Genomic DNA, 288,358 nt, shown 5'->3' with positions numbered 1-288,358 from the left:
CATAAGGTGTGGTCGGTTGACCCCAGCCAGCAGGGAAGCTCCCACACAGCCACTTGCTCACTCCAACCCCCAGCAGGATGGGGGAGAGAATAGGAAGAGCAAAAGTGAGAAAACTCGTGGGCTGAAATAAAGACAGTTTAATGAGTGAAAGAAAGAGAAAAATCAATTGATGCAAAGGCAATTACTCAGCACCTCCCACAATCAGACTAATGCCCAGCTGGTGTCCAAGCAATCTCCTTGGAAGGCAAAATGCCTCTCCTTTTTCCCCTGACTCCAGTTTTTATTGTTGAGAAGGTAGTTATATGCTATGCAATAAATTCATAGAATGGTTTGGGTTGGTAGGGACCTTAAATATCATCCATTTCCAACCCCTCAGCATGAGCAGGGATACCTCCCACTAGACCAGGTTTCTCAAAGCCCCATTCAACATGGCCTTGAACTCTTACTGGGGGGAGGACTCCACAACTTCCCTAGGAAACCTGTTTCCAGTTTCTCACCACCCTCACAGTCAAGAATGTCTAACCTAAATCTACCGTCTTCCAAATAAAAGCCATTTCCCCTTGTTTTATTGCTACATGCCTTTGGAAAAAAATCCCTCCCCACCTTTTCTTTATGCCTCCTTCAAATACTGGAAGGATGCTACAAGGTCTCCCCAGAGCCTTCTCTTCTCCAGGCTGAAGCTTCTCAGCTCTCAGCTTCTCAGCTCTCTCAGCTTGTCCTCATACGAGAGCTATTCCAGCCCTCTGATCACGTTTGTGGCCCTCCTCTGGACTCCAATAGCTTCATGTCCTTCTTGTGTTGGGTTCTTTTGGCCAGTTTGGGTCAGCTGTATCTTCTCCCAGCTTCTTGCCCACTCCCACTTGAATCACTGAGAGAAGCTGAGAGTGCTGCGCTGTTCAGGACTAACCAAAATGTTAGTATGAACATATTTTAGCCCCAAGTATAAAACAAAGCACTAGAAGGGGTGCTATAAAGAAAGTTAACTTTATCCCAACCAGACTCAGTACAGTTGGGAGTTTTCTTTTTTAAAATTTTTAAAAAAATTTTTTTTTAAATTATTTTTAGAATTTTTTAGATTTTTATTCCTCAGCTGTGACAATGCAAGCTGAATGGGGCAAGAAATTGTCAGTGATGAGCAATGCAATGAGAGAAAAAGAGACACCATTGCAGGATGAGATCACTCAGAAAAAAGATGTTGAAATTGTTTGGTTTGCAGTAGTAGCTGTAACAATGTGGGAGGTAATCATTTTCCAATTTAAATGACATTTTGTACTTAATGAGGCTTTCATTCATGTAATTTAATGAATTTTAAGAGCTGCTTTTTTTAGCACAAGCCTTTATTGAACAAATATAAAACTAAACAAGTTGTTTATTTTTAAATATTGATGTTGTCACTATTACTGAAAACAGTGAGTAAGAATTCACACATAGAAAGTGATATCTGAATGTGTCAGTTTAGTATCAAAACAAATACCATGAGGAATATCTCAGTTTGACAGGTTAAAGAGAAAGATGTACAAGAAATGGTCTCATGGTCTGGGTATAAGCCTTGGAGCAAGAAATTGCATCTCAGTTCTAATCACAGACTCCTTCAGCTATCTCAAGATCACAACTTCTCTCTGTTTCCCCACAGAAGATAGCACTGCCTGATACTCTATATGGATGTGCATGAATTTTTTGAATGTTTTTTTTAATAGCTCTCCTGGCCTACTCCTTGCAGACCAGCAAACAGCAGCAGTACATTATCAAGTAGGCAAGCAAAAACTATTTTAAAGAGATTTTTAAGAGCAGTAATTAATTTCATTCAAAAATATTAACCATGCCAACTTCCTTAGAAGTTGTAGGCTTTTAAGTCCAAGTCAAGACAAAGTATTAAAAGAAATGCTCTGAATCTGAAATTACTAGAATAATGAAGCATTTTTAATATACAAAGGTAAGCATGAGTATTCCTACAGAATTAACTTGCTCCTATAAACTCCATGTTTTTGTTTTCCCTCCCACACCATATAATAGCCAATCCTACTTCATTCTTCGAGGGCTGGGTACAATTTTTGTTTATATGCACAGGAATAATCCAATAAGTCTGAGAACAGATAGTTTTATTCCAGCTATCTCTTACCCCATTTCACACTACTACAGCTTCTATTTGAATCTTTAATTGCCCTAGAAGATATTGTGAACTAGAGAAAAGCTATGCACTGTTTTTGGAGAGTGTAACTGGCCTGAAGACACTTGGGCTGGGTCTGTTCCTGTTGTGTAAGGCAAGGAAGGTTGAGCCCCGAGGAAAATAATACTCAGTGTCTTGGGTCACATATGGAAAGCATTTCCATGGATAATATGAGTTAAATGGGAAAAAACATTGAGACAAATATGCTTCTGTTATCTGCCATAATAACAATAAATTAAACAGGTTTGTTTCTCTTATCTAATCTTTCCTTTTTTATTAGCATCCAAAGTGTGCCTATCACCCAACTACCTCTGCTCTAAATATAGAATTGATACCTGCACAGAATGTACTCTGTAATCTGCCTTGTGTCATTACTGAATTTAGCTCCTTAATTAGTGCTATTGCCTCCTAGGTTTTGCATGCACCAGATAAAATAGTACTGACTGAAAATTCATACTAAACCTTCTGTTAAAACCATTTGATCTTTACATTCAATATTTTAAAAATAATCTCTCCTGATGAATAAATCATTTTATACATACTAGACTGTTCTTTTTTGGGTGGTTTTCTTTCCTATTACATTTATAACATTACCATGTTCTTCAGAATCATGATGTCATCTGAACATAAAATGACAAGCTGCAAATCCTTTTTCAGGAGCATCACTAGGTAATATGAGATCTTTAACCTGATTCTTTTCATGTGTTTTCATTACAAAACTTTGTCTAAGAAGGATCATTATTTACCTAGTAAAGTTTTGTGCAAAACTTTGTAAGCATCTAATAAATGGTTCAATGACAGTTGGACTACAAAGACTTTACATCTATTTTTTTGTTATTTGGCTAAAAAACTATTTATTTTGAGAAAATTCTTTTATTGCTCATAATTCAAGTATCAGTTGAATAATTTTTCATTTAATATTTGGTTTTACTTATAAATTGCCATGAATTTAGAATTTTTGCCAATAAATGTCAGGATTACTCTGTTTTCAACATAATCACTCTAAAGTTGGAATTAGCAAAGGGGGTTGACAGAGGCTGAAAGCTATATTCTTTTTCATGTATTCTGAAGACTTTTTTTCAAACAGCTCTGGTTCTATGTGCTCTTGTCACTTCCCTGGAAGAGTTTAACGATGAAGCTATCAGGCTTGTAAAAATAAAAACCTAAATTTGCTTAGCTACTTAGTGCTTCCAGCACAGCCCAGTTTTCCTAGATTGCATTTTGTCAGCATCTTAATGACTTGCTGACTCTTCTTGGTGACACCAAGCTTGCAATCAATCTCAGTAGAGCACTTAAAAGCACAAAAAATTTCAAACCTGTCCTAAATAAGTAATAGATTTACATCCCTAATACATCTTTCTTTGTCATATATTTACAAATAATCTCTTTCCATCCTTTAAACCCTGTATTAATATATTGTACTTTGAGCTACATCAGGAGACAGTTTCAGCAGGTATACAGAGAAGTAAAACAAGATGCATAATTCATATTCTGCTTTGGCTAGTACCTCAAAGTGGAATGGAAAAAAGGAGGGATGGGAGAGAAGGGAGAAGGAAAAAGAGGAAAAAGAAGGAAAGGGAAGGGAACAAAAGGGAAGGAAAGGAAAGGGAATAGAAATGCAGAGTTCAAGAATTTTAGCAGATGTTCTTGTTTCTATGCCATCAGTTAAACCGATGTGAAACTTTTTGTGACACACACTGTGATCAGTTACATTAGTAAAGCACCAAACCTTACTTTGGAGAGAGCAGCTGACAGGACAAAATGCAACTGTAGGGTAGTATGGGTGGGCCTAACTACATTCAGTTTACCCTAGCTAGGATGGTTAATGACACTAGTGAATATCAGGTACACCAGGGAAGCCATCAGCACAGTCTGAAAAGAGGTCTCTGCAAATCTACATTGCATACTTTAGTAACCTCTTTGCTCTTTGTTCCCTATGCTGATTAGTTGAAAGTGGTACAAATTAGCATCTATATGATAGCAGTAATTACACATCTTTTGTGTGTCTGTTTGTAGAAAACCTACAGCTCTCTTGTAGAACACCCCAATCCAAAATACCTACTTTTACTACTAGAGCAAGGTCAGTGGTGTTTTGCTATTGAGTCAGTTTTGCTCATCTAAAAGAGCAATCAACAGAAAAAATGACCCGACACAGCCAGACTAACCACATAGTTATGAAATATGTGAAAGAGAAAATTCATACACCAAGCACTGCAAAGAGGCAATACAGGATTTTGGATCAAGTACCTACGAAGCTTTTTCTTGTAAGGACAGATCAGACTGTTACATCTGTTCTGATACTCAGTGTAAATGCAAGAACACTCTTAGAACTGGAACTGAGCAGATGCTAGAAATAGAATGGTCTAATATTACTTTTCATTTCAGAACATTTCCAAAAGGGATGAATTCTGACATGTTGAGTATAGGAAACTTTAGGAAATGCCTCCACTGAGTCATCAGTTGCTGCACTGCTTGCCATATGAGCTCCTGCTTTCTGTTAAGCCTACTTGCTGGATAGCTTTAGAAACCAAATTAGGTAGTTCATTCCACTTTCCACATATTATGCAAAGCTTGGTCTTGAACCCATTTTTCCAGATGCTGTGCATGAACTTGTCTTTGATTTCCTGACTTTTCTTCATTATCTATATATGTTTAGCTGCTCCTGCTTTCTTAAATGCTTCATTTTCAACAGAATTGAAGTCTACTGAAAAAAACCACACCAAGCAGTCCAGAGGACAGGCCATCTGTCAGCCAGTGAGACACCAGAATTCAATTTTCTACAGTGCTAAAGATTGCCTGTGTGTCAGACACACAGTAGAGGCCTTCAGTTCAGCCTTAGGCACCATGCCACTCTGCAGAATTCAGTGTTGCCAGTTCTAATTAATTCCATGTGCGTGATGAAATCTTCATTACGAGAGAAGAAAGTACCACAGTGGTGTGAGAAACTTCAGCTCTCACCCGAATTTTAGGCAACCCTGTGAAAAAGTCTAAGTGTCTTCTTGTATACTTACTTATCTTGGGGACTTTAATGAAGACTTTGAGGATGATATGAAAATTCTAATAATCTAAATGTTAGGTTTAGTTGCCTAAATCATAGAATCAAAGAATCAGATTCCAGAAATAGATGCACTACTCCAAGTGGGATCTCATGAGAGAAGAGGGGAAGAATCCCCTCCTCTGACCTGGATGTGCTTCTTTTGATGCAGCCCAGGACAGAGTTGGTTTCCTGTGCTGCAGACACAAATCGCAGCTCACATTAAACTTCTCATTAACCAAAGTCTCCTTGTGATTGATATTGAGCCTGCCTGTTCATCATGTTCTATGTCACAAAAAACAATGCAGATGCTTTTTCAAAATAATATGTTTCTTTTTATGAAGTGCCCCTTGAATCATAATTAAAGCAAAAATATAGCATAAAAAGGTTGGCTGACCACCAGGTATGTTCGTTTCAATCTAGAGAGCCGTAGATCCCCTTTCATGTCACTGGATTCCAGCATATCGGGTATGGAAAGTATCTGTATGAAGGGAATGTGTATGGATATAGAAATTAGGTTGAAGCCTATGTCACTATTTAATAAACTGTTATTCTTGTAACATATGGCAGCTTGAACAACATATTTCAAAGGAAAATATTAAGGGGGGACACTTGATTTGAAAATATTAGTGACTTTGTGTTGTATTTCTAGACCTGAACAAATGTTATATTTAGACCTAAGACACAACAGGGTATGAATTATTGCACACTAATTCACAACTAATGTGTTGCTGCGAATGAAGCTAAAGGCTGAGTGCAATCAGCTCTGCTCCATCAGTACAACATTAATTCACACACTAAAAGATCTTATTACACTTACAAAAATATTATTCTAAAAGGTCACAGATGCTAAAAATAAATGGTAATGTAACCAGGGTCAAGTTCCAATAATTATTATCCAACACCATTCCACTCTATGTCTTTTAAAAATAACCATATGTATCACAAAGAATTTGCATATAGATTGCCCAAACCAAAGCAGATTCTTGATTTCAGCAATGACATTGCATGTAAGACCACTGAATATGGAGTTTATGGTCATATCTGGAAAATAGTAAAAAAAAAACAACAATAGATCTGCTGCATATGTTCAGATAACCTGATATAAATCAAACTGATGCACAGCAAACAGAAGTGATATTTGTGCAAGATACATCTGGATATAATTCCAGGCATTATGGATTAAACAGCTTCCCTGTGTCTAGACCTAGGGAAAATTCTGATTTTGCTTGGTATTTCATCTGCAGCTTTTCAGATTATACACCTGTAGACTTTTTCAGGACAGTTTTTCATGTATCCTAGGCTGTATTAATTAGACTCCCCAAATTAAATATTTTATGGGGATTAAATATGTTGGTAGGGAACCTATTGGTACTTTCAAATAACGTTTAATAATAGAGTATGTGTTGATTATAGCACTGCCTAGCATCTACACACTTTTAAACAGGTTTGCAGAATGTTTTCAGATTTTTATTTGCCTGTGTCGTAGTTTCCCTTACAAAGGAGACCCAGAATAGATAAATAACAAGCAGTGAGGGACCTTTGATGAAAGGCTTGCTGGGGTGATGATTTCCCTGCAGCTGGAGAGGCTGTCCTGTCTTTCTCTTTTTTTGGGACTGACAAGAAACAGAGCTATAGAGAAGAGCTACACATGTATTTCATTGAGAAGTCTGTCCTAAGAAGTGGTAACTTTAAAAAAATAGCCTATAGGGAGAAAAAAGTTTTGAATAAGCTTAGGGTGCATCAATGCTGAAGAAAGCAAAGATTTTCAAAGTACAACTCAGCAAGCAAGTGGAGTTTTTAGACATTAGAATTTATCTTTACCCGGGAAAAGATATTACTCACTCCCAGGCTCGTGTCCATGGTTTTATCTGATCCACTCCAATATATTTACACTTCCATATATTTTCAATGCAGATGAACATGAACCTCAGTACTAATCAAAAAATTAATAAAATTGTTAATATTTCATTCTGAGTCCAAAAGACACACACTGATAATTTAATTTTCCCTAGTAAATCTGTACCTCTTGAGAACTGTTTGAAAACATTTTTATGTTTGCTAGAATTTCATTAAGACTACTGGGGAGATTACTGATTTAAAATTAATATTTGATTCTCCAAGAGGAAAACTGAAATTTTTAAGCAGTTCTTCATTTCAATTCTCACCTTTTGGAAAAGAAAACAATTTATTATAGACAGTGACTTTACACTGGAAACACCCTTATTTCATTGCATTCTTTAATAAAATGAAGCAAATTCTTATTGGACATGAATAACTTAAGAAATTAATATGCTCTTTTAAGACTGAGTTATAGTAGTAGTAGTAGAAAATAATGCTAACAGAATGTTCTTGTGTTAGTTTAGGTACTTTACTCAAATTTGTGAAACTAAGGTTTCTTAAGTGGGACTTAGTGTGGTAAAGAAATAAGCTGTCCTGCTTAGTTCAAACACATCTCTCTGGTAGAGACGAACTCTCTATGCTCTATTAAAAATGTTGTTTGCACTATTAAATGAGGTAGGAAATTCCTAAAGATAAACTGTATCCAAATATTGTTGGAATTACAGTAAGGAAAATTATTGTCTTGCTGAAAAGAGAACAGATATGTCAGAAGATGGCAGACCTGTGCCACATGAGTCAAAGGGCTGAGATGCTCTCTAGGGCCCTTGGTGAGTTAATATCAGGTCTCTTCAGAGATGAAAAATAATAATTAAACACTGCTTGTCAATTAATGCCAACTTAAAGAAAGGTCCTGCACTTAGATTAAGTGAGGAGATTGGGTTGCTTGAAAACAGCAAGAAAGGAGGAAGAAAAGGACTATGGAATAATGAAAGATGTAAGGTAAAAAGGGAAAATAATTAAACACACATGCACTTATGCAGAGTTGGAGCACTCATATTTCTAATTAGAATTTCAGTGCAGGAGCTCAATTTAACCTTAGGGAGTCTTTACAGTCATGTCAGTGTTGTGCACAGCACTCAGTCTAATCCTGATATACCAGGTTGAATTTTCGTACTGCATTTAGCAGAATGCTCTTATAGGTATGACAAATATTTCACTTTTAAGGGGAATATAGTGGATGTATAATATCTATTTGTGAGATGTGTCATTTAGTGGAAGCCTGAAAGCAGACGGTTAATTGCTTTTTCTCATTTTTACTCCATTAATGAATGCACGTAGTGGGTTCCCATATTGCTTTAATTGACAGTGACCTCATATTTTTGAGTTATTACACTGTGTTGGCATTACTTCAGAGGCAACTTTTTGTCAATGTGTAACATATCCAAAGAAAGAAGGGGCAAAAATGCTCAAGTATTTAACTGGTGAAGACTGGAATAGCCATAATGATACTACAATATCTGCACTTCACAGTATGTTCCAGCCTCTGATCATAGAATCATAGAATCATAGAATCATAGAATTAGCCGGGTTGGAAGGGACCTCAGAGATCATCTAGTCCAACCCTTGACCCAGCGCAGATCCTGAAGAGAGATGTTCATTGAGTTTTATCTCACACCTAAAAAGATATGCCTCACATTGAAAGAGTAATCAGTAAAACAGAAAGCTAATTAGACAAACTAAAACTTCTATTCCCCAGAATATTTCCTTAGAAGTTGTAGGTAAAAGTTTCATTACCAGTTTTTAGGTCTGCCAGAAGCCCACTTCTCCTTCCCCAAATCAATTTTCTTCAAAATACTTGAGAGGAGTTGAAACATTTAAAATATATCTGAAAATGTACATTTCACAAATATTTGTGTTTTATGTCCATTAATCTCTGTTTAGATTAACAACATCTTTACTACCTCTTGTATAGTCTAAATTATCATGTACACATCATTGCTGTTGAGGAAAATGCCACCTTCTACTACTTAGACAAATTTTAGTCAGGGTTCACAGGCAGCAGGTGGGGATGTTCTGGAAGGGTTAATTCTCCATCCCACCACCACCAAAGCTCAATGGGGCATATGTGCTCCTGGTCATGTGATGCAATTACAGCTGACAGCCTGTCCTGCCCTGAACAGCTGGGTCTGATCCTCAGATTAATGTACTTAAAACAGTAAAATCTTTGTAAGTTGTAATAATTGAGAATGACAATATACTTCTAGAGTATATCCCATATTCCTGATGACCAGTGCCTTTCATGGGAAATTACTGGCACATGCTCAAACAAAACAGAGAAAAGTAACTAGTGAAATACTTATTACCTGTGAATTTTATCCAAATATTTGCTTTGCACTTTCATGTGACTTTTTCCCTATTGATGAATTTTTAAAAATACATTTCTCTAAGCCCCCAGAATGTTTACACAGTTCTTGCCCACTAACATCTGCTAAGCCTTTTTTTTGCTCAAGAGGAATAATTCATGCCTCTTGAGTTTGCACACGTTTCCCATATGTCTAGAAAATCATATGCTCTCACTCCTTTCTTGTCAAAGGTTTTCATTCTCCATGCATTTATCAAGGAAGAAAAACTGCAAATGCACTTTATTTTCACACGTTTTTCACCAACCACTTTACATTTTGAATCCCTACACACTTACAAGAATGTTCCCATGGAAACCAAATTTTTTCTCTACAATATTGGTGAAAAAATGCAAGAAAAATGTATTTAATAATTTTAGCCAAAAATTTCAGGGGTTTAATTCTAGCTCTATGTAGCCATGCCACAGCTTTTCTGCCAGTGGTATGGTAGTAACACTTAAAAACTCAAAACATCTATTTCATGCCTCCTATTAGAAGATTTAAAATCTGACAGGGGGAGACAGAGGGATGTAATGGTAGTGTGTTACTGGAAGGGGAAATATGTCACCAGATGTTTACATTGGAAGTGATGTCACAGGAACAGAAGGCATAGGACTGAAAGACACTTCATCAGTGTCCCTAATTGGCTGATTTTGTATGAATGAGCCTTAGAAGATTAACTCAACAAAAAGAGAAAAAAAAAAAAAAAGAATATGATTTATGAATTCAATGGTTTACTCAATAAAAATGAGAAATATGGTAAAATGGTAAGACTGTTGCAAAGGTTTAGTCAGGTGTCACATTCCAGTCATTCAGGGCTGGTGATGATCACCATTCTCATAAAGTACAAACTGCAATACACCTGACTGGTAAAAGTTGGATCTCTGGATTTCAATGTTTGCTGCTCTTTTTGGTCAGTTCTGAAGCAATTTCAACTGTGACTTGACCTGCATAATTTGAGCATCAAGATTTGTACCAGAGGACTAAAATTTTTGAAATAAGTGATGCCTTCTATGTGACAGTCTTGGATCAAAGAAGTTCTCATACAGTTTGCTTCACAGGAGCAGCTCTTGTGAACTAATATAGGACCTTACTGAAACAACATAATGTCATAAATTGTATCACTTTTATTTTTTTGCAACTTTCAAGTTCCATGCACTCAAGAAGTTACAGTTGACTAATCTGGTTGATGAGGTGAGAGCAACGGACATTGTTCCATGTAGACTTCAGTAAGGCTTTTCTACACTGTCTCCCATAAGATCCTCATAGAGAAGATGATGAATTATAGGCTGAATGAGCAGGTAGTAAGGTGGATTGCAAATTAGATAAACAGATGATCCCAGAAGGAGGCAATCTGTGGTACAATATCTAGTTTTAAGCCAGTAACAAGTGGTATACTTTAGGGGTCAATATTATGTCTGATTCTTTTCAACATCTTCATTAATGATCTGGATGATGGTGCAGAGTGTAGCCTCAGAAGGTTTTGTGATAATACAAATCTTGTAGGAGTGGCTTAGACACCAGAGAGCTGTGCTGTCATTTAGAGGGACCTCAACAGGCAGGAAAAATGGGTTGACAGGAACCTTGTGCAGTTCAATGAAAGGAAGTGCAAACTCTCAGGCAGAAAAGGACCTGGGGGTGCTGGTTGACAGCCGGCTGAATATAAGCCAGCGGTGTGCCCAGTTGGCCAAGAAGGTCAGCAGCATCCTGGCTTGTATCAGGAATAATGTGGCCAGCAGGAGAAGGGAAGTGGTCATGCCCCTGTACTCAGCACTGGTGATACCACACTTTGAGTACTGTGTTCGGTTCTGGGCCCCTCACTACAAAAATGGTGTGGAGAAGCTGGAGAGAATTCAGAGAAGGGCAACCAAGCTGGTAAAGGGTCTGAAGAACAAGTCTTATGAAGAAAAGCTGAGAAATTTGGGAATGTTTAGTTTGGAGGAGGCTGAGAAGAGACCTTGTTGCTCTTTACAGCTGCCTGAAAGGAGGGTGATGGCCTCTTCCCTCATGCAAATAATGATAGGACTAGAGGAAATAGCCTGAAGTTGCACCAGCAGAGGTTTAGACTAAATAGTAGTAAGAATTTCTTTTCTGAGTGAATAGTTAGGCATTAGAATGGACTGTCCAGGGATGTGGTGGAGTCACCATCCCTGGAGATATTTGACAACGAGGTAGATGAGGCACTTCAGGACATGCTCTAGTGGGCACAGGGATACAGATATAGATAAATATTATACATAGATTAAAATATTTCTTTTATCAGAGGGAGGGAGATGTTGCAATTTTGCAATTCTGTGATTCTGTCCTGCACCTGAGGAGGAACAACCTCATGTACCGGTGTTGTGCTGGGAGGCAATCAGCTGGAAAGCAGTTTTGGGGTCCTAGTGGAGACAGAGTTGAACATGAGTCAGCAATGTGCCCTTAGAGTCAGGGAAGGTGAATGGTATCCTGGACTGTATTGGGGGGAGTGTTACCAGGAGGCTGAGGGATGTGATCATTCCCTATTATTCACAATGGTTGAGGCCACCTCTTGAGTACTGTATCCACTTCTGGTCTCCCCAGTAAAAGGGACACGTGGAGTCACTGGAGAGAGTGCATCAGGAGAGACTGTTTAGCCTGGATATAGGCTGCTGTACTGAAGGAGTGGTCAAGCATTGGAAAAGGCTTCCCAGGAATTGATGAAGTCACCATCCCTGGAGTTATTTAAAGAACACGTAGAAAGGGCACTTCAGGACATGGTTTAGTTGGTGTGGTGCTGGGTTGATCGTGGGCTTGATTTCAGAGGCCTTTTCTAACCTTAATTTAAATGATATTGTGACCATAAAGTCCAAATATGATATTCCTTTTATATGCATTTCACATTTGTGAATTATAACTACATATGACTTTTATGCCTTTTTAAAGGAATAAACCACAAATAACTTTTGATAATAAATAAGCAAGAGTAGGAGTTCAGGATGAAGTTTAAGTTACTTAGATCACACATTTATGAGACAAAGTCACTAACATATTTTCCAGCAAGAAGGCTTCTGAAAAACCTCTTCCCCTATAGTAGCATTTTTTTTCCAACCAGTCTATGATTTCTCAGGTTGCAATGAGTCATGTCATGTAACTGAATGTGTCACATCCAACTGTGATATGATGAGAAACAACATAACAAAAAGTGACAAGATTTAAGATGACAAGTAGGAAAGAAATGCTAACGTGGTAAACACCAGTTTTCAGCAATTTGGTATGTCATGTTTTTTAAAAAGGACAATCTAACAGTGTGGTTCTCATATAATAATCACAGCTCCTGACATACCAGATTACTTAGTGTTCAATGTTTCATGTTTTCAGACACTCCAATGGTGATTAACTTTTGATATCCAGTTGAAAGTTGTATTTTTGGCTTGATCAGCACTCATAAACTCATAAAAATTAAGCAGCAATGTGAATTTAAAATAAAGGTGTTTACTTTGATAAGTTGAAATCGTGAAAATCTGTTTAACCAGTAATTGCAATTTTTATTATTGATAAAGAGAATTGCTTAGAAGAATTCAGACCGGAATTGAAAGGACAAAAATAGCAAGCCAGGAAGTAAGGGAAAAAAGCTGAAATTGGGCAGGACCAACAACTGCCTAGGAAAGAAGTAGTTAATACTCACCATAGAAATTTTCATTTTGGAAAGTTTCAAAATATTTTTTTCATTAATATTTTTACAGCACAAGCCATATTTAATATTTAGGTTTAACATTTAAGTTACATAGTAGTCAATACTATCATTACTCTTAAGCCATACTATGAAGCAGTACAGTTGAAATACCTGTGTGTTTTATTTTGAAATTATAAAGGAAGGTTCTTAGCAATCTGGAAAAAAACTTTCTCGATCACAGGGTCTCCTGTCCATGTTTTACTGAAGCAGTTTCTTTTATGACATTGAAAATGTCAAAAAAAAAAAAAAAAAAAGAAGAAAAGAAAAAAAAATTTTTACTGGAAAATTAGCTCTAAGCAATTCCTTCAGAATGAAATGAAGTACTCAGAGTGATCTAGTTAATGACAGAAAAATCTTTGGAGACTTCATCTATCCCAAACTTGGCTTAAACATTTTTGTTCACTTTTAATAGCTGTATATTTCAGGAACATGATATTCTAAAAAATAAGCAACAATGTTAGATACAGGGTACTTTTTAGGTTTTACGAAACAAATTGCCTAGATTCCTTCAGCCTACTTAGGTCTTCAAATGAGAATAGGTCTAGTTCTTCATTGTTCCAAGATCAAGTTTTCAAGCTTCCCAGTGTTCAGTAAAGTTTGTCAGAAACAGAAAAAGAAGATTCTATTTTCTTTGAAAGAGATCCAAAATAGAGAAGTCCTTATTTTTGCAAAATGAAAGGCTATCAGCGTTTGCTGTCAGTGAGGAATGTCAGGAAGAAACAAGCAGATGTCACCTCCCCTGGATCTATTTCTAAGGTGCTTGTGACATTGATGTCTGGAAGATTCCCTGGCTGAAGAACCCTTCAGTTGGCAGCTTTGATACTATTACTCTGATAATAGTACTAAACTCCCACATTACTCTGATATGTGGGAGTTTCACATAGCAGTCTTCCTGAAAATAAAACAAAAATTCTGATCCTGGGGACCATCACTGTCTGGACAAGTGGTATGTCTTCAGCTGTTTTCTGGAAGAGGAATGTTATGTTCAGAAGAGACAGAACCGCTTATCTGGGGAAAAGGGGAAGCTCTTTGAGACGATGAAGGGGTAGAGCATATGCTACTGGTTATATTTTCTGGACATCTTTAGCAGAATTCAAAAGCTCCAGAGGTCAGGCAGCAGTCACTGTAGTTGCCATTAGTCTAGAAGCTTCATGGTCACTAAGTCAAAAGGTATTAGAACTTTTTGTCCTTCAGTTTGAATCTATGCTAGGTTAGACACACGATGGAGTGAAAATCTGATTTTGAAGCACCAGCCTGTGAGCAATGTTTAGGTCTAAGAAAGATGTTCCATTTAGGTGACATCACTGTCAAGTTCTGCATAGAGCCTTCCACAGATGGGGACCTGCTGTGGCAATAGCTCCTACCAGCTACAGCTTTCATCACTGCTTCCTCATACTCATTCCCACTATTGCTTCTGCTCACATCCTGCAGTTGTGTTGTTACTGCTGCTTTTCAGACCTATTTTGGAGCAACAGCTGACATCAGAATATTTGTCTAGTTTTCTTTGTGAGAAAAGGTCTAGCATGTGTTGTCAGTATCTGTTCACTTCATTGAGATTTTCCAAAGAATTATGGTAAGTTCCTCTATCTATCTATCTATCTATCTATCTATCTATCTATCTATCTATCTATCCATAATTTCCTTGAGCTGCCAGAAAGTCTTTGGCACTCTCCTAGAAGTATGCTTCCACAAGTTCTGCTAAGATGCTCAGAGCAGATTGGTCTGCTTAGTGCAGAATATCAGAATATGAGCTGAAGTTGTACAGCTAACATGGAAACAGCCTACCTCTGGCTCCTAAATATCAAAGCACACCAACCTAAGTCCAAGATAGCTTATCTTTTGATCAGACATATTAGGAAATATTTTACATCTTTCCTAAAGCTCTGCTGCCATACAGGAAAGAACACAAAATTCAGTGGGTCTAGAAGAGCACTGGAACAGGAGTGTGGTTCTCTGGCCCAGGAAACTGCATGTGTGGAAAGAAGGACATGTGGATTCTGGCACCTGCAGTTAGCTCTCTGTTTTTTCTATGGACTTGTCATTGGGATGCATGAAAAAAAGGGAAGTTAGTAAACTGTTTAAATTAATTTTTAAATGTGAAGTTTCAGCATTATTGCACTTACCATGAAAAAAGAAAACTTTAAATAACAGGTATCAAATTAATAACAAAAAAGGTGCATACTTTAACTTGTGCAAAAAGCACATCCAGACATTCTTGACCTTTAAACTTTGATGTAGACTAGAGAAATATAAGACCAAGAAATGGTCAGTTCCTTGATGAAATTTTTGCTTGTAGTTTTAGAATACTCTTAACAGTCCTTGAAAAAAGAGAAAAAATTAAGCACTTTCAAGAGATATAGAACACTTCACAGAAAGGGTAATTTATCATTATCTTTTTCTGTCTTGCCCTTTCCCCGCAGACAGGAATAGAATGCAAAATGAGGATGAGATCATTCTACTAAGTAATAATCCAGCATGGAATCAACACTGTTTGTTGCCTGTATTTTCTCAATCTAGATAGTAAAAGTAAATGAGTGATCAATTGAGTTCCTGAGTTTAACCCAGACATAAGAGATTCAGAGAGAGTTCCTCAGCAAACTCTGCTCTAAAGGAAAATTCTGTGCAGACAACAGCAGCATAATGTATATGTGCCCATAAAGTCATGTAAATACGTAGGACTGATGAATTAGAATTCTTAATCATAAATTTCTCACATAATATCTAAAAATGTGGGCTTATTTGGAAGAAGAAATACTGATTTTTTTTCTGATGTATACCTTGGAATTGAAATGCTGTGAAACATCAGAATTATGATCTCAGAAGGATTGCCAAAAAAAGTATCGATTCAAAACACTCTTAGATGACTTAAGAAAGTTAAAGCAAATCTTCTTGTAAATGGTGCAAGCAAGCACTTTTGATCCCTTTAGTTATCCTTCAATAAAAAATTTGTTAAATGAGAATACAATGTGACGTTCATGGGTTAGAATATTCCCATTTCTGTGTAGGTTGATTTTGAGAAACATGTTTATATGCACACTGTCACACTAAAAAGGCAACCAGTGCTAAGCACTAGAATATCACACTGATTATTTCAAGCACCAATTATAATGCATAAGATATCAGTATTATTTCTAGTCCTTTGAGTGCTTTGAGTTTTTCAAAATCTCTACTCCTACACTACTTACATTCTTGGGCAATGTTTAGAAAAAGCCACAGGGACTTGTTTCGCTTTTTCATTTTATAACCTATAGTGAAAAAAATCCTTTTAAAGAAAAATTAATATACAAAGTTCTTCATTGGTTTTCTTCTGATATCTCCTTGAGTGATTTAAACACTTGGGCTATTTTCCAACAAACTGCTGGAAGTGGTTAAAGCTCTATGACTTGTCTTTTTTTTTTCCCTCCCAAGATGTTTTTTCATGAAGAAAGGGTTTCATGAAAGGTTTTTTTGTAGTCTTACACTGGCAATCTGGACACAGACATTTCTTGGATAACTTGTGTCTGATTTGTGGTCAAGGACTAAACCAGAAATTCCTTGAGTGATAACTGTCTTAAAACAGTTACAGAAATGTATCTTTCTTTCTTGCCCTTTTACAGATTATTCTACCTATAAAACAATATTATGTATTCAATAGTGTTTATGAATTTTTCTTGAGTACTCATCAAGTTAAAACTGTAAGACCTGCTTTCATATATTTAAACATAAAGAATATAAATCTAATTTTGTTCTCTCCTGGAATAAAAGCGACTTTTTCACATTTTCCATGTCAATTGGATTGCCTGAGCATCTTTTGTGATTATATAAAACCTGAACTTTTGTTTTTGAGTCATGCACATAATTTTTAATCGCTCACTGCAGCTCAGGCAAAAAAAGCAACAGCTTGCTACTTGTATGAGTCAGAATCTAAACAGAGCTATTTAAAAATCATTTGGAAGATGTGTTATTACCTAATTAGCATAACAGAAGATATGCAATCTAACGTGTTTCACTGAATCAGTTCATAAACAAAAACTGTAATTAGGTAGCATTTCCTATACATTATTATTTTCCTTGAGATTCTCTAATATGGCCAAGCCATCCTAAGAATGCTGTCAAACAGATTTCAGATCTGAAATGATCTGCTGTGATCTTGCTCCAAAACAGACTAACTGCAAACATTTGATCATCATTGGATTCCATGATGAATTAATAGGTAAAAAAGAATTCCATGATGAATTAATAGGATAAAGGCCCACATCTCAGGCCTAAATGACTCAGAAATATACATTCATAATTAGTTTTAGGATACCTTACAACGCTTGACCACATCTGCCTCAATATTAGTGGAGGCTGAAGGATATTTCCCTTCCTCTAGAATTTCTAAGCTCAACAGTAAAAGAGTAAGGTCTGAAAGATTAACACTGTTGGGCCATCTCTACATCATAGTTCCATTAATTTTCCAGGCTTTTGGAAAAAAAAAGATGAAAGGCTTTTAGCTATTTTCTAACATTTTCTGACCTAACCAGACTTCTGAAATAGCCACAGAAGAACCAGTATAGAAATCAGCATAGGAGAAAAAAAGGAAAAGATTGTTACACTATAAATGTAAAATAATTTTAGATTTTGAAACGGAAGTTCTTAGCAGTGTAAAGCAGTAATACCATCTGCAATCAGGCAGGATATCACATATATTTCCAAGAAAAAGGACAAACTTAAAGTTAAAAAACTCAAGGGGACAGTGACTCGTGCTACTGACAATATGTTATTGGTGAGGCCAAAGTTCAACTAATTTTAGACTAGGAAGCATCAGGAGAATTGAACAGTATTTTTCTAAATTCATGTAAAGCAAAAAAGAGTACTTGAAAAAAAATGTATCACAAAAAGGACATCTATTTTTGATTAGAATACTGCTGGTCACTGGGCATCTGTGGATTTTAAACTGTTACCAACATGCCATCTTTTGTGACAATGGCTTATGAAGAGAAAAAATAATTAGTTTTTTATCAGAGTTCCTAAGTATTTAATCTTGCAAATATCTGGACTTCCTCGTCTTGTGCCTTGTATTCAGTGACAGTGCTGCAGATGGTCTTGGTAAGCTCACAGACAAAATTCTAAATGAGATCTTACCCTGATTCTTCATATTCCTTCCCATTGTTAAAGGCTTGTTAAAATTATTTTTTATAAGTGCCTTTCAGAATTATTCAGATGAGAGACAACATCATACATCAGGTTGATTGCAATAAAAGTAAAATTGGAGACTTATGCTACTTACTTTTTTACATAAAGTTTCAGGACGGAACTTTTCAAGCTTAGGTATTAGTGAAAATGGACATTATAAAACAGAAAAATGCTGATTGTACATCCAAGTAAAATAAAAAAATAAATTTAATTTAAAAAATCATATGACATTGCTTAGAGCAAACAATAAAAATAGGCAAAATAAAATAGCAATAGCTGCTGAGGAGGACTCATAAATAAACTAAATTGAGAAGAAAGGATTGAGGGAATAGTAAGATAGACTTGAACTTTAGTGTTTCATATTGATCATCATTAGCAATTTGCTTCCTTGTGCAAGGTTCATTGTGAAGAAAAAAGATTTAATTTGTCAATGCACAGAAACGAATATTCTAAGCTTGGCAGTACCTGGCCTTCAAATTTAGTCTGCATGGTCATACATTGGTTTAGAGAGTTGCATAGGTTTGGGGGTTTTTCCCCAGATATGAAAGACCAAGTAGTAAGTTCCATGCTAAAATCACTCTTTCTTTAAGCTACAGTACAAGACGGCTGAAGCAGAACCACAAATGTAAAAAGAAAATTGAAGTATGATTTATCACTCAGGAATGCAATTAAGTTGCAGGCAATTAATTTGTAGCTTTATATTCAAATAACATGTCCTTGGCCTATCCTGGAGAAAGCTGATTCAGCATATTAGTGTTAGAGGAAGAGGTTCATAATTTTCAAGAAGAATCTCAGAAACATAAACTGCTTTTATCCACTCCCTGGATACTTTTTAGCTGTTCCCCAAAGAAAGGTCTCGTCCCCTTAGTATTCAGTCACAGAACTCTACTGCTGAGGTACTAGGACTGTGAAAACCATCCTAAACATATTGTCATCCAACAAAGCCAGCTTCTTCCAAGACAAAAAAAGACTGTATCTGAGAATGTCACTATGTAAATCACCTCATTAGTAACATACCAGTTAAAATGAATATCCCAAACTATATACAAGTAGTCTGTTCTGAAATGGAACAATAGTTTTTATTGGATGCTTCAGAGTTTCAGCTTGGACATACTGTCAGCCTTGCAACTATCACTACACAGCAACTTCAACAATGAACACCTTTTAGGTTTTGTGCCAACCTAGGTCTATAATTTAACTTTTTTCATGGTGTCCTCTTGAGGGATAGATTTGAAATAACTTTTATCAGTGAGCCTATTAGATACCAAGCAACAGATTCGTTCAGCAATTTCCATCAAAACTCAAAGAATCACTGCTTTCCTGCACCAATATAATTTCTTTTGGCATCAATGTAATTATTATAATAGTAACTTAAAAAATATAATCCATATGAAGACCACAGTTCAACTCACCTACTGCCATAAAATGACCAAAAATTTAAATGAAACACACCAGATGAACTAGTTTCTCAGCTAAAAGCTTTTTTATTTTGAAGATACCCCAACAATCTAAAATACGTTCCCCAAGGGAGACAGACAGCACTTTTTAAAGGTCTATTTGAATACATTGTACGAATTTATTTAAAAGAACCCCCAAACTCTGCTGTCATATATCCTGGGAAATCATTACAATTATTTGAGGATGAATAGAAAGCTACATCTGAAGTTATCTAAATCAGTGTCACAGTTTAATGTGACAGTCTCCATCAACTTCCATGCACTGTCAATGGAAGGAACTTGGTCCCTTTGAGAATTCCTAACAGTGCCCTGAATTATATTATGAAAGATCTCCTACATTTGCTATGCACAGAATATATGGAAACTATGAGTAGCAATTTTGTCATCAGATGGTAGAGTCCACTTTTCCTCTTCCAGATAAGCAAGACCCTTAGCAGTATGTTGTGGAGAAATATTGTGCAGTAATGATTTCTAATTGGCTTATTTCACTTTTGTCTGCAACCACATCTTGGAAGAGGGAGTTTGTCTCAGTTATATTTCACTTAGAGGTCATAGGTAGGACACTTCTCCTACCTCCTTTTCAGGAGCTCATTACCTGTGGGTGCAAGGAAAAGCAATCTCAAGCCTAGTTTTTGACCCATGTCAGACTAGTATTATCTAGACCTAATGCTGTGGATCTGTGTCAGAGAAAGGTTAATTTCAATATGATCCCTCTAAGCCTGCAGATCCTGTGTTCACTGGACTGGAGAATTAGGACTTTTATATCAAAGTGAATCTGTGTTTGTAGAGGAAAAAAAATTTCACAATCTAGTAAATCAAGGTAATAACTCTTCATTCTTTGTCAATGCAAAAAAAAAAATATTTCAATATGACCTAAATTACTGTTTGGGTCAAGTTATTTTGCAGAGAAGCACTCTACCTGCTCATAGCTAATGCTTTTCAAATACAGCTGCTTTTGAAGCTATTGAATCCAAACTGACTATGACTCTGGGTACGTTCTTTTTCCAAGTTACACATTTCTAATGCTTCATTTTTATTTAGAAAAGGATATTGGAGACAATTATTGCAATAAAAGGAATTAATGGAAATTTTGACTAAAAATATCTATAACCTGGAAGAGATGCAACCATTTTGAAATTAAGGCAAGCACGAGGCTTGACAAGATAATGAGGATAGATGATTCTCACCACCTACACAAAAGGCGACAAGGATGGTGAGGTTGGTAACAAGTCATTCTGAAGTATGTTTTGTAACCTGTTTGCTTTCTGTCCAAAACTTGTAAAATCATCACAGAAATAGCAGAATACTTAATTAATGAGTGGGAAAGCAAGACAGAAGAATACTAATGCTACAAAACTGTACCAGAACCAGATTGCCTTAAATGGGTCAGAAGTAGCATTAGGCAAGTAATGGTTAGGAGTTTGTTTCCTTAGTTTTAATGTATCCATTGCAGTAGGTGATCATTATGTTAACTGCTCAGAATATTTTGAAGGGCTCTAATGGAGAAGCTAAATGTAAAAAATATAATGGTAGTTCCTTGGATGATGTTAGGGAGATGTTGTGCAGAGTCTCCAAGTTTTAGACAGTCAGGAACAAAGTCACATTTTAGAAGAGGTGGTTTAATTAAGCTGTTCAACTCACTTGAGAACTTTCTGCCTAATTCACAAAACGCATATTGTCTTGCCTACTTATCTACAAATCTTTCTTCCTATATCTAGCACTCTAATACTTCTTTTGAGATTATTTTTTTAATTAACTAACATGAGGGTTCCCAACTTTGTTATTCAGCTTCTTTTTCAGGCTGAAAAGCTTCCCTATATTCCTCTTCCAGCATTGGCAATGAACCAGCTCATCTACAGTAACCCAGGCCTGAGTGGCCTCAATTATTCAAGAACCAACAGCACATCTTAGTTTCACTTCTGGCAGCTTCTTAGGGGGTGACTCCTTCACACTCCCAGCCTGCAACATTAGTGAGTGAACAGGAGGAAGGAAGCTTAAAGGAGATTTTTTTTTTTTTTTTAAGTTTTGGTGGAAGAACATTGAATACTGTCAGTTCTGAGATGTAAGATTTTCCCTGTGGCTTCAGATCTGTAGTGTCTGGGACTGTATCCAATGTTCTGGAATGAACATCCTGACCCCAACCCATCCTGTCTAATCTTTCAGAGTGATCCATGTGCAGCAGAGGACATAATGGATTAATCTGCAGGATATCTGTATCAAAACAGGGTAAAATAAGGTATTCCAGAATAGGTAATGGCATTGGCTAATAGTAAAGCCTTAGAAATACTATTTTATACATATGAAAAAACAAATATTACTGCAGAAAATCCTCTAAACATGGAAAATCTTGGAAACAATAACTGAATTTAGATGAGGCTTTGATGTCATTATACACACATCAATAAAGCCTCTACTGACTACACATTTCTGTCTGGAAAATGAATCTTAGTTTTCTTTTTACAATGATATGTTAATTTTATTTTCTTCTTTGCCCAATCTTTCCTGTATTTTTTTTCTTTTCAAAGGAAACAAACATTTTGAATTAATACTTCCCTGTTTCCCAAGGATTCTTGTTTCTAGTTTAAGTCAGTTACACTAGACATGTTACATTAAAAATGGCAGTGCTTTGACAAGAAGATGAAATCAGGGTCAAATTTTAAGTCTAAATTCACACATGCACAAACACACATACACACACATATGTATATATTACAAATATTTAGTTGCATAAGCACATTTACCTATATACATTTAATCTGAACCTGCAGATGCAATGCAACCAAAAGATGAAAACTCCCCAAGAAAATATACAATGGAAGGTAAAAAATAAGCACAGCCTAAAAAAAAAAAAAGTCCTGCTACTTTAATTATTGTATAAGACATAAACTGGGATTTAGATTATGCTGTAGACATTGATGCCAGGTAGCATGAACCTAAAGTTTGTAAGATTTAATTTTCTGTTGCTATTAATGAATATTACAACAGCAGCTGCCCCCTGTGGCTTGGTATAAAAAGCAGTGTATATACCTAGCACAACATTTGCAGACCTCCTCAGTTTTGTGTTTTTAATGTGATGAAAAATTGTACGAGTTACAAAGGAAAAATGTCATGGTAACTAAAACATTTCCTATACATGTATTTTAGAGGGAAGCTAAATCAAAGGTCTTCAAAGAATTACTAGGGTTCTTTCTAGGAGGTTATTGACAAATATGTAGTTTGTCTTCTGAGTTTGTGCCTCTTTCACAGATTGGTGTATTTGTGATCCCACAGGCAGGAATAAGTGTCTGTAATTCATTTCTCCTTGTTAACTAGTGTGCTTTTGTGTGTGGGATGATTGACAGCAAACTCGGCTTAGTCCCAACGGATGAGCTTGTTAGCAAAACCCTAGCATCTTATCTCTAATAAAGCATATCAGCAGTACATTTTGTCCTATCTATTAGCCTCTCTGTTTCTTTTTTGTGAAAAGCTGAGTGTCCCTTTGAAGCAATGACAAATAAACCCCTGAACTGAAGTGCTAGGCTGCCTTATGGACAGCTGGATAGTAAATGTCACACCGTGTATAGAATGCCTATTATCAGAGTGAGCCATTTGTTCCATTCCTTTCAGTATCTTAATGTAATACAAAATTGCTAAATCAAGCCCCATGTCTGTGACAGAACATAATTAATGAGAAAGCAGGAGCCAATTCAACACTCTTTATTGGGACCTAATTGGCTCAGGCAACAGAGTTGTCACTCAACAAGAGACTTCCTTTAAAGCAATTTTGTTCTTGGTTGTATTACAGAGCCTATTAAATTGTCCCCTCCTTGATCACACAAAGAAGTATCTGCATGCAATAATTAGCTTTTCCAAGGGGATTTTTTTTAACTCTTTCAATAATAGCACATTTTCAAGCACTGTTGGAGGAAGCAGACAACACAGGGATATGTGCAGCCTCTGGAGGGAATAATTGCAGTACATGCATTTTGCCAAGTCCTAAGAGGAGCACAGCAAAACTACAGCCAGTACCTGGAGGGGTGGCCTGACTTCAGAGCAGGTTGCAGGTCAAGCTGGACATCCAATATTTGCACTCTATGCAAACTGCTCAGCTAAAGGAGCATGGTGAAAGTGTAGGGCTCTGGATTGTTTAACTGAGTGCTTCCTTTCTGACAATTTTGAGGAGCACCATGAGGAATGAGAGGTTCTATTTCCCACTGCCAGTGTCTCAAACTTCCAATAACAAAAAGGGCAGCAGCTCATTTTGAGTAGCGATCCAAGCCTAGGAATCTTTTTTCTGTAAATGCCCATCACTTTCATGGGTTGTGTGTTTTTCTTAATCAGTAGATTGTTATGGGAAAGTAAGCTGGCAAGGGAAGTCTTTAAAAGCTTACAAAGATTTTTTTTTGCCACTCAAAGAACAAACTTCACACTTCGGGCTTGACTGGTGCTTAAATTTATTATGTAAGAAAGAATGAAGTCTAGGATCTGTTTCTGTAATCTCCAAAAGCATACATCTCTATGACTAGGTAAAGACAACTTATTGAAAACTAAAATTCATCTCTTGTTTTCTTGAAGCCCAGTGATTTAACTACTATCAAAAAGATTCAGATACGTTCACATATGCCTAAAGCTTGCAAGATTTTCCAGCAAATTTCATCTGCAGATACTAAGTCTCTTAAGAACTTATCAAAAGCCAGACAATACAAATAAAAGAGACCTGAGCCAGTTGAATATCTCCATGTTTATAAAGGATTATCATGACATCATTAAGTTGAACTTTACATTTTCTGTTCAGTCTAGAATTAAAGCTAGTACTGCAATATGGAGAACTTGGCCCATGCTTTTCTCAAAGCTGAAAAATATCATTGCCTCTGTTACCATTTTATGAAAGTTGTATAAAACTCAGCACACCTGTTGAAATCAATTTGGGAAATACTATGATAGGAAACTATGTTTTATATATTTACTTATCTATTAGTAGATGCTTAATATGACTGTATTAGTTTTACCTTTTTGAGAATTCTACATGAACCAATTGGTCTTTAACAATCAGTGGATTTTAGTACTTTGCTCTTATGCCTCTCAAAAGCTAGAATGATGTGACCAATCATATAGATAATACTTATATTATTTTCTTCAAGTAAAACAAACCAGGGATTTCAAAGGGAATGACAAAATCAGAACTGCAAGAATGCTGAACATTTTTTTCCAACGAAATACATATTTAATGGGTCTTGCCATATGCTAGATCAGCAGTTACATTAAGTGATTGTGAGGAATGTATTTTGATGTGCACATTTTACGTAGCTTTTTTAGCCATACAAGTTCATTGACATCTGCTCTAAGATGCATGCAAACTACACCATTTTTAATATCCACCCCTTTAAAGACTGAGCAAATATGAATCAATAATGTCCTTTCCCACTTGACTCATGAAACCTGTGAAAGCATGTATTCTGAGCACATTTTTATTATCTTATTCTTGCAGCAATTAAAAACCATTACAAAAATCTAATTTTCTTTAAATAATAATTTGCATTCAGCATTATAAATCTAAAATGCTATGTTATCTTCAACTCCATAGGGTCTAGAATACTGAAGGGCACTGAAGAATTTTAAAGAATGTGCCATAGGCATCTACTGAGATGATTTTTGACAAGTCAAATTAGAATGTTAAAAAAAATAAACATTTAAACGGAAATATTGCACAGACATTTACCAAACAAATGTTATGTGGAAAAATAGCCATGGAAAAGATATTTTGGGAACATATTCAAAACAGATCTGATTTAAATGTTATATCAAATAAAGTAGTTCTGTGATATTCAATTCTCATCCAAAAAGTACTTGAGTTCCTAAGTGACTTGCCAAGCTTCTGTAGTTTTGGCCATCATAATTGTAAAACTTGAGTTAGATGCCATGCTGTTTGAATCTAACGCAAGATCAAAAGGCTGTTTTGCTTGTTTCAGAAATCCTCAGGCTTCAGATATTAGTAACAGCCTCCTGACAACACATAGCCAGAAGTTACACATTCCTGCATGTCTACACTTGAAGGGTCACTGTCACTGATGACTTAAAGTTGAGGTCTAATCAAGAAAGAAATATGACATGATTTGGGGTGTGATTAAATTAGTTCCTATAAAAAAGACAATCCAGATTAATGATGGATTGTGTCTTCATTAGCTGACTAGCTGACAGGCTAGCAGTAAGACTAATTAGAACTGGGTTTTTATATTATACAAAGCTATCATGATGCATGAAAAACATTGTTTAGGTCTGTAAGTTTTTCCTTCTTACATATGCAAGGACCTCACAACAGATGTCTCAGTAAGGACTGGTTTACGCAATGGCTTTGAACTGTTTCCTTGTTTTGATAAACAAAACATTGTTGTTATTAGTAAATTTGGCAAAAAAGTCTGAGTCAGGACAGAAAACCTTCCATCATTTTTTCTGTCTAGTGTTATCTTGTAATAACCCACAATTTTACTCTGAGAAAATGATGACAAATTATTCAGCATACTATTTTCCAGGGTATTATGAAAATGTCACATTTTTCATGTAAATACTGTCTGCTTTCTTCATCTCATATACAAATGTAATAATTTGTTCCCTAGTAGCTTGGTCCCTGGTGACATAATTTTACATAGGTCATTATATTTCAGAAACAAAAATATTGAACACTTGAAGCAGTCTTGGATTTCTAGGCACTGTCTCCGAGGGAGTCTGCAACCTCTGAATCTGTCATGCAACCAGACTTTTCTTCAGCACAAAGTATGATTAAAAGTAATAACACATGTCATACCACTGTGGCAATGCCAACACAGAGGATGCGTTTCTACAGAACAGATGGTACTTGCAATGCTAAGAAGTCTATTCTCTTCATTTTACCTCATTGTTGCTTGGCTTCTGTGCCTTCTCACACACGTCACACATTTGAAAGTGTGCACAATGTCCTCTTTCTAAAGGGCATGAGCGTATGAACTCACATAAACAAGAGCAGAATGCAGATTAATTTATCTAGAACATACTTCAAAATAGACTTAAAAGCAAATAGTAATCTTATCTTAGAAGAAGAATTCCATAGCTATTATTTTAGAAACTGAGGAATTTATAATTTTGCAAAGCTGGGAGAGGTATTATTCAGATAAAACAGAACAGGGATCAGCTCACCTGCTATGTTACAGATACGAGTGTGAAGTGCAGCAATTGGAAGAAGTGCTGAGTAAACTAGATGGTAATTTAAGACTGAATATAATGAAGAATAATTAAAAACACAAAAGAAGAATGAGGCAGGCAAAATTCCAGCTGACCTTCATCCAAAATTGACGCTCTTGTGAAAAAATGGGACACTTAATGGCTGTAAAAGTTTCCTAATTATCATTCACATGTTGGCATGTCTAGTATTTCAGTAACTGACAGCATGATACCTAGACAAGAGGCTTCGTCTGTAAGGATACAGAGGAAAAAGCACCATATATTATATTATATTATATAACTACTACCATATATTGAAGGTTTTGAATTTTCTTTACAGATCTGTAAAACCTCTACATTCATGTTTATGTGTATTTTGCAGATCACAAACTGAGAAAAGCTTCAATGTGTGCAGAAGGAACAAAGTCCTGATTGATACTGTTCTGGACTATTGCTCAGTAGGTCTAGGTCCTGCTCCAAAGGGTAATGTTGTGCATGTTTATTTCTCAGCTGCATATGAACTGAGGTTCAATCTATGAATGTAACTCTCTCAGATATACTACTAAGAAACAGTGAGAATTACAAGCACTTCAATGAGCAAGCAGGAATGATCTGCTGTGAACACAGGAAAACAACTCTATTAAGAAAGGAGTCCATACACAGTGTAATAATAAAATGTGGTTTCTTGATCAGCAAGAGGATGAATAATGGCACTGCATCCAGTTTACACATGCCTTTGGCAGCCTGAAAACGACACATGAAGAACTGGGCAAAATTAACTGCCTTGGTCTATCCATGTGTTATCTAAAAAATTTTGACAGCCTGCTCAAACCTCTTGTATGGCTGCCTATGGGCTCCCCTATACTGAGAGATATGAAAAGTCAGCATGAATAAGAATTGGAAAAATGCTAGCATATGTAGCATCTATCTTTTAATGTCATGTGCAACATTCTCTGTAGTTTATTCTGCAATCAGTCTTTTCTGCCATCAGACTAGTCTAAAAAAACCTGTTATAATAAATTGGTCAGCCTGTTACATGTCTGCCTATCTTGGTGACTAGACAGAGAAGATTGTTAATTGCATGGTATGTGATTTGGTTTCACAATGGCTGGTGCAGCGTAGTGACTCATAAACTATGCAAAGAATTTCCTTAATTTTTATTTCTGCTAATTAACCTTTTTTTCTTTCTCTGATTCATATGCTCAAGAAGAAAACTTCTTGTAAATCATTGGTCTTCACTGGTTTATGTCTGAAATTTAGTTAGGACACAAAGATTGAAATGAAAATTATTCTTCCCTTTGTTATCTACTTAGTTAAGAGATCTTAACAGTTGTGAACTTCACTGCTCTAGACAACAGATGTTGAATACATAACAATCTGTGTGAACATTTCAAGGAAAAAGAATAACTTTTCCATGTTAATCAATGTCTAAATGTTCAAAACTAGAGATCTCAAGCCCGTGGAATCATGCAAAGTTTTTTGTGAAAACATTCATGCTTACTGCAGTCTACTTCGATGTTGAAGCTGGATATTACAGGTTATGATACCAATAAATACAAGGCATTTCCTATATTCACTCTCTACTGCCTTTCTTACAGTGGCATTTTAAACAGACTCTGCTGGGACCTGTTGGCAAATGCAATGCATTATTGGTGATCTTTTTCTATTAGACCAGGTAAAGAAAAAAATATTAGGAGGAACTTGGCTGTGGTTTAAAATCCTATACACATTTCATCAGTGGAGGAAGAAAATAACTTAAGCACAGTACTTCCTTAAGACCTTTGGGTACTCATTTCATTTTGGCTCAGAATTCTATGTGAAATGTATTTTATCATCTCACCAGTTTTTAAAATAACTATGTAAACAGTTCATCCCCAGACAACACATACGGCTTTATTTGGAGGAGAGAATTAGTATGATAAAGCTGACAATCACTCTTTATTCAGGATAGATGTAGCAAGCTGTTACTACTTCTTTTTTGAACAAGAAACATAAAAAAATTGATACCTCACCAAAATACAAGGCTGCTGAAGAGTAAGGACTTTCTTTGGTGCTAGTTAGTCAATGTGGGTGTATCTGTGTAAAAATCACCTTGGAAAAGACAAAGTTGGAGAAAAAGCCAAAATGGCATAGAAATATAAAAGTAAAATGCCCCTGAGGCAAAAGAAAAAGTGAAAATGTCTGAGGAAAGGAATCCTGGTAGAGTGCTGAGAAATGTGAGAAGACAAATTACGTTCTTCCAAAGAGGAAATGGAACCATATGTTTGTATGTCCAGCAGCCTTTATTCCCACTGTCTATGCTGATTATTGTTGTAAGAAAAATATGTTCAACATGCAACAGACTTCAACCTTTTATTAAACCCTGTTTAGTTTATCTTTTAATAAATTTGCTTTTGAGTACTGTAACTCCTTAATATCAAGCAGAGTAAAACTGGAGAACCTTAGTATAGGACGACATTGCTAAAGGCTGTTCAGTTCATTAGAGAGACACAGAGATGTTTATAGTGTAGATAAACTATTATCTATATATATAATTATTAGACTTGAGAATCTAACTTAGTTGTGACACCTATATTATAAATCTTAAATGCATACAGTTTTGCAAATAAGTAATTTTAGTAGTACATTTTGCTGATACCAGGTTAAAATGTTTCCATGTTTATTCAAGTAACAGACAAAACAACTACATATTTAAAAAAAATGATTTCCTTTCCATTTTTCCTATCCTAGCATTCATATTAACTGGAGTGGAAACCTGCAGATTTATTTGATAGTTACAGTATCAGTACCTAAGAGAACATGACTGCATTATGATAATTAGGAAAAATCACTTATTTCTCATGAAAAAGAAGTTATATAAAAGAGAGAATGATATTTTAGTTTTTAAAAAATAATACTGGATAGGCTGTTTTCAAATTTCTTAATATAAATCTGGCCTTTACAAATATTTATATAGCTTTATACAAACAATTATTATTTAAACAGACATTAGAATAAAAGAAATCAGAAAATAAACAAGGAATGCCAAGTATGTCACTATAAAATTGGTGCTTAAGTAGTCCCCAAAGCAGCTGACTTAAGTTTCTCATTAATTTCTCAGTCTGTTGCCCTCAAACATTGCCTCTCTTATTTTGTGTTGGTTGCTCCTTTTATACACTGTAGTTTCCCTTTGTTTTCAATCTATGTTTAGCAGTTTACAAATCTCATATGTGTAAAATTATTACAAATATGTACTTCCAAATCCATGGAGAGACCCTGACAACAAACACCTTGGCCCAAGTAACTATGGCATTACAGTATTTGCCATTCTGAACTGAATCAAGGCACTTAAAGAGATTCCTGTCAGTATGCCCCTAGAAAGAGTTAGTTTCTTTGTGTCTTTGTGCGTATTTCTGTGTTTTAGAGTTTTCAAAGTATTAAGGTTTGGTATTTTGTCACTTCACTGCATTGTTCTCACTGGCATTTGACAAAGGACTTTAGTCCTCTTCAGTAACTGATGCCTAAGTCAGTATATAGCCACATAACTTCCAAATGAGCCTTAGGAAGAGTGGTTTGTCAATTGCTGCTCCTGAGACTTTAGTCTTCCTCATACCACTGATTTGAACAGCCAATATGGCCTGAGACATGCAAATTAGCAGTCAAGAAAGAATGGAGATTAATTGCTGAGATCACAAATCTCCTCTTGGAATAAATTAGTATTTTGTCTTAACTATTGTTTTAGGCTAAGAAAAGCCTTTATACATATATTTATATTTTTTTTTTTTCCAGATGGAGGTCAATACATCATACAATAGTCCAAATTTCCTGAAAATTCTGATTTCCTCAGGAAATCAGGTCCCTTTACTGCACCTGTATTCAGTGAAGGTTGTATGAGATAAAGAACTAAGAGAGTTGTAACCCTCCTTGTTTAGTCACAGTTGGCACACTTTTTCCACAATCCATGAGTTTCTTACCTCTTCCTTTTCCCATTCATGTTAGGACAGCTTCTTTCAATACCAGTATATATTGCCCTACTTACTACATTTTTACTTATTTCTTACTACTGAACATTTGGCATTTAAAAATTTTTTGAAAATAAGAAGGAAATAATAAGTACTGCATTTCAGTTTTTATATAATCAGGTAAATAGGCAAAATATTATGTAATAGGGCTTCAAACTGGAAAAATCAATTTTTAAGTCCCCATTTCTAAAAGTCTTTCAAGTGGCTCAATTTACAGTGTATGACCATCAGTAAAAATACAGAATAATTTACTTAAACAAAAATATAAAGAGTATTTTGATGTGAACACGTGAGCCTTTAAGGCTGCAAAAATGTTCATCAGTTATCTGTTATAATGACAAAATAAGGGTCATTAGTACTTTCATTACTATTTTCACAGTGCTAGAGAGTATCCTTGAAACACTATCCTCTCTTCCAAACAACTCTTTATGGCAAAACAGACTTAAAAGTGCCATATCCATGCTACCTGAACTTTGTGAAAACTATTTAATGCAATTCTGCTAGTCCATAATAGCAATATTGCTTCCTAGAAAGCCTGCTGTGTTGAGTTGCAGAGCTGAAAATGTGCTGTTTCTTATTTGGTTCTTGTCACCAGTATAGTCCTACACACACAATCACCATTATATGAAGCTTTTCTTTAGTCAAACTTATTTCTGAAGTCACAAGTGTTTGCTGAATGTATTTCATCTTTAAGTTATTCAAATTTCTTATTCACACCTATTTCAGGTTTTGCAAAATTGCCTGTTGAGGACTACAATACATTTTTAATTCCACAGTGCTTTAAATAAGTGCCCATTATTTTGAGGGAAAAATGAAAGCAGAACATACAATGCACAGTTTTCTTTTAACATTTTTTAAACATAGTGCAGAAAGAAAAAGCATAAATACTGACCTGGAATGATGATGTCAGGGTCTTGCTTCTGCAGTATTAGCACCAGGTTTTGTGGCCAGATTTTATCACTGGATCTCCAGGAATAGCTGCAGTCCAAATTAAGAGACAGCAATATAACTGCCTAAGCTTTAACACTTAGATCCTTGTGCTATTTTAATATCTCTGTCAACAATGCTGTGTAAATATCAATAAAGTCACTGTGAAGTAGTTTGGGTTTAGAGAATAAATAGAACAATATTTAATGATGGGGGAAGAAGAAATCAGTGAAGAATCATGAAGTATATGGAATAAAACTTGTGGTGCTAATCTGTTTACTATTTTATTTTTTGATTAATGTGTTATGAAATATCTTTATTTGAATGACTGCATAGTGTAACAGATTCCTTCAAAGAAGAAATATCCTCATAGTAGAGGGTAAGTGGAGGTAATAAAATTTACCTTGCCTCTTCTTAGTGACTTGTCTGGAGCAGATGACTTTAACCATATTTTACTTATCTCAGTGATCTTGCTGGAAAATACTGACACTGATTGTGTGGCATCACTGCAGAGAAAAGAAAAAATGATCATATGGATAAGTCAAAAATAAAAAACTTACATAAAAATACATCAGTCAGCCTTTAAAACTGTAACAACATATTTTTCTGTGTGATATCTGGTAATGAATGAAGAAAAGATATCCCATGAAGTAAATTCATAATCACTTGGAAAAAAAATTTTCACCTTCTGATTGTGGAGATTAATCAAAATTTAAAGAATAAATTAATGTTCATAAACACATGATAAAAAAATCTTTATGCATAAGATAAATAGTTACTTTGTAATATGAAAAATGGTGAATTATAATGATTTTCTAAGCAAAATTCTCTGCAGTAATAAAATTAGAATTACTGAACAACTCCAGAACCAGGTGCCAACTTTAGTGTAAAGTTTCAAATTTGTTGTTTTTTTTTTTTAATATGGTACATTTACATACCATGATATTATTTATTTAAGAGTTTCTTTAAATAAATTATTAAATGCTCTTTCCTTTCTTCAGAGAAAGAAGCATTACCAGCATTATCAATGAACTCTGGAATAGTTCTGTAACAACAAATTTACTGAATCTACATGGTGAGTAATAAACTACAGAAAATGTCAAACTTTTTACAAACTTCCAGTCAGAAGACAAAAACAATTACATCAGCTTTCATTTAGTCAGCTATTTCAGTAAATAGCAGAGAAAAAAAAAGTCTAGATGTTTTCTAAAGATATTTCTACCACACAAAAAAGATGCTGCACTGAAATAACGAAGAACTTCTTGCCATGGTTCCCATCCCTGGGCTTATCAGGTTCTGAGACCTGTCATGTTTTATAATTTGTCACTTTGATTTAGAAAGAAAACAAAGACAAACCAATTTTTTTGAAAGCTGATTGGTAGACAACACAGACACAACGTCCAAGTTGAAAATCCCTTACAATGACATAGACTGGAGTTTGCCCAGTGGAGTGAGATATATTTTCAAAAATGCATTTCTGTTGAAAAAAAAAATCATCCTATTAGGACAGAGAAGAAAGTTTAAATAAAAATATTGCAAAAGACAAAGAGGCTGTTACAGAGTAGAACACAGATTTTTCTCTGCCAAAATGTGCAGGAATCTATGCATCAGCTTTCACAGGCCTTCTAACCCTATAAGAAAATTTTACAGTTCAAACTGTGACCTAAGTTTTGAGGCAACTGAACTCTATTGTGGGAGTCATTCTAGATTTCTGTTTTGAGGAACACTTTATGGCCATTGTGTACCATAAGGAAGTAGACCCCTCTCTTAGAATATATGGATTTGTAGTCTGAGGCTGCTGGAAAATGAGTCATTCCTCAAAAAAATAAAATCCATGCTTGCAATTTGAGAGGGTGAGAGTAATGCCTTCTCTTGAATTTGAATGCTTGTAGGATAAAATCATAAGTACTTATGGAAAACCAAAAAATCCTTTGTACTCTTTCTAAATTATTTTTCTTTTTCAAATCCAATCCACCACTCAGTTACCTTAATATAGAATTCACTAATACAAGTGTCTTGTAGAGAAGTGCTAGATGAAAAGAAATAAATGGCCCAGTGTAAAAGAGCAGTTTTTACACTGATAATGAAAATTCTACCCTTATGAAAAGCAGTCTTCTACATTACATCTGCTATGAAGAGCTACAATTGGCATCTTGCTGGGAATATTAAGGCAACTCTTCATTTACACTAATGGAATAAACAGAGAATATATGCCTAAATATATTATCCACAAGTGAAGATTCACTTGGTTTATCTATATTTGTCTTCCTATCGTTGTATTTTCTGTGAATAAGTATGTATTCAAGATTCATTGGTAAAATCTTCTTGGCAAAGTTTATATCTGAAAGGAACCTCATCATATAGTCACTACACAATTACACAATAGAGAAATAAGAAAAATTTTGATCTTCCCATGACATGGTTAGAAGACTATAAAAAGAAAAGTTGGTCAGAGGCTAGGAGAAAATGTTTATGAAAATTAAGTGCACAGTAATGCTGACTGACACATTAATCATAAACTAAGAAGATTATATTTACTACTGAGTTATTTACTTTATGTGTTATAAAGTTATTAGGTATCACCCCAGTCCTGAGTGCAGAAGTAGAATTTTGAAAATTAGAAAATTTGAACAAAAAATTATGACTATTATGAGATTATTTTTTTGAGAAGTTACTTCCTTCTATAGTAATCACATATACTCAGAATTATAAAATAATCTGAGTTGGAAGGGATCTCTGGAGGTCATCAACTCCAATCCTCTGCTCAGAGAAGGGTCAACTTTGAAGTCAGGTCCAAGTTCCAAGTTACATATCAAGTAGAATTTTTTAACATATGCAGGCATGGACAGGCCACAACTTCTGTCAGTCTTGTACCAAATTTCCCTAATTCTGATGTGGCAGCTAACAGCTGCTTGCATGAGAAGTAGTATTTACTGATCTTTAGTATGATCATCTCCTCATCTCAGTGAGCAAAAAGAAAAAAGGAAAAAGGAAAAAGGAAGACTGCTCTGATATAATGATCAGCTCTGTGTGGACTTAAAATTATTTTTCTCACAAATTATTATTTTGGATATTTATCCCAATACATAAAATATCCTAATAGTTTCTGAAAACCCAAAATAGGATTAAATTAAAATTCTGTTGGCTAAATGAGCTATTAAAAATGAGCTTTTAAGCTACATCATATCAGGAATAGATGTCCTTTGGTAAAATGTCTGCTTAGGGCATTCAAAATGAAAAAATAGAGGTTTTGAAATGCATAGAGTTTAATAGTTCAAATTTTATCTTTTAAAAAAATTTATTCTATATTCTTTATTCAATAAATTATGAAAATCAACATCTTGTCAACAGCAAACAGGCCCTTTGTAAAATGAACTTATCCCCCTTGATAAAACCAATCTAAAATATATACTAAGGTAGTAAACATTTCTTCTCATAACCTTAGAAAAAAATGAAAATTATCCAATACAAACACTTCAAAAAAGGCTACAGAAGTGAAAGCCAGTATTTCTTGTTTTCTTCTTATTTGCCTCAAATGGCCCTGTAGAAGACATCCTTACACAAAATTACACCTGGGAATTCATTCACGACCTAAATAAGTGCAGTGACTTTCCTCTTCAGCCCCCAAACTATGCATCTTCATTGTTCCAGTGCTGCAGGAGAAATACCAAACTGGCCTTTCAGATTGCAACGATATACCAGGATTATTATATATTCTATATGTAATTTAAATTGCAAATTGCAATAAAATACATTTAAAATGTCTGCCTGAGCAGACTTGATTTTTACAGCATCTCTCCGCAAACACTTGATAAAAACCAGAATAATTTACAGCCACATTGTGCTAGTATTGGCAATGATGTAAATTATCTTTGGTTTCAATTTAAAAGATGTTGGTGACGGATTCTGAGTCATTTCTATATCATCAGCAGAGGTAAAATTGCGGGGAATGAAGTGGAGTCATGAACATAAAATTTAGCAAAAGCTATAAAAACCCAGGAACTAGTCTTAGAGATATTGCAGTATTAGAATGTGAAATATGCTATTACAGCACAAGTAATTTAACCAGAAACTGTAACTTTATTACTATGGTCAAAACAGATTGAATGTGTGGTCACCATCAGGGTCTAAATGAGTAAAAGAGTCCAATTTACTCCAGATTATAGTTTTTAAAATAGCAAAATTATAAAAAAACTATTTGACACTAACATATAGAGGAAAAGAAGGAAAAAGAAGGTTCTTGCTAACAAAAATGTCCATAATAGAAAATTGTGAACAAAATTTTCTTCTAAGCATAGTTTTTTGAAATATGCAAGCAGCATTAATCAAAAGCAGGTCTAACACATGAAGAAAACTATAAATTTCCATCACACCTATGTAAACTTGCTTTCAATTGGACATTGTCTTTAAAGATGCAGAAAAATAAGGAAGATCATCAAACAGCAGCTGGAACCGAACAGTCTTACTACTTTTATTTTTAACATGCGCTTGCAAAGTACCAGGAAGCTTTAGAGAAAAAGATATAAAACATGATTCTTAGTTCTTTATGCCTTACAAAAGTTAAACTAATTCATTTACTCAATACCTATTCATGTGTCAGCATGTTCATACTCATTGTTCTAAAAACAGAATTTTAAAAATATAAAATATACTCTTAGCATTACCCAAAAAAATAGGTGAAAAACACCACCTTAGATTTTTAATGTAATGTCAATAATCCTGTCCTTGCTTTTTCCCCTAAAAAACAGGCTTAACATCCAAGCATATTGCATTCACTTAGAGATTCTGTAGCATTTGAAAATCAACAGACCACAACAGTGAATTGTGGTGATTCAGAATCAAGGCAGTATACTGTTGTACTGGATAAGATAACATATGAAGGATCAGAATAACAGAAATTTAGCTTCTTCAGATTCTGTGAGCCATTGCAAGACTCTAGCTGAGTACAGTACCTGTGTGGGACTACACTGAAGACTGAGGCTGGCTATGTTTTATACAAGCCAAGAAACGGGAAAAAAGTATTAAAGAGAATTAAAGAACCTAAATTACTCCTTCTGGTACTTATGAGGAAGGCACAATTCAAAAAAGGATGTGCTAAGAGACAAGGAGAGAAAAAAACAAGCCAGATTAATAACACAAAATGGTGGAGAAACTGAAAATTCTAATTCAGGAACAGAAGAACTTCTGTGCTCGTGTTTGTCATGATCTCTTGAAGGCTGTAACTACATTGGAAGGAGTAGGATGTTAAATGGTTTGGACTGAGAGGCCAAGTTCCAAATGCTCATATTTCTGGAACCATGACAAGATAATGCATATTCTAGACCAATTCCCAGACTTGTCCTGGAACAGTGAGTCTATTAGCAGGTCACACCGGAGTGTGTGATGATAACTGAGATTTTGCAAGGATGCATGGACATTAACTCCAAAAGAAATAATATTAGCTTCTTTCTTCTGAAGATTATCAGGATTAAGAATTGAAATTTGGCTTCAATAATGATGCTAGTTCAGTAATTAATCCAGTTAGCTGGATCAAGAAATGCAATTGGGCTTCAGTAATGTGCTTGTTTCTAATTTCAGACTTAGGCTATTTACTAACATATTTTCATCTTCTCTCATCTGTGCCACTACTACAACATTTCTGGCAAAGTCAAGAATTTAATTTAGCTGTCATGGTTCCAAGATTAACAAGTTTACAATAATCTTATTACACTAACAAAAATAGAATGGCAATGATACCGGGAATAATGAAGGTTAAGGTAGAAGACCCCAACATTATTTTACAAAAGGGGATCAAGAGACAATGATGGAAGCATCGTCTTTTCACTTTTGAAACAAGATTCAAACTCTTTCCTAGGTGAATATGATCTCATACTAATTTCCAACTGTTCTTATCAAAAAGCAACTATTTGGCTGGCATGATTTATTGTTGTCAAACCAGGGCTGACTAAAAGGGATATCACAACCCGTATTGAGAAGTATTGGCAGGACTGAGGGAGCCTGCCTGCAACTGGCTCGATACAGTGCTTTTTCAGTTTAATATAACGAAATTTAGTGTGATTAGCAAACCTAAAGGAAATCCCATATAGGTTTGTATTAGCACAACCCAAATGAATAAAACTGAAAATGTGCCAATCTATTAATAACTGCCAGATCTAGATAATAACAATTTTTATCAGTATTCTCAGATTGTTTTGAGGAGACCAGCATGTCACCAAACTTCTAGGTAAGGCTAGTTTACAAGCGAAGCTAAATGGAAGGCTTGTTCTGTGGAAGCAATACACAATACTGTCATTACAAAAGCTTCATGTTTGGCAGAACAATCATTTTCCCCCTTGATCCTTCATTCTGGGATCTATAAGACCCTGCAATTTTCAGATAGCAATGGCACAAGATCAAGGTTATTACTATTTTTTTTTAAGATAGCACTTTTTAACAAAAGGAGAGAAGCACAGAAACAGCCAGGCAGCAGTTGCACATGTGGCATTCATGTTTTGTAATAATTTCAGTCTGAATCCTGCCAATATCACTTCATCTCAAGCCACTTGCTGGGACGCTGAGCACATCCATCCTCTCCTGTAGGCTTTATTTCTACCCAACAAAGAGACTATGCTTGGCTCCAGAGACTGTTAGTCTTCAGTTTCATGGGCACAAAAACAGCTCAAAATCTAGTATGAATAGTGAATAGAAAGAAAAAAACCCTTAGCAGTGAGTAGCAGGCACAGCATCATGGAGGACCTCTCCATCAGTAGAGAGCTGCTTTGTAAAAATAATCCTTAGCAAAAGCAGAATTTGCTGCACACTTGAGAAAGAGCACTTTCTAGAAAGATTCCATGTTTTCCCATAGTTTATTCCAAGATTATTTGACTAATCTTTTTCGGATATTTTTTTTTTAAGTACTGTCTATGATCTCTGGTATGACTTGCATCTTACAAAATTCCTATCAACAGCTTCAATAGCAGTAGCAGTAACTATTGTCATTGACATTTATAAAATGCAATATCATATCTCTGACTAGGAATGGGCACTGCTTTGGGAAAAAGGAACTACTATTGTTCTTAAAAAAGCCAATATATGTTAAGAAACTGACATTTGTAAAAATTATTGTTTGACAAAAGTGCAGTTACTTTGATTAAAGGTATGAAAATAAAATATTTTGGAAGACATTTTTAGGATACTTTTTACTTTACATTTTGTATAGTTTAGCCTCCATGCCTAACACTGCTGTGACTTGTATTGTTGTAACCATGTTGCTGGGGTTGCAGGACATTTTGTGACATGGAAGGTGCGAGGGTTTGCCTATGTAGACTATTCAGATCTTTAATCTTACACCCAAGGCATCAAATTTCTTTTTTTTCTACCGAAGTTATGTACAGTCTGGAGGTTTTTGTTCGGCTGTCCTAAACACAACAGTCTGAATTCGTACTGTACATAGGAACCAGCACATGATGAATGCTCACCCAGTGCAGATCAGAAGAAGTCTCTGTCAGGGCCTGGCGTGCCCCGTGGATGTTTTCATCAGCTCTGAGCAGACTCACCTGGGGCCTCCCCCACATCCCACGGGCCCAGGGCCTCCATTGGAATCCTGGCCTGTGCCTGCCCTTCCTGGCTGAGCTGTGCTCCTGTGCCAGCACCAGGAGCACTGAGCCGTGCCCTCACCAGCCCAGAGCCAGACCAGTGGGTTGGATTCTCGGCTCCAGCTTGGACCTGCCTCGTCAGCACCCATTTACCTGATGGTCTGGACCCTCCCGGCCCTCTCTGTTTCTGGTCTGCCCACCCGGCGCTGGTTCTGAGGGCCTGAGCCCTGCTTGGCCGCCTGGGCCACAGGGAGCAGCCTTTGGTGCTCTGATGGCACCTGTTGTGGTGGGACCTTAGATACAGCTCTGAAGAAACAGAAAATGCTCAGCAAACAAGCCCTGTTTTTCTATCTGGGGGCTTAGAGAGCGCAGCTTCAGCACTTTGGGGATTCTTTGATCTGTAGGAGCCACCACACACCAGATAGTCCTCTTATTAGGACTTATTAGTATTGGTATCTGAATAGTATAATGAGCTGGAGCAGCTGGCTTATCTTCCCAGAGACAAAAACTTGATGTGTCCAATGTGAAGCTTTAATATAAGTTCTCAAGAAATATTTCTCGTTCTTCATCATGAGGGTGAAGGGGGCAATATTCTTCACTTTTAACAGAAACATATCTCCAGTTTAATTACACTTAAAATTTTTCTAAAAGAAAAACATCTAAAAAGAAGGAGTCATGTTGTGGCATGTGTTAGGCTATGTCTACAGAATATATGATGTCTGTCTGCTTAGGATCAGGCTGTGTATTAAGGTATTAAAAAACCCTAACCACTTCAAGATGTCATAGTGCCCATTTGCCTGCAGTCACCATTTCCTAAGTAGAGAGTGGCAAACAGAGCATCTTATGAACTTATGGACTACTGCAGTAACAGATATCCCAGGTATGACACTCTCAGTACAGTTTGGATGCAAAGGACCAGGACAGCCTGCAGCACTGCAGGAAAGGCTACACTCTATTTTAAGTTAATTCCCATGTCCACAAATAACATACCATCAGCATCTTCTTCATCAATATGCATATTCTTCTACACCGGATTTCCTTGAAGGAAAATCTTGACAACATGTCTCTTCCTAAAGAATTACTCAGTAAAAACCTGGTACTGTTTTTTTCTCAGGGATACAATGTTCAATATAATAACGGGCCATTTTATCTTGTTTTCTAAGATGCTCTGAATTCTAGGTAGAGATATCTCAATACAGCAATTTTTATGCTATGTATAAGGAAGCAAAACATTGCTGCCTCTGCTGGAAAGCGGATTTTTCATTTTAGGTTTGTACACTTAAAACACTGCTAAAAGCCAACCCTTTTTCTTTTAAAGCGACTTTAGTGACATGGTTGACAGATTACAGTTATGGCTCTACCAATGAAAGTCTGCATATCTTATTTGCAAGTACAATGCAATTAAGTCCCAGATACATTACATTTACTCCTAGATTTCAAGTTTCCTCCAATGCCTGTTATTATCTAAGTTATTGAGTAGTTAAAAGTGATCTGAACTGTTTTAACAATAATGGAGCATTATACGTCTAGTACAAGATAAAACTTGTGAAGAGAGTTTACTACAAAACAAGAGGATTTTGAATAAGGAGGTTAATGAGGAATGTATGTAAAATCCAAAATCACTTGGCCAATAAACCTGTGAAGTACAGTTTGGTTTGAGGTATTAATTCTATGGTGTTTAGTAAGTTACTTTGGCATGCAAAACACAAAATTAAAATGATGTGCATACACAAAATGTTAGAATGTAACTAATGCAGATCTGTCTTTTTATAGCATGTAGAAAGTGACATTTCCTATCTTGCAGGTAAAATCATGAAGTAGCATTCTTTCTCCCATCTTTTTAGAAAGAAGGTGTAGCTTTCAGATAGGGATTACATTAAAAAATCCCAATACATTTGCCTTCCTTTGATAATGGCCTAAACCACTGCTTTGAATTAAGCTGGAATACTGATGCATAAATTATAAGGAAGAGGACTTCTATATAGCCACTCCTATCTTTAAGTTTTGAATCTGATTCCTCTGCTTAGAATTTCTGAGTCAGTCAAGTAGACATATTTGATAAGAATATGACCTAATTGTTTTACTGCTGAACCTGAAAGAGTTGCTACTATGAGCAAATTAGCAAGAGAACTTTGGATAACTCTCCCACTCAAATCAAAAGTCTCAGTCAATTAGCCATCTTGATAAATTACTGTTTCCTAAAAAGAGACAGGAAAACCAGAATATAAAAATATACAAAAAACCTGTAAGATGAAAAATTTAACCATTTCCCAAAGGTGAGGAAGAAAGACTTGATCTAAATTAAAGGTTTGATTTTTCTACTCTTTTTTTCTTTTTTCAGGTATATTAAAACCAAAATAAAACCATGTTAAGATAATGATTCTTTCACTGTGATCACAGGTCATATCTGGGCAAAGAATTCAGCATAGCTGCATGCCATGAGAGTCTGGAAGGTAGACCATAGTAAACAGTTTGGTCAGAAGCAACCACCAACTAACCAGAAACTTTTGGTGTTTTGTGGATTTTTAGCTGTCTTGACAATATGTCATGGAAGTGAGAATGGATGCCCTATACAGGGATGGATGACTCCTTCATGATATTAGTGCTTCCTTAGGTAGAGAATGCACATTACTTTAATAACACACTAATTTTCAAATAACAAATATGAGGTATGGAAAAATATGCCTTGCAATAATGCAAAGTGATGGAGTTGATAGTACAAGTTCTTATGATTTGGAATTGAAAGCAGAGGAAAGTCCCTCATATGCCGAGGAGAAACAACACTTAGCCTGGTGTTCCTTCACTGTGGAATGTGTTTTATACTTCCATTTTAAAAACCTACATTTAAAATCCTGACTTGGCTGTCAAAAAATGCCCAGTGTAGAGTGGCTACCTTTCAGCAAAAGAGAGCTTTGTAAGTATGAACTAAATAAGGTCATAAATCACTGCACATATGGCACTGGCAATATGGGAATTAATTCACCTGGTAACCTAATTCTGCTTCTGTTAAAAACAACTGCAAAACTCTTACTGTATAACACAGAAACAGGACCGAACTCTTAATATGCTGTGGAACTGATAGCACTGTGCTCTACACATTCTAATGCTGCACCCATTTTTTCTTAGCTGATCATAAATGCACGTTAACACTGTGATTAAATAAATTAAAATAAATCCAAATATTTTTAACAAAATAGTCTCTGATTTAAAGTGGTCTTTGCATCTGAATATATCATTTTTTTACCCTCATTTATCACACACAAGTGCCCAATCTTAGGTCATAACAGTTTCTTTGCACATTTAGTATATTATTCATAATATATGTTTCATTCATACTACAATGTAAACAGGATATATAAAAATATTTTACATTAATTTAAACTTTCAGGTTTATATGTCTTTACTACAACTGGTTTAAATCTATAAAGTGCTACTTATTAAAAAGTCTTGAATAGATTCTATGAAAAGAAGTTAAATTTATGATGTTTAGTATTACACATTATACAGTTTATTTTATTGCTCACTTGATCACACTGTGAAAAATTCATGAATATTTAGCTATTAAATGAAATGCAAAATTTTCATTACCATTTTATTGAAAACTTGACATCTTAAAATACCATACATACCATTAGTATTCTAGTGCATTGTCACCTTATTGAAAAATGCTGCTAAAAAACAATACCACCATTCAGAGAGGAAAAAAATTGTCCGCCCAAGGCTATTAACTATAGTTCTACACATACATTAGTGACAAATAAGTGAAGCAGCCAATGCTCACAAAAGATGTCACTAAAATGCTAGGAAACAACTGTAACCATAGAAACCATCTCACACTGCAATCTGAACATCTTTTGTCAGTGTGTGACTAGAAATGAGATGCTTAAAATCATTAGGCTATCAAAAAATCTGAAGTCTCTTCATTGAAATTTACATATTTAAATATTTTGAAACCTGCAAAAACTTCAACATGATACTTTCATAAAATATTGTTTCAGCTCCTAGCCCTCAACTATCACTTTAGATATAATAACAAGGATTATACAGACAATTACTCCCTCCCCCTAAGTCTCCCCCACCTGACCTTATCTTTAGTGTACATACAGTAGAATAAGAACCTAGGCATTAAAAAAAAAAAAAAAAAAAAAAAAAGCACCAGACACAAAAAACTGGCATGAGAAGTGAGGACGATTTACCCAACTCTCCTTAATCCAAAATATTCACAGACATGGCACTCATTATCTCAGCTTCCTGCTTAGTTTCTTTAAAAAATATCTCCATAAACACCATTGATGTTACTGACAGGATCAGTGATATTGCATATATTTTGTGACATTATACAAACTGAATCAGGAATTTTCTCAATCGACTTAAAAAAGTTTTAGACTTCTTGAAGATTAGGTATCTCTCTATTAGTTTAGTGGCTTATCAGTAACAGTACCTAATAAAAATGGCCTATATAAATTGTGGCCTAAAGAACAACAGCCCAGTCCAACTTTTCTGTTAAGTGACTGATCCTGCTATGTAGAGCTGGAGGAATGCTCCATGACATGACATGACAGCCTTGGTTCTCTCTGAAGGAGGGCTCTGTCTTAGAGTACATATGTGTTAGTCTGCAAGTCTACTGTAGAAAGGCAAACCAAGACCCTAAATGGGGATTTATCCTTTATTACAACAAATCTGAATGGTACAAAGGAGAACTAATAACAGATGTGGGGTGTTTTGTTTCTTTTTTTGCAGGAAAGTCTTGCTGATACTTAATTGAAAAGATATTACCAATCCTATACATGCTCTAATATACCATTAATGAACTAAGAAATTTTTGAGATAGAGATCAAGGACATTTTTAATGGAAAAGCCAAGGACTGAAGTAACCTTTACAGGTTCCTTACAGTATCTTTTCCATAGATTCTGAACTTTCAGGGGAAGTACTTTTTAAACAAGACTCTGTAATGCAATACATTGTTCAGTTTTTCTGTTTCATTTAAGCAACATTCGATGGTAGTATAAAAAATAGACTGCCAAGAATCAAAGGCTGTGAGCTTGTCTTAAAGCACTGTTTGTCAATGAACTGAGACTTGGAAGAGAATGTGGAGAATTTTAAATTCCACCCCCTTCTTGCCACACACTCCCCCTTCTTTGGTGGTGTAAAAGGTCAAATCTTGAGACCATCAATCTGATGCTTTCACAGAGAGTACAATATACATTGGAAGTGGTAAGAATGTTTTTCTTAGAGTTGGCAAACAAGCTATTACAATTTGCAGACTCGAAATATGTTATTCTTATCCACAAAATAGAATGCAAGTGAAAAAGACAGAACAAGAATGAAGAAATATGTCATACAATTAATTGAAAACTGTTTTCGTTATGTTTGTTTTACCAATGAGTTTAACAGAACTAAACAGAAGAGAACAGATATATTTTAAACACCATCAAAATCATTCTGTAATTGTTTATTGACTGTCACAGAGACTTCAAGGAGGTTTTGTCTATGTAGAGGTTGTGCTGCAGAGTTAAAAGAAAACACAAGACTAAGTCTGTAGTTTCTAGGATGAGCGTAATAAACACAAACACAGAGGTAAAAAAGGATATTTTCTTAAGATATTATCTGAAATTGAATGGCTTACAATATTTTAAAGAAGATGAAGCAATCCTTTTCAAGTAATGGATGAAATATTCCATGTAAGTGCCAAATAATTATTGTCTAAAGTCATAATAAGTTTTAATTTCTGAACTCAGCCTTGTCCTTCATAATATCCACATGTACATATAAAGTGTATTTTAATACTAATTGGTTGCCTGCAGTTCATTGTCTTTCTATTGTACAAAGCTGTTGTAAGATGAATCTCTTACAGAAGGCAAAGAACTGGAAAAAAATGAGCTAGGATCACAACTTCTTTTCTAATTTACTCTTCTAAGAGTCTTTACTGTATTTAGTATTCTGATGATGACATAGTAGGTGTCTCAGTTTCACCAAATCACTTAAAAATTGCTCCTGTGGATGCCTGACTCATTCATTGTACATGTTTTTCTACTTCGTATGTTTTACAGAAAGACTATAAAAGTAGGAACTGTTTTCCTTATCCTCATTAGTAAGTTTGGTTTTAGTATTATAAGTATATAAATATATTTACACATTGTAATAAAATAACATATATAATTATGTAAATATATGGAAAGTAGGAATTTATATTTTAAGCAAAGACATCAGCTTATGCAATGTTGACTAATGTATGACAACTTCCACCTTCAAAACCCTTGGAATTACAGGCACAACAACATACCCTGAACTGGAAACTGGCTAGTTCTACGTCAGCTGATAATGGCAGAATCTACATTAATTCTGCTATTTTGAGCTAATTCAGCAGTTTTCTTTTCCTGGAAACAGTTGACACAACACCGTGGCAGAGTAGAAAAGGATCTTAGTCTCATACACTTGCACATCTCTTGCTTGAAGTCGAATCTGTTCCATATCTCAGGGAAAATAAAAACATATTTAAACAACCTCTACCTTCATCTCCACAACCTCTATTAAGCTCTACAGCTAACTGGAAGGTATTTATTGGTTATAGTCATTTGTTCTGCTAAGCAACATAATTTTCAAAACTGAAACTGTGAGATGTGAAAGAAATTGAGCTTCTTGCATTTTTGACCTGTCTTGAATCATACCTTGTCATCTATACTATTTTTTTTATATCAGATTGAATTCCACATTTAGTAAAGTCACTCAAGAATGAGATAAGTTTATTTCTGTGCATTTTTCCATGAGTACTTAGTATAAAGCTGTACATAATACTCAGTGTCTGTATGTTCCTACAACTTTCTGTGTCAGCTATGAATCTAATAATATAATTGCTGAATTACTCTTCACTTGTCTATGTTAGGTGACTGTTTTTCTCTTTGTTCTTTCTACTGGCAGAAATTAAGATCAGCTGAGCAACAGCATGAATTTGAAGTGGCTCAATGAAGATAACTCAGATCTTTCCTAAGTATAAAAGTCTAATCCAAAAAAGAATTAAGTAAATTCAGAGACAAAGATCCATAAAAAACCCTAATGAAAACAGGAAGGGATGTTGGGGAGCAGATGGGACACGGACCACAGGAAGTGGCCAGGTTCACTCACTTTAAGTAAATGTCATGTCCTTTTGCTGTCATTGGAGACAGAACACAGCTCCAGAAGGCTGAATGTGCTTATCTGACCCCAGCAGAACCTGTTTTGGGTGTGTATCTTAATGAGCTGGAGATCTGCCTTGGCCTATAAGACCCACTTCAAAGTCAATTTATTTATTTAAGTTTGGCTAAGACAGATTGAACATTAGCAAGAATCTCATAGGCTTATTGTATTTGGTTACGCATTTGTAAAGCATTATTTACTTTGTTTACATACTTGAATATTCAGTAATCTAAATGATAATTCAGTTCTTGTAGCAAATTGATCCATGGTATTGCCTCATAGTGCTAAATTCTATATACCTAAGTGTCAAACAGTATATGGATGTCTACACAGATAAGTGTTTCATGTTTTAAAAATCTTCAGCAAAATATAACAACAGCTTTTTTTTAGTAAAATTGTTGTTAGTGTGCTGAATATTTTAATATGAAGGAGTAATTTTCAGACACTAACTTCTAAAATTTTTTTGGTGTTTGTAGCTTTGATTTGAAAAAAAAAAGACCATAAACATTTATTGTCTCAATGCTTTTGTGATATTTATGCTTGCAATGAGTTGATATTTCACATATTTTTTATGAATTATATAATGAATATACATATACATAATGATCCTCCTTTTCGTGCAGAACAACCACATTGTTATTGCTGAGTCAATGCTGAAGGTGTGTAAGGCTCTAATTTTTCACCCATAAATGTGAAGCTAAATTAATTAAGCTAATAACATCTAAATTCATTATTATCATTAAACACAGTTCAGCTTAATGTCTTTGCCAAGACCAAACTAGTCTATAGAAAATCATATAGAATGTATGAAATCCCTTCCTCCCTTAAACTTGACCTGTGATTTTTCTGTATTGACTGCTACCTGTCTACAGATAAGGCATTTTCTCTGGCATTATTTTATGTGTAACAGACTGACCAGCTCAGAGCCCCTTCCTCATTGTTTCCAGTTTTGCCCAGGGTCCTGAAAATGGCTTTTCTATTGGGGTAGGCAAAGCTTGAAGACTGCCATCAGTCTGTTGAAACTGGCAATTCCTTGTCACGAGTCTAATACAGTCCAAAACACTGGAGTTAACATGTTTGTGAAGGTTCTGGAAAAGGGTAGGAAGGACAGAGGATAGAGAGAAAACGGTATCATTCTCTGAGTCTGTAAAACTTCTAGATCTGCCATATCCATTGTTTCTGTTCTCCAAGAGTGCTTAGGGGTCAAAGTCAAACTAAAATGGAAATGCCCCTTCTCACTGGCAACGATGTAGTGCTTCATCTTTACTTCAGCCTTATACTCCTATAAATACATAAACCAGAGGGGTTTATGAAATGCAGATGAGAATATTTTAAATTTGAGTCTTTAGCTGACTTTAGTGATTTATGGACTATTGCTTAAATCACTGCATGTGCTGATATACTTCAAAGCTTCTCATTTAATGCAATACAGTTGCTTTCTTCTATGAGCCATTCTGTGGTTTTTAAGAAGGTTCCACTCAAGGTAGATCTGGGTTGAAATTGTATCCTAACCTGGGATAGGTGAAATTAGATTTTCAATTTCTCATACATTTGGAGAGGGCTGTAACCAGCAACCTGCTGGAAAAGAAGAATTAATTTATTTGTAAAAGCTTAAGTGTTATTCTGATTGGTAACCTCAAGATTTAAGTGACCATGTGTATGTTTAGCAGAATTTATGAAAATGAGATTATTCAGGGATGATGAAGCTATGAATGGGGTTTCTGAAGTTTTCAGTGGCGCTTAAGTGGTAAACCTCCTGTTCAAATATATTCAGGGAGTCTTATCCTACATGTTTTTACTATAAGCATAACTCAAAAGACCTCATGGCTGGATGCCAAGAAGTTCTCATCATGGCATTTTCAAAAACAGTAAGGCATAATGACAAGCAGAGCACCAATAATGTAGTTTCAGAGTCTGAGGCCTTCCAAAACCACAAAGTGTTGGAACTTGGTTAAATTCATTATTTTGCTATCATTGCTCCGAATCCGACCTTCCTGCCAGTAGTTTAAAAAGCCGTTTCTCAAAGTGAAATCTAATTCCATCATTAGGGGACAGATTGTTCCAAGAAGCTGAATTAGAGCAACATCAGCATGAATTTCAAAAACTTGCATGGAGCTATAAATATAATGTGCAATATTTTGCAATATCTAATGTGTTTTGGTCTAATGTTGAACATGCCCCATTGTTAAAACCAGCTGTGTTCTTTCACTTTTCATTTCTATAAAGCTATGATAGAGGCTGTCAAAGCAAACCCTGCAGCACCAGCCTTTCTTGATAAAAGTTCTGTGTACACAGTACATAGTAATCTCAAGATGGAACTTTGTTTCAAACCAGAACAAAATCTTCAGCTAATTATAAGTGAACTATATTAAGCACAAAAGGCAATTTCGATTTAAAATGAACAAAGTTGCATTTTACTCTTTCCTTTAGAAATGCATTTGTCGAGGTTTCTGAAACTAATTGAAAATTCATTTTGCTTAATTTTCTAAGGTTATTTCTTTTATTGCTTGTAAGTAGTCTGTGGAATACTGTAACATCTAAATCCCCCCCAAGAAGATTAGTGGGGCTTTTTTTGTGTTAATTTGTATTTAAAGCTTTAGAATAAGAAATGAATCATTCTTTTCATTCCTTACATCACATTAGTGCAGCAATCTCTAAACTAACGCTCTTATTATGAACACATTCAAAGCACTTGGAGGAAAATTGCCAACAGAAGTACTATATAAAAATAGGTCTGCTGTTTAAACAGAAGAGGATTAAAAATAAAATTGTAGTTTATAGGTGACCAGTTAAAGGAAAAAGAAAAAAGTGTGCATTTTTATTTGTTTTGACTTCTCTGTATATGATATAAAGAAAGCCTGAGGAACATTTATCTTTTTATTATCCTAGCTATTTTTTCAGCTCTATTTTATGAGAAAACTGTGGAGTTGTCCCTTCTGTTCCAGAAAGCTTTATGACCAGTGCATAATCCACAGCTGCCTTTGTACTTAGTTACAGCATTTGGATGGAACTAGGCAAAGACAGGAGGGTTAAAATGTACAAGATGTAATACCTCAGCTTAACCTGCTTGAGAACCTTTGGCAAATTTTTTGTCTCAAAGAATTCAACAGTAAAGCTTATAAGCCAAAATTCAGTCCAGATTTAGATCTGGTAGGAGTCATTATGCCAACAAGAAGACAGGTATTAAGGTATGTAACTACATGGGAAGCAAGTATCTAGAAAGGTTATTCAGCTGACAGCACAGAAGCTGGGGTAGGTTCATGACCCCACTAGGGAACCTGGAAAGGATCAGACCACATGATGGAAGAGCTAGTGAACTCCTTATAGAAACTGCATCCCTGGCCTATGGCTTTCTCCTGGGATGCAGGAACTCCCTTGCCTGTTATCCAGTATCGCATGATGTGGCACCAAACGGAATGCATGTACTGTTCTACTAGTTCAGGAAACTAGGACTGAGTTCTTTGTATTCACATTTTTTTTTTAACTGTGAGTACCAGCAGCTGTAATCCAAGAGCAACCTTTCTGCAGGCTAGGTACTAGTGGCAGCACTGATGAGCAATTAAAAGCTCTGGGCATTTCCTCTTGTCTCTGATCAAAGGAAATTTTGAGAATAAACATTTTGAACACAAGGTGGTAAAGAATCAAAAGACTGGAGGAGCAGAGGAAGTTTATTTTAAATGTATCACATCATCACCGCAGTTTCATCTTCCTACTGTGGGGTCTGTAATGCTTCTAAAAAACGAGCTTACTGTAGAGTGGGGACTTGCTGAACAGAATTCAGAGGGGTTTGCAGAAATGATTCAGAGCCAGCTCAAGACTTCTCAGTAGTGTTAACTGATTTTAGCTCCCCAATGCTAAAGATAGAACAACATCTGAGGCTATGAGGTAGAATGACAGAGAGAGTAGTGATTTCTCCTTCTAGTTTTAAAGGACTAGAAGAGGTGTCTAGGGGCTTCAGCTTTAGTGGCTGTGGAACAGCCATGTTGATATTGTCTGAATGAGCGGGTAGGAGGCAGAAACTAAGAGGGTGTTTTGCTACTTCTGCTAAAGAAACAGAGTCTGAAACCTGTTATTTGAGCCAATCTAGTGTGCTAGGTAAATCTTTAGTACCTAAACCCAGCTCTTATTTGGCATCTTCAGTATACTCTTAAAAGAAAAACTGAATTTTTTGAGACAAGAAAGGAAAGGATTAAGAATCAGACAGAAGCCAAGGCACATAGGGACCGCTCCTTCCTGCCTGTTATCAGTATTCTTTTTCATTCATTTAATGGTTATTGATCTTTTTTGTTCATATAGCACATTAGAAAAAAGGCAAAATGATGTAATATTTGCCAAGGTATATTAGGAGAAAACTCTATGTCAGAGATGCATGGAATTCAGACCCATAATGCAAATTAAGCACCTGAACTTGTGGTTAACTGTTGCAGAGTCTATTATGCACTTGCTAGTAGGTGGCTGTTCATGCACCCAGCATAATGTGTAGCAAGCAACACCCTACCAGACAGGACCTTCAATCCATATTAAAAACCATAAGGCGTTAGGACCCCCAGCACACTTTCTCCTGTTCTAGAAGATTAGAACCACAGGGAGGTTCTTGGTGTTTTCAGCCATTACCAACCCTGATTCAATTCTTGAATGCTCTTTACTCATTTCATGGTTAAAAAGGGCAAGATGAATTCAGGTGAATCTATAATTTTTTTCCCCCAGGAATTTACAGTTTCTTAAATGACAGAAGTGGTGCATCACTAAGGTACATTATTCATTTGATTTGGTCATGACCGAGATATGGGATGTGTCCTAATAAATGTCATGTTTAGTCCTATTCCTGCTGGCTAATTCCTTCTGTTTCAATGTGTTAGGTTATAGGTTTACAGGTCAATGATTTTCTGATCAGGTTATCCTTTTCCATTTACATTTCAATGTTTTGGTGGCCTAGCACAATGTTGACAGAGTCCGAGTCTGGCAAGATGAGAGTCCCAGATAACTCATGATTCATGATACATCTTTGCAGGCAAGTTTGAGACTAGGGAGTATGATAGCTTTCAGGTGTATTTGTCTCACAGAGGTACATTAAGAAGAGGAGGAGTTTGCATCTTCTTGCAGAATAGGGAAAAAATCAAAAAGCCTGGTACCCACGTTTGCATATTTGAACCCAGAGACTAGCTTCAGAGAATCCTGTCTCTGATAGCACTAGATATAATCTTAGAGCCATTGCCTTGGGAGCTGAAGTCACAAACAAAAAATAAACAAAAATATTTAAAGATTCTTTTGGAACCTTGTACCTGGTAATTTGTTGGTGACTATTGCTTTTGAAAGATGATTTTACTATGTCAGAATGATGAAAGTGATAAAGATAAGTTTGAGCAGTAGCTCTTCTTCCTGTATTACTGTAATGAGTCTTTACTTTGGCATTTAATTTTCAGCAAGCAAGAAAACCAGTAAGTGTTCTCAGATACATCATAAAGGGCTTTTTTCACTTCTATAAGCATTTCCAAGTAGATCAGTATGTCCAGAGATGCCCAAGACAATAGCAAACTGGGACATTATTAAGAAGGACAATTTATTAAAAGCCAGATTAATTTTCTTTTCTGTGACAAGTCAAACAATCTTACTGATCTCACAGTCAACTAGAACAGTTGTGGTTGAATGTCTAATTTTACACATTTTTTTTTCTTGGGTGACAGCGTAGCAGGAACTCTGTGGTACTTAGATTCATTAAATTCCTGCACAGGCAGTGAAGACTCCACCCAGGGAGGTAAGATTTGATGAAAGGGAATTGTGCCAAAGATGCTGAAGATATGAAAGTCTAACCTTTGGATGTTCCAGAATGTGGTACATATAGAACTCTTTAATAGATGGCATGTCCTGTCAGACACCTCAGGGGAATGGCTGCATTTATCTTGTTGACCTGGTTATACCCAGAATTTTTTTGTTGGGATGAGGAAGAATTTATAACAAGTACCAGGAGAAGAAAGAAAAATCATTTGGCTGAAGCTGTCAAACTGTGTAAAGGAAAGTACCAATAGGGTTTTAAAGACCCTTACAATTTAATTCAACTTTGTTAGCATTTATCATAAATGTCTAACAAACAGGTGAAAGAAAACTTTTATTTCTTGCATTTGTCACATTCCTGACCTTGAAAGAAGGGATGCCATTCCTCTTTCCTTAGGTACTGAGAAGACTGTCTCCCTGCAACTGTGCAGAAAAGGACAAACCAAACAGTTGTAACGCTATAGCAGAGCCCTAACAGAAGGTAGAGAAGACACACAGTTTGAAGACACACACTCTTGACAGTGAAATTGCAATTGCTACAATTTTTTCATTGTTTTAAAGCACACATTAAGATCAACTTCATATAGTACTGGTGTTTTTTCCTGTCTCCTAAATCAAAAATAATTCTGAATTCCCTGTGGCCAGAGATGCTATTGAAAATTAACTGAAAAACAACATTAGAATGTATGCTCTTCTATGGATGCTGCATTTTTTTAATGTTTGGGAATACACTTGATTATAGGTCAAGATCCATGACTCACAGTATATGGTTAATTTTACATGTGAGTAGTTTAGCTGATTGTAATGGGATTGTCCAGATGTTTATTATGAGTGTTTTGCTGCAAAGGCAAAATTAATTGATTGAACTGTACATGTTAAATAAAAGCACCTTTGCAAATTTCCTTTTTCTGCCTTGATTAGGTCTGCCTTTAGTATCAACATTTTCCAAACTCTAAATATCACTGTGTTTCTTATGGTTCTCCAGTCTGCCGAAAATGGGATATTGCAATCCAAGTTCTTTACATACTTTTATAAATCAAATTGTGGTTAATCTTTTTGCATCTTGCTAATAAATTTATATCTTTAAAGTTGAAAATTTGTTCCTTTTTTCCAGGTAAGAAACTTCTTTATCTCTGGAGGCACTAATACTGCTATATGATAGATAGACAGATAAATGGAAACCTTTTATATATTCCTTCACTTGAGAGAAAATACACAACTCATTTTCCTCTTCAGCTGTTTCACTTCTGTTCATGCCTTGTTTGGACATTTAAGTAAAATATCATAACTATAGCTTCCCTTTATATGTAATCTAATTTGAGCCTGACGACACATTTTATTAAGATTTCTAAATGATTGCTTAGATTTTAAAAGACATTTATATTTCTTTTAATCTGTGGAAGTCATAAATGTTAATCGTCAATTCGTATATCTAATATTTAGTCTTTCTATGAGAAAAATATCTTCTATATATAAAGCTTGCTTCACCATTGCATCTTTCTAAATAGTTATAGAAGTGATGATACAATAAGCAGCAAAGCAAATAAATTTTATCTAAAATATATTCAGAACATCTGTGAGATTTTATCCACATTTAAATATAGCAGGTATCTCTTTGCTATTGGGCACATTGCTGATAAATAACTACTAGCAAAATTGTGGTTCCTGACTTGGTAAGATACAGCTTAAAGCTGGAGATACAATTGTCCATCCAGGTGAGAAAGCTCATGTTAAGAGTCACTTCACAGAACTAACATGCACAGGTGAATCTTTGACTGGAAAAGTATGTGAAATGTCAGGCCTGTGAAGGGTAAATGCAAAAGGAAAAAAATCTGCCAGTCATACTTATTTAGGAAATAAACTTCTGCTTTTAACCTTCCACTTTACCCATTTAGATGGTGATCTACTGGGTTTCCAGTTATATAATGAATAACCAGTCCTAACAGTCACAGTGTTTCCATACTGAGTCAAATATATCCTGAATAGATCAGATCTACAGCACATGCACAAAAAGCCCACCTATGTTTGTGCCAATTTTTTCTCAGGGTGCCTTCAACATGCTGTCCATTTATACAGCAAGTTCACATATGTGCTCATCAGAGCTAATAATCTTGGATTCACTCATTTTGAAGAACAGACTCATAGTTTGAGCAGCCTGGCACCACAGCCTTGAGTAGGAACATATAATTGTCACCCAGTAGTAACGCAGGTATGCCCTGTCCTTTCAGTGCATTCTCTGGGGCACAACTGAATTCCTGCAGAGAGGAATGGAGGTTCTCTCTGCCCATTCTTCACTTTAATCTCAGTCACCTTTTAAACTCAGTCATGCCTTCAGCCTTTGGCCTCCTTTAGCAATGCCATGCCACGCCACACACAGCAGCAGCACCACGGCTTCATTATAACTTGGGGCCCCATACGCCTGATGTAGCTCCTCTAAAATGTTTTATTAACAATATGGAAACTTGGAGAGATGTGCAACATACAGCAGCAGAACTGAATATGTGGAAAATCGGATTCTCCCTAATGTCATCCTAGACCCTTCAAATGGTTTTCTCTTAAGCAGATGTGGCAGGTGCTTCTCCAAATACAGAGTATGGCAACTTACTGCTGAGAAGCACAAAAGATAAGAATTTGATGATTCTGAAAAGTTCTGACTACTGAAGTAGAATAGAAAATGGTTTTTCCTATCTCTGACCCTTCTTAAGAGCTGGCACTTGCATGGTTTTTAGTTAAAAGTGTTAACTTAAACAACCAAAGTAGGCCACAATATTGCTAACTGAATGATAAAATTCACAGCAAGGTAGATAAAACTATTTAGCCAGAGAAAGAGGAAATATTTAGGCTGATCATAAGGAAAGTTTCATGACAAAATGTTAAACTATGCAGTGGAGTGCTTTCCTAAGGGAAATGATGGAAATTCCATCAAAAGAGAATTTTTAAACTGATCTTGACAAAAAAGAGTGTGCTTCAGGAAAAATCCTTTATGCATCATGTGCCAAAGAAATGTGCTAAGTAGATTTCTACTTCTTAGAGTTCTCTGATTCTGCATCATTTTATGCTCTGTATTAGAAAAACAAATGCTTTAAATATTTAAGCTGACTCTGCAAAGCAGAAAAAAATTATTTTCACCATTCTTAGAAAATCTTTCTAGACCATCCCTCATGGAAAGACAGAATCAGAGAAACTGTTCAAATTACTCACCATTATTTTCTAGAGGTTTTTTCTTGATGGTATAGATTTAGTATATATACTTGGCCCTTAAATTAATCCAGTTTTCTACTCTCTTCCAAATTAGAGATCAGTATTCTCAGCTTTCTGGTTTTAACTTACTTTTTCCAATTTACAAAAAAACTTCATTGCATGTACATCATATTTATGTGATTCCAATACTCTGAAATCTATTATAATTAATAACAATAACTTGGCATAAAGTTTCTCAGACAACATTCAGAGCCAGGTAACAGCTAGATCAAAGATATTACAGCACAGGTGGACCATCACTACAAACTTCCTGTGGTTTCAGATTTTTGTGAAGGATCTCAATACAAAGAGGCAGAACTGGAACTATTCTTGAGAGACTGTCACAGAATCACAGAATCATCTGCATTAGAAAGAACTTCTGAGATCATCAAGTCCAACCCTCAATCCATTATCACTGTGGTTCCCAGACTATGGCACTGAGTGCCACATCAGTCTCTTCTTAAAAACCTCCAGGGATGGAGAATCCACCACCTCCCTGGGCAGCCCATTCCAATGCCTGATCACCCTCTCTATAAAGAATTTTTTCCCAATATCTAACCTAAACCTGCTGCAAGACAAACCTCTCTGAGGGCACGGCGCTCCAAGGTCCAACAGGTATTCCCACAGAAGTGCACAAAAAGCCTTTTGCCCTCAGGACTGGTTAACCTGGCTCGGTGCTACTGCTCCAGATTCAACTAACCTCTCTACTGGTTTACTCAGGAGTGAGCTGAGCCTGTGTCTCAGGCATCCCCTTATATTGGCCCCCTAATCCTGCTCATGCACAGTGGGGGCCCTCCCTAATCAGGCACAGGTGGGCTTAACACAAGCTCATGCCCACTACCTGGTAATTAGTGGCACCTGGTTGCCTCATTGCCTCATTTCACTACATAAACCTCCTGGGGCAGAGCTTAAGTCCATGTCCTCTTGTTTTACTGATAGCTGCCTGGGAGAAGAGCCCGACCCCCGGCTCCAACCTTCTTTTGGGGAGCTGTAGAGAGTGATGAGGTCCTCCTTGAGCCTCCTCTTCTCCAGACTGAACACCCCCAGCTCCCTTAGCCCTTCCTCACAGGAGGAGTGTGTGTGCTGGAGTTCCTTCACAGCCTCCTTGCTCTTCTCTGGACCTGCTGCAGCACCTCAATCTCCTTCCTGAATTAAGAGGCCCAGAACTGGACACAGTACTCAAGGTGTGGCCTGAGCTGACCCAGCTGCCTGGCTGATCCAAACTGCCCCCCCCTCCCCCAGCTTAGCGTCATCTGCAGATTTGCTAATGGTGGACTCAATCCCCTCATCTAAATCATCAATGAAGATATTAAACAGAACTGGGCCAAGCACTGATCCCTGGGGTCACCGCTGGGTGCAGCACCATTCAGTTCCACTCTCTGGGGGCCTCCAGCAGTTCCTAACGCAGCACAGGGTGCTCCTGTCTGAGCTCTGGGCTGACAGCTTTTCCAGGAGAATGCTGTCGAAGATGGTGTCAAAGACCTTACTGCAGTCCAGGTAGACTCCATCCACAGCCTTCCCCTCATCCACCAGGGTGTCACCCCATCATAAAAGGAGATCAGGTTGGTCAGACAGGACCTGCCCTTCCTAAACCTGTAGTGGCTCGGTCTGATCCCCTGTCCATCCTGTAGGTGCTGTGTGATTGCCTCCTGGATGATCTGCTCCACAACCCTGCCGGGCACTGAGGTTAGGCTGACAGGCCTGGAGTTTACTAGGTTCTCCTTCAGTTCCTTTTTGTGGATTGGTGTGACATTCCCCAACTTCCAGTCATCTGGGACCTCCCCAGTGATCCAGGACTGTTGGTAAATGATGGAGAGGGGCTTGACAAACTCTTCCCCAGCTCCCTCATCACCCTGGGGTGGATCCTGTCTGGCCCCATAGACTTGTGAGGATCCAAGTGGCTCAGCAGGTTGCTGACTGTTCCCTCCTGGACTACAGGGAGGCTACCCAGCTTCTTATTCCTCTCTAAAAGCTCCAGAACACTTCTGTCCTCAGGACAAGCTGTCTTACAGTTGAAAACTGAGGTAAAGAAAGCGTTAAATACCTCAGCCTTTTCCTCGTCTTTGGTAACTATGTTTCCCCCCATGTCCAACAAAGAATGAGGTTTTCCCCGCCCCTCCTTGTGCTGTTGATGTATGTCTTGTTTTTCACTCCTCACACCACACATTTTCCATATATTTTCTTGTTAATTTGTGATTTGATTTTTTTTGTGTGCTCTAAAGAAAACATTAAAATCTCCATGTCATTAGATTGTCAATTTATAGGAACATTTCTGAGACTTTGCTTAAGTCTTCACAACTCATTACTATTCTGTGAACTGAAATTACATTTCAAGATTTTTGGTGATGAAGGTAAATTGGGTTACAAGACAATTCCCATGGTTTCCAAATGGTGGTCACTGAGAAAAGATTAATATAACACTAGACTAATTTTCAGATATGCTCCTCATATCTGCTCAACCAGTTCTGCTGCAGTCTCAACAGAACGTCTGTCACAGAAAGTATCTGTTACAGGACTGCTCATAAAAATTAAAACCTTTTCATTTTGCAGTGCAACACTACAGAGGCAAAATGGTAGTTTTTTCATATTTAACAGACACTGTTTTACAAGTATGCTGAATAACAAATATATCTCCAGAGAGCCAAGTACAAAACTCAGGAATATATTTGAGAGGAGGCTGAGATATGTATTTTTAGAAAATCACTACATAAGTAACAGGCTGCAATACAGACATGATGATGCCTGACACTAACGGGCTTTCTTCTGTTAAGTAAAGGGAAAGCTTATGTGTTCATGTTCCTATGAGCCTGTTCTGCATTACAGTAGCTTGTGTGTATTAAGGAGACTTTCTCCAAGGAATTGGTGCCTGTGTTAAGAGTGAAGAGGGGGTGGAAGGAAAATGGAGCAAAATAAAGGCTCTTCCCCACATGAGCAATCTGGTTAGTGCAGGGTGGGATTGTGTTTACCTTGTTGTATTTTAAAAGCCTTTTCATTTTACACTTTCTGCTGGGTTAGTAAATTATGGGACCCAAATCCAAAGTCATACTTTATGAACAAAGTTTCAGATGTGGCCAACCAAGTTTGGGCTCCTGGTAAAAATAAAAATTACTTAAATCTGAGATATGTAACGTAGATTGCTATTGTATTTTGAATTTCTTGATAGAGTTCTACTGAAGATTGTTCCTATGAAGTAAAAGTGATGTCACTCTGGGGTGTATTAGAAAGAGTGGTGTTAGTAGGTTTAGAGAAGTACTCTTCTCTCTATACTCTGCTCTGGTGAGGCCACATCTGGAATATTGTGTCCAGTTCTGGGCCACTCAGTTCAAAAAGGACAGGGAACTCCTTGAAAGAGTCCAGTGCAAGCCACAAAGATGATTAAAGGGGTGGAACATCTCCCTTATGAGGAAATGCTGAGGGAGCTGGATCCCTTTAGCTTGGAGAAGAGGGGAATGAGAGGTGACCTCATTAACGTTTATAAATATGTAAAGGTCAAGTGTCAGGAGGATGGAGCCAGGCTCTTCTCATTGATGTCCAACGATAGGACAAGGGGTAATGAGTGAAAGCTGGACCATAGGAGGTTCTGTGTAAATATAAGAAAAAGTTTTTCACTGTGAGAGTGACAGAGCACTGGAACAGGCTGCCTATTTAGGTTGTAGAATCTTCTTCTCTGAAGGCATTAAAAACTTACCCGGACGTGTTTTTGTGTGACCTACCTTAGATGATCCTGCCCTGGCAGGGGGTTTGGACTTGATGATCTTTTGAGATCTCTTCCAACCCCTAACATTCTGTGTGATTCTGAGATATAAATGACATATATAAATTAATTATGTATTGATAAAATATAAGAGTAATGATGTTTTAATCTTTCTTAGGATTATTTTTAGAAATAGTGTTAAGTAAAGAAAACAGAAAAGAAACGTCTCAAAAAAGAGGTGATGGACCATCTTTGTGTTAAACCTAGCCTAAGTAGCCCTTTTGTTATTTGTCTACAGAAATGCCTAAATCCTCAAAGCTAACAAATACGAACTTAATCCACTAACATTAAGACAGAAATTTTGGAGAAGGCGTGCAGTGTATATATGCATATGTATTTTTATATATTTTTTTTTTAATTTTATTTTATTTCCCCGAAAAAAATCCCCCTTCAATTGTTGGTGGTCACAGCCCCTCGGACCCAGCCCACCAGTCAGGAAGCCAGGGCTGCGATGCCTGAGCCCGGGGCGGGCAGTGACTGACAGCTGCCACTGGGTGTCACTGCAGGACCTCGGTGCGTGGCGCCTGGAACTGAGCCCAGCGCGTCTGTGAAGGCAGCTACCGAGAAGTGACTTCTGCAGCTTTCAGAGCATCAGGTCAAGCCCCACGGTAATTTTTATTATGGCATACGCGTAATTTTTATTTAGAAATATGAATTTAAAGCTAAACATGATAAAAGTTCACACAAGTTGTTAGCAGGTGCGAGGATCATAGGTGATGGAGGAAATATGAAGGTTTAGCAGTCAACTTTTTATAATCAGTTTAATCAAGAATCAATAACTGGATGACTAAAAATATTCAGAAGTACTTTAATATGCATGTGGTATTCAAGATTCCAGGCTGGACACTCAAATGGCACAATTTGTCCTAGTAGTCTGCAAATATGACCAAAATAGTTTTGTATTCATGTTGTTCATCAATATACGCGTTCATTATTTAACCAGCTGTAATGTTCTTTCAGAAGTTATTTAAATAATTATTTGGAGAGCACTCTGCTCTTCTATTACAAATACAGCATTTACTGACTAGTGTTTCCATAAAAACAGTCAAATTTAGAATTTTTTGTGTTCACACAATTATTTCTGTTGTGCTGCTTCACAAAGCTATGGTACATTTGTCGAATGTGCATATGTGTGGGAAAGGGCTACACAAGGGATAAACAACCACAAGCACTCCATGCATGTACAGAAAGCCATCAATTTTGCAAGCAATAATGAAAAAAAGTTTTTTTTTTTCCCTGTGAAAATCTTTGGAACACTTAAATCCCACTTACAGAATTATGTGCCAACAATATGTCTGGAGTAAAAGTAACAGGTGATTCTACAGGATATGTGTACCAATGAGAGCAGAAAGTGATACATAAAATGTACCAGCAGCATAACAGCAAATGCATGTCTATGAAGGAAGAACAGAGTAAGGGAATGAGCAAGATATTCTAACACTACCAAGTGTGCCACTAAAGCATGAGAAAAGGCTCTATACAGCCAGCACACTGATACCAAATTCCAAACTACCAAATCACCACCAGGAGAAGGGCACACAGTAAAGGAGGTAGCCCTTGTTCAGCACTGTGAACAGAATCTTGGGGAGCAGGTGGCTGTGCTCACGGTGTTCTGATTTTTGCAAGAAAACTGTGTATAATAGAGGAGTTCAACTGTATGAGTCCCATGATTTGTAACACAAAAAATTAGCAGTTGCATAAAAATGACTCAATGACTCAAATCAAACGTGAGATATTTTCTAAAAGTAATGTTAAACAAATGCAATTAAAAAACATGAAAACACATTTTTAAGAAGTGATGTCCAGGTCTGCAACCTAGGTTTGACTAAGCTGCCTGCATCTCACAATTCAATTTTATTTTTCTGACACTCACCTGCTGATCCATGTGCAGCTGTCCTGGCAGTGAGTTGGCAGTGTAGGAGGTGGTGGCTGTGAGTTGGCATAGTTGGGTTGGCCAGTTGCCCCAGGCCAAAACCATGTCCTAAGCACAACATCTACATGTCTTCAATACCTCTAGGGATGATAACTTGATGAATGCCCTGGGCAGCCTGTTGCAGTGTCTGACAGCCCTTTCAATGAAGAAGTATTTCCTAGTATCTAATCTAAACCTCCCCTGGTGCAACTTAACAGCCATTTCCTCTTGCTCTACTGTTACTTGAGAGTAGAGATTGCTACCCTCTTCATTACAATCTTCTTTCATGCAATTGTAGAGAATGATAAGGTGTTCTCTTCACACCCTTTTCTCCAAGCTGAACCCCAGTTCCCTCAAGTGCTGCTCAGGAGATGTGGTCTAGACCCTTCACAAACTTTGTTGCTCTTCTCTGGACATGATCCAGTGCCTCAATTCTTTCCTCACCAGTGCCAAGTACAGAGGGGCAATCATCTCCCTAGTCCTGCTGACCATACTATTTCTGGTGCAGTCCAGGATGCTGCTGGCATTTTTTAGGCACCTGAGCACACTGCTGGTTCATGGTCAGCTGGCTGTTGATCAGTATCCTCAGGTCTTTTCTTCTGAGCAGCTTTCCAGCTGCTATTCCCCAAGACTTTATTGATGCCTGGGGTTTTTGTGACCCAAGTGCAGGACCTGGAATTGGTTTTGTTGAATCTCATACATTTGGCCTCAGCCCACTGATACAGCCCGATCCCTCTCTAGAACCTTCCTACCTTTAGGCAGGTCAACACCTCATCCCACCTGAGTGTTGTCTGCAAACTTACTGTGAGTGAATGCATAAGAGACTGGTAACATTCAGGGTTTTTTAAGATGCAAAGAGACATGAGGAAAAATTGCAGTGCGTAAGTATGTGTGAGAAAGCTGTATACTAGTTTGAGCCTGGATAGAACCAATTTCCTTTCTTGTGATTTTACTTGCAGTTAAGTCTCTTCTAAGTAGCTGAACTTGTTATAACTAAGAGCATGTTTCTTAGTGCCTGCTTCTAAGACTGATAATGCTCAATGTTTATAGTTACCACTGGCAAAAGGTATGCAAAGCCAAGGCCACTGCTTGGTTCTGAAAAACATCTTATTCTCTAGAAAGAAAAAGAGACTAAAAGAGTCACACCTGCAACTCTCTTCTGGGGAGGAGCAGGCCAGACAGGTGATTAAAATTAACCAAAGTATTCCATCCCATATGCATCATACTTGGTATAAAGCTGACAGATCATGGGGGTCAAGCTCACTTTATCAATGGCTGGCATACCAGGAAGATTCTGCACATTCATCTGCCTTTGGTTCTGACCTTTGCATCCCTGAATCCATGTGTTTCTGCATCCAGCTCCCATCTGTTTCTGAGTCCAGGATACCAGCCTAGGACTTTTCCAGGGCCTGCCATTCAGCTTTGCTGGTGATATGAGTGCTACCTGGGGGACGAGGGAGAGAGAAATGTGATATTTCTTTTTTATATGTTTATATATAATTCATCATTTTCCTTTTAATCGTTACCGTTTCATTAAGCTGTGAAATTTAGTTTCCAGCCTGTAAGTCTCTCTTCCTTATTGTCTCTCCTTTCCTATTCTGGGAAGGCACAGAGGTTAATAGAGAGTATCTGTCATTCATTTAATTGCTGGCCCAACAATTAAACCATGACACTACATAATGTTTATGTATGAAGAAGATAGAGAGGGTTCTTTGAGATAATGAAGGCCTCTTACAGAGGTTAAATAATTTAAAATTCGGGTGATAATTTGATAGAAATGAATATTCTTTCATAAGGAAACTAGGCAAGTGCTCAAACATGTTCCCATTTTCTGAAAAATTTCTGGCACTGTTCTGCTGTGTAAACCAGGCCAGGTCACATATCTGTGATTCCTTCAGCATGTTATGGCTGAAGTGTTACCTGTGGTTTCAGTCCTTTGACTAAAAACTGCTTTTAGGAACTATTTATGATGGCTGAATTTCTGTGTCAGAACATTAAGGAAATTGTAGTAAGTGGGATTCCTATTGCTATGCAAAATGATTTGAAAACCAATATTGATTCCACTTGCTACTGTATAGTCATGTACTTGGCATTACATAATAGTAATATGAAGCTTTCAACAGAGTGCAATTTCTTTAATATTTCTTTTTCTATAGATTTATTTTAATGGAACTGCATAAGATTTAATAAATTTTAGTATTATCAAGTTGGGGTTTTTTTGAGAAAAGTATCAGATATTTGGTGATATGCCATATCCCATGTAATTCACTTTTTCTCTTTCCCTATTATATTAGTTTTTACCAGAAATTGTTTGAGAAACCATGTCAACCTAAATAACATTAAAGTGATTACCTGTAAGAATCCATTACTATGTGCCCATGTGTGCAAATGTAAGTAAATACTAAAGAATGTTATGTTAGGGGTGTTGTCTAATATTTGTATTAGTTGCCTAATATTCTACCCATCCCATAATAACTGCATGTAGTACACATTACAATTGCACATAGTACACATTAATAGGACCTGCACATGCAGACTGAAGAGTACATCATTAGTATTCAAAACATCTAAATTGGCTTATAAAGGTATCTTCAAAATAGAGACAAAAACATATGAAAACATTGTGGGTCTAGCAGATTGTGTTGTCAACTATAGTGGAAAGTCAACAGACCTTATTTTAGATTTAAATTTCTATTTAGTTAACTACCCCGAACTAAAGAAGTAATTTCAGTTGCCTTTACTAAGGTTTTCTAGCAGCTGGAACTGTACATCATGGAGGAATGTGGAGTCGTGGTGAAGCTAATGAGTTGGAAAAAAATTATAAGAGTGAACTCTAGAGAAGAGATGTCATATTTCCAGTACCTCTAAAAGGTGCATACTGTTGACATTTAGCAGCAGCAAAACATGCTGTGTGATTCAAAGTTTCAGAGGGATGGGACCTCCAACAGTAGATGTTCTCTACCTAATGTATTGTGAACAAATATTTGGAAGGCAAGAAGACATTTTGAATATATGGACAAGACAGTTGGCTACCTGGCATACAAGCTTTCTATTTTAAGAAGTCTTTAGACAAAACAGGTGGGAAGGAAACTGTTAAACTGTGCCTCAGTATGAATCACAGAGTGATGACCTTCCAAATTAGCAGAGGTGAAGCAATAGCTGTGAGATGTGAGCTGCCCATTTTCATTTAGTAAAGAAAATAAGCCCCAGAATTACTATAAATGGCAATGACTCTCAGAGATGAGCTGTTATTGTTCTGATTCCTGCAGCTGGACCAGCTGATAGTTTCTAATTCAAATGAAATTATTTATAACGAAAATGAAATCCCTAAGTTCCGATATAATGTGAAAAGAGAGTAGACAAAACAGAAGAACATTAAACCCCCCACCCCCCAAAAACCCCTACACAAAACAAATTACTTCATCTCACAAAACAAGGCAACCCACCTTTCCTGCAAAGAAGGCTGAGTTCCAGTGTGTCATTCTCCTGTAGGCTAAGCAGTTTCAGTACAGCTATTTCTGCCTCTAAGTGTGTGTCCATACACAGTCAATGCAGGAAGCATCAAGCTGTTAGCATTCATTCACTACTTCAGCTGTTTCTTAATATCTCAGAATCAAAGGCAGCAGTCAGATGGAGAGATCCTGTGGGTTACATTCAGTGATCTGCTCCTCACTTCTATTGGTAAATGAACATTATGAACACAATCTGACTAGAGAACACACATAGCAATTTAAGTAATTCCTTTTGGTTTTATTACTAGCATTTATGATTTTAAATTTCCAGGTGAATGAAACTCTGCATGCTCCAGATGGAAGCAGGGCCTTCTTGAACCTATAAATGTGGAAAGCTGCTAAGACAACTTGGTTGCTTCAGACAGTACTGCTGAACAGATTGCCCTCCTCTATCAGCACTGCACACTGGAGTGTTGAAACTCCCCCAAAAATCAGAGAAAAATCTGAGGCATCAGAACCTGTAGACAATTCTTTGCTTGACTACTGTTTTTTGCAGTTGCAAGTGAGACTTAATATCCTAGGCTGCTACATGTGTGGCTCATTATAGAAGTAGAAAGCAAATCAGTGGAGTAAGAATGTAGAAGAAACAGAAGACATAAGTAGAGTTTCTCAGGGAGGCTTCAGGAAGCTGGAGAGAAAACTGCACCAAGGTGGTGTTTTGCCTATAACCCTAACAGCTGAGCATATATGCAAGGCTTGCATTTTCCATTTTATGTGTATTTTACTTTTAAAATGACACCTTGTAATATTACAAGAAATAAGACTAAATATAATGTCTGCTTTCTAACAATATGTTAGAGAGGCTAGGATTAGAAATATATCTGGAGTATGTTGAATTCCACGCAGCTTGACAAGCGCAAATGTTCCCAGGGTTAGGTCCAGTTAAAAAGAATGTGAGCAATGTTTCCTGGGAGATTTGTCCAATATGTAATTACCAAAACTGAGGGCTTGAATCAGTGAGAAAGTGACTATATTACTACTCCTTATGGGTATGCCAGAATTTTTTTCCTTCTTTAGACAGGGCCTAATTAACCATGTTAGAATTTGTAAGTAATACATGTTGCTGTGACTTAAAATTTTATTTCTCCCCTCAGGTATCAAAACAACCTAATAACAGGGAAGAATTTTGAAGTCATTTCAAGAACTTAAGAACATACCCCTTCTTATCAGAAAGGATGGAAGCATCTTTAAAAACTGACAAAATGGTACAGAGCTCACTTAGAAAGAAATCTGTTTAATCAAATACAGGAAAAACTTGCTGTAGTATGGGGCTTGTTATCTAAAAGATGCCCTCAAGCAACTACTAAATTAATCATAGAATCATAGAATCATAGAATTGGCTGGGTTGGAAGGGACCTCAGAGATCATCGAGTCCAACCCTTGAACCACCATTGCGGTTCCCAGCCCATGGCACTGAGTGCCACATCCAGTCTCTTTTTATAATAATTAATAAAAAGTTAATAATTAATGGTACTTTATATCACAGTCCTAACAGGGGATTTCACTTGTAGAAAGGAATACATGATAGCTTTATGCTCCACTTTTGGTTTTTTTAATGCAGGTAGAGGATCTTTGCCAGCAATGCCTAACAAGAAAGAAAATGTGTGCATTCCGCAACTGCCCAGAAGAGCTGTGTCCTTTTTTTACTATTGAGCTTCATCTTCTGTCTGCCTAAGAAAAAAAAAGGGAGACAGAAGTCTATTAAATTGCTCGAGTTTGAGTCAGTAGATCATAGGAGTAAAATTTCTGAAGAACAGAACCTATCTGTGCTATATTGATTTAAGCAGTAATACACTGTCTGTTCGCTGGGTTTTACTATAGTAAGATGTTATTTATACTGGTAATGCTGTTCTTACAAAAGCCTCCCAGAAGATGAATGCAAGGTAAACCATAATAGTGAGGAACCAAGCAAAACATTGTTGAATTTATCAATAAGAAAATAAAAAGGTTTTACTAACAGGTAATAAAAAAATCTCATCTGGTCAGCTGATTGACTGATTTTCTCCATCACCACTTCTTTCCTGGTTTATTTGATATGTACAACATCCAAGTTTCAACCATATCTGTACGTTAAGTAATCTCTGAGTTTATGAGTGACATTATGTTATATAATATACAAAAGTTATGATTCTAATTTTGTTTGGCAACAGCATAAGCTCAGAATAAATTTCTTTTGCCGCTGACAATATTATCCATCTTTTATCAAGTGTTACTGACCTAGATAGAGTATGTTAACATCCAGGAGAGGTGTGTTTGATTGCTTGCAAACAACATGGAAAGATACTTTATATTATAGTTTGATATGATCTACACTTAGGATTATTTGAAAAACATACTGTTCTATTGGCTCAACCATGTAGTGGTTTATGTATGTATTCACTGTCTTAGAAATTGTTGGTCAGTGTAACAAGGTTTAAATAAAATTCAGTAAAATGCCAGGAGAAAAGCTGTCAGAGTCTATCTCCCATTTCTCATGGTAATTATATCCTGTCTAGCACCTGTGGAGTCTCAAACCCAGGGCTTTCGGCATTGCAGTACTGGGTCTTAACCAGCTGCACCATGAGAGCCTCACCTTGGAGGTGATGAGCGCTAGTGGCGCAATAAAGGTAATACAGTGCTTGAGAGTGAGCTAGTCTGCTAGAAAAGAGTTTCACCTTTTATTGGCCCCCTGGTCTTGCACATGCTCAATAGGGGGCCTGCCCTAATTGGGCACAGGTGGATTTGATACCGGCTCACACCCACTTCTTGGTAATCAGAGGCGTCTGATTGCTTTGTTCCACTACAAAATGTATTGGAGCTTTTAATGAATATGTATTTTGGGTTAGTGCAGCGGTGTTTTGGAAGCTGAGGAGGCCACAGAGCTGACTCTTGTGAAAAGCTGCTGGAAGCCCCCCTGGTTCTAATTCTGGCCCCACCTTTGCCCAAGGTCAAGCAGATATAGGAAGGTGGATACACCTCTGCAAGTAACATGTTCAAGAAAGGGAAAATGAATCTTAAAAAAAAAAATAAATTTTTGCAGAGAAGAGGAGAGCAATTCCAGAGAAAAGATATCAAGGTCAGTGAGGAAGAACGGGAAGAAGGTGCTCGAGCAGAGATTTCCCTCAGCCCGCAGTGACATGGCAGCTGTGCCCCTGCAGCCCATGGAGGAGCATGGTGGAGCAGTCCCTGAAGGACTGTGGCGGAGCAGATAAGGATTTGCAGCCCCTGAAGGATCATGGTGAGCAGACATGGAGCTGCATCTGGGGAATGTCACAGGTGGGCAGATATGGAGCTGCAGCCTGTGCAGATTCACAGACAGGGGCAGATGTGGATCTGCAGCCATGGAGGACCCTGTGCCAGAGGAGGTGACTGCTCCCACAGCAGCCATGACTCTGTGTGCAGCCCAGGCTGGAGCAGTTCCTGAGGGACTGCACCTCACGGGAGGGACTCATGTCAGAGGGGTTTGCGAGGGACTCTCTCCTGTGAGAGGGACCCCACATTGGAGGGGGTGAAGGCTGTGAGGAGTCCCCCCCCTGAGGAGGAAGGAGCAGCAGAAACACCATGTGGGGAACTGACCCTGAACCCCCCAACGCATCCCCTGTGCCCTGAGGGGGAGGCGGCAGTGAAGCGATCCAGGCCTGGGAAAAAGGAAGGGGTGGCAGTGGGGGAAGGTACTAAGGCTTGATCTTCTCTTTCTCCTGACACACCGAATTAATTGCTTCTTCCAAACTTATGTTTGTATGTTTTACCCGTTACTGTAACTGGGGAGTGAAAACCTCCTTATCCTTGTCCTGAGCCTTCTGGGTGGATTTCCTCCTGCCTGTCCCACAGTGCAGTGAGGGGTGAGTGAGCAGAGGCCTGGTTGATACTAGCTGTGTCTAAACCATGACAGTAAGAAAGAAGTGTAGGTAATAAAAATATATTTTTTTTCCACATTTCCAATTTTCATTAAAATTTTCATTAAAAATCTTGTGTAAGAAGTAGGTGTAAAACTGAATTCATTTAGGTCAAATTGTGCTTTCTAACATTTTGAGAGGAAAATTTTCAATCAAATATTTTTGAAAACTTCACTTACTCCTTTATTCTGCTTCTTGATCTCTAAGTTTCAGAAAACACCTTGCTCTGAAGTTTTTATATTTTTATGTCAATAACATTTGTACAGTAGGCTGACTGACTGTATTGTATTTATTATGTGATCTTCTAAAACGGACTCAAACTGCTTTCAAAAAGCATTAGAGCCTTTTAGAAATGCCACAACCTAGATATTAGGATGGTGTATGTATTCCCTTGACTGGAGGCACATTATCATAGTTCATTTTTTTACTAAAGAGAAAGAACTAGAAAGATCAGACAAGGCATGCCATTAAATAAAAATAAAATTAAAATAATGCACACACTCCTCAACCTCAGCATCCTTTGTTCTGATTTCTTACTTGCACCTTCCAGAAATGCTTTAGTGTAGAAAAAAATCAGTTCTTTATTTCTGAATGGTAAAGTTTCTTAGTTTATACTTTGTGTTATATTTTTCAGATAAAACTAGAATTAAAACCAAGGTTCTACCAGAACAATTTTTTTCCAGCCAGGATAGGACCATCCTTCCTAAGAACCAGCTAAAGTGTTTCTATCTGCATTGAGTGTTGCACCTGAAGCCTGTGTTGGAGATTTTACCCTGCCAACATTTTTATGCTGATTACTCCCATAAAACTTGAGAGTCATTTCCACAGCAGCACCTGGAATAATTGCAGAGCAACTGGCAAATGAATCATGAAGATACTGTTAAGTGTGGAAGTCACTGTGCAGATAATAATTCTCCAGAATAAACATGAAACGTCAGCATATGACCTTTTCCTTCACTGCAGCCTTGGTTTTGTACCCCTCTTCCTAGGATTTGTTTGTTTCTGCATGTAACAACTGCAGCAAAAGGAAATATCATCCACACTGGATTCCTTTCAATTGAAATGAACTTTTATCATTACAATGAAGAATGAATGTAAAGACTGCTAAATCCAAAGGGCCTTTGATCAAAATATATGACTATCCATCGACTGAAGATGATATTTACATTGATGTGCACCAGTTGTGCTCTAGTTTTTCTGCTGAACAGCAGTTAAATGTATAATGTACTTTTAAAAAACAGGTCAGACTCTTCACTGTATGAAACAGGGATTCTAAGTTCTCAAAGAACAATAGACAGGCTGAAGGAAGCAATTCTTCACTATGAGGATGGTGAGACCCTGAAATAGGTTGCCCAGAGAAGTTGTGGATGTCCCCTCCCAGGAAGTGTTCAAGTCCAGGCTGGGTGGTGCTTGGAGCAACCTGATCCAGCGGGAGGTGTTCCTGGACATGGCAGGGGCGTTGGAATGAGATGATCTTTAATGTCCCTTCCAACCCAAGCCATTCTATGACTACATGAGTCTATGATTTATTTAACACATTCACCATAGTTGCTTTTCTGATTAGGTTTTTAAAAAAGATGTCAATGTAAGTACTTGGATCTGTTTCTTTTTTCATCTGAGAAGAATAAATTCTTTAAAAGCTATCTTTACATTCCTTGATGCTGACAACCCTCTCTTAAATGAAACATCAGGCTACTTAGTCAGTTTAAGATGCTAGTTTTTTGTGATACTTTACTTTTTTAGGGGTAATAATGTTTAATAAGACCAGGACAATCACCTGATATGAAGAAGTCCTAACCAGAGCTGTTTTAGAATATTTTGACATGTGTTTATGCTCAGCAAATGGTTTTACTGAAAACAAGCATTAAATTTAAATATATAATCTTCAATATACATGATTTCATAAATACCTGATTTCTTTGGGAGTGTTAAGTATGAAATTTTCCATAAGGACTCCAATATCCAGGCAGGTGTCCTAAATTCTGGGCTTCTGTTCCCTTTGCACTGTACCTCTTCCTCATGTATTATGTTTTTCATGCTATTTCTGGAAGGTTTTTTTTCATTCTAGTGCAGGATAAATTCAGTTGTACACATTTCAGAAGTACCTGAAAAAAAAAAATTAAAAATTATTTAGGAAAAGTTTAAAACAGTATTCCAGAAACTATCAAGAAAATAATGCAGGCAGTCCCTTATGATCACCACAGAAAGGAATGACCGCAAATGTTGATTTCCATTCTGTAAGTTTTGCTGTATTTTAATGGAAAAAAGAGCAGAGGTTTGGGGATTAGAGCAATAGAAACAATATTATGTGTAGGATACAATTGAATGCTATCCAGGAGAATGGTTTCCATCTATTCTCCTATTTGCAAAGGGACTCTGTGGCTTCTGAACATGTATAGCATATAATTCTCTTGAAAATACAGGATAATCACATTAGGAAAATATAAATTATGTAAAATGTTGGGGTTTTTTCCCCACCCTGTTAATCCTCAATTAAAACGATGCCTAAGAGTTGTGGAGTTACTTCAACCATTATCTTCCTTTGATTTTCTTGGCTGATAGCTGCAAACATGTAAAAAAGAGACTAAATATTCTATTAAACTGGGAATCCTGGAAAATTCTGTGTATTTCCACCGCTTTAGTTCAAAATATTTCCTCCTTTCTTCCTTTTCCAAATGATCACTTCCTGATACTCTTCTCCTGTTTCCTCTTCACTCACCATAGGGTTCTTTGGAAGGATTCTGTTTCATGCCTGACCTCAAGTGTTTCTGCTTTCTAACATCCCATACTGAGGAGCATCCACAGAAGGACAGCAGCCACTGCTAGTCGGTCCCAATTTTCCAGGTAGGGAAATGTGTCACTGATCATGCACTATAAAGGCACCTCAGGGAAGTGCATTACAATCTTGGAGTTTTGAAAATACACAACTGTACTCTCCACTTACTTATGGTAGTCCCAAAACTTAGCCCAGTACTCAGAAGCAAGAGATGTTTGTGGGTTCCTTTTAAGTTGAATAAATGGTGCTTGCATTTTATGTAGTTGTATAGAGCAATTCTCTCCTAGGAAAAGGCCAATATTTCACAACTTCATACATTCTCATAGAAACTGCCTGGAAAATGTAACCACTGTTTTTTGTCCTGCTACTATCACATTATTTAACTCATTGAGTTTATGAAGCTCATGGATTACTCTGCAGTTTAGGAATTGCTTATCTAGCGCATGTCTTTTGGACTTTCTAAGAGATGAAACATACCTTTAAGATCAATATTTATTTCCTCTTGAATGCTTTCTCTCTCAGCAGCATCAGCAAGTTCTCCATGTGAAAAATGGCTCTAATTATGTGTTGTGGCAAAACTCTCCTGAACAACACGGGCAGTAAAAAGAAAAGTCTGCACTTTATTGATAAAAAAATGGGTAGAGCAAATAGGGTGGCCTGTAGACCAACATAAGCTAACTCAGTATAAATTCTACAGTAAGGAGATTTTAAAATTTTTTAGAAGAGAACAAGTCAGAAAACATAGGAAGATGCACCTTAATAAACAGCAGTCAAGTGTCTACATTTTAGTATATGTGTGAAGCTGAAGGTAAAAAAAGGATAAGGTAAAAAAAAAATATAAGACAAGGTTAAAAAAAAAAAAAAAAGAAAGTAAGGACTATCCTCTACCTATTCCTCTGACTCTAAAGAGGCTGAGTCAAACTGGCTGGATGGCCAGGACCAGAGAGTGGTAGTGAATGGTGCTGCTGTTCCGCTTGCCCTCCAGTTACCTGTGGGGACCCCCAGGGATCAGTACAGGGCCCAGTCCTATTCAATACCTTTATTGATGACCTGAATGAGAGGACTGAGTTTACCCTTAGTAAATTCCCAGATGACACCAAGCTGGTAGGAAGTATTGATCTGCTGGAGGGTATGAAAATGCTGCAGTGGGACCTGGAATGGCTGGATTGATGGGCTGAGGCCAATGGTATGAGGTTCAACAAGAGTATCAGTTCCTATACTTTGGCCACAATTACCCCATGCAACCTGGAGAGCAGTGCAGCAGAGAGGGACCTGGAAGTGCCAATTGACAGTTGATTGAACATGAGCCAGCAGTGTGCCCAGGTGGCCCAGAAGTACAATGGCGTCCTGGCTTGTATCAGGAACAGTGTGGCCAGCAGGTGTAGGGATGTAATTCTCCCTCTGGTGAGGCCTCACCTCAAGCACTATGTCCAGTTCTGGGCTCCTCACTTCAAGAAAGATATTGAGGTAGTGTAGTGGGTCTAGAGGACAGCAATGAAGCTGTGAAGGGACTCGGGTCCCTTCTTATTTGGAGAGGCTGAGAACGTGGTGGCTGTTTCACCTGGAGAAGAGGGGACCTTATCAATCTCAACTATTACCTGAAGGGGAGTTGTAGTCAGGTGGGGTCAGGCTCTTTTTCCAGGAAACTAATGATGGGATGAGAGGGCACAGCCTGAAGCTGCTCCTGGGGAGATTTAGGTTGGATATTAGGAAGCACTTCCTCGTGGAAAGGGTGATCAGATATTGGAATGGACTGCTCAGGAAAGTGGTGGACCTGCTGGAGGTGTTTAAGGACAGACTGGATGTGGCACTTAGTGCCATGGTCTAGCCAGTGTGGTGGTGTTAGGTCATAGGCTGGACTTGATGGTCTATCCATGGAAAGAGGCTTTTCCAGCCTCAGTGATTCTGTTATTCTGGAAAGCACATTCCCCTGTCCGAAAACTCATCTACAGGTCATTTGGATGGAACATACAGACTGTATTTGGGATAGGTTACTGCCTGAAAAACCTTGCTGTAAAATGTGCCAGTGAGAATACAACAGAAAGCTCATATTTCCTCTTTTACTAATATATTATATATACTACTAACAACTCTTCTATGATTGATTTATCAAACTGCCTATGCATGTTGTCAAATCCATAAAGCTTCTCCTTCATAATGAAATGTTTCAATCTAGTACTGAAGTCTAAACCTGAATATTAAGGTGTGCATTTTATTTCTCAGTTCATTAAGTGTAATATTTATATATTCATGTAGTTGCCTAGTTTAAGAGGTTGTCATAAACAAGCTGAAGATACTTTTGAGAACCAGTCATTCATGGAAGCTTTAGAAGCAATTCCATCTTCCAAGAACAATCTCCCAATTAACTGCTTCTTCATGAAATTGTGAAATGCCTAACATGATAATACCAAGAAGCACAACATTTGGTGAAGATATTTTGATATGAACAGAGCTGGTAGCTGTAATACAGCAATAATTACTGGCTCATTTACGGACTATTTAGCTCGTGCAGTGAACCAGATGAGAACAGCTAATGAGCACAGCTTCTTACTGTAATTAGTAGAACAGTAGAGGCTCACAGATTTACAGTTTGCAAAAGTCAGTATATTTACTGAGAGGCTTGTGTTCTCTGTGAAGTTATGCCCATATAATGACCTGAGGATACCATGTTTTACATTATAGTAAGACTTAAGACAGATTTACAGTGACCTCAGAATTCATGTAAATCAAACAAAAATACAAGACTGAAGATTTGTATCTGCTCTCTTTTAGCCTATATCCTAAACTAACAGAATGTATTTTGCCAGTTGACATATTTTCTTTCATTTTGTTGTTGCACAAATAAGTTAAAAACCAAATTGTATAATTTTTCCCAACTGGAAACCATTCTTTGTTGTGGTAAATCACAGAAATTCAAGCTCTGAAAAGCTAGAATTCAAACTCTTGTATGGGCTAAAGAAGGGACAGCAAAAAATATACAAATAGACCTTTTCATTAGGAAAGGACGTAGCTTCTGAAAAAAAGTGCTTCTGCTTCAAAACACAAGACAATGAAGTTATTCAGCAAATTCTCAGAGGAAACAGAAATGACACAGCACTTAAATTTGAAACACAAGCAATAGAACTCTCTAAACATTTCATTTTCAGTGTATAATATATATGTATATAATATATTCGTATATTGTATATGTATATAAAATATAATACATGAAAGTTTTTGTGGACGTTATTTTGCCAGTTATTTAATGTTCAATGATTAGATCTCTTACATGCAACATGGAAAACAGGACTTCATAGGGGTTTCCAAGTTTTCATCAATATTCTCTGTCACTATATTGTACTGAAAGGGCATTAATCTCAATTGCTCATGCTGGCCTATTTGCTCTGTCTTGCACATACTATTTAATTATTTAATGCATTAGAAATAGGGAATTCAAATGAAGACATTTGTCACACTAGGAATGTATTGAATTCTCTGCCTTAACAAATCATACTCAAAAGCTCAAAAGAATTTAAATGTGATGAAAAGATCACTCAGTCCATAAGAGACACTGGTAGTGCCCTTAAGTCAAGTCTAGCAACATACACAGCTCTTATAGAGAGTCAGTAAAATGTCTTTGAACAACTTCATGAGTGGATAGTGGAATATACTTCTTCCAGAGTTCTGCTAGAATGGGGGAGGCTGGACAAGGTGACCTCCAGAGGTCACCTTCCAGCCTTTACCATTCTGTGATTCTGTAGTTTTATATACACACTCTCACACACATATATATGTATAATTAACTTAGTTGCAAATCAAGTACAGGTTTGTTTGTTTGTTTGTTTTAAAGCTCTAACATGTTTCATTTGTCAACTTGATGGCTGAACAATTATAAGTCAACCATCTCTATAAAACAACACACAAAGTAGACTAAGCCAAATTAACTAGTGCAGAATCCCAGACAGTAAAAAAATACTAAAATACTTCAGCAGCAACTCTTCAGAATTGCCCAGGTATGCTAATCTACTCCAGGTCATTGTACTTGCTCATTCCTAATTGGAAAAAGTTTTCAGGAAATTTATCAACTGTTTCAAGCAGAGTTGAATGGTTTGGCTAGTGAAATATCTACCATAGGACTGAAGAGAATCTTCCTGCTTTTAAATATTTTCTGGTTTCTGCCCTGTTTTCGTTTTCTCCTCTATAGCACCTCATCACCATGGTTTCTTTCTCATTTTTGTGTTTTTTAAAATGAGGAATAGTGTGTTTGTCCTTCTCCAAACATTTATTTTCCATTCCTATTTGGAAACTCGGGTCCCTTTGTGACTGTATAATGAAAAGGCTGTCACTGTCAGGACTCAGAAATCTCACTCTTAACTACTTAAAAAACCCCAACATCTCAGTCTCAAACACTACTGAAGATTTTGGCTACAGAGCGTGACTTGTCTCTCATGTCTGACCTAGTTTACCCAGATGCATTGATTACGTGCTTGAAGGTAAACAAGGGAGAACAGTAGATTTGTATGAAAGCTGCACAAGGCAGCTTCCTGTTTACCAGCAAATCCCTTAGATCTTTTCTGGGTTTGTTTTGTCAATTTTTCTCTTCCTGCCATGGCTTTGAATTTATCTTCAAGAGTGTCATGAAACTGTCCATTTAGAAAGTGAATACAGAAGTTCTCCTTGTATGGAAGAACTTTAAGCACTCCTTCAATAGGAAGAAATTCTATAATGTGAAAATGATGAGACACTGGAACAGGTTGCTTAGGGAAGTTGTGGCTGTCCCCTCCCTGGAAGTGTTCAAAGCCAGGCTGGATGGGGTTTTGAGCAACATATTTTAGTGGGAGGTGCCCCTGCCCATTGCAAGGGGGGCCGGGGGGTAGAACCAGATGATTTTAAGGTTCCTTCCAACTCAAACCATTCTATGAATCTAAGAAATGGGAGGAAGTAGAATGAAATGTGATTAGTAAGTAGATTAATATTTCACATAGACTTTTCATTCATATTAGGTAATTTTAAAAGGTATTCTTAAAATACTATAGAATAATAGTTTTTCAAATAGCTGTCAAATTGTTTTTCGTTTCACCACTGAAATGTAAGTACATTGTCAAAAAAGTTTACCTTGCTGTAATAAAAAATAGCTAATTTTAGGACTTTTTCAAAGTGCGATTTCTTTCTGAACATTTAAGTGATATGTGTAGTATAATTGGTATTGTAAATCCATTATGAATAATAAAATGTAGGCTATTATTGAGTGAAATACTTATCTATTTACCTAAATAAATGTAGATCACCAGTATGTCTGCACTATTTGGAATATTTTTAATGTAATTGTAAATAAAAGGATTTATGTAATGCATAACTGAGGCTGTGCATTGAGAATTTAGTTGCCAACATCGAACCCAAAATTTTAAATTAAATGTCTAAAACTTTGATATAGTTGCTGAACATGAAAGGAAAGCTAAGTAATGTAATATTTTTGCATGTTTGTAACACTGTCTTTTCTTCAAAAGTCAAACTCATTACACAGGAATTTCTGAAAGGAAAGATCAGGAACTTAAAGGCAAGAAAATATTTTCTTCAGACTCTGGAACCTGAAAACAATTCAAACAACAGTGGTATTTTTCAGGTGTTCTTCAAGCATGGGCTGTTAGTGCTGGAATGGGAAAATTAAAAAGATTATGCATTCAGATATATCAATACGCACTCTTAAAAATTAGATATTCATCCATCTAATGAAAGTAGCATATGTGAGAGCTCCCATAAACTCCTTGGTCTTTCTATCACCTATGACTGAAAGAACATCTCATAGTTAGGTGTGCATACCTTCTGCAATCTTAGTCTAATTGACACCATTTTTGAAAGAAAAAAGTTATAGGATTAAAAATCAAGTGTAACTTTAAAGAAAATGATGCAAGCTAAGAGACAGCATGATGTGCTGCTGGTGAAGGACCTCAGTTCTCCACCTTTAAGATAGGGAAGCAGATATATCTGTTATCAGAGCACTGTTACTGCTTCACTCTATAATTGGTATATATTATACTGTTCATAACACATTCAATTCTGAAAGGTAATTTTTATGAAGCTAGAAAAAAGGTTACATAGATGATTGTTACATTTCATGTTAGTGTGCTATCTTGCATGGTTCATTTCGAGAAGTCATAATCAAGGAAGTTACTACTAGCGATGTTATGTCCTTTTTGAACTTTCTAAGATCACTATTTTATTACTGGGACAACACTGCTGTTAAGACCTTTACGTTGGGTCCCTTTCAAAAGAGAAATACAGGGATGAATGAGTTAGGGCTTAAAAAAAGACACACGTGTTCAAACAGAGGTTTTTCCTTCTCAAAATGTGCTTGCTGGATTTCAAATTTAAATAGACATATCCAAGCCCTAAAGTGAGTGTCTTTGGTATTTCTGACTTGGGTTGGAAACAAAACCTAAGAAAGAAGCTGGCAGAACTTTAAGAAGCAGCTTTCATGCCTGGAGTTGCAGAATAATGTGCATAATGATTTCAGAAGTGTTGCACAGTATGCAGCTTGGAGTATACATGAGTACATTCAACTTAAAGTCACATATGCACAACAAAACAAATAATGAATAATGAGATGCTGAAGCTGAACTGTCACTGAGGTAGAAATTCTGTGTGTCTCATTTTTGCTTCTGTGACTCTTTCCTTTTAGCCTCAGACACAAACAGAACAAACAATTAGTGCAATAATTGATGATCTGTGCCTTTGAAGCTTGTGGTGACCATGTTCATGCTTTATAAGTCTGATAATGCAAACACTTCTTCCTTGTGATTAGCGTGTTGCCTGTTGTTCAATGGTAGTGCTTGGAGGTACATCTGTATCAGGAAAAAGATTTTTATCTACCTTTTTTTTGTTAGTGAACCTCAAATAAACTGATCTTTTGCTCTTTGATGTTTTTAGATTCCAAATACACTTGATTACACGTGCACTTAATTTTTTTCACAACCTTACCTGGCCTTCTGATGGGTTTGAGATGTAGTTGATTGTGATATGTTAAATAATTCTGCAGGTATTAAAAAACTTCCTCACTTGTATGTTTATGTTTGTTTTCAGACAAGATATTCAAACATTGGTGTTTTTGAGTCAGATTTTATACACAACTGCTCTAGTGAAATTTGTGATTTTTAAAGTCCTAGCTCTAGAAAAAGCTAACAAAAATCAAAGTTCCATCATCTTAGTTTGCAGCTTTCATGGGTAAGTTTGATGGTATGATAAAATTAAACTATATAGTATAAAAGAAGAATTACACTAATAAACAGCATGCCATTTTAGATTTGCAAGTGGGTATCTTACATAATATATTAAATTCCTGAATTTATAGTTAGGATCAGGTAGGATTTACACCTAGAAAAATTTTTATGATGATCTGAATGTATTCTAAAATTATTAGAAATTACAGTTAATAGAATTGTAACAGATTGCATGCATAGGGCTGTTCATCAGTGATCTCAAGCCTCTCGGGCATGTGCCCTTCTCTAAGCTTGCTTGCCAGTGCTTCATATACCTGCTTTTACAAAAGAGCTAGTAGGTAAAATAAGCCTTAAATCTAGTCTACATTGCCAAATAAGATAAAGGAGGTTGTCCTTATGGTCTTATTACAATCTTCTGGACCCCATAAAATAAAACTGAACTTGTTTCACATGAATCAACTTTGAACTCAATCTGCACTTTTGCAGTAATATGGGAATCTCCACAATGAACTCCAGTAAATGCTTAAAAAATGCTTTATTTATTTGATGATCCCTATTTTTTCTTAGTTCTGTAGATCTGAAAAGACATCCAGAAGCCTAATAGACAAAAGACTGAGATTCTGTAGCATCCTGCCTTCGATCCTGCATGATTTCATTCTGATAGAAAGTATCACAGCTCCAAAATATCCTCCTAACAGTGTTAACACAGGCATTTAAGATATTTGGACTTGTCTTAGTATTTGTGCCAAAACACAACACACAGTGCTCATAAAGCACTCTGCAGTTACTGGATAGCAATGAAGTAAAGCTGTCTACTCTAGGTACAGTCTGTGACTGCTGGATAGCAAGGCATCTGTACTGGTGGTTCATTTTCTTCCCTCTGTCTTCTACAGCTGAGAAAGTCAGCATTTTATAATCCTTTATTAACATGCACACCATAAATTCCAGTTCTTTCCACCTTTGGTGTCCTCATTCAGCATCACTTTTAAAGATTATTCTGAAGAGATGCCCCTGTGTTCTTGCAGGAGCTAAAAGCTCTCACTAAAAGTCATGCGAGTGCTGATCCATGTAACAACAGCTAAACTGAGATATGATTTGTAGCCATGTAAAGTCAGTTCTGCCAAGAACTTCACCCACACAAATGTATATGTGTCATGAGTAGGGAACACAGCATACAAAAAAGATTGATCTGAGTTACATATACTGTGATTTTTTTGTGTGTTCTTTTCTAGCGACAGGTAAAATCTTCTGCAGTGCCATCTCAAAATAAAGGAAGAAGTTAAGGCAAATTTTGGGAAACAGCAAATTAAATTTCTGTCCACAAGACTAGTAAGTCTGAACTTACAATTCAAACGTTGTTTCTAACATTTTTCTATTTTGACCATTTATACATGAAACAAGAACAAGGGATTTTCACTGCAATGTCTGTCATGCTATTCAAGTGCTTCCTGAGTGCTTACAGTTGCTTCAGAGCTCAGTTAAGCACTTGAACTTTTATTCCTGTTATTTTTTCAATGTTAGTGAATTAATCTATTATGACTTTACAACATTTTGTGTTTTGTTTTCTAATTTTCACATAACTAAATATCTTCCTACATAAATAGATGCAGAAAATTTCTCATCGCTCAGTTTACAGAGATTATTTATGCTCTGACACATTTCCACTTCAGCTCTGGTTGCTCTCATTTTTTATGTGCTTTAGAGCTCTATTAAAAAGAAGTCTTTGTGATTCAGAACTGTTAATTAAGTTTAAGTAGATTGAATCCAGCTGAAAAATATCTAAAGATGTTCAGCTGTAGATGGTCACTCAAATAAACACTTCTCCTACTTATACTCTGAAAACAAAAAGACAATTAAAAAAAATATTTATTAGAGATTCATAAAAGTCTGTGCAGGATTCAAATGCAAATATGGCATATTGCTGCACACTACTATGCATGATCTTGCTGGGTCCATGTTGCTTGTTGCTTGTGATATGGAGGACAGTTGGTAAAGAATAGCTTAACAAATGTGTCAGCTTAATGCAATGGTCAGAGATTCTGTTGTTATCCATGATTCGTAACAGGAGCAAACATGAACCACATAGTCTACACAGCTTCAGAGAATCCACAGCAGTTATTCACAACAGCATATACTCATTATCAAGCTTGTAAAGTGTTTAGCTTGGTCTCAAATCTTTTGGTTTGACTGATAGACTTTAGTCTCATAATTTTGAAATCCTGGCTCAAATTTTTCTGATGTTTCAACAATTCTTCACGTTGTGTATGCCTTGCAGAGGAGAAAAAGTAGGTGACACAAAAGGAAAATGAACAGATGTCAATATGGGACATTTTGAATCAAAGAAATTTATCAAACACAGGAGTCTGAGCAAAAGCTTTCCAATGCTATTTAAAGGCCACAGTGAGATTCATACTTTCCCATTGACAAGCTGAAAGTACCCTTGAAACCCATCAGAACTAAAGCCTCTCACATGGACTGAATTTGAACCTACTCTAGTAACCTTTGACAAAAGCAAGTATTCTATTCAATAGAGGGAATTTTGTTTTGCTTGGTGTGTGGCTACAGAAGAGTACTCAAAAAAAAAAAAAAAAGTCCCACCAATAAACTCTAATTGCAGCATATTAACTTTTTGCAGTGAGAATTCTAATGTCCTAAGGGTTTATAATTTTTCATAAATTTAAGAATTATACTTACTGCTTTGTCAAGATTTTTACTTCAAAGATTTTTAAAGCAAGCACAAAATAAAAAGCTGCAGAGAGGGTGGCTCCAGAGTGAACATGATTTACTAGAAACCAAGACTACTTATTCACAAGCATATCAGGTACTTTCAACATAAATCAGAACATTCAAAATTATGTAGCATGACCATGTAGCACTTTCTGCACCCTTTTCTGAAAACCTACTGTAGTTAATCTTCTGTAATTCATATGAAATACTAAAAGACAACAAATGTACAGATGATAGTGAGTTGCCATCTGTTTTGCCTAAATTCTTAGGAAATTCTTAGGAAAAAAAAAAAAAAGCAGTTATGTTCACAGAGGAAGGAAAATGGTAGTGGTTTTTACTGAAATCTGAACAATAGTCAAATTATCTATGTTTAAAATCTCCTGTCGTGATAAAACACAGTTCCTGAACTGTGTAATCCAAAACCTGCTAAGACCAAGGAAAAGCTATTCCTGTTTTAACAGGTATTGAATTAGTAAATATATGCAGAGGTGAGGGCTTTTGGTTCAGAATTAACATGGTAGCTTTTATTCCTCACTTGTAACGATAAGCATTGAGCTAAGCAGCTATGGTGGTTAGCAGTTCTTTATGGCAAAGTATCTGATTTTTACATTTCAACTTGATTTAGCAACACCAGCTAATGTGGCCTATTTAACACCAGTCTCCTGACAACAAACTAAGAAATTTAAACTTCAAATGTAAGAAGAAGCACAGTATAATTAATGACAACCAAGGAAAAGGGATATATCTTTTCCTGAAGGACAGTGCATGTGCTAAACACTTAGCCTCACCAGGGAGCATCCCTTTAAAGCTTGCAGAAAAGGAATAATTCATTTGCTGGACCCATTGCTACTGACCAGCTCTGCCCTCATGCTGCAACAGCAATAGAGATGTCCACCTGGCTGGGGCAGCTGGGACACAAGGAAGGTGAGCTGGCAGTTTTGTTTTAAAGTTTCTTGCAGATCCGACCCAGAAAGTGTGAATTTTCTCTGTCTCAGAAGCTAGTTCTAACAATTTAACAGAATAGTTTTGCTGGGTACAAAACCAAGCATTCTCAGTAGGCTGAAGGGTTTTAAGAAAATGCATTGCAGAACCTCAAGACGAGAGTTCATTTGGTGCCTTGTCACCAGCTGCATAGCTGAAATTGTAAAGGTACATAATGAGTAGATAAGTTTTCACTTTTGACCTAAGCAGTATCTTAAACAAATAATATGAAACTGTCCACAGAATGCTTGGCATGTATCTGCAGTTTCATGATTTAAATGTCCTTTTCAAGCAATATGTGTAAATATATATATATATACATGTATAAATATACATACATGTAATTGTTTAACAGGTTCCAGGCCATGTTTATTGGCTGAGGAGGAAGAAATGAAGAAGGGGATACAAGTGAGGAAGTGAGGAAAGGGTTCGTGACATTGTCTGATTTTTTCCTTTTGCAGTAATCATTTTTGTGACAATGTCTAATTAGAGGTTTATCACTTAGCTGTTAAAATTCACAGGCAGTAGAAACAACGCATAAAGCACATTTCAGCACAAATTATTAAAAAAAAAGTTTTCAGTTACAGTAAATGTAATCAGTTTAGTGAGAAGGTGTTAGGAAAAGATATGTAATTTATCTGATTGTATACTCTTGTTCCTGCAGTACTTTGGCAGATGGCATCTTCAGGATGGCAACAAATTCATTGGTGTTTGGAAACAAAAAGTGTTCAAATTAAAATTTGAAGTAAAGACTCAGATTTCTAGGCCACACCTTTATTATCATTCTACTTTTCTAAGTTGATATGTATTGAAAAGCTGTAATGTTACTCAATAAAATTAAAAGCCTTCCCCATCTTTTATAATACTTTCCCCAAATAAAGTACAGTGAAAACTGATCACTTAACTACCGTTATCTAGCTATATATGCATGATCACACTTGAAGTTTGTAGCGGGAGGAGCCATTCTTGCTCCTGAAGCTCAACGAGCTGCTGGTCTCTTCCAGGACTCCAGCCACCACACAGCACTTCCAGGGTAGAAGTGTAGCAGGGAGAGCCTTTCTTGCTCCAGAGGCTCAACAAGCTGCTGGCCTCTCCATGCCTCACACCAGAGTGAGCTGCTCTCTGTGGGTGTGTGTCCCACCTTTATTGGTCCCCTGGTAATAGGGGGCCTGCCCTAACCAGGCACAGGTGGACTCACACCCACTCTTTGGCAACTCGAGGCACCTGGTTTATCTTGTTTCTCTACAGAAGTTAATACATTTAAAAATGGATGGATATCAATATTTATGTTCTCATCTGTGTAAACTGATACAGGTTTTTTTTATTTTATTATTATGCCTAAAGTTGGATTTAGGAGTTCATACAGTCATTTACAGAGAAAACAGGGAATGTCTCAGAAAAAAGCAGCCAACAAAACAGAAAAACTAAAAATAATAAAAAAGGAAGCATCTAATCCTCGCTTTTTAAGCTTTCTTCATTGTTGTTTAAAACAATGTGGCTCCATGTCTCTCCCAGGTAAGTGGAATTCCAAGATGTGACAGCTCTGTCCAAATGTGCAGGATAAAAGCATTTGATAAATATATCTGCTGCATCTTTCAGCATCAAAGAAACTAATAGTGTAAGTATTTAGGTAATAACAATCAGAGGTCACAGAGTACCACACCAACTTATACAAGGGAAACAAGACTTCTTGCAGTATTGTTTCAGATGGAGTAGGATAAGAATATTTAAGCTTTTCTAAGGGGACAGTTGAGTTTCCTGTCAGATGGGGGTGAATTCAGGTTTGCTCTTAATTCTTTGTGAAATGCTTTGTGAAATCAGTGACAATCCTAGTAATTAAGAAAGATATCAGACTCTGATTTTTTTGTTGTTACCTGCTTTCACTGTCTTTAAGTCACATGCAAGATCCCTATGAGGAAAGGGTTCCTTTAAAGCGTTACACTTTTCTCTATTTTTCCCCTGCCATTATCATAGAATCATAGAATAACTTGTGTTGGAAGGGACCTCTAATGCTCATCTAGTCCAAGCCACCTGCAGTAAGCAGGGATGCTCTCAACTAGATCAGGCTGCCCAGAACCTTGTCAAGCCTCACTTTAAATACCTCCAGGGATGAGGCCTCAGCTACCTCCCTGGGTAGTTACATTTTTCTGTAGTGAAATGAGGCAGCCAGGTGCCACTAAGTACCAGGTAGTGGGCATGAGCTTGTGTTCAGCCCACCTGCACCTGATTAGGGTGGGCCCCCACTGTGCATGAGCAGGATTAGGGGGCCAATAAAAGGTGAGGCTTAAAGCACAGGCTCAGCTCAGTCCTGAGCAAGCCATCAGAGAGGTTAGTTGAATCTGGAGCAGTAGTACCGAGCCAGGCTAACCACTCCTGAGGGCAACAGACTCAGAGCACCATTTGTGTACTTCTGCTGGAACACCTGTAGGACCTTGGAGCGCCGTGCCCTAAGAGAGGTTTGTCTTGCAACATTTTTCCACTACCCTCATGGTAAATAATTTTTTTCTAACATGCAATCTTAATCTTCTTCCTCATCCTATCGCTACAACTCTTTGCAAACAGTCCATCTCCAGCCTTCCTGTAGTCTCCTTCCAGGTACTAAAAATTCACTATTGAGTCTTCCTGTAGCTTTCTTTTCTCCAGGCTCAACAACCCCAGCACTCTTAGCCTTTCTTCACAAGAGAGGTGTTCCAGCCCCCTGGTCATTTTCATAGCCTTCCTCTAGACCTGCTCCATCAGGTCCATGTCCTTCCTGTATTGAAGGCTCCAATGATGGACACAATAGTCCAGGTGAGGTCTTAGCAGAGCAAAGTGACAGAATCATTTTTTCTCAATTCTTTCATATTTGATTCTGTCCTAATTGAGCCTATGTTTTATTCAATGAAAAAGTCTGGGTATCTTCTGACAGTTTCACTTCCTTTCCTTCTGTGATTTGTACACTGAAATAATGACTCCTAAAACAGTGAATATGGTTGCTAAAAGAACATCATCAGGCTTTAAAGTCTAAATATCACAATGAGAGTAATGGCAGATGGGAAATGCTTGTGTATTGCAGTCATGGTTTCAGTCTGTCTGTGAAGTTTGTTTTGTTTTGAAAGAACCCCAGCAGCTTGAATTTCTTTTTAAGGTTAAGGTTAAAACCTAAAAAATCTGAATGCACCATTGTGTCAATATTGAAGCAAAGCAAAGAAGCATGTATGTCCTGTAGCATTTATGATTTTAAGCAGCTGAAAGCTCAAGCCAGGATGTGGAATGTGGGGATTTTTTTTCAGTCAGTTATAGTAAAAAATCTCTGTTTTATCACATTCATGTCAGATATACATTCCTAGTTCTCTGAAATGCTGGTATTTTCCACTAGAGGCAGCCCTGATCGTCCTTAAAATACTTAATCTGGAACTTCTAGGAGAGGTCAGGTGTGATCCTACCTGCCTGGCAGAAGGAAGGCAGGTCCTCAGGGATGGTTTTGTCGCTGTTGTGCTCCAAACCAGCTGTATTGCTTGGTCTGCTGTGCTCTCCGCAACTTGCCTCAAGAAACCTTTTATGCTATGTGTAGACACAAAATCACATTGGTCTTCCAGACCACCTTCACAGAGGTAATATCTTATTTCTGTGTGCTGTGTAGATGTCTCTCCACACCTGTCTCTATTGCCCTATCCCTTCCTATCTTGGGCAAGAAAGATTTTTCTTTCTCTTCCCCCGTTCTGTCATCAGGTCTGACAGTGGCAGTCTACCAATACAAAATCCTGCATTTTACTGTGGAAGTTACTCAAAACAGTCAGCTCTCATGTCTCTCCACTATCAGTAAGTGGAGTTATAACAAACACATACACCAGTTCTGGTAGTATTTGGTGACACATGATATGCCTGTTAGCACTGCTGTTCAGAGAGCAATGTATGTGACATGAAACAGATGCCCCATACACAACTCTGAGACAAAATTTGCAAATGTCTAAGTGGCTACCTAGACTCAGGTACATCTGTTCGTTTGCAGCCTTTGAGAAGAATTACTGAAGAGCTCCAAGATGACATAGCAGCCACTGCCAAGTGCTCACAGATGTAAGTTAGAAGGCAGATGCTTGATATCGGTACTCATATTTTTTCAGCTGAGCTCTGCTGGACTGCAGAAAAAGAGAGTTCTAATATGTACTGGTGAGAAGAACAGGGATATAACCACTCCGTCTCCTGTAGTAAGCTGCTAAAAGTTATTTGCTGGGGCTGCTAGAGTTTTATTCTTATAACATTATAGGGAATGGGTTTAGTAGTCTTAGAAAGAATAAGAGATCTTTCCAAAGATCTAAGGAGAGGCTTTTTAAGGGGAGCTACTGTATCTTACATTCTCAGTGCGTATTATGAAATTAAGAAACCAGCATACCCTATGTCTAGAGAGATCCTTCCAAGAGAAATATTTGGTTCATCCCATCATAGAAATTGTGTGTATATTAACATCTATGTAGCATGAACAGTAGTGGATCAGGACCCTGGCATTAAACAGTGCCAATGTGACAGTATAAACATATCTTTTGAGTCTTCAACGTTCAGTAACATTCCACAGTTCTTCTCTTCCATCTTGTCCAAACGAGCTTCTCTTGGATTTAAGCCATTTCTCCACGATAATGTCAATGGCTTTAGCAATTCTAAGCAGGCTGCGACTGTTATCTTCACATCCTTTTTTAACCAGTTTTTCATTGTTACAGCTGCTCACCCAAACCGTCAACAATTTATTTCCCACAAACTAAATTGAGCCAATAACATTGTAATCCAGTATAAATAGAGAAGCAATTGATTCCAATTAGGCAAAAGTTTCAGTGTTTCCAGGCTTGCAGCCAGTTTGTGGTTTATGAAATTTAACTAAGTTACAGCTTAATCAGTTTGCCACTAAAAAACAAATTCTAGCCAAAAATACCCTGATAGAAGAGAAGCATGAGGGCTGGATCAGAAGATCTTAGCCATGATTTTTTATAACAGCCATACCCAACCATCGAGCAAGGTCTGCAAGGAAAAACTGTGCCAATAGCACACAGTGGATACCACAAAAAGAAGCAACTTGTTCTTGTAGTAGGTGGCTCTGCTGAGGGGCACTGAGGAGCCCATCTGGCAGGCTGACAAGGAGTTGTGTAAGGTATGTTGCCTTCCAGGAGCTATGGGTCTGGTTTGCTGCTGAGAGAATGCCACAACTTGACAAGTGCATGGACTACTACTACAGTAACCTACTGTTACTCATTCATGTGGGTATGAATGACACTGCAAATTGGAAGCTACACAGAATCAAGGAAGATTATAAAGCTCTGGGAGTGCAAGTGAAAAATATTGGTGTTCAAGTTATCTTTTCTTCCATTTAACCAGTGGGAGGAAAAGTGTGGATCCACAAATAGGTAATGATGCAAATCAACTTCTGGCTATGGGGCCATCATGTTGGGGCAGGCAAGTTTGCTGACGATACCAAAGTGGGAGAAGTGGCTGACACACCAGAAGGCTGTGCTGCCACTCAGCGAGACATGGACAGGATGGACAGAGAGGAATGTCAGGAAGTTCAGCAGGGGCAAGCACAGGGTTCTGCACCTAGGGAGGAAAACCCCCCACACCAGTACAGGTTAGGGGATGACCTGCTGGAAAGCGGCTCTGCTAGACAACAAGTTAACCATGAGCAAGCAATGTGCCCTTGTGACCAAGAAGGCCGATGGTATCCTGAGCCACTATGACGATCAGGGGACTGTAGCATATCTCTTCTGAGGAAAGGCTGAGAGACTTTTTTGGGTTTTTTGGTTTTTTTAAGCCAGGAAAAGAGAAGACTGAGAGAAGATCTTATCAATGCTTATAAATACCTAAAGAGCAGGTGTCAAGAGGGTGAGAGCTCACACTTAACAGTGCTGCTCAGTGACAGACAAGATGAGAGACAATGGCACAAATTGGGTTACAGTACATTCCATCTGAACAGGCTGCCCAGATTGGCTAGCTGTTGAGTGTCTGGAAAACCTGCCAGCCATGATCCTTTGCCACTTTTTCTGGGTGGACCTGTTCTGGAAATGTGTTTGGACTAGATTACCTCCAGAGGTCCATTCCAAGTCCTAGCATTCTGTGATTCTGTAATAATCATAGAATTGTCAGGGTTGGAATGGATCTTAGAGATCATCTAGTTCCAATTCCCCTGCCATGGGAAGGGACACCTCCCGCTAGATGAGGTTTCTCAGAGCCTCATCCAGCCTGGCCTTAAAAAATTCCAGGGATGGGACTTCAACACATCCCTGGGCAATGTGTTCCACTGTCTCACCACTCTCACGGTGAAGAACTTTTTCCAAATGTCTAATCTGAACCTACCTACATCTAGTTTTAATCCATTCCCCCTAGTCCTACCACTACCCAAGATCCTAAAGAATCCCTCAGCAGTTTTCTTGTAGGCCCGTTTAAAAGGTATTGGAAGGCCACAATAAGGTCTCCTCAGAGTCTTCTCTTCTCCAGACTGAATAACCCCAACTCTCAAAATTTGTCTTCATGCTCCCATGTGCATGCTCCCAGGTGCTCCAGCCCTCTGATCATCCTTGTGGCCCTTCTAAGGACATGTTCCAGGAGCATGTCCATATCTTTTTTATAACAGGGGCTCCAGGGACACAGTACTCCAGGTGGGGTCTTAAGAGAGTGGAGTAGAAGGGGAGAATCACCTCCCTCAATCTGCTGGTCGCACTTCTCCTGATTCAGCCCAGGATACAATTGGCTTTCTGGGCTGCAAGTGTACACTGATGGCTCATGTGGAGCTTCTCATTGACTGGTACCCCCAAGGCCTTTTCCTCAGGGCTGCTCTCAAGCCTGTCACCAGCGGGCACAAAAAAGTCAGAGACCTATCTTGTTGTTGTATCACAGTTATTTCAATGTGCAAAAGAAAGCAGCAAGGCAGGCAATGCTCATATAAGTATGCTATAAGACTTGTTTTGGAGTTAAGGCAATCAATAAATGCAGAAAGCTGGTGCAAATCATTCAAATCTTGAAAGACAAGAAGGCATTAAAATATGGCTGGAAACCTGAGAAAAAGGGAAAATCTAAGTATTTTAGAATCAACAGAGATACAAATATGTAGATGAAAGTTTAATGTTAATAAAGTTAGGGAAAAATGAATGCTTCCTGATGATAATCTTGAAGAATCATACTGTGTACTCTAATATTCACACAGTTGCAGAATACCAACAATGCTTTTCAGATTATAATGTGGGCAACGCTGTTGCCATAACAGCAGCTATGGGGATTATCCTCACAGAAACTTAATCATGGTAGCTTTGCTACCACACGCTATTCCTGAAAATTATAATAAGAATTACAGAACAGGGCTATGTGAAGTTTAAAAATTGCTCTAATGGAAAATATATTATCAAGATTTTCAGATTTTTCAATTTTTTTTTTTTTTTGTAGTTGTGCATTTCTCCAGAGCTTGCTATTTTCTTGGGTCAGTGTAGCGGTGCTTTGGAAAAGAGAGGGGCCAGAGGGTTGGCTCCTGTGGGAAGCTGCTGGAAGCTCCCCTGGTTCCAGTCCTGGCCCCACCTCTGCCCAAGCCTGAGCTGATAGGGGAAGCTGGATGCATCTCCGAGAGTAACGTTTTCAAGAAAGGGAAAATGAAACTGAAAAATTATTTTAAAAAGGGCCTGTAGAGCAGGGTAGAGGTTGAAATGAGAGAGAAATGACAGAGAAAAGACGCCAAGGACAGTGAAGAAGGAGGGGGAAAGGTGCCCAAGCAGCAAATTCTCCATAGCCTGTGGTGAGATGGCAGCTGTGCCCCTGCAGCCCATGGAGGAGCATGGTGCAGCCATCCCTGAAGGACCACAGTGGGGTAAATGTGGATTTGTAGCCTCTGAAGTGTCACAGGTGAGCACATGTGAAGCATGAGCCTGTGCAGGATTGCCGAGAGGGATGAACATGTGGTGAACTGACCCTAAATTCCCACTGACCCTAAATTCCCACTCCTCATCCACCTGTGCTGCTGAGGGGGAGACAGGAGTGAAGAAATTCGGGCCTGGGAGAATAGGAGGAGGAGGGGAAGATTGGCCATGTTTTCTCTGTCACCTGGTAGATTAAATTAGAGTTTTTTTCTTCCCAAATTGAACTTCTCTGGTTTTGCCTTTTACTGGAGCTGGGGAATGCAAACCTCCCTGTCCTTATCTTGATTAAGGAGCCTTTTGGGTGGATTTCCTTCTCCCTGTCCCACAGTGGGCCTGGGGGTGAGTGAGGGCAGGCCTGGGTGATACCAGCGGGGCCTAAACCGTGACAACTATTTCTCTGTTTCTGTTCCTGTTAATCTGAGAAAGACACACAAACTTTGTATTCAAAGTGGAACTAGACAGTAAAAGTAACAATAGTTAAGGGTATTTCTAAAATGCAGACAGAAAAGGAAACCTTGAAGCCCAAAGGTAAGATCTGTGAAAACAATGTCGTGCTTTGTTCTATTTGTGGTTAGGACTTTCACCTAGCAGTGAGATGTGTCCTGCATCTGAGCAGCCTCCTCACAGTTCTGCTATTCCATGCCCACAGAGAACATGTACACAGGTTTTAAGGCACACTGGGTTAAACTTTCATTGCTACTGTCTGTTGGTTCAACGAGAGAAAATCATAAATTTGAGTCACTGATCTAGTGATCAGAAGTGTTCACTGTGCTGTGGAAATTCCAATATGAACATACATCCATATGAGGCAAAAGAGGGAAAAAGAGAATACTGAGACAGCTTCACCTAAGGTTGTCCAGGAGCCTCAAAATTGCTCCATGTTCCACAGACCTGTATTCAAGGTATTCCTCCAAATTGGGCAGAATGGAGATTTGAAAATAAATAGCCTACTCCTGAATGCATCGCTTGTATTAACGTAACAGATTGCAGTTTGTCTGCAACCTAATCACCTCGCAGCAGACTGGAACTCATGTAGAGATACATAGATCTAGTATTGCTTACAGTGTCCTCAAAGTAGACAAGATACAGCCACACCTGGCTTGCTGGCTCTTGTGATCTGGTTCAACTATGTGCTTCATAGATGGCTTATGTTGAACACAACTGAGACAAAAGCTGTAATCACCTTAGTTCTTCAGTGGTGTCACTTTAAATCTCATTTTCACAACCCACCACTCCAAACAAGTTTAGTGGGTTCTGAAGGTCTTAAGCATGGGTGAAAATTATGATTAAACTCAATAAAGAAATGAGAATAGTAAATTTGATATAGATTAATGTAATCATAGAATGGTTTGGGTTGGAAGGGATGGACTTAAAAGATCACCTAGTTCCAACACCCCATGCATGGGCAGGGACACCTTCCAGTACACCAGGTTGCTCAAAGCATCCAGTCTGTCTTGGAAGAATTCCAGGGAAGAGGCAGTCACACCTTCTCTGGGCAACCTATCCAATCTCTCACTACTCTCACACTAAAGAATTTCTTCCTAATATCTATTCCGAATTTACCCACTTCCAGTTTAAAGCCACTGCCCCTCATCCTATCACTACATGCCCTTTTAAAATGTCCCAAGCTCTCCTGTAGGCCCCCTTCAGGTACTGGAAGGCAGCTGTAAGATCTCCCTGCAGACTTCTCCATACTAATCAACCACAACTCTCAGCTTGTCCTCAGAAGAGAGGTGCTGCGGCCCACCTACTTGGCTCTCCTTTGGAAACTCTCATGAGAGACTGAAAAATAGCAAGAAAATATATCTGTCTACAGAGTGAAATCATAGAAGTCCCAGGAGAAATTTATAATACATTTGGTTGGTGAGCATTTATAGTAAAGGACTAATCTGAAATGCATAAGTAATCATTCATGTAGTTCACCAAAAAACAATAAATTATAAATTTTTCAAAATGATGAGTCAAAATAAAATTCTTAAATTCAAAAGACAGGTGAGGAATGATGATTCAGTTCTTCTGCCTATCAGCCTAGCATGTGGGGGACAAAGGGACAAATTTCCTTTGAATCCAAGATTCCTTGCTTACCCTGTGGTCCTAGAGGTAAAAATGGCAGTATCAGCCCCTCTCCTTCCTCAATATCAAATTCTTTCTTAGAGGTAGGTGATCCAATCTGAAAAGCAACACCACACATAGGGTTTGGACAGGAGTAACACAATTGGCAACACCTAGACTCGGGAGCCAAGTTAACTCTTGAAGGACGATGAGTCTTACTTAGGTCTGTTAAAAGGCACAGAAAGTAAACTCTGTTCCTTATTTAATGAGACTACAAGGTGAAATAGAAAGGAGAAACCACGTGGGTTTTAAGCAAGCTCAATTCTTTTATTGTTAGGGCACAAAGATGCTGGTGTAGATTACAGCAGTTTAGGAGTAGCTACAGTTTGGTCTCAGCTGGCCTTGCTGCAGATGACCCTTGTGGGTAACCAAGAAGTAAAAATAAGCTAGGTTTTAGTCATTTTGCAATGACATTTACTTCCTCTTTTTTTTTTTTAGTACACAGTAAAATATATTCTGGAGGATTCACAAGTACTGTCCAACATGTTCTTGTTTCACATGCACTGCAGTCTCATTATATTGAAGTAGCAATAGAAGGCTGACATACAACAGAGATTCAGATTTTTAATGTAAATTTCCTCTACGTTTAACTACAGATTCAGTGGGAAAGAATGAGGAAGAAAAGAAACTAAACTTATAGTCAATGCTGGTATGAATGATTATTGTTTCCATGCCATTTGGAGATTCTGTTTAGAAAGGTACTGTAAAATTGTCATGTTCGGTGAGAAGCTGTACAGAAGTCTTTCTGTCACCTACTGCAATGAAATATTTATCTAACTCAAATGCTGTGCCTGAGATAAAGCTTGATTAATTAAGGGCTTTCTGATCCTTCCATAAAAGACTCTATGGAAGTAAAATGGTATCAGAAAAAAGCTCATATTTGTACTTTAAAGTTTGTGTCTGTGTAATGGCTTCAACTGTGCATCAGCAACTTTGTAAATGCAGTTCAAGTAAATGTTATAAAACTAAAAAGAGCAGCTGTTAAATCTCAACATCTGTAACACTTCTTTTAAACAGTGGAAAACTTGCTCTTATTATTAACTCTACTTTTTGCTGGCTAATATTATATTGGACAGATACACCAACAGTTGGGGGCTTTTTTGTTTTCAGTAGTTATTTCCTTTCCACTTCAGTTGATAAGTCAATTATTCCTTTTGTGTGGCCACAACCTCAGTATGAGTAGTAGTAGTACACATATTTTTATTCTATATGCTTTATCTGATTAGTCTGATTTAACATTTTATATAATAATTATTATTCTAAATATTAAAAAAATATCTGGGGAACTAGATAATATATGGAATTAATAAACAGGATGATTCTAGTGCGTTAATATTTCATTTAGTAATGCTTTAGATAAAATTACTGTTTATTTTCAAACAAAAATCTGTGTACCTTGAAAAACAGAAAATCAGATCCCTTTTTTGGCACAGCAAGTCAACACCAGAGTCAATAGCTTTGTTCATCATTTATCAAGATCTACATCTGAACAGTGAATTATGAGACAATATAATAACTCTACATCAAACTGTCTTTACTTTTATACAAACGGAGTTTTACTGTGTCAGTCTTGTCAACACTGCTGAATATTAATGTGAATAAAGTTAATTGCTGGGTGGATAAAGGTCTGATTCAGTCAAAGCGAAAGAAAGCACCTAACAGAAATCTGTCATTTATGACAAGCTGTAATTTATTTCTACTTCATGATATGTACTGACAGGTTTCAAACCTTACTCTAGTCTTTACCATAAATTGCAATTATTATAATTCACAGTGACATTTGACCCAGAGGTTGTGACCTAGCTCACCACATATCAAAGACTTCACATTTCAGGGAATTCATTTGCAAACTCCAGCATGTATTTCCCATTGTAAATCCAATTGTTTGCACTCAACACTGAACATGCACAGTAAATTTTGTGACTTGCATTACATTCAAAAAAAATAGCACATTTCTTTAGCTGAAACATGAAGTGTTTATGACAAAATATTTACAGATACTTAAAGGCTAAGATTAAATGCCAATATAACTGTACAATTATTAGTAAGTTTTACAATATTAGGCACTGGTGACATAATACTGGTAGATTTTGCTGAGTATTTTTGTAATCAATCATCAATAGCTTTTATAAATGTTGTTACTGATACTATCAACAACAGAGCTGAAACTAACTCAGTTTAGTCCCTCGTGGGTTTTTTCATGTATTACTCAGTAAAGTTTATCAGAAAACTTTTGACAAGTATTCAGTTTTTTGACCCATGCAAAATTCCCAGTTGAGCTCTTTATTGTAAATGTACCTAAATCCATCAAACTAGTTTTGAAGCCTGTGTTTATCATGACTCTTGTAATTTCTTAAGCTTTATAAATGTAATGTAAAACTCTTGCAATTTCAAAGTTAATCAGATGGTGCAGGTAAGAAGAAATGTGTTAAAACATCAGAATTGTCAAGAGATTTGAAATTCTTCAGAAGACTCTGCAGTGAATAAAAGTAATTTTATTCCTATATGTAACTTTATTTCATATTAAATGAGGGCCCTACCAAATTAAAATGCTTTCTATTTGATTTTTTAAAGCTATCAATATTCCACATAATTTTAAAAAATGCAGTGCAAAAATAAGTATGTACTACAGATATCTACCAGAAATATGATGCTTCACTTATGTAGCTTTTTTTTAGGGTGGCATGCTTGCCCTTAGAAGAAAGTCCTGGAACACTCATCTGTACGTGTTACGTTCCCTTCACATTACTAATACAGGAAGAGCATTTATGAACTTTCTCGGTGTCTGTCTCTGGGTTCATGCTTTTTCTTATATTTGGTATCTTACACCTGATTCCTGATACAAGCAGTAGCACCTGTGAAAGTGGAACTGTGATTTGTGTTTGTTGAGTACATTTTTAATTAACTACACAGCTTTATCAATCTTGACTCTACCTTTGCCTTCTCAGGCCCGCAGTCTGTCACTAAGCAACCATTACTGTTCTTCCCTCCATATAAGTACCTTTTTATTGCTGAATGCAATAATTTGCGTTTCTGCAAAACCTCCAGGTTCCCATTGTCTTCACTGAGATCTGAATTAGTGTTGTCTTGTAAATTCTCCACACAATTGTGTTCACAGTCTGGAGATACTTAGAGAACCATAAATAGAGATCACATTGCTTAGAATAGCAGAGAGGTATCTACTTCCTCAACACATTACATTGCCATTTGCTTCTAAATGGACAACCAGCTATGCTGAGAAACTGGTAGAGAGGTCTACAGCAGCACAGCAGGGAAATCATACATGGAGCACTAGATTAAGATGAGAAATTGCATGGATTTTGTTGGCAAGACTTTGGGCTTTCTGCAGATTCCTATCACGCTGAAGCATAGACTTGTAAGCTGCAACCATTACCAAGAGTGCATAAATTGGTGATGAATGACAATAAATGGTGTCTGAGAGGAGCAGGAGTGCTGTTCTACCAACCCTGTGTACTAAATATACAGGAGGTTATGGTAAGCAGAGGGAGGGAGAAATATAGAACAGTTTACACTGTTTTAGATACGATTTTATTCAATAAAAACTCTACAAGAAAGGCTTGTGAAGCTACTGTTGTACCAGTCTTGAAAATGAGTGTTAGTCAGCACCCTTTTTGTAATCCATCCTTGTGTAGCTGTTCTTTATTGATAGAAAAAAAACCTGAAAAATGCTTTACATTTTTTAATGCTCTACAAACATTTAGATATATAGTGGGAAAAGGTCTTGATTTGTTTTCTTTAGCTGCATGATAAAGAATAGTAGCTTTTGACAAAAATATAGTGGAGTAACATTGTGGTAAGTTATTTTGCTTTGTGGCCACCTCTGTTGCGCATATCATTAATTTTCTTTGAAATTCTGAAAATGTCTAACAACAAAAGGCATTTGAATGTTTCTTTCAACATACTCTTTTTCTAAGTTGTGCTAGAACTATGAAGACTGTATATTGAGGATGTCCAAAGTTTATGCCATTATTTGTCAACATATAGAGAACAATAAAAAGAAAGAAATACTATAAGAAAGAGAGCAAGAGAAAATCCATACCTGAAAACTCAGATTCATATAGGACCTTTTCAAAATAGTGAGGTATTCTAGGGAGGATTCTACATTTAATTTTAAACATCCCCATTATCTGCAGAACTGCAACCAACCTACAAGTTTACCAAATGAACAAAAAGTAGTGACTTGGGTAGTAAAGTGATAACATTAATATCAAAAAACATTTTTTCTTTGGTCTTTACAAAAAAGAAAGGAATCTACAAAACAAACTCTGTTTTCCTGAAAAAATATTAAACCTGCAATTTAGAGCTGCAGCAAACCACCAGTGCAAGATGTTATCTCCTTTTTAACATGCCATTTTGAGTATCTTTTGTCACAAGCAAACATTTAACCATCTGAAAAAGCCTATCTTTCCACAGTGTTTACCAAAGATATTAATAAAACAGTTTCCAATGGCAAACAAGCAATAGCAGTACATCGCAGGAGCAATGCATTTCACATGCTCTTCCTTTGCTGAAGTACTTCACTTAAACATCCATATTTAGAATATAATTCACCGAAGTATTGTTTTTCTTGGCTAAAAGTGTCTGGAAGAAAAGCTCATAGTTGATTTTGGTTTAATTAATATGACCTAAAAGAGATTTGTTATAAATCCCTGCCTATAACAAAGCTGCTTATGACAGCTACATGTCTGGAATTCATGACCTTATCCTACTGAGCATAAGTCTGAATAAAAAATGAAAATAAATTATATGTTCTCTAGACCAATAGCATGTCAGACATTGGACAGATGCAGCATGTAATCCATCCGTTCCTTACTGGCTGGCTCTTCTAACTTTGCTTGCAAACCATGGCTATTGTCATAGAGTAAAAGCACCACCTTCCTTGGTCCTGAGAAGTGTCATTACTAGGAATTAAATCATATTACCAGGAACTTCTTTATATCAGAATTTCTAAACACGATTTCAAGTGTACCCTTCAGCACTTGTCCAAGGGATCAAATCTACTATACATAAACACCTTATAAATCTACCAAAAGACATAAATCTAAATAGCAAGACCTTTTTTTCCTAGACATATGCTATGCTTTTAATAGGGACCTGGCTTGTTTTCAGGCTTATCTTTTTGTTAAGGCAGAACTGAAAGCAAAAGCCCTGGAAGTAGTTAGAAAAAGAGTGTAATCACTAAGATACCATTATCCTGCCTCTTGTATCTTTTGTATTTGAGCTTTTCAAAGCTGCGGACACCAAATTACTGATTTGATACCTGAGCTGCATAAAGAAGATTGAAATCTGGGCTGTTAATGATCTTTTCACTCTGTTTGGGAGATTCTCTATAAGAGCCCATGTGCAGCACAGATGCTGGCTGTCTATATTATTCCTAGGCACCCAACAAAATACAGAGGTGGAAAATGTCATTTATCCTAGATACACTACTGCTGAAAGAAATCTCATTTTTGTATGAAAGCTGCTCTAAAGAATGAAATAGATTTTCTAGGAGACTGAATTTAACTCAGAGAAAAACCTTAGGTTCCTTTTAATATTTTTTTTAGCATGTGACCCACACTTATAGGTACCTTAAGCAAATAATCAACTTAAATTAGAAATTTTGACTAGCAATTTTGACTAGCAATTACGGTGGTGATTAATGAGAGTATAGAGAAACAAATTATTTATTACAAACAAGATTATGCAGGTGGTACGCTTAATCTTTTAAAAATGCTTTAGATTGAAATGAAATATATACAATAAAAGTGAACTACTTTGTATTTGGCTAAAGCCATGAAGCAATTTTTAAAATTTTGTTTTGTCATGGCTAGACAGAACATCTTACCACAAAGTTCCCCCAGGAACTCTGGGGAGATAGGAAAAATATTTTCATCACTAATGTTACAAAGCTGGAGCATATGAAAAATTAACTGACCTGTTCAAAGTCACACAGGTGTGGGAGATGTGGAAATTAAATTTGGGCATATAGGCTTCATGCTGTAATCAAAACTTAACCATCTGCCTTCTTCCAAATTTTTTTATGCTTTTTAAATAAGCAGGTAAATACATCTGCTCCAGAATACCATTAGTAGTTTCAAAGTCTTTTAGCATATCATTAATTTTCTTCAATCCTTTATCACTCAAGCCGGTGAAATGTGTACATGGAATAAATATGATTTTTCTCTTTTTATCATCTTATAGATGGCTCATCCCAGAAAGAAGTGCAATTCTCAGCATCTGGTTCTGAATGGCCTCAGCAGGGAAAATAGTACTATCTTTGTCAAAGAAAAGGCTGATCATGTTCTACTTGGCATCTCAGGAAAATTTTTTTCTGTAGCATCAGTCCAGAATATTTATTTTACAGGCATTACTAAAAGGCCAAAGTTCGATTAAGATACTACAAATTCCTGTAATCTATTTCGCATTCTATTAAATACAAGTTTCTCACTCATATATGACTTTTTGAATGTTATCTAACTCTTTAGGTAATACTTGAAAAAGAGCATTACCTTTCTTTTTTTTTTTTTTTTTTTTTAATTTTTAAAAAATTACCTATTAGACCAATCATAGTTTTAATTCTCTTTCTGTATTTCCTTAATTTTTAGAGAAGATTTCAGATTTTCAGTCAAGGATGAGGAAAGGATTCAGGCAGTGCAGGTAGCAGAGATCTTTGCAGTGTTCTCTTAAGGCTCCTCCAAGCATTCCAGTTTGCAAAAATAGTGTGATAGTACTTTCCAGCAGATACATAGCTCCTTCTAACAGAAAACCTTGAAAAATGAAAAAATAAAATTTCAATTTTTAACTTCCTCTATTCAAAACACACCAATTAAATAATTTCTTATCTTTCTGCCCTGAAAAGACTGAATATAGAATGTCTGTGCAAAACAGAGGATTTTCATGAGCCAAAGTGGTTAAGCTAAAGTCCTTTTGTATTATCTCAATTTTTTTCCTCCAATAAAACAACTTTATCATTTAAATGCTCTGTGCTTTGTTGACAGCTACATTAAGTAATCACAACATTGATTCAGTAAGTGTTAAAAAAGGTAATCTATGACTAAAGCAAGCTTAAGAAATCTTTCTTTTTTTGTTTCTGTTTTAAATCAGACATAAAGTATATTAGCAAATCCCACTGATAGAACTGCAGTGGTCAAGACAGAATAAAGAAAAAACTATTTTCTAACCAATGTTAATGGCACCATTTTGTTTTGCTTCTTCTCTCATTTTTAATATATATAACTCGTAGACTCTTGCATGCTTGGGAGCACCTCACACAGTAGATCTCCATGATGAAAAAGTAACATTGGAGTTTACAGAACAAAGAGATTACAGAACCTTCAAGCAACATTTGGGGGGAATCAACTGGGAAGATAGGAGTGAGATTTTTTTTACCAGGTGGCAGTAGATGAACATCTGTGGAGAAGCCAATAACACAGAAATTTTCCTGACATAAAGAAAAAGAGCAGTTCTGAAGGGGAAATATAGAATGAGCATATGTCTGATCCACATGGATATTAAACTTTAGATGACATTTTCTTTAAAAAAGAAAAACATCTTTTAATATTTCCTCTTTTGCTGTGGACTATCTGCTCCACTGTTTGTAATTATTTGCAAATCATCCTTCAGGCACCACTTAACCTATCTAAATGCAAAAGGATGAGTTTGGAATACTATCAAAGCACATACTGAATAAAAAGAGACATTCTGCTTCAGCAGCAATACAAGAGACCTGGTTTTTATTATGCATGTGAAGTGTTTAATTTAAAATGTTAATAGTTAACCAGATCTGGCCTACAGCTATGTATATCTGGGGAAAAAAAAATCTATAAACAAAATATGCTCTACCTGCCTTTGATCCCTTCTTCTCTAAAGTCAAAGAGAGAGAAAAGAAATAATTCTGGAAAATAAGGCTTATGTGAAAGATCTTTTTCCCTGTATGTGCAGAGAAAGAAGATAAGTTTATAGCTCATACTGAAAAGCCTGGCAGCCTTAGGGTTACATGTATTAACATGTCTGGAAAACAGGAATACATCACAATGGAATTTGAAGTTGAGCTAGAGGTTGTCAGGGTAGGATAAACAAAACATTTATGAAAAGATATCCTAGATGTCTAGGGTTTTCAGAGGTTTAGGTGTGTATTAGCTTTGCACAAAGGAATCCCAGTCTCAGCATGGAGCCTAACTCCGCCTCTCAGAACAACTGAATTTGCTATTATTTGAGAGTGTTTTAACATATTCATGATTAATGAGTTTATTTTAAAAAGCAAATAACTGTTTCTATATTTATTTTTTTTAATAAAATTCCATTTTGGGGTAAAGGGAATGACATATTTTTTGTCCTGCTCTCCAAAGATCACAGAAATTTTATGGGTTTAGGCTTGGCAATTGATTAGCTAGAAAGATGGGAAAATAACACCATAATATCCTAAGCATAGTATATCAATTCTGTTTAAAATATTATGGAATCTAGACACTATCTACTCTCCCATAATTAAAGTAGCATATACACAGTTTAAATAGAAGGCAAAAGTTCAAGATGTTCTTTGCCTAAAGCATTTATATTGTCCACTGAAAATTCTTATTATCCAAGGTTGCCTGGTCTTGGCATAAAGATTTTTAATAATTCCTAGCCCAGCATAAGAAAGAAGAAACTCAATTTTAAACAGAGAGAAAATTAATTTAACTGCCCATTCTTTCTCTAGTAAAGTGATAAAATATGCACTAATAGACATTAATAAACTAAAAGAAAACTAATATAGAATAGTAAATATGTAATTTCTTGTTTAGCAACAGTGCTAGAAAAGGATAAAAATTTTAGTCATAAGTAACTGAGAATGTAATACTCAAAGAGTGTCTAATAATGGGCAATAAAAATGATGCTGAGAATAATAACCAAAATTCAATGGTTTCTAGTATTACAGTCTGGTAAAAGAGTTTTCCCAGCATTTATAAGGTTTATTTCCACAATAATCTCTTAGGAATTCAGAAATACTTCCTTGATGACAACTGGTGATTTTCTTTGTTTCCCTTTTAGGACTCTCTTGGTCTGGTTAACAACAGATTCTAGAAAGGTAAATATACACTCAATTAGTTCTCTTCCTTTTCACAGTCTGAGCTGGTGGAAAGCTAGCTTACTAACTAATCTACTTTAGGCTTTAACATTCAGACAAAATATTGTTTCTCACATGGATTCTTTGCATCATATGCAGCCTTGGGAATTCATCTAATGCCGGCCATAACGAATCAGGTTTTTTTTCTTTCTGTTCCTAAGTACTTTGAGATTAATAAACCAAAGCAAACTATATTTAAGCCAGACTGTCCCAAATCCAGTGGCAACCAAAGTCTAATGGACTTCACCTTTATATGACTTTGTCTGATTTTTAATCAGCCCCAAATGCCCATGCTGGAATGAAATTACTGTGGTTTATGGGACGAGAACTAGGAGTCAAGAAGAGATAAAAATGGACCAAGCATGATTTACCAGTTCCTTAAAAATGTACCCCACATTAAAAAGAAAAAGCCCTTTAGCAACAGCAACAAAACCACTTGCTTATCTAAATTATTTAGAGTTATTTTACATTATTTACAGTTATTTTAAATTACTGTAACTATTCTTTTCCAAATAAATACATGAATAAGCATCTGAAAGTTCTTTGTCTCAGTGAAGTTAACCCCCACTCCAGCTGCAACTTGTGCAGGTCCATGAAAATGAATGGTCATGTAGAATGAGTCAGAAGAACAAGGCAAACCTATTTCCTACACTTGATTCTCAATACTTGTTTAGATTTTACTGTGGGTTAATAACAAATCTATGAAAGCTGAGCTAAAATTTAAGAGTGCATTTTTAAAATAAAGTAATGCAGGTTAGATAAAATTATAAAGGTCAAAATGTAATTATAGAGGTAAAGTAATAAAGTACAGGATTATAAATGTTATTGACTGAGCAGTTACAACAATGCAATTTAAATGCATCATCCTTGTACTTCCAGTAGATGGCAGGTATAGTATTCAAACTTTAAAAACAGCAAAACTCTCCTTAATTTTTTTAAACAATAAGATGATCTCATCTGGGAAATTTTAATTTGTCTTTCCACATACATGTATTTTACATTCAATATCTTTAGAAAAGATACACCAAGAAGAAAAGGGAAGTTCAATATATACTAAACACAAAAAGTAATAACCAACTTATAAAGTAATAAAAATAGAAGGAACACATTGAACAACACTCATAGAGACCTGAATGCTCAGAATAAATTCACAATAAAATAAAAACCACAACTGGCAATCTTGAAAAGGAATTTGAAATAAGAAAATATTAATTCCTGTTTTTCATAAATCTGCCTCTTTTTAAGGCAACAGATTGTTTTCCACAAAGGAACTTCAGTTTTCCATTATGTGTCATTGAAAAACTAAAAGCCACAAAGTGACAGTAAAGCATTTACAGATTCAAATTCTTACTGCTGTAAGCTGTCAGTGAAACCAAGATCAATGTACACAAGAAATGACAAGGATTTCTTCTTACTGCACAACTGAGTAATTAAAAATTGCAGCAGAAGAGGCCCTGTCTCTCAGAGCACAGGATAGAGGATGTTCAGCTACAGATTAGAGACAAAACCTTTAATTTTCTTTCCATTGATCAGTATGTGGCACCATGCCTTCTCCACTGCACGCTGCTATGCATTCAAACTACTCTAAAGCCTATCTTATTAATTTCTGTACTTTTTTTGTGGGCTCCTCAGTTTCCCAATGTGATGAATGCCACTTTATCTTGACCAATATTTGGTGAGTTGACATCCTGATATCATTCCTGGTTTAATAAGCAGAAAACTGAAATGCATGGAGATTCAGGTCAAAAGTATTTTCAAATGTTCATTGAATTGCCTGATGTTTTTGGGGGTGAGCGTGCATGCTAAGTGCATTACAAATATGTTAAAACCAATTTTTCCTAATTTTCATTTCAGTCATGAATGCAAGACAAATGCAAAAAAAACCAAACCAAACCAAAACAAAAAAACACCAAAAAAGCCCAAAAAACAATTGCACAGTCAATTATGACTTCTGAGATCAATGGTTTAAAGGAAAAGACTAACATCACACAAAGTGCCACTAAATTCATCATTTAAATACAATTTCCAGGTGGGTCTTACCATCTTCATCATGAAACCAAATCTTGCCTTCTTTCTATTCCACACCTTATTCCAGCTTCTGCACAAAACAGAATAGTTCCTACTTTCTACTTGGTTTTCCTAGACATCTGCTGTGTGGCCACACAGCACTGAAGAAAAGGGTAGAGTCACCCCACAAGCATACGCACTGGGCTTGGTTTCCCTACTCAAACTCACTGCATGAATATCAACTATTCAGCTTATTTACTCTCACAACCCACCTCTCCCCCCCGCCCTGCCAAACCACCTGCCATTAAATTCCAGATATTTTATACCTGTCCTTAGTTAAACTTTCTGCTCTCTAACCAATATTGGCATTCATTTTTTCCATTTTCTTTTCTTTCACTCAACCTTCTCCCTGGCTTCTCCTTCATATATCTGCTGGACTATTTCACTTCATCCTCCGCATTCCAAGTCAGATCAAACCTTGCTCTGCATTTCCTATCCCTTTCCAACTTGCTCTGAATACACTAATATCTTGTTTCAATCTTCCTACATAGATTTTGGTTTTGCTTCAAGAGCAATTCATTGCTCACCTTCAACATTTCACAGTTCAGACACCTGGCTCCTTTCTTCTGCCTTCATTATTTCTCGTAGACTCAGGTGCTATCAGCCCCTTTACACCAGCTCTGACACCAGCCTTGAATGAGATACTTTTTTTTTTTTTTTCTGCTGCACAGAAATCACAAAACAGGGTATTAGGTCTTACAGAAAAAACCCGCATCAGTATGTGTTTTGCTATTCAGTCCAGTCCCTAATATTGACTCTCTTCCTAAATGGAGAAGCTCATGCAAGGAAGCCTGGCTTTTGTCACGTACTCTAAAGTTTCCACCATCAGTCCCACTGTGAAGATGGCAAAAGTCCAATCTTGTCAGTAATAAGAGGCGTGAGAGATGCAAGCAATGATAAAATTATGAGCATGTACAAACAGAGTTTTCCTGAAGGCCTGTTACCTGAAAAATTCTGGCGCTTTAAGGAAATGGAAGACTCCCCTATGAATAAAAAAGATGCCAGATCTTCTGTTCTGCTTATAAATATGTGAACTGGAGAGCTTTTCAAGGAAAGAGAAAGAAAGGGGAGTTTTTTGCATGTTAATTTATTTACCTTGGCTTCTTGGAAACCATGCAAGCAGTTTGGCTGAATTATAAAATAAAATGAAAGAAATTTTCATGAAAACACCAAACATGGAAAATTTCATCAAAATGGATAAATTAAATGAAGTTGTATGCACAAAAGATACTATAAAAATAACTTTAATAAAAAGCAGGAAACTTAAACAAGCAGCAATGATATCAGCTCTGCATTTAATACATGTTCATACAAAGCACATGTGGCAGCAATAGCCACATGGAAAAAAGCACTTACTGTAAGTTTCCCTGTGTTTCATCTGCATTTTGCTTATTTCCAGTATGGTCATGGCACTGAGGTCATAGATTGTATCACCAGAGTTGGTTTGCTTTGAGCAGAAGAATAATTTCTAATCACACCAACTATGACTTTTATGCAACTTTATGTATTTATCAAAAAGTAAAAAAACCATATTTTTTGTACACAAAAGGAATGAAAAAGGAGATATTATCTTTATGCATATTGCCATGCCTCAGCTAGTAATCAGACCAAAAAGCTTCTAGAAAGATATTATTTTTTTTTTTAGGATCAGGCTCCTGGCATTTATTTAGAAATCTGCAGCTTTCCAGTCTTTGTGGTATTTTTTGCTGCTCCCCTCTCACACACATAGATATAACATGCAATACAATCTCTTCATTCATTCACTTTCAGACACATTTTTAAAAACAACATTGAGAGGTTTCCAATAACTATAGACATAATAAAAAGTACAGACACCAATTATAGATCAGTCTGAACTGTTCAAGTCTTCAGACAGTGGCTAGTTTTACAGGAAAATAAATACAAATATTTAGAGCTTTTAAAAGTAGAACTTCATTAGATTAAAAAATTGAGTTTGCACAAATCATTGAAAATTCTAGCTAGTCAGTTTACATTTAAATGGCTTACTGCAAATACACGTTACACACATGTTATGCAAGATAACAAAATTACATTTATGATACAAATGTGAAAAGGACATATTTTGGATAATAAGCATTGGCTTAATGCCAATGAAACACCAGTAGAACTAAGTGGCACTATGAAACTCAGCCATCTTCCATATTTTGGTCCTGTTTTTCACATGGGAAAAGAAATCTTTGCCTAAGAATATAGGAAAAAGATAAGCAACAAAAGAATAAAAGAATTCAGGAAGCAGGCCAAAACAAACAACGTTCACTACTCAATAATATTGCAAGACTTTGTCAGTCTGATTCAGTCCAGAGTCTTGGATCTATTCCCTGTGAACATAATACTGTTAAAAAAAGACAAGGAACAGAGAAAGGAGTTTAACATGGCACTCTGTAGTCAGTTTATTTCACAAGTGTTGAAGGCTGGTTGAGAAAGTGGAAAATTTTTGAAGATCTTGTCACATGCTCCAAATATGTCAAGCAGACCTAGAACTAAAGCTCCAAATGTGTATTTAAAGATAACACTATAAAACAATAACTTCTTTTACACTTGCAGCATGGCAGCAGTGAATTTATCCTGAATGCTCTTTGTTTGTCACAGTCAACTGTGGAGCATTCCTGAGGAATTAATTTCCACTGCATGTTTTATTCTTTTTTTACAGTACCACTCAGCAGAACCACAACATAAAACATTTTCCTACAATGCAAATCTTCAATATGCTGCCAGTATATAAAGAGGTAAGGTCCCCAAAAAATACATAGTATTACATCACAAAAACTCACCCCAAAAAAAGAAACAGCAATATCTGGATTCAAATTAATTTATGAAATATCTTGTGTACTTCAAATTCAATGTAAGTATACTGCCATGTGGAATTATGAGTAAATATTATCAGATGAAATTATTTCAATATTGGTCTAGTAAAACAAAGGTCTATAAAACTGAAAAAAAAAACCCCACCGTAAAAAACCACAGAAATTACCTTATTTGTGAAGTTTTAACAAACTGCATTGTGAAACTGTCCAGAGTTACTAGCAGTATGGGAAAAAAGCCCCAAACAACAGCAAAACCCCCAAAAGCACATCAAAAAGCAAGACTCAAAATCCCTCACAAATCATGGTTGTCATTATTTTGAGTCATTTCCCAACTGCTGTATCACCTGTTTTGCCCTGGTACATTCAGTTTTGCCACCTGTGTGTCAGCAGAGGATAAAAATAACTTCTCTTTGTTTTCTCTAAAAAATACCTGCTTTAAACCAAATGTTCCAAGTTGCCATTTAAAAATAAATATTTTAAAAAGGACCACATACTGTACGTAGCATGTGTGTACACATGTAGCAGCTGATTAGCCTGGGTCTAATATCAGTTTTCCTCCTTGCCCAGTGACAAATGCAGGAGAGAGCATCAGCACCTTTGGAGGCTCCGCCCAGGCAGAGCTCTAAAGCAGCCCAGGGCTTCTTGTTTACTTGTAGATGTCAGAAGGAGGTTTCCTGTTCTCTAGAGTCTTAGGCCAAAAATCTAATCATGAACACATGCATGGAAGAGGGAGCCATTAGTCTTAGGAAATTAAGTCATTGAACTATGGGGAAAAAAATGTTTGATGAAGACAATTACTGGAATTTTCAAAATCATTATTTGAAACACAGCAGCCAGCTCTCAGAGCATGTGAATGGACTTACAGAACCATTTTGAAAACACTAGTAAAACTTTTTAAAAGCATGAATGCTGGCACAAATTTTCCAAATAATGATAGCTGATTGTTGGACTGGAGAACACGATTACTTAAGCATCCCTGTATAAACAATGTAGAGACAAGTGGCCCCAGAGGGTGAGTCAGTCCAGAAAATACACAGAGGTGCCTATCTCTCCCCACTGACTACCTAAGGAAGTTCAAGTAATTAATTTATAGAAGCCTCTGCTAAGTTTTTTAAGAAATGTGAGATTAATCTGAGTTAATGTACAAGAGGATCTCTGGTTTCATGAGCTCAGAAAGTTCAGGCGGCAGGATAAAAAAGTTGTTCAACATCAGTGTGGACCACATGTAGGATCTGGACAACTTTTCAATATAAATGGAACAGAGAGGGAAAATGAAGTGAAAAATTAAACACAAACTAGCTTGATGTACATGGACTTAGATACCTAGAAACTTCTTAATCCAATTGTTTCTGAAGTCGCTGTCAATCTTTTTCTTCTTTAAGAGAGAGAAAATAAGAATAATTTCCCTGATATTAAAATGACTGGAATTTTAAATGTGAGCTCAGTTATTATTATTCTCAGTCATGTTGGAAGGTATCAATGTTTTTTTTCATATGAAAGAAAGATAACAGAATAAAGAAAGGAGTATACATTTGAAGTGATGATCTTGGCCATGCATTTATTCTTTTAAGAATAAAAAGTCTATGTGCTTTATAACAACACCATCATGAATTCATTACTGTAGTGAAACATACATTGGCTTAACTGTCTTTTCAGTACTGAGTAAAGTACTCTAATTAGGGGGGGATGTCCTGGTAAGAAGCCCTGGGGCAGCAGAGAATAAAATAGTAGTTTAGATTTTGAATATATTGATTGTAAAATAAAATTTATGGCACTATATCTTTTCTTACATTAGAGCTAAATAAATTGCCTGTAGGTCACAGGACTCCCACATAAACATGGAATTTGCAGGTTTTGCACATAAACTAACCTATTAGATTTGTATTCCCCTCATTGTGGTTAATTTAATTTCCAGTTTTTCCAGGATAGTTATATGTAGTGAAATGAGGCAACCAGGTGCCACTAATTGCCAGGCAGTGGGCATGAGCTTGTGTTAAGCCCACCTGTGCCTGATTAGGGCGGGCGCTCACTGCGCATGAGCAGGATTAGGGGGCCAATAAAAGGTGAGGATCAAATTCACAGGCTCAGCTCATTCCTGAGCAAGCCAGCAGAGAGACTGGCTGTTCTTGGAGCAATAGCACTGATCCAGACTGGTCAACCCTGAGGGCTATAGGCTCAGAGCACTATTTGTGAGTTTCTGCTGGAACACCTGGTTGGACCTTGGAGCGCCGTGCCCTAAAAGAGGTTTGTCTTGCTATAGTTATACGCAACTTCTATGCTTTGTCTTACATTAAAGCAATTCCTGGAGTGAAGCATGCTAACAAACTTTCCTCTGTCTACTACAGTGTCTCAGCTATCAAGACTGGGATGTGACATAGTTGCATATTTTTTAATAAAACGACTTGTCAGTCCATATGCTGCAAAGACAATTCCATTATTATGTTTCACAACTGAACCAGATCACAATTAATGTTTCCTGTTTTGGTCAGGTTGTAGTCAGAAAGAATAAAAAAGTCCCTGATCTGTTAACTAAGAATTGCATGTAATAAAGAGCTGAGTGTTGCAAAGGTCTTACGTTGTGGTCATGGGCACGGTCTTAAGTTGTGCTGGGGGAGGTTTAGGTTGGACATTAGAAAGAATTTCTTTACCGAAAGGGTGGTCAGGCATTGGAATGGGCTGCCCCAGGAAGTAGTGGATTCTCCATCCCTGGAGATATTTCCAAAGAGCCTGGATGTGGCACTCAGTGCCATGGTCTGGTAACCGCAGCGGTAGTTGATCAAGGGTCGGACTTGATGATTTCTGAGGTCCCTTCCAACCCAGCCAATTCTGTGACTCTGTGAAAGCAGGTGACTGCCTGGCCTTCATTATCATATCTTCTTATTTCTAACCACCAGTTTCCCCGGGGCAGAACTATACCTGTATTATGAAGATTTTTTTATGCAAAGCAACCCATGTATCAAACCTTGATCAGGAAAGCTGGTGGATCTTCCTTATGTTCTCGATCTCTGATGTTTTTAATTCATTACCAGTCAAGCAGTGAACTTAAAGGAGGACAAATTGGTAGAGAACTGCAACCCTGTGTAGACTTCTTTGCAATGTGCATATTTGAAATGGAGAAAAAGGTAGATCACAGCCAGAAAGAATGCATTAGAAATTTTTATACTATCAAAATAAAACTGTACAATGTTCACACGTGCCATAAACTCATTAGAGAAGACTCAAGTTGGTATAAAAGCTGCTTTTTTAAAATGTAGAATATTTACAAGCTCTCAAAGCCCCTAGTTAAGTTGCATGTGGAAATCTCTTTAAGCAGATTACGTTTTAGTCCAATTAATTTTTCAGCCAAGATCATTTAACGATTCTTTTCAAACAACTTTTTAAACTACTGTTTAACATGAACAGATATTAAAATTTGCTATTCAAGCTCCTCAAGGGTGATATTTGAGAGAAGCCCTAATTGGATGAATTTATTGTAATTTATATTACATGGGCATATGACAATGATTGCTGAACTTTACTGATTTTCTGTGAATATTTTGTCATTAAAAATATACAGTATTATGGAAAAAGAACAGGATATGCATACATATGGATGATTTTTGAAAAAAATAAATATATTAAGGAAATATTTTAAAAATCCCTGTCAAACACTTATGTAGAGCTTTGAAAGTCTTAATAAAATTAAGCAAGACTTAAAAGCAATACCATTGAATGCAAAAAGAAAAATAATTCCATAGACCCAGCTAATACTTTGAAAGTACATTTACAAAATGTTCATAAAACCCTGCCTCTCTTCTGTGAGTAGCAATCTATGGGATAATGTTCATCAACATCATGGGATTTCTATCCCTCCAAATATGTGTTACTGAAAGGAATAAGGGAAGCAGTCTCAGACCTTTGCCATGAAACACTTCAGTTCCAACAGCTGAACTTTATCCCAGGCAGAATAAACCTTTGACAAAGAGTGCTGGCGGAAATGTTGGACATCGATCTTCATGAATGGTATACAGGATAAATGATCCAAGTGATCTTATTTCAAGAAGCACTTTGTGAGTGTTAACTACAGAATTCAGAGCTTAATCCAGCTTCTTACCCTATATTCAACATAAAGATTTAATTTAATCAAGTGTTAGAGATGAAAATTAAAATATGCCAGACTCAGGAAATTCAAAATCTATGTTCTCACAGTCATTGGCATTGAGCCCCTTACTAGAGATGTAAAATTTTATTAGAGCAGTTCTGTGAGTATATGCTATTGTGGCTACAATGCAGTTAAGTGACAGTTGCAGTTAAGTGAGAAACATAAAATTCAATCTCTCAACTTCTGCACACTGTTCACATCCTCTTGAATGATCAGAAATATTTGCAATGAATACAAAATTTGCCATTACATGCTGAACTGTTTTGGCTTTTGGAAACAGATGATTTTTTACCGGGAAGGACGTATGTAATCTACCAGTTATTGACTCAGTTTAATGTAATGCAGTATTCTAAATATACTTCCAATCTTTAAATATATTAATAGCTGGGGGGGTGTTTCTGTTTATCTTTTGTATGTTGTTGTCTGCAGCAAACTGTCTAAAAAGGTAGCATAACTTTAACTGAAATCCCTCTGTGTGTGTGTTGAAATGAGAAAAAATGTTTTCTTCTCTTTTACTTGTCTCTTTTTCCTTCACTGCCTCTGAAGAGTTTCAGTAGAGCTTTGTACCAGTACAATTTTTATTTGCTTACTTTAAGATATGGCATTGGTGTTAAAGCATCACATAATTCATGTAATTTAAATGAATGTATTTGACTATCCTGATGATGCTTATTATGAGGAACAGCTGTAAGGGCCTTTAAAGCATAAAGATCAATCACCCTAATATTAAAGTTGTGAGTAACTGGATTGCTGGTAAATATAATTAACTATTTCCTAGACCACATCACCTGAAATTAGGTCAAAGTAATACATACCAGCTGTTCCCTGATCCCCTGACCCCAGCTGTCATTGCTGCAATTAATATGGACCAGCCAAACAGGACCACCAAGGACTTGAATGAGTCAAGCTTTAGACAAATGTGTGCTCTTTGCTGCATCTATGAGAACTTTCACATCTTAGTGTCCTAAAAAAAGAAGATACAAAGTTACGAAAACTATTACTTCATCACATTTCTTCATAGAAACTCGATTTAGTGAAGAACTGTAACACATTCATCTGAATATTTATAAAGTGGTCTCCATAATGCTATGTACTCAAGTTTGAACTTCAAGAAGCAGCTGGAGGTTTGTGCCAACCTGCACGCATGCAGTCTCCTCCTCAGAGTAAAGCATATTTATTCTTTCTGGGCAGGAGGCAGGTAGGGGGCAAGTGATAACTGAGCTAGTTTGATATTGGTGATGCCTCAGTTTGTTTCCCTGCTCTAGCACAGACCAATGTGGTCTGTAATTTATGAGAAACCGTCTCAGCTACAAAACACAGTTACATTGGTACAAAATTAAGCTTTAAATAAATAACTTTGTGTGCCTACTGTTGGCTAACTGCAAAGTGTACAGCCTATATTTACACTAGTTCAAAATAAGGACTGCATATCTTTGTTTTTGCAATGTATCATGAATACAAATGGGATTCATTCCATGACTCTCAACACAGAAATACAAGTTCTGCTGTGTTTTGCAAAGCTCATGTAAAAATATACTTCACAAACAGTGACATATTAAGATAGCATGGAGTGGACAGTCAAAAAAATTCTGAAATGCATTCCTATTCCAGGACCTCCAAGGGAGCCAGTGGAAGTTTACTGATCTGTGTCCTTAGCATGGAATTGTTTTCAAAAAAGGTCTGAAAAACAGGAAGAAAAAGGATATTTTTTCTTACCTTTAGAAATACTAAAAATAAGTCTTTACCCTAATCCATAACTACAATATGCAAATAGTGCAGTTGCAAAGGTCCAAACAGTATTTAAAAAAATGTATAGCATACAGGCTGCCTGCTGGCTTAAATCAAAAAGATATGTTATCTGCCCAATTGGTATCTGCAGATTATCCCACTTACAGTCATTGTGAAAGCAAAAATCCTTTTCCAGCTGTACAATTCAAATAATTCAACAGTTGCTGAATTAAACCAAAATAGGAAATGTTTTTATGTTTTTTCTTTAGAAGTTTTGGAGCAGCTTCCTGGATCTGTATTGTGTTTTGATTTCATAATGCATGAAACCTCACCCTAACATCATGCAGGTTATTGAAGATTCTCATTAGTCATGATCAAGAGTATAGGAAAAAGCTATAGCTTTCTTTGTGCTGAATGCCATAGATTTGTCTGTAGTTTGCTCATTGCAACAAATAGTATTTAATGAACAAAGAGTACCTTCTTGTGCCAGTGCAACTGACCCCAAGCAACCTTTTCATCACCTCTAATTTCTCACTACACAGCTGTGTGGGAACTCTCATAGCGAAACTGGTGGTACCCTGAATACCAGATATTCTGGTTGTCTGTAAGTGTTCATACACCACGTTCCAATTCCTAGAACCTACAGAAAGTTAACTGCCTGACTCAGGGGGATACCTACTAAGAGGAGTAGAACACCCTGTATCAGGAGCTAAAGCTTTGTCATTCCTTCTGTACCTAAGTGCCCTGGTAACCCACAGAATCTTGGCCTATTCTTCACCTTACTGGCTGAGCCTCAGTGTGAAGAATGGACTAGCTCCAGTAAATGTCACAGAGAATGATACAGAGCAAATTTTCCCTTGAGGATGAACTCTACACTTAAAATGGTGTTTTTCACTAGATTAATTCTAGGCAGAAGAGATTCTGTGTAAGTGTACCTTTAAGGCAAAGTACTTATCTCAAACCTAAATGGACCTAGGGGGGGTTTGTGCAGGCACTGGCAACTCTGTAGCTCAGTTTGTGTTTCATATTCTAGTAATGGCTAATGTTACTCTGTTTTTTTTCTCCATCTCTATGGTGCAGATCTGCAGAGAGTCCTATTACCTATGGCACACAGGTAGAACATATGTAGTCCTATGAGCTGCAGGCATGGAGGGGACTGTTCCCCAAGCATCTCTTGACTCTGGGCTGCCCGGCTGGAGCAGTTTGCTCCTGAGGAGGTGTGCCTGGCGGGAGGGCCTCATGTTGGAGGGGTTCGTGAAGGACTTTCTCCTGTGGGAGGGACCCCACATTGGAGTAGGGAAAAACGTTGAGGAATCCTTCTCCCTGAGGAGGAAGGAGCAGCAGAGAACAACCTGTGATGTCAGGACTGTAACCCCACTCCCTGTACCCCAGGATTGCTGGGGGGAAAAAGGTAGAGATACTGAGAACAAAGTTCTTTGGGCTCGGGAAGAATGGAAGGGTGGGGGAAAAGTATATAAGGGCTGGTTTGTGTTCTCTCTATACTCTGTTTTGATTTGACTAATGAGAAGTTGAACTGATTTTTCCCCAAGATGAGTCTGTTTTGCCTGTGAGCACAACTGGTGAGTGAAAACCTCACAGCTCTTGTCCTGACCCACATGGTTCTGGGTGGATTCCTCCTCACCATCCCGTTATGGGGAGGGGAGTGAGTGGCCGCGTGGGCCTTCGTTATCGGCCGGGCTCAAACCATGACAAGTGCACAGTCAAAATTGGTCTCTGATGAGCACTGGAGGTTTGGGGCATACGATGACACCAGGTACATGGCTGCCAGTACATGCTGCAGATGCTCAAGTGTCATCTCAGGATACATACTCATGATACCAGTTGCTACTGCAGCACTATCTCTGTCTGGAAAAAGTATGGCCTTCTTGGAATGTAGATTTTTCTTATTTTAGGTGGCAACAAGAAGGCAGCTCAGAGTATCATAAACTGAGATTAAGTTCTTCACTCTGTCTCAGTTTAAGATGGCATGGAAAATTCTCTAGGCTATACAAGTTCCTTTTAATGCTTCTACAGGAGATGTAATCCTCAAAGCATTGTCAAGACTTCAAGTGGATCTTTGTGCTTACAAAAAAACCAGTGAAACTCATTGCTAGTCTTGCAACCTATGCAAAATCAATTATAACTAAAATATAAAAATATTTAATTTTTGTATTTAAAAGACAAAATGGGTCATAAGTTGTTAGAATGATATACACATCCAAGAGCTTGATACTCACAAAGATGCTCTTAAGTTGTTTATTTTTCTCTAATAGTTCTGGAGATATCAGAAAATTGTAGATAAGTTCTTGAGAAATGAGAAACAGATCCACCTTAGACCTGTAGAAGAAAGGTTTCAGAGACAATTTCATTATTATGTCTTTATAACATAGACCCAGAATGTTAGCTTGATAGTTTCTTTTTGAACTTAATAATGTATAGTAGAAAACCTACACCTACTAGAAAATAATCCATTCCTGTTTGGAAGCTATCCACACATGAATTTCTCTATTTTCTTTGAGAGAGTCCAAAGGGAAAGATGAAAAAATGTGCCTTAATTCTGCAAGTTTTCTTTCAATATTCAAGTTTATTTTAAAGTAATCTTTTTTTCTAAAGGTTCTTTTATTTTTTGTAATATTAAGCATGATCATGATCAGGTTACTTATATTTATTTTTATATTCTCCTGTTTGTCTATCTATATTTCCAATTTCACATTGTTGTATTATATCCCTAAAAGACATTATTCTAATCAAGTTATTTTTAAGACTCTCTTCGCATGCTTCATTGTGTCAAGATCCATTAAATTTAAGCATAATCAAACACAGTTAATCTGTTAGAAATGTCTTCCTCCTCTATCATGATTTCCTTGTTTATATAACCCAGGTTGACAACGATGCAACATTGTGTAGGGCTTCATGTTGAGATATTTGTCTACAATGCAATGACAGGGAAAAGATGCTCTTTCTTCCTCCCCTGCGATTAGGTATAAATTGTGCTTTAAATGAAAGGACATTTTCTCTTATTACTTAAGGAAGAATTCAACAATCAAGTTTTTTTGTTTTTGTTTTTTTTTTAATATGCAGTTATTTTTCTTTCCTATTTAAGGCACAGGAACATGGGCTTTGTTTTCTGTGTGTGCATTTAGTTCTATGAGGTTATCCTAAAGAAGCATATAATTTAATTGGTGTAAGAGTAAACTTTCATTAAATTATCCACCAGACTTGTATGGAACAACTTCTAGTGTTCATATAGTATGTTGTATGTGGTCACATGGTTTACCCACCCTTTACTTGTTGCATTGAAAATTAAATTTTCTTAATTTGAATTCCAAACTGAAAAGCTATGATAAAATGAAATTATGACTGCAAGACAGTGACTGTAAATGAAAGGAAAATATAGTTCTAGTTCTCTTAAAACCCAGTCTGCTGAATTTTTAAGGTTAAATTTTTGGATCCAAATACAAGTTAGAAACAGTGATGCACAACTGTAATACTCCTTGCAAATAAATTCCTTTCATGTGAATCTTCCCTCTTCCCATTTTTACCTCACTGTCTCCTGCAGGTTCCTTGGCATCCCCTGCACTATTCTGTTCCTTCTCTCCCCTCCTGTGTAAAATACTAGGTTCCCCCATAACGTTATTCTTGGCTCTGTTTTTTCAGTTTCATGCAGTGAAACTAAAGCAGCAGCAGTAACAAACTCGAATTAAAAGATCAATGACAATTTAGGTGAGAAATCTATTGATTCCCTGTTCCATTACGGAAGCCTCTCTTAACTCATTAAATCATTACAAGAAAACTCATACAAAAGAATAGAGTAGCCTTATCAATTGCCTTATATCTATTGTCTCAACAATGCCACCTAAGTATTACCTGGGCCTGCATGTGGCCTTAGTATTCATGCATCAATCATTCAATAATTTATTTAATAATTATTTAAATTATGCTGTACACCAAATGTTGTGGATAAACTATGAAACCACTTAAAAGTAAAGAACCAGTCTGACAAGCTCAGTTAGCACCTTTTTACATGCCAGAGCAGAAAATTAGCACTAAGTCCAGTAATATCTAGCTCCTAGAAAGAATTCTAGCTCAATTATAAAACTAACTGTAAACCTGTATCCTTTCCATACTACCAGACATCAGTTAGATCACAAATAAGACTCTGTCATCCTTACTTTCTCTTGGCCACTCTGCATGTTCTCTAATTTGACATGTCCCATAAGCTTTGGAGACAACTGTTGATGGATAGTTAACAGCTTCTACCTCTTCCTTTAGGCTGCATCCGCTCCCAGGAGTAGTATGACACCCATTGCTACGGGTCAAAATCATGCATAAATTACAACATACTGATTCTACATGGGCAGTACTCTCATTTCCAGGACCTGGATTATTTTCTGAACTGCCAAAAAATTTCATTGGAAATGACATCGAAGCCTGGACAGCAGCCACAAAAATATTAGTGTTAAGTAACAATATAACAGGTTCCTGATGTGTAAAAGAACAAAGTTTGTAAATTGGTTATGCCTGTATGCCTTAATAAGTGCACAAGAACTCTACTGTAATAAAAATCAAATTTAACTAAAATACAACTGATTTCAGTAGCAAACTTATTTTGCTAACTGAATTATCAATCTAGCTTCAAAAAATTTACCAAAGCATACCAAACATACTAGATGCTTGTTGAAAATTATCTCCAGGTAAATAATTAAAATCATGTAATCATTTCTGAAGAGGAAAGAGCTGTTGGATATTATTACAAACTTGGACTCTCAGGTCTAGAAAATTCAAGCCACTGCAGCCTAGACTTTAATAGAATTGTATGTAACCTTCAGGAGACTGTCTAGTGAAATAGGGCTATGTAAGCAATAAAAAATGTCTTTCACACAGAATATAATATTCAAAAAATCATCTAAGAGTTAGCATTGAGAAAATTCTGATTAAAACCTGTTCTGTGTCTTCCTTCAAGGTACAATGACCACTTCATTTCCAGTATCCTCAGAATGGGAAGCATGTCTCTCAAACAGAAGCTGTAAGCAGCAGCGATTGTCTTGTTCCAGAAATACCATGCTCCTAAGAAACAGAGAGCTAGTGAGGACCATTTGCACAAATATGCACAAGCAATGCCAAGATACTCATTCTCGTGCTTATCTGAATGCATCAGTTATTCTATCGTCAAGCCACAGCAAACATCCTCAAAGCATACTTGGGATAAATGAAGCCTGTCCTATCCCAGAATTTTCAAGTAAAGTGAGGTCAGTTTGGAGCATAGAGAAGACAAAATCAAAATCAGCAAAACCCTCTCTTCCCTCCCCAACCAGCAAACTTTTTTATTAAAGAAAAGAAGAAGAGTATGAAGATATCTGACAAAATTTTAATGTTATCTACTACATATACATGGTTGGTATGCCCAGAGATAGGCTTACAGAGGCAGAAGACAGTTTTGCCAGCCTAAATATGATTTTCACTTCCATTCCTCAGATATTGAAGAAATATTTTTTTAAAAATTAAGATCTTTCAATAAAAAATACCATATTGAGTTGTCTGATATTTTTAAACTTGAATTTTGAACTTCTTAGTTTTAAATGTTAAATTTTTCTCCTAATTAACTAAAACAAATAGCAGAAAGTCATGGAAGAAAATACTCCAATGGTTTTCTTTTAGAAATGTTGAATCAATTTAACAATTGGGAATATATTTTAAAAAAACAAACATAAGCAAAACAAAAAGCAAAACAATTTGGAATTTGGGTGATTTACTGACAGTAGTGGCATCAACCATTTAGATATTAAAATATTATTTTCTCATGGAGACAAGTAGCTCATCAGAAAATCCCTAACCAGTTCTACAGCTAACGTTTGCTTCTTCTCTCCACATATACTCTGGAGCTTATCTGTAAAAGTATTTTGCCAGTATTTCAGATATCAGCTTTATTTAACCTACCAGTTCAGCCCGTCATGTAAATGCAGTCCCAGACCCATTTTAAAAAAAAAATTCCAATTTTAATGTCTTTTATTTTCCATCACAGTCACTGCACTTCCTCCAAAATTTCATTCCATGGTATTTACCAATCTGCTTTTCTTTCTCTTAACTTCCTTCCCAATGGTGTCTGCTTAAGGAGTGAAGTTATGGAAGCATGCAGTCCACTTTAAACATCATTTCGGCATCTGAAAACAGCAGAAAGAAAAAGTAGATTCGCTTCTGCAGAGCTGTCTTTAATAAAACACGCTTTGATGCTTAGTAAGAATGCAACAGCAAAAGCTGGAAAAGTTCACATATTTTTAACATAAACAGATTTGGCTGACTGCTCAGTGTTAACATCTAAGTCTATATAAAGAATATGTAAACCACATCTCGATGTGGTAGCTACTCCTTGTAAAATCTGAGGTTTCTGCTCAATTCTGTTTGATGGAACAGACAATACATTATCTGCGTTTCTTGGATCATAATATAACGAAGAGTAACTTCTGGGAGAACTGATCCACAGCCAACAAAAAAGATATGTTGATAATGCTGTCATCCGTAATGCCTTTTTCCCAAGCAGGTGGCTAGGACAGCAGCATTGTTGGTAGCAGTGAAAAAAATTAAACCCAGTAGAGAGCAAAATAAGTTATAGGGTATTTAGATAATTTTTTAAACTATGTCTGATAAACCTAGCATATCAACTTATTCAAATATCTCACTGAAGCAATCACAAAATTACAAACCTCACCCTTTTAACTTGGGGGTTATATAAAAAAATGAGATGGACTGAAAATGCCATGGAAGCACTTCTTATTCAAATTCAAATAATCTCAACAAATTGGTATAACAGCCTGGCTAAGTAGGAGGAGTTTCTATACAGATATGTGTAATGAAGGATGCTTGTGCAGGAAAATCAACTTCAGATATATAGAAATAGAAACAGAGAAATTACGTAACAGGAGGAGATCTGGAGCTTTTCATGGACTGTGCTCTGAGTGCAAGACAATATGCCAAGAATCTCAACTGTTTGAAAAAATGGCATTGGGATGGCTGATCAAAACAGTAAGTCCAGAGGTGTGTGTGGTTCAGGAACATGTGAGATGAAGGAAACAAAAAAATGCGGGAGAATACAAAAATGGGTATTGACCTGATTCAGCAACAAAGAGTGTCTTTGCCCATGTTTACATTTGATCTGTTCTTGAAGGAGGTAAATTTTCAAAGATGAAAAGCTGCCATTGTCTTCAGCAGTGGCTTGGAGAAGACCCTCATCCACAAATTCTTGCTCTGTGTGGAACAGCCTATGGAGTCCAGCAATGCTGAACAAGTGCTAGAGATTTAAGGAACAAATGGATTATGCCAGCTCACTATCTTCCTGGACTGATGATGCCTTCCTTCTGAGGTAGAAAAGATACACCTCTTTCAAGGGAGAAAGAAAAATTACTATCTTTACATTCTTGAATTTGTGTGAGCTGTCACAGTGAAATCTGCTAATAACTAATAGACAAAGTTATCTTCTACTCCAACCTCGAGAAACAAAAAAGTTACCACTGTGGTTAAACTCTGAGTCTGAATTTGAAAATTTTAAAAAAGGTTAGCTGTCAATTCCCTTGCTTATTCATTTAATGACTAATTATCCTCATGGTTAAAATCTGAGCTTTATTTCCAGGCTCATTTTCTATCCAGCTTCCAAAGATTGCTGCTCCTTCCTTCTTTCTCTGCTTTGGTCCTATTATTTTGTCCTTACCAAAATACACTATACAACAGAGTATACTGTCAAGCAGAGTATTTTTCAAGATACTGATCCAAGAACTGGATATGAAATTCCACTATCTGTCTCACAAAACCAGTAGTAATCATCTCATAGTAAACACCTGTGTTCTATTCTCTGTGTAAATATATGAGACCAAAACTTCAGGTTGACAACTGTGACCTAAAAACTAGCACCATCTATGTCAAAGGAACTGCCTTATAGAATATTCTTCATTGCTTAGGTATATCCTGCATTATTTTTTCCTAGGCACTTGATTTTATGCCTTTTAAAATTAAAACATAGGCACCATATAATTGCTTGTGTTAAAGAGTAGAAAGATAAATGGACAGCTGGCTCTTAAAAAAGGATCATGTACATTGCAGATGGAGAAAAGCAGAAAGCAGTAAAAACTGCATGAAGGGGGTGATTTGTATTTCCAACAAATAGAAAAGCTATGCAAGGTAGTAGACTGAAGGAAAATAAGATAGGTAACAGTTTCAGTGGAAGAACAAGTATAAAATGCATGAGAACATACACAGACCACTGTTCACTCTTCATACTGTAGAGATAATTTAGAGATACAGAGTGATCAGAAGTAACGTTGCAGCAACTGTACCTTGGAGAACCTGGGAAAGGTTTTCCTAATGTGATGTTACAATGACATCAGCTGTTGACTGCCTCTTCCTGTACTCAGCCAGATGCTTACACAGTCTGGCTGTGATTGGCAAACGTTGGGGGTTTTTTTGTTTCTTTTTTTTTTTTTTTTTTTTTTTTTTTTTTACTGCAAGTTCGTGTACTGCTTAATTGATCTGTACAGGTGCAGTGAATCTTAAACTTCCAGAAGTTTTCCCAGCTGTGCATGTATTCTGTCTCAGCCAGGCACGCACACTCTATCAGGTCACAAGGAAGAGAACAGACTGCTGTGGACTGTCTTTTTCCCTCCCTAGACATCAGCACAATAAGTCAACCATCTAGAAGGATTATGGCATAGTTGGCATTTTAGTCAGTAGAACAGGCCAGGTTGTACTTAAAATCACCTTGTGTGATTTTGCTGAATCCTTTTATAATTAGTATTTGTATATGACTGGATGAGAAGTCCTGTTCTCATCTATTCCAGTTACAAAGTTGAATTGAACATGGCTGATCAAACAACTCTGTTACTTACAACTTCTAAAAAATACTGTGATCTTCCTTTTCCAGTGCCCATATCTGCACAGGGGATGTGGAACTGTGGATGAGACACAGCCACTACCTTTCACATAGATGAAAAAAACAAGCATATATAATTCTCAGCATTGCTGCTGCTACCTCTCCTCTGATTAAGAGTTGCAGAAGAGGTGTAACACAACTGATAGTAGCTAAGGTCACACACAGCTGTCATTTTTCCACTCTTTCCCTTGAAAGCAAATGTCATCCTGTGACTCATGTTGTAAAATGCTCAATTAATGTGACCCTATAATTAAATATGGCAAGGGCAGAAGAGAAGGGACAACTCACCACTCCTATTCCATCAGAGCCATTTCTGCTTTTGCAACAGTGAGCTGTAAGAAGCACCCTGAGTGGTTGATGACACTTCACTGCATTTGTGGATCGCCTGACCGATGAAGCAGGGATGCAGCATCTTCCAGTATGCTTTTGTTCAACAGGGGGGAAGTGGGAAACACGGTGCTCAGAAAAAAACTACCCCTGGCAACCTGATATGCTCTGGCTTTGCATTTTCATTTGAACTTATGACTGACATTCAGGGATGGCACCTGGATCACACATGCCCTTTCTGCTACAGATCCATCGGTGGACCTCGCAGTTCTCCTGTGCTGGCTCCTGTCCTTTGTTTGTCCCCCAAAACTTACAAGAGCTGCCGGAGGACCCAGCAACAGCTGGTGCCCGGAGCGGCCGGCAGAGAAGCCGGGGCCAGGCCGGAGCTCCCGCTCCCCTGGCACTTCTTTCTGTCCTCCAGGGTCACTGCCACCACCCCGCCCGGGAGAGGCCACCGTGCTGCCTGCCGGCCAGGGAAAACGCCGACTCTCCCCAGGCTCATCTCCGAGGCGGGATGAGTGCGTTTTCGAGGTCACGGACGGGGGTGACCGGAGGCGGCTGAGGAGAAACCCCGCCGTGGGGGGACAACGCGGCCCCGCGTGGGCTGAACGACCCGGGGCCGCCGTGCCGAGGTCGGCCCCTGCCTCCTGCCGGGACGCGGCCGCCGTTTGGTGGCAGAGCGGCGCGGCACGGCACGGCCCGACCCGGCCCGACCCAGCTGGGCGGCGGGCCCGTCCCGGCGGAGGGCGCGGCCCGTCCCGCCCCCGCGCCGCTCACAGCGCCAACAGCCGGAGCGGCGGCACCACCTCGGCGGCGCTGGGCCGGGCTCCCCCCTCGCGTCTCTCTCGCCGCCTTTTCCTGTCTGCATCCTCTCCGGTCCTCCCCCCCCTCGCCATTTTCACCCGGGAGTTGCTCAGCGGGACTTCTCTGAAACTTCGCGGGGGAACGCGCCCGGCGCCTTCGGGGCGGCCGCAAACTTTTCACCGCGGTGCCCGCCTCTTCCCCACCGTCCCTGACCCCTCGGCTCCGGCGGCGGCTCCGGCGGGAAGTTTTCGATGAGCGCCCCTCCGCTGATCCGGCCGCCCAGCCCGCTGCCGCCGCCGGGGACAGTTGCCGGCGGCGGCGTCGCCTTCCACCTCCAGATCGGGCTGAGCCGGGAGCCGGTGCTGCTGCTGCAGGACTCCTCGGGGGACCTGAGCCTGGCGCACGTCCGGGAAATGGCTTGCTCCATCGTCGACCAGAAGGTAAGAAGAAACCCCTCAACCAGGCCCCCTCCCACTGTCCCCCGGGCCCGCTGTCTGCGGGCGCTGTTGCTGGTTGTGAACTTTCCTCTCCCCGGAGGTTCGGCTCCGGGGCTAACGAGACCGATTGCAACTTTCCTGCGCTTCTCCTCCACTGCCCGCCGCGTTTCCCTCGCCCCGGCCCCCCGCTCTTCCTCTGGCGAACCCCTCCTCCCTTCCCCGGTGCCGGAGAGGCTCCTTGCGGGATGCTCGCATGCGAGCTTGACTTCTGTTTTATTGGCAGTGGATGCAATTAGCTATACTAATAGCAGTTATTAAAAACAAACTCCAGCCGGATCTATCTGCCTGCTTTATAATGCTGCGGAAGGAGGAGGGAAAGGGTGGGGGGCAGAAACCTGTCAGCTGGGATGGCAGCGCGGCGCCCTGGGGCAGTTTGCGCGTTGTCCCGGCCTCTGTTCGGAGAGGAAACTTTCCACAAAAAAAAAAAAAAAAAAAAAAAAAAGAAAAAAGAAGAAAAAAAAAATCAATCAGCAACAAGGAAAAACCAACCCCGAGAGCCCAGGATTCAAAGCGGCGCTCAGAGCTTCGCACGCCTTCCCTGCTGCCGGGCAGGCGGCGGAGCCGTCGGCGGCGCCGGGGTCGAGCGCACCGCCCCGGCCCTGCTGCTGGTGGGATGGGGCCAAGCCGCGGGGGTGGGCGCTGTGCCGGGGCAGATCGGGCTGTGGGGCCGGCTGGAGCTGGGGGCCGGCCCCGGGAGTTGGCAGGTGGCCGGGGCACAGGAGGGGACGGAGCCAGCCCAGCCCTCCTTGGCGGCTGCTGGGGGCGGCGGAGGGTCTCGGCGGGAGGGCGGGCAGCGCCGGGAGGCGGCTGCGGTGGCCTCGGGAACAAAGGTGGCACCGCCCGGCGGGGTGGCTCTCACCGCTGCCTCTCTGAAGCGGTAGCATCGCTAGGCACAGTTGACCAGAAGTTTGGTGAAGTTCCCGCAGCACGCCAAAATACACCTGAACCTCCGCTTTCGTTTGCTTTTTCCCATTTCTGTGTTTTAACAGTCGGCTGTGCTAAAAGAAAGTTCTACTTTATCAATGTTCGTACATAAGAATAGTGATTGCACGGGTAGAGGGAAAAAAAAAATTCAGGATGGTTATAATGGGAAAAGTTGGGGGGTTTCCCCCTTGTTTTTACCGAACTAAAATAATTCAGGTAGGGATTTTTTTTTCTTTCAAAGTTGATAGCTTTGTCTGAACATCACTAGTTAGTGGAGTTTCCTTTTCTTGAAGAGCACGTAATGTTTTCAAAATAGTATGAAATATGTGTCTTCATTTCTAAGTTTCATATTTTTCTTAGTTTAAGAAATAATTACCTGCTTTATTAAATCCAAGGCTGAAAAAAGATGTTCCTTTTGTTTATCATTACTGTATTTGCTTAGAAAGCCAGGCCAAAACTTGTTATGTGGTCACCTATATGTCAGACACAACTTAAATACTTTTTGTATTCCACCTTTTATGCTATTCTGCTAGCAGTGATGAAAACATTAAGATTGTTGCATGAGTTTATATTTCTGTGCTTGATTAGTTTATTAATTTAATGGGTTTAATGTAAACTTCAGTTTAATCCTAAATTTTTAACAACATACCACTGTCTAAAGAAAACTGAACACAGTGGCTTATGCTCGAATAGTCAGACTTACATGAGTAAGTACAGGCAGAAGAATTTTGAATGCTTTACTTTGTTGCAGTTTTGTGACTAAGAAGAGTATTATTTAGCTGCTTCTATGCAGACCACGCTTGAATGTGGAGTTTTTTTTCTAGTCACTGTTTCTTACAGTGCAAATGTCTTATTTTCCACGATTGTTAAGAAGACAGTGGCTCCAAGAATGGGAAAACTAGATGAAAGGCTTTGGTTTTGTTTATTTTCCTCTTCAGGTAGTGGCTTCCACCTCCTCCACTCTGCAGATTAATTTTATGTTATTTAGTCTTCAGAATCTTTGATTTAAGCTGAAGCCTACAAGTATGTCTTTATAGACAACCAACATCATTTTGCTGAACATGACAGGATGGTTTGTGTATACAAAGTTATGCAACATAGTGGCAGAGATCCTTTTTTCTAAAAACTCTTATCTGGAAAACTCTAGTATCTAGAATTGTGTTGAGGAAAATAATATAACAGTATACGGTAAAGATTTTCATTGAAATCTCTCACTATTTTCAAATTTCTTAAGGTCAGTACAGTAGTGATGTACCAGGTGATAATTTTGTCCCAGTCTCTGCTCTGTCTGGATTGTTTTCAGGAGTATATGAGGATGAGAATCTCTTTGGTAGTCTGCTAAAATCAACTCTGACTCTGTGGTGTGCTGTTTAATATTTAAGCAGTCCTTTTGTGTACAACTTTACCTTTAGGATTGTGCTGAATTCTCTTATGTATTTGTGTCAGGTGATCTGTTTATAAAGAGCCTTTTTCATGGTAGTGTGGGTATACATGAGTCAAGATACTTATGACTCTTTTTCAGCACAGATTTATAAGGCACCTTAATTTAATGCTTTTCAAAGTGTGCAGAGTGAAGCATATTTAGGCCCAAGTAGGATGTTAATATAGAGGGTGTGTGTACATATATAAATATTTATGTATGCATGTTTATATGTATAAACCCACCTTTTTTTGTATCTGTATTTGGTGGTTTTATTTATAAATAATATATAGTAAATATGCATATATAAACCAGTTATTGCTGTGTATAATTTATAAGTTTATGTTTGGATGTAAACATGTACTTTCATACTTCTGCACTAGTGGACTTTAAACAGCATCTGAAGTACAAAGATAAGTTTTTTAAATTTTGGTAGAGAGTATAACTATGTTAATAATCTAGTGTATATGATGTGAAAAATGGAATCAGCAAAATGGATCTTTTTCTCCATATTCCATTAGAGGCATCAGAAGTTCCATCCTGAGATGGCAGTAGGGAAATTTTCTTTAGAAATCTAAAGATTAAATGGTACATACCAGTTCCAGGCAAAAATTCAAACACATTTAAGACTGTCAAGAATGGCTCTAAAGAGAAGTAAATTTTATTCCTTTGAGTTTTTGTATTTTGTTTGCCTTTCTTAAAACTAGTGGCACAAAACCCCTAAAACTTGCTCATGTGAGGTTATTTTTTCCTCAATTGAAACAGAACTTTAGCATTTAAATGATTATGTGGTCAACAAAAATGAAGATCAGCTGCAAAATGTGTGTCAGTGTTTGACTTTTAGGCTGACTCCCCCACAAGAACAGTGGGAGGATACTGTAAAATACAGTCTTTGTTTTCTGAAGATAAATAGTTTCAATAAGTGCCCTTTCTGGGTTAGCTGCACACAGTAGAACCACTCCTTCAGGGCATAAGTGTAATGCAAAGTGCACAAAGTAGGAACCTGCCATATTTTTAATTGCCTGGTATTATCATGTTAACCACAGATTTTACTATCAAAAGACAAAGGAATCTTTATACAAATTCTTATACTAATTGATACAATTTTATTTCTAAGGGGCAATCAGTTATTATTTATATTCTTTGCTTGTTTCTTGCCTCAGATACTTTGTGTGGGACTACTGTATTGGCATTGCCAAGTTTTGAAACCTTCAAGTTCTCAAGTAAATATATGATGCAACCAGATGTTGGATAGGCCTTCAACATTTGAAGGCAGGGAAGTTGCAATGAATAGAAAACAGACAAGAAATACAAGAAAGAGAATTGGATCTGAAATAGAGGAAACAAAATTTGACCTGCATAGGCTGTCTGACCTACATAGGCTGTGTATAGTTCAGACTGATTTATAAAAGTAGCAGTGTAGATATTCCACTGTTTTGGGTAGTTCTGAAATTTTGCAGTAGAAAAAACCCCCACAATGTAATAAATAGAAGATAGGCCATTTTGGGAAAGGGAGAGGACAAAGGAAAAAAAAAAAAGTAAAGAAAAGGTTGTTTCAGTGACATACTGCAGCTGGGGTCCTGTGCCCACATACGTCTTTATGTAAGGTATTCAGTGTTGAATTAGGATTGTCGCAAATCAAAGCTAGAGCCTTTTTAGGCCATTCCTGAAATCACACCAGACACATTCAGGAGCAGGTATGCATCCACTTGTGCTTCATCCTCCTTGGTGGGGGAAATCTAACTTTTAAATAAATAACATGGGAAAACAAAAACAGGTGTAATTTTGTTTTCTCAGGCCAGAATCTCTAAACTTGTGGTCTGAGCAATGCAGCAAATGTAGACATGAAAATATACTTAACCTTTTCTGTGACTTTCAAGCTGCCATGGAAAACATAATGGGTTTGTTTGTATGGATGATGTGCTTCTTCTTTGTGTTTCTTTTTTTTTTTTCCTCTCTCCAAAATCTACAAACTTTCCTAAAATAAACAAGAGCCTGATGGCAATGAAATAATTTCCTTTGGAGTGGGGTATGGAGTCAAGACAAATAGTATACTAGAAAGAAAAGTTTGTAGCCTCAGAATAAACAGAGAAACTGTGAGAGGTTATTACCATGCTCACCAGAACTCATTTATGTTCAATCAAACACAGGGATTTAGACCTGTTCTAGAATTGTCTCATTTTGGCTGTAGTCACAATCTTTGTATGTTCTGGAAAAGTTTTCACAGGTGCACTTTTAATCTGTTAAATTTAAGATTCTCATGGAGTCTTTAGTTGGTGCACACTGGTAGCAAAATGTTAAACTTCTCTGAAGTGAACCTGTGTCTGCACTGAATGATTCCTTCTGCCTGTGTTGCAAAACCACCAATTTTAAAAATTTCATTTCAGGATCATGAGGTGCCTTGTCATTCCTCATATAAACATATTGCAACATGAAACCACTTTTCTGATTTCACTTTTATAAACTCAAGTTTGACTTTTGATGTTTACTGTTAAATCTTTTATTGATTTTACTTTCATTATTCTCCAACCTGGAAACTGTAAGTCAGTGAATGTAACAGTAGTTTGCAGGCTATCCAGATGAAGAAAATTCGTCTAATGCCACAAACTTAGAGCATTTGAAAAATTCCTTACCAAAGATTAAAGGCTATCAAATGAATTCTCATAGCATAAGAAGTAAAGTGGCACTTTGGATAGAGGATAGGCTTGTAAACACTTCAATTTTTAAAGCAGTTATGTTGATCTTTCGTTAGTCCTGCTGATGGTTTGCTCAGGGAATACATAATTTCCATAATGATTTTGAAAAAGTAGAAGATGAATAAGTATATGAGAGGCTTCTCTGATTGCGGATGAGATGAAGCTGTGTTGCCAGAGAAAGGATGGAATTTATTAATGAAGTTGAAACAGTTCTGAGACAGAAGTGCCCGTATCAACATGTTCTCAGCCAGTCTGGAATACCCAATGTCTGACTGACCCATAAAAGTCTTACTGGGCATAAACCACAGGGATGACCTTAGAACACTCAGTATCATAGAATTATAGAATCATAGAATTGGCTGGGTTGGAAGGGACCTCAGAGATCATCAAGTCCGACCCTTGAACCACCGTTGTGGTTGCTAGACCATGGCACTGAGTGCCACATCCAGTCTCTTTTGAAATATCTCCAGGGACGGAGAATCCACTTCTTCCTGGGGCAGCCCATTCCAATGTCTGATCACCCTCTCCGTAAAGAAATTCTTTCTAATATCCAACCTAAACTTCCCCTGGCACAACTTAAGACCGTGCCCTCTTGTCTTGCTGAGAGTTGCCTGGGAAAAGAGACCAACCCCCCCCTGGCTACAACCTCCTTTCAGGGAGTTGTAGAGAGTGATGAGGTCTCTCCTGAGCCTCCTCTTCTCCAGGCTGAACAGCCCCAGCTCCCTCAGCCTCTCCTCATAGGGTCTGTGCTCGAGTACCTTCACCAGCCTAGTTGCCCTCCTTTGGACCTGCTCCAGGACCTCGATATCCTTCCTGAACTGAGGGGCCCAGAACTGGACACAGTACTCAAGGTGTGGCCTCACCAGAGCTGAGTACAGGGGCAGAATGCCTTCCTTGGACCTGCTGGCCATGCTGTTCCTGATACAGGCCAGGATGCCATTGGCCTTCTTGGCCACCTGGGCACACCTCTGGCTCATGTTCAGCTTCCTGTCAATCCAGACTCCCAGGTCCCTCTCTGTCTGGCTGCTCTCCAGCCACTCTGTGCCCAGCCTGGAGTTCCCCATGGAGTTGTTGTGGCCAAAGTGCAGGACCCGGCACTTGGCCGTGTTGAACCTCATCCCATTGGAATCAGCCCAACTCTCCAGTCTGTCCAGGTCCCTCTGCAGAGCCCTCCTGCCTTCCAGCTGATCCACACTCAGCCCCCCAGCTTAGTGTCGTCTGCGAATTTGCTGATGGTGGACTCAATCCCCTCATCTAAATCATCAATGAAGATATTGAACAGAACTGGGCCCAACACTGATCCCTGGGGGACACCACTAGTGACCGGCTGCCAACTGGATGCAGCCCCGTTCAGCACCACTCTCTGGGCCTGGCCCTCCAGCCAGTTCCTAACCCAGCACAGAGTGCCCCTGTCCAAGCTGTGGGCTGACAGCTTTTTCAGGAGGATGCTGTGGGTCCATCCCAAAGGCGCAGCGAGTTTCCTGCTTGGATGCAGGCGATCTTAGCTGTGGATTATATGTGAAGTGCTTGGTATGTGTCAGATCCCTGTATGGAATTCTGCAGATTTCCTGACAAGTATTTTCCTATGATTTCTGTAAATCCCTCACTGACATCCAAAACTATTGGCTCTTCTCATCTAGATGTTTTTTGTTTTGTTTTTCTTCTTTCTCTGCGTTTGAAGAAATCTGGCTGTATGGTTACCATGTGTGTTACTTGTGGGGAAACAAGCATACTTCTTGAAGTATCCATATTGTCCCCTTTTAGCTTCATATTTAACTAAATTTTATGTATGAACCTTTTTAGATTAAAAATACTTCCTAAATAAATGTGGTGGGGTTTTTTATTTGTTTGGGCTTTTTTTAGTGACTATGTTAGCAATTATTTGAATTATATCTGTGGAATTTTTAAGATAAGACTATGTGGAATTAAAAAGTTACAGCTGATAAAGACAAACTCAGTATAGTGAGACTGAGTTACCTATCTCAGGCAACCTGAGATGAGCACATGCATTGCTTGTAGGCCTTTTTTTTATTTATTTATTTTTGTATTACTTTTGTACAATGATACATCTTTTTGACTTTGCCCTCTGTTTGACAAGTTTATATTGATATTACATAGTATAGCAGCAGTTACACAGATGCAGTTAAGTATACAAATAAAATTCCTCTCCCACGTGTTTATGCAAAGTGTCCATGCATTCAGTTTAGCATCCCAGTGCAGATTTATAAACACTCTGCATCTGCTGGGAAATGTTTTGTTTCTGCCTCTATTACAGAAGTATGTGCTGCAGGTTGATTTATTCTCTAGAAACATTTCATTAATCTTCTCTATACAAAAGTGTTGCTGTATTTGTGTGTCTAGAGCTAGCAAGCAGCTTATATTTGGCTCAGTCCTCTTGGAAGAGGACTTCTCTTTTGGATTGCCTTCTGGAACTGCTATGTGCTTTTTGCATAATGTCAAATTGTCAATTTTGGAATAGATTTGAAACCTGTTCTCGAAAAAACCCTACTTGTTTTATTTTTCAGTGTCAGACTATAAGTGTATTTTACACAGGGCTGGTTGTAGAGATTCTGCTATACAGGCTACCTGAATTTTGTTGTGTGTCGTAACTCCAAAACAATATGGATAATGTAAGACTAAAGGAAAAAGTAATCCCCATTTTGCTGAGGTATTACCTATCCCATCTTTGACAGTGATCTTCATTCTCTCCATGCTGCATTCATTGTGCTTTACTACTTTGTGAAAGGAGATTTTTGTTTCAATACCTCTCTATGCTTCGCTGGTGTGACCCTCACTGGGGTTTGCTTGGATGCTCAACATGAAATTCTCAGTGCTCTGCTCAGACATCACCTTTGTTTAGTTTAGTTCTTTTGTTTGTTTGTTTGTTTGGGTTTTTTTGTGGCTTTTGAAATCCCTGTGGATGTCCAGGATTTTGCAGACCAAACCAGATTGCTTCTGTAGGCTTTCAACTTCTGCTTTCCTCTTACAGGACTTTTAGTACTGCTAAACAATCTCTTGCTTTCTGGTACTTTTCTTTCCTTAAAATGTTTCTGTTCATGTAACAGTCTAAGATGATGACAGACTTGATGTCACTTAGAAATTGTATATAAGAGCAAAAATAACTTGCACATATCTGTCTTAAACTTTTAAAGAATAAACCTTAGAAGCATGAATTTCAAGTCCGGTACTTCATGAAGCAGATTTTGCTTTCTAAATCTTCTTCAAGTTTTATGTGCTGGAGCAATATGTGAAGGTTAGAAAGGTAGTGTAGGGTATCACACTGTAAAGTAGAGGTAATAGCATGGACACATTACAGTGATATATGCATAGACATAAAGTTATAAATTTCATTTTCTATAATTGTCTTCTACTTTAGCTTCCTCCATGTATTTTTGGGTTCCTTTTACTTGTTCCTTGTAATTCCATTTTATTCTTCAGCAGACGAAAACTTGGTCAACGGGTAAGCTTTCATTTCTCTCACCATACAAAATGTGTTTTGGCATTGTAATTGTCTTTCTTAGATAGCCACAGCCTGCAGTGTGTGTCTCACCTGCAGTCAGAATCTGCTCAGAAACAATGTTGTGACAGGAAAGCTAGATCAGCATTGGTTATTATCAAAACCTGTGACATGTCCAGTTTTATTCTTTTTCAAGAAAGTAAGTAATGTACTTACTGGATCTAATCTGGATCTTGGCTCTTTCCTAAAAGATAAAAAGAGGTATTTAGAAGTTTTTATTAGTGGTCATCATAAAAGGGTCTTTTCAGTGTAATTTTAAGCACAAGGTATACAAAAGTATACAAAAAGCAGCTGTAAACCAAGACCACAGTTGCCAGCTCTAAACCTTTATCTTGTACACTTTGAAAGAACCGTATCTGAACATGTTCTGTGCAGTCTGAAAGCCTGCCCTGTTTCTTCTCTGCTCGAGTTAGTTATAAAACAATCCAACAACCTTGAAATATGTTTATTTTTTTCAAGTGTTAGAAATTGTTATTGTTAGCATCTTGTCAGTTGCAGAAGTGCAGATAAGAGGCTGCTGGGACTGGAAACAACATTGTGGCTATGAGGCAATTTGCCTGAAAGATGCTTCCCCTTAAAAACAGCAACTTTCATATTGTCTTGTCTTTTTTTGTACCACCTGAGAAATCATTTTACATAAAAAAATAGAAATTACTACTGTATGTGGACTGTAATGGTGAACTATGCTATGGTCTTACCCTTTGCAGCACCATATGTCCTTATGTGATGTATGGAGTCTAGGCTAGGGTCTGTATTTAGAATGAAACAGTCCTGGAAGCCCTATATGTTAGTGTGATTTTAAACGTTTTAAACTGTAATTTTGCTTTATGGGATGAGGTGAAAGAAATCTCACTGATAAGAACAATATGAGTTGTCAACTATTTTTTTCAGTCCAGCTGTAATATCTTTGACCTTTTGCTCTGGAATTCAGTCATCTTCTGTGATAGGTTTTAACGGTTGTGTTACAGGTTTGCTGACTGTTAACATGATGGGACTGGGTGTGCTGACCATGCTATCTTGTGTTGCAAGTGCTGGTCTTATCTGTCTGAGGACTTGATATTGCCACCTAGAATCAGCTACGTCTAGGAAAATGGGAAGATAGTACATCAAAGTCAGAATTCAACCTTTCAGGTATTTGCAGTATGTGTAAACTTCTGCATTTGTTCAGGTCCATTTATTATACTGGGACAGGCATGCAGAAAAATGCATGGAATATTGGTAGGAAGCAATCTTGTTCCAAATCCACATAGTTTTCAGTGCAATTTTTCCCTCAGGTGCATTTTTTCAGCAAAGAGTTGGCTGTCCTACACACACACAAAAAAACCCAAAAACCAAAAAAAAAGGAAAAGGGGAGAAGGGGAGGGAAGTGGAGTGAAAACTGAAGGAATTAGGTGTGAGTCTGGGTTGGTGGGTGGGAGGATGGATTAAGGGAGATGATTTCCTGAACTGAGGAATTCCAAGGAATATTAAACTTTGCTGTCTGTATGTTGTCCTTCTCATATAACAGTGTGTCTGCTGGCCTGTCTGTCACAAGAGGCTTGATTAAGTCATTGCAGGAGAAGGGGTTCAAATAATCAGCTACCAGATTGTTAGGAAGAAAATATGGTGAAATCAAAATCAGCTGATTTGGAAAATAAATATTTGTACTTTACATGTAGAAGCATGTATCTCTAGTCTGTCTTCAGTCTGGGTTTGTGATCATGCTTCTTTTTTTTTTTTTTATGTCATCTGAACTTGACCCAGAGAATGACACATTTCAAACCTACAAACAAATGCTGGTGTTCTGACTTTCAGTTCTTACACTGCAGTGTTCTTATTTAATGTAGTTTAATCATTCTTTTTCTCCCATATGAGTACTTTTATTTGCTAGTTGTCACACAACTGAGGAGGTTTTGAGATGCATTCTAGTGCTAAATAAATTATTGATGTAAAACAAGTTGATTCCTTAAGGGAAGTTAGAAAGGTGATAGAACTAAACTCTTCTAGGTAGTGACAGAGGGTAAAACAAAGAGAAGTGACTCCAAACTATGGTTTGAAAGTATTTCAGATTGAATATTAGGAAAAACCTGGCTAGGAGGGAGTGCGGCACTGGAAAATGCACCCAGAAAGGCTGCTGAAACTTCATCCTTCGTTTTTGTTATTGGGTAAACAAAACCTTGTGTTGGAGATAGTCCTGTGGAAAGCAAGAAGCCAGACTAGAGAACTCCCAGAGGTCTTGGTGTTTCTGTGGCTCTCAGGGTGTGCAAGGTGCGATGTACAATGCATCTTCCTTTCCTGTGGAAAGTCTGACATGCGTGTGTCCTCCCTGCAAAGACAGATAAACCAAGCACGTCCTTCTCAATTCCCTTCTCAAACAGTGTATTGTCTTCCCTCCTTGAAAAATTACACATTGTTCCACTTAAAGCAGCCTTTGCAACAGATGGGTGAACTACTTTGTTTTATCATTCCTTCCTTTCATCTCTGCAGAGATTGACCCTTCTCCATTCTACAAGGACAGATAACTCAGGAGGCCACTGCCCTATATAATTCTTTTTTATATATAATCTGTGTAGATTTGAGGCCTTTAGTTCTTATTGAAAAGGCAGGTGGTTTTTATGAGCTATTTTTCCTAACCATAGGTTTCCACAAGGAATTTTTGTGCTTTTGCCCACAACTGAAATCCAGTTTCTTGTAGGTTGTTTTCCAGAGATACTGCCTATAAACTTCTGGTTTTAATGCAGAACTCCATGTGTTTCAAGATGTGTTCTAATAACCACATTTATTTAGAAAAGTAAGATATTTTTTCTTTGTTAAAAATCCTTCAAATCAATTCCTATTATTAAAGAGAGATTTCTTCTTTTATCATTGTTATTCAACTGTTTGTGCCCTGGAAATTTTTACAGTTTTCTAATTTTAAAGGATCCAGAAATAGTTCTCACATCATTGGAGTAAAATGTCATTGAAGTTTTAGTAGCAAAAAATACAGAAATGTCAGCATGATAAGGGGAGGTGACTTATCTTTTTGATTTTTTGTTCCATGAAACATTCTGCTTTGAAGTGTATCTCAGGGAATATTTTATTGAAGACCTTGTATCCCAGACATCTTGTTCATTGCAACAATAGCTTGTTATATCTTTTCCTAAGTAAGGAGGTTAGGAAAAGTAGAAATTAGGAGTTTGGGTTTTTTTTCAGATTTACATTTCATATGATTTCAACTGTTTTGTAAGTGAGGAAATAATATAGTAGTTAAAGCATCACTGGAAGATTTATTTTTTTTTTTAAAGATAATTCTTAGCAGCCTGTTATTATCAGAAAGGGGTGAAGAGTTTATCAGTCATCAGATGCTGCTGTAAACTCTTAATATTGAGGTTGACTCAGCTTTTTGGACCTGTACACCTTTTGTTTTCTAATTTAGAGCTTTCAAATTCATCTGAATTCAGTGTTGACCCTGCTTGAATGAGCAGGTGACCTCCCAAGCTCATTCCATTATTAAGTAAAATATATATATTCTACCTAGCAGTCTAGGTTTGTGTAATAAAATATTCTAGATTTACTTCTTCGTTTCTTAGGTAGTAGTACTGGGAACCACAGCTTGCAGTTTAATATTAGAATCTGTTTTATCTATTTTATATCAAATTGCAAATAGTTACAGTTTCCCTTTGTGCTCTATTATGTCATTTAATATATCTTTTTCTTTTGGAAATAATACTATTTTTCAATAGTATTTTATGGATTTATATATATACATATATTTTAAAAATATTGTTTAAATCTACAGAGGCTAGAAATAAAATTGTTGTAAGTTATTTGTATCTTCATCTTACAAAGATAGATAAGAAGGAAAAAAATTGAAATAATAAATTATATTCTTCTGTTATTTGTTAAGATTATTCTGGTTTCTGAGGTACTATAGTATTTTCTGCTGCTTAATGTTTTTCTTGGAATTTAAAATTCCATAGTAAATGATTTTCAGTTCAATAGTTCAGAGTTGTTTTTTGACTATATAGGGAGACATTGAATCTGGACATTTTTCAAGTGTTGGAATCTTTTTGATGCAAACATAATTCAGTTTTTCATTAATTCATCTTATAGCATTAGGATAATTGTTTGGTATGTAAATGTTTGGGGTTTCAGAACACTTAGTTTTTCTTTTGAACTAAATATCATATATGTAGCAATTAAGCATGTATTTCATTTATCAGTTATCTGATCCTGCTTAATGCCCAACTGCTATGAAAGGTCAGTGGGGGAATGGGAAGAAATGACAGATGGATGGAATGGACTCCATTGAACGAAACTAGAGCTTGGTTTTCTAAGTCTAAGACTTCATATGTTCATTGTTCTGTCATCACTGCTCTCCTACCCCCTCCTTTTTTTTTTTTTCTTTTTTTTCTCTTTTCTTTCTTTCTTTCTTTTTTTTTTTTTTTTCCCTATTGGCTGGGTGCAGTTACATTTAATTGAAGACTAGAAATAGCAAAGAGAGACCTACATCTGGGTACAGCAAGGAGCCAAGTAGCCTGGCTGAAGTTAGGCTGCCCTGGAGCTCAGGCTGATTGAGTTGCAGAGGATTCATATGGGAGACAGGCATTTCAACTGGATGAAACACAGAAAATTTTACATCAGAATTTATAAAAAATTGTAAGAGAGATGCATTGGATATTAACTTCTATTATTACTTGGTTAAATTAATTCAAGTCATTGTGCATCCTTAGATTTTCTTTTGCCTTCTGGTTTGCCTCCACAGACAAAATTAAATGAGCTGTTCATAGGTTCCCTAGTTATATGTAAATTTTAAATTATTGATTGAATATTAATAAGCTTTCCTATAGTAGTTATTTATTCTAAATTTCTTTCACCACACTTATAGCATCTCAGGATCTGGGCTGTGACTTTTATGGGACAGGCAAATCATAATTAGCATTTTTCTTAAAAAGAAAACCAGCATTCTTCTTAAGTAAGATGACTTTTCTTGCCACTTCTCCTGACAGATTGATGTGTTGGCATCTTTTTGTGCTTTTCCAACATACAATTTTAGACAGAACAGAATTGGAGTGGTTGTTTTTTTTCCTGTTCTCTCTCTCTTTTTTTTTTTTTTTAAAAAAAGAAGTCCCCCTCAATTAAGGCTCTAGGGAGACCTTATAGCATCCTTTCAGTACCTGAAGGGAGCCTTAAAGAAATCTGGTGAGGGGCTTCTTACAGGGGCATGTAATGATGGGACACGGGGGCAATGGCTTTAAACTGAAAGGGGGTAGATTTAGGTTAGACATTAGGAAGAAATTCTTTACTGCCGAGGGAAGTTAGTTGTGGATGCTTCATCCCTGGAAGTCTTCAAAGAATTATTGGATGGGGCTTTGAGCAACCTGGTCTAGTGGAAAGTGTCCCTGTCTGTAGCAGTGAGGGTTAGATGGTCTTTAAGGTTCCTTTCAACCCAAACTGTTAGTGATTCTATGATTGTGAAAAGAAATTGTCAGTGATTTCCCACTATTCTTAATTTTTTGTTGCATAATAGTGGTTTATGCAGACTTGTTAAAATGTTGTCAGGGAATAAAGAACAGAATATAGTCAAAATGTGTGTTGAAAACACACATGCGGTGGTAAGTTAAAGCTTGTAAAAAAGCTTGTAAAAGCTACATTAACATGGATTTCTTCTGTGCTAGACTGACAGTCATTCCCAGCTTCAGATGGAGGTGTGTGCTAGGGCCATGTTCTTGGAGGCCTCGGGGATATGGCCTGTGCTTTGAGAGGTCCTTTGCACACCTCTTAGCATACTGGCCCAACAATAAATATTTGGCATATTGATTAAATAGGCTAATGCAGCCTAATAAGGAAGTGACTGATGCTGCTTAGACGATGAATTTCAGAGGAAATTAGCTGACTTTTGTAATAGTCTCAGCTTCTAAGAGGAAGTAAATATATTCTAAATGTGCCTGTAAAATTTTCTTCTGTGTAATTTGGTTTTGCCAGTCTGCTGTAGAGTATAAAGTTAAGGTCTTTGTTAAACAAGCCTATCTGAATAAGCTAACTCAACAGTTGCTTGCCTTCCAGACCTGAGCCTCCATCTATTTTTTTAATGATTCTTCTAGAGGTAGAGTGAGGTATCGAGAAGTGATTCTTAGAGAAGCAGTACCAGTTGTCCTGTCATTATTCTGTTGTCAAAATTTGTCTTCATCTTCCCCATGTAACCTCTGAATCTTTTCCTGAAGAAGTGCTAGTTAACCAGTTGTCCTCCATGCTTCCTTTTCTCCAACTCTTTGTAAACATATCCCTGTAAAGCTTCACATTCTTTTATCCAAGTTACTTTTCTTTTTTGAGAAGTTTTTGAATTCTAACCCTGTCTCTTAATAAACTCATTGTCCATCTCAGTTTCTTATAGAATGAAAACTTGTTAAGGATTTTCTATGATCCATCATTCAGATAGTCAATGAAATAATTTTAAAGAACTGGCCATGACCAGGTTCCATTTTGGAACTTGGTCTTCTCTGCATTCTTCAGCATGTCCTTGCTTTATGACAATGCTAGTGCTCTATATGCTTGATGATTTTCCTATCAGTTTTTGTCCCTTGTTTTAAGACCATTTCAGATGAGTGATGTGCAGTTTACTTCTAAGGAAATCATGTCAGATGATATCTGAAGATGTGTCATAGTTAAAATATGTGACTTCTGTTGCTTTAGCTCTACAGCTCATATAATCCTGTCAGAGAATTTAGATTTGATTTGTTTGTTCTTAGCGTATATAGATTGTTTGCTTCCTTTCTCCTGTCTTCCATGTTCATGTAAGCAATCTCATAGTTAAGAGCCAGTACTTCTAGGGTGAAAGCTGACCAGTCTGTAATTCCTGGACTCCTCTCTTACCCCTTGTTTTTACATCTAATGGTCTTCCATTAAGTCCTACCTTACTGCATTCATTTATGAATTTTCAAACACAGTTGCCAAAGGTACTAAAATTTAAAATTTGAATTGGTTTTGAACTGTTTTATAAAATCCTAGAGGAAATTCATCAGCTATGCTGTTTTTTGGAAACATCTGTTTTGCATGAGTACTCGGATTTATTTTTCTCTGGACTGGGTTAGTTTTGTTCTGGCAATGTTTTTAATGAAACTTGGTGTAGGAAAATATTAGAAAACTAAGCATTTTTGGTATCACTGATGTCCCCACAGAGTAGCTAGCAAACTTCTGTTTTATGTCTAAGACTACACAACTGTAGCCAAACTATTACTTGTCATTGCTGATGCTTTTAACTGATGCAGTCTCTTGTGCAGGTTTTTTTTTTCCAATTATTATTTGATTGGGGGGAGAGGAGGGTCTGGCCTTAGATGTTTATAGTGCTGTTCTGTGTTCAACCTTCTTAATTAGATTAAGTTTCCACTTTCCATTAAGTTTCCTCACTTTTAAATGTGAGGTCAGTTGAAACGCTATGATTTGTCTGGTTCCATCTTCTAGTACACTTAACTATTTTTTCTTCAATCTGTTCAGTTTTTTAGTGGAACTAGAGATTTGGGTTCCTCCTTAGACTTCTCTCAATTCTGAGGTTACTGAGGACTGTAAGGCGGTTGCCTTGATTCTACTCTTCTAAATCCTGTCTTTTCTTAGGAATGTAAACTCTTTCATGCTGTAGTTATTCTTTGCCAAACTGATTTTTACCCTTTCATTCATTTCCTTTGTATTGGTTGTATTCAGAATTTGAAGAACCTTTTACTACTTTTTCCACCTTCTAAGAATGTTTAGCAGTGAATTCCAAGAATGTGAGGGACAATCTGGTGCCTTAGTGACTAGTAAAATGCAAAGAGAAAGGGACCAGGCTCTTATTTGTGCAGTCTGTTACAGATTTAGGAGCATATGCTCACATTGTGTATTTATCACCTGTGGGAGATATGCAGTAGGTGTTGGTCCTAGCTGGGTACCATGGGTCTGTGAGTGATGCAGAGCAGTTTTCGGTACAGATTTGTGTACATGCACAGGGAGCATACTGCTCAGGGAGCTTCAAGAAGACAGAATTTTCTTTTTGGTATGGTAGATACTTTTTGCCTGCCTTCATATACAGTGCTCCTGTGCATGCCTTCAACTTTGGTTCCACAGGAGGGGAAATTACGCAGAATGCACCACTGATGTTTTTCACTGTGTAACTCCAAGAATGGATGCAACACAACTTGCACCTGAAAGAATCCTTTCATTAGGTCACTAACCAAGACATGTCTCTGTCCTTCTGTACTTTGGGTTAATCTGCCGACTATTTAGAAGACTGGTACAGCTCATTCTTAAGAGTTATATGAGGCATTTCACCAGCTCATTGTCTTAATTGTGCATTAGAATACCCATGTTATCTGCTTCATTCTGGATGCAGAATCATCTCACTCGACCTGCACTCTACACTTGCTTTGAGGCAGCCCAGGATATGATTGGCTTACTGGGATGCAAGCACACATTGCCACCTCATGTTGAGCTTCTCATAATCCAACAGCCCCAAATCCTTCTCCCCAGGGCTGCTTTCAATCCATTCTTTGGCCAGCCTGTATTTCACTTGAAAACTAGGAATTAATTTTTAGAAGTTTGTAAGGTTGCTTATTCACAAGTTGGGAAATCCTCATTGAAAGCAACAAGTTGGAATGGTTCTCTAGAATCTTCTGATCTAAATTGATTGACATGTCTAAAAACATGCAGAAAATTGCCATGCTTCAATAGGACACATTGAATCATGTTTCAGTATACGGGACACCTTAAGATATAGGAGTAGAATGTAAATTTAAGAATGTTTGTAATGTTATTTGTACTTATAATAGTAAGTCTTTTGAGCAAAAAAGGTACTCTGAAGTTGTCTTACACTGTAGCATTTTGTTTTTATGTTATTAGCATGCATGAGTGCCTGTGAAAAGGCTGCAGCTGAAGGGGTGTGCTTTTGCTTATCATACACTAAGTGTAATTTGGTCTTTCTTTGTCTCATGACATGTGGAAGGAATCTGAACTAGGGTTCTAATAATTTCTGATACCATCTTTTTTACTGTCTCCAGTTAAAAAAAAAATATTGCATCATCTTCTTTGGGGGTAATAGTGGAGCTGAAGCTGTGTTGTCATGACAGGAGAAATCTGTCATTTGAGTAAGCTGTGACCAATACAACTAGAATAGGTAATTTAGAGGAAAAGGTAGATAGTTGGATGAGAAGAAATAGCTGGGAATGTATTTTTTTGGGAACTCTTCTTTTTATGACGGAGTACATAGACAATTTTTTGAACTACAGAAATACAGGGCTAGTTAAGAGCATATTTTATAAAATATTAGAGTTTTGGAACATATTGGGTTTTTTACATTGTAGTTTCTGTGACTCAGGGATGGTAGAAGAAAAATTCTGCAACAAAACTAAAGATTCAACTTAATCACTGTAGGTCAAGAAACCTGTAAAACTCAGGCTAAGGAGCATAACAAAAGATTAGATACATTTTATTGCAACTTTTGTAAAGATGATTTAGTAGTTTAATACACAAGCATAAATATTAAATTTCATGGAACATACAAGCTACAATTACACTCAAATTGTATGCCAAAAACCATACAAATAAATTCTGCACACAGTTTTAGTTTTGAATGTATGTTGAGTTGTAATCTTGACTACCTCTTTCCATAGTAACCAATAAATTTGGTTTAAGTTGATATAGAAAAAGCTTCACTTCTACCTTGCTTAGAGTTTGAAACTATAAAACTTTTCTGTGGCTTGACTGTAAGTCTTAAGGATATTATTATTTTAAGGACAAATATTTTACTGATTATAAAATAAGCTCTCTCTGTAACTAGCACAGATTTTCTACATTTCTGTTGGGATGAGGATATTCTTCTGCATTCCTTAAAATAAATTACCCATCCATAAAATACTTGAGACCAGATGGAAGTGGTCATTTAGATCTGATCTCCAAGCCTGGAGAAATAGTTGTCTGTGAAAGTATTACTTTGCCACACACTTCCAGTATGTTAAGCTATTCTGTATTTGTTTTTCCATCAACTGTATGCTGTGTTTGCCCATGCATGCTTCTTGCCTGGCTCCCTGAATGTCATCCAGCACTTGAGGGCACTTCAGATTGTGTATGCACAAAAGGAATCTGTTTCCTGGGGAACCTGATGGTTTTGATTTTTCTACCTTTAGGATTGTTCTGAAGGAAGCCTGACAGTTCTTTCAGAGCTACAGAAGTACTTAATCAGTTTTAGGGGTCACAAGTTACATGAGAGTAAATTTTTACTAGTCAAAGAATGTGTTCATGTAACTACAGGAGAAAGCCATTGGATGAAACAAGTTTTCAGAGAGCTTGTTGCCACTGCTAATGAAACCTCACATCTCTCCAGCATCTGATGGGTGACTCAGGTTTTTCAAGGAAAACAGAGGGAACAAGAACATAGTGAAATTTACTGACAGAAATCAAGCACAAACAAACGTAGGTGATCTCCCCCAGCCTTCTTTAAAATTTTTAAACTAAGCATGTATTTTTTTTAACCTGAGGATGAGATACTCTGTGAAATGTGCAAATTGAGATTGGCTTTCATAAAAGTAGAAAATGCAATTAGGGTGGAGCTGTAAAACTGTAAGCATCTGGTTCTCTATGCAACCTCTGTATCTGGAACAACTTATATGCTATGTCCTAATTTATTTGCAATAGTAGAGCAGGAAATCATGTTTATACAGCTCACTGCACAAATACCTTGAAGTAGTTAAGTTCTAGTAGATCTAAAGTGATAGCTCCATGCCAGCTATTCCACTGTTAAAGCAAGCACTTCCTATTTCTTCTTTTGTAACGAATAGAAGATGAGCAGCAATGTCTCCAGAAGGAAAGTATCACATATCTCAGTACTAAACTAACCCAAAACTTGGAATGCACCTGACAGAGCACAAACATGTTTGAACTTGTGGGCTATGTTTGTACTTCGGGGGTTTAACGGGGACTGAATAATAAAGAGACAGATAGAATAGCTCAGTTGGAAGAGACCTAGAATGATCATCTAGTCCAGCTTCTGACAGAGATGCCATTGCAGGAGGGGCCTTGCATGTTGCACACTTGTGAAAAAAGTCTTTACTTTTAAATCAGCTTTCTTGGGTCAAAAGAAATGGTACTTACTGGCATACTAAGGAACGATTGATGTGGTCATTATTGAAGGAGGCTGTTGCCAGTGGGAAACCATCTTCTATTTGTTGCAGATCTTTTTTTTAAGTATTTGTAGTGAATGAGGGCAGGAAAACCAAACCAAAACAACAAAAAAACAGGTATAGGGATTAATACAGTCTCCCAAGATGGAATCCAACTTCATAAATTTTACTACGTATTAATCTCCATACCTGCTGCTAAATTCATTTGTGAAACAGGTGGATTAACTTTTCACTGATTCTGCACCATCACTTTCTGTTTATGCAGCCTTCAAATCATGAGAAGTGGCTTGCAGAAGTGCAGGAGATTGCAGTTGCAACTACAGAAAGTGCTTCATTTTGAATGAACTGAACACCATGTAAAAAATACAACAATATATTTGGGCACAGGGAAGGAACAAAAGCGAGGAAACTTTTGGGACTTTATCTTCTCTGTTACTGTTAGTCATTTTTAACTCTCAGTGCTGTGAAAAAACCCTTCACTCCTGCTGTGCTGTGGCTCTGACCACATCCCTTCTCTATATTTTGTGACAGAGAGGATGTGCAACTTACATACAATTCAAACCTTGAAATGATTATCCACATGTAATGGGAAGTACTTTGGGAGAAAAAGTCCACGTGTAAGATCAAACTGGGTGCAGACAGCTAGTTCTTATTCTTGCTTTGAATAAATTCCTGCTAATTCAACAACCTAATTGTATTTCTTATTTCATGTGAGTGTTACCACAGAAATATTTTTTTAAAGCTTAATATAATATAGCAATGAGTGTCGTACAAAAACTGAGAAATATTATTCAAACGTTATTTAAAAAAAAAAAATCAATATCTTAAATTAAGTTGCTCCATCCTGGATCTGAACAAGGAGTTCAGCAAGAACATGGTACAGGATTATGATCCTGTAAAAAAGATGAAGTTTTTGTAGGCAACCTGAATTTTGAATTTTAAAAATAAATAATATTTTTTAAAAAAGTAAGTTTTGTGAACTTAATCGTTTTGTGTATGTTCAGATGTCTAAATGTACAAGTTCAAAAATGTACAAAAGGAATGGAATTTATTTGTACTGATACCTGTGTGCTTTGTTGTTGGGCCTGGAAACCTTAAAGCATTCCTCCAAATTGACCTGGTAAACTAGACAAATGCATTCATTTTTCATCTTTTCATCCTGCAGCTTGTCATGTCATCATTCAGTGATGAACTATTGTATGTTTAGAAAGTATCTGTAAACACTTCACATTACAAATTAAAAAACAACCCAACAACAAAACCAACAATCTCAGATAATTCTCTGATCTACTATTTATGAGAAACTGGTTCAGGTGATAAAAGCCTCTGTTTGCCTGGGTCATTTGTTGAACAGTATAGTGGGAGAAAGTCACTGCCAGGAGAAAGGCTTTGCTGTTCAGTCATACGGGTCTTACAAATTATGCTCTCTTTCTGTTACTGTGCTTCATATTCAGAAATATTTCTAATTTCATAGTATCCTAGAACACAATCATAGAAGGGTTTAGGTTGGACTTGATGATCTTAAAAGTCTTTTCCAACCATTAACTATAGCACACTGAGAACTCCACTACTAAACCATGTCCCTAAGCACTATATCTATATGTCTTTTAAATACTTCCAGGGATGGTGACTCAACCACTTCCCTGGGCAGCCTGTTACAATGCTTGAAAACCCTTATACCTAATACCCAATCTAAAACTCCTCTGGAACATTCCTCTTGATAGCTTATTACGTGGGAGAAGAAACTGATATTCACCTCCCTAGAACCTCCTCTCAGGTAGTTGTGGAGAACAATAAAGTCTCCCCTCAATCTCCTTTTTTTCCAGATTAAACAATGCAGCTCCTCCTCATAAGATTTCTTCACTAGACCCTTCACCAGCTCTTTTGCCCTTCTTTGTACTCAGGTCTTCTTATTTAAACGTATATTTTATGCACTCTGTTTGAGAGCGCTAATACCATAGGAGCAAATTATGTGTTGTAACTAATGCTAATGAGCAGCCTAGTAAATTGAATTCAACCCCATCATCTCATGCCGAGTCCATTTATCACTCCTTCAATCCAGTGATCTGGAACTTCATGGTGCAATTAACTTTACTTCTAGGCAACTAAATGTGTTGCCCATTCTGCAAATACGTGCAGTGCTTGGAAGTTTCTCTTATTTGGATCCCCTGAGGCAACTACTTTCAGTACTAGGCAGAAAGTTTGAAAAAATTACCTGCCTCATGAAGGACATAAAATGTGCATGCTATTACTGACATTCTTCATCTTAAAATAAACCATCTGCAGTAGAAATTCTATTTCCTTTCTTCTCAATTGGCATCACTTGTTTTTGCTTAAGGGAGGAACATGGGAAATGATTTTAAATGGCCACAGCATTTGTAGCCTTCATGGTGAATAATGAAAAGTCAAGTGTGGTTTTGTTTGTTTGTTTTTTAAATACATTTTATAAAAATATATTTGATTTTTCTTCTAGCATCCATACTGCACCAGTTTTTGTCTTGGATGTAAAGACTTAAGCATATCAAAAGTCTCATGAGCAAGACTGGTTGATTGCCTAGCCAAGTCCCCCTGCCTCCAGCAGCAGTACTTAAAACAAGGTCTTTAGGGAGGCAACTCAAGCCTGGGCCCTCATGTGAGCTTATTTTCTATGCCCCCAACAACTCTGTATCCTTGACTGGGGATTTTAGAGGGCACATCCATTCTTATTTTAGGATCTGTTTTGAACTTGTGGTTCATTGATTTGTCTAATGCCTTTGTGATCCTGCTGCTTTTTCTTCCATGCTGCTGTGTCATGAATTCCAGTAGATACTTTATATGCTATATAAAAAGAGCTTAGAAATTTTCTTTAATAAGTCTGTATATTCTCTGTGTAAGGAACCTGAGGCCTTTTTTGCTAGTGTTACTTGCAGTTACAGGGAAAGGGTAGTCTATACTTCATAGCTGGAACAAGCTAAGAGCCATATATGTAAACCCATTCTCTCATCGGAGATAGTTTTCTCATATCTTGTAGACATCTTGAGTCTTTTATACTTTATTCTGAGAATATGCCAAAATTTTTTTGAACTATGGCCCTGAGTGAAGTGAGAGGTGAGCATGGCCAAATCAGTTGTTCCATTGTGTTATTGTCTCTCTTGCACCTCCTTGCATGAGGTGCTTACAGCTGTTCAGCACTCACTTGTACAGCTTTCATGTGGGGAAAAATGTAGTCATGCTCTGCTTCATGATGGGTACTACTGGTAGAGTAAGATGGTGGCATGTGTATGTATCTGAGTATTAGATACTACTTACTTTAAGTATGCTTAGATTGATTTAGTATGAGTTAGCTGGAGCCTGGGCAGATAATGAAGCATGGTTAAATGATCTCAGTCATGTTTAATTCCATAACTACTACTTTGTTTGATTTTTAGTCCATCCTAGTTGCAAAGTAAAACATATTTAAACCATAATGTAAACATTGATCTTTTGGCTATCCATCAATCAACATTCATCGTGTGTTGGGTCTGAATTGAATATTGCAAGAGCAGTAGATTTCTCAGGAAGCTTGGAAAGCTCAGTACTTGTGTTGCCTCAGTGTGATAGCGTATACAAAAGCCTCCTGCATATTTACCATAATTGTCACTTCTGAACAGAATACAAAAAGCCTCCTTACTTTTTTGGCTGGCTGGGAGTATCAGTCACATAGAAAAATAAGTTTCCCATTCACTGTGTGTAATGAATTTTTTTTGAGATTATTTTAATATATTGAACTCAGTAGTATGTTCTTTCTTGACTTTGTATTTCCTCTCTCTGATTAATAGAAATTGAAACATTTCTCTAACTGTTGGTCTTTTATTTATACATCTCTTTGAGCCATCCTGATTCAGAAGAAGAGAAAGAAATAGTACACCTGAACCTAGAATACAGCAAACAGCCTAGCTTAAAAATTATGTTTATTAGCATATGTAAAAGATAGAGACTAATTGCTCAGGAAGACATGAAGGAAACAATTGTCTGCATTGTCTGAATTGTCTGCATTCAAGTTGGCATCATTTTTCCAAGTCAGCTGATCAGCTATCAAAAAAAGAGAATTACTTGGACAGTTGCAGCTGTTTCAGATGAGGAAATAAAGGTGTGTCTGCTCTGAAGTACGGTACAGATTTAATGTCTGAAGGCCAGTGAGGATGTTGTCTGCTCACAAGGTGGTAGGATGCCTGTCCCTGTGAAGTACTTCATTTGCAATGGCACTGGGCAGGCTTTCAGGAAGGGGATTTTTATGCATTTCTCTTTGTCCCCACTCCCCAGAAAGACCACCTGTAATCATGGCCTCCATCTTATCTGACTAAATACTCAGTGATGTGTGCTTTGCAAATATGGATCCACAGCTGAAAAGGCAGCCTAACAGTTGGGTTTTTTTGTCTTAGTTTTCAGCTGTTAAAATAATTTCTATGTATGTGAAAACCACTAAGTGGAAATAGAAATATACATAAATCATATAAATTTTTGTTATCATGTAATACAACCCCCTACTCAAATCCTGCTTTAAAAACAAAGAAAAAAAAATTAATGTCTTTATTTGCAGAGAGTGGTACTTGGTTTTTTCATTGTGTAGATTACTTTTGTACTTAGTGTACTTAATGTAGAATCCGTGTCCTACCTTTCAACTTCTGAATCTCTTTGCTTGAAAAATAATTTTCTTATAAAGTTTGGCTTCATGGCAAGAAGGCACTATAATAGGAACTTACTGTATCCTTTGTTATCTCTCTTAGCTGCTGTGTATTATTGGGATCAAAGTACACTTTTTAATTGAGTCTTCAAAAAAAAGTTTTAGTTCCTGATTTTAATTTTCCCCCTACTTTAGTAATTTATTTTATATACTATGTTTTAGGAAATTGCTTAGGAAGTTTCCTTAGCTGTTTTCTAAAGATTTCATTCTAATGAATAAAGCAATATACACACAATTGTTTTATGTGTGTATGAATAATGTGTTTAAAACTGTCTCTAAAACCTGTAAAAATTTTAAATCGTGATTCTCCCTAAGTCTTTGATCTCTGTGTTTTGACAAACTGTTGTAGGTGGACCTGACCTTATGTATTGACTGTGGTGTGAAATGTGGTATGAAAGTGCTGACATGAATTTACTATTACTTTCAATATTTTATCTCTGTTGTGAAAGTTTTACTCTTTGACACATTCATTTAAGTGATTAGGTCATTGCATTGCTCTTTGCATTTATTTTTTTCACCCTTAAAAAGAACAAGTATATTTCACTTTTTCTACATTTTTGAGCTTTAAGATCAGTCAGCAATGCTTATAGAAGTGTTACTGGTAAAAGTAGCAGGATATGACTGTTTTAAAACTAATTCTCTTATATTCAGAAAAGAATTGTTATTCAGAACTTCTAATAGAACTAATTGTATTCTGTCCCCATTTCCCTTCAAGTCAAGTTTAAAGCTCTGTCAATGAGCTCCTGAGCAAAGACCCTCTTCCCCTTTCGAGAAAGGTCAATCCCATCTGACTCCAGCAAGGTCAATCCCATCTGACTCCAGCAAGCCCAGTGCCATGTAGGCCATCTTGTTATCAAAAAACCCAGTTGTGGAGACACCAGCTATTAATAGATTGTGTCCATCTGTTTCTTCCTCTGTCCTCTGTCTTCCTCCTGAAGGAGAGAGGAGAAAATATCCTGTGGCCCTGTTTCCCTCTCCAACCATCCCAAGGCCCTAAAGTCACTTTTGGTTGCTCTTGTATTATGTGTTGTGGCTTTGTTGCCACCCACATGGAAGACCATTAATGAGTAACAATCTGAGGGCTGCACCAAGCTAGGAATTTTCCTAGTGATGTCCTAAACCTGGGCCCTAGGGAGGTGGAGGGTCTGTCAGGCATACTAGACCCTCTCTTCTCCCTAGAAGGGAGCTGTCTATAATTATAACCTGTCTTTTCCTCCTGGTGGAGATGATCATGACATATTTAACAATTGCTATAGAAATATAATTAGTTTTTTTTTTATTATGGTGCTTATAAAAAAAAGCAAACTTGAATTTTAGTCTGTATCAGTTCCCAATTATAAAAGGGAAAGACTACTCTTTTGAACATTTCTATAATATCAAGAAATTAATTTTCTGTTTGAATTTTTGAATTCTAATGTGTATCTGTGTGCTTCTGTGTCTCTGTTGTCATTGTGGATTATATACCTGACACTTTGCATTCACACCTCTTCAGTGACGTGTGTTTAGTGTTTCTGTAAATTCCACCAGGGGCCAATGTCACTGTTTCTGCTATTTTCATATGGTGTATTGCTAAGCAACATGTGTACAATTGACAGTGTTTGCTTTCATTTTATTTCTTTCCTGTCCCCTTTCATCCCCTTTCTTCCCTAAAAAGTGACACAATTTTGAAAGGTGAGTATTAGCTTGTCAGGCAAATCAGTATTTTTAGTTCTTTCCCTATGAATAAGAGAAGATGCAGTAGGTAGTGAGGGTTTTAGATATTCCTCAGTTTCATTACTCGAGTACTGATGACATTCCCAGCAACTTCACTTTTTTTTTTTTTTCCTGCAAATACTTTTTTTCTTTTAGAAGCAATGATGCATTGGCATTTTTCAGACTTTCTGAGCTTTATTCATCTTGGAAAATAGTTTTGGAATACTGTTTTCTCATGTACATACCATTATACCATACCTATATGGAGTATGCTTAAATTATAGATCTGAATATCCATTTCAGGTATTGCAGAAGAGCTGTCATCTCACTGTTTAATTCCTGAAATGTAAACAGCACAGTGATAGAACATTATACAAATGCATATATATATATATGTATTTACGGAGAGAGAGAGAAAGAGAATATTTATAGTAAGTGCAGTTCACAGTGTGTCTTTTTGGCATTTATATACAGCATAACAAATTCTGATGTAAATTCTGGAGAGAAATCGGAAAAAGATAAGTCATTAAGTTCTTTGGAATCCTGTAGTCTTGTTTCTTAATGAATTTAAGCAAATGAATTACTATGTCAATACAAGAAGTTGTCTATTTAATTCCTTCAATTTCAATACATAAAATAAATAGGCAAAGTTGATTCTCTTTCTGGTCCATAAAAATCTATTTTGTTCAATGAAAGTATGGGGATAGCAAGTCTCTTTTTGAAGTTGCATTAATGGACACATCAAACCTTGAAGGAAACTTTAATAGTGAACCAAGTTTGTGTGGAAAAAATTGGAAATAAAAGGCAATTTTTTTGGCCTGAATTACCACTATGCTAAAACTCAGGAAGGAAGTATGTATCTATATTCAAAGACATTTTATGAATTTAAGTTTCATTTTTTGTAAAACAGACTTTGTTTTCCAGTATTGATTTTACTTGTACAGTCCAAAATTTACTCTCTATGAAAAGATTTCCCAAGATGTTTCACTGTTTCCTGGATAGTGTTGTCCTCAATCCTTCCAGTTGCAGGGAATATGAGGGGAAAAAACCAGGAATAGCCAGTCGGTCAATACTTGGCTCTCAGCCTGGTGTCACCAGCAGTATTTTGGGTTTTTTGATGATGTAGTGGTTTTCACTCACCAGGCCTGCTGGTGACAAAGTACACCTGTCCCAGAAGGGAAAAAAGGATCTTTGCACCAAGACATATATCAGAAATAGTGTGGGCATCAGAACTAGGGACGTGATCACCCTCCTCTCTCCAGCACTAGATAGGACACACTTTGAATACTGTGTTTGGTTTTGGGCCCCTTACTACAGGAAGGACATTTTGGCTCTAGAGCATGTCCAAAGAAGCCCAGCAAAGCTGGTGGAACATCTAGAGCACAAGTCTTATGAGGAGCAGCTGAGGGAACTGAGGTTGTTTAGCCTGGAGAAAAGGAGGCTGAAAGGAGACCTTACTACTCCACAGCTGCCTGAAAAGGAGGTTTTAATGGGGTGGGTGTCAGTCTCCCAAGTAACAAGTGATAGTACAAGAGGGAACGGCCTAAAGTGGCACCATGGGAAGTTAAGATTGTGTATTAGGAAAAATTTCTTCACTGAAAGTTTTGTAAATTGCTGGAATAGGCTCTCAGAGGAAATGTTTGAGTCACCATCCATGGAGGTATTTAAAAAACATGTAGATGTGTGTAAGAGACATGGTTTAAGTGCTGGACTTTGCAGTGTCAGGTTGTTGGACTCAGTGACCTTAAAGACCCTTTCTTAAATAATTTTATGTTTCTTAGGGTTTTTGGTTTTTTTTTTAATGGTGTGAAGACTTCCTAAATCCTGCTTCCGTTTTGCCAGGATTTTATGTTGTAGTGTGTTGCTGATACTTTGTCTTTTTGACTTTTCTAGAAAATTTTGAGAAATTCAGGATATGAACCATCATTGACTGTCCTGCTAGATTTGGACTAGGAACATCTGAGTATACTGTTCAGTCATAGGTTGCCTTGTAAATACACTGCATTATAAATCTGTTCTTCAAAATAGAATTGCTTTCTCAGATTTTACAATGACAAAGGTATTTCAAATGGCGTACATGTTTGGTATTATGTGATAATATAGCTAAAGGGGATCAGTAAATTTATTTAATTTTCTTTTTATTACTAGCATTGGCAGTCTGACAGTAGCCTTATTTCTATGTTGTCTTTCCTTTTCTCCATTTTCAAGGAGCAAAAAAAGTTGTTTTCAGAATGTTTAATTATACAAAGGTGAACTCCATTCTTTTTCTTGTTTGATATTCATCAATTTGCATATTAATGTTTTCAGTGGAAAGAAAATATGCTAATTTCAGAGCATCTTAGCAGATAACTTAATCATGAGAATATTGGTATGTTTAAAAAGAAATGAGGTAAACTCCAGTATTGTTTCAGAAAATTATGCTACAGGACAACCTGAAAATTATGTCTGTTTCAAGGACCTCATCTCTATGGGGAATATAAGCAGCTGCCACTGAAGTTGGACAATAAATTAAGAGATTGGTGGTTTGGGTTGATTGATCCCTCTGCCTTTTACCCATGGCTTATGTAAACAGTCAAGCTAATGTTCAGTCAGCAAATCAGCCAGCAGGTTTTCCAGTCTTTCTGTATACATTCTTTAAAAATGTGTTTGGACACAAATGTAGATAGCCTCTTTACCTTCAATTATGATCAGATAGATAAGGATTCCCATGCTTCTGTCTCTTGGAATGTGGGCTCGTAACAGAAACACTGTTTTAGAATTAAAATACGTAGGAAAACCTAAAAAAGCATTCGTAAGACTTAGGAACTATAGCTGCACTTCTGAGGCTAATTTAATTATTATTTAGTGCTGAATTAATTCCTTTCATGTCTGAAGTGATCCTATTGTAATGTCAAGTTGCAATAAGCTGAAATACATATGAATAGTAGTACAATTAAAAGAATTTCTATCCTAGTGAGGTGGAAATGTAGCACTGGTAAGCAAACCAGTTGTAGGGTTGGGGGATATCTAAGAGATACTTAAACCAGCCTAGGTTCTTTGTATAGTGATGGGGAAGGAAGGGGGGAATAAGCTGAAAAACAGTGCAGTTCAGAGCACCTGAGGAAGGGCTTGCCCTAATGGGCCTGTATGGCCCCTCAAGTAGTCACCTTCTGGGTGGAGGGCCTGAGTCGTATCAAATAGGATGTCTCAAATACGTTGAAATTTTTCAATACATATTAGATCATAGAGCACTTAAGTTTGTAGAGTTGACAGAATAGTATTATAGTACTTGCTGGATATAATTTGTATCTTCTCACTTTATTTTCTAATACTGTACGGTATGTGTGGAATAATTATGTCTGTTAACTTCATGCAATTTAGAGCTTAGTCATTACATTTCATAGTCAAATTTTACAATTGTCATCCAAATGTCCTCATTTAAATGAAATATTCATCTCATGAGGCTGTCCTAGTGAGCAAGATTTAAATAAAATGCACGTCATCTTGTCATTATGAACTCTCCGAAGAGATTTTCCTCATCAGTTCGATTCCAGTGTTATCCCAAATCTTCATAGTAATTTCAGTAACTTTGTTGTTTAACATGAATAAAACATTAAACATTTTTTCTTAAAATATCCCAACAACTTTAAAACATATCTATGTGTAACATGTTGTCATTACAATAATAACAGTGCTTAAAACTAGTTGAACCCTGACTATAGGCCACTCAAGAAATTATTATTTTGGTGCTTCTCAAATGGCATTTAGTTCAAATGTTGCACAAAGACATTACAAAGACAAACTGATACCATGCAATCCCTGAGAGCTAAATTAATATTTAAAAATCACATTTCCTAAACAGTTTCCTAACAGGAATAATATAAAATTTTCAGTGTTAATTTATGAGGTAAATGTCCTTCACCAACCAGATTTCAATTGGGACTAAGTTAAACCAATACTTTTTAAAAAACACATTCAGCAGAAATAAGTACAGTTTGCAATATATACTTTTCCAAGCCATTTCTATGAACAGATCTAGGACAGATTTTTATTCTCTAATCATATGTTTAGGGGATTGGCTATTTAGTGGATTTTTAGCTTTCCAGATGCTCGAACAATGCACTTGAAGTACAGTATCCATAGATTATCCCCAGAATGCTTTAGATTAGCTATTTTGAGATTTGAATTGTGAGTAAAAGCTGGAGAAAAAGCAACAGCAGTTGCAAATGTGTTGTCTCAATTAGCTCATTTAAAATGTGTTCACAAGTGAAACAGGCAAAGAAGGCAATGTCTGCATGTAGCACTGTTACTTCTTTAATATTTTGTATACGTGTGTGTCTATAAATAAAAGCTTTATGTGAATTCTGTCAACATCAAAGACTGCCTAAATCCGAGGCCTTTTTTGTTTGTTTATTTCAGTAGGAGGGCAGTGTAAATTGTTATCGGAGAACTGATTAGCAAATTTTGGACAATAACAGACACAGCTAAATTTTAAGTACAATTTCTTTCTGTTTAGATACTCATAATTTTGCATTTTTGGCAGAAAATTTGGTTGGAACAGTATTTTTAATTTGTTTCAATTTAGTAATTGTAACTCTTACAAAATGATTATTTTTTTACAAGTTTGTAACCTGTAATCTGTTTTAAAGACATGTAGACATGCCTTTAAAAATAAGGTTAAAATATGCACATTGTAATTTCAAATAGTCTCCTTAAAATGTTTTTCTAATTAAAAGCTAGCACTTGTTGGATGTATGTCATCTTGTCACCTGATTCAGCTAACTTAAAGCAAACCAAGTTCAAAGCTGTGTGCTTTTCTTCTTCAGGCATTTAGGTTGAAGAAGTACTTAAGTCTGGGTTTCCTCATGAGAGGCATTTGCCTCCAAACAGGTAAGTAAGTTGCACAGATGCTTTAATGAGAAATCAATAAAGAGTTCTAAAAAGTTCTCTATACAGCTGACCCAAACCAGCTTTTTTATGGCTTATGTCTGATCTGCTACCAGTGCAAAGTCATATACAGACCTTACTGTTACTGTAAAAGCTCTGTACTGTGGCTGAGTATGTTACAAACTACATAGAATGACAGGCCATTCAATAATGGTTTAGTTTGCTGACCTAGTTTGGTTAAATACAGATTGTATCTCAGTGAACCTCTCCTCCATCATACATTGTCAATTGAGTGCATGTGTTACTTCACTATTACAGCCTTGCTGAATAAAAGTAGACTTCAACAGAGTTCTTGCCAAACATGATGTTTCCCATGTTTTTCCAATTGATGAACAGCTACAGAGCAGACTTCCAGAAAAGAACCAACGTGAGCTCAATAACGTAGTCAAGTAACACTGTTATGTTAAATTTTTACTCTACTCTAGTGGCAAAGAAAATAGGATTATGGTTATTCAACACCCTGTCCAATTGCAACTCAGAAACCTTCAGTTTTGGGATCTCTACCACGTTCCTGTGTAGGTTGTCCCAGTGACTAATTGCTCTCACTGTACAAAATTTCTTTCTTCTGTTGAGGTGAAACCTCCTAGTGCAAAGTATATTCCTTGCCCCTTCTTTTTGTCATGTGGCTCATTGTGAAGACGGAGCCCATTTGCTCTTTGTAGCCATCCTTTAAGTACTGGAATACTCTTTTAATAGCAGAGAGTAATTATATACAAGTATTAAACTGTTAGTAGAACTGTTAACATTTTTGCTTGCATTTATTTATTAGAAGAATTGTCACTTTGGTATCTGGAATACTGCAAAATACAATCTTAAAAAATTGAAAACCCTGAACAAAAAAGGAAGGTGAATAAGAATTTTTTTACACCGCTTCCATCTTATATTATGTAACATCTACATCCAGAAAACTAAGATGCTCTGTTTTAGCATTCCAGTATTTTCATAGTTGCTGTTATGGGAGCCAACAATACTGATAGATCAGATTTGTATAGTCAGCCTGTAAAGCAAGGGTCTTAATAACTCGTCATTGTTACAGGCTTCTGATTGCAGCACAGACCATAAGTTAAATGCACAGAAGAACTGCAGGCCATGAACAGTCAGTAGGCCATTGATACCAACCTGAAGAATATAAAAAAAAAAGAAGGGGAAAAAAAAAAAAAGAATTGATTGTGTTATTTTTTTTCATACCTCTCATTTCCCTAATAGGAAAACATTTTTTTGCTCTCTGTTGTTTGCTTAGAATAACACTGCAGCCACTGCTGGGAATATACCACCATTCTTGTTGCAGATAACTCACTTAAAATGCACACGGATTGATTAAACTACTGAAGTACCTTGAGCGCTGACTTCCAACTGTGCCTGCTCTGATTGCTGCTTGCAGCCTGCACTGGGAAGTTGGCTTGGGGAGAAGGGGCAGGGAAGTGGAGAATGGGGAGAATGCACCGCTCGATGCTAATTGTGTAACAGAAATGGTAATGGAGTAAAATGTGCTTAATGTTCTCAGGTGTGAAAGGGCTTTTGAGGAAAAAGGAAAAACCTGGCATTACTGTGTAGTTAATCGTGCAGATGTTCAATTTTCATATGCTTTCTGGATAAACACTAAGCTATGTAGCTACTAACACCGCTAGGCAGTTTAATGAATTCTGTTGTCATAGCTATATTTTTCCTCAGTTTTGCCTACTGAGGATAATTTTGTGTAAGATCATGTACGATTTTTGTTTTGTTTTGTTTTGTTTTTTACTGGAATGATCTTATTTGCACTCTTAGTTGTTTACTGAAAGATTAGCAATATGACAGCAATTTCTATAGGGGGAGAACTGGTTATTTTTAAAAGCAATTATTACAAATTGCAAAATTACAAAAGGAATCCTGTTATAGATTATCATATTTTCCTATTAAGATGCAAACCACGTGTCTGATATAGTAACTGATAAATTGGACAGAGGACTGATAATAAATGGTACTAGATCACAGTATTAAACTTGCAGGGGGTAAAAAGGCAGTGCTAATAAAGCCACTGTATTAGTTGCTAAAGTTACTAAATTTGATCTGCTGCCGACTGAGCTCTTCATCTTGAGTGAAATGAATACTTTGTGTTAAACATCTCTGCATTATTAATTCAAATCTTTCATCTAGAAAACTAGATTACTTTGTGTTGATGATGGTAGAAAAGTGACTGTGAGTATAATCTGTGAGCTAGATGCCGGTACATGTAGAGTCAATGAATCATCATTCCTTACATGCAGAAAGAACTCGATTAAGTAAGTTGGTTTTCAACAGTGTTTTACAGTTGCTGATTACAAGTATTGTAATTTTGCATAAAGAGGGGATTATGACACCGAACTGGTGTGAGTTGCGGGTGGTGAAAACTTGAGTTGTTTTATATTCTGTGTTATGGTTATGTTTATAGATGTGGTTTGCTTTCATTTTAGATTTTCTGTCTTCATATTTTTTACGGTATGTATTTTAGATTATGCAATACAAAGACAGAAGTTCTTTGTAGTAGTTCTTTGTTCTTTAAGAGAATCTAGCTATTGGCTAGAGTCACTGTTTAGAAAATTGGAAGGTTTCTCACCAGCGCTGGGTTTGGTTTTTATTTTTTAAATACAGTTCTCAATGCTATTATTGAATGAATAGTAAACTTAATCTAAAATATGGTAACCTACTTAAAAATAAATTTAATATTGAACTTAAATTAATGAAAACTGCTGTCATGTTCAATTCAAGAACTGTTTTGCCAACCTTCTTGCTAGCAGTGTAGTTCAGATTACCTCATTAGCTTTTAAAGAAATTAGATTGCAAGTGAAGTTACAATGAGAATGAAAACCCAAACCACTCCTATCATAGTCACAGTGGCTTAAAATTTTTGCACCTAAAAATGAATTTGAGACTAAAATGACTTGTAAAATTCCTTGCTGCTTTCTAATTAGTAGGCTAAGTTAGTGGTGGAGATCAGTATTTGCTATTATTTCTAATAGGCCTAAGACTGCAGAATGAGATGACTCTGATTTCACTAAAGCTTTGCTTTGCATACCTTTCAACTTTTGAGCCTGCCAGTGCATTTTATAGAAGCCATCAAAATGTGTGAAAAGTGACCCAAAAGCAGAACTGTTGTTTGTTGTTACCAATACAAACTGTTATTATGTCATAATTGACAGATGGTTTTTTACTCTAATATCTGTTTTTAAGGATATTTTTACACTGATTTAGACAAAGTTGCCTTGTCGGTTGTGGTTTTTTTAATTTTTATTTATTTTTAATTTTGTTTTAAACAGAAAACAGAAAGGTAGGAATTAAGTGGCAAATTGTGGCAATATAGTAATAAAACGAAAATTGTTATTTGTGTTGGGGACTACTAGGGCCATTATATGGGCTCTTAAACCTCCTGAAAATGTGCTCATGAGTAGCTGACAGCTGTTTTGGTGTGAAATGTATTTTTCTTTCTGTAAAACTCAGGTTTATTCTGATGTAGAGAGAGAGAATATTTGAGAATTCATAAAGGTAGATAAAGTGAAAACTGTTTTCTTTCTAATTTCATTGGAGAACACATTTGGCTAAAGCAGTGACAAAGTCTGCTGTTAAAGTGACTACCCCATTTGTCCCTCCAGTCCAGTAATTTTCTTGGAGTAAATTAATATTGATGGTAATTATAGCTCTGTCTGAACACTGGCATTAAAATTAATGTGTTCTTAGAAAGTTCTTGTTTTTATACAGGTCACGTCTGGTTTTTCTTAGGTGGATGACTTTTCTGAACCATAGATTTCTTTCTAATATCCATGTGATGTTTCTCAGAACATCAGACTGTATATTTTTAACCAAGAAAATTAGATTTCTTTTATTGAAAAGCAACAGTTTTCAGTTCTTTGCTGGAGAACATCAGCAAGCTAGATATACAAAGGATCTGCAGTCAATAGGAAGGGGTATATTGTGATACACTGGCCCTGTTGTGGAAACTGTTGTCTTTCAGTATGTTGAAAGAGTATGTTGTTATTTTGGGAACTGTATAAAAACTGCACCATGTGTATTTATGTTATGTTAAAAAAAGTTTTGTGTCTATGATTGTGCTCCTTGGGTAGACTAATTGATGGTCTCCCTTCTGACTAATGCCTTAACTGCTGGTGGATAAGAGGATAACATAAGCAGTAGAGCAGTGTTTCTGTAACAGCATTTTTGTAGGTGCTTTTCTCCTGTTAGTTACAGCAGAATTCTCCTATGAGAAGGATTTAAGTGACTGACTAGACTAGAAGCATCTTCAGTTTTACCATCAGCAAGGTTTCCTTCTAATGTTTAGTCCTGCAAAATGGAAATTTAGGAAGCTTTGGCTGTAGAAGCTGCGGAGATACTGCAGTGAATTAATGGAATTAAGGTGGTAATGGAATTAAAGAGGACCTATCTGCATCTAGAGCTTGGCAGTTCCATCTGCCATTGTCTTTTTAAACAGAAGCAAATTGATCTCAAGAGACACTGGGTGAGGTAAAATTGACTCAATGTTCTCCAGAGGTCCTTTCCAACTCCTAGCAGTCTGTGCTTCTGTGAAAATGATAGGAACTAGGTCAGGGAGGGCAACTGTTTGAAAGATTTGAAAGAAATCTGAGAAGTAGAAGCAGGCAGGAAGAGTTGTGTATGATGAGAATAAGATGGCAATAAATCAGCTAGTGTACAAATACACAAAGTAGAAATAAATGTTGTGTTTGGTTTGGGTTTTTTCTGGAAAAAAACCCATATTAGGTGGTGTAGAAAACAAACAAACAAAACAACACAAAACCCCCACAAGTAGAGGGGGATAAGAGGGATAAGAGACATGAAGGGAAACCACTTGGGAGCACTGACTTGTCTGCTTTTTCCTTCTGTACACCACATGCTCACAACTCTCATTTTTCCTCATATGACCTTAGATAATTGGTGATCCAAGCTGTTTATAAGGAGATCTCTCCCCAGGCAATGCTGTGTGTCAGTACAGCCATTTCTGGAATTAGAAAATGTAGGAAGCTAATTTTTTAGTACACTTACCTAGCTGAATTTTAAGTCTGCAGATCAGCGTACTCCCAGGAAATGCTGAGGGCAATTCCTCAGCATTTGCAGAAGGTAAATGTTTCTGTATATTTGTGGTAACAGCATGGAACACGTTCATAGAACTCATCTGTAACCACTAACTTGAAGTTGTATTTAACAACTTTGCCTGAAGTGAAAACTATCACCCAGGGTATTTCTGCTCTATTTTATTGCCTTTAAAGCCAGCATAGAGTTAACTTCAGGCTGTCACAGGACGTTGCTTTGTTTTCTCTTTGTAGCTATATATACTTCTGTCATAATCATAAAAATAATCTGAAAGGATACGCAATTTGCCAGTTTGCAACAGTGTTCTTCAGCTATGGACTAACAATGAGTTTGGTGTGAGAAGAAAGATCAAGCCCTAGCAGAGCTTGTTTATGATCCTAGTACCACTTCCTGCCCTTCCTGCCCATGGATATTTTATAGTGTGGGTTGTGCTTTTTTTCTTCTTTGTTTTGTGTACCTGATGGGGAACTACTGGATTAAAACAGTGATAAAAACAAAATATGTCACTGCTTTATGTAGAGTTGTAATATGATGAACAGCAATGCCTGCCTTTAGACATGAGTTCACCTGCTGAGAACTTCAGCATCAAGTACAAATGTGGGCATTCATACCCACTGCTCTATCCTGTAGTGATTCCCTGTGAATTATTTACTTGATTAAAGACACCGATTCTAATCTGACAGCATTTGCAATCTGTCAAAGTGTAAAACTGTCACAAGATGTATTAACATCTGTGGGAGAATCTGCATAGCTGTACAGGAGGTGAAAATAAGTCAGTGCAAACCTGTGTCTGTGAAGACAGGACTTGGTGTACAGACCCAGGCAAAACAGTTTATCAGATTTTGTGTGTTCTTGGTGCTAGATGAGAAATGGAAAATGGAAAAATGAAGGAACAAATGACAAAACTTTGAGTCAGTTTATTAAAGACAGAGTACAGGCAGTAAGCTGGCCACTTACCTGTTGAAAGTTTACAGTAAATTAGTATTAAGTATTACTTAGAACATGTTGCTCAATTGTCATTCTCTTTCAGAGGCTTCCCTATTTTTTATTTTATTTTTTTGTGATGGACCCTGCTTTTCTTCAAAGCTTAGACTTTATTTTAATGCTTTGCTGTCTTGATAGAATTGTTGAGACACTGTAAGAAGAAAAAATAAAGCAAGTGAAAAATCCCAAACAATTTTGTGAAATAGGAAGGTCAGATTTGTAGGGGTTTTTTTTGTCGGTGATTTGTTGTTATTATTATTATTATTATTATTATTATCTTTGTTTCTTTAATTCTTGAGTATGCTTACTTTTGGGGTTGCTTGTTTTTTCTGATTACCTTCAGTAATGAGGAAGCCCAGGTTTTCATCACATGCAGTAGTAGGTTAATTAAGTAATTCATAATACATGTACTTCACATATGGGATGGATAACTTAAATATTAACCTCTGGAAACTAAGAAATAAACCAAAATGCTAGATATTGCATGGACACATATCATCTTTGTAATATAGTGAAGAAACTGCTGGGTGGACATGAAGTTGGTAGAGATGCATAGCAGCAGGAGTCCTGGGGATTCCCCGTAGGGATGGAAGGTGTGGGCAGGAGTGGTAATACCAGCTGTGAAGGTGAGGGCACTTCTGGTAAACTGTATTACAGCTTGGCACATTAAGTTGGCAAGAGCTCTACTTAATCGTTAAATAGTTGGTAATGGACTAATAAGAAAGAAAATTAAGGGAAGGTGGAAGCAGAGGCCTGATATTGCAGGGCAGAAAATGGAAGGTGAGACAAAAGTGTTTGCTCATACCCTTAAAATTATTCTAAGTGCTGTGCAATAAAATGCTTCTGATATTAGAATACAGAGCACATCTGTGCATCTTCTGTCTGGTTACATTAGCAGGTATAACTGAATGTTGTAATGTGGGGACAAAAATCCAAATTGATTGTGATAAATTGTCCTGGATGAAGGAGTAACACATGGCAATTATGCAGCATGAAGGCAGCTTTTTAAATGCAAACTTGTTAAAATTGTAACTGATAAAATCACCATTATTTGCTCAAATTACTTTTTTTGTTCAAAGATGTTGAATTCATTGGCAATTTTTTGTCAGTCTATAGCTGTTTTTTGAGAGATGGGATTGTGAGTTTGCAGAAGGTACAGTGTCAGGGAACTGAAACTGTAGAAAACAGGAGAGGCATTAACCACCATGCTGACAGAGGGTGGTCAAACCCATAATTTATCCACAGTTTCCTTTGCTTAGAAGGTTGAGATAAATGTGCTTTATATTGTAATGAGAATTTATGTAAATTTGTTCCAGACTTACTAATAAAGTACCACTTGAAATTAATGATTGTTTTATGCTGAAAGCATATTTATGTTGTTGGTTTTTTTTCCTCTTTTTGTTGTGGTAGTGGATAGTCCAACATGAATATTTATTAAAACTTTTCAAATTATCTAGCATTTTACACAGTACTTCTTTATTAATGTGTTTTAGCAATTTGTTTTTCTCCATTACCATTTTTAGAGCAGGGATACAAGATGTTTATTGTTAGGATTCTAAGATTGCTTGAGCCATAGCTTTAAACTATGGCTTCCTGAGAAAAAAATTGTAGGATTGGGAAGTTTTTAAAGATTAATTAGATTATATATGTACATTTTTTGGACTAGATTTTTTAGCTGATGAGGAGCGTTTGCTTTTTTTCTTCAGAAGCCTCTGATGTCAGACCATGGGCCTTGAAAGCACCTGTGTTGTTTGATATATGGATAGATAGATAGATAATGCAGCATTTATTCACACTTTCAAGTTAGCAGCAGTTATGCACTAAATTTTAATCCTTTTCATTACAAGAGGCATTTAATCACATCTGCATTGCTCATGGGGATTTTGAGTGCACATTCTTCAGGTGTATTCTGTCATTGCATGAGAACACTCACACGCTGCTGCTGATTTTTCCGTAACAGGTATCTATGGGGTGGGGTGACTGATGATAAAGCATTCCTGTACATGGCCACCTTTATATTTAATAAACCTCCTGAAAATTTATACAAGTTCTAGATTCGGTAGTGTAATATACTTATCAAGGTGGTGTAGGTTTTTTTCCAAGACTGCTTACTGTTATCTTCTCTGTCTTGATTTTGTTTGAATACTAGGTTAAAATCTGCAGGGAAAGAATACAGTGGAAAAGATTAGATGAGAGTTAGTCAATTTAATGCATAATTTATGTTGGCCTTTTAAATGCAAAAAGAAAACTTATCACTTGTGACACCATTTTTCTTAAAAAAATGCAAGTTGAGAAGATGCTAGATTTTTAGTTTAACATTCTCCAAATGCAAAGGAATCTGTGGGCTTCCTAGATTCCTAATATTATGGAGTCTCAAGCTGCTGGTAGATGTGTCATCAACAAAATATTGTGCCCAGACAGCACGAGTGCTTTCCCATGAACTTTATTTTTCTCTTTTCCACTTATCATTGATACAGAAGTAGAGCTATGGAGTAGTACTAGTAGTACTATGGAGAGGATGTTGTCTCTGGCCAAAGATGGGGCAAACAAGAGAAGGGGAAATGCCATTTACATGTTGTACAAGTGATAGTTTACCAGAGGAAAATGTGAGTCCTGTGATACTGTAATCTCTTCGATTCATCCCTCCCCTCTTGCATACCAATATAAAATATTGGTTTATTTTTATTGTGTATTTACAAACATACAGACAGACATAAACATGTAGCTATGTCTGTACATGTATACATAACCATACATTTACCTTTTTTTCAGCCCCAAGACAGGGCTGAAGAGAGCAATGTTGAAAGTTAGTGCAGATTTTCTGCTGGGAGTTGTTTTGTTTTTTTTTAAATAAAGTCAGGATTGACTGTGTGTGTGGTACACCCAGTGGGTATTTAGCTCTGTGAGGCAAAGGTGTGTAGTCACTCAGCCGAAGTTCTGATTAAATTGCTTTTACTTTTTCTGCAACTTTTTCTGCTGACATTTAAATTAGGACAAATAATGTTGTCAGACACTGTTCCACAGTGGCACACATTCATCATGTCCACTGCTGCATAGACATCCCTTTTGTGCTGTGGTAGCTCAGTTCTGAGGAGCAGGAGACAAGAGCTGGGAGGGGTTTGCATATTAGTGGTTACTGTTTTCCTAAGTACCAATACCAATGCAAAATGAACATTCCTTAAACTGCTCCATGAATGTCCTAGAAATAGTGTTCACTTAAAATAGAAATGGGAAATTTGACTTAGAAGTTCAAGCTCTGCATTCTGTCTTTCAGTTTTGTAGACTTAAAAACAATATTACTTTACCTTTTGCTTGCTTAAAGACTGGCGTTCTTATGGAGGAATTTCTGGCACTAAGTGCTTAGGTGTTTTTGTGTCAGTTAGACTTAGCAGGCAAGCAGAGTATTCATTCAGTTAGAAGGCAGTCAAAAAAGACAATGTTATTGCAACTGCTTTAGCTTTAGGTGCTTAAAACAGGAAGTATTGACTGAATTTTCCCAAAAGAAACTTAAACCCACCAAAGATTGATACCCTTTATTTGCAGTCATTGTGGCATAAATGCAGGCAGGATGTGTTAGTGGTGTTGCAACCTTCCTTTAAGTTTGTTTGAACTGTTTTCAAAGACCAGTGACAAAGGTAATGCAGAAAGCTGCCTTTTAAACAATGAGCAGCAGATCATTCTTTAACAATGTGTGAATTTTTCAAGTATTAAGACCTGGCTCTGCAGATACCATGACCAAATGTGGTGATTAGCTCTATCAGCCCTCAGTCCCAATGAAATTGCTTTGTATTACTTTGAGTCTTTAATCTAAAAACTTGATAAGCATGTGGGGGGAAGTTGTCAGAAGATTTCTGGGTGATGGAAGATATGCAGTTAGGAAAATAATTACATAGGAATATATTATTTTAAGAATAGTAAAAAAATTATAAAAGTACAAGATATAAAATTACGAAACAAATTAATAATTAAAATGCTTCACATATGAAGAATGCAGAAGAATGAAAAGAGCATTAATTGGAAGTAGTCTTGTAGCAATTGCCTATATAGGTATGGTAAATTGAAATATCCCACCCATTGAAAAAGCCATAAGACTGCTGAAGTACTGTTAAGCTGGAAGAGTATGAAACTTAAAGCAGAAGATAATGACAATTTTAATGATATTGGAAACACCACAGGAGGTATGTATGCATGCCAGTAGCAGCATAAAGCTTTATTGGAAAGAAATAATTAACCTGCTGGAAGTAGCCGCTTTTTAGGTGTGGCTGAAGGCTTTCTAAAGACTTATATTTTTTCATTATAAAATTCAAAAATAAGGCAGAAAGCATTTAGAACTCTGGTCTCTGGCTTCTGTGGTAGGACGAGGTAACGTTTTTTGTGTTGATTGATATATTTGAAAAAAGCATGCCAGCCCTTCATTAGGCCTAAACCAGAAGCTCTGCAAAAACGTAGAGCTGAGAACAGTTGCTCTGGACTATTAGTTATGTTAATCTGTGTTGCACTTTCTGTGAACAGGAGGTTGGAACCTGCGGAGAGAAAGAGATATTAGCAGAGGGAGCAGCCCTGAGTTTGTTAGCCTCCACAAGCAAGAGGGAAAGGTGGGTAGTGCTTGAGAACCACTGAGGACTGCTTGAATTCCTACATCATCACAGCTGCAGCAGTACTTATTTTTTTCACCTCCTTTATGCCAGCATTTTATTTGCCAACATGTACAGGTTAGTCTGGATTGTAATTCCAGTGTACCTGTGCAACAGTACCTCAGAAATGAATCTATGTACAAAAATCTCCCTTGGACATTAACCACTAATACAAGCAGCTTGTTCTAAAGATATCCAAACTAAATTGTTGTAATGTATATAGGTACTAGAACAACAGAGAGACATTGTAGTAATAGAGTTATGTAGGAAAAATTTACAAAAATTATCAGTTCAATAGGAAAGAAATTCTGGGCTGATAAAAATAGAATTAATGAGTTTGGTTTCATATTTCTATTAATCTTGAAGAACTTTCTGCAGAAAAACTTTCATTATTTGAAATTATCACTTTTATCATGTCTTAAAACATTTGCACATTGATAGAAGTTAATGTTTTAAATACTATTTTAAAACCATAAAATAGATTTCAGCTTTAATTTCAGTTTGATTCCAAAGATTCTGCATTGCCTCAGCAGCTTATTCATTATGCCTACTTGTAAGAGGATAACAGTGATTAACAGATTAGTAATATCTTAGTATTTTGGTAAGATTAGTAGCAACATGGGCATGTTTTTTCCTTTACATTCAAATAGGATTCTAGGACAGAGAAGCATCTCCTGTCTGCTGTTGCAGACAATCATAGAATTTAATTCGTGTCAAGATATTGCCAAACTTGACTTTTAAGATTTGGCTTTCTTTGCCTGGGCTTTAGTTGGAAAAGCTATCCTGAAGATACATTTCTTTGAAGATAGGGAATCCTCTTTAAATGTGCAGTCTGACTGTCTTTATAGTCACCTAATACTCACTTCTGTTAGGCTGTATCTTGGTTTTGCTTCTTTTACTTCTGTTCTAGATCCTGATGTATGTGATGACTACTATTCTTTTCTCTGTCAGGTTGTTTGGGACAGATTAACGTAAAATTTGCCTCATCCCATAAAATACACTATATGTTTTCTGCATATTATATTTATGTTCTTTTAAATTATTCAATTTTATTATATATTTATTTATGTATTTGTTGATGGTAGAGTGTAGGGATTATGCATTGTACCCACACTCATTTCTTAGCAGTGTTCTTTACTGTGGCATGAACAGATCCCTCTGTTGAATATGTCTGGAACCTAAGGCACAGGTCTTGTTTCAGTTTCTTTACTTAGGTTTTGTATTTGATTGATTAAGTTGAAATGCAACATTGCAGTTCTTGGTAGAGGTCTGTACAGTTACATTATAAACATCAGACCTTGTATCCTCACATAGTATCTTTAAAAATGTGTTTCTATCTGGGCTGTGCTTTGCTATAAATTAACACGTCTTGATTTCAGTAGAAATTGTCTGTGTTAATTGACTTCTAAAATCTAGTTCAAAATGTTGGTTTATGATCCAGTTTCTGTTGAATGTGAGGTCATCTGGCCATTGTTAAACAATGTAGCAGTGTTTCCCCCGGGTATGAGGCAGAGTGTTGATGTCTAATTTGGTAAGTACTTGTGAGCACCGGAGTTGTTTCTGAAGGAGTTTATGGTGAGTTCAAAAGAGGATGAAAAGGGTTGCTTGACATGATAGATTTCCCTTAGACTGGCAACTCAGAAAAATCAGTATTTTATAACTTCTCTTTGACCTGATCCTGAGGGGGCAGGAGTGTCTGAGTTGTGCTAGTAATGCATGTGAAGTATGTGAGATGACAGCAATATTCTTGTGAAACCTAGGTTTCCACTGCATTTTGTAAAAACTATAATAAAAATTAAAAAAGCTTAGTGGTAAAAAACAAACAAACAAACAAAAAACCAAAAAAAACCTGCAGCTTGCTGGTATCAAGCATTGAGGTTCAGGAAGTCTCTGAATTTAGACTCTATGTCTGCCCTATTTTGCAGTGTATGATTTTCTTTTTTTGAGCAGTCTACACCAGCAGCTCATACATTCCTAGGATATTTGCAGTACCTTGTAGCTGCTAAAAGACATGTAAAAGATGCCATTGCCTACTGAAGTGCTAGGATTTTATTAGTAGTTTCACTTATTAGTATAACTTTGTATCTTTGCTTCTTTTAGTGCATTTAGTAATCTGTTCTATTAGGAGGCAAATGCATAAAGGAAGTCACTGATACTTAAAGTAAACATGACATAGGAAGCAGGTCAATAAAAGTAATAAAGTAAAAGTGTAAGAAGTGTGGGAATTTCAACTGCTATCAGTAGCCTTTGACATAGTGTACTTGTGTATATAAATGTACAGTACATGTCCTTACTCTCAGGCCTTCCAAAGAAGCCTAGATGGAAGGCAGAGTCTAAAATTCTCCTTTCTGCTCTTCCTTAGGGATCAGAGAGATTGAAATTGTTGATGGCTGTGGGACCCAAGTCATCCTTCACTGTAATTCTGGAAAGAATGTTCAAAGATTTTTGTGCCCTGTTCTCCTCTCATCACACTTATTCAGTGGCATTGGCTAAACATACTGGCATTGATATTTGAATTAATCCTCCATATTCCCTCCTTATTATTCTCCCTCTAAGCATAGTTGTGAAGGGTAAAAAACTAAAGTCAATTAGCAAAAGTAATCTGTATAGCAAGGTTGATATTTTGGTCATTAGGGAAAAAAGCCCTCTGACCTGGTGATCTACCCAAGGCACTGCAGAAAGATGTATGCTGGTATGAAGACATAAACTCACCTTTTCAGTTAAGAAGAGTTAACTGCTAAAAAATACAGATTTTTAAATGTTCACCTTTAATTTCAGATAGTGCTTTGCTTTATACATTCTATTAATTTACAAATCTCAAGGGAAGACATTAATATAAAATGATGCTGATACATGGCTAGTTATTCAGCCATTGTGGTTGGCAGGCGTGGGACTCTGTGGTTTAGTGGCTTCTTGTGTCTTTGTGCAGGCACAGACTTTGGAGGAAGGAGAAGAGGGGTAGGCAGAGGCACATTTGTTTCCTGATGATTATGTTTTTATTCAAAATAGAGTTGATAAGTTTTTGGTTTTTTTTTTTCCACTAATTTGCTTCTTGCTATTTCAAAATTTTCCTTAAGGCCCTGTTTCAGAGATGACTGCTGCATTTGAAATACAGAATGGGATGTCTCTTTGAAATGCCATTCTGTTTAGAAGGAACACCTACCATTTAGGTAAAATTATAGTGCTCTGAAAGCAAAAAAATAGTCTTTTGTCATTCCTGTATGTTTATGCATATTTCATTTTAACCAGAAGGATTTTCTTCCAGTTTGGCAGGAGTAATCATTGGCAGAATTATTTTTTTACTTTTTTAAATACCAGTATGAAGACTTCTTTCTGTTTAAATTCCACTTAACAGCATAGTTTGTTTATTGTTGGTTTGGGTTTTTTTTGTTTGTTTGTTTGTTGGGTTTTGGTTTCATTTTTTCCGTTCAGCTTTTTCATAAATATAACTACTTTTATTCAGGATCAGATGACTCTATTGTTTTGCAGTGTGGGCTTTTGGATGAAATTGAATGCTTTTCTCTCAAAGCCAGCTGTAGTTCAGGGGCAAAGAAGGAGGGAGACTAGTGTGGCATGGGGAAGTTGGCATGGGCTCTTTGGTTCGTATGCACAGTGGGCAGAACAAGCTGCTGGTGATTTGTCTTCATCCAGACTTTTGTTCTAAGTCAGCACAGAGTGGTCATTTGCTTCCATATTTTTGTTAGATAAACGTTGGAGCAAAAATGAAGAACATTTGCAAAGAAGATTTCTAGCCTGCTCCTTACTTATTAATCTTTCAAATGGTTGAAGTTAGAAGCCCCACCTTTCATATCTGTATATTGCTCTGTATCTTTGGAAACAATCAGTTACTATGGCTTCCTCTGTAGTTTGTCATTTTCTGAGTGGTGAATTTTTTTGGCTTTCTCAAGGAGATTATTTGCACAGATGTCTGTAGGCTGTAAACAGAGTCTCTTGGTGCCACCAGGTTTGTGGTTGCGGTCTAAGATTTTGTCAGTCCCTAATCAGATAGGTCCAAAGAAGGACCAGTGGGCAGGAAGAAGGGGATAGTCAGAAACCAATGAGCACAATATAAACTTGCTTATGATTTGAATGTGCACCTGTCTCTGGATATAATATCCACATCTGTGCATGCAAATTTTTTCTGGCCCCAGTCACTTGGTCTATATTCAGATTTGGCTTTCTATGATAATGCAGACATTTTGTTTCTACTTTGCTAAGCTTGCTTTTTGCTACTTTTTTCTTTCTTTTTGTTGTTATTCTCTCTTTACTAAATTTTAAGTTTATGTGAATAATAAAAAACCCTTTCTCTGCTGTGCATAAGTAACACAATGGTGGAAATTATGTTGCTGGTGAATCATGTACAGAACAGAATTTCTGCTTACATGCATCATTTTAACACACAGTTATCTATTTCATTCTTTCAATTTTACTCTTTTTTCAGGTTTCTTAATGCATTGTAGATTTTACTGTGGTATAGATTACAAGTGGTCAGCACAACAATAAATTATTGTGGGCCAAGAGACTCTAGTTCTTAGAATTTGATTTTAGTGTACCATACATAAGAGTAACTATAAGATGCTTTTAAAAATCATGGCCTTGGTCATTCTACCCTGTTGAGAATTCCAAAAAGTCAGATTGGTGTGCATTATATTCAGTTTGAAGTGCCTGTTTACCATGTTGAGGCATAGTAATGATCATATGCTTCTAATGATACATTGCATGAAGTGAATAAAAGGTGACATAACCCATGAAGTGTTCTTTGGTGATTGTTTAGGCTTCTGAAATGTCAGTTGTTGTTGAAGCCATATGTGTTGGCAGTTCCAGATAGCATGCTGGATCACTGTGCTCAGATGGGTGCTTATTGGCTTTGTTCTCACACAGTTAGGCACTCAGTGGTTTTAGAGGCAAGAAATAGTTTAGGTGAAATTACCTGCTGATAATACACAATTAGTTGAGTAAAACTATGTGATGCTGTGAGGGGGAAAAAAAGTGACCATTTAAGAAGAACAAATAGTCTCTCTAATGTACTTTGATAAGTATTGCAAGGAAAAAAAGAAGCCCTAAGTTTTCTCCTTGCAGTTACAGAGAATCTGATATGATGAAAGGGTCATAATCTTGGTAACACATTCATCCCTTATTTTGTGACTTAGTGATGCATAGTAAGAGCATTGCAACTTCTAGAGAATCAACAGTTGAACAGATCATGGCAAAATACTTAAATTTATGTTTCTAAATGCTCATTGAATATTTATTATCACAGTGACTCCTGCAATGCTTGAGGAGTGGGTAAAAATGTTGGGATCTGGGTTGAGCAAAGGGTGTTGGGTGACATGTGGGTAGCAAGTGTGCAGCCATAGATGTCATGTATGGAGCACCTTGTATATTCAATATTGACCATGGGAAATGCTGGGTAAGTGTCATGCATAAAGGGTGCAGAGCAGAAACAGGCAGCTGCACCTGGTCTGGCTTGGACTCTGGTATATTCTCTGAATGCTCTTTCTTGTGAAGAGCACTGAGAATTCTGTCTCAGTGCAACACTCAAGAAAAAAAAATCAATGTATCCATGTGGTCACAGCTAAATGCATTAATCATCCATATTTATGAATGAAAAAAAGGTGGGTTTTTTGGTCTTGATAGAAAAGATGACTCTCTTAGTTATAAGCAGAAAAATTCAAGCAGCTTAATTAGATTACTGGATTTAAAAGTGGTGATGAATGTGTGTGTCTCATTCCCTCTATTTTCCTTTCATCATAAGTTATGTCTCCTAGCATTTTCACTTCCCAGTTGTAGTCACGCAGTTTATGTGACATGAGGGTTCAGCTCTTTTTGGTTCTGAAGCTTTCTGCCCATCTTTATGATTCTGATCTTTTACAAAAAACTAAGAAAGCCCACAAAAACTTAATTCTATATATATTCCTCTCTAATATCTGAGATCTTGTTCACTCAGCTGCTTGTAACACAATCTCTTGCTCCCTGCAGACTTCTAGTTGCTAGGAACTTTGTGTATTAAGTGTCAGGCTCTTTACCCCCAGCTGGCTGGGTGCCAAATAGCTGAAACTTCAAGCAAATGAGATTATTTTACAATGACTCGTTTGTTATTAGAACTTAGAAGGGTTTCTTCACATGTTAGATGAAGGCCTGAAAAGTTTTCTTAGTTTAATGTGACAGCTGCCTTTCCCTTGGCAGGAACAGAATTTTGACTTTGCTTGTAATGCTCTTCAAAATATTGTGGTTTGTGCCAAAGACTTCAGTTTCTCTGTGAAAGGCAGGAAGCCATAATTTCCTTGCTGTAAGCAATATATTTCTAATATGGTATTCTACATGAAATTACCCTGTGTACCAGTAGCTTCAAGGAGCTGATTTTATCTTTTTATTCTTGGTGTACATTTCAGCACTATTTGTAAGCCAACTTTTCTGACTTTAAATAAGAAAAAAAAAAGTCAAATCTTGTATATTTATTTTATGGCCTTAAGCCATTGTTAAAAAGACTGAAAAAACCCACCATGTTTTCTTAAAAATCCATCATCAATTGTGGAACACAGTTCTGCAACTGAATATTGTAGCACTGCACAATGAATAAAAACTACATTTTAGAACTGTTTTTTAAAAGTGCATTGAGTGATATGGCTTTTTCAAGAAGGCAGGAGCCATCACTTGAAACTGAATATTCAGAGACATGATTAAATTATTATAGATTCACAGAAACATTTACAACTTTTCTTAGCACCAGAGGAGCTTCAGTCCCATCAAAACCAGTAAGGGACCTATGTAAAGCACAGCATCAAAGGGGCACAGATGAGATTAAAAATTCCAGTCAGTTGTTGACCCTGGGAACAATACTGTGGAATATTGATCCCCTCTGTATGAGAAGCGATGAGATTTAGTGAGTGTGAAACTCTGTACTGGAAAAATTAAACAAGTAGTGGAAGATGAGAGTGGGTAGTTGAAGATGGGCAAACCCATGGAGGAATTTAGGACTGACTGTGTTCATTTGATCTGCAAGAGATACTATTTCTGAGGTGCACATCCCAGACATGTTAAACTCTAAGGTAACTTTTGTCTTGATATTTAAAAGTATTCTTGATGTAGATAGGTCTGTTTGAAATGGAACTGTCAAATAATCTGTCAGTACTTGTTGGATGGGGATGGACATGTGTTCACCCACACTGAGAGGCAAAAACTTTCCCTGTGAAATGTGGCAGCTACTTAGTGTCACAGGGAAATGTCTACACAACAGTTAAGGATAACAAACAGGGAAATATTTGTCCTCTTGAAGTTACAATGGGAATTATAGGTAACCGGAAAAGAAAGGAACATTAAGCTGTAGGAATGTGGCTTAAGTAGTTTTGCCTTACTTGAAACTGAAAGTTATTTTTATTTTCCTTTTCAATTTCTTTCAGAAGAGATGTAGATACAGGGATAGAAAGACCCGATAGGCTTTGCTCTGGTTTCAGTCAGGAGCAGCTATATCTTCACCCTTCTTCTCTGCCTAACCTGTTCTGAGAATTTCCAGTGCTAGAGATGCCACAATCTCCCCCAAAAGTCATTGCCAGTTTTTAAATGGTTTAAAAGTTTTTAATCTTTAATTTTGAATATTTAACTTAGATCTCCTTTCCTGCCTTACTAACAGAACTAGACTGTCAAAGTTTCCTTTGATCTGTCTTCTTTCTCCTCATCATCCTGTTTTGTCATCATGAAACAAAAACAAAAAACCAAAACAAAGCAAAAGGAAGCAAACAAAGAAGTGTTGTTACATGTTATGAAAGTGTGATGCTATGGTAACTTTTCCTAATATATAAGAAATTCAGAGTTGTCTGAATTAATTTATTTTCAAATAGAAAAAACCTTTGTATATATATATATATATATACACACATGAAAAAAAAGTGTTGGAAACTATATTTGTTTTTCAGTGAGAATTTGTTTTAGTTACTTAAAAGAAAGAAATTGGACCCGCAAAATAATTGTGTAGTCTAATTCTACATAGTCTGAGCTGACAGAAATTTGAACTTGCTGTTGGTTTGTCTGCAAGGCAGATGAATCTACAGATAATGAGATTTTACTTTCTCACATTGGTGCCTTTTGAAAATGATCAGATCACATCCTGACCTTCTTTTAGAAATTAAACAGTTTAATCACCTGCTGCCACATACAGGATAGCATGCCTTTTAGTTCCTTAATTATGCTATCATTCCCAGAAATCTTTTTCTGCCATTCTGGTTTCTTGAATATGAAATGCCAGTTATGAGTACAGATTTCCAGTTGCAGTTTCATCAGTGCCAAAAGCAGTGGTAATAAATCCATATACTTCTTTGATATCCCTCAGTTTATTGCAAAAGCAATTCAGTAAGAGTACATGTTCATCTAATTACCCACTACATTAGCTGGATTTCCTTGTTGCATTTTAGCATGGACTCTCTGTTACATCAGAGCAGCTTCCATTCCATGTTTCCCGAGGCCTGACACAGTATTTTGCAGTGTGTTGCTGTTAAGTTGTGGTTGTTCAGTCTCCTCATTACATTAGCAAGTTATCTAGTTTTTCCATAAGCCAAGGTGGTAGTTAAATAGTAGTACTGTCCTTTATGTTTTCATTTGTTGAGATGTCTATCTTTTGCTCCATTATTTTGGGAAGCCTACAGTTATGCAGGTGGCTCCATTTCCCTTTTTGAAAAGCTTTCCTCCTTGTGATAGCTCCAGAACCCAACCACTGACTTTACAACTCTTTCCGTTCTGCTTTGAAGTTTTTTTGACTTCTCAATGTGAGTGTGCAGCTTCAGTGAGTCCTCTTCAATATCCCTATGAACTGGTGTTAGAATAGAAAGCATTTCATCATTTATTCCTAATACTGCCTTTTCCCGAACTGGGGGTTTCAGGGAGGGAAGAGGGGAAAGTAAAGTGATTGATGAGTATTTATGGATTCTAGAATTGTTATAGTTCAAAAGTATTAGCAAAGCTTCTAATGTGCATGAAATATGCTGTCAGTAATGTGGTAGTGATATTCCTGCATATCTTCTGACTCTCCTAGGAGGTTTTCTACAACTTGTAAGTTTTCTATTTATATCAACTTTCAGTTTTGAACACTGTAATTTTAGAATATATGAGACACACACTTTAAAGCACCTTATGCAACCTGGCAGCTTCTGTGTATAGTGCGTTTGTTTTTTGACATTATTTTAAAAAAATTAACTTTAAGGTTTATTCATACGCTACTCTTCAAATGATTTTTCTAGTTCTAAGCATTCCTAGATTCACAGGAGACTTAAGCTTATGTTTAATCTTTATATCTGAGTCCTGAAAGTGCATGCATGTTATGCACTGAATTCAAATTGAAACAAGGCAGCTAGAAGAACTTTTTAAAAGAAACAGTATTCTTGATGAGATGTTTAGTGGGGGAATCTTAGTTTAGAACTTTGCTCTCGGGAGGATTTTTTTTTTTATTTCTTACCTTTCCAGCTTCTTTTAGTGTGTTCATTACAGAGACAGAAAATGGTTTGTGATCCTGTGCATCTTCCAGTGGTTTCTCATTCTTCAGTGATCTTGACCTGGCCTAATGATTAGTAATGTGTTTGTGTGTGAAGTCAAGCTCTGAAATTTTTTGAAACTAGACAGGAGGGCCTAGAAAAACAAAGTACCTCTTTCTGAGAAATTCACTATCTAGAAGTCTATGTATACATAAAGTCTGCTATGTTAAAAAAGTAAAATCATGCTGTTTTCCTATCCCCAAACAGGTGATTGACATGGAAAATCCTTTAGAACATTGCAGTCAATGAATCCTAAGCCTTCCCATGACAAGCCTTACTCAAATCTGCAAAGAGATTCTCAATTTGCATAAGCCAATTGTTTACACACATTTCTGTCCTAATGTTCTTCACTGGCTGTTCTGGACAGCTGCTCCTTTGTATTTTGGCTTTTCTGAGACACATTCTGAATGGGGAATTAATGTGTATAACATGATACTATGAGTTCTTATTTATAAGTTGGCCACCTCACTCTGTGCAGAACTGGTTCAAGGTATGTGTTGTCATGCTGAACTAGTTTCAACATAAGCATCCTCAGCTTTTTCTCCTGCTATAATCTCCTCCTGATTATATTCATTATAAGATTAAGGACTCCAGTAATCCTTTTATTTGGTATTGTCTCCTTACCCTTAATTAATAAGGATCTTAGTTATTAATAAATGGAAGTTAAACAGACAACTGATTGAGAAGAAAATTAGTCATTAGTACTAAAAGTTGAACCAAAATGCTGCTTACTCTTAAAAAAAAATCACATTTCTATCAAATTCAGTAGAAGAAAGCCCCTTATAATTATTTTTTCAAATGGCTTTTACTGTATTTCCTGGAATCCTTGTGAATGAATGAAAGCGTCGTTTTCAAAATTACTCTCAACACATTACTGACAATGTAAGGGACGTCTGCTATCTTATCTAAATTGTATTTATTTGAGAGTGCTTTAAAAGAGTTGTCTTAATTTGGTCATGTTAATTTGCAAAAAAGGAAAAAAAAGTTTTAGGTTTATCTTTAAGCAATTACCTAAACTGGCATCTATCTTGAAGGAAGTTAATTGTATTTTGGAAGCAGAGTAGACGTATAAACATATTATCTCTAGATCTCTTACCTTGATTAGGTTTGTCTAGATCTCTTACAAAGAAACTTTGACTTCATATAAGTAGTTTACATACTACTTTGGCTACATATAAGGAGTTGTACAGTCTATAAAAAGATGAAAGTCACTTCCATGTCTGTGTAGTCTGTTATGTAGCTGACTGAGTCTCCTGAGTTGATGTTATGCTTGTTCAAAGATAGCTAAAAAACATCTTGTGTAGACTTTCACAGAAATGAAGGACTTTGAGGTGTTTGGACCTTTTTGTTTTGTTTTTTTGTTTTTTTGTTTTTTGCTTGTTTTTGTTTCATTTTGTGTGTGGGGGGGTTTATTTGGTTTTTTTATTTGACTTTTTTTGGGGGGGTGAATTCTTTTTTAATGTTGTGTAGAATTTGCTCTTGAATTGGTTTCTTTTAATATTTTTTATTAGGAGTTTGTTTTTCCAAATACAGTGTACAGCATAGAATTAGTAAGACTGTAGCTTCAGAAATAGTTCTTTTCATTAAAGGAACTAGAAAAATACTTGATTTTGTTAGTGATTTATCATCCTTTTTCTGCCTATTCCCTGAAGGGCATGAAAATTTCTGCTCCAGTTCTCAACCTTCTTGGTGAGAACTGCAATCTGTTCATGAAGCATTGACATAAATGCTTGCTTGTCAACACTGACACTTGTTGCCATGTTCTTCTCTTACGTGTTTCACAGGAAGCTCCATAATTCTGCAGTGGGGTGGCCACTGTTGGGCTGTACAGAGGATCCTGCAGGAGCTGTGAGAGCCTTTCTGCTGAGGTCCCGGTGTTGCCTTAGGAAATGTGGCATTTATGGGTTGCTGTTAGCAGAACAGTGTTCTGAAACTCTCTGTAAGAAACTGCATGCAGAAGACACAAACTGTAAGGGCTTTGCCTCTGTGCTCCTGCCACTGATAATTTTCGGGGAAATTATGCAGCATATCCAAATGTGGTATATTTGATAATATTTTTGGCTCAAGAGGATGCAAAGAGCAGTTTCTCTTTTGAGATTCATTGTAATGTCTGTTATTACTACTTTTTAAAATACTTCTATTGAATTAATCTCTGTATGACAGGGAAGTTATCTACACAAGAGTATTTTGATTTGCTTGCATGAACTTTTGGAATTTTTGTAAGATAAAAATATTAGAGTTGTTTTCTCAATGTCTGAGTTAACTTACTTGTTCTTTACATCTGCCCAACTGTGTCATTTTCATTGCTTTGGAAGCTGTTGTAGAATATTTACAAAATGCTGAGGAAGTAACAGTAAAAAAGCTAACTTTCGAAGAAGACAAATTATACTTAGTTGTCAGAAGTGATGTTACATTAAAGTAGTCTTTACATCATATTAGTGAAAATCAATTTCCAAGACATAATCAACAAATTGTATTGATCATGCATTACATGCAGTAATTCAAAATGAGATACTTCCATACAGAAGTGTCAATGAGAAAGAAATTCAATCTTTTAAATGAAAACAAGAGCTATATTAGTGTCATGTGATAGCAGAAATAGTTATACTAATTTTGATTCAGATCTCTTTGTTTTAGAGAGAAGTGTTATTATTTAGGATTTTTCATATTTAGTTGCACTGGGCTGTGATGGGTTGGCCCCAGCCAGCAGCCACTTGACAGACTCAATTTTCAATTGTAACCACACAAGCAAAATTTAACAGCCATTTTGAGCTGTGTTTCTGATGTGTCAACTCTGTGTTTTGTTTGCTGTTTGGTAAGAGTCTAGATTTGGAAAAAAATGTCCTGCGGTATGGTTAAGATGCATTTATGTTGATTCTCTATGTCTCTTCCTGCTTGCACTGAACTGGGAGGTTTTGAGGCTGCTTGAGTGATGTCGTGTACTTAATATTTTTGGCAGTGAGCAATTTGAGTGACAGAAGGCAAGGTGACATGCAGGGGCAGGAGGCACTGGGGTAGCAAGAGAACATGCTTGTTTAAAGATCCTATGTAAAGGAAACAACTCCTGCACTGAACAGCTACAGGGAACAACGTGTACTGAAAGAGGCTGACAAAAAGGTTGCTCAGAGGTCAGGCTTTGTCCAAAATAGTGATGTTCCTATGTCTCACCATGGCTGTGTTTCATATATTTCATGGATATTTTTCTGTGGGAGCTCAGCTGTGTTTTTTCTGAGGTAATCATTGTTCCATAGATTGCAGCTGCAGAAAAAGTTACAGTAAAAAGAACAATGTAAATAGGCCATGACACCCTCCATATTAAAGAACTGAGATGCTTAATTGATGTTAGAAGTGTACCAAATGGTGATGGTTCTTTGAACTTGCATCTAAAAATGTATCTGTAAATAAAACAGTCATAGAATGGTTTGAGTTGGAAGGAGCCTTAAAGATCATCTAGTTCCAACCTGGCCTTAAACACTTCCAGGGATGAGGCATCCACAACTTTCCTGGGCCACCTGTGCCAGTGTCTCACCACCCTCACAGGAAAGAATTTCTTCCTAATATTGAATCTAAATCTGTCCTCTTCCTCTTAAAGCCATTATTCCTTGTCCTATCACTACATGCCCTTATAAAATGATTTCCCATAGGCCCCCTTCAGGTACTGGAAGGCTGCTGTAAGGTCTCTCTGGAGCTGTCTCTTCCGTAGGTTGAACAACCCTGGCTTGTTCAGCCTGTCTTCATAGGAGAGGTGCTTCAGCCTCTGGTCATCCTTATGGCCCTCCTTTGGACTTGCTCCAAGATCTCCATGTGCTTATGCTGAGGGCTCCAGAACTGAACACAGTACTTCAGGTGGGGTTTCACGAGAGAGGATTAGAGGTACAGAATTACCTTCCTGGACCTGCTGCCCCCGCTTCTTTTAATGCAGTCCAGGATATGGTTGGCTTTCTTGGCTGCAACTGCACGTTGTCAGTGCATGTGAGTTTTTCATCAATTAACACGCCCAAGTCCTTCTCATTTTCCTCTCAGTTAATTCTCTGTCCGTTGTCCTCTACCCCTGAAAAAGTCATCATTATTTCCACTTCCACATCAGTCACTGGACTGCAACTCTTGAAGTGCCACCATCCAGGCCTAGAGAGTCAGCATTTCTGAATTTTCTTAGGCACAGCATGAAGCATCCTGGAGTGAGATGGAGTTACCTCTGCTGCTGGAGCAGGCACTCAGATGTTACTATGTATATTCTGTACAGATGTAGTGTGAACTTCTGTTTAAACACCAGAGTTTGTGTTAGTTTGTGGTAATTGTAGTGGTGTGTGTGAAGAGTCTGTGAACACTAACTGGTGTTTTTCACCACAAAATCATGAAGTCTTGTAATATTTTGTTCATGCATATAGAAAAATTATTATTTTCATTATAGTTTTGTACTTGATAAGTAGAGCCTAAAAAGAAGTCTCATTTTACAATTGAGCTACTAGTGACTGCCACAGTTAAATGAGAATTTAGGCAGTCTCCTTGGCCAAAAATTCTCTGCTTTTCAGTATTGTGAATTTGTTGTGTCATAACCTTTATAGAGAAAGGAAATCCTGACTTCTAAAAATAAAATGCATTGCTATTTTAAGAATGTAAATTAAGAACGTTTCAGTTTGGTGAATGCGATTATTTCAAAAGTGTTAAACATTTATATCTTTATTTTAAAGCAGTTTTATCAATGTAAGACTATTTATTTATTTAAAATTAAGCAAGGTGGAGTTAAGTCAAACAACATTGCTTAGGTAAGGTTAACTGAATTTGTGTTTTAGCAAGTAAAGTTAGGTCAACAAACATTCATCCTGACTAAATTTCTCCACATGCTGTGAAGCCATTGTTTGGCTCACTGTCCTTATGTCATTATTTTTGTGCTATGACAGACTTCCAGGTTTTATCAAGGTTCTCGGTACTGCTACAGTAATGACTAAGGACTTCTCTGGGAGGAAGGCTTGCAAAAATCAAACTAATTTAGAAGGAAAAAACAGATCACTAAAAAAGATGAAGTTAATTTAATATTAAGAAAAAGGTCAGTGAGGACTGAAAAAAATTAAAGAGGCAACTCTCTATTACTTCTAGAATGAAGCAACAGACACTATCCCTTACAGGAAATGTGCAAAATTCTTGTGATGTAAAAAAAGACAGAAACACAAAGAGGTCTTTTATTTTCTTCTTATGCACCGTTAGCACTGAAAATTTATCTATCTGTTCTGTTACAAAAACATGACAATTCTAGTATGTTGAAATAAGTATTTTTGCAAAATGATCACAGCAACACACTTTTCTGACTATTGGACTACATTAGTAGTCACATGGAAACCAGCACCAATGTTCAGAGTATGTGTTTTCCAGCACAGTAAATCTGCTAAGAGACTATGCTTTACTACAGCTAAGAGGAAGGCTTCAAATAACTATGTATATGATTAATTATTATTAATTATCGAAAGATTCCCAATTCATGTTGTAAATACATTAACATTTAGATATACCAGATCTTCTGCTTTAATAATAAAACCACTTGATTGGCTAGAGTATTAAATATTGCCATTTTTTTTCCAAAGAGTTTTTCTTTGATCCTTTTATTGAAAACAAGCATTAATAAAACATCAGTTATTTCTGTACATAGTTTAGCTTGTGTCTACATGCAGATGGGCATATACCACTGAAATTATTTTCTGGTACACTGGATAGTGATTTAAATGAATTACTGAATACTTCAAACCAGAAGTTCTGGTTACTGAAATTTAATATGTCTGCAATTTTTTGTCCTATTACTTGAAGTCTTTTTACATCAATACCCAGAATCTGCATAATCATTTGGCTTCTCTACAATTATCTGTGACATATTTTAGAGGATTTGCTTGCGGTGCTGAAGGTTGCTAAGGGTAAAAACACTTGAATGATTGCTTCCACTTTAGTATCTGCTGAGGAAAAGTTAGTGCTGAGCCTCCTTTTGCTATGTGTTTCACAGATAATCTGCTGCCATAGTACCCACAGGCCTAGGCAATACCTATTTATTACTTGAGATCCTGACCAGCTGGCTTTTTCGATTAGAAAATTTGAAAAAGTGTTGATTTGGGGGGTTTTGTCTGGTTGGTTTTGTGGGTTATTTTGGTTTTGTATTTTTTGGTGGGGTTTTGTGTGTTTTTTGTTTGTTTGTTTGTGGTTTTTGGTAGTTTTTAGTTTGGTTGGTTTTTGTTTTTGGTTTTTTTTAAGGAAGTGAAAGAAGGACACAGCTCTAGTCTGCTTATAGGTGACTTGAGATGCTAGTCCTGTTTCCTGTTTTTACCATAAGAGCTGCTACAATGCATAAAATATGTTTTATATGAATGTTTAGATAGCAGTTTTTAAGGTTTAATGTTTGGAATGAAAGTCTTTTATTTCCTGAATAATACACTTTTATTATGGTAATATTGCAGTATATATAAGGAGAAATTATTGGCATAGTATGAGACAAGCATTGCTGAAAAGCCAAGAGTGGGAATGTTGAAAACTGACATTCAGGTCTTTTTTTGTTGAAACTTTTGGAAGTAAACCTTAGGGTAGTCACACCTCTCAAAAGCTATGAGTATACATTTTATTTCTTGTGTGTATGCAATCGATTAAACTAGTACTGACGTAGCATTCACAGTCTGTGATGATTTTTGCATCTCTGTAAATATTAATAGTTTATAAGCTAATAAACTTATAAATATACATCATTATTATCCAACAATAGACTCCCTTTACTAGGCAAGCGATAAGATTTATCCTTAAATTCTTATCCTTGCAAAAGTCTCCTTATCTCTGCTCTAGTTCCTTATACTATATACCTGCAGAGGAGAAACAGATTATTCCATTCCTGTTGGCACCAGTCCTTTTTTTGTGTGTTTGAATACTGTAGCAATTTATGCCCATATCTGTATCTTTCAATTGAAAAATGAAAAAAAAAATTTCAATCTTTCAATTAAAAAAAAAAAGGGGGGGGGGGTAGCAGGGTTTACACTTGAAACACACAATTAAAGTGTGGCAGTTTATGAAGTTCTTATCCTGTCAAGATAATTTATCCTGTTTCAGTTGTAAAGTAATGCACCTTAGATTATACTGCTCAGATGGCAGTTTAAAAAGATGGATTTCATTTCATACTTGGAGTAGACAGCCAATGTGTATATGGACAGTTGTGATGTCTTAATGACTACTGATGCCTTGTTAAGCATCTAGATATGGATCTTTTTTCTGAAATCCATGTAAACAATTTTCTACTCCTTTGATTCTTGCAGAAATACTGAATTTCCTCATCATACTCTTTCATTATAGAAATTACAGTGACCTGGTAATTCCACTGCAAGCAGCTATTATAGCAAAACAAGGGATTTTATTAATGTTGGGAGTTTAGATCAAAAATCATGATTCTTAGTTTTGCTTTAATTAGCTTTTTAGGTAGCTTGACATATATACATTTCCTATTTTGACCTGCATTTGGCAAAAATAAATGCTGTTTACAGTGTTGTGGTACCAAGCAATGTGGCTGCTTTTTGTTTAGTTTTGTTTGTGCATGTCAACATTATTGTTGGCAGGAATAAGCTTAGCTGAGAGAATATTTTTGTCACTATTGCAACAGTTGGTCCCTACACAATGTTTTATTTGGAGAATCACACCATCAAAATGGCTTTCTTGGCATGAAAATACTTCATCTAACGAAAACTGACTTGGGCCCAGAAGGTAATTCTTGCATAGAATTTACAAAAAATAGTTGTGGTGAATTTATTTTGCTGTACAAAATATAATAAGTATTACCTCAAAATACACTTACGCACACAAATATCTTACATATAATAGAGCAAATATTCTAAAGGTAGAAAAAATAGAGCTAATTTGAAAAGAGCAAATGGAATGGCATATAAAGAACAATTTGTTGTGATGAGTTTAGAGGGAAATGCCTGAACTGTCTCAGAAATCCAATGAATAATAAAATTATTTCAGTGTTTGGAAAAAATCAGTAGTGACTGTTTTGAAAGACTTAATTTTTCACAGATTTTGTAAAAGAAAATTCTCACTTCTATAATATGCCATCAGGCTTGTGTATTGTAGCAAGGTAGGAATCTGTTTAATTAAAATTGTAATCCCACCAAGATTACTTTCTCATCCATGTTCCAAATTTAAAATGTTTATGGGAAAAGTGAATCTGCCCACTGCCAGCTCAAGTGCTGGAGTGAGGAAAGAGGAGATTCTCCAGCCATGGTGCACATGGCATCCATGGTTCTCCAGCACGTGGTGCAACCAGGACACAGCCATCTGAGTGGCTCCAGCAGGCTTGAAGGTTCAGTTTAGTGCAGCCCAGTCAGATGCTGAATGGCTCTGAGAGACACTCAGATATCTTTTAGTGCCTGTGTCATCTGCTTTTCTAATACCTACGCTACAGTAGCACCTCTGGGTACTGGCGTAGGTTCTGAAGCTTACAGTAATTGGGTTCCTTCCTCTCAGCATTCTTATCAAAGTAGTTATAACCTCAAAACCCACCAGGTTATCTCTCAAGCCATGCTTAAATTTGTGTTTCTTCCACTGCATGTTGATAAAACTCTCAGATAAACATGGAATGTTCAATAATGCAAATCTGAATTTCATTTTTTGTATCAGAGAAATAGTTTCTTAGCTATATTATCAAACCACAATATTAGGTCTTTAAGCTGGGAGTGTGAAAAAAATGGAGTCCCGTTTTTGTACTGCAGCAAAAAAGATGAGAAAGACATGTTGTTTACATAATAGTTTAATTTATACACTCTGAGTTTTTAAAAATTATTTTTAGTTTAAACAGGAATTACTCTGCTTTCAAAGCTCTAACACCTTTGCATCGAAATAGATGATTATGATTTTGTAAACAGTTTTTAATGTATCTAGTAACTTAAAGTAGCACATGTGTAGTAACTTTCATCTTTTTAACTCAATATTCCCTAATGAGCAATCATTTGGGCATTGTGTTTTAGGCAGAGCTGAAAAATGTTTCTTCCAGCCTTAAGGCGTCTTTTTTTTTTTGCAGTAATCTGGGGAGACATCATAGAATCATGGACTAATACAGAGTGGAAGGGATTTCTATAGATTTTCTGGTCCAAAAGTCTGCTTCAGGAGGGCTGAATTAGATCATTTTGCTGAGGACGTTGTCTTTGAAGTTATGGGCAGTGGCTAAGGGGATGAACTTATTTCTCTCAAATTTCCTAGTGAATTCTGCATCGCTCACAGAGCAAGACAAAGAGAAATTATTTTTCTTCCTTGAGGGAAAAGTCATTTTCAGAACACTGTAATAAATATTGCCATATATGAAAAAAATATAAAACTTGTTTGGTACTAGTCTGGGTAACGGGCCAATGAGTCCTCAAAATTACTTATATTAATTGTATTTTACACTTATGTATTTTATGGTGAATTTACTACAGTAAGTTCTCATGGCTTTGTGTTTGCAGTTTCCCGAATGTGGCTTCTATGGAATGTATGACAAAATTCTGCTCTTCCGCCATGACCCTACCTCTGAAAACATTCTGCAGTTGGTGAAATCAGCTTCAGATATTCAAGAAGGAGACCTAGTTGAAGTTGTCTTGTCAGGTAACTAAAAGACAATAAAAATTAGTGCCATGCTTTTGTCTGGTTGGTTGGTTGTTGTTGTTTTTACTGTTGCACTGTATACTTTTTAGCAGCCTCTTTTTTTTTGTCCAGTGACAAGTTAAATTTATAAGCAATTTGAAATATGTATTTTCTACATTTTTAAAGAAAAAATCCTATGTGGAAACACAAACCTTTTCAAAGAAGCACAGTAGAATCAAAATGTAACAAATAACAACAAAATACAGTAGATATTTTAATATTTACTTTATTAGCAGAGTGGCTTGAAAATTAGAATTGGTCTTCACATGTATTGCATAAAATATCAACAGGTTAATATTTATTGGACAGAGTATAACCTTAGTCAGTTCCTAACTATCTGTGGAGAAATTGTCAAGGCTGTTCTTACTACCAGTGTCCTGACTTCTTTTAAAGTAAGGATTTTTAACTTTTACCATACATGAAGTGCCATAGCAATGTATAGACGTTGCAACAGAGGAACTGCTTTTTCAAACCCGCCAGGGCTGCTCTGACTCCTCCATGATTTATTTTTAAAATTGTTTAGGAAATGACGAGGGAAATTTAAATTCTAGGTGGAAGAGTATGTGCAGTTCTAGAATTACATATTATTTATGGGTGATGTCCAAGAGGAATGCTGGATGCTTCTTGGATAGGACTGATGACTGTTTGACAGGTATAAATGATGGTGTTAAAGGTGAAAAGGGGGAACAAAACAAATAGGTATTTAGGGCTTAGGAGGTACAAAAATCTGAAGAGATAGTTTGAGAATATAAGTCAGTGCACAGCCAGAGAATAAAAGTTACAGTCTGAAGGTGACAGAATATAAGAAGTGCTGTATCATGAGGTGAAAGGTCAAATTTTGGACTTAAGGAAATGATAAATGAGTTTAAGGATCATGCTTGTCCAGCAGGATGACCATAAAGAGTTGGTGACTCTAACTGAAGTAGGAAATAAGGAGAAATTATGAGAATAGAATTTAGAGGAAGCCTGGGGATGCTGTTAGGTCTCAATAGGACTGTCAAGAACATTGATGACACAAGGAAGATGAAGGTGTGTGACTAGGAATGGTGCAAAGTTTACTAGGGTGTGCAGTGAGTGAGTGATGGAATTTTAAAGAAACAAAGCTGGAATTTGCTATATAAAACATAGAAGATGGTTGAAGTGCTTTTTTCCCAATTGGAACATGCACTTGGAGCATCTGGAAAGACAGCTAAGAATAGGGAGAAGAGTATGTTATGTAAAGGTAGAAATCAAATCTGTAGAAGAGTGTAGGATTAGTGAAGTAAAAGCCAAATTCCTGATGGATGCTGAAGACAGTGGAGATGAGAGGTAATGTAAGCCAGTAACTGAGCTTGTTTAATATTGTTTTCTTGTAAAGGACCTTATTCTATAATCTTTGATTAAAATAAAAAGAAGTACAAAAAGGAATAGTGCAAGTCATTCCTGTAAGTAATCATTCATCTTTTCCATATCCCAAAACATGTTTTTGCCTTCTGAAAAGATACCAAGAATGTCTATTTTGTATTTCCTGCAGAAAACAATCGTTCCAGATCAGTAAACCAGATACGGTACAAAAAAAAAAAAAAATTTTTTTGCAAGGAATTTAGTTCTTTATTTGATGTATTTTTTACATGCTTTTGAAATGGAGACCACATATTTTCCAGCTTGCCAGCACTGGGCAGATAGCTGTTTAAATCTCCAAATACTTTATGCAGTGCTTTCAAGTGATAAAGGAAAAGCATACTGTTTAAGAGCATGAGGAGTTTTATGGATTTATTTTTTAGGTGAAGTGTCTTTTCACACAAGTGGTCAAGCATAAGCAACTTCATTATATTTAGTGGAAGGCTTTTAAACCAGGACTGTGGTACTTAAAATTGCCAAGGACCTGTATATTTCTTTTTAAATTATCTTATGAGGAGTAGTCAGTTATAGAATTTGTTTCTCTCTGTCTTTGTTTTTTGTGTCATGTGTCCCATTCTCCCCCCCAGTATATCTAAAGCTAATTACAGAATACAAAAGGGAGTAATAGTAATACAACTGTTACTGTCTCTTTGACCAACTACCAGTTGAGTGCTAAAAGCTGTTTCACATGTTATTTTTAGAGGGGCTAATATGTCTTAACTACAGCTGTAACTCACGTCCTTACTAAAATGAAGTGGCTTTTTTTATTTAGAAGTTGGGGCTGAGGGATCTTAAGACTTTTCCAGCAAGGCATAGTGATTTTGTAATTCCATGTGGCCCAAAGTTGATTTTATTTCCATGTTTTTATTGAACTATTAAGTAACAGCTTTTCTCTGTCAAAAAAGTATGTTTTGTGTGTACCAGAAATGTACTCTGACTCTCTCTGTGCAAAAGATGGCAAATTGTTTATTTTTGGATTATAACTTAGATTACTATTTGGTTTAAATCCATAGCTCTTGTGGATTAGGAAGGCCAGAGCTTGACACAGTACAGAACTAAATGAAGTGCATTTTTCTCAAGAGTGGCTGTGTTGTGAGAGTGGTCAGCATTAATGGGTACAACCATCAGGCCCCATGGATTTATGTCTGCCCAGTTTGCTTAAACATTCCTTAATCTGGTTCTCCTCTGCTGAGGATAAGTCTGCCTTCCTCCAGACTTTCCCTCTGGTGTCAGGGGTCTGTGATTTCTGAAGGCTGGTTTTACCAGTGAAGTCTGAAGCCAGGCATTGACTACCTGGGCCTTTTCCCTAGCTTTTGTCACCAGGTTCCCTGTCCTATTCATCAACGAGGCCATACTTTCTCTCATCTGCCTTTACTGCTTAGGTAAGAAGGTGAATCTTACTGTTCCCTTGTATTTCATCAAATGGTATTCTCTTTTAATCTTGTGGAAATTATCCTAGGACAATATGGTGAAGTGGGATTGAATAGTAATTAAAGCATGCACCTCAGATGCTTTAAATAGGTCTGTGTTGTAATGTATAAATATTAGGGTTTTGTTGTTGTTCTTCACATTCTCTTTTCTCTTCCCCTGCCTGAGCTCTTGTGTGGCTTAGTGCTCTGCCCTTGAACTATTCTGCTTTGTCAGCCATGCTGATTAATGTAGTAGATTAGTTATATCTTTCACTCCTGTTGCATTTTCAGAAGTAATACTGAGAAAGAGAATTAAGAGACTTTAACATCAGTTCTTTAACATTCTCCCTCAGTTCTTCTCATTCTGGTAATTATTTTTATAAGGATGATTTTGGGTAATCATGCCATCATAACACCACAGATCACCAAAATGTATCTCTAGGTCCCCTGGCTACTTGTGATATAATATTTCTGTCTTTCTGATGAAAATGAAGACACTTCTTTACAAGAAGGGCTTGTGGGGTTTTTTGAGTTATTTGTACCACTTTCTAGATTCTTTAACTTTATGCCTACCATTTTTGCCAGTGATCTTGCTGGAATTTCAGAACATCACTATATAATATTTTTAATATTAAAAGACTGTTCTGATAGAATGGACTAAAGGAGACAGAAAACGATATTTAAATTCTTTCTTTTTCTTTTTTTGCCTCAGAATTATTTTAATATTTTGGTATCATATTCAATAAAAGTTTCATAACATATCCATCAATTTAAGAGAAAATATTACTTTAATTTAAAATATGTGCACCCTAAATGCTGATAATAGATGTAAGAAATCATTGCAATACTACAGGAAAACAGCAAATTGTTTTCTATTACTATCTGACCTTAAGATCCTCAAGAAAAGCATAATACACTTTCAAACACTATTCTGTAAAACTAAATAGGTTTTATTTTCACTGTCTTTTCCAGTATCTAAGATCATAAGGTTCTTCCATAATACAAACAAAACACCAAAGAAAACTAGGTTCTCTGTGGTCTTGTTATTTCAAGCAGTTGATACATTAAAAGATTACCTTGGATGCAAGCAGTTCTATTGCTTATTACTTTAATAAGGTACTTACTGGGAAAGAAAATGTGAGACGTCACAACTCCTAGTATAGACTAGAAAACTTTATGCATCCTCTTCTGACTTTTTCTCCGAAAATGAAAAATGCTTTCTTCTGGGACTACTTTGATAATACAAAAATTATATGAGGTTTCAGGGATTCACTGTTTAAGTATCTAGTTCATTGAGTTCTGGACTTGAGGACTTCTTTCTCTCCCAATTAAAGTGGTGTGGGTTTAGCAAAAAGTATATTTCATTCCTCATGCCTTTTCATGCAGCTTAGTTAATTAATGGAAGCTGCTTCTTAGAAAATCATTGATTTTTTTAATAAAACATTGAAATCAGCTTAAAAAATAAACAAATGGTTGTTACCTAGCTATGTAAAGAGATCTTATTATGAAACCTTGACAACAAGTTTGCCAGAGGAGGAGGAGTTGAGACCACTTAGTCATCAATTGGTGATATCTTGAGGAGTTCAACAGCTGAAACCCAAGAAAAGGGGTGGGTCAGTTGTTTGCTGTTTCAGTTGCACATACCAGATTCCTCAGTGTGATTTCCTGAAGCTGCAATAGCAGCTTTCATCAGCTTGAGTCTGCTTTCCATCTTCCTCCTGTCCTACTGCACATGAGTTTCCTGTAGGGAGTAATTGTTAAAGGTGTTTTCTATGTTGACATGCTGTAATACCAGCTCCTAAACACCACAGCAAGAGTAAGGAAAAGATCAGGCACACCGTGTCTATTCTAATATTATAGATTTGGGAATAGTTTTCTCCTCTGGTGGAGAGACTTTAACATTGCGGAAATGGCTGGATTTTGTTAGACTCATCTGCTGGTAGTTCAGTGTTTTTCACTGTGCACAGAAGACTTTTCTTTCTCTCTAAATGTAAAAGACAGCAAATGAAACTTGTAGTATGTCAGGCCTGACTGCTGATATTACACTTTTAAAAATGAAAGCCTTCAGTCAGATATTTCAAGTCATACATAAAATTAAATAAATTTCCTCTATAAACACTCAAGAGCATCAGTGCCCTCCCACAGGTAAGCCTTAACATTTAGGTAAGCAGCAATTCATTTTCACAATGTTAAAATTCCTGTCATAGAGGGAAGGGAAGTATGCCCAGTTCTTCAACACTGGAGAAGAAAAAAATCTGTATAAACAGTCTGTAATGGCCAGGGAAGTATTCAAATTAATTGAGGCAGTTTTTTATTGACACAGACAGAGTTTCAAATTATTATAGATTTTGGCAGTAGCACACTGAAAAATAGACGAAGATGGATTCGTCTTTTTAAAAGAGATCCTTAAAAGGAATCTCTCCTTTTTAATTAAAAAAAAAAAAAAGTCTACCTAAATGCAGAGCCATAAGTATATTTTTGTGATAGTTAATTAGGGTATGCCTCGAAAATTTATTTCTATGGGAGTGAAAACCCCTGTGGAAACAGAAGAGATTGGCCTTGAGCGCTACGGGGGATGAGCAGTGAGAGGGACAAAAGCAACGCAATATGTGTTCAGATGCTGATGTTGAACTGGTTGAAGTGCTTTATTTCTGGCCTGCATTACAAACACCTAAACAGAATGTGCATTCTAAAGTTCTGTAAATTCAGCATAGAGTATGGCAATTATTTTTGAATGACATATCTGAAAGAGACAGTAGGACATAGTGTCACTGCCACAGCTTTGCTGCTGAAAACTATATGCGCTGTGGGTAAACATCCCCTAAGGCACTGAGATCTGATGTCAAAAGCTATAGTGATTCACTGCATTCGTTTTTTATTGCACATGTCAATACTGGTTAGTTGAGAGAAAGCTGAACTGTCAGTCCTAGTACTGCAGAGTTATACAATCATTTAATATCCTAATGCTATGCATTTTCTAGTTTTCATTGTAGTTTACTTAATTGCAAGGTCTTTTATAAAGGCTGGACAACCTGTGATTATTTTTTTTTTTTTTACTGTACTTGGCATTTTAAGAATAATAATAAATATGATAAAGGTGATCATCTTGTGGTTTAGAGCTTATATTTCAGGTTCTTGGAACATATGAAAATTTATCTACAAAATTTACAGTTAAGAGGAGTTGTTCATTGTACCTGCTGTATTTTAGCCCATTTTAGAGAAGAGAATTCTACCTACAGATGTCATAGAGTGTAACTGAAACATTTTGTGGAAGAACTAGGGGTGTTAGGTGAAACAAAAGAAATTTCAGCTGCCCAAAAAAAGCTGCTGTGCTTTTATATTCATAATGAACATTATTTCTTGCATTTTGCACAGATGCATTATACAGTAGGATTTTAATGGAATGTAGGAGTTGTGTAACTCAATGAACAGATGTTGTGTGTCAGTCTGCTGACTGGTACAGAGGAGATAAGCTTGGGAGATTGCAGACAGCCAGAGGAATTGTCAGTCAGTGCCAATATAGATTCTGGCATTTTGGAAGTGAAAGGTCAGACATTATAAGAGTGGAAGCAAAAGGGTATGCTGAGTTACAGAGTCAGTTAACTGCATGTTAAAAGAGGAAAATGGAACTTGCATTATGAATATTAGTACCCCTCATACGTGCAGTTTTATTTTCACCTCTTACAGCTTCTTCTTTATATGTATTTTTTTTTAATATAATCTGTTTCTCTACTTAATTCCAGTTGGGATTCTAGTTGTATTTGTACAAGAAATATAGGGATGTGTCAAAAATATGTTGCTTAAACCCACAAATTTTTATGTTGAGCCCATCTGATTTACTAGTCTGCAGTCCTGGGTGTTCATCAAGCAGTATCACGAATACTGTTCTGTCAGTAATGTATGGTTTTCCATATTGTTTTTTACTTAGCTGTGCATTTTCTATTTCATTTCTTCAAAGTGCTAGAAAAGCTTATCTGATCTCCTGATGCACAAAAGACAGACTCCTTTGCTAGAGTTGTGGAAACCTCCACTGATGTGTGGAGACATTTACTGACATTTACTTAGTTAAATTGCATTTCAGACTGAAAGTGGATCCAAATCATCAGAGAAAGGAATTATTCAAGTTATATTTGTAGGGTTACTTTTAATCAGAGTCCTCTCAAAAATTAGTAGACAGCCCAAACCAGGAAGCAAAGTACAGAAGTTGTAGTCAGATTTATAATCCAAAGGTGGCTGTGCATGGGCCGTCAGTCATTCATAAACACTAAAAGGAAGCAAAACCAAAAGCTGCATCTTTAAAGGTCTCTCTCTAAACGCAGTCTTAGTCTTTGCTCAGGAAAAGGCATTAAATTTATGTAAGTTGAGCTTAAATTGAAAAGTATTCTTCAGTGTTGTGATAAAGTATTATTTGCTACCAGCTTGACTTGATCTGTGAAAAGGTGACTTTCATGTTTTCTCATAAAAGGATGGAAATGTGAATCCTCAAAATAACATAATGTGAAATTCACAGTAGATGTTAACAGAATGGAATACGCTTGTTCCAATAAACTGGTTTCTTGAACCTTAACTTCTAGGTTTTTAGGCTGTTTGGTATTCTTTTGATCAGCCTTTGAAATTAGCTAATTCAACTGCCATTTTTTAATGTCACTAAAGAGATATTAATGATTGACAGGTAGTCCTTTATACACAGGCTCTGTAAAACAAGCTGACAAGTGAGAGTTGCTCTGGCTCTGTACTTCTGTAATCTGAATCTTGAGTTCCATTTTTTTGAGGTCTTCAAGTAAACAATTATTTTTGATGGTGCCAGACTTTTGTTCTTGCCAGCATAGTTCATGTCATATGATTCATGTCACGAAAATTTATTAAAAACCTGTAGTGTAAATTTACCAAGTCTTTTCATGTTATATAGAGAAAAAATTAGTTTTGCAGTTTTAATATGAATTTGTTTATAAGAATTCTGTTTTTACTGGGGCAAAATTACATTGGGATGTAAGAGGTCTTTCCAAGCAACTGGAAAGCAGATGATGAAATATTAGCATCTTGTGCAAATTAGTGGAATGTACTTCATGTGCTTATTGTGAGCAGTTGTGCTCAGCTTGGCAGGATTCCTGAAGCATGAAAGTCAAAAAGCAGCTATTTTGTGTTCCCTTGCTGAGCTGATGAGGGCAGGAATTGATCTACTTCTTTTGTTAAGCAGCAGTTTCTGCTTCTAGCATAGCATCTAGCATACATGTTACACTATCTAATCATTGGATGCTGACATTTTATTTGGATTCAGTGCAGTTTGTACTGTCTTGTGTATGGGAAAATATATTGATCTAAAATAAAAGCTCTGGATAACTGAAATTACAGTAACTACTATATAACAATATATAACAGGGTCCTAATGTTCATTGCCACCTCCTTGGGATAAAGGTTATGATGTTGCATCTCTGAACATCCTTTTATAGTACTTAAATATTTGGTCTCAACTTGGGATTTTACTTTGCTGTGATTGAAAACCATCATTCTCTCAGTGTCTTCATGCATACCTTAACATCCTGTTTGTCTTTGAGAAATGCAACTGTCTTTATTCTCTCTCCTGTCCAAGATGCCCAATTATTCTTTCTCATGTACTTTTAATTGTCTCTAGCTGTCATCTCTTTTCTTGTTTCTGTCAAGGAAAGGCTCACTACTGATTATGTTGAAGTCTACTGATTTCGTGTCCCTCACTATTCATTAGCCTGTATCGTTCTTGGATCATGAATTTGAGATAGAAGAATTTTGTTTGAAGTTCTTATGATTAAAAAATTAATTCTCGTTTTGTTTACACTTTGTCTCGATGTCTTTTCTTAAGTATTACAATTGTTATTTTCTGGATACAGACTTCCAAGATTCCTCTTTGTTCTGTGGCAGAAAAAGCTTAAACTCCCTGCCTGTCTTGCCTTACCATTCTTTTCTTTCTACTGCAGGAAGGAGTAGGTAAAAATAGGAAGAAAAAAAATAGATAACCTATCAATATCACAACCCTGCATTCTCTGGCAGCAGCATCAACAGTACACAGAGTGTAATGATATGTGACAGGCCAGTGGGAATAGGGAAGCAGTTAATGTGCTAACTTTGCTTCTAGTGCTCTTACAGAAATACAGGCCATGCAAGTTTTCTTCCTCAGGTCTTGCTGTATGTCTTTAATATTTAGCAGCAGAAAATCTGAAATAATTGAAGGATTATGATTTAAAGCAAGCAAGCAGTGTATTTCTTTATAGGAAAAAAATACCTTTCATTTTGCAGTAAGCTTTCTGAACTTTGAAATTATTAATGTCTCTCTCAAGATTTTAGATGTCACTTTAAAACTTGATCAGTTAGTAATAATAAGCTGTGTCTTTTTATGTTTGTAAAAAAATAATTTTTTTAAAAAAAATATTTTTGGTAAATAATATATACACATCCTTCTCTCAGGACAGGACTTGTTCATGAGAGCTCACTGTTCCACCTCTATCTAATTGATCAAACATCTTACACATCTTACAATTGATCAACATTTTACACCTTTAACTGTCCAGTTTTCAAAGAAAATAAATTTTCAACTTATTAATGTGTGGTTTAATGAAAATATTAAGTTTTCTGCTCAGCTGAGATAGTGTACTTGGTTTTACATAAGTCATATAAACACTTTTCACAGTCTCAATGAAATGATGCTTTCATGAAAGAGGAGGACAGATACTTAAATGGATGAATAGCTATTTATGGCCTAGGAAACAAAGGGTAGAAACATACTGTTTTCACAGTGGAAGCAGGTCACTAGCAGAGGTTCTTAGGTCTCTACTGTTAAATACCTTCATAAATGATCTAGAAAGCATGACTAGTAAAGTGTCAGTGTCAGCTCAGATAAAATTAGGTATAGCTCAATATAGAGTTTTGGGGAATTTCTTGATTTTTAGCTGTGTAAAGCTGATACTGACAAAACCTGAAAAGTTCAAGTTCTATGAAAATGTCATCTTAATGCTCAGTACCAGCCAGGAAAATCAAGTACAAGTATTAGAATTCTTAGAAAAGATGTACAGACAAATCAGAAAACAATGTATCTGCCCTCCTGGAAAGGCAGGATTTCAGGTTTAGTAAATTTTGGCCTGATCCAGTCATGGATCGCTAAAAGAAAGATTTTTCAAGTTACATCAGTAACCTTAATGCCTGCAAATTTTCTCTTTTGTTATGACTAAGATAAAAGAAGCAATTACATGATTTTTAATTATTATGCATCAGTAAGTTGTATAGTCAGCTTTCCAAGATAGATGGGGTTGGGCATTACATTTACATTCATTTCACTTAATGCATTAAAAAAAATGCTTGTCAGCTTCTAAAATAGCTCTCATTAATTGTTTATGTTCATTTTATGTTACATAGCAGTTACGGGGAGTCTCCTTCTCTGGAGACATTTAAAACCCACCCAGATCTGTTCCTGTGTGACCTACACCAGGTGATCCTGCTCTGGCAGGCAGCTTGGACTCAATGATCCTCCAAGGTCCCTTCCAACCCCTGACGTTCTGTGATTCTGTGTATGTTAAAGCTTAAAAGTCTTTTTTTAAAGACTTTAAGACTTTTTGAAAGACTTTTAAGACTTTTATTTTCCTTAAAGTACCTCATATTTACTCATGTGAGTAAGGCATTTTTTCCCTTTTTTATTAATTTTTACTTGGTTTTGGTTGCTTTTTTTTTTTTTTTTTTATGGTACACATCACATTTACTCTTCTTTGAAAGGTTTCAGATTTACCATTTTGGCTGAGTCTTAACACAATCCTCTTAGTAACAAGTGTCTCAATACATTATTCAAGTGTTACACTTCAGCAGCCCCCACTTCAGCTGGTGCTTTCTCAGAAGACTTGCAGTGATGAATTAAATTTGGAGTCTGTGATGCATTTTTCTATAGTTAAGTGGATATCTCTAGTGAAATGAGGCAACCAGATGCCACTAATTCCCAGGTAGTGGGCATGAGCTTGTGTTAAGCCCACCTGTGCCTGATTAAGGCAGGCCCCCACTGCACATGAGCAGGATTAGGGGGCCAATAAAAGGTGAGGCTTAAAGCACAGGCTCAGCTCAGTCCTGAGCAAGCCAACAGGGAGGTCAGTTGAATCTGGAGCAGTAGCACTGAGCCGGGCTAACCAATCCTGAGGGCAACAGGCTCAGAGCACCATTCATGAGTTTCTGCTGGAACACCTGGTTGGAACTTGGAGCGTTGTACCTTAAGAGAGGTTCATCTTGCAACATCTCTCTGTGCTCATTTGAACTACCGATGTCATGGCATCACCTCATTAGCATTCAGAATCAGTAAGAAATGCTTATAGTTTAAAAGGCATTAATGGAGAAAGCAAAAGTGCATGTTAGTACAAACCATGTTTCCGTCAAACGATGGATCCACTCAGTTTTACAACTTTATTTAGTCTTTCTTTACTCTGTGGTGTGTGTGGTGTGTGAAACTTGGACATAGCTATAAAATATTTCATGTTCATGTGCTTTTAAAGAAACATGCATTTTCTTAAAAGTGAAGTGGCAAAGTCCTATAGGTCAGTGGTCTCTGGATTTTTTATTGTGCACCTCATCACTAAAAATTATTAAACATACAACCCCAGTAAATGTATATTTATTTATTTATAGCTTGCATTTGTTGCTGTAGTTCTAATATTTTCTTCTCACAGCTAGTGGACAGTCTTGTGCACCTTTCCAGGAGTGTGTGTGCCTTGCTTTGGAGACCATTTCTATATGTTCACTTAAAATTCTATGTAAGAAAAAAAATTATTCACCTTTTTAAAAAAATCAAGTCATGTCTTTTGGCTGTGTGAGTAATGAAACTGCAAGTAGAATGTCTTCATACTTTTCTCAGTTCCTACTAATATTTCTTTTTTTTTTTTCCTGCTACTAACAAATATTATAATCATAAAACTGATGTGCTGGGTCAGTGAGGTGATGAAGAGGCCACAGGGGTGGCTCCTGTGAGAAGCAAAATATAATGTAACCCACTTGAAATAACTTGCCTATCAGATGAGTTGTGCTGTTAACCTGTCAGCAGTATATTCTGCACTGCTTGGATGTATGTCAGGAAGAAAAATCAACTTTTTGAAGTCTACTTGAATTCATGGTCTCCATAACTTATTTCCCCAGTAAGTTTCAAATATAGCTTATGTAAAAATCATTTACTTGCATTGGCTCACTGTTGCCTTTGGTATTTTGAAAGAGCAAATAGCAATACACAGTCTCGTGTTTATTTCCAATAAATGATGTTAGCAACCCTTTGTGGTAAGATACACATCTTCTTTAGGAAGTGCTTGCAGCTTGTAGCTAAAGCAGGTCTGAGTACAAAACAAGCAAAACAAAACCCCTTGGGGAAAGTAACAATTTGAAGTGGAAACTACAGAGGAAGAGACTCAGGAACTGCCACAGGTAGTGATCTGCTGTTTTTATAGCTGAATGGTAGTTCTGACTGAGGGCTGGAGACATTGTCATTCTGATTGAAAGCTGGCTCGCTCTGGCTCTTAAAGAGGACCCAAGAATGTTTCTGGTAACCTTAGCAAGGTGTAACTTGTTGCCAAAACAAAGTTTGGAGAGGTTGCCTGCTTCTTAGGACATGAAGACTACTCTCACTGTGTTTTGTTGGTGCAGAAGGTTATACTACAGGGGTTTGTGTTTGTTTCCTGGTTTGGTTTTTTAGCTTCCTCCTCTTCTTGAATCCGGTAAACTCTTACTCATTTCCTCTTCAAATTAATTCCAGTCTTTTAAACTCTCCTTATATGGAGGTCACTTCCATGGTCTCTACTATTTTTTCTTAACCATCATTTCTTCTCTCTAGCCATACTTTTTATTGGGTTGGTCTCACAGAATCTGAACACAGAATATCTAGTAAGGAATATTATTATCACCATTTCACAATGTTAATTTCAATCCCATATGTTTATGTGCATGGGTGAAATCCTGGGTAAACTTGTTAAGTCAGTCTAACACTTCTGTTATCTTCAGTGGAGCAACAATATATTCTTTAAATATTTTACTTATCTTTTTACCTTTGTATCTACTTTGCCAGGCACTAGAGATATTTCTGTGATGATTCATTCTTGAATTATTGGAATCCATTCTTAAAAATCAACCACAATTCAGAGCAATAATTCATTTTTATCTGCCAAGTTATGTCATCTTGGGAATTTATTGTGCAAGTTTTGCAGTTCCTTAGCATTCTCTTCCTCCTTTATTAGTGTTATCCTAGACATAATAAAGTGGGACTGAGAAAACACAAAGGTTATATACAGTCACGCTTCTGCTCTTTGTCTCTGTTGGTTCCATATTGAAGATCTGAGACCTAAAGAAAACCTTATTAGTTAGGCAGACAATAAAGTGTGTTCCAGAAATAGTTATTTATTTCCAGGATTAGTTGTTTCATCACCTTTCTGGGGCCTCAAGTGAGTCTGACTGGCTTGTAGTTTCCTGGGTCCTCCTTCTTGCCCTCTTGAAGGTAGAAGTGACTTTCCTCCAGTGTTTGGGCTTTTCTCTCAATAGCCATGACTGTTCAAAGATTGCTGAGTGTTTACCTCAGTACTTCAGGGATGCATTCCATCATGGCCCATGTGCATCTGATGATACCACAGATTAAAAACCCTGTGTATAACTGTATGTAATTAACATAGTTATAAGTTGTTAAGGTAATTTTAATAGTTTTCTAAAATTTTGTGTATGGTTCACATTAGAAAGAGTATTTAAAACAGTTACACAGAGGTTCCTTAGGGATTTCAGTGTAAGGTTGTATTTTTAATTCCATTATACTTTTGGCTGTCAGCATTTATTTACCCTATAACAAAGTATTTTCTTAACCTTTTATGAAAGAAACTTGAATTAATTCAATAAGTTTTACAAGCACTGCTAATTCTTTTTGAGCACCTCTTCCTTTTGAGATGTACACTTCTGACAGTGACCATCTAATCCATCTTTTCATTCTTTTCTGAAGCCTTGGGAAAGAACTGTGAAGAACATAAAGACAAAATGAAGATGCAAAAGACTCATAGTTTTTACTTTATGATACTAATTTTGATCAGTGTGAGCAAAGAAAAGGAGCAAGAGGGTTAATTTTCCATTTGGCACTGCTTCTTACTGCCAGTAGTAAGAGTTAATTTTGAGCACTGCATCAATACCTTCAGTAAACTCATAGAGTATCTAATTTTGTTTTCTTATTCCAAATTACTACCTCTGTAGTGTAATTTTATTATTAACAGGTCCTCGGTCTGTGAACAAAGGTGTTGCTGGTTTTTCCACTCGGATGAAAAATAGGTAAATTCACAAAGGAAGAACTATGCTCTGGTATTTAAGATTAATATAAAATGTACTGTGCTGTAAAGTTTATAGGTTTGAAACTGTGGAATCATTCTCAAATTAATAGAAGTGCATTAAAATTGGACTTTAAATATTCAGAATGTACAGACAATTTAAGCATATTGACTCATACATGTTGATCTTTTATCAAAACTCTCCATAAAAGTCTTAGCTGGCACTCTTCAAATGATAGTGAATGGTTTATTATCTTTTACAGTTTATTGCTTAAATCTCACATCACGGGTGAGACAATATAAACAATGACCCACTGTGAATCTGGATACTGGGGCTTAGTTAAGAACCAAAGAGATCAGAGCTTTTACCTTGCTTGAATGCCTCCCACACTGGCTCATTTGCTCTCTTTCCAGCCTTACATTCACTGGCTCCCCACTGCTCATCTCTCTAAGGAAGTAGCTGGCAGGGAAGGATGGGCACTAATTCTTGTTCCTGCTGTGCCACTGCTTGCAGCTGCCGGTCTTGAGTGTCATCAGCCAAAATGTGTGGATGTCCCCTGGCCTACATCTCCCTGATCTTGGATCTTGTCACACTTTCCAGCGTGTTACCTCTAAGCAGAATCTTCACTGTTGGCTTTCTAGCTCCCCTTCTTCTTTCCAAAGTAACTTTTTTTTTAAGATCATTCTTTTACACCTCCTGTTCTTTCTAGATCCCTAAGCTTTTATGATACTTCCAGTCTAAATAGTCCATGGGCAGAATCACAGTGTGTGATCAGCCTTGTTGTGTTTTTGTATCACTGAAGGACTTGAGGGCATGCCACCTTTACTTAGTCTGTTACAAAAAATTGCAGCAAACCTGTACCAGTTGCAGTTAGCAAGTAGCTAACTCCTTCAGAGTTCAAAATTCAATTCTGAAAATTTATCGCTCTCTCATCCCCTGCTGCTTATAGCCAATTACCTGCCAACTGTTAGCTCTAATAATTTAAACTGGTTTTCACCTAAAACATAAGGATAGAGCAGGAAAGATAAACAAAACAAAACTTTATAATTCACTAAGATTTTCCTGCTTGTGAAATTTAGAGAGCTGAAGTACTCGTATATATATCCAGAAAGCTCACTGAATCCATATTTTCTATATGCAAGTTTCTTAATTTCAAAGAACGATGGAACTTTGGTTCCAAAGAACAATGGTTGTTTAATGGAACTCTGAAAACTCAGACTGTTCTTGACTGCCAGGATGAAATAGCAAAAAGAAAAAAATGGTTTGATCAGTGCTTGAAGGTGTATTTATTCTTTAAGTGGTGCATGCTAGCAGTTTTTGAAGGGAAGGACTCGCTCATGGGTGCCTGCAGGAAGTTGACAAGGATACTTTACTCTAAAGGGCATTCCAAATGGGAGAGGTTAGGAGAAGGTCTGCTTTTTATAGATACTACTAATCATGTGGTTGATGGTTTCCTCCCCTATGAAGGGCATGGATGCTAGATGATGGCTCCATTATGTGAAGTTCTGTTGCTCCTAATGATGGGATCCCACTTCTGCTAGTAGTTCACATCCCTTTTGGACCTGGAACTCAAACCTATCAGTAAATCATTTGCCTCTTTCTGGAAGCAGGACATTGTCTCTCTGAATTGCAATGGCTTCTTGTTCTCATTTCCAGCTGTGCTGAATGACAGATCTGTTCCTGAGCCCAGAACAAGGAGTCTGAGCTGTTAACAGCCAAGTCAGTAGCAGACTTGATGAAATTGTTGTGTCACAAGTGTTGTAGTTCAGTGTCTGTCTTTTGGTGATACTAGGAATGCTTAAATAGATGATGACAAGTTAGCCTGAGAGTTAGCAGTGTAACAGGATCGTATTTAGAACATAAATGCAAATTTTTCTGCAGAGTGGTTGGTTGTTTCAGGGTATGGTGTAGGAATATTTGAAACCCTTTCCTTTTTTACTGCACCATTTTACATACAGCCAGAAAGTACCCTTCAGAGCTTCAATGCTCTGTCAAAGCAAAAAGGTACCCTGACAGAAGCTTTTTAGTTAATAAGATTTTTATTTTGAAAAAGAATATACATATCTTGCTCTTCATCAGCAGGGCTTTTATTTTTTCAGTGAATATCACAGGAATATTCTGAAGGTTAAACTTTTGATTGTTAATGGCTATGTGAAAGCTTTACAAACTAGATGTAGTTTGTAAAAGTTACAAGATGATTGAAGAAGTTTAAAAGAAGAATCTAATTCATAGATTACTGGTTCTGGAACTGTATGCTATGAAAATTTAATCGATGATCGGTTTAGTCAGTTATGTCACACAGGTGTCAGGAAAATATGAATTTTCTATGACTATGCAGATTAAAGATTTGTGTAAGATTTTCCTTATAGTGAAAGATTTTCCTCTTCTGTTAAGGTGGAATCTCACCAGGAAAACCTTGTGCCCATTCCCCTTTGTCTTGTCCATGTGACTTGTAAATATGAAGTTACTGCTTTTTCGATGCTTAGTTGTGGTTTTACTGCACTGTTGATACAATTTGAAAAAACACCCATGTAATAATCCATGTAAAAGCCTTCTCCAACCTTCCAATTTAATAAATATCTTTTCCTTAAAATAGAATTTAAATACATGCATAACTTTAGGTAGGTATTTGAGGAAAAAGCCATAAACTTATACATGTACTTAAATCCTTTTCTAGATTAAGACACTAGTCTTATTTTACACACCTCTTCTGTTTTAATAGTGCGTTGATTATTACTTGTATGTGTTTAGAAATGACCTTAGGAAAGTCTGCTTTAATAAAAAAATTGTGTCTCAGATTTACATAGATGTTACCACATTTGTGGCTGACATGTCTGAGGGTCCTAGAGTAGTGTATTTACTTGTCTTCCCTCTTGAAGAGAAATGCCTGCTCACTTAGTATCTTGTAAGCTTTTTGGTTTTATATTTGTTATGTGCAAATTTAAACTAGAGACAACAACAGTGTTTGCAGTTCTGTTGGAAGCAGATGGGGCATGATGTTCCAGTTTTGGTTCTTTTTATGTGACAAAGCTCCCAAATAGGTGGCTTTCCTGTGGCCATTTTGTTAAGCAAAATGGAGATGTTAATAAAAATAATCTTCATAAAGCTGTAGGATATGGATATATTGTGGAAAATCCAAAATAAAAATCTGTGAACAGAAGAGCTGAGGCTCTGAACTTAGACTGAAACACTGAAGGAAATAAGTAGAGAGATTCAAAGTCTTAGTTATGTGTTTATAGTGGTCAGCATTGCTGAGGAGGTATATTGAACGTGCTGTATGGCTGAAGTTTAAAAAATATTGAAGACTGAATGATACTGAAATAAATTGAACTGAACCATTAGAAGATGATTTATTTTTTTTTCTCTTAATTGCAAATCCGGAATGTATTGCTATTGAGAGACAAAGCATTTCTCTTAAGTGGCTACGTACCTCATTCATTCATATTGATACCTGTGAAGAGTAAACACACACTTAAACCACCTGTTTAAATGGCATTCTGAATGAGATGGAATGTTTGCATATCTACTTAATCTTTAGCAGCATTTTACAGAAACTGGTTTTCATTAGACTATCTGAAATATTTAATGTGTTTAATAAGAGAAAGAAAATATTTCATTTAAGTGTATTTACTAAAGTATTGTGGTTCTGGCTGCCTCTACATAATAATTAAATACTAAATAGTTATATATATGTATCTATGTATATATATACACTAAATCATTCCTAAAACACTGTCATTGTTTATTTTTATAGTTTACACTAGTGCCTTTATCCATCTCTTGTAACTTTTCACATTGTTACACTAATTTCAGGCTCACATAATTTTGAAAGGATTGGTACTTCAGGAACTTATAGCAGTCTTACAGACTGTTCTGCAAGGTTTTGTTTTTTGTTGATGATTTGGTATATAATTATATGTGGTTTTTTTAAAGTAATATTTTTAACCTGAGCAATCGGTTAACCATTGGCAACACATACTGCTAAGATATACCACATGATCAACTGAAATGGCACACTTGTGATGAATTTTCCTGATTTTTCCTAATCTAAAAAGAAATGTTTCTTTCCTTGATATAGTTAGTTTGTCTTGAGTATGTCTCAAAAATCTATTTCCAACATTTGATTCAACTCTCTCAGCTTCTGATAAGTGTTTGATATTCTACTATCCTCCAGTGTTCTATTGGAAAAATAGTATCTGAGAAGTTATTGCTGCAGTTTGTAAAAGCAGCTTTATTTTTTTTCCATGTATATGACATATGGTAAACCGTTGGTTGATGGTATGTCATCAGTCTTTTAATATTCAAATTATAATACAGTGACCAATACAAAATTCAAAGTCCATCATAATAGTTTACAAAAGGTGTTTTGCTGTGTCTGTGATCAAGTACCACATAAATGAAGCGTATTAATTATCTTATTAATATTACTCATTTTTTGAATGGTCTTCTTGTTACAGCTTCTGCTACATTTGAAGACTTCCAGATCCGGCCCCATGCTCTTTTTGTTCATTCCTATCGAGCGCCGGCCTTCTGTGACCATTGTGGGGAAATGCTATGGGGGCTGGTGCGTCAGGGGCTCAAATGTGAAGGTAAGCTGCAGGGAGATGTCATTTTCAGTCTTGGGAAGGTACCTGTCCTGCCCACTTACACACATTGTCTTTGATGCTGCTTCTAAATTGGTTGGGCATCAGATAAAGAATCACAGTAGGTAGAGACAGTAAGAACTATCAAAATAATTAACTGGTTATGAAATTAATCCTTTTGACTGCTCTGTAACCTCCTAAATCTCTATAGCCTGAAGCAGAAAACACTGGTCAATATTTGTTTTTAAGAAAAGTATTTCTGTGTCTTCATGGGCCTGAGCCTGTATCTACTTCTGTATCACATTAATTAAGGTCATTGAACTGCAATGACTGTCAGTCCCTTACAGGCTTTAGTAACTACCTTATCTCTTTTTGCCAAAACTGTTTCACTCCTGACAGACCATATCCAATGGAATATTCCATTTCAAGGAAAAGACTTCCTTACTTCCCAAATGCAGATCACAAAAATTTCTTGCTTTTGTTTTTCTTGTGATGGTAGACTTCTGAAAAATCACTGAGAAAACACTGGTTATAGTTACAACTATTCAGAGCTCATAGCACTATCTCACAAAAAAATTGTAGAATATAGGAACTAAACAAGCAGAGTCGAGGAAAAAAGTTTAAATAATGGTGGGTTTGAACCCTTGCTGTTTTTTTTAAAAATGTGACCTTTGCTTTTTCTAGTAATAAACCATAATCAGATGGTTTTATATTTCTCTTTTCAGGATGTGGTCTAAATTACCACAAGAGATGCGCGTTTAAAATCCCGAACAACTGCAGCGGCGTACGGAAAAGGCGGCTCTCAAACGTCTCCCTGACAGGACTCAACAGTGTTCGAACAGTTTCTGCAGAGCCCTCCCCCAGTATGCCGGATGAAGCCCTTCTGGTATGGGATTCCCTAGCTATAGAGGCCATGGGTGTTGCTGCTAAGAAACAATGACATTTAGTGCTATAGGATCTGGTTTTGCCTGTTACAGACTACAGAGGAGGGTGGTATGTAAATTATAAAGTGTTGCTGTGAGAAAAGGCATCTTGGTGTGCAAGGGAGGTCACCATCTTAAGGTATGTGGGCTTAAGGTATGTGGCACTTCTGATACTCCCTGTCCTCTCCTCCCTTTGGCAAGAATTAGGTTATTTCAAAGTTCTGAAGCTGCCACCCATATTAGTGCGAGCAGTCGCATGTTGGAGGACGCCTTCTCTGTAATTAGAGGTTGAGTTTCTTCTCTATCAGACCACTGTGTCCATTGGTTTGTGATATACAAAAAAAAAGCCTCAGGACAGAGCTGTGACCCAAACACCACCGTTGTCAATTCTAAGTGTTCAGGAGAAATTTCCATTATTTTCCTTAAACAAATCTTTGTGGTGTAGATATGTATGTTGTACAGATACATACATATCTGTATGTGTATGTGTAATGTGTATGCAGATGTACAGTGTACACACAGGCACAGCTAAAGATATGGTATACTTGTATATGCATCAATATAGAAGTTTTTCTATCATGAAAGACTCTGGAACACAAAATCTAATGGCTGGTCTATCTTAGAATGGTATGTGTATTTTGTCTTTGGCATGTATGTTCCTTTTGACACTTTTGGTCATAACATGCTTGAATACTTAAGAATTTACACTGTGAGTAAATGAATACACTGCTAAGTGAAAGGTTTGAAAGCCTTGAGGTTTAAAAGAGAGGAAAGAATTTATAAGTACACAAAACAATTATCATGTTTTCCTCTCAATTAGAATATTGAACTTATTAAACTTGACATACTAAAAGGACACTATTGCAGATGATGTAGACCTGGTGTTGTACGCAGTACCGTCTACGAACTGTAATTATGTACTTATGTTACTGATTATCATTAGCCTAAAGCTACTTGGAAATTAAAGTTAACATTATGAATCTGTGCTTTTAATTGAAAAGATGCATAAATGAGTAAGGTGCTTAAGTTCTACAAATACTGCAGCAAGAAATCTTTATATATTATTCATAATTCTCAGTAGATTGCATCAGAAATGCTGACTTACTGAGTCCAAGACAGACAATTTTGAGGAAGGCTGGCCTCAGTTCAAAATAGTTTCTGAATTTTGTTAAAGAAAGCCATATGAGTGTGCATCCTGGTATACTCTCTGTAAATGTTCACTGCACTGCACAGTTAGAAGATAGCAAAAAATTTCAAATTGAAAACATAAGTAAAATATGACTGTTTGCTGATACATCCTGATATGAAATACCTGTTTTGCAAAGCTACTTATGTTTTTATAGTGTTGTAAAAATGAAAATTGCCAGTGAAGAAACAGAAAGTTTCATAAATACTGCAGGCTATACTTCTCTACGAACTAGTAATTATTAGTGTACCCACGCTGATGAGTCAGAACATCACACATGTGCACACACCTGCATGCACAAAGAAAATATGTTTACAGTAGGTACAGGGATGGGCAAGAGCCTAGAGAAATGAAAAAGCTTTCTGATTTCACCTTTATTTCAGGAAATCATAGTTATCATTTACCAGATCAGATCTTTAGAACTGCTCTTACCTATCTTTTATTTTGGTTTGTTGTGAGTTTTGGGTTTTTTGTTTTGTGGTTTGTTGGGTGTTGGTTTTTTTGTTTTTGTTTTTTGCATTGAATGTGTTTAATTTGTATTCCCTTTTTTCGAAGTGGGCATAAGCTTTTCCCGTTCTTCTGTGTCAGATCTGTCCTTTGGACTCCCTTCTTTTGCAGTACCTGAGATAAGTTTTATGGCAGTTTATACTGTGGTACCAATCAAAGCATGCACTTTGGAATAGTTTTCAGTTTTCTACAGTGTGTGTGACTATACTAAGAAGCATCATCCTCATTCACAAAATGCTATCATTTGTTATGAGTATTGGTGTAGCACTTGAATCACTGGTAACAAAATATCATTTCTGCTTAGGACCACTGAATTAAATCAGATATATGTGAATTCTTTAAATATTGCTGAAATAAATGTTTTCTTATCCCTATATACTAGATAGAATCAGAGTAGCTGAGAAAGAGGGGGTCCTGGAAACATTTCATAGATGGAATTACTAACTATTTTATGATTTCAGAACCTTTTTGTCTATATTCTGTAAACCAGGAAAAAGCTAAATTTCTCTCACAGTGTTAAATGCATCTTGGATGTCTGACTTCTGGAAATATGCCACTTACGAAGTGAAAAAGTTATGCCCTAATTTTTGAAATTGTGGCATTCAAAAAATCTTTGTGAGAGGACTTATTGACCTTAAAGGTGTTTTCCAACCCAAACAATTATGTGATTCTAGGATAATGTGGAATCCTGCAAAGGGTACTTTAATTATGCTTTCATAGAGAACCACTAAGCACAGACACAATTTTAGTTTGAATACAGATGTTTTCATTTGCCAGTAAAGCATTTCATTTGAGCTGAATATTGACTGGGAGCAGCATTTAAGTGCAGTTTTAAAAAATCTATCTCTAAACAATAGAATCTGAACAATATCCTTTTTGTATTTCTTATTTTGATAGTGAAAAACTTTTCAAACATAAATGCCAGAAACACGTAAAGCTAGGAGGATCTATCTAACCAGATTTTTATCTGCCATAGCTCAAATGCAATTCTTTTACTTTCTGGTCTATAACATAAAATGAAAGTATAAAATGAGTACACATTCATGCTTCCTTCTAAAGTAACATTATTTTCTGTCTTCCCCCCTTTTATTCTTTGTTCTGTTCTTTCTTCTTTCCAACCTCCTGCCTCAGTCTCCTGTCAGCCCTGGCTATGAGGTATGTACTCAATTTGCTCTACTTCCTGTCATACTATCAGGAACATGCTCTTTTATGATGGTCACTGTTAATGTGAAGAAATACAGGAATTTAATCCTGTTATTTATGATCTTCAGAACTCAAGAGCACTAATTTTCTTTTAGAAAGAGTATATCCAGTGCAAACCCTCTAAGTCTGGATTCTAAAGTGAGACTCCTTAACAGTAAAGTTAGCTAACATAAAAATATTTTGATACAAAAGCAGCATTTTCATTTCTTAGGCATATTAGAGGTCAATGGTTGGATTGTAGGCCTATTTTACTGATAGCAGTATAAAGGAGGGAAATTTAATTTCATTTTCATAACACTGGGAATTTGCTGGAGTAATGCAGAAAATAAACATTTTCTTTTAAGCTGAACAAACATGACCTTTATGTGCTCACCAGCAATAAACTTCTACTATGACAATGCAGTGTAGTAGCTTTTTTCCAGAATATGGTTGAATTAAAAATAACCAATCAGAATCCTGCATATCTGTGGGCAAACACAGGAACAGTGTACAGCTAAGTTACAGCTAAATGGAAGTATCAAATGTATCTTAATGAGAAAACTGATTTTTTTTTTAATGGATACCTTATGTCATTTATATTCCTTGTCTTTCTCAAGGGATTTTGAAAATAAGTTTGTTTCATGCTTAAAGTTTCAAAAGGTTTTGAAACAATGAAATTTTGGTATCTTCACCTTGCAGAATACATTTGAGATGCAGTCAGAAAAGAGCAGGCTTTGCAAATGTTTTCCTTTATAGAAATACGTGGTTAATCTGAGAAATATTTTATTATGGTGAAAATTATCATGTCTATTTTAAAGACATAACTTCATACATATATTCTTATTGTAGTGTGCCTAATTATCATAGTGTACCTCACAAGTACAGTTCCACAGAATACCCAATACAAAGAAGCATACACAGAATAAGATTTTTTAAAATCTGAGATAATTTTATTCAAAGTATATGCAATCAAAAAAATTTTAAGTCCAGCAAGTTTAAGTTTTATTTATTTTTCTAGAAGCAATGAATATTGATGTGTTAAAGTAATTTTTTAGACACATTTGCAGTTATTTCTCAGAAAAAGCCTAGCTGAGTTGCTAATATAAAATAGAATGCTGTTTTACAGGGCACAGATAAATGGAATGGAACATTATTTTATGCTAATTATGTAATGTAACAATATAAATTATAGTATCATTCATACAATACAATATTGTATTTATATTATGTTAATTATATAATATTAGTTTCAGTTGGAAGGGACCTACAGTCTAGTCCAACTGCCTGGCCACTTCAAGACTGACCAAAAGTTATAGGATGTTTTTAAGGGCATTGTCTGTCTCATAAACACTGACAGGCTTCTGGCATTGACCACCTCTCTAGGAAGCATTTTCCAGTGTTTGACCATGCTCATGATAAAGAAATGCTTCCCAGTGTCCAGCCTAAACCTCTCCTGACGAAGCTTTGAATTGTTCCCATAACTCCTGTCACTGGATACCAGGGAGAAGAGCTCAGCATCTCTCTTCCTCATGAAGCTGTAGAGATCCCTAAGGTCACCTCTCCACCAACTTTTCTCCAAAGTAGAAAAGCCCAAAATCCTTAGCTGCTCCTCACATGGACATGCCTTCCAGCCCTTTCACTGGCTTTGTTGCCCTCCTTGCATGCAAGGACCTGCACATCCTTTTAAATTGTGGGGCCCAGAACCGTTTAGGATACTCCAGGTGAGGCTGCACCAGTGCTGAACACATCAGGATCGCCACATCTTCTGTCTGGCTGCTCTCTCTGTGTTCGATGCAGCTCAGGATGTGGTTTGCCCTGGTGGTTGCCACAGCACAAGGATGGCTCACATTGAGCCTGCTACAGATCAGCACCCCAGATCCCTTTCTGTGGGGCTGCTCTTCAGCTGATCCTCCCTGTTACACTTGTGCCCAGCATTACTCCATCCTAAATACATAATCTGGCATTTTAACTTGTTAAATTTCATCCTATTAATCACAGCCCAGTGGCTCTAACCTACATACTAGATCCCTTTGCAAGGCTTCTTGTCCCTCAAGAGAGTCAACATCACCTCCCAGTTTGGTATCATTGGCAAATTTGCTAAGAGTGCATTCAGCTCCTGCGCCCAGGTCATTGATAAATGTATTGAATAGGCCTGGACCTAGAACCCCGAGATAAACCACTGGCGACTATTCACCAGCAGATGTAGCCCCTTTTACCTTTGCAAACCTTTGAGCTCTACCATACAGCCAGTTCTTCACCTACTGCACCATGAACCTGCTCATCACATAGTTGGACAACTTATCCAAAAGGATGCTGTGAGGAACAGTATCAAAAGCCTTACTAAAATCCAGAAAAACTTCATCCATCATCTACATCCATTAGGTGGGGGACCTTAGAGAAAGCTATCTAAATAGTTAGGGCTTTCCTTTTGTAAACCCACATTGGTTGTGCCTGATTAATGCGTTATTCTTTAAATGCCTTTCAGTAGAATACAGTATAATCTTCTCCATATTTTTTCTTGGAATTGAGATTAGAGTAACAGATCAGTAGTTCCCTGGGTCTTCCCTCATGCTATTTTTGTAGACTGGAAAACCATTGGTTGGCTTCCAGTCATCAGGAACCTGCCCAGACTCCCAAGACCTATACTACCTTTTGAGGGAGAATTGGGAATTGCTTTTTTACTAAATTATTTACTTCATTTTAGTTTAAAAAGACCATTTACATATTACTGACAGGATACAAAGCACCAGGTGTTGTCTGCCTCAGTAGATTTGTTTTAAGCAGAGCTGGCTTGAGGCGTGTCAGCTATATATAGAAGAGTGATTTTACAGAACTAGGACAGTAGAGTCTCTGGGAGGGAATTGTCTTGAGTTGTGGATGGCCATTTTCTCTTCTTTCCCTTGTACCTAGGTCTTACTACAGCTGTTCTCATCTCGTACTTCACTGAAAAGGACTCCTTGTTTCCCATGACTCAAAAATTGCCACTCTGGAAAGCCTTCCTTTTCAAACTCAGAAGACAAATCTCCTTTTCCCAGTTCCAGTCCCTGTAGAGCCTCAAATGCCTAGCTAACTCACTGGTCTGGAAAATAGGAACTCTTGAAGGAAGGGTTAAAGAAGATCTAGAGTGTTACAGCTGAGAGGAGCTTCATGCCTTAAGCCAGTTGTAATTAATAGAAGCTCTTTTCTAATGGCTAGAGTTCATTAGACTGAAGATCCTCAGAGGCAAAATTAATATTTCCTCTTGAACAAAGACACTCAATTTAAAATCATACCACTCATAGTTATGTTCTATTCTTGCCTCCCCCAAGCTCTCCTGCCATGTGGAGTGATGTGGAGTGCACATTCCTCTGTCTTGTGGGGTCTTTGTGAGCTTATTTAGTAAAAACCTTGGGCTCTTCTGGGGAGTGCTCCTGGAAATATTTTGAGATCCAAAATCTAGATGTCATTTTAAAATTATGAAAGGGTAAAATATAGATGATAAACTAAATGAATCCTAAGTAATGCTTACATAGATTTTTAGTGCCGGTTTCACCAGGTCAGTCTAGGTTATGACCTAAACTGAACGGAGAATCAGGAACTCAGTGAATCTGACATTGAGAATTAAATATTTATATAGGAATTTAAGTTAATTCCACAATCTGACAGGTATAATTTTGTAGTTTTCTTTTGTACAATTATGTAAAATATAAAAATATATTAAGGGTAAAAGACAACAAAAACTGTTAAATGTGATTCCATTTTTTCTTAAAGTGTTATATGTCTGTGACGTTCAAAATCCAACTGAACCCAGAATTGAAACATTCTAGGATACAGAAAGTAAATTAGGAATGGCTTACCTCATATACTTCTGTGCCATAAGATAGTGATGGGCACTAACTGCTATGCACTAAATACTGCAGAACTGAAATTCTTGTTACTAATTACACCTTTTCTGGCCTAATTTGTCCAAATATTATTGGTTCAGAAGTTCATTACGTCCAGATGAGATCTAAAAAATGATCAAGCTAATTATTTTAGGTTAAAAGATGTCTATTTAGGAAAGTGTCTAATATTGCATCAGTTTTCATCTTTTCCAAATATCTAGGAAGACAGGAGAGAAAATTATAAAGCGCTTAAGGTGTACATGTCCTGAAATTTCATACTCTCCATGTCTGCTGATGTTTTTGAATGCAACTTGGTTTTGATCCCTTGGAGAGGTTTTTTTTTTTGTTTGTTTTGATTTGTCAGCTTGGAAGAGGCGACAGGTACAGGTTGTTCTTGTCCTCAGGTAATTGCCACTTCCTTTTAAATTACCTATTGTGTTTTTAGGAAAGACATACAGTAATATTTGTCAGACTATGATCCTTTGTATAAACCCCCACAGCTTAAATTCAGGACCTGTAGATGCTCTGTGACCTAAGAAAACCTACATCCAGTTCCGGTTTTGTAGTTTCTGTAGTACCGGGAGAGATGTTTGCACATATTTAAAATGAAACTAAGTGGCAAACCCTGCAGCACACATTTTACTTTCCTGTAGCATCTCTGAAACATCACGCATGTTGTTTCTGTGTCATCTGAAATAGTACAATCCTTATGTGCAATTTGTATTCTGAGGCAATCATTGCAACCTTTTATCTCCACTTACCTGCCCCAGACCTGTTCAATGGTGTTTTTCATTGATTTTGTGCACTGTAACATCCTTCTGTTCCCAAACTCCCTCCCTTTAGACAAGCCTTGCCAAGCTGGCTTGTTCAGACTTCATCTGTCTGTTGCCAAAACTTTTTCTGAAACAGGGTCCCAAAGATTTTCTGGTTATCCCTGATTTGATAAAAATGGTGTGGAGACAGAGCCAGATGGGATGTATTTACACAGAAACTGGGGGGGAAAAAAAAAAAAAAAGAAAAAAAGACAATATTAAAATGTGGCAGCATGAATCAGAACTGTTCCCTGAAGAGTCTTGTCTTGAATTACAACTTGGCTACTTTGCATCATGCTTTGTCTTCTTTTTTATTCTTTGCTGTAGGCACAACTGAGTTACTGGTTTATCATGTGGGCATTCTAGTAGTGCAAGAGACGTACATGAAAATAATTTATTACTTAAAAATATTATACTTAAAATCAAGCACATAATAGAATGTCAAACTAAACTTAATATTTTAAAGGAACTTGCATCTCTAAGATGCAAGAAAAAAGCTTTCTGCTATATAACCCCTGTTATGCTTGCTGTCAGTAGCAAATCCTTTGAGAGCAAAGGGCTTTTTGTTTTAGGAAATCCTTGAGTCTGAGAAGTCGGTGTCGTCAGGCAGTTAGTGCTGAAACCCAGTAATCTTCTCTTTATTTGCAAAATAAGACCAGTTACAGACAGAGCATTCAGACTACTTTTTGGTGGGATAGATGTCTGAGTGGAGAAAGAGGGTATATAATAATTTCCATCTGTGGATATTTTAATATTAACAGCTTGTACTGAAATCAGTTCTTCGATGTGTTTACACATGTAACACTGAAGTGTTTTTCAGACCATAGCTATCTAAGATGCTTGTAGGATTAAATCATACACTTGACTTAAAGAGAAGAGCGCAAGAAGCCTTGAAAGACAACACAGTTGATTGCATTCTAAGTGTGGTATTTCAGTATATTTAACTGAAGATTTGTTTCCTTGAATTCACTTAATTACAGTCACAAAGTTTAATTTGTATAAGAAAGTCAACATTTGCATTGCATAAAAAGCATAGTAATTCCTGTAGTTACATGGATAACTAGCACCTCATTTGACTTCCTGTGAAGAAAGTGTATATGAACATACTATGGCTTTATCTTCTGCCTTCAATAAAGGAAGGAAATTCATGTTTCAACAAGTATGCTTCAGCACTGAAAATGAAACTTAGTGATGACAGTTTGTTGGATTTTGCTGCATTATTTTTTAATATAAATAACTTTTTTTCAATTGTCCAAGTAAAAAAAAAAAAAAAAGAAAAAGGTCAAGATAACTTATTTCTTTTGTTAAGACAAATAACACTTACATGTTCAAATACCTGTGTAACGTTTCATTGAATATCTCAGAGTGGAGCACAGCAATAATGTCACAATACTTTTTAGATATTGAACCTGCAAAAGATTAATACTTCTTTGTTAACAGTGCTGAAAAATTATCGTTTCTGAATCTGGGATACTATAGGATGTGTAGGCTATTCTCTTCTAAGTTTATAGTTTTTAATATGTTTCCACAAACATATCAAAATTGAAGCACCTCTTATCTGACTCTTCTAGAACATGGAGTTCTTCATAATATTTTTTTCAGAAAGCCTGGGACATTTTTAGTGGTACTGTTAAGACCTTTTAAAAGAAGTAAGGCAAAGAGCAGTCTGTTTTACTTTTAGGCTGTTTGTGGAGCTGGATTGCAGAATTATTCCTTTTCTTCCTTCCCGAGAGGCCAACTCTCTATCCAGTCAGTCAGCTTTTATTGCTGCCCATTAGTCCCTTCAGCATCTCCCTGAAGTTTCTTTGATTTCTGTGCCAGGGAGGGATAAATACGGTGCTAGAAGACAGTCCAATTCACTTAGGTAGTGAGAACAGCTGAATCCATTGACAGGAAATGAGTATTTCAGTTTTTCAATTGTAAATGGATTTGGACAGGTAAAAAGACAGGAGGGGTCTCCTGAGAGATTTTGATCTTTGGGGCAACAGTTACATGGATGACTTTCTCCTTTGTGCAGTGACAGTGTTCTGCAGCAGTGACTTCATACTTTGGGCTAGTGTAGACAAAGTGCTGTGAGTCTGAATAGCTTTTAACCAAGCTCACTGGGCAAACCATGAATAGGTTGAGTATCTTCCAAAAATTTGAAGAAATTTAACGAGGCAAGGTATGAGCTAATACAAGTCATTGCCACATGCTGGGGAAAAGCTTGGCACCTGTTCCTTCTTGAAATTAAAAGCCCACCTTATTTTCAAAATAAGCAAGCAAACACTGGATTCTCTTAGATACTTTACTACTTTAAGGCACAATTAAATTGAAGTCTCTGGATTTGATCAGTGTCACTGGCTTGGTTGGACATCCACACAGTTAAATATCTGCACATGTTTCTTTGTGTTTGTTGTCACCTGGAAAATCATAATCTGAGCTGTTAAAATGTAGATTACCTTGCTAGGATAATTGTTCTAAAGGGCTGTTTAGTGTTCACAGGCTGTTAGTTTCCACGGTGGAATCCAGTTAAGCCATCATTTCCTGGGAAGTTTCCAGATTTGCTGAGTCAGTATTCTGGCTGACTACCAGGAAAAACTAATTTATCTTTCTAACAAACGAGGCACACCAGCCCAAAAAGAAGGTGCTTTGTCAAAGAGATTCTTGCTTTTGCAGTGAAAATAGGGTGGTTCCTGGTTTCCCTTTCTATCAGGAACTTCAAATTGTGGCGTTTGTCTGATGCTGGAAGTTAAATGTGAGGGATATTGACAGGAGTTTTCAAGTTATTGGGAGGAGAAACTAATCATGGGCAGTCATCAGAGAGGTGTGGGGTGATCACTCTGGCTGCTGCTGCCATGAGTTCTCTGCCACCAGCTTCCTTTCCCTTGCTGCCTCTGAGCAGAAGCCAAGGGTTAAATTGCCTCTGGCTGCAAAAGGGAAGAGTTTGTGAGTCAGACTCAGCCTGGGCAGTCAGGAGACCAGATCCAGGGCTGCTGATGTCTTTTCTAGAACATGGGAGAAGGTGCAACCCAGCTTATCCTCTTACTTGACCTGAAGCCACTGTGTTACACAGTATGCTACACTGCTATTGCATAGCAGCTCAGTGCTTGCAGAATGACAAAGGAAAGTTGAAATATTTTTCTGTAAATAGAAAAAATCTGAGAGATATTTTCTACAAACAATTTTTTTAAGTGAGTTTGGGCCTACCTGTTTCCTGTCACTTGTTTTGAGGTAAATATGGTGATATTGTCTCTGCTACTGAGCTTATTGCTCATTCCCAGTATTATTAATTTTAAAAGAAATGCGAGCAACACTCTGAGTATTAATATAATTTTAAAGAAGTAGGGGCCAGTCTTGAACACTGACATTCTGCAGTAGGTATTCCGAAAAGTCAGCTCTTGTTTTTTAACCATTACAGCTTGAACTACAGAGAATGCTTCTAAATTTACTGGCAAAAACAAATAGTTCACAAAAATGTGAAGTGAGACTAGAAGTAAATACTTCAAAAACTGTACTATTGACTTAGAGAAATGTTGAGAAACAATTTTAAAATCTACAGTAAAAAGGCTTTATCCTTATCAAAGGTAACTCAGTAAAGCTCATGGTATAAGAGTTGCAGAATTCCTTTCCAAAAAAGAAATTCAACTTTTTGCCCAGCCTGATGTTCCTCAGAACTAACCAGATATATATACTGTCACATGAAAGTTGAAAAACTTGCCCTCAAACTGAAAAAGCAAAAAATAGAACAAATAATTTGACCCACACTTCATAAGCCTTCTTGGAAATACTAGGCAAGCAATATTGTGAACTAACAAATGTTAAATAAATTTAATCCTCAACTGAGAATGGTTTGGAGTGAGGTATTTTTATATCCGTAAGTGCTTTACAGAACGTGACGGTCTAAAACTTGGGAAGTAAATATGTAATATTAAAGTGTATACTTTTTCCACTATTATTTGTGATGAAGAAACAACAGATGCCTTCTTGTACTAGTTTCAATCTTGTTTCTTTATGGTGACCACATGTACCTGGCTCATGCAACATATTTTGTGTATTTCTCCTTGATTTGACAGGGCTGCATTTACATAGTGGCTAAACATGTGATATTGGTGTCAATTAGCAGGGCAGCTACAATGTTCATCAGATGTGTTGCGTTTGCATCTTTGGAAAGACATTGTTCTGCAATATAACAAAAAAAAATTTGGTCTTCACAGCAAAAAACCTATCTCATCTTTGGAAGGAAAAACTCTTTCCCCTCCTTGCCCCCCTGTGGCAAATACTCCATGAAGGCAAAGCCTGGACCTCCTTAGCTTCTGCCATCAAAATTATTTTCAAATTCCTCTTTACTCCAGGATTCCCAGACAGGAGCATACATAAATATGTTTCTCTATTTTTGTGACCAAGTAATAGTGATCAATCAGCCTTCTCAGATGCAGAATTTCCTACATTACTACTTTGAAACAGTTTTTCAATTTAGGCCAAATCTGAAGTTTCGTCTACTATAACTTTTTGAACAATGTAGGATCACTAGGGAATGACTTTTCTAGTTTTCATTTATGAGATTATTTGCAGATGATGTTTTCTAGTTTTCATTTATGACATTATTTGCAGATGATGCTGGGTTTTAAATGATTGAGCTGTATCTTGTCACTTTTTTCCCCTTTACCATGATAACCATGGGTGGCGTTTTGTTGTTTGCTCAAGGACAATTGTTGGGAGAAAGCAGTTCACTGGGTCAGTTGTTTTCTGCAGTTATTACCGTATGTACATCTAAATGAATTTTGTAGAGAAAATAACATGTTTCTTTCAGAAATTCTTTTGATTTCATACCGTAGTCTACGCATCTCATCTCATACATATTTGTATATATACACATTTAAATACCTGTTGGGTCCTATTGTGCATAATCCAGATGTGGTAAGGCTAGTGATAGCAAAAATTATAAATAAAGGGGATGGAAAATACTAATCTGTTTTCTATCAAAAACCTGCATGCACATGCAATCAGGTAACAATTTTCTTACTGTTTATACAAACAAATACAGCCTTTCAAATTTACCTTTGACAGAAAAAAGAAAATAAGAGCTAAAAATGCATATGTTGTTCTCAAAACACAAAATGCTTTTGTGACTCTTGAGTGAATATTTTCATTTTGATAAAAAAAAAATAATAGTTTTTAAAATTTAAAATGCATTTTAGCTACAATGTGAAACGTATGATAGTAATGTTAGCAAAGATATTGTTTGATTCTGTTTCAGTTTTTCAAAAGCAACCTGAGAGAGGGTATGTTAGGGCCATTAGTGTTCTGAAGCACTTACATTACTTTTCATGAAACATTACTTGCTGTTCTTGAGGTGAGAATATGTGAATGCAATATTCTTTTAAAAATGAATACATCGTGATTATTCCAAATATTCTTTTTGTGTATTTCACAGCAAAAAACACAATCAGAATCATTCACTGGACGAGAGAAGAGATCAAATTCACAGTCCTACATTGGACGACCCATTCAGCTAGACAAGATCTTGCTGTCCAAGGTTAAAGTGCCTCACACTTTTGTCATCCACTCTTACACGCGGCCAACAGTTTGCCAGTACTGTAAGAAGCTTCTCAAAGGGCTTTTTAGGCAGGGTTTGCAGTGCAAAGGTAAGTAAACGCCCTTTAGGAACATAAAAGCTAAGCATAATGAAATCAGTAAATTAGCATTTAAGTAGTTACTGTGTAGCTTTGCTCATGATTTCTTCACTAAACTGTCTAGGTGTGGGAACATGAACAATTACATTTGAATTAAGCTGGAGTCACAGTTACAGTAATTGCTGTTCTGCAGGAGCTGGCTGCACCGCTGAGGGCTCGTACCCTGGGGTGTGCTTGCAGTAGCTCACATCCTTTTCATTCAGGTGTAAATTGCCTTGTATTTGGCACTAGGTGAGCATGCGCTCACAAGCAGTTACAGCAGGATGCTGAGCACAAAGGACTGTGTTCTTCTCTCCATTGTTTTCAATCTACAAAGTCTTATTCTTGCACTGAAAAATGTGCCTTAGTTTCAACAGTTCAGGGTTTTGGGGGAGTTGTAATGGAAGTAAGATGAGCTTATATGAGAATTTAAACCCGCATTTTTTCAGTGTGACTAATGTGCTCTCAACTCTCCTGGTGTTGTACCTTAGCAGGTGCCAAAATGAATCAAGCCCCTTGGACTGTAGCCTAGATTACTGACTCATGTTAGCCAGGTAGTGTTCATACATACAAAGCACTGTGCATGTTGTGATGTCAGATAACATTGGCAAACAGATCCTTAAAGTCTCTTTCCTGCTATTAAAATTAATGGTAACTATCATAGAATTAGTCAGTATACTTTGCGTTGCTTCTTTGAGCTAACATCCTGCAAAATTACAGTTGCATTAATTTACAATGTAATTCTGATGTGATTTTAACTACAGTCTCTATGAGGGTATCACCTGTTTCAATTCATTTTGAATCCCAATGACATAAGCAAATATTAACCTGATTTTTAAAAAAATATTTACCTACACTTTGGCACTATTGTACCTCAGTTGGTTTTTGGATCAATCTGAAGTTGAATAATTACAAGACATCCTTAGTGTGTTTCTTCCTTCCTGACTCTTTGCTATTCCAGGTGTGCTAGTAGGTTACAGCTCTTAGTTTACATAAAATGTGTTTCATAAGCCAAAAGAAAACAGTTAAGATGACATCTAATAAGGTGATACTTACACATAGGAAAAAAGTAAAGGTAGAGTGAAAGAAAAATATCAAGAAAACAAGGAAGGTATTGAAGGAGCCCTCCACTGAAAGCTGTCTAGAAGTTGCTTTGAGTTTCAAACCTAAATATTTTCTCTTATAGTTGTGGGCTTGGGTTCTGCTGTTTCAATTTTCAGTCTTAAGCATTGGATTTGTAGTCAGTGATTTAAGCTGCAGTGGATATACTATAGCCCAGTATGATTCTTTCACTGGAAAAGCAGCTCTGGCTTTGCAGCCAAGCACGCAGGTCTCCCAGTCATTCCCAGAGATGAGGTGATAGCGTGCTGTGGCTGCAGCTGGTGCCTTGGTAATGCTTTCCTTCCCCCTCAGGGATACACACTTCTAGCATCTTCATCCTGTCTCTTCCACTAGCAAGTGGCCTGCAGCCAAGCTAGGAATTTTCCATGGATACATTAAATTATACTTGTGAAATGATAGGGCTCAACATTTATAGGCTGGGTACCAGGAAAAAAAAATTTACTGTATCTCATTTTTTCTTAAAAGACTGTAGGTTCAACTGTCATAAACGCTGTGCTCCTAAAGTGCCAAATAACTGCCTGGGGGAAGTTGCCATTAATGGAGGTAAGTTTCCTTAATGTTTCTTTCATTGCTTAAACCACCAGTTAAATAAAAGCAAAGTGTAAAATTGTGGTATGTACAAAGACATGTTTTTCCATTGCTTAGGAGGGGCCTTTCCTCCATGACATTTTTGTTGTACAACAAAGATGTAGTGTGGGACCCTATGCATGGTTCATACATCCTCAGCTCAGAGCACATCTTCCACATAGGTGGCACCGAGAGGCATGCTTCACTCTGCCACAGGTGGTGGAAGCAGCAAAACATCCAGGTGATCATGGCCTGCTGAATGCAGAATGCCAGCGGAAAGCAAAAAGCTACAGGCATGAGAAGTTGTCATTCACCTGTCAGAAACAAATATAAAATTGCTCTTTTAATCTGAAGGGGATATAAAGTTTGTTTTAGGATAATCATCCTGAGAAGGAAAAATATACCTGGAGGTACTGGGAATGACCCTCAGGAAAAAATTCTGTCACTTACTCTTTGTGTAAAACAAATGGTATCAGTTGCCAGGAATAAAAGCATGAGGATCTGCTGTTCCTATGAATGTGCTGTTGGTTTTGTGTCAAGTAGAGGGATGTATGGGTAGGCTTGACAGACAGTACTGGAGAAAAAAAGAGTGGTTGTAGATGAGTTGTTGATTGCCTTGAAAATGTCACTTTTGTTTGTGAAAAGGGAATGAGAAGTGTGGGAAAGTGTTCAGTTTCTAACACATATTACCATCTGAAGTTGTCAGCCCAAACTGCTTGTGAGGTTAATAAAGTATTGCCTTATAAGGTATCTTTTTTCCAGACTAAAAATTGGTGATCTACTTTCTTGAAGAGATAACAAGAATTTCCAAAATGAGCAACACTTTTAATAGCATTTCTCATATAAGTGTGACCACATTACTACAAAGTTTTTCTGTTTAATGGCAATTAGTGTAGGCACATTTATTTCAGATGCTGAGTATCTAACTTGGAATGTGGTAAGGTGCATGATTTTTCAAAGGTTGCTATTTCACTCCTACTGCATGTTCCTCTTGGAAGCATGTCAAACTGGACTTTTGAGTCAATACTTCTGTTTTTTAATCTTTACATCACTTGTAACTCACTTGAATAATAACCATCCTGTAATGTAACTATTTATTCAGGAGTGCAAGTAACAAAGCTTATGAAAGTTATTGGATAGATTTTCAAATCCAGGAGATAAACATACCCCATAATGATATATTACTTCCAATGATAGCAGTATAAAGTTTTCCCTGAAGTTTGCAGACAGAAGAAGTAGCTAAATCTGCTTATAAATTATAAAACTTTTCCTACTTGTGCAATTTTAGAGAGTAGTGCAAAATGGGATTGTTCAAAAGTGCTGAGAGGACAAGAAGGCAAGCCTTGTTTCTGAACAGCTGGCTAAATGAACAAAATTTAAATTTGTTTCTGAATTACTCCTTCAAGTTCCCTCTTTCTATCTGAGGCAGCTGTATTGTATCCCTCTAACACAGCCTCTCTGCCCTCTCCCCATCCTTGCCTCACAAGCAATGCCCTACTTTTGTTGATTTGCTTCCTACACATAAATCTAATGCCTGATTGATGGGGAGTGTTGGTTTCTATGAGGAAGAGCTGAGCGAAGAGGTCTTGGGCAAAGCTTGGGCAGGGTGAGAACACCTGCTCCAAGTTTACTCCAAGTGCACTCCTTGAATTTCTACATCTTAAAATTTATAGAATTTATCTTTTCCCCACAAAATAATATCCATAGTATGGTACTCATGGGATCATAGTAGAACTCTTAATTTTGTGTCCTAAACGGCTGATACAGGATTATCAAAGACATTTTCAACCTGGTATCTGATTTCTATTTTTATAGCAAGTTGGTTCACATTATTTTTGAACTTAAGAAATAAATACAGTATCTGACTTAAGAAATAAATACAGTTATCTGTCACTCTGTCCATCTGCTGTGTGAAGCATCTTTCTCAAAATAGTATGTTAAGGAAGAGCTGAAGCAATAAAATTCCAAATATAGTCTCATTAATAAACACATTTAAGCACTAAATGTGGGAGGTTATTTTTAACTGACTGTGGCTTTATTAAAAACAGATTAAGAAAGTGTTGGAGGAATAGTAAAGAGTGAACCTTGCACTGTAAAGTGTCATTCATGACTGGATGACTGTTTCTGCCAGAGATGAAGTATAATGTGTCTCTTAATCACACATCAGTAACTTATATCCAAACAGTCTAAAACTGCTGTACATGGAAACAAAACTTTCAGCTGTAGACATCCAATTTGAGTAAAATACTATCAATTCAAAACACTTTTCTGCTGGTCAGTTAATTGGGCAAAAGTTTTTAGACGAAAATCTTTGGTGTAATCTATTTTACAATCTGATTTTATATTACTTCATCTTGAAATTGGAAAGAAAACGCAATTTGAGTGTAAGCTGGAAGATACGGTTGATACTGTTCCACAGTCAAATAAATTTAATCCTAAGTCTTTGTATTTTTTTCTATGCTATCATGCATTACACTTTTTTATATTTGTTTAATATTTCTTTTAAAAAGGGAGGGGGTCTTATTTCAAAAGTATGGATTACTGTGCCATAATGTGCAGCTTTTACAGAGAACATGAGTGCAAATTAAATACCATTATGCTCTCCAAATATAATTTACATTAAAGTAATTGTGTTGAGAGTTATTTCAGTTCATCGTCATGTCATCATCAAATAAAATTACTAGTTTTGATATTACTGCTCATCCTGCATCGGTTTGCACCTGTAAACTGTCAGCAACCATCAAGATAGTGCACAACATTCAAGCTGTATAGAAAATCTTCCAGAAATAAGGCTCTTAATTGTAGAATTTTTGCCAGAAGTCCATGGATAAGGAATTCTGCCTTGACTTTGACATTTTTAATAGGAAATTAAATCTCTGAAAGTAATTTGTTTTAATGCCTTTAGAGTTTTCTGGAGTGATTTTCTCAATGACTGGTTAGAGACCATGCTTCACCAGTACACACTGAGAAGAGATGGGCCCCAAGAGAAGCTGAGTTTTTCTGAAGCTCAAAATGTGTCAGGTTGTTTTGATTGGAGTGTTGTATGTTTTCAGATAACAACTTCAGAATTATATTCCAGATCTCCTTAGTCCTGGGGCTGAGTCTGATGTGGTCATGGAAGAAGGAAGTGATGACAATGACAGTGAAAGAAACAGTGGTTTTATAGATGACATGGAAGAATCTATATCTCATGACTCTGAGATGTCAATGACAGGATGCCATAGTGACAATGGGGAAATGCAGGATGCTGATCCAGATCATGATGAATCTAACAGGATGATCAGGTGAGCTGGGGCGGGCACCTTCCATCTCCTTCTGTATTTGTGTGCCATGTCTGAGTACTCGAGGGGGAGTCTACAGGGCCTCTGTTCTCCCTCCTTGAGAATGAAGTGATATGGAGTCATTCTGAAAATGCTGTGAGATTGCCTAACTGAATATATACATTTGGGATGAAAGGGAAACTTAAAAATTCTTGTCATGTTGAAGTAGCAATTGAAAACTGATGCTCAAGCAAACAGTTCTATTCTTTCATGGGAGTTACCTTCAGAAACTTCATTTGTGCATGAGCCAATAGAAAACTGTTTTTTAAGTGTTGGTTTCCCCAAGCATTTTTTCCCTGACTAAAAGTGCAATTAAAAAAATAGTGTAAGCTGCTGTGCTGCTGTGTTATAATCAGCTCTAGATTGTTTGCCTTTTTAGGTAACTTTAGAAAGAAGGAAAGTTTGACAAACTTGAATTAGTAGTTTCAAGCTAGTTACAAAACACTGGTTTGAAATGACTAATGAGGAAGGAAAATAGGGATTGAGTTGTGCAACTTGCCTTAAAAAATGTCTGAAGAGAAGAAAGTGTTATTCACTGGAATTGTGCAGACTAATAGGGAAAAAAAGTAGGTATTACTTATTGTCAAGGAATCTAAAATGAATCAAGGTCCTTTCAGCTGTAGTTTCCTTGATGCAAGATATCTCTACCTTGAAGAATGATAGAATAATTCTCTTTCACAGGTCCCAATTTCATTTACAGTTTCCTCTTTCATTTTGCTAACTAGGAGTCTGTTTTGTTAAAACATCTCACTTAAGTCTCTGTTACTAATGTCTGCTTTTCTGCTGATGGAAAGCAGTACGTTGCAACACTGCAGTTCTCCCTCCTGCAGCAGTTTTTTCTACTGTCATGTTCACCTGCATAGACACTGTATACAGGCACCTTTTATTATTGGAATATAAACCTTTGCTAATGTCACATAATGCATAACATTTTTGAATGTCCCATTCAAATTAAATATAAAAAAATACAAATAACAAATTATAACTAATTAAAACATTAATAACCAAGGTACATGTTTTCCTTAGTTGAGGGGTATTCCTGTATTCCCAGTCATACCTATATAACGGTTGCAATAATACGTTTGTAAGGGTCGTCTCCATGTCCATGGATTATTTTTAATCCATTTGCTCTGTTAAAAGCAAATGAAGTAAATAGCTTGTGAGCACAGACAAGAATAATCATATAGGACTGCAGATTATTTGATCATTTTTAGTCAAAAGAGAGAAGTGAACTGTACGTTGCAATCTCCATGAAACTTAATGACAGCTCACCTTTTGCATTTTGATAGAAAATTGAGAATTCACAATGTTTTCTTTCCTGGGTGCATATCAGTGAAGCAGTACCATCTGCAGCCACCCACAGTCAGAACAACTGTGGCAATTTCTGGAATTCTTTTCCTGGGTGTTTTTTGCCCTTTTGTTGGAGTTGTTGCACCAATAGCATTGCCATCAGGGGAGAACACCTGAGCTCTCTGTGCTGTGTTTTCATGTACAATGCAATGTCCCTGTTTAAAGTTTTGCCAGAAGTAACCAAGCATTTAGGTTTAGGATTGAGCAGATTATAAATTGTTATTACATTATGAAGAATCTGATCTGGGAATTAAGTCCAACAGCAAAGAAAGTGAGAAGATGGGCTTGGCTCCTTAAACCTCTACAGTGAGATATTCCAGATGTTATCTGAGGTGCTGTCTGTCAGGCACAGTGTCAAGTTCCCATGCCTTCCTGACTTGCTGTGTCTTGGTCAAGTCATGGAAAGTTTCAGCTTGTGGTACCTTAACAGCCCAAGGCAATGGCATCATGTTGCTTCAGGCCTTTGAGGAGAAACTGTATTAGCTAAACCTCTTTGAGAAATTCCAGGAGATTCTCTGCTCTGCCCTGTCAGGATACACACAGCTGGCCAGCTGCCACACTCTACTACGCAAGCCATCAGAACTCGACTGTGTGTTTGAATGCAAGAAGGATCACAGGACAGTAATCTGATGGACAGTATTTATTCAGGTTATAATAATGCATAGCACAGGTTGTGTTGAAGCCCTCATCATTTGCCCATCTTCTTAGCTCATCTTCAGGACTATTTTGGGATAGAGTGTCTGTCTGTGTGTGTGTAAGCCTTCAGAAGGTCTCTGACATTCTCCTGTTGTAGCATTACTGTTTTTTTTCTTTGTAATTCCAAGATACTTGGAGTGACAGAACAAAATAGTTTCTAGTCCAGGTCTGATAGTGACAATAAATATAAATGTGTACATTTGAGATATATATACATATATAATCTGATTTTAAAGTTTAGCTTTTTTTTTTCTGTTTGTCCAAAGTTATCTTAATTTTAAAAGTCTTTATTGGTTTATTCTTAAGCCCTTCAACCAGCAACAATATTCCATTAATGAGAGTGGTGCAATCTGTGAAGCACACAAAAAGGAGAAGTAGCACAGTAATGAAGGAGGGTTGGATGGTTCACTATACAAGCAAGGACACACTGGTAAGAAATGTAAAGGAAGACCTATCTTGCTGAAATCCTAACAATATTTGAGAATTTACAGGCCCTCATGTAAGGCATTTTTTGCAGTATTTTTGATTCCTAAAGCCCTGACTCTTGTCATAACTGAGGACTGGCACTGTGTGTAACAAAACAGGAGACAGCTGGAACAGACAGAAAATGTCAGAATGTGCCAGTTGCATTGTCATAGGCATCCAGACTTGAAGACATCTGGAAGAAGTTAAAAATAGTATTAGCACCTTAAGTATTCTGAAAAGTAGCATTACCTTCCAACTGCAGTCTCCTAAATGTCTTATGCCAGGTGAATTGAGAGTTTTATTCAATAGATGTAGAATAGGAAAGTTATTTTCATTCTGACCTGCTGAAACAGGAATATAGACTTCAATATATGGGTTTTGAAAGTGAATTGGGGTGTTATAAATGATACAAAAAGAAAGTACATTGGTCACAAACTGTGCTGAAGGTAATGCAGAGTGTGCAGAATGTAAAGGCATATTTTATCTTTTTAAAACTTGGAAGAATTTGAATGGAGATAAGTTATTACCAAAATAACAGAGGGTGGCCCTATAAATCCTAAACTTAAAGTCCTCATAAAAAAATGTAATAGGAAATAATTCACAGTGCATCTCCTCAAACTTAAGTAAAATGTTTGGGAGTAATTATCTAGAGAAATGAACATCTCATTGATGTCCTTGGAAAGTATTAGAAAGATTTTTCACTTGTTTTTCATTGCAGAGGAAACGACACTACTGGAGACTGGACAGCAAATGCATTACACTTTTTCAAAATGATACTGGAAGCAAATATTACAAAGTAAGGAATCCTTTTCAATTTGTTTTTATACCAGCAGAATATAATTACTGAATTTTCCTGGATTAATAGATACTTACTAAAAGTACACTAGTAGTATATCTGACATGTTTATTTTCATCATTTAAGCTGCATATGTGTGTTTTGCCTTTCACAAGCAAGTCTCAGGTAGAAGGGCGTTTACTATCAAGGACCTGTAAAATGCATGCTGCAGATATGGAAGGTTTTTGTAAAGGGGCATTTCAGTATCAGTGACAAATTCTGGCACAAAACTCATCTGACATTCTGTCATTCATAATACAGATTCTTTCCAAACAATAAGGATCCTTTCCAAGCAATTACTGTTTTAATTCTGTCCTTTGGACACTGTTTTACTTGGATTGTAGATTGTTTTAATGCTCATGTCCTTTTACCTGAGGCATTTAAGCCCCTTAGGCATTGCCCTAATAAGGTTTAATAATGAAAAGTAATTTCCTCTCAGGGAAATAATGTTTGTGAAATGTACCCTAAGTGTTATTTCAGATAAAACTATAATAAAGTTGCAGCTATGTGAAAGGTGGATTTATTAATGTTGAATAAATTTATACTTCAAATACCTTATTGCAAATAAATTTTATGAAATAGCGGACAGGGTTTAACTTTCATGGGGAGCTGGAATAGGATGGTCCTGCTCTTTTCTGATGGCACCTCACTCTTGTCTTTGATAAATTTAGTTAAATAAAGTTCTACTTGGTCTTGAAAAGAAACATTTAGTATTTTACTATCAACAATCCTCTGTGTCACGGAGTTTCAGGTTACAAGAGCCTTCTGGTTTGTACAAGAAGTATGTAGTTGAAAGCAACAGCTAATATAATATATTCACTAAAGTTCATAAAGTTCATGCTGCATTTTTTTTGTGTTGGTAATATTTACACAGAAAATAAAACACTTTTTCACTGTAGGAAATCCCATTGTCTGAGATTTTGTCTCTGGAGCCTGCAAAAACCTTCAATTTACTGCCTCCAGGAGCCAGTCCTCATTGTTTTGAAATAAGCACAGCAAATATAGTCTATTATGTTGGAGAAAACATAGAAAACCTCTCAAGTCTTCCACTGAATAGCAGTGTTATCACCAGTGGTATTGGCATTGACGTGGCACGAATGTGGGAGATGGCAATACAGCATGCCCTAATGCCTGTCATCCCCAAAGGAGCATCAACTGGGTCAGGACCCAGCCTACACAGTAAGTTTATTCATTTCCTTCATTTCAGATAAGTGAGAGTCATATCACAAATGACATTCCATATTCTTCTGCACATGCTGAACGGAAGTATTGCACAGCTAGTCAAGGCTGTTATGTCATGGTTTATCACCTGTCTGCATATTATTTTAAACTCCACAGTTCCTCATCCATGTGTATAATAGGACATCTGTGTTAATATAAAAGATGCAGATTTGTTAGCGAGCAAATAGTTGTTCTGTTTGTAGGGCATCTCATCTACATTTGTATTTCTGTCAGGAGTAATAGCTTTCTTGTGCAGAGGCATGAAGTTTTCTGAGCTCGACTTGGGAACTTAGAGATTTTTCTCATCGTGACTGTAATTTACATTTCTAGCTATCCTCAGAAGTGGCTCTGAACTCTTTAGGTCACTGCAGCACAGATGATCTGCTCCCTTTCATCACATTTGGTTGTACAGCTGTCACAAGCCTTGTCCTGTGCTAAGATGAAATGAGCTCAAGTGTGAAGAGCATCTGTTCTAAGCACAACAAAGCATGGATGTTACACAGGACCAAAAGACTGAATATATCTTTCCCTATAATTTACGCACCTTTGGGTAATTCTGTAGCAAAGATGGCAGTTTATGTAAACCAAACATGAAATTCAGTTACATCTAGTTCAGGTATTGATAACAAATTAGCACAGAGCAAACAATTTCCCACTACTAGGCCTGTACTTCTGTGGCTGCTCTGCTACTGTAGTCAGTCTGGTTAGTGTAAAGCAAAGTTGGATATGTCTGCACAATTTGGATTAAGCCTTTGGTTGCAATATAAACTCGCTTTAGCACTTGACATCTGGATGCTATTAATGCAGTGCCAAATGCTAATGAGAGAGCAAGCCCCTGAGAAACCAAGTGATACAACAGGCTGTGGCATTACATCTCCAGGCACAACAGCTCACATATCAGATTAGATCAGCTTTGTCTTTGCTTCTTGACTGGGTTCCTGCATAAAATAGTGTCAAATTCTGGATGTCATTTCAATCAGGCTTGTTGCCTAGTGCCCCTGCTTTGAGCTCAGCATAGCTGTCTTCTCTCTTGGGAAGTCTGAAAATTTTCTTTTCAAGTTAGTAATTGTCTTTGGGTATTTTGTGCGCCAAGTATGGTCATCTGAGAACTTCAAAACAAACTCCTGTGGGGACTGAGAATGATGGCAACTTGTATTCTGCTCAAAATCTTTGTCCATGGTTTTTTTTTCATGTAAACACAAAGCAGCACATACGTTTGACAACAACTTGGCAATTGCAAAAGGCCTCTATGCAAGAGGAACAGTATATTCCAAAACTGGCCCATTCCTAAGAAAAGAATGAGGGAATAACTCAAAAGGAGCTGAAGTTACTGCATCTAGGAAATGTCCTGATGGACAGAAGGGAGCATCTTCAGTATATAACACAGGCTTTATAGTAGAGAATGTAGGTTTTGATGAGGCTGAAATCCACACTAAGGAATTCTAAGCAGAGGTAGGAGACAGGTGGTGATGCTCCAAAGAACCAATCTTTCCTACCCAAAATGATGCCTTTGCATTATGATACACTTAGCAATAGACATAGTCTCAAGTCTTATTGAACCCCTCAATAGATTTGCAGTTTAAAATGCATATGTTAACATCCTAAACTCTGATTTTGTAGAGATTACATCTGATATTTGAGGTATTAAAGCACAAGTACAATTTTATTTCCATTATTGGCTTTAATAAAGTCTCTTAGCCAGCTGAAATGTGTTACTTTTAACAGTGCATATACAAATTGGAAAGTGTATTTGCATAAATAGCATCAAATACATTGTAGATAACTCTATAAGTAAAAAGTATTATTAAATCCTCAAAATACAAACAGTTTACTGTAGTCACAGTTATGATATTGGCATGAGGTATAGACCCAAAATAAAAATGCACAAAAAGCAATAATGAGCTTGAAAATTGGAATTAGGAGGTTCCACTATTAAAAAAAAAAACAAACATAATGAATGTGTAATTCTGTTCTTTACTATGCACTGCAAAGCATTGTTCAAGTCACATACTTGTGGGCTGATGTAATTTTGTATTGGCTGGTAGATGAACAAGCTGACCTAATTGGTCCAATTTCTGGAGCTGTCAGTAAATTTTGATGTAATGTAAATGTCATTTCCTATTACCACATGTTCAAACTAAAAGCACAGCAACCTAAAGTATATTTTACTTTCTTCCCCAGGGGATATATCCATCAGTATTTCTGTGTCAAACTGCCAAGTTCAAGAAAATGTGGTGAGTGTTCTCTGGATGCTGGTGTTAGACATGCTTTGATTAAGCTTGCAAAGTCATTGATATATTTTGCAAAAAGAAATGTTGGAAAGGAGTTTTTCACTTGTAGAAAATTATTTTAAAATAGCTTTGCTAACTTCTGGGAAAAATAATCTTCATGGAAAATTGTCTTGACACATTGGAATTACATATGGGTAAAATTTCTCTTAACACAGAAATGATCTACATATCCTTGCAGGATGTTAATTAGCAAATGGAAAAATGAGCCATAGAAGTTAATAGTTCATGAGATCTTATGAACTTTGTAAAGTTAATCGGAAGCCTTGATAAATGCACTGTTTTCTGTCACCACTGAGAGATCATGTGTTCTCTATTGAATAATGAAGCTCCATCCAAAGGAAGAGTTACATACGTTGTTATAAGAATTCTGGGTTTCTTTTGCCTAGGACTGTGAGACACAGGACATTTGGTCAAGGTAAACAGTCTCATGGTCAGAGGAAATAAAAAAGGCTGCCAACTGCTGAGTGAAACTTTGGTACAGCTATGGTAGTTGCCAGAAAAATGCTAGGGAAGGATGTGTTCATTTGTGTCCTAAGAAAAAGCAAGACAGTCTGTTGTCAACCCTTGGTGCTCTTTTACTCTTCTTTATGTCTGCTGCTGGTTAAATCTTAGGAAATTAAAATGGTCTCTAAGATTTAAGGTTGTGCTTTAGCCTGTGTTTAGGCACCAAGAAGTAGTGAGATGTGAGGCTTCCTCTCTGGCATGGTAGAAGATTTTACCCCTCTCAGTTGACAACACAAGTAGCCAAAGCCCAGAATAGCTCATACTCACAGTTTTCTCTAAACTTGCATTTCTGTGGCTGACATGAGCTGATATAGAAACTTTCTGTAATTTCTGTCTTGTCATAAAAAACAGCAGTGATTCTTAGATCTGGAATTGCCAAGGAGTTGCTAACTCCTTATTTCTATATTGTTTCTATATTATTTTTTAAATTTCAGAAAGATAAAATGTAGTGTCCTGCACTAGGGGCTATTTGTTTGGAAATGGCAGCATCTGAAACTGTCAAAGATGCAGGGGCTTTTACAGCAATGGCAATAAATGTGGTTTTTAAGAAGACTTGTGTGAATGTGTTTGCCAGGTAATATGTTTTGAAGTATACAGTAGTAAATACCTGCTAATCCTAATTTTGAAAAGAAAATTTTAAAAAAATTGTTTACCTTATCTCAGGGTACATTTTTTTGTTTGGTTATATTAACAGGATATTAGCACTGTATACCAGATCTTCCCAGATGAGGTGTTGGGATCAGGACAGTTTGGAATTGTTTATGGAGGTAAGGTTTTGTTGTCCTGTACACTTATGCTTAAGACAGAGAATTTCTTGAGTTGTGAAAGAATTTCGACTTGGGAATGTTTTGTTACAGATATGAGCTGGCCATTGTTTTATATAGGCAATGTTGACTAAACAATGAAACTTCTTTTGTTGACAAAGTACTTTTGTAATGTAAAGTTTTCTACTCAGTAGTAGGCCTGTGTATATTACTAGCTAAATATTCTTTTTAAGTTCTAATAAAGAAAACCCTGAAACGTAGAAAACTTTTCTGTTTGAGAGCTATAATTGAAGAAGAAAAATATCTTCTTGCTGTTTTTCTTGGACTGTTTTTGTGAGCTTTCTTCTTTTTTTTTTTTTAGGAGTTAGAATTATTTTTTCCTTAATATTTTTTCATCTTTTTTTATCCTTTTTTTTTTTTTTTCCCTAATATTTTTTGCTTTTTCAGCTTTTCCAGCATTTTTCAGCTTTTCCTTGAGATAGTATGAAGTGAGAGCTACCTGCAAATTTCTCACTGGGAAATCTGAATCCCTGATAAAGCTGGGACATGCACTCACCATGCCTAAAGGCAGTTACCTATTTCTTATTTGCTAGTCTGGAACTACTGTAGAAGGAATAAGCCTGCAACCTGCTAATTGCAGAGAATTCAGTTTAGGTATATGAACAAGCATATATAAACATCTGTTTATATAAGAAAACTTACCTTTGCATCTGTGCTATTGAAATGCAGACCTGACTTTCTCGTGTATGTTTCTTACATGTTTAAACAGCTTTGTCAGATGGTAACACCAAAAGTTATCTTGTCAAAAGGTAGAAAGAAGGGAAATTACAGAAAATTTTAAATTACTTACATGACATAATTTGTTGCAAACCTGCTCTGAGAATTACTTGATTGTGGTTATTAGTACAATCCAGTGAAAGTGGATAATTTTTCAGAATTAGTAGTGTTAATTGATAGAGACCTTTTGTTTTATTGATGCAGGAAAACATCGTAAAACAGGAAGAGATGTTGCCATTAAAATAATTGACAAACTAAGATTTCCAACTAAACAGGAAAGTCAACTTCGTAACGAAGTTGCAATTTTACAGGTATATTTCTATTCTTTTTACTGTATTAGCTCCCTTTATACATTACTATAAACATCAACTAATATTATAAATATTTTAATTGATAATCAGTAGTATTACTTTTGCAAAAATACTAGAATATTTCCTGCCTAACCTGCTGTATAGCCAAGACCAAATGTATTGGAAATGTAATGTTAGGAATTACAGTTTCTGCAGTTTTAAGCTCCAGGCATAAGGAAAATTCCTGTTTGTTAAACCAATTTAAAGTTCATCCCTTCTTCTATCCTGTCCCTAGAAATTTCTTGCCTGTTGCCTACACACAAGGCATGCAGTTTAAATTATAAAGAACAGAACTGTTATTTAGTTCAGAGAGATCTGAAGACTGGCTACATAATGATAAAACCTACTAACCATGTTGGGAAATCTATGTTATTCAAGTGCTGTATTTGTCTTTAATAGAATCTTCATCATCCCGGCGTTGTAAATCTGGAGTGTATGTTTGAGACACCAGAAAGGGTGTTTGTTGTTATGGAAAAACTCCATGGAGACATGCTGGAGATGATCTTATCGAGTGAAAAGGGCAGATTGCCAGAGAGAATAACAAAGTTTTTAATTACTCAGGTAAGGCATTATTTACAGACCTAAAAGGGGACCTGAGGTCAATTATTATCACTGTTTCTTATGTTTTGCTTTTGGCATAATTTACTTGTCTGTTTTATGAAAGCCTGAATGGTAATATTAGGGGTGGTAAAGACAGCTTTGTGTACATTCTCTGGTAGGCAGTAAAACATTAAGAGGACCTAGAACTGGACACATGTACATCTGTCTAGCTGCTGGATGGAAGGGTCATCAAGCTATAGCTTCTTATGTCCATGAATGTTTTATATTTAGCACAGGAAAGAGAAGCACTAACAGCCAACTGCTGAAGACCTACACAAAGAAATTGGAGCCTCTTGAACTACACCATGCTTAATCATGGCAGTTCAATACTGCGGACTTTTCTGCATGTGTTCCATGTTGAGATTGGGTCTCAGCACAACCTCTGATTAAATTAGCTTGGTTTCCTGTAAAACTTCTGCTAACAATGGGGTTGTTTTTTTTTTTTATTCTTCCTGTTACATTATCATGCTGCTTCTTTGGCTGTCTGTAACACTGATTTGCATGTAAGTACAAGATTAAGTAGGCAAGCCACCTCAGAGTCGGTGCATTCTGTCTTTCAGCAGTGACAAAAAAGAAAAGTCCAAGAACAACAGTGTTGTGGTGGAAGCTTCTTATTCAGTAGGTTCCATAGTTTACAGATTTTTATGGATGAAACTGCTGGCAGCATCAGAATTTGTTTTCTTACCTTCCCAGGTCCATTCAGCCTCCTTGTCATTATCTGCTCTATTGTAGTGAGAATTTCTGCCAGCCCCTGACCAGGCACAAGGGAAGGGAGTTAAAGCTACAGAAATAGGATAAAAATTTGTGTTGCACTCTGTTACCTTGTCCTTGTATGTGTGGAATTGAATCAAAATACATGCAAAGCTCCTTATGGTTTTTTGCTTTGCAAGGATGTTCAAAATGGGTCCCATAATATTTCTGTCAATTTTTTTTAATGAATTTCGATCTGGAAGGTTATTTTTTTCCTGCATTCACATATTTAAAAACAAACAAACAAACAAAAAAAACCCCAAATCCAAGTACTTAGAATCATGTTTTTAAAAAATGTTTAGAATATGAAGTCTTTGGAGAAGGAAATATCATATTCTATACTGTGATATATCAAGAAAACTTGAGACACAACAAATGATAGCTGACATTTTTGGTTTTTTTCCTGCTATTGTAGACATTGTTTTATAAGGTAACTTGTTAGGTTGTTTCTCTCTACTGAGAATCTGTCCCTGATTCTCTAATCACTGATATTGTCTGAACAATATAAAACAAACTGAACAAAAAAGTACAACATTTAAAACTGAATTTATTTCTGATTTCTTCACAGATACTTGTTGCTTTAAGACATCTTCATTTCAAAAATATTGTTCATTGTGACCTCAAACCAGAAAATGTGCTATTGGCATCAGCTGATCCTTTCCCACAGGCAAGTAGACAATGTCTTTTCTTAAAATAAGTTGTTCCAATGAATAAGTGTTAGCAGTTACTATTTTATGAACAAAAAAGTGACTAGTGACGTCTCTGTATCTCCTTCAGGAACTGTGCAGAATCTTTAGATATGAAAAAAACTGGTCACTTACTAAAAAATTCTTAAGCAGCAAATCTATTCCTTTAAAGTTACCAGGCAAGATGTTGTGGAGAGGCAAGATGTAACTCGGTCCATGATAAAATGAAAGCAGAAGTTCTAGAACTAAATTTTGTCAACTTGCTTGAATTAGGAAAAAGCCATAGGTAGAACAATTCTTGTGTTGCATATTTTTGTGATATGAATGAATAAGTATTATTTTGAATTACTGGTTTCACCAAGAGCATTCTAAGCTGTCATGTGTTACAGCTTTTACTGTGTTTTTCATGGAGTGAAGGAGCAGAGGATGTAAAGTAGATCAGGTAATCTGCTCTCAGTGGAATAAGGGTATTCCTCGCAAAGAGGACTTTAAAAAAAGTCTACTTGAAAAATGCTAGGAGATGCATATTTCAGCTAAACCAGATAAAAATTCTTCAAGTGTGTATTTAATAAATAAAAATAATGTCAGTCTTACTACAGCACTTTTCTTTAAACAGGTAAAACTTTGTGATTTTGGCTTTGCCCGCATAATTGGAGAGAAATCTTTTAGGCGTTCAGTTGTAGGAACGCCAGCCTACCTTGCTCCAGAAGTGCTGAGAAACAAAGGCTACAACAGGTCTCTGGATATGTGGTCTGTGGGTGTGATCATTTATGTAAGCCTCAGTGGTACCTTTCCATTCAATGAAGATGAAGACATACATGACCAAATCCAGAATGCTGCTTTCATGTATCCACCTAATCCCTGGAAAGAAATTTCTCACGAAGGTAAGATCTCTTTATAACTGTGTTCATATAAATGCTAAAAAAATACCATTGTATTTTGCTTTCATATTTTTCCCCCTCTACGTATCAGTGGGGAAAAAGTGTTTGAAATTTCAAGGTACCATAATGTACCATACTGGTGCTGTCAATTGCCTTGAACATTTCCTGCAGAGCATGCATACTCTGCATGTGGCATAATCCTCTAGCATGGGATCTTTCCAGGAGGTGTTGCAGGAGGCACATAGGCACCTACATATTGGGTTTCTGTACAGTCTTGTGAGAAACCTCAGCTGCTGGAACTGGTGTTGCTTACATTTACTTCTCTACCTCTTATAGTAGGTTCTACTACCTCTGCAGTCTTTTCTCATTCTACTTGTGCTTGTGCTTTAATTTCCATTCAGTAGGATGCTGTACCCTTGTAGTCTTTCTGTGAAGAAGATAAGATACTGAACAGTTCCAAGCAGATGAGGTTTCAAGAACAGTGTGAGAAAGTGTTGTAGAAGAGGCTTTTTGCAGGGGGGGAAGCCTTGAAGATAACCATTGAGGCTTTCAAAACTAGGATTCCAGTGAGTGACATTCGATAGTAAAAGAGTAATGTGAACGGTTCACTATGAGCATGTTAAAAGAAGGTAAATTAATTATATTAAAAATGCCTCTGAACACAACTAAGCAGGACATTTAACCAAAATATTAGTTCTGGTTTCATTAATGTTTCTTGAACATAACATTTTCAGGGAACTTAAATGTCTCTGGTTGTTTTTTTAAAAAATCATCATCTTTGTGTCCTTAAAGTTTTGCAAACTTCATATGTCTTAAAGCAAAAGAATCAACACAAACATTAGATTTCTTTTCTGAATTGTAATAGGTGCCAACATGAATTAAAATACTAGCATTTACAATTTCTATTGGTAACAGCACAATTTTTCTGGGTTTCAGATGACAGGTTAGCTTACAGGTTAATGGTAGCTTACTTATCACAGAATCATAGAATCGGCTGGGTTGAAGGGACCTCTGAGATCATCAAGTCCAACCCTTTGCTCCACTACCGCCGCGGTTACCAGACATGGCACTAAGTGCCACATCCAGTCTCTTTAAATATCTCCAGGGACGGAGAATCCACTACTTCCCTATAGTTTCCCGGGTCCTCCTTCCGGCCCTTTTTGTGGATTGGCGTAACGTTTGCCAACTTCCAATCATCTGGGATGTCCCTGGTGAGCCAGGACTGTTGGTAGATGATAGAGGCTTGGCGAGCATTTCTGCCAGCTCCTGTGCTTTCAAAACTTGCTTCTTGAAGTACATCTGGACCCCTTTGTTTTCAAGGGCTGTTTCCCAGGGTACACTCTGAATCAGTCTTCTGAATAGGCCAAAATCTGCCCTCTGGAAGTCCAATGTAGAGGTTTTATTGATGGCCTTCCTTGCATCTCTGAGTATTGAAAACTCTATTATTTCGTGAGCACTGTGTCCCAGATGTCCACCGACCACCACATCTCCCACCAGCCCCTCTCTGTTTGTGAACAAGAGGTCTAGTGGGGCTCCATCCCTGGTAGGCTCATTTACCAGCTGGAGCAGGAAATTATCCTCTATACACTCTATGAATTTCCTAGACTGCCTCCTCTCTGCTGTGTGGAGTTCTCAGCAGATGTCCGGCAGGTTAAAGTCACACATGAGCACAAGGGCTGACAATTTTAAAACATCTGCCAGTTGCTTGTAGATTAATTCATCACCCTCATCATCCTGATTGGGTGGTCTGTAACAGATTCCCACCAGGATATCAGCTTTGTTTGCCTTCCCCCTGATTCTGATCCACAGGTACTCAACCTTATCGTTACTGACTTCAACTTCTACAGAGTCAAGAGACTAGCATACAGAGCTACCTCTCCACCTCTCCTACCCTGCCTGTCCCTTCTGAAGAGCCTGTAGCCACCCTTGGCAGGACTCCAGTCATGGGAGTCATCCCACCACGTTTCCATGATAGCGACTACATCATAGCTTTCCTGCTCCACAATGGCTTCCAGCTCCTCCTGTTTGTTGGCCATACTGCATGCAATTGATGTGCATGCACTTCAGTTGGGCTGCTGATTTGGCTCTTAACTTGGGCTGTCCACCCTTGGGCTCCTTTCTGGAGAGCCCAGTTTCGACCCCATCCCCCTTCAAACCTAGTTTAAAGCCCTCCTTATCAGCCTCGCCAGCTTACAGGCTTAGAGTCCTTTTGCCCTAGCTAGATAGATGCAGCCCATCTGGTTTGAGGAGACTAGGTTTGGTGACATTTGGCCCATGCTCAAAACCCCAAAGTTCCACCAGTGGCACCAATCCTTTAGCCACCTATTGATGTGATAGGTTTTCCTACTCCTCATTCATCTCTGCTACTGCAGGAATTGAGGCAAACACCACCTGTGCTCCTGACTCATCAACTAAATGACCCAGTGCCTTTAAGTCCTTTTTAATTGTCTTAGTACTTCTTCCATTAATGTCATCACTGCCAGCCTGGTCTACCAACAGTGGATAATAATCAGAGGGCCGAATTAGCTGGGGGAGTCTCCTACCAATATCCCTCACCTGGGCCCCAGGAAGGCAGCAGACCTCCCTGTGGGATGGGTCCAGTCGACATATAGGGCCCTCAGTTCCCCTCAGAAAGGAGTCACCAACTACAACTACCCTTCTTTTTTTCTTTGTAGCTGTAGTTGTAACCCATCTGGTAGACCAGGGGTGAACAGGAGACCTTCCAGACAGATCTTGCTCTTGTCTGTCCTCTGCCTGATTCTCTGAGTCCAGGGCCTCATATCTGTTCTCTAAGGGCACCTAGGGAGATGGTAGGGGTTGGGAGGGGATTCTTTTGCCTCTCCGATGAGGGACTTTTTCCATTCTCTCCCATCCACCTGGTTTGCTCCAAGTGCCTGATGGCAGGAGGGGCAGGGCTTCACCATCTCCTTCTGGACTTCTGGGCTAGAAAGGGTGTGACTCCACCAGTCAATTTCCCTTTCACTGTCCCTAATACTTCTTAGTCTCTCTACCTCCTCCTAGAGCTCTGCCACCAGGCACAGCAAATCATTCACCTGCTCGCATCACACGCAGACCCCACTCACACCGTCCTCTGGTGCTAACATGAGGCTCAGACACTCTACACAGCCAGAGGCCTGAACAGCTACGTCTTTCTTGCTGTCCCTCTTCAGGGGTTCCATCTGTGTGGACACACCCTGTCTTAACACTACCAGGTTTTGCTTTTTTGGAGACCATTGCTCCTTCAAGAGAGCTGGGAGGTGGCTGTGCCCCTCCTACTTGCCCTGCCTGCGCGAACTGCTGCGCAAACTGCCATGACCCGTTCCTGTTTGCCTGCTCCTGCTCGCTGGTGCTCCGGGTCACTGGCGCTCCTCGCAGCCCTTTCTATACCTCTCGGCAGTGCTGGGTGCTGCCCCCTTATCAGCTGATTGGCCTCATCTGAGACTACCAGCTTGTGCCTACATGCTTACTTATAACCCTGTGAGATTCTTAGCTGGAAAATGCTTTGAGAGCATTGCGTGTTGTTTTATCTTGGTGGCAGATGAACCTTGATGAGATCTGTGGAAGGGACAAAAAAAAGAGCCGTAAATCTTCACAATTATACATTGAAGTCCTCCTGAACCTCCACACAATTCTGACATGTAAGCTGACAGAATCTGTTGGCAGCAATGCTTTATCTGGCGCTAGAGATAAGCAAACAGCAATCAGGAAGAGGAGGCTGCAAGAAATTGTCTCCCACAAGTTTCTACTGTGGTAGACAGAAGATCAATTTCTACATTCAGAGGTGAAGATTCAGTAGAGCACCTACAGAAAACTCACCTACTGGGGTGTTATCTCTCCTTTCATAGAATCACAGCCTGCATTGAGAGTTAATGGATGCAGGCTGCAAGCATGTAGAAGGGTGGGAAAGAACAGATTTAAACAAGTTGCTAAGTTAAAATCTGCTTACGCATTGTGATTTTATGATATGTATCTTGAATTCCTAGCTGATGAGCTACTCTATTGTGCTAAAGAAAAACCTGAAAAAATTCTGAACAAGTCTGTTATGTTTAATACAGGAGGTGTTATATCTTTGTCCAAGTATTACTTGATAATGCTGATTTTTAGAGCTTAAAATTGAACTCAAACTCCAGATTATCCAGGGATAATAAAGAAACAGTTTTCTCATGTCTGCTGTTCTGAACCACGCTTCAGTGCAGGTCACAAGAGGGCAGATGGGCATGGGCCCTCTACGCCAATTTGTGTATCTGTGGCCATATAGCATGCTTAAAAACACGAATCTGCAGCCAGCATTTTAACACTTCTAATTTGGATTACAGTTCTGAACAGGGCCATGATAATTAATGGTATAAAGTGTTGAAGCATCTGGGGTGAAACACATGATTATTTAAAGATTTTATGAACTTGCATAAACGTTTCAAATAAAAGCTGTTTGAAAAGGTTTGTGTAATTAAATGTGGACTATGGTAAGATGAAGCTCATTTCAAGCTAAAATACACTCATTGGACCTCAAACTTCTCTGCACAGAGTTCTGGAAATCTAAAAAGATTCAGGCAATTACTTTCAATTTGAACAGGTATTTTCTTGTCATATCTTTTCCCTTATTCTTTTTTTGCCAAATATTATTTATCATTGAAGATTTCTCAGCAGAACTTTTGGCATACATAACTATGATTGCTTTTTAAAGTGTTTTAATTTTCATATAGAAAGATCAATAATAGGTATCTTTTAAAGGCCAAATGGATTTCTTTTTTACCTAATTCTTCTGGATTTTTTATCATAGCAATAATTATGCAAAGAAGTTATTAATTACAGTCAGCTAGTTCTTCCACTCAAGCTCGTAAGGGAGTTATATCACATGATGGAATGCAGAATCCAGCAAGATCTTTATAAATAAACATTGCTGAACCTAACCCTTTCAAGCTGGTATGATTTGAAATTTCTGTTTGTCTTGAAGGATCTACACAGATATTTTCTTGCAAGAGGCATTATTCTCTGAATCAAACAAAAATCAAATTTATTATATTTTTACTTCTAAGGAAGAAAAAATGTTGAACATCCAGCATTTTATCCCATTTATTGGCACTTTAAATCTTCTATGAATTTTTAATAGAACTTTGACTTATACTAAACAACTGCAACCTTCAAACAAGATTTTGCTGTGCTTCTGTAGGATTAAAAATGAAAAAAAAGTTGATTAGAAAAATATTACTGTCACAGATAAAGAAATGTAAAAAATATTACCTTTAATGGAAAAGCATTTGTTAAAAGGTTGTAAGTGAAAGTAGTTGTTCTCATATGTTCAGTGCTGTGTCTAAGCATTCTTTAGCAATAGTCTCTATGAATTGTACATTAAAGCTCAATTTTAAAAATGGTAGCTTCATGGAGAGACTAGATTACATGCCTCAGTCACAGGAGACAGAAACAGAGAATTCAGTGAACTTAGAACAGCGAGGCTACTACTTAAGAGAATTATTATTAACTCTGATTTATGCATGCAAAGAAAAATTCTCTGGTTCTGTGACCATGTAAAATGCAACATGCATGATTGTTTTGTCTTTAGTACTGGATGCTGTGTATGTTCCCAGTATGATAATGCTAGAAACACTGTTGTACAATGGTGAGAAGTAGCAGAAGGGTTACATGTCAAGTTGAGCTAACATAAACAAACAAACAAACAAATGAGTAACTTTTTATGTAAACCTGTTGCCATGTATGTGAACAATCCTGCAGGATGCCTAAAGCAGGTGATGGCAGATAACACAGACACCCTAAAACAATAGATAAGGGGTTTACTTCACACCTATGATGGATTAGGAGCACAAACATATGCAGCTCCTACACCTGAGCTAGTTATTTCTTAGAAAGCAGCAACTTGCTTGTGCGAAATTCTGTGTATGTCCTTTTAATGGAGCCATAAATGTTTCAAAAATTGTGGGTTTTATACCTTGTTATGCAATTTTTAGTTTAGACTATGGGAAGTGATCATTGACCAAAGAGTCTTTCCAGTGCCTGTGAAACAACAGTTTTATTAACAGCACATAATTTGTCACAGAATGGCTAATGAGAGCAGTTTTAGGAATTCTTGCATGCTTATTACAAGAATAAACATGGAGGAAAGCAGAACAGTGTTCAAACCTTTGTTTCTTCCTTATTACTACTACTCTGGCTACTACAAATTGGATGTAAATCTTCCTCCAACTGTAGTTATTTCAGTGCTCATGTCAAAGTTTAAGAATAGCTAAACTTAGTAGTGCCATGTTGACTTGTATTTTTATTGTAATCAGGAATTAAAAACTCATATATTTTACTTTTTAGCAGAATCACATATTTCTTTCCATTTAATGGATAGTGCACAAATTAGAGCTGTGTTTATCACTTTGGGTTTAGTGCTCAGTAGGTGCCTTTTCTGATATTGCCAAGCAACAGCATGTTAATTTGGGAGCAGGAATGCAGAGGGTGGCAAAATTTTAACAGGGGAAAAAAAAAAGAAAAAAAAAAGAGGTCATACCTAAACATTGTGCCTAGAAAAGCAACAACAGTGGTAAAGTGGCCTAAAAGTTCCCATACTGTGCATACTGTGTTCCTTACTCAATTACTGCTCTTAAGCTAACATTCAACTGGCTTTTAAAATTGTGAACTACACTGATAAGGCGCTAGATTTGTAAAAATACATGACCCGTAACAGTTAAAACCTCATTATTATATAAATAATACACTTAAAGTCTAGTAGTTTTAGAGCAAAAACATATGGGAAGAAACTGTATTTTGGGGGAAAAGTGTGTTATGAATGTAATTGTGTGGTCTGTGTTATTTTCTTGAGAACTCTTTCTCAAACATTTTCCAGCAATATTTAAAATAAATATCTACAGTTGTAAACCAAGAGAGGAAGCAGAATCCATTTGAGAATCATAATTTTCACTGTCTTAATGTCTTTCACTCACTGTCAACAGTTCCATCTTTGCCACTCAGGAATGTGGCTACTCACTGACTATGTTTTCTCTCCATAATATATCTATCTGATAACATCTGCATTAGTCTCATCAGCTCTGCTGGCTGAGAAATTCTAGAGGTTTTTTTGGTAATGCTTTTGTCTGTCCTCATCCCCCATTAAAACTTAACTCATAAACATTAAAAGCATTCAGGTTTTGTAGCTCCTAAAAATGTCAAAACGTTTCTGCAAGTGTCTTTTCCCAAAGCTTAGCCCTTATGCACAAAATCCCTTCTATAACTTTGCCAAATGCAATTGTTTTACATTTTAAGGTTTTTCAGAGATTGTGTGTGTGTGTACACACAATCTCACAGATTATGATTTCTGCTCTCAGTGAGCAGCTGCAGTTTCCCAGCTTTTTCCAATAGCTTCTCTCTTTTGAAAAAAATATTTCCCAGAAAACTGAGTTTGTTTGTATGTCTAAATAGAATTGTAATATGCTATTCTAAAGAGGTAGTTTTTGTGGCAAACTTTTGATATCTTGTATAAAACCAGATTTTGTTATGGCCATTCAACATTCCTTTACCCTATCTGCTCTTTTTGTTTTATCCTCAGTGGTTGTCAACTCAGCTTAAATTTCCAGATTTGCTGATTTGCTGTATGACAGTTTGACCTTAATTCAGATGTCGTTGTAGAATTTTGTTAGGTATTAATACAGAGGAATCTACTTGCAGAATATTCTTCTGTTTTATAGCTTTAAATTTTGCATGTCAAATACAGAGCTATTTTCAACTTTGACCTTCCATTCCACCCAGTTTGCATCATCTCAAAGGTCTTATTTTGACTTAACTACTTGAAGGATTCTGTCCATCTGCCTGTTAGTGTACTTTATCTAGTGTGTCTTCACTGTGGTGGCTGTTCCTTTGAACTCCATGAAATGTGCTATATCAACCTTTGGATTATTCATGGTGTATTTCATTCTGCTGTGGAATTTTCAGAAGTCATTGTATTATTTTTTTTTTTCATCAGCTGCTAACTCAACTCATCTACTGCTAGTCTGACGCTCTGTGCGGTGTGCACACTGTTTATTAGGTACTACACATTACTTCATAATATTAAATAATTTGGGGACAAACAATGCCATTTCTTCCATATATTTAATCTGATCATGGTGTGCCTGTTACACTTCTTCTGAGTCAGAGGTAAAACCACTGCTGCCCTCAAGCCAGTGTTTATATGGACATTGCAGCATATTGTGAATAGAAACTGTTTCACGCATTAATGAGGTCACCTAAATATGCACTAAATACTAGGAGGTCAAATCCACGTTACAGCTCAAAGATGCATTTTTAACTAGCTGTTTAAACTGAGGCCTTGGCTCTACTTCCATATATTTGCTAGGATAGATTAGTGTTAAAAAATCTGTCTTGTAGAGGTGCGTCTTATAATTATCAAGGATTATGCCAATTGATGTCCCTGAATATAATAAGCTCTGCCAGCTGAAGGTTATTCTTTGATAACATAACTGCATGTATTTTTCCACAAAGCTGTGTTGTAGGGAAGGAGTTTGTGTATGAAAAAATTATAACACTAATAAACAGAGCTATAATCAGAAGAATCCAGTACCTAGGAAGTCCTAAACTTTACACTGATGGCAGCAGCTTATATTTTACAACTGATTGCTGTAAGGATAGCTAATATTATGGGTATACTTTAAAAATTCTGGACCAAGTATAAATTTATTGTTAATTTATTGTTAATTTGGCACTGCTTTTCTTTATATTCTTAAGGTGTTTTCTTTTTTAAAAATCTAATGTCTGTATTGTAGGACTAAATGAATGGTAGGTTTATAGTAGAGTTTTCAGATATTTTATGAAGTTCTGTGTTAATGTGTGGATTACATCCTAATTGAGTTAAAGCAGTCATTCCTATGAAAACTGTTATCATGTGTTAATTTAATGCTTAGGGTGAAAATTGTTACCCTGTCTTTACTACAAATAACTATTTCCAAATAATTAATTAGAGCAAATCCTTTTTGCTACTGATACTCATGTTTGATCCCATTCTTCACCTACATTTGAAAACTGAGTATTAAAGCAAAGGGAACTGTATCAATAGTTTGAGCCATAAGTACTCACAGAAGTGACGTTTGCATTTGTGCTTATTTATTGCCAAGAGGAAGGAAAGATATTGAAAGAACCCAAAAGAACTAAAGATAAAGATCCAAGAATAAAACCCAGGCACTAAAAAGACACACCAAAACTTGTTACAGAGACAGCAATATTCCAGCTGTGAAACAAACAGGCTATCTGTGTAAACTGTTCTTATGAACAACTGATTGCTCAATGCTGACAGTCCAAACCATTCTGTGAAGTTACCTTTTCACTTTCATATTTGTGCACCTTTCTCTTGTGATTGTTTCAAGACCAATGCATTTCTGAGCTGTTCAACAACCTATTGACAGTTTTTCCTAAGAATACAAAATAACAAATGTTATTACCTGCAGTATATAATTGTCCTGCAGGAAAAGAAAGTGGGCAAAGCATTCTTCATCCTGTTGTAACTTAAGGGAGGCTGCATAACTATATGTAATTTCATCACTTGCAAGTCCTGGGTTTCTACCTGCTTCTAGTGGGTTGGATAAAAGATGCATAAAAGAGACATTATCAAATACTCCATGGCAGGAAGAATATTCAGTAGGTACTTGCAAGTTATAGAGGCACATTTTGGGAAACATGCACTTGCTTAGAATGTCAACAGTTGTTTGACTGAAATTAGTTGCCTGGATAACCAATAATTTCATCAATTCTAGACCTATGTGCCAAGCTGACAGTCCTAGTGAACGATGAAAAATTATATCTGAAATTCATATACACCTGAATACCACTAAAGACAGTAGATAAATAGGATATTCACATTCAGTATTGATCTACTAACTGAAAGACACCCTAAAGTTGTACTGTAGTTCTGCTGAATTTGAGTGTAAGATGATAGCATTATAGAAGTTGTTTATGTTTGCTGATTCCCAGATTTACTGTGGTGGTAAGGACTATGTTCTTCTCTTCCAAGCATCAGATGGCCACTACTTTTTCCTAGGTTATTTCAGAAGTCACTCTATAATTGGACTGTAGACTGTGTCTGACTTTGCTGTCTCTTCCTTTTAGCTTGGAACTCAAGGAAAAAGACTAACCTCACTACTTCGAGAAAAAATTGAGTTTTCAGAGTCCTGCCATATATCAGTAGTAGTGGACCTATTGACTATCCATGAGCTTTTTAATCCCATATTAATGACTGACTTCACATTTTTAAATGAGACCACAACACAACAGGAAATATTAAATTAGGACTATCTGATCCGGGAAAAGAATGGTTAAGAACCTCTAACAATGCTCTTTTTGTCACAAGTCCTGAGATTTGTTTTAATTTCCAAAATTGCTTTGGTTTCCAAGCTAATATTAATTCAGCACCAGGGATACATGCAGATAGGATGCCATATTTTCCTGAACATTGTGCTCTGCCTTATGGCACAAACACACAGAAAGATCAACTTGGCAAATTGAACCTGGAGAGAGGAAGCTTCTATTATAAAATAAAGTCTTGGCCATATTGCTGCACAAAATATAACCTCAGAGGTGTATGAGTTTAAAAAATTTTGTCCTATCTCCTGCTCTTAATACAGACAAGATGATTATTCAGCTCCTTCAATATCTAGCTGGAAAAAATGCCCATCTGACATGTTTCGGACCCAGTACCCCTTGGTGGTATGGTATTTCTGTGTCTCTTTCAAGACCACCTTTCCTGATCACCAAATTATAAGCAAAGAAATGACAATGTAAAGACCAGCATACTTTGCACAAGCCAAGAGATACTGTGATGAAATGGGAAAGTGGCAGTGATACTGTAATTGTTGTGGTCCATCGGTTATTCTGTACCCAAAAGCTTCCCCCACGACACATGCCTAGTCTTTAGCGCCACCTAGAACAGAATTTTACCTTTCATGCATCACTTTTTTATGTTTGCTGTTTTGTTTTTTTTGTTTTATTAGATGCATTCAGAGCTCAAAAATTTCATCCCAGAGACTTTTCCAAATAGGTTGCTCAGTGTGGTTCAATGAACTGCCCATTGATTTGTGGGCTTCTTCTCTTCAGGCACCACAGCACATACACCTGTAACCTCAGTGAATCACAACTCTTTCAAAAATACATAAATAAATTTCTAAAGAAGCCCTTTTGCCTTTATGAAACACCAGACTGCTTATTAGCAGGTAGAAGCAATGCTCAGTTCAGATGAGTAGTATTGCAAGACTTAGTGAATTACAAAGCCACACTGTGCCTGGCAAGGTGCTGCTGCCAGTTATCTAAAAGTGATACTGAGAGTCTCAGAGAAATACACATATACACACGTGTATTTACTGTGGTACCTGAAGAATACTATACCCCTCATTTGCCTGAGGTTTTTTTTTTTTTCCCTTCAGCAGGAACTGAGTGAGAATTCTCTTCGCAGTATGCCTGCAAATGAAAGCAGAGGTTTTCTAGAGGTTTTCTAGCTCTTCAGGAAAACAGTTGTAATCCCATTAGTAAGGGCTGCATGGATACCTTCAGGGACAGCACCACTGACTGCAGTTTTTAAAAAGCTGGAGTAAGGAGGGATAACTGTGCACTTCTTACAATTACCATGTTTGTCTATCTCTGCTTTCATGTCCTAGTTCAAACAAATATATTTAAACTGTTTTTTCTCAAATTACTTCTTTCCAGCTATTGATCTCATAAATAATTTGTTGCAAGTAAAAATGAGGAAGCGCTACAGTGTGGACAAAACATTAAGCCACCCCTGGTTACAGGTATTGCTATTAATTCTGTTTTTTCTTATGTCTTTAGGCTCCAAGTAATAAAAAGTTTTCATCTTTAAGCACAATAGTATCTAAGCAAACCTACAAACCTATAGATGTTTTCAGATCCTGAGAACCTCATTCTCCCTCACCAGTTTATGCCTATTTTATAATTAATTTTTAAAATATTAGATTCCAATACTGAAATCTCTCATCTTTTCAAAATACACTAAAATTATTTAACATATTTGTCCACCAAGAACATGATATACACAAAAAAACCCCTCCTTAAAGTACATTGACTTAATTTTGTCATTGCCTGGAGTCTGCACTTCTGATCACAACTAATCAATAGCCTGCCACCTCACAGTCATCAGAACAATGAGTGAAGTTGTAGGCTTTCCAGGAAAAGCCATTAGCCACCTTCAATTAATTTTTCATCTTAAAGCAAAATTTTGACATACTAGAAGCCACTGTCTTCTACTCCTTACATGTTTCTTTTTTTTTGTCCTCCCACAAGCCAAATCACTGCATGTTGAAAGCCCCAAACAGAATCAGTGCAGTGAGCAGCCCAAACCTATCCCAATGCTCCCAGACAGGGAGAAACTGCAGCCCAGGTCATTGTGCACCTCTGTGGCGATGGGCTAAGGCCAGATTTGGTCATCAGCTCATGGGATCTCCCAAGGAATCCACATTTGTGTGTAGGAAAGTAATCATGGCACACAGCATAGTCCATAATCCCCAAGGAATCTTTATCCAAACTGAGAACTGAGTCCTACTCCAGTACCTTATGTTTACAAGTGTTTCTCAGAGTAGAGGGTGACCTCCTGGAATAGGAAGAAAAGGGCTACAACCTTTTACCTGTTACCCCTCCTTCTCCAGGGACCATTCTCCTTCACTTGCTTTCTTCCTCCCTTCACTCCGTTTTCCTGTGGTAAAGATGTGACTTTTTCCTTAGTCATATAGTGTCTCCTGCAAGGTATTGTTTTACCACCCATACCTTATTTAGCTGTCACAGACTATTGATACATTCTGCCAAATATCCTGTAACATGTTGGTACTAAAGACAGAGTTCAATAAAACTAGGTCATCAAATAAACCTCTAGAAATTAAACTTACCTTTGTAGACAGTTTTCATATTTATTATTTAAAAGATTTTTCCATTCTGGAGCAATAAGGATGCATGTGTGACCTTTAGATTGCAGAGTTAACAATACTTCACATGTTATTGGTAGTAAAGGGAATGTGATTTATTCTAGGAATATTAAAACTAACTGTAATTTTGTTTCAGGACTATCAAACCTGGCTAGATTTAAGGGAACTGGAATGTAAAATGGGTGAGCGTTACATCACTCACGAAAGTGATGACTCCCGATGGGAACAGTATTCAGGAGAACACGGATTGCAGTATCCAGCACACCTTATCAGTCCAACTGCTAACCATAACGAAAACACCAAGCTAGAAGAAACAGAAATGAAAGCCCTCAGTGAGCGTGTCAGCATCCTTTAAGTTGCATCCTTTATAATCTGTCAAAACACTGTGGAATTAATAAATACATACGGTCAGGTTTAACGTTTGCCTTGCAGAACTGCCATTATTTTCTGTCAGATGGGAACAAAGCTGTTATGCTGTTACACTGTTGATGTATCTGAGTTGCCAAGACAAATCAACAGAAACATTTTTTGTGTGACCAACTGTGTTGTATTTACTAAAGTTCCCAGAAACACTAAACTTGTTATTGTGAATGATTCATGTTGTATTTAATGTATTAAAACCTGTCTCCACGGTGCCTTTGCAAACTAGTGGTTTTCTTACTTGAGCCTCATTTTGGTAAGAGAGAACTTTCCATGAAGATCTGGGGGGTTTATTTGTGCATCATTAGTATTGTAATTGTAAGCAAACTCTTGAAGAGTAGATTATAACTGCTGTTCTGTGAACAACTTCTACCATTTGGATAAGAGCTTTATTTAGTGTCAAAAAAAAAAAATAAATAGAAAAAGCAAAAAATAACGGATTGCATAGCACTGTACAGTTTTGAATCAGATAACCTGTGTGTCTGTGCTTGTGTATGTAGATACATGGACACACACTCTATAACTTGCTTTTAAACCTAAATGCCTTAAGTAATGTAAACTGCAGCGTATGCCTGTTGTATTTCACCTTTTCTTAAAGTATTATTCTCTAATATGTACATTCAGAAGCTAAATATCTTGTTGACTTTGTGTATGTTTTCAATAAAAGTCTTGTTAAAATACATTCATTTGATTCACCTTTCTGTGTAAAGTATCCATGGTGTGGCACCAGAAGTAGGTAGAGTAAATTAATTCATCATTAAGAAGCCCATGTGAAGGTTGGTAGGAAAATTCTGGCAGATAACCTGGGTATCTGTAAAACACACTTTATAAGAACCTAATTGGACTGAGTTTAAATCAAGTGCAATACTGAAACTGATGACACTGATTTTGTACCAGTGAAATTTATGGGAATTTAGTTTTCAGAGAAGTATAGTGCTTCTGCTTTTCACTGAGTTCCACTGAACTGACAAGATAATATAGATCCCTTCTGCTCTCTTTCCCCTGAAAATTTTAAAGATACTAATTTTCACTTCTAACAATTACTTGGTGCTCCAACAGTAATCCGTCTAGCTTGAACTATGAGAGAGGTTCAGGCTGCACAGTAACAAGCGCCAGAGCAACTCAGAGGGAAGCTGACAATTATGCCAATGCCGCAGGCTATCTCTGAAAAAGTCACATGATATACAGGTACTAAAGAGAGAGGTTAAAAAGGTGAGCTACCTGGTATGAGAGGCAGAGGTATGCAATAAAGGCCACATACAGTAAACCTCTACACACCAAATCTTGGCTTTACATTGCTTTTAAAGTTATTTCCTTTTCATCAGATAAATACATTCTTTCCTCAAAGAAGAGCTTTGTCCAAATGAAGTTTATGCCCGATGCTACATATGGCCCAAAGCTAGCAGAATCTTACTTATTTTGCACATCTACTGGCAAATGGTGGGTACTATAGAAGAAGACTTACCTTTATTCAATCAGGAAAAATATATATTTAATATATTTTATAGAAATTTGAAAATTATTGTAAAAAATTATTTATATGTAGTGAAATGAGGCAACCAGGTGCCACTAATTGCCAATGTAGTGAAATGAGGCAACCAGGTGCCACTAATTGCCAGAGAGTGGGCATGAGCTTGTGTTAAGCCCACCTGTGCCTGATTAGGGCGGGCCCCCACTGCGCGTGAGCGGGATTAGGGAGCCAATAAAAGGTGAGGCCTGAGACACAAACTCAGCTCATGCTGGAACTCACAATCTCGGCATCCTTGGCTTTAACTGCTTCTTTCAGCACTGCACTACTTTCATTGCTCCACTAGAGCTCATCGCCCTCAGGGTGAGTCTTGAGTGGCACCTGGTTGCCTCATTTCACTACATTTATACATCTCTTCCTTTTCTCTTTTCCTCTTCTCCTACTATCAAAAAGGAAACCCTTTTCCACTTCATGTGGACCCTGAGAGAAGCTCTGATAATACTCACCTTGTAACATGTTCTAAAACAACTGGTTGTGCAGAGTTTGACTGTGCGGACTTTTCTGCCATGCAGTAATGTCTAGATTTTCATTCCAGACTTTTCTACAAGGCTAATTTTGGCCATTATTTCTTCTTCATTCAGCTTCAATCTTAAATGAGATGCAAAATATGCATAAAGCCAAACTCAGGCTGATAAGTACATTTCTCTAAGTAAAAGTGTGTACATATGCTTAAAACTCTGGATGGTGGGGAGTTAGACTCATGGATATATAAAAATTATATTCTGTTCTTTAACAGCTCCAGGAGTCAATCAAAATTAAGTAACTTTTCTATAAAGAAATTGAGGAGAATTTCCAAAATCATATAGAATTTATTCAGGTGCTGGTATCTTGAATGTTCATAAGGAGCCTCTTGGAGAAGCTCCTTAATATTGTCTCATTCCTCTGTGTTAACCAGAAACAGAGATTTAGAGCTCTGCTTTCATGTTGATCAGTGTAGCTGAGTCAACATTTTATTACTGGCTTGTTTTTGTTTACAGTTAGTGTACGAGCCCTTGAGCAAAGGTAATTTTGAACAACACAGTCAAATTCTTAAAAATACTGAATAATGAACTATTATTCTGTTCTCAAGCATGGACACTCATGAGAGGAATAAAAGCAAAGACTACACAGCTTATAGCAACATCTCCAAGAAGCTGAATGACAACTCCAGAACCAACACAACTTTCAATGAAGGAAGGGCATTGAGTACTTAACTTAAGCCTCATCATCTGCTGATTTCTTCCATAGCAATGCTTAGCATGCACAAGGGTTTGCTAAGCAGAGACCTAGTTTGATAAAAATATTTAATCTCATGAAGCACTTTTGATAAACTGCTTGCCAGCAGAGCCGGGGCAAAAGTATAAATGAAGTACTACTTGGTGAAACTTTCTGACTAGCTACTAAATATTATTTCAAAGGCACTCTTGTTTTATTACTAGAGGCATAGATTTTTTTTTTCCTCCCCATCCCTGTTTGGTTGTTTGGTTTTCTTTGGTTTGTTTTTTTTTTTTGTTTTTTTGTTTGTTTTTGTTGGGGGTTTTTTTGAATGTTGAAGCTTGCTTCATTGTTTTAAGGAACTTTTGCAAATATTCATTGCTTTACAAAAAAAAAAAAAAAAATCTGCTGTTAGCCAGTATAATAAATTAAAATTTTCCCTGCTGCTGTTCAGAAATGTTGCACTGTGAAATTTGAACTGTTTGCAGTTCATCCAGACAGATGAATTCACTGATTCCTAACTCAAAGCCTAAATGGAAACTTGCTCTTCCAGATACATCAGCATCAAAGTGTAACTGAGGCAAATCTGGGATTATGTCGTCCTACATAATTTTCCTTTGCTGATTTTACTCAGGGAAAAGGAATGGTGGGCTGTTCTGCAGCAGTGTTGCCAAGGCCTTTACATTTTCCATCAGGCCAAGAGTTCCTGTGCATGCATCACAGAATCAAAAGCTACAATGGTTATGTATGTAAATATTGAACTGAGGATCTATTGATGGTTATTTCCTTTTCTGCTGCCCTACTGTGTATGATATACATCAGTATGTTTATTGTGTCAAAGCTTAGCTGTGGTGTTCAGAGTAGCAGCTAATGTGTACCTGGAAGCTAGAACTTCTGATTTATGTTTTCCATTTTCACTCCTATCATCTTTTTTCATTCAGGTTGCTTTCCTTAGCCACTTTCATGTCCAGGCAGTTTGACTAACTCAGCAAATAGGGTGAACAAAAAGCATGTACCTACACAACTTGTGCTGCTCAGCTGCCACACAGCTGCTTGGCCGCGTGTGGGCATCCATCCACACCCTCATGTCCTAGTATGGGAATTGCTGTCAGTGGGCCTTGTATGCCATTTCTGAGGTACTCCATCACACCTCCTTCTTTTCACCTTACCAGGATCCCTTTAAAACTATTTGGGTGTTCCCCTTGCCCTTTTTTTCCTTTTCCCTTCTCTGTCCTCTCTACATCTCACTACTGAAAAGCCTTCCTAAAATCTCACCTCTCCAGTAGTTAAAAAGTTGTAAATCCTGACTTCTTGGCAAGGCAATAACCATCTGGTTTTTGTGTCAACAGTCTTTTTTTTTTGTTTGAGAGGTTAAACTAACCAGTTTTATTTCTTTCACATTTTTGCATAAATCAACACCCCTCTTCACCCCTGAATTTTTCCTGGACAATAAAAGTGCAGAGGTGAATCCTGGCAAGATGAAAAAAATACCCTAACCCTTGCTGGGACTAGTGGAACATACACTTGACATCCCATGAAATTAGAGAGAAGACAAAAAATAAAACTTCCAAGGAAATTTTAAGAATTAAACGCTAGGCAAGTTAATTCCCATAAACTACTTTAGTCCATAACACAGAGGTAGAAAAATCAGAGTTGAGTAATCATGGATTATGGTGCAGTATTATTAGATAGGTGTACCAAAATACTGATATCCTGCTTTCCTGCAGGTAAACCAGATTCCTGCCCCTGTAGACCCCAAACTTTGCTCAGTTTATCACTTTCCTGGAGACACTATTTATTTATTTAATTTCCACAAAGGCAAACTACAATTTATTCTAGCAACAAAAGAAGCCAGCCACGTACTCCATTGGCCACCTTTTACCTCAGCACCAGACCTATGACATCTTGATCAAAATTCTCACATTCCTGAAGTTTACTGTGCATGTACCAGATGGGAAAGAGCTCAACAAAATCAAATGTAAACAAGAGGAACTGTCTTGCTAGGTCAGATACTTTTCAATGGTGACAAATTTGACACCTGAATAGGTTGCAGAGTTTCGTCTTGCTTTTTGCTTAGCTTGTTCCCAACAACAGAAACAAGTGAATGCTGAAATCAAGGTCTACTGGGTGAGCTGATACTTGTCTGTACTTCTCACTGAATCTTTCCTTTGCGTAGGTGAAGAACAGGGAGCATACATTATATGAAGTGTGAACTATTTTGCTGCCTTACTAAGCACACCTACAAACTTGAGCATCAGCTGTTCACAAATCAAAATTTATCAAAAGTCTACTTATGTTCTGGACTGAAGTGTTGCTATTTTAAAAGGTCTCATGAAATGAAATGTTTTGCCTGGGCATCCAAGCACTAAGGTCCTACGCCCTAGAGCGTCTAGCTCTGCTATGAGCCTGCAGAGCCCCAGGCCTCACGCTGCAGAAGTCTGCCAGGCAGGGTGCCAACCAGGGGAGCTACAAGGAAAAGAGGCACAATGAAAACGTGCCTTTAAGGCAAATACCAAAATCTGCAAGCACGTGCGTGCTGCCAAAGTTTGACAAAAACTGGCAGATTCTGTTGAAGTATTTCTAGCCAGACAAACTATTTTCCAGGATGAATTTGTTATGCGTTTGCCAACTACAACTTAAATAGTTTCCAACATAACTTCCAAAATGAATAGTGACTTACTGCTGGTGACCTCTTACACTTTTAATGGGGACTGATTTTTTAGAACATCCTAGTAACTCTCTCTGAAAAGCAAATAGTTCATTTTGATTCCGCTGTTGACTTAGGCATACAAAGACGTGAGTTAATTTCAAGCAGTTAGGTCACTAAACTTAATAAGTGGAAAGTATACTGACATATTCTTAAGAAAAAAAAAATTACTTGAGGGACCTAGCTTACATCTACTAAGTAAGCAGCTGCAGCTGTTTAAGCTGTCATTGTCTTAGCCCCTAGCTGTTCCTTACTAGCCTTGTAACAGAGCAAAAATAGACCATTTCAACTTTTCTTGATGCTCAAAAGCATCTGAGCACAATTTTTATCCTAATGTTTAACTTAATTTGCCTGATTGTGAATTAGAGCTGTGATGCTCCATTCTGACAGCTCTGCCACAGGGAGATGACTGTAAAAAGGGCAGGAGGAAGAGTGAGGGTGTTTCAGTGCTGGAGCCATGTTTGCCAGAGTTCACCTGCCAGAGTCCTTCACTGCATTTCTCAGCAGTGAATTAGAGGTTTGCAAGCCTGGATCCCTGAGGGTTTCTAGGTGTCTCGGGCTTCCTGAGTTCTTCTGAAATAGGATTCGATGTCCTCAGTGAGTAACCAAGGACTGATGAGGTATCTTTTGATCATGGTATTGTATCTCTACCTTGTGTTCACTACAGATGAACACTACATAGGTATTATAAAGACGAATCCTAACAAAAACAAAAATCAAGGTGATGTTACAAGCCCATAATCATGTAAAATGTATATATTCACAGGTCTGATGCTGAAATCTGCCAAGAGGCGTGTTCAAAAGCATGAACAAGCAAGAATATTCATTGCACAAAGTGGTAAAAATTTAGCTTAGGCATTTGGCTCACAGCCCCAGCTGGAAAACCTCTAATATGCAAAGTGAGACCTAGTAGTAGAAACATAATGACTGTGGTCTTTCATAAGGAAATAAGGAGCTCTTAATGGGAAACACTTCTATGTTCCTAGGTTGAACTTGACTTTGCTTAATTCTAATGGTAGTTTTTGTACATCAAAGTTACATTTGGAAAATGGGCCAGTTCAAGATTAACTGCTTGGAACATCTTTTTCATATTCATTCTGGCGTGAAAACAGCCTCTCTTGCTTAAAAAATACCTGTGTATGTATATGCATAGACATTAATGAAAAGTTTGAAGAGCTCCTATTAAACAATCAAAGCATCATCAGAAAGTATTATATATTTAAAATGGAAATACCTCTTCATAATCTCAGAATTTGGTGAAACATGAAAAAACAATATTCACAGACTGTAGTTTTTCAAGGTCACAACATTTCAGAAAATTCAGAGAAAGCTGTAGGATTAGGATGATGAATCCACACTTGGAAGCTAGAAAGAATACAAAGCAAAACTGTGAAATATCCAGAATGCAGTTTCTCCATTTGCAGCTCCTGAGGTGTGTAATACCTTTACCTTTTCTAAAAAAGTATTACTATGAGCTACTTGTCTGTGAGAGAGTAGGCAAATGCTACTGTTCATATTTCACAGTTGGAGTAATACAGTTTTAAATTAATTAATTGACTTGCTCAAAACAATCTCAAATTAAAAAAAAGTCAACCTCAAAAGCAGTCTCAAAACACAGTCTCTTCACAGTCAGACATTATCCCATCTTATATTGTAGTTTTCCTAGGGAACTAATGACATTTGGACAACACAGCATTCAAAAACATGCAGGAATGTACAAGATTGTACAGCCCCTCATTATGTTACTATATTTAACTCCATTTGCAGATGGCAAACTGACAAAGAAAGTAAATGAATGACTTGGGAACGGAGAGAAGTAATCTGGAACTCAAAGCCAAGAGAATGCAGACATATTAGCTGATGTTTTCTCACCTTTCCAGATCAATTTGGATGCGCCCAAAGAATATGTATCTTTAGATGAGATGTTCAGTGGTAGACAAAGTCTACACCGTGCATGTTAAGTAGTAACTGCAATCCATTTACAGACTTTTTGTCAGAGATTTTAACAACTTGTAAACATACAACCTTCCCTGCAACTACAAAGGTCACAATGTCCACATGCTAGCTACTGAGAAAAGGCAGAGCCCTTGAAGTCCTCATGACAGGCAGTAGTTATCTGTGATAGATACATGGTTTTCTGACCTCATTCAGCACAAAATCTTTTAGTCCATGGCTAACAAAGTACTATGACAAAGTAGGATATTGTTTCCTAGTACCTTAGATTAAATTGCACCTGTGCATCTCCTATCCCTTTGCAAAATGTGGAGCACCTCTCAATGAATATCCAGAAACCAATCTTGCCTTTCAATGTAATACACAAACAAAAAGAGTAGTGTGTGACTGAAAGGTAATAGCATTTAAATCTTTCACAGTGATACATAAAAATAGCATGGCTGCATGACATATTTTACTCTTTTGATCAAGAGGATGGAGGCATCAGTGACTGAATTAGAACTGCTGCTACTTCTTTCCCAGCTTTCCAGCCAAAGCTGACCTTGCCTGTTCCTGGAAGCATCTTGTGGCTGAGGTTCCAGTGGATAGTTTTGGTTTAAAAGCCTCAGGACCCTTTCCTCCCTGCACAATCCCTTGCATACATCCAGTGCCTTTTGTATCTCACAGACCTTTTTTTTTTTTTTCCCAGACTTACTCTAGATCTGCCAGATACTTTTGCTTGAAAGGAGGCTCATGCAGCTTTGGGGCAGAAAGAAGACTGTATATTAACTCTTCCACTGCTACAGCAGACAGCTTATGTCAGGTTACAGAAATACCTTCTTGTCTCTGGAGAAGGATACAACAGAGTGGGAAGAGTAGGCAGTGCAGAGTTGCAGGGCTGGTATAATAAATACTGCAGGGTTTTTTTGTATTTAATAACTCTGCTATCACAGATGTTGAAAATTATGGTCCACATATACCATGTGTAATTTATTTTGCTGAGACTTATTAATGTATTCATAGCCTTATGAGCAACAAAATTATTTATTTGTTATTCTAATTCTTTCTCAATATTTATACTCATTTTTTGAGTAAGCTAAGGCTTTTTACTAGTAAAATTGTATCACTACAGGCTCTACAGTAGACATATTTATATGAACACAAAAGTCTCTTACAGCTATAGAGGTTAAATCCCTATTAATACAGAAACAGGTATGCAAGTATGGCTAGAGCCAGACAATACTATCACTTTAACCAAATCCACAGAAGTAACACAACTTCACTGTTCAGACAAAGCCTTATCCTCCCTTTTCAAGTCACTTTGCCAAGCTGCTGTCACCAATTTATGATGTAGACAATTGTGCATTAGCCTGACACCACCAAAGCTACTCCTTCTGAGACAAGTGGGTAATTACTACCATCCTAGATTGAATTCAAACTAGTGATCAAAGATGAAAATGCCAGGGTATAGCCAATTTTCAGAGCCATCCAATAACCAGACCTTGTGTTGTCTGACTTGTGTAACTGTGAAATAAGGGACTGTATGATTTTATTCCATTCCAAATATCTTCTCATACTTTTGAGGGATTTTTTTGTTGTAGATACTTATTAACAACTTCTTATTTCCAACTCAGTCCAGTCTTTATTATTAAAATGTAATCTCAACAAGGACCCATCCTTAAACAAGACTGTAAATGCTGAAATTGTATAGGACACCTCTCAGTAGAGAGATAGCTTTTCCTGTTACAGCCCTTTCAGGCTCACTTATAAGTAATTCTCATGCAATTTGCAGTCTTTCAGTCATAGAAGCAGCTTTGTGTATTTGTGTACCTTGCCACCTCCTGGCCATCCTGGATATCTGCATAAATGAGTTTGTTAGCTGAGATGCATAACAAGGCCTGAGGCTTTTCTAAAATTAATCAGCGATCACTCTGTTTTTACAAAGCCGTAGGCATATATAAAGTATGCAATGTGCCAGTCTCCTTGGACATTTTAACGTGAAAAGAAAACATTTTGTTATAAGATAGGTAGTAAGTCTCCTCCAATATACTGCTAGAATATTTCAGAGTTTTCACTGCTGATGCTAATCACTCTGTTTTAGCACAATAAGGTTCTCCTCTGCCTTCAATTTCCATAACAAAGCAATAGCTTATTTTTAAATATAGAAGCAGATGCCCAACAGCTAGGAATCAATATAGTACTTCTGGCAGCTTGTAGTCAGCAGAGCTCCCAGTGCAATGCTGCCAAGCTATTTACAGGCAGACAGTTCCAGATAAATTTTAAAATAATGCTGCATAGAAAGAGTACTGAATGCTCCACTTTCTGTTCAAAAGCATTAGTCAAGAAGACTTATAACTAAAATACATTCATTGAAATGATTAGCCCTTTAATTGATAATTAACATATTGTGCAAAGCGCCTATATGAAGTAAAAGGTTACCTTGCATAAAAATCATTAAGCAATTTGAATATAAAAAGATCCTGAAAGCTCTTAGAACAGTTAGTCAAATAAAAGATGTGCTCATAGGAGTAAAAATTAATCCAGTTTAGTTATACTGACAGAAGCCAAATGCAATGTTTTCTCTCTACATGTAAGTAGTTTTTATCTGAAATACAGACAGCACAGTGGAAAACAAGTTAAAAAAATCCCCACAACTAAACTGTAATGAGATACATTTGGGGATACAAAACAACCTAGAATTCATGTGACCAGATTGTTGCTCTTAAACTTCTTTCTCCTGTTTATGCTTCTTGATAGTCTTCCTGTTTGGTGTCTCCATTCTTTTGCTTTCAAACTGAACAATATCTGGTCTCTAATACATATATACAAATATAGATATGTATGTAAATATATATATATATAAACTTTTACAGTTTGTTTTGTTATTCACCATTTTGATTGCAATCACCTCCAATTTCTGTGTTTTTAAAGTCTACCTTCAGTAGTTTTTTGCACACAGAACTAGATACTGAACTCTAGGGAGCAGTTAAGTGTGTAGCTCATGTCTACCAATCATTGGAGTTCCACAAGTGTATATTCTGCCATTTACATAATTTGACCTTACCCAGAAGATGTGCACTTCAGTCCACCCTTCCTTTGTAAACTGTTGTATTCTAGTTCACACACTACTGGGGGGAACTTTTTCCCTATTTCCCATGCTATGATTTCAGCTTGTCTGTACTTAAGGCATTACATGTGAACAGAAACTGTCTCTTCCTCTGGAATATCCTTCTGTGCAATTCTTGCATAAGCTCTCCCCAGACTGGCCATGTTTGGTCTCCTTTATGTGTTTTTGGAATAAGACCTACTTCCAAGAAAGCTTTTCTGCTAGAGGCTCTTTACATTTGTCAGCTGCAGGGCTGAAGTAGCCACTTTGGTACTGAATTATCTTTGCATCTCGTCCTCTTTGGGTGAGAAGATTTGAGAAGATGCAACAGGATGAGCATGGTAAAACACAGGGAAATAGGTGAAAAATGAAACCACAAGACAGCTTTCCTTCAGTCAAAGAGGTGCACTTGAGAAAAGCAGAGGTGGTGTCTGATTAAGTATCAGAGTATGATATTGTTGTTCATATGAAGAGGAGAATAAGTTTGGGGTTGGTTTCCAAGCATAGTGATGCAAGAAAAAAAACAGACATTGCATCAAAATAGAAACAAAGTCCTTACACACATTCCCATTTGTAAGTGAAGTTAATGCGTAAATTCAGGAGGCTATGTATGTCTGCAAAGGTAGCTGCCTGGTTATCCAGGAGAAAGTTTCATATCAACTCTAAGTAAAGTAAAAGCTGATTTTAGCATCACTAAGATGTTTGCCTATTTACAGGAATTGTATTACAGGTTAGATTAGCTACTATGTTGTGCTAAACTAGTATACAAGCACTCTGAAAAATTTAAGGATCCGTACATATCTTGTGAATGGCAATCTACCATCATTCCTGTTACATATTCTTTCTGTCAATAAAAAGCAATGAAATGTATGTCAGTTAAGCAGGATTTTTTTCTCCAGTAACAACAAAGTCTATGGTAGAAATAGAATTAGAGCTCTAGAAAATTATTTTACAATAATTTTGCCACAATAAAAAAACATTAAATCTTTTGCATAGGTGAAAGAAATTATTGGATATATTCAGGACAACATTTTTTTTCCAGTATAATATAAAGTAATTAGATTAATTTCTTGGTCATTTTATTTGTACTACTGTGATGCCTTAGTACTTCCGAACTCAACAGCACTTTATTTCTTAGATCTCCTGTAAAGTGAGCAGTTCCAAAACTCTGAAGATGGCTTTCAGATATTATTAGTCTCATTCAGAATTTGAAGGCAGTGTTCCTACTGACTTAGCCATGCCATCAGTCTTCTCCAGTGTACAGTTCCTTTGCTCGTTTGTCAATATTCTTGAACCCCTTCTGAACTCCACTATTGCTTTCCACATGTGCTAGTTTAGGATCTGTACTGGTATGCACATCCATTGCCTTCAGTGAGAATCATCTACTTTTACCCCATTTTAAATTATTTGATACTTATGAAAGCAAGAAGTGAAAGATAGCTGGGTAGGGGAAAAAATGCAATCTTTTCAAAAAGGTATTTTCTAAAAGGCACCATTGTGTAATAAGATCTTGTTTCCCATTTGAAAATGCCTAATAAAATTTTTTTTAAAAATAGCAGACAAAGGGATCTAAATTATTTTGTTTAACTCTCTTCAGTGTTACGGTGTCAAAATAGAAAGTATAGGTATTCAACAAGTTTGTGGGGGCAAAGATTAGCTTAGCAAATTGCTACCAGGAGATGGCACCATTAACAAAATAATTTGAGTGCCACATACACGTTCCTGTCAACCATCTGCAGGGCAGAGGCCTTTGACAATTCCAGGTGTTGTGTGAGGCAGATCCTGCAAATCATTTATCCAGGCAGTCCTCACATGTGAGTGATCTAAAGTTTGGGGAAGGGACCCTGCATGCGGTGTGACTGGTGGTTACTTTGCTTGGGTTGGCAGATCAGGACTTGTGATGACTTCTCAAACACAGGAAAATACTTAGTTACTAATAGTTACTGGCCAATATTTTCCTACCTGAGAAACATATATTGATTTGGGTAAGGGATTGAGGCTATATGTACCTATTTATTTATATCTAACCTTACTCTGCCCTATACAGGCTGCAACTAAGTTGCATGAAGAACTGAATGCAAATTCTCAGAGAGGGCCTGATGTGGACTGGCTCCGATTACAGTTGTAGGAGCTGAATAAGAAAAATCAAATGCTCTTTCCAGGAGACTGAAGGCATGACATTCTTTATCATCCTCCAGCATCTCCAATGCATAGCATTAAGTGATTTCATATTTACAAGTCTGCTGGGGATCTAATTTAAAATGACAAAATCTAAAGGCTTTGAAACTTCACCACATTCAGAGAACATCCCTGTGGTCAAATCAGTCCTGTGGAAGGTGAAGGAAAGATTTTGGCTGATTACAATAATGTCAGAATTTCACCTGTTGACAGCAGACAAGTTGGATCTTTGTACTCACGCAGCTTGCAGTATTGGATCCCTTGTGTGACAGGAAGCAAAATATTTGCCATGTGTTTCATTTCAGTTTCAAGCACGTCAGGTTTTGAATCCTCTCAGTTAAGTAATTGATGTTTGAATGCCCTGTCCCCTGGTTGGTATTTTAAAATAAACCTTGCTATAGCACAGATTATGAATCAAAACAGCTGCTGTAGCTGAAAGTACTTAAACAGCAAGATGGCTCTCTGTGAATCAGAGTAACAAATCTCAGATATATTGCTTCAGCTCATGTATTTTTGTTTAAAAGATTCATTATACAGATCTGGTGCTTCTTTTTTTTTTTTTCATATGTGCCCCCCATCACTTCCTGCCAAAAAGGAACTGAACAAAAAAATTCCCCTGTTACCACTATCTGTTGTCAGACTCACATTTCTCATATGCCACAGCATATGAAATCATGAATAAATCTTTTATCTTCTGCAAAAGCAAGTAGAAACAGTTGAAAACAGAGTTTCACAAGCATTGTAGTGAGCTGTTTGCAAGACAATGAAACTCTGGCACTGCAGCCCTTCTAGGTTAAAACATCTAGATTAAAATTTTTGTTTGTTCATTGGGTTCATGGGGAACATTTAGAGGGCTGAATAAAAAACAATAATTGAGTTCAACTTTTTACTTCCTGTTAAGGTTAGGACAGGAGCTGCATGTGCATATGATTGTAAACAAGGATGTGAAATCACACAGGGTGTACTCAATTAGTCTTTACTGAACACTGTGATTAAAATGCTGTTGCAAGAAAGATTGCATGCAATTTTCTTGGAGCATCTTAGTGCCTATGTAGGCTTTAGGTACAAAGACTTCACTCCTCTACTAATGTGGAAAGCAGAAATTATAGCAGTCATTGTTCAAAACATGCAAAACGACTCAGACAGTAAAATATATGAGCATAGTGATTGAAAACAAACACAAGGACTGAAAGCAAACTAGCGTAAAGATATCAGGAGACCAGGAGGCAAGCTGGCAGTATGGTACTGTTTTACTCATCATAGAAACAGAGTAGAAGTGGTGTTATTCTGTCAAAAAGGAAAGAACTCGGGAAAAATCAGCAATTGAAAAACGTGGAATTACGAAAAAAGATGTTCTCATCTTTTTGTTATCTACAATGGAAAGGTGAAAAAAATGTGCATAATCTTTGTAACAAACCAGCCCTCAGAATCCCTTTGTCAAATCCCTTTGTCATCCTAAGAACAGTCATACACAAGACCATGCATATTATCTATCTGCTCGGGGTCATTAATAAATGCGATAGCATTACCCAGTCTTACTACTGCCGAATGATTGTCACAACAGCTGTCCTCATCTTTCTTACCTTTCAGGCTTACTGCTGCAGCTTTGAAACTTGTGTTCTAAGCTTCAGTAAGCCCGTTAAGCTGCATCCTCTAAGAAGCTCAAGTAAGCTATGTCCTTTCAAAAGCTATGTTTAGTGCAAAATATACCTTACTGCATACAGGCATGGCAAAAGATACGTTAGAGCTCTCTGAGGAGGCACTACTTTTATCTATATTTCTACTTGCAGTTAAAAATATATGTATTTCGGCTTAAAGACATTTCAGAAACTGTTTTTAATTCTACTTGCCTATGACTTATACTAGTATTATTCTTCAACTGACTGAGTGTGGGTGACAAGTTTCATCGGGGTGAAAGCAGGATCGGTTTTAGTTCCCGTGTCCTTACTGACCATTCATTAGATTGCCATGAGGGAATCCAGCCACTGAATGCTTTAATGTTTGGAGTCTCTGGAGCTGATGGGAAGCCTGAGCACTGCCCTTTAACCTTCTGGCCTCTTGGCTTACTCTTAGATTCCCTCATAAGAGCTGAACCTTGCTGTCCAACTTCCTACCCCAGAAGTATATCCAAACTCCCATTGTCACTTAAACTCCCTGAAAAGTGAGCTTTCTGGTTTACAATTTAACCCTCCAAGTTCCAAGTCAGCAATTTGACCACACTTCCTGATATCAAAAGGTTTGCCCTCTCTTTTTTAATCTAGGGTTGTTTTTTACTTAATAAAATGAGGAAGAGTACAAATCTCTGGAAAATTAACAAATCCCCTAATTGTAACACCTTCTCTGATTCTTTCCTTATTTGTGAAATTTTTGAAAGTTCATCTGACTTCAGTCAGATTTTCCCAAGGAGAGTATGGCTAAATCCAATACTCCCCAAAGTTGCAAGGAATTATAACTAGAAAAATCAAAATAAGTATTTTGTAGCACACTAAAAAAGCTGAAAAGGTTTTGAAACACCTAGGATACACTTCAGGGGGACTTCAAGGGAAGCATTCTGTTATCCCGAGTTAAGATGAGCAGAGAAGATGCAGAAAGTGGCAAGACAATGTGGTAACTTCCCTTTGATTCAGTTGCCACAGGTATGGGAAATACCATGACCAAGGAACATAGATGAAGCTTATAGAGACAATTTTTAATTTCTTTTAAGACAGAGAAATAATCTGTAGAGCCACTCTAATTTCTTTGACATACTAAGACTGTAGAATCTCATTTTGGATAACTTCCATGTCAGGACCCAGAACTTTTGAATGAATATTGTTAGCAAACACTCAGATCTTCGATTAAATACTTCAGAGAGTGAAGAGTTCACCCTGACACCATCCAGGAAATCTTGCTAAAGAACAACTAAAAAAACTTCCTGACAGAAAATTTATACTCTTGGAGACTTTGCAAAGCACAGGCACCATCCAGGAAATCTTGCTAAAGAACAACTAAAAAAACTTCCTGACAGAAAATTTATACTCTTGGAGACTTTGCAAAGCAAGTCACCAGTAACGGAAGAAATGTTTTCTTTGAGATTTATAGAACAACTCTGCTCCACAAACATTCATGCAGTAACTTACTTCTGATACACTTTTTCTGTTCTTATGTTACTTTTTCACGTTTCACAAGAGGAGGAAATGATAAAGGGAAACATAGCACATGCTGGAATTGAGCTCCAACTGTGCTGACCCTGATCTTCTGTTCCTACAGAGATATGCAACTATCCTCCCAAACATCCCCCAGTCTATCAGCACTAGCATCCAAGGAATGAAACAACCACCATTCATTGGTTAATATTGGACTATTTTTTATATAGTTCTTGGTCTTTGTAGTCCTGGCCAAAATCTTATTTAGTGAACAGTAAAAATAGTCAGGAAAGGTTCACCAACAATGGAGCTAGTGGGAGCTCAAAGCTGCTGAGGTGCTTCTGTGATCCCAAGCTTAATGGAGATGTGCTTTGAGGCACATTTCACTGCACTCCAGACATATACCAACAAACTTAGTAAGCTGGGTCTGTCTCTACTGACTTTTAGTAAGTTGGTGCTCCTTTTTCATGTTTTCATATAAATTTTAATCTGGCTTATAAGGTGTCAGGTCCATCTACTCATACAAGGTTGCAAAATGTATAGCTTTGAAAAGAACCACCTGAAAATAAGACAAATAGAGTAATGTTGGAAGGCTTTCCTCTCTCCTTCCTACCCACTTCACTGAAAGAAGCTGATGAGTATACTAACAGTTAATCCATTTTTAAGTACTGTATTGGTGGTACTGAGCATAATTTCACTTCCATATTTCACAGTATTAATAAAGGTTCTTTCTCCCCATAGGAGTCTCCATTTGAAAGAAGCTCTTGGAAGCTGAAAATAGAACTGATCAAATTGTTTCCATCCAAAGATTTTTGTATGAAGAATTTTGTTTTCAAGGAGCAAATATCCAGAAAAAAACCCAGAGGTTAATACAGTTACCTTTCCCAGACAGATAAAGAAAAAAATCAGTTTGCTTCTACAAGAAGAAAGTGTTGAGGCTTAAAGCCCTACAATCTCTGACAAGCTGTACCTATAACCTCTAGCATAGATTTTGTATTATTGCTTTACTCATAGTAGGCAAGCTCCTTTATTCAGAATGGAAAGATTAAGACATACTCTTTCATAGCTATTTGAAATGAGGATGATATGATATGCCTTTCTAGTCAGTGAGCCATTGAAATACCTACTTTTCCCAAGTTTATTCATAGGCTAAAATTAGAGGTGAGAAAATAAAAACCATCAAGTCCAAGCTACTAGAATGGGTGACGTCTCATAGACGTTTTAAATACACTGGGATCTGAAGCTTCTAGAGAAGTGATTCATTCTTATTACAAGGTTCCACAGAAATGATTTCTTTTTTTTTTTTTTTCAAAGTACAAAGAACACAGAAGTCAAGTCACTGGGAGAAATGTTCTTCTAAAACTAGAATGAAATCACTACAGTAGTGAAAAAAAAATTAAGTTAATTATTATTTACTAATTATTTTTCTATTACACCATGCATTAGATTTCTGTCTGCTGACTACAGAATATTGGCTACTTCTTTTTCTTTTTCCATATTTCAAATATTCCTTGTTCCTTCAGGCTTTTTAACCACAGCTGTAGACCCTGAAGTTCCCCATGAAAGAACATGTGCATTACCTCCACATTACTTAACTGAAAAAGTAGATATTTTTATCATCAAATTGCCTTCATAACTTACTTCACAAGTTCAAGGCCTGAATATAAATTTTTTCACTTTTCTGGAAGAACTGGAAGCCATAATATAAAAGACTGGTTTGACTTTCCTCTGAATATTTTCTTTATTTCTGAAACACCTTGCATGCAGATATCCCATGGAAAAGGTTGTAATATGATTCTTACATACCAGTTTATGATATTCTAATTACTCCAGAGACTGTAGAAACTGGAGAAATTCGTGGAATGCATAACAAGCAACCAACTTTCTCACTCTGCTCTTGGTGCAATTTGTTTTTACCACCTTATCCTAAAAACTAAAAGTGAAGTAAGCTAATAAAACTCATTACCAAGAGAATTTAGGTAACTACAGTCATTAGCATATCTGAAGTTTGTTCTGTGTATTAGTACTGCCAGTGCTAGGCTGATTTGTAGCAAAGAGCACCTGTCAAAACAAAAGGGTTTCACGCCTCACAGGTTTGAGCCCCAGGTAAGAAACTCAGCCTGGTGGATTGGCTGAAAAGAAGGTGTTGCAACCTGAAACTAAAAAGACTTGTAAGAGAGAAAATGAGATCCCTCTGCGTGCCAATAGGCTTCTGTTTGCTACGATTAAATCCTCTTTGTTTCATTTCATACATCAGTGCAAAACCAAACAGCTAGATCTAGATAAAGAGCTTGCAACACACCTTTCTGTCCTTTTCCCTCCCCATCACAACTGCCACCTTTTTCACTGGACAAGCTTAAAAGAACTGTCTTTGCTCAGACAAAATTGATGAGACCTCTGAGCAGGTGTACAAGACAGCTTTTGGCTTTAAAAAAGTGTGAGGCACTTATGTCAATGACCTGATCAGATGATAAGCTTGCTGGCTTCCTTTGCTCTCTAATTAATTTTCTCTCTTGAAGAGGGTATCTAGAATTGCCTGATGCCTAGGCTAAGTCTTAAAGTCTTAGCATGGATGGAAATTCAACAAAACAATGCTTTTCCTAGGAAAAGAAACCATTGTTAAAGTATATGAGCCACACCAGAATTAGAAGAGTGTTGTTACTCCCCAGTTTGGAGCAAATATTTATTTCAGCAGTTGTTTTAGATGATGTCATTAATATAACAGAGTTTCTTTGTCTAAACAAAATAAAGATACTGACAGTATGGTAGCTAGATAAAGCTGGCTGGAACAGGGGGTCAGATATACATTTTAATTCTCTCTTTTAATCAGGAAATTCATTAAGAGTATTTATTACCATCTACTGTGTTGTAATCACAAATGACTGTACAGCTCCTTCACAAACACAGATTTCTCCCTGTAGAAGAGGTCTACTCCAGCAAGAGAGTGACCAGATCAAGTAATGGCACAGTCTGGATTGAAACAACCCGTGGCACTTTATTTTTATTGAAATGTCAGGAGTTCAGAGTTCAATGGCAGCATGCTTCCTGTAACTCTGAGATGCAGAGGTGAATGGTAAAAATGAGTGCATCTTTAGCAGAGGTTGATTGTGAAAGAATAGAGTGTTAACAAGCAATTTGTTCCTAAGGCAATTATCTTTGTGTTTTACAAAGTTAAAGGAGTTTGCAAATCTTCCTCCTCCCTATTCTGTTTATGGTCTACAAATGATACGGATGTACTACCTCCAGTTAGCAAAAATATATACAGGAAATTTGTCGCTGCAGAATTAGTATAGAACTAATTGCAGTAACACTTTGTGTTATTGAAGTTAAACTGATACTCAGCTTACGTATCCTTGATGAGGTGAGATAAGGGTTCACTCAGGTGCAGATACACAATGCAGCTGGAAAAAAGAGAAGCTAAGCCAGCCTGGTAATTACACTTTTTTTGTTGATGACTTCCTTACCAAATAAAGTATGCTTTACTGTGTTTATTTACACACACACAGAACCACACCCCCCACACACCTGAGTGTAAACAGTTCTTGCTTTTTGACTTTGGAGCCTCTGCTGTAAGCACTGCCAGCTCAGTGCCCTCAGCCTCTGCTGGATATTGTTACTGTTTGCTAAAATCCCTAAGGAGCAGAAATAGATCTGGCTCAGTCCTTAATACACAGTCTTTAACTGGTATTTGTAGAAACCTCACCAACTGTGATGAAAGCAGCATCAAAAAATGCTGTAAAATAAATAAATAAATAAATAAAATGTAGGAGTAAGAATGAAGGGGAGAAATATTTAAGAATGAATAACAAAATCCTCAGCAGACTAAGTCGAGCAAACTTCTTGTCTTGCATTATTGTAAATGTTCAATGGCACATAGATTATTATTTAATCAAGGCTTCTAATGTCCTGGGTACCATATAATAACCTTAAAACCACCTATCAATACATGTTTTAAAGTAAAATGGCATAAAGGACAGAACTGTTGTGAACTTTCTTGTGCTCTGTAGTGTCAATTAATATAATTTTTCTGGATCAAATAGAGCTATTTCTGAGATGAGAATTTTACTGTCAATAAAAGTGCTGCAATCATAGTGAATCCATTCAGATATGGCATTTCTCTTCCTTGGTACGTTTTACAACATACCAAAGGACTCCAGATTCAATAGTTTGTGGCACCAAATGTCTGAAATTTAATCTCTAGATTACAGTTCTCACCAGACTCTGGACTGTCTTAGTATTAGAGAGTTCAAGTTTTACCCTTACAGTGACTTGGACAGCAGAAAATCTCATACAACCAGCTCATCTTTACTGCTGTTTCCAGATGTAAAGATGAGAGTACTGAAGTGAAGGAAATGTAGCATAATTGCATATTTCTTTCATTATTACAGTATGTTTTTTAAAGTTTTTTTACTTTTGAAGGAAAGAATTGTTATCAATTTTTAAGCCAGAAATAATGTTCTCACACATACATCTTTTATTCTACTGTTGCCAGAGTCACTCACACTCAGAATTCAAACTCAATTTCTTTGTAAAAGCAGAAAATAAGAAACCTACAGCTCACATATTTGACATGCTGCTGTCCTGCCACAAACACTTCTAAACTGGGAGGCACTAGTTAAAAAGAGAAAATACTTTAGTGAGCATAAAATAGTTGTAACTTTGACAGTTAGGTAAGTTAGTTTTAATATGGCATTCAGCAGCAAACAACTCCAGCAAAAATCTGATGCATTGTTTTGTTCCCATGGTATGATGCAGTGGTCTAGTGTACTTACTTTTTTTTTTTTTTCCTATGATACTGGATGGCCAGGGAAGCTGTGTGGTTCATTTTACAATTCCAATTTGTTTCACTGTACCTACTCAAGGGAAAATCCACTTATAGAAGCAAAAGCTTTATTTTTCCCTATAATGTTGTTGGCATCAATATGTTCTAGAGAAGAGGAAGCGCATGTAAAACATGGTATGAGACAGAAAAACACTGAAATATGGTTTTAAAAATTATGGAATGTCAGTCATTTTAATGTAGAAAAAGCAATGCACCTCAATATTTGTATTTAAAACAAGAAGAAGTTTTTTTCTTTTTGGAAAAGGAAGATGCAGAAAAGGGCAGTGTACTAGCTAAATATTGTACCTTGAAGCATCAGTCATTTCCTACTTAATAATACTGAAAGGGTCTAATTTTTAAGTTTTTCCCTTTCCCTGTTATGCTGGTTTGTAAGTTCTGACATTGCTACTGGTATGTTAATGAGAAGCCAGTGTTCCATTAAGAGTAAACCATATGCTCTACCGCATACTGTGAAAGAGAAAGCATATAATGTGACTGTTGCCTTAGTAACACATTAATTCATTTTGTCAGTGTTGGCACAGATCATTTCATTTATAAGAAAACAAGTATAATAGTTTACCACATCTATAATATTTACAGCGTTTCTGTTACAAAACAGTGACTAAATGAGTTTAAAAAATAGTTGGGATAGTATTATTAAAATATGGAATTTATGGTAAAAGTGTTCCCATACAAACTAAAAATAAATTGGTGTAAAATTTCTTTTCACATTATAACACCAAACTGTTTGCTTTTTTGCATGTTTGTATTCCACTAATAATATGCATAAAAATATAGTCCATGAAAAAACACAAGTACATTAGCAGTTTTTAATGAATGCTAAACAAAATATTTCATACAACAGTTTTCTTAAGTTACAACCATTACAACCTAATCGTATGTTAGTATGTTACACAGAACAAAGCTAAACATTTATCTCTTTTTATCTGTTCTTCCAGATGTTTCTTAGAATTTCAACACCGCTGAAACACAGGAATTAAAGTGTTCCACTCTCTCATGTGATCATATGTCACATTTTATACGTTGAATAAGTAGGTATAAATATATATGTATATAAAAGTGCATTATATGCTCTGGAGGGAAATGAAACAATATGAATTGGGATACTGCAAAGATTTGATTAGGAAAAGAAGAGGAGGAGGCAAGGTAATTGCTCTTATTGTAGTCTGCACCTGCAGGATAGTCTCAGGCTTTACTATTCTTAGGATACTGTACACCTGTAAATGCATGTTTTTAACAAAAAAAATTATTACATCAGTAATTCATGCTGATCAACTTATACTTAAATGAACATTGTTTTGTAGATATTACTGTCACACAGCAAAAAAACCCAAAACAAACAAAAACCCCCCACAAAACAAGAGAAAAAAACCAACAACAAAACCCCACAACCCAAAACATTTTCCTAGTATAACTATTCTCTTTTGCACACATCCCAAACAAACAATAAGCTGTCAGCAGTTTTTACATTTCTTCAGTTACTTGGAGTAATGCACATACTCTGTAAAAGTTTAGTACAATTAAATTTCTTATCGCTGCATGAACTGTGGCCCAATTCAACCTTTCAAAAATAAAGAAGAAATCTTTCTAAAACTGTTCTGACATCATACTTAAAGAGAAACTTTCTAATGTAACTCGGGAATTATTTCTATTGAATCTTAATAAATCTTGTGAACTTCTTCTGTTAAAAAAAAATTAAAATAAAATAAACCCCCCTAAAAGATAAAGCTATGTTAAGATTGTTCATAGTAAGTTCCCTCCAGAATAAAGTCACAGAAAAGAATGGGTCACAGAAAATAACACTGAAAAATTTTATATATTAATTAAACTTACTTTCATTTTCTTGAAGAATAAAAACATGTCTGAGAATACTGAAAGAAGACCTTTTTTAATTGGAGACATTTTAGTCATTAAAAAATATTTTTCACCTGTAAAACAGAATTCCATTTCCAGACTGAGCTGTTAATACTTTTAGCTTAATATTGTGCAATTCAAAGATTAACAAATACAATTACTCATGATGGATGGTCCTCAAGTAATGTAAGTAGTACATTTAATAATCTCATTCTAGATAGTAAGGCAGCTATAAACAGGAATAGCTAATAGAATAGCTAAAACCTCTTGTTATATACAGTAGTACAAGCACAGTTATGTAATACTGGTAGCTTTTTAAAATTACAGATTTCTATGAACACCCCCTATTCAGTTAACTCAAATTCAAAGGCATTTTATCTGAGGAAATTAAAGTCTATATTTTCTTAGCTTCTAAAATGAAATTCCATGCTGGAAGCTGGATATCATACTGATGTAAGATTGTGTGGAAACACTGAACGCTTGATATTTTTAAAGACCCTATTTAGTAAGGAAAAACAGGATGGAGAAAAGCTTCTGAACCTGAGGATTACAGAACTGATATGGAAGCTTTACAGCTACATTTGATCCAGAGGCTGTGTAGAGTCCTCAACATTTCTTTCACATTATAACCTGTCATTTCAAATCACCGTCAGAGTGACAGGAGGATCAAATCCACAAACTCTTAATGAGTATACAGAAAGGAAGAAATAAGAAAAAAGAGAGTAGTGGTGACTTATGGAATAAACAAGAAGTTTGTGTAGTGCAATTGCAATTACTTTTGGATATGATTAGAAGTCCGAACTTTAGAAATTTTCTATTGATTTCTGAGAGACTGCTGAATTAATAAAAAATGGATGACATTATTTAACTGTTGAATTAATCCTGTTTTTCTTTTGACCAAAGTATTTAAAACATTTTTCACTATCAAACATAAAGCTGTGTCCTCTTAGGTGGCTGTGAATATTTCACAACTGTCACAGAGAAGTTAGATGATTAGACAAGATTTGAAACAAGTTATATGGTACTAAGCCAGTAACATAAACATTTTCTGCAAAAGTCATTACGTTCAGGTAGAGGCAGATGAGAGCCTAAATCACATGGATGAAAAGTCATTAATTACACCATATCACTTCTAATGAATTTTTGAATATTGTGTAGTGTTTCATACAAAAATCATAGTTATGGGTTGTGAGTTTTTTAAATGTTATTACTTTGATACACTTTGTACAAGCCAAAGCTACTGATTTGAAAGGTTTACATATATTTGCTGGAGACATAGACTATTTTTCAAAAGGGGCTACTAAAGTTTAGAACATGAATTAAGTTATTACCACGTCACTGGGGAAGCCTTTCTCCAGAAATGTGGTTTTTTTGAGCATTAACTTTAATAGGCAAAGCAATCTCAGAGTGACTATATCAAATTACATGGTAGATTCTCACCTGACCCCAGACCTGGTGTAAACTTTGCTCTGATTTTTTCAAACTATGCAAAATATCTCCTGCATTTTTGCTGGACATCACACATATCTTACAGTCCTTAAAGGGGCAGTTTACTCTTACTGTCCTACAGCTCTGAAGGCAGAACCTGGTTGGTGAGTAGATGGAGCAATGTCTTCTGCAGAGCTGCTGATGCTAAGATTATCCAGTGTACCTCCATTAAAATAGAATGGATTAGCTTTTCCTGGACACTTCTGAAAATCTGCATCCGAGAATTTTAATTTTATATTTCTTATGTAGTTAGTAGCAAGCAGAATGTTGACCAGGTTTGGAGCACAGTGCAAATTCAGGCTGATGCCATAAGGTTTATGTACAGGTGCACATTTAATTGGATGCACCAAGGTAGTGTTTATCTCTGGAATGACAAGCTGCCTCTTAAATGCATTCACTGCTCAGCAATACGTCCATTTACTGAAGACTGCATGTTCCCTGCTAAGCTTTTTTTTTTAAAACATCCTGGGCCTAGTACCATATTATACACTTACTCTATGAGTATATAAAAGGCCAAGGGTGATGTTTCATCATTCCTGAGGGCGGAAGATGAACAAAGAGGAACCAAGCTTTGTATTGGATCCTCCAGGGAAACATTTGAAACCTTGTTCTCTCTAGCAATTGACCTGACTACTGACAGATGCCAACAGATAGCTGAAATTAAAACAAAATATTTAATAGTCTTGAAAACTAAGGTACAAGTTAGTACACTAACCAATAACTATTCTGTTCAGTGCTGGATTCATATCAAGTCACATTCACAGTTTAAAAAACCTAGGTGGCTTATCTTAATATAATATGCCACTTCACTTACAAAGCAGAGTATGAGAAAACACAGTGGCATTTTGCTGTCTTGACACTGTCCCTGTATGTCAGCGTTAGACAGAAGCACTAACTATAGAGGCTACTGTAAAAAAGAAACTCTGTTCCTTAAAGTCCTTAAAGGCAACTCTACTTTCAATCTGCCTCTGCTGCTGCTTTTGTCCAGAGCTCCTCTACAGCAAACACAGACTGTGAAAAACAATCAATAAAGAAATGGGAAATTGCTTTTAAAATATAAAGAATATTTAATACATAATATAATCAATGAACAAACAAATGATATTAATATTTATTCATATGACATCGTATGATGTCAGCATGTATAAAAACTCTTGTCCCCTACTCAGCAGTAAAATATTTAACTTGTGGCAAGACTTGAAATATGCCCATGCTAGCATGTAAACACAGTACAGCTAGTCAGATCTGGCACACAAGCATTCTAACTTGCTCCTGACAGCCAGCTAACCAGCAGCTTATTTAGATTTAGGGGGTGGTGGTGATGAGTCTTTGGCAGTTTTAGAAATAGTAGCCTAACAACTTCTAATACATATAATTACTCCCCACATCCCCTGGTCAGCATATCTTCTGATATGTAAATTAGATGGAGCAAGCAGATGTATAACCTAGGAAACATTCCAGATTCATCTTGATAAAAGTATGGTATTCATACTGGGCAGGGCTTCTTTGTCTATAACACTGCCACCAGCAACACCAAAAATACATTGAATTTAAAAAATACAGCTATTGGCCATTTCCATGGAACATGGAACATTTTCATTCCACCTGCTATATCTAATAAGTGGTATTATTTATCAGCATCAGCACCATGTAAAGGTAGATATGTGACATAGGAAATGATAGAAACTACAGACATATGAAGAAATCAATAAAACTTGTGAATTTAGTTAAAAAGTGAGAAACTAGGGGAAGGTGAAGAAGATAACTGGTAAAATTCCTGGCAACAGAAGCTCATTTTATGTGCATTATGAAGATTTAAAGACCCCCTTGCCTATTAGAATTTAATCCCACACAAACACTGAAACTATTTCAGCATCTCTAGCACCTGACATTAGATAACATAGAAACTGCTAAAGCAAATAAACCTTATTTCTTAGTCCAAGAAACAGTCATGAGGCATTTAAACCACCTATCCTTTTTTTTTTTTTTTCCCCCAGTTAATACTAAGTCTTATTGAGGTCTGAGAATTTAGTCAACTTCTAAATTAGTGAAAGTTGACACAAACAAATTATGTTATCACTTGCAGTTAGAGTAGCATAGATAAACTTTTATTATTACTTTATTTTTTGAGCGTTATTGGAATCAATGGCTGTCTGGTAAAGTAAATTAGTTATCTGGACACATCTGGTTTTACAAACATTTTGAGTATAATAGATCTGCTTGTAATTTAGGAAACTTCATGGTTTGGCATATTGTCACACACAGTAAAAATCGAACCCTTTTTTCATACGATTAGGTTGTTGACACAGCTAGGATGTCTCTATTAAGACATGATTTTCGCTGTTTAATGATGTATTTGAGATAATGAAGCGAATCAAATCAGTACTCAATGTGAATGTTGCATGCTGTTACTCTCTAGGTATGTTATCAGAGCATTGTAAAAATGAGCAATTCTTTGTTCATTCACAGGAAACAATACTTCAGCCTTGGCTAGATTCCTCAAATAGAACTGAAATGCAAGGTGTGATTTTTTTGTTTGTTTATATATTTATTCTAGCACAGTAGATTGCAGTTTGTAGATTGTAGACTGTAGTGAGTTTAAGACTATCAAATATTTGAGACTATCATTCAAAACAGAAATTTTGCATCTAAAAAACTGCTACAAAATCATTCCTTGAATTAATTCCTGGAATGCTGATGGATGCACTCCTATCTTATATTAGTCTCAGTAAATATAAAGCCTTTTATATCTCCCAAGAAAAAATATTCGGTAGAGGACAGAGTAACCTCAGCTTTCTTTATTTTGTATTAGAGCATGCAGTGTTTGGTTAGAATGATTCTAATATGAGCCTGTAATATCTCTATATTTTCAACCCAACATCCCATGGACTTGTGGGAACTGGGACAGTAGATTACGTACTTTGTTACTTAGACCAACAGGCTCTTTTCAGTGACTAATGACATATTTTGCTACCCTTACCTTTCCAAGTTCTAAAATTCTTAGTGTTCTTAACTACTGATAGTTCTGAGATGTTGCTTTCATTAGGCACATCCTCAGAGTTTTTAAAATGGGAAAGCTTATCCTGACCTTCCAGCAGACATTTCGGTAGAACAGACTTGAAGCCAATTACAGGAACCATTCTGAGGAAAATTTCTGATTGTGTAAGCAAAGCAAATGGAATACAGTGTATAGTTATAGACTAGAGAGTTTCTATAAATCCTACAATCTTTTCAAAGGAAATTTTCAACTGCTTATTTAAATTAGATTGATAAAATCCAGGTGATGATCATCACCATACAAACAATGTACAACTTAACTACTCGTACAGAGGTGATGGATTGGCACCAAATTCAGTAATTTTGTCACAGGCTAAAGAGCAATGATTTATAATACATCCTGAAATGTATTAGTTAGAGAAAGAACTAATTTAATTTGTGCAAATGATTTTGTAGTTGGCCTAAAATTTTAAGGAAATCAGTCAGTTCACCAGTCTGACCAGTCTTTCATTGTACAAAACGAAAGCATTTTTGTGTTTAAGGGACAATTTCTCTGGTTTCTAAATTCTTCGCACTGCTTTCCCTTTCATGTGGTGAATTCATCTCTATTTCTTTAAATTCTTCTTTAAATAAATTAAAGTTACCAGTTATGTATCAATTAATCAATTGTATGTCATAGCAGAATCATAAGACCCAGAGAGCCAAGAGTTGGATGAGGTTTGTATTGTCATTGCTTCCCTTAAAACTCAATTCTGTTTGTCAGAAACAAAACAGAACTTAGAAAAAAACTCCTAAACATGGAAGTTTGATCTCTGAAATTTCTGTTTGCATATTTTCTGTTATGATTCCAAGATTATTTGGCTGAACTACTGTACTGGATATAGAAAAAAGTACTGTCAAAGGAAAAATTGCTTGCATTTTTTGAGATTGACACCAGAGGGCATTTATGGACTAATACAAGACATATTTCTGCATTCAGTATGGGAATGCTGAGAAGTATAGTGAATTATGTTACATTGATACAAAAACTAAAGCACTACTTTTTTAAAATTTAAAGTTTGATTTAGTATTAAATTTTATTTACAGGGGGAAGAAAGATATATGACCAATATAATCTTTGTTTCTTCTAGAATTAATTGACTGTGTTAGATAAGTCAGAAAGAACGTATTTTTAGACAGCCTTAGGAAAAAATGAAAAGAAAAAAGGAAAGCTCTAAACATTGATTTCTTTCTTTCAGCTTTTCATAAATTATCTATTATATAGCTGGCCAAAGAAGCTGGTTCTTTCTGAGAAAGTTGAGGTGAATAAAAGTAGGGTTTGTTTTTTTAAATACAGTTCTAGCTTTTGTGCTGGAAGACATGCTATTTAACATTATTCAATAGCTGCCTTTTAATGAACATGGTAATAAATATTCTAATATAATAATTAAAATACTAAAGAAATGGTTAGGCATCAGGTAGTAAAAGCTTATGTGATATTCCAAATGTAGAAGCAGGTTCAGAATATAAATTCACTTAAATACTTACAAAACCAAAATCAGTGGATATCTAAAATTCTGTATTTTGTGCATGACTATTTCAGAATGATATAACATCTTGTAAAGTGCTTTCTTTATCAAGAAGAATGTAATTTTGATCTTGTTCTTACTAGCATGAACTATGCAAAATACAACTGAAATCATAAAATGTCATGTGTTAGACAGAAACCTTACAAAGTAAATCCCAGCTTTGATGATAATAACCAAATACTAAGACAGATTTCAATGTTTAGTAGAACAGTTTAATGAAAAGGAAATGCAAGGTGAAAAATATAAGCAGAATTAAGAGAAAAGACCTAAAGATCAATTGAATTACAAATATTCTCCTTCGATGGGTATCTGCATTTACCAGAGTCCAAAATTAGTAAGACTCAGTGAATATCATTTTGAAAACATGGGGTTTAAATTTCATCGGTGTTCTAGTTTTAATATCCAACTTTTATTCCAGAGATCACAGATATTTGTAATAATAAATTGGAAGCTGAAACCTTGTCAATTGAATTAACCTCTGCTTAGTAACAGGTTATACCTTTTTTTTTTTTTTTGAAACATGACTATCGCATGCTCTTTCCTTTCCATATTTTTTTTCCTTTGGAAAAAGGTCTTATTTTGTTTACTGAAAATCAGAATTTTCATGTGTGTCTGTAAGACAAGGCTTTCAGTTTGTGGTTCAGTGGAAGTTCAAAATGTTTCCATACCTTCCCTTTGTTTCACACTCCTGTGCTATAATCACCCTGTAGTAGTCCAGGGCCATTGCATGATGTTTTCAGTTTCCTCTCTGTCCCTTGTGAGTGAGTACAGATATGCCTCCAAACATTCAATATTTGCTAAAAATATTTTAACTTATATAGTGATAGTCAGACGTTTTCAATCCAACAGGAACCACAATAACTATATTGACCTTGTAATAGAAATACAGAATTACCAAAATCATATATGTGAAATTCCATAATTTCAGCAGCAGCCTTTATTTGTATGTCTCTGAGAAGATTAGAGGTAACATATTCAATGCTTTTAAGTTCAGAAGGATCCTCCTGTTAGAGCACTGCATGAGTTGTGCGTCAGGGGCTATGAGGGGGACAATTCCTTGCATTTAACCCTGAAGGCTCAGGTGTTTTCAGCTGTGGTTTGAATAACAAAAGGAACAGGAGAGTGGCTATACCGGAGTTTTCCTCCAAGCTAACTACAAATCAAATCATCTGCAGTGTTGTATTTAAACAGGAGTCCTGAATTACACAGTAAAATAGTACTTAATGTGTTGCATAAAACAACCCAATTCACTGACTGCTACAACGTCAGTACTGGTAGCAGAAATGAGACACAATTTCTGAAGTATGCTCTTGATAACCAGACATTTCATTGACAGAAATTTTACTTGAATGATATTTAGTGGGCTCTTATTCAAATTATCTTTACAAAGGCCAAGGCTTAAATGTTGCATCTATATTCAATATATAGATTAATGAATGCATTTGGCCACATAGCCACATAATCATTCAGAGCTCTGGATTACATAATAGTCCCTTATCTAGTTCTCTAAATGCTATGTGACACCTCATAGAAAAATGCATTATACATAATGACTGTAATATCATAGATTTATATACATATATATGTGAATATATATATATATGCCTACACATGTAAGCATTGCCTCTCTGTGTACAAGCAGACAATTGTCAGTTGGTTTATATTCCTCTTCAGTGTGTAAATCCAAGAGGCCAAAGATTAACAGACTTCAGAAATACCCAGAATTTTTTTTCAGAATTTTTGTAACATTAATGATTGTTTATAAGTGACATTGATAAAGCTAATTATCATGCTCCTACCATATTGTGTCACAAGGAGGTAATCACACTTTTAAAGGACCTATGCAGTCTTCATATATCAGGTCATAAACAAAATTCAGGTATCACCAATGCTAGAGGAGAAACATGGTGCAAACTTTTTTTCCACTTCAGTATTTTTCCTACATATTTATATTCCTTCCTTCCTTCCTTCCTTCCTCACCACCAATAGAATTGGTGCTGAAGGGCAGGCTACATGGTTCAGAAAGAAGGCAAAATCTGGAGTTTTCCTTGTAAGAGAAATGTAACTGTGTTCTGGAAGAAGAAACTGAGAAGAAATTTAGCATTCTGGAACAATGAAAGAGGTCAACTGAGAATGGTATGGAAGAAAAAGGAAAAAGAGAACACAGAGAAATTATTAAAAAAAAAAGATCAAGGGCTTCTAGGATTTGAGAAAACAATTAAAGTTAGCAGGACAAAAGAACAGTGCAGACTTTCTTTGAACCACTGCATTTCTACAAAGCAATCATCAAACTCATTTTTATGCAGAAATCTAGCAGGTTATACAAACCATCTGAGGCTATCCTAACTAGTGTTTAACTTAACTGGAGAGACACAATAATAGGAAAGATATTTAGGATTGCTAAAAGAGAGAAAAGAATGACCTAGATTGAAAAAAAACGGTTAAACTAACAGGTGTCCACTGAAAAAAAAAATAATTGTTTTTGACTCTCAAAACAGTCATAATCATAATCTTCCACAGAAAGACATCAAGACACTAAGGAGTGAAATTACAGAAATGTGATCAAATGTATATGAGGAATCATTATCTGGAAATATGAAGAACTTGTTAGATTTAATTGATTCATGTTGTTTGCCAAGGGACAGAGAAAAAAACAAATGCAATCTTCTGATTTACCATCTTTGCATTAATCAGGGTATTTCCATCAGAGCCATGTACCTGCTAGTGCCATTGCACCAGAGACTGGTAGGATTATTTTACTACTGTATGTCATTGTGTTCATCTATATTCACTATAGATAAACTCATGCCAAAATCAGTGAATAGCACTGTTGGGGTGATTGCCATGGATTCTACAGGAGGGGATTAATAGAGATCACTTTGATTAGTGTAGGCAGATGAAGGTGAATGAAGTTCAGATAGATGTCCCAACCAATTCAGGAGCATGTGTGAACATCAAGAACAGCCTGTCTGCAGTGCAGGCAAGCTGCTTAGCTGGTTTTAAAGCCTTGATAAATGTACACATATATAATGCTTGTCTGTGTGGTGATGGCAAGTTGGACTCAAGTGATCTTGAAGATTCTGTCCAGGAATGACAGCAGTACCAGAACATAAACTTTGTCACTAATGGAAACGGTGCTTATGTAGGCGTGCAGATTAATATCTCTTGTTCTTTTTATGCTTATTAGATATGCAACTGCGTGGAATTTCACAGCATGGCTAAAACACATTCAAAGGTATAAAATACCTTTTTTTTTCCTCATATAAACTCTTTGCTTAGAAGCAACTGTAACTACTACAAGTGTGGTATTTGCTTCTAATAAGAACTGCTCTAATATCCATGGCTGCTCCATTCCACCATCACCATTAGAAATTTATGATGGAATAAGAGGAATTTCACTGTAATAAATGCTAAGTTCAGATAATTATGCATAGTTATTGAAATCAATATTTTAAAAATATTCTTAAAAATAATAGTGAAAAAGCATGAACAGAAAGAATTTTTGGATGCTATAATTTATGACTTCATAGCTGACAGATTGGCTGACAAAGATTGATGATGCTATGGATAATAGATCTGCTCCCATCTGTGGGGAGAGAAACACTTTGAATGGCAGTTTTGGAACCTCTCTGCTAGACAAAGGTAGTGACAGAATGTTAGAAATATCTGAGGTTGAGTAGGGAGATGAGCAAGTGAAAGCCTTGAGAGGAGTTATTGTCCTGCTGGTGAGGAAACTAACAACACTTCTTTTTTTTTTCCTCTCTGAAGTGTAAAAACTGTCTTTGAAAAAGAAATATAAATTGAATTTAAAGAATTTTGAGTGGGGTGATTTGTTTTACAGAGATTCTCACACAGTGGGTCAAAATAAGAAAAATATATTAATGAATTAATTCAAACACAAACTTTCCACCAAAGCCCTAAAAAATTGTGACTAATTGCATGAATTAGAATCTATTACTGCACTATCAGAACACTATTTATGAATACAGGAACTCTTCAGACTGGTGTGAAGCACCCTGCTTTTCACTCTGGATTCTCTCATACCAAGCTGCAGTGAAGGTGGTGAAGATACACCAGTCATTCTGGTGCTCTTGTTACTGAAGTAACTCTCTCATGTGAGTGGAAAATTGAGGAAAATAATTTCTCAAAAAGGCAACCAGGGTTGCTGGAATTTCTCTTCAGACACCCTGGTTGTGGTGTTTAACTCGCCAAACATCTGCTCTATGAACCATTGTCCAGGTGACCCTTATGTTGCCATCTGTATTCCTTTTTGTAGCAGTAGAGAAAGGAAGAAACCACCAAAAGTTGCTTTGCCCCATCTCAAGGTAGAAGGGATAGATCAGTCCCTCTACAGAGGTGTCTGAAACTCAGGGGATGACAGAGGGCACAGACAATTCTCTTAAAGCAGATGTTTAATTTCTGTGTTACAAAAGCTAGCTGAGATGGATTCCTGGGCACATCCAGAAAAGTTCTGATACTTCATGGCTAAACAAGGAGAGAAACTATGACCCCTCCTTAGCTGCTTTGTTTCTTCCCTAAAGGCTGACATCCCATCGGGGTGGTTGGTCAGTGAAATGAAACCCTGTATTTCACATCCTAATACATGTGTTTAAATAGCCATCAATTAATTAATGCAGCCTGCTGTGGTTTGGAGAGCATGAATTGAGGAGCGGTCATATATATTAACTTTTCTCTCTTCTAGATTGCAAACAATCAGCAAAGACACAAGAGAGTTAGCTATGGACTGCATCAATGCAACACAAAGCATCAGAGCTTGTTTGGAAGTGCTCAGACTTGTGATATACAGAGCACATGCCTTCATGTATCTGAGTATCAGTTTTCCAGTACATTAAGAGTGGTTAAAAATATTTATCTGATAAAAACAACTCTAATGTGGAAAAGCTTCTTAGCTCCCACTGTCCATACAGTTAATTAAGTTCTTTTTTTTTTTTTTTAAATTCACAAGTGAAAATATGTATATGAAAGGACATATTTCTCAAGTTTCTGTAAATAACTGCATCATGAATAATGAAATTTCACTACTCTGAAAATGTCATTATCTTCTTCTAAATCAATTGCAGAATAACAAATAGTGGTGGGTTGTTGTTGGGATTTTTTGTGGTTGAAAAAAAATAAATAGTCTTCCTCATTAATATTTTGCCCAGTTCTACTGTTTTAGAAGCAGTGTTGGATGCTTGAAGCATTTGTGTTATAAAATAACGTTGCTTCAACTTTCAAGGCTGCAATGATAATAATTAATACTTTCCATCAGTACTTGATATTCATTGCAAGTACCAGTAACATTAGTGACATTGTTAAAAGTTCCTAAACTGAATGCTGCTGGGATAGACAAGATGCATGATTTTGGATCAGAATGCAGTATCATTTAAACCTGGATTTACTTGCCACCATTTTTCCTGGCTTCTCCATCAACTGGTGCTTTGTGGAGATTATTTTGGGACCCAAAATGTTAACTATTCATTGGAATGTGCTGTACAAACTTAGAAACATGATGAATGGTATTTTAAGCATAAGCATTTATAACATATCTGTTCTGTGTTTAAATGTCAGAACAAAGCAGGAAAAACACCTACAAATGCAAAAATGCAATAAACCCACAAAATATGGGTTAAAAATTTCCATATTTGATCTGGGTAGCAAATTATAGAGAGAGCAAAAACCCCCTACGCATAACCATAGCTGCCAATTCTGGATCTTCCAAAAAGCAAGGGCAGGATACCAAGTACATGATTCTGCCTTGTGCCAAGCAAGCATCTATGAAAATGTCACCTTTATGGAAGTGAAACACAAAACGAGTAGAATTTGCCCTTAAATGTGAGGGGGAAAATGTTCTGAAAATAAACAAAATGCTTTTTACTGCTAATTAAAACATGAATCAATAAATATTTTCAAAGTTAAATAATACTGTTCCTCTCAAGCTGAGCACCAATCTGCTGGGCTTCAGCCAGGAGAGAATCTTTTCTAGCATAGTTACAAACAACTGATGAGTGGGGTGGAAAACAGAAACATTAATACAACTTTCACAGTAATTCAAACAAAACTGCATGACTTTTAGTGTGTCAGTTAAAGGTTCTCTACCCTTTCCACCTCTTTGTATAGTGGTCAGTATGTTGCTGGTGAGATAATGACCTAGAAGGAGCAGTCAGATTATAGGAATTAAGATGTCAGTTTCAAAATAAACACCAGTTGGTTCAACAAAGCCTGCAGCTAAGATTATTTCAGGACTGGGAAGACATTTAAAACCCAATTGAAAAAGAGTTACTATTTCTGAACAGAAAACGTGCTATAGCACCCTATTTTACTGTAGACCTGCTGAACCTCTGTCTCTGGTTACTTGAAACTGCTAAAACGAAGCAAGGAAGATGCACAGGGTATAGTCCTGGCTTTGGATGCAGTTCCTCATTTCTTGTCCCCTTGGATTTGATGTCTTTGCTTTTCCCACTAACATTTTTTCACAAGTGGGGCTATGATTAGAGAAAGAGATCCCCAACTGCTTACTCATGTTGCTTTGTATATTGATGATTGGATAACATACTCAGCAGAGAAGATGTAGTAGGAACACTTGTATTATAGAAAAGTATCTACCAGGATTTCAGAGTTGAAGTAATGTTTCTTCCTGACCACTCAGGTGTTAAAGCATGTCTTATTTTGTTAAGTACATAAGGATTCAGCTCAGAGAATCTGAGGATTTAGATCTGAGAATACTGAACATTCTGTGAAAAAATTTACACTGAAAATGCTCAGACATATATACAAGTTTCTTTGTTCTCCATTTCTGAGCATTACAATCAAATAAAAAACCTACAACTTCCCAAACCAAAATTTTAAAAGAATGAATAAGGTCTGTATATTTGAATTGTGGGAAGCTTTAAGGAATAGTATGCTACACAAGAAACTCCATCTTCATCTGTTTCTCTCATACGCCATTAAAAAAAAACCCAGTTAGTGTTATACTTTAAAAAGTAATGTAACGTTAGGAAGTCACAGATTTTTTTTTTATTATTACCTTCTTCTTTTTCTGGGTTACACTACTAAAGTCCTAATCAAAGGCATACATGTCACCTGTGAAACAGAATGATCCAATGTCCCTAGGAAATGCCCTAGAAACTTCATATAGATCTTACAGTTTAATTCTAGATTACGCAGTTTTAAATTTAAATGCAGATTCTGTCATTTACAGGTCCTACTTTTTAATGTGTAGGCCTTTGTGGCAGTTCTAAAATATTCAGTCTTATATAAATACATGTACTTGATCCCCCTGTGCCACTACACCCCAGCAGGTGGTTGTATAACAGCTTTTTGGACAGACTTATCACATATTTTATGTCCATTGTGGCTTAGACTGAATAAACTCAAGTAATGGACACAATGCAGAAAATTTCTCTACAAAACATTCAACAGACCAATATGACTGCATTATAGCTCAAGCAGTCACTGCTGACAGTATTTTGAGTATCTGGATTTTATAAAAGCCTTGCTGCATGTCTTAGGACTACCTATAGTACTTGAAAGTTTGATGTTATTTGATCATCATCAAAGTTAACAAAAAATAAAGGTATTTCTAGGTCTTATTGCCAGGCATGGGATGAAGGTATCAGTCCTGTTAAGCAGTATTTCACTGATTTCTGGCAAGAAAAGGAATAAGAATACTCTGACCACAGACTGATTCTGGCCAAGGATTTACTCACCCCCATGGCTATGTATGATCTCTGATTTCAAGAAGTTTACTTTTGAGTTTTACACTGCAGCCCAACCTTCCACTCAGTCACTCTGTCTTGATTGTCTTAATTTTGCTTGCCTACAACTCTGCTACTCCTTTGTGAGTAGCATGGGTGTATACATATATATGTATATTATGTATATTTTTTTAAGCACTTGGGTGATGTGTCTTACAGGAGTTGGATGATGAGTTCTGAAAAATACTGTGCAGCATTTGCATTCAGGTGGTATGGAAGGATCAAGAACAGTGAGTGATAATGATGACAGTGTCATTGGTGGGAGGGTGATGGTGCAGCACAGGCTGGGGGGCCCTGAGTTGACCCATGATTCTGTTCCTGGAGGTAGCATAACCTCTGCTTGGGTGTGGTTAACAGTATGGCATAGGAGGCATCCATACAGGAGCACTGGGAGGTATAACAGATGGCAGAGCCTGTGTCCTACCAAAATATTTGGAAGTCCTGTTTATTACTCCACGCTTGTAATACAAATGTGATTAATGAATGTAGAGATATAAAGAGCTGGTTCTATCGATTAGTGATCTAAAATATGATGGCTGCTTTAATGCTGCAATCATTTACATCCCTTTTTTAGTGAATTGTGGCAGAATGAAAGAAGAGGTTGCATTATAAAAGCACCAAATAAAGAATAGTAGAATTTGTTGCACATAAGTTTGCTGAATCTTGCCTTAATGAGAACTTTAGAGCTGCTGTAGTTGCTGCATGGAAATAGGGGTAGGATAAAGAATGACTGGTACTTAATGGTACATTTTACTATCTTGTGTTTAAGCGTAGGGCACAGGCATACAGATAAATAATCCCACAGCCCACTCTCCCCTTTACTGTTACATGCACTACATGAATGCATGACCATGCAGTAGAAAACAATGCATTACATCACTTCCTATGCAATTTCCCCTATGACTGTTCCTCACTTAGTATTAGTGCTTTATCTTTCAATCCTTTATTATCTTTTACATATTACGGCATTTCAGTCCTTCAAAAGAGGGACAAGCATAGAATGAAATCTGATCTGACAGACACAGAATGAAATCTGATCTGACAGATAAATTAAAAGTTGGGAATGGGAGGCCAGATTAATTTTTCTGCTTTATGGGGTATTTGTATGCAACTTTAAAAACATAAAATCATAGAAACACTCCTTTCCAGACTCAAGGGAATATGTTGTGAACAGAAGTAAAAGAAAGATTTCAAAACATTTACTCAACTATAAAGATTCATATATGTTCTTCACACAGAGACAGAGCAACACAATATCCATGAAGTTATAAAAAGACACTATACATATGAAATCAAACTCTCCTAAGACTAATATAGTTCAAGAAATGTTAATTCAGCATTTTTATGCATGAATCATGATGCTGTTTCTTTACTTGAGCCTATCTATTTTTGTGCAGCCCTTGCTTTTTTTAATGAGTTAGTTATTCAATATTTGACTAGTTATCCAAATTACCATCTTCTTAGTATTCACCTCATTATTACAGATTTCTTCAGTATTTTGGTATGCTGCTACAGCATCTGAATGCTAAAAGTTAATGAATTTATCTTCAAAATGTTATGGAAGGATGAATGGTGTTATTATCCCTGCTCTGCAGGTGAGAACCTAACACATAGAGAAATTGTTGGTTTAACTGAAAAAGATGTAGCTACTCTGAAAGAAACAGAGGAGGATCACCTAGTGAAGAACTGTATTACTACTAAAGTATTAATTGGGATATTTTAAGAAATACATTACCTTTTTACTTATTTCTAGTCACTAGCTGAGAAAATTAACACTTCATGCTTAGAACAGTTTCTAATTTAAAAATGTGGACTTTTATGTCTAAAAGAAGATTTCTAGAACAATGGAGTTCCTGATCTCAGAACTCAACTCAGTAACTGCTCTCTATGTGGACAAACCCTAATCCATGTTTCAATTTAAAACCTCCTACCATATGAGGCTCCCTGGACTTCAGTTTCCAATCCTAATACTGGGACTTAATGATCAGAATACTCTGTTTTGTTCCTCTCTCCTTTTTGTCCTGGTGATCCCCCAAGCCCCACTTCTTCCTTCAGCCCCCCTCCCTTTGCAACTATCCAGCACCTACATACTGATCCTTTTCCCCTTTGTAAATATGTTGATGAAGCTCCTGCTACCTTCTTCCTTTTCTTGGCTGTATTTCTGTATTTTTTTTGTGTGCATATGTTTACATGAGTCAGAACATGCCCACCTCCTGTCTTCTTTGCCTGGAAGCCAAAAGAGGAGAATGTTCAGAGATATACAAGGCCAGATTCTGTCCCCAGTTCCCTTGGATGCAGCAGCAAAGATGGTTTGCAAAGGCAGCTTTCCTTTGAGGAAGGAAACAGGACCTTTGAACTGCACATGAACTCATATTTTTTTCACAGTCTTGTAACTATATTAATCTTGAGCAAATTTCTGTGTGTGCATCAAATATTAGTTGCTTGTGTAAGTTTGACACAGGAGTATCTGAACAAATGAACTACCATAATTTTTTTAACATAGCCAGAAGAGGGTAGGGCTTTTTTCCTTCTGTCTTCTACTGATTCTGATTTTAGAAACATCACTTCTATTTTATATGATTTTTTTTCTTTATTTTAAATCAGATGATCATATAATGACCTGGTCTAAAAGGCATGGTAAAGACCATCTAGTTTCCACCCCCTGTGCTGTGCATATTTATGTATGCATAAATAAATAAATAAAATGAAAATAAAATTAGCTAATAAAATTAGCTTAAAAACTGTCACTGAAATATTATTTTTTCAGTTAGAAATCTGGGTAGAATGCAGGTGGTATTGTTCAATCCCAGAAAAGCTAGAACATGCAGAAAAAATAGTTACAGTGGAAAGAATTGATCAACTTCAGCTCTGGGGTACTGCCTGGGATAATGAATCAAACAATGTAAACCACTACACTGAATCACCCCAGAAGTAAAATAGTAAAATCCCTGGAGAGTTCCAAGGATTTTTTTTTTTTTTTTGGTGCTTGTGCAGACCTTCTTCTAATACTGGACCTACAGATTAACAATTCCAATATTATTATCAGGGCATGGCTCGTTTATAATATTGTATTTTATCAATCTATGTGCCATGTTCCATGCCAACATTTTCTGATAAGAACACTTTTTTCCTTTGTAATTACCAGCATATTTTAATTAACACTTCCAGAACAGTAATTTCCTTTGCTATTGATTAAAAAAAAAAATTAATTGTAGTTTTTGATCTTCATTGTTATTTCTTAAATGACAATTGCACATTCTGTTTAAAATATTTATCTGTCAAGACAAATATATTCCTGTCTATTGGCTTGATTGACATCTTTTATTGTTGTTAAAGTTTAAACTTTTCAGGGATGAAGAAATATTTAAGAAACTTAACTGATTAATGTGTTCACCAAGAATATTCAAGTGACATTTTTCTGAGACAAATTAGTAAGCTACTGGGCATCCAGAAATCATCTGCCTAAGAAAAAAAAAAAAAAAAAAAGTAAAATAATACTTAGTTAAGTTTTGTCTATAGATGATTTTCCATTCAGTTGCTTTGAACAATAAAAAAGATTTTGAAGAAAGCTACCCATTAGTTTTTAATTTAAAATTGCTTTTGAAATTTATCCCATTACCTCCCAATATTCTTCTGACAACCTCCTAATCTCATACTGTTGGTTACGAAGTGCACCACTAAATCAGCCTGTCATCAATTTTGTCTCTCACCACAGTGACTCAAAGAGTTGCATCAGCTAGATCATTTAAAGAAACCACAACTTTTAAAAAGAACATCTGCTGCTATAATTTATAATGTATAACATAATCTCACATCCACATTTGACAGAGTTTGGTAAAGTCTTCCAATTATAGCTTGTGAGAGATTGTGTCCTGGGATGCTGCAAACAAAGCGGCAATAAATTATTAAAAGATACAGCCACCAGACTTCTAAGAAAAAGAAAAATAATCAATCTCTACTTTGAATATTGAAAAATATGATGTCATGCAGGATCTTTTTACACTGCCGGTTTCAATTTTAAGTATGTACTGGTTTCTCAGGACATAATTTCCTGAGATTAGTGAATATGAATGAAAGTGCTAAGTGCTGACAATTTGAATTCTCACTTCCTTTAACACTCAAGTGCTAAATATTGCCCAAACTTTTGCTAAAATGTTAACTATCTTTTTTTCACTAGGAAATTACCATTGATGTGATGATCTGACAGCTACAGCCATAGTAAAGTAGGAAGAACTGTTAGTGTATAGGAGAGGTAAATTTCAAACCATGATGAGAAAAAAAATAATCTAATTTTCATGAGGAAGGAAATGGCTCTACTTCTGAGAGAGAGCAAGAGAGTAAATCAGTGGGGGCTAAGTCTGGGCAGAAGCATCAGAAGAACGGAAGTACTGTGGGTAGTGAGTAGCACTCTGCACTGATGAAGTGTATTCTTATATATTTTTGGAATAGGAAAAAAGCTCAGAAATGAAAGCATTTTCAAGGATGAATTCTCACTAAATGTCTATCATTAAGTCATTTACTTTTGTGACTAAAATTTATTGTATCGTTTCATTCCTACATGCACAGGTATTGTAAGAAGAGAAAATAGGGGATGGGGAGCCTGTAGGAGATCTGCAGAGATAAAGTGGATTAGATAAATACTCAAGATGCATTTAGTCAACTGCTATTAGTAGGATCTGTCAATGAATATATTGGTTGCTATCACACAATTGCACTGGAATGTGGGTACCTTTTTACGAGCTTCCCATGAGTGGTCTGGTATGGAAAGCTGCTTTTGATGCACATGAGCAATAATGAGGAGGAGGAAAAGGGCTGGTGGAAAGCAGGTTCACATTTTTTAATGGAAAAGTTATCCACTCAGCAACAAAGGTGGTGAAGTTCCCAGTTTGAAAGTACTTTACAATCAGAGGCCTCATCAAGAGAGTAATTTTCAAAAAAAGCACCACACTCCCTCATTGCAAATGAATAAAAAGCTGAGAAAACAAGCAGAGAATAAAGCTACTCTCAGCCTGGGGCTGGCTCCGTAGTGCAGCCTAAATCAATCCCCATCCTTTTTTATGCAGAGTGCACTTACATGCTGATGTGATGGCACAGTTTTGTACAAGAGGTCCCAGGTTTGGTAACTTAAAAGTGGCTTACACAGTTCTTAAAATACTTTAAAGGAGAAGGCATGTTGTCTATAATAAATGCAACTGCATACCACAATTATAAAACAGCATTTCTTCCCATTAGAAATAGGATATTATT

General features: G+C 36.7%; 1 protein-coding gene across 1 annotated transcript; it reads left to right on the top strand.

Annotated features, from left to right (window-relative positions):
* The first annotated feature begins 122,219 nt into the window (after positions 1-122,219).
* PRKD1 (protein kinase D1) lies at positions 122,220-247,514 on the top strand. Its single transcript, XM_030452553.1, has 18 exons — positions 122,220-122,676; positions 183,365-183,503; positions 202,072-202,203; positions 202,923-203,083; positions 216,087-216,297; positions 217,912-217,989; positions 221,093-221,297; positions 223,686-223,809; positions 224,563-224,640; positions 225,579-225,858; positions 228,082-228,134; positions 229,390-229,462; positions 230,441-230,547; positions 230,986-231,147; positions 232,505-232,603; positions 233,239-233,506; positions 245,186-245,271; positions 246,551-247,514. The coding sequence occupies exons 1-18, from the start codon at positions 122,488-122,490 to the stop codon at positions 246,767-246,769; spliced, it is 2,664 nt and encodes an 887-aa protein (XP_030308413.1). The 5' UTR covers positions 122,220-122,487; the 3' UTR covers positions 246,770-247,514.
* Positions 247,515-288,358: the final 40,844 nt, after the last annotated feature.

The sequence above is a fragment of the Calypte anna genome, chromosome 5A (assembly GCF_003957555.1).
Source record: "Calypte anna isolate BGI_N300 chromosome 5A, bCalAnn1_v1.p, whole genome shotgun sequence".
Classification (NCBI taxonomy): domain Eukaryota; kingdom Metazoa; phylum Chordata; class Aves; order Apodiformes; family Trochilidae; genus Calypte; species Calypte anna.
This window is presented reverse-complemented; position numbering and strand designations above follow the sequence as displayed.

Excerpts from the sequence above, each read along its gene's own strand:
- PRKD1 (XM_030452553.1), top strand. The coding sequence starts at position 122,488 with ATGAGCGCCCCTCCGCTGATCCGGCCGCCCAGCCCGCTGCCGCCGCCG. Across the intron at positions 231,148-232,504 it reads CAAAGTTTTTAATTACTCAG|ATACTTGTTGCTTTAAGACA; the intron begins GTAAGGCATTAT and ends ATTTCTTCACAG. Across the intron at positions 233,507-245,185 it reads GAAAGAAATTTCTCACGAAG|CTATTGATCTCATAAATAAT; the intron begins GTAAGATCTCTT and ends ACTTCTTTCCAG.